Source organism: Aythya marila, assembly GCF_965140915.1.
Source record: "Aythya marila genome assembly, chromosome: 12".
NCBI lineage: Eukaryota > Metazoa > Chordata > Aves > Anseriformes > Anatidae > Aythya > Aythya marila.
The window spans coordinates 8073630-8289476 of record NC_139053.1 but is presented as its reverse complement, the minus strand read 5'-3'; the positions used below and the strand labels follow the sequence as shown (position 1 = coordinate 8289476).

At 45.3% G+C, this 215847-nt stretch overlaps 10 protein-coding genes and 1 long non-coding RNA gene across 17 annotated transcripts; 5 read left to right on the top strand and 6 right to left on the bottom strand.

The window, feature by feature from the left end:
- Window positions 1-3981: 3981 nt before the first annotated feature.
- On the bottom strand, window positions 3982-14750 carry B3GNT9 (UDP-GlcNAc:betaGal beta-1,3-N-acetylglucosaminyltransferase 9). The gene is made up of 3 exons (XM_082769828.1): window positions 14501-14750; window positions 8224-8266; window positions 3982-7453 (listed from the first exon to the last, which is right to left on the bottom strand). The coding sequence occupies exon 3, from the start codon at window positions 7387-7389 to the stop codon at window positions 6142-6144; it is 1248 nt and encodes a 415-aa protein (XP_082625954.1). The 5' UTR covers window positions 7390-7453; window positions 8224-8266; window positions 14501-14750; the 3' UTR covers window positions 3982-6141.
- Window positions 14751-16760: 2010 nt separating this feature from the next.
- TRADD (TNFRSF1A associated via death domain) lies at window positions 16761-32215 on the bottom strand. Its single transcript, XM_082770063.1, has 5 exons — window positions 32135-32215; window positions 29659-29810; window positions 25723-26000; window positions 23846-24032; window positions 16761-22524 (listed from the first exon to the last, which is right to left on the bottom strand). The coding sequence occupies exons 2-5, from the start codon at window positions 29798-29800 to the stop codon at window positions 22220-22222; spliced, it is 912 nt and encodes a 303-aa protein (XP_082626189.1). The 5' UTR covers window positions 29801-29810; window positions 32135-32215; the 3' UTR covers window positions 16761-22219.
- A 22-nt stretch (window positions 32216-32237) lies between these two features.
- FBXL8 (F-box and leucine rich repeat protein 8) lies at window positions 32238-38729 on the top strand. 4 transcript variants are annotated; one of them, XM_082770060.1, is made up of 4 exons: window positions 32238-32514; window positions 33148-33283; window positions 36053-36288; window positions 36711-38729. In XM_082770060.1, the coding sequence occupies exons 3-4, from the start codon at window positions 36125-36127 to the stop codon at window positions 37684-37686; spliced, it is 1140 nt and encodes a 379-aa protein (XP_082626186.1). In that variant the 5' UTR covers window positions 32238-32514; window positions 33148-33283; window positions 36053-36124; the 3' UTR covers window positions 37687-38729. The 4 variants fall into 4 exon arrangements, with proteins under 4 accessions (XP_082626186.1, XP_082626185.1, XP_082626188.1 ...); XM_082770059.1 differs by having other exon boundaries at window positions 32238-32539; XM_082770062.1 differs by lacking the exons at window positions 32238-32514; window positions 33148-33283 and adding an exon at window positions 34237-34253.
- A 541-nt stretch (window positions 38730-39270) lies between these two features.
- On the top strand, window positions 39271-60536 carry HSF4 (heat shock transcription factor 4; the record flags this gene model as incomplete). The annotated part of the gene is made up of 13 exons (XM_082770321.1): window positions 39271-39515; window positions 42329-42437; window positions 43221-43348; window positions 44895-45019; window positions 47683-47758; window positions 49089-49153; window positions 51471-51570; window positions 52328-52452; window positions 54702-54920; window positions 56793-56898; window positions 57908-57973; window positions 59121-59208; window positions 60340-60536. Exons 1-13 carry the CDS (start codon window positions 39393-39395, stop codon window positions 60534-60536), a joined length of 1527 nt encoding a protein of 508 aa, XP_082626447.1. The 5' UTR covers window positions 39271-39392.
- A 4149-nt stretch (window positions 60537-64685) lies between these two features.
- On the bottom strand, window positions 64686-78247 carry DNAAF1 (dynein axonemal assembly factor 1; the record flags this gene model as incomplete). The annotated part of the gene is made up of 13 exons (XM_082770194.1): window positions 64686-65269; window positions 65564-65933; window positions 67660-67728; window positions 70425-70534; window positions 71148-71408; window positions 72343-72557; window positions 73140-73261; window positions 73530-73696; window positions 74434-74655; window positions 75568-75659; window positions 77145-77280; window positions 77781-77912; window positions 78112-78247. The coding sequence occupies 13 exons, from the start codon at window positions 78245-78247 to the stop codon at window positions 65172-65174; spliced, it is 2130 nt and encodes a 709-aa protein (XP_082626320.1). The 3' UTR covers window positions 64686-65171.
- Window positions 78248-78888: 641 nt separating this feature from the next.
- On the top strand, window positions 78889-84947 carry HSDL1 (hydroxysteroid dehydrogenase like 1). Of its 3 annotated transcripts, none has more exons than XM_082769811.1 (5): window positions 78889-78952; window positions 79696-79928; window positions 80591-81036; window positions 83069-83296; window positions 84002-84947. In XM_082769811.1, the coding sequence occupies exons 2-5, from the start codon at window positions 79709-79711 to the stop codon at window positions 84101-84103; spliced, it is 996 nt and encodes a 331-aa protein (XP_082625937.1). In that variant the 5' UTR covers window positions 78889-78952; window positions 79696-79708; the 3' UTR covers window positions 84104-84947. The 3 variants fall into 3 exon arrangements, with proteins under 3 accessions (XP_082625937.1, XP_082625936.1, XP_082625938.1); XM_082769810.1 differs by having other exon boundaries at window positions 78946-78982; XM_082769812.1 differs by lacking the exon at window positions 78889-78952 and adding an exon at window positions 79237-79364.
- A 1205-nt stretch (window positions 84948-86152) lies between these two features.
- MBTPS1 (membrane bound transcription factor peptidase, site 1) lies at window positions 86153-112383 on the top strand. 2 transcript variants are annotated; one of them, XM_082770057.1, is made up of 23 exons: window positions 86153-86230; window positions 87953-88441; window positions 89968-90225; window positions 90609-90812; window positions 91173-91283; window positions 92517-92626; window positions 93006-93122; window positions 93206-93273; window positions 94314-94416; window positions 95210-95361; window positions 96416-96577; window positions 97187-97331; window positions 98414-98602; window positions 99143-99315; window positions 100183-100298; window positions 102806-102962; window positions 103860-103984; window positions 104992-105069; window positions 107460-107600; window positions 109223-109354; window positions 109624-109750; window positions 110416-110546; window positions 111579-112383. In XM_082770057.1, the coding sequence occupies exons 2-23, from the start codon at window positions 88255-88257 to the stop codon at window positions 111773-111775; spliced, it is 3183 nt and encodes a 1060-aa protein (XP_082626183.1). In that variant the 5' UTR covers window positions 86153-86230; window positions 87953-88254; the 3' UTR covers window positions 111776-112383. The 2 variants fall into 2 exon arrangements, with proteins under 2 accessions (XP_082626183.1, XP_082626184.1); XM_082770058.1 differs by having other exon boundaries at window positions 86198-86330.
- Window positions 112384-113517: 1134 nt separating this feature from the next.
- SLC38A8 (solute carrier family 38 member 8) lies at window positions 113518-116175 on the top strand (the record flags this gene model as incomplete). Its single annotated transcript, XM_082770193.1, has 8 exons — window positions 113518-113694; window positions 114204-114402; window positions 114549-114693; window positions 114840-114944; window positions 115149-115206; window positions 115333-115447; window positions 115567-115714; window positions 115800-116175. 8 exons carry the CDS (start codon window positions 113518-113520, stop codon window positions 116173-116175), a joined length of 1323 nt encoding a protein of 440 aa, XP_082626319.1.
- Window positions 116176-117725: 1550 nt separating this feature from the next.
- NECAB2 (N-terminal EF-hand calcium binding protein 2) lies at window positions 117726-176439 on the bottom strand (the record flags this gene model as incomplete). Its single annotated transcript, XM_082769716.1, has 13 exons — window positions 117726-117881; window positions 117986-118077; window positions 118217-118294; window positions 118478-118590; window positions 118702-118758; window positions 119218-119297; window positions 119419-119537; window positions 120547-120683; window positions 130672-130769; window positions 132546-132571; window positions 143955-144063; window positions 168886-168910; window positions 176245-176439. 13 exons carry the CDS (start codon window positions 176437-176439, stop codon window positions 117853-117855), a joined length of 1158 nt encoding a protein of 385 aa, XP_082625842.1. The 3' UTR covers window positions 117726-117852.
- Window positions 176440-178321: 1882 nt separating this feature from the next.
- On the bottom strand, window positions 178322-188678 carry LOC309882530. Its single transcript, XR_014318310.1, has 4 exons — window positions 188604-188678; window positions 185575-185728; window positions 185023-185197; window positions 178322-180846 (listed from the first exon to the last, which is right to left on the bottom strand). It is a non-coding gene; the product is annotated as an uncharacterized lncRNA (long non-coding RNA).
- A 3390-nt stretch (window positions 188679-192068) lies between these two features.
- On the bottom strand, window positions 192069-202766 carry OSGIN1 (oxidative stress induced growth inhibitor 1). Its single transcript, XM_082770141.1, has 6 exons — window positions 202632-202766; window positions 198367-198470; window positions 196064-196200; window positions 195520-195711; window positions 195114-195205; window positions 192069-194428 (listed from the first exon to the last, which is right to left on the bottom strand). Exons 2-6 carry the CDS (start codon window positions 198449-198451, stop codon window positions 193438-193440), a joined length of 1497 nt encoding a protein of 498 aa, XP_082626267.1. The 5' UTR covers window positions 198452-198470; window positions 202632-202766; the 3' UTR covers window positions 192069-193437.
- Window positions 202767-215847: the final 13081 nt, after the last annotated feature.

Genomic DNA, 215847 nt, shown 5'->3' with positions numbered 1-215847 from the left:
CCAGTCCCTTTGTGATGTGTGCCTTCTTGCTTCGTACAGTAATGAGAATGTGTGCGTGCTTGCCTGCTTAGCTTTGAATATCACAATGTTGTCCACAGTATTTCATTTACCTATGGGTAATAAAACAGAGCTCTGAGCCCTTCCCCTAGAGGTGAAGCTGACTTTCTTCCTGCACTCACAGGCCTGCACGCAGTCCCTGGGCTCCCACGAGTGCTACAAGCAGTGCTGTATCGATCAGTGCTGCTGGGTAACACTAGAAGCTTCTGTTCCCAAAAATGCAGTTCCTGTCAAGAAAAAACAATTTTCTGTTGCCAGGAACTCTTACACTTCTCATTCTAAACAGATATTTTTGCTGAAATAGCTAGCAGGTGGTGGGTGAGGTCTGATTCATGTGCTTATGATGGTTCATGATCCAGACTTTCCATCAAAACCATAAAACAAAGTCTATCCCAGGGCTCAGCATCACAGCAAGGTGGGGATTCAGCCTTAACAGGGGCAGGCTGGATGCTCCAGCTGGCTTTTCCTAAGGGAAACCAGGGGTGCTAGTGCCTGGTTCACACTGACTTAAAGGTTGTTAGAAGCTAAAGCTTGGTGTTGTGAAGCAAAAAGTGCTCTGAGCTAGCTCAGATACAGTTGTTTCATGTCATCTCTTGTCCCATAGACACCTTCGTTACTATTTAACCCCTATATCACAACTGCACCAACACAAAGGCACTCTCTTCTACAACTTGTCTGGTCAGCCAGCTTGCTACAGCACGTGTAGCCGAACAAATACATTGCTGTGTGGTTGAGGAGTTGGTAAAATGCCACTCAGCTTTGGCTGGGTTTCCTCATGGAAGTTATGGCCCAGGATGCTTCAGAGGTAAGGTAAGGCTGAAGGAAAACATGGGGAAATGAAAAATGATGCACAAGAGTTACATCTTCAGTAAGCATTAAAACAGGATCTGGAGTTAATGAAGTGGGGTTGAACTTAAATACCATATTCTTTAGCTGTAGTTAATGAAACTACTAAAAATGTTTATCTGATAAACTTTATGTCAAAGCATTTGGGTTGGTTTGTGGGGATGTTTCTTTTTCCAGCAGGCAGAATCGCTCCTCTTCATGATCTGGAAAGGCTTTCTGCTTGACCTAGTGGGAAAAGTGAGCTGGAGTCTGCAGATGAGGTTGTGCACTGTGCTATAAGGTAGTGTTATGACAACTTTAATTCTGGATCAGCCTTTTATGCTTTAATATAACCTTTTCTCTTGCATGCCCTATCTTATTCCCCTTTAAATGCTATTAGTTTGGTCATTTTAAAGTATTCATATTGCGATTTTGGAAGCTGGTTTTAAATGTCTTAATGTTTCAAACCTACATCACAGATTCGCGGTAGTGCTTAACTTCTGTTCCATTATTAGTATCTTTCAGAGAGGTGTTTATTTTAAATACTAGTCTTTCTCACTCTGCATGATTATGAACATGCAGTCCAATCAAGAAAGTAATCAAAACAACCTGAATCATCGCTACTGTGCCTTTGCACCTCAGTTGGTCTCTCTTGGAAACCTGAACCCCTGAAATACCACGGCTTTCTTCCCATCAAGCTCTGTTGGCCCCCAGAGGACAAGGCAGTCACTGAGGACCTGTGTAGTTGTGTGTTTTTCCCAGGATTTGTCAAATTGTCAAAGGACGGAAAGTGAAGGGAGAGGGGTGAGTTGCAGGGAGAACTGGCCAGGGCTGGTGGGGGGGCTGTTTGCTGCTCTTGGAAGGACTCAAATGCACTCATACTTCGGGTTTTAGTTTCCCCTCTCACTTCTCAGTCTGGTTTCCATACTGACTGTAAGCCTGGAAAAATCATGGCAAGCTGAATTTTAAAGCATTACTGCTTCTGACAAACCTCAGTGAAGATAGCAGCATCGTTAGGGAAATGTGTCGGGCTGATTTTCAGGGCTGCTGAGACCTCCAGCTCTATCGGGAGCTCAACAATTCTTCAAACCAGGCCAGGCCTGGGCTCAGACTCTCCTCTCTGGGTCTGCTGGGGTCTCAGCACTCTGGGGAATGTTCTTGGCTCTCATATTAGCAAGGGTTCTCCGAGGCGTTCGATTACTTTGTGCTGTTTGATTTCTGCAGTTGGGGCTTGCTTCCGAGAACCCACTGCAAAAGATGAATAATTAAACTGCAGACAGGAAGCACAGTATTTTAACACTCCATTACTTCAGAGCCGTCTTGGCTTTCTTTTTTATGGTGTCTAAGTCAGCGGTGGCCTGACCTAATGAGAGATCTTGGCATTCACTAGCGGTTTATAAGTTCGGAGATGCATTCAGAGGTGCTGAATGTGAGGTTCAGGCCAGCTCAGCTCGTTAGAATGACCAAATCTGGCTACTTACATACAGTAGGGAACAAATTGCCTGTGTGTGGATCCTTGGGATTCAAGAAAACCTACTATGCTCTATTAGCTTTGGATATTTATGTCTGTCTTGAGGGCGTCTGCTTGCAACTGGTGGTACCCACACAGGACGTTTTTGTTTTTTCTCATCATGGTTTATAGTAACTAACATGTAAAAAATACAGTAATAAACAAAATTACCAAGCAAAGCTTTGTAGCAAAGCCCCACTAGACAGTTAATAAAAGCTGCCCAGAATTTCCTTCTGTAATGGATGATTTGAGTGTTCTGGGAGGCATCGTGAGGCCTTACAAAATCTGAGTAGATTATGTTTAATCTGTGAATTTTGTTGTGCTTACAGAGGTAAAGTGGAGTGGTTGGTATCTGCTTTTCACATGCTTAATGCATAAGTTAATGTGCTTCTGTGCTCTCTTCCTTGCAGGGAAAACAAATTTATATGGGAAGTAAGGCCCTCCATAGGAAATGCATAGTTGGTTCCATTGGCACTCCTGAAATTAGGTACTGAAGTCCACGTCTAAGCATCTGAAGCAAACAGCTTCATTTCAGAGTGGCGTTTCAAGTGTTTCAGTGTTCTCTCAGTAGTCTCTGTTGCCGAAAATGGAGCCAAATGTAAGCTTTTAAATACAAGTTTGCCTGTTAGCCTATTATGTATATTTTTAGCATTATGCTTTCTCTAGGTATGTCAGTTTTCCCTTTCCTACTTGATGTGTAAGCTGGGCAGCAATGCTCTTTTTACACATCCTGCAATCTGTGTAATCATTACCATAACTGATCTATCTCTATAAAATAAGTTGCATGCTTTTTATTTCCGTAACAAGCTGTACCAGAGCGTTCAGAGCTGAGTTGGATGCACCTCTAGCAGTTTGCTTCAAAAGGAGGTCAGTAGAGGGTTTTTTCTACTCATTCTAATAAGCACCTCAGATTTTTTAGGGGGAAAAGCAACACATTTTTTAGGAAATAATCTTCAGTCGAAGACTTTTTGCCTGCTGTAGCAGTAAGAGATTAATAAACTGCAGTGGGTACAGCTGTGCCCTCCAGTGTTTTCACAGCACGTTATGCTGTCATTTGGGGTCTGCAAACTTCCACTTCAACTGCAGAAGCAATGGAAACTTTTAAAACCAGATGAAACGGGCCGCACAGCAAAGACTGACAAATAAAAGCAGATGTATCTTTCATTAAAAGATGTTAGATTCATATTAATTGGACAGAGAAATGAGCTATTCCACAGACTCAGGCAAAGAAGTGAGCAGTTTGCCCTAGTTCTGTTTCTGCCAGCCACCAGGATGTGTGCTGGCACAGGAGGATGTTGAACTGCTACTTTAATCTGGGATAAACGTACTCATTAATGCTGTGTTGTGGGTAGATTGCAGATCTGAAGATGTTATAGAGGGAGGAGCCAAACCTTAATGCATCTCCGAACGTAAAAGGAAGATCTTAATAAAGACTGCTGAACCTGACCGGCTGCTTTGTAAGAAATCGTTAGGTAAGCTGTGTTTGTTTTTCTATTGTTACCATTAAATTAAGTCCAGCATAAGGAAAGACTTACCAAGTTATCCAAAACAATGAATAATGCATTTTCAAGTTGCTGTCTTCATGAAAAATACATGTGGTGTTAGTCTTGTGTGTATGCAGATGCATTCGACAGACTCACCCTGACAACTGGAGGCATGCCTGCATGCTATCTTTTAATTATGGTATAAATAACTTCCCAAACTGTAAACTAATCTCAGGTAATACGTTTCTGTACAGACTCATAAATACATAACATATCACACACTTGAGCAGATGGGCACAGCTTTCTCCCACCACTGAGGCTTATTCCTACACTTTACAGAGTTCCTTGTGAAGCTTGCATGAGAATTTTGGATTTCAGGCTCTTGCCCTGAAAATATCCAAAATCGGATTTTGGTTCTTTGATTTCTACACGGCCAGCCTTTCCATGGAAATACGTTAGGGCTTAAACTCTGAAGATTATGATAACATCTAAGGCTCTTTTCAATAGTCTGTTGATAGATACTACCAGCATATTTTCCTTCACGTTCTGTGCATAGTTAATTCAAGAGCAAAGTCCAGCCTGCAGCTGGATGGGAGGAAGGCTACACCCAGGTCTGAAGTGCAGCTGTGCTGCAGGCTCTGTTTAAGGGAAAGCAGCTTCCTGGAGGTTCATGACACTGCGATTGCCTTTGAAGCTGTGTGGATGTGTCCTCCTGAAGGGGGATGGCATCTGGGATACTCTGATGAATAGATGTTTTGTTGAGGGGGGGGGGAAATTGCAAAAGGATTAGCAAATCCAGTATCAAAAGCGAATCCAGGCTCTTTGCCTCAAGTATACCATTGCTTTTTAACCCAGATTTGGAGGGATTTGCTTCCTCTTTGATATCCAAGAAAACGATGTTCTGGTATGGTAATCTGCTGCTGGAAAAACAAAGTGCTCTGAAGTATTGACAGTTCTTTGAAAAACGAAGCAGTCCAGTGTTCTTGTCGGATGTTTAAAATATTTATGAAGTTACAGACTAACTGAAACACGGAAAGTCATCTACCAACAGAAAAATTGCTCTGCTGCTGCTTTTTTTTGCAATAAGTTTAGAAAGGCTTTTATTCTGAAGCCCTTCTGTCTGAAGACTGCTTTCTTCCTTCCCATGACACCCACAGCAATGTTGAAAGTCTTGGCTGCTCTTTGCAGCTGACTGTGTGCCAGGAAGAGCACCGAGGTCTGGAGGAACCAGCCCAGTCCATTGACAAGTTTTCCTGTGGTCTGAAGGAGCTCTCAAAAGTGATGCAAGCAGCAGCTCTGTGATTTCACTCTCACAAGCAAAAGGCCAAAAGGATCTCTCCAGATAGCTTTTGGAAGAGCTGGATTACGTGGTAAGAGAGGTTGGATGCTGTTGGACAGCTCTGAGTCTTCACTGAGCACCAGTCAGCATAATGTAGAGTCTGAGCTCGCTAAAGTGCCATAAACTGCTCCCTGAGTCCTGACAGCGTGTCAGTGGAGCATGTCTTTGAACTCGTGTGTTGCTACAATTAATGAAAAATCAAGACATGAAGAGGGATCAACTGAAAGTTCTTTTCCTTTTTTAAATGCCCTTCAATGTTCTTACCCCTTCCCAGTTACCTACTCATATGGCTTCTGCTCAGCCAGCTGTGTCAGCCCTAGCTCCCACGCTTGTTTTCTTGTAGTTCTGCAACATATATGGGACTCCAATTCAAAGCTGTTGTTTTCTTCTCCTCTGAGGCTCACAGAAAGCCAACCAGGCAGTGGTGATTTCATTTGAGCACCCACTGAGGACACCTGATTTCCTTTGCTCTAGTTAACTGTGTAGTTTGCTTGTTTCTCATTGAGTCTGAGTAATTCCAGTCCTAATCAAAGGAACAAGTTGACAGCAATCCCTGTGCTTCTTGGCCTTGTCTCTTCGTTCTCCTTCCGTTTTGCATGTCTAACAATGCTGAAACATCTCTCCAGACTGCATTTTGCAATGTGTCTGTACACATTGGCCTGCTAAGCACTAGTGTTACTCTAATAAATAATAATAAATTAAAGATACTGTTAGGATTATTTGGGCACATTACTGGAGAAGGACCTACGTGGTATGTGTGTGCAAATGGGGAATTTTGGCACATTTCTGCAATAGTTTTTGTCGTCTGCTCGTAAATAGGCTGTGCTAAAGCCCTCTTCTTCTAAAGTCTGTTCATTTGGTTGCAAAAATTTGACGTTCCCTTTCTCAGCTGTTTTTCCTTGTGCTTTTGTTGCAGTCTGCCTGCATTATCTGAGGGGCGATGCCTGTGTTGCTGTTTGAGCTTTCCTCTTCCATTGGAAAGGCTTCTTCACCTGCTTCTTTTGAGTACAGGAAAGCCTCGGGCTGTGCAGCAGGTTCCACATCAGCCAGATCTCAGCAACTTTCAGGCTGTGAACTACCATGAGATCTTTGTAAAAACAGGGCTCAAACGTCTGTAGGTGCGGGGCAGCAGAAGGCCTGACGATCCCAAAGGTCTTGAAACCTTCATGCAGAATGGGTTTGAGGTTGATTCTCTGTAAGCACATGCCCAAGAAGACATCGTCGATGGGGAAGAGTTCCACCTCTCTGCAAGCCCTGGAGAGTTTCCTCATGGTGCAGCTGGAGAGCAGAAAACCTCCTCCTCCTGCGTAGGCAGGGTAGATGCTGAGCCCGTACATGGTCTCTGGGATATAATATTTACTCTTCCGAGCACGGATGGGACGGGCGTTGTAGATGATGTCCCCAACAAAGAGGTCCTCAGCGGGGTTGTGTCTCTCGAGGAAGTCAACGATGTTCTCGATGTTAACAAAAACGTCAGCATCGCCTTTAAAAATAAACTTCACGTTGTGGCAGAATTCAGCAGCCCAGTTCAGGAAGTGGATCTCCTTCAGGGTCAGGTTGAAGAAAGTGTCCATGAAGTCCCAAAGTAAAATGTCGCGGTACGTCTGACTCTCCTGGTGCATCAGGGTCTCCCATGTGGCCAGCGCTGTCCTATTCCTTGGTGTTCCCAGCAGGAACACTCGCTGAATCTGCTCGCCGTTCACCAAACCCTCCCTGCCCCAAGTTTTCCGGACGATCTCTCGTCTGTCGAAGTCTTCAACTACCGATTTGATAGCGATGAGCAGAAAGGGACCTCCGGGTGTTCTCTTGCATTTCTTGGGCTGGTTGATGAGGAGGTTGAAGTTCCTGTTGTCCTTGTTGAGGAGATAGCGCTTGAAGTTGAAGGCAGAATCGGCCGCTGGGGCTGGGGTTATAGTTTGGACCCTGGTGTTAGCTGCTTCTGCTCGTCTAACAGTGGGAATTAACTGGGGTCTGGGTGCTGTTGCCTCTGCTGGTGTGGGTCTCCCAGGTGCTCTGGGATCAGAGAGTATTCGCTGCGTTACTGAGGGCTGCTTCTGCGTCTGCTCCTTGTGCCCTTTTGGGGCAAAATGCTCCAGCTGGGTGTAGAGTAAAGAGCAAAGTGCGACCACCAGGAGAAGGGTACAGATCGCGTCCCCTTTGAGACGAACTCTCATTGTCCCCGCGGTCTTCCTGGGACTGCTAAAAGCTGTGTCTGAGCTGCCTGGCACCAATGCCCATCTGTAAATAAATGTGCAGCATGTCACCAAGCAGGATTTAGAAAACAAGCCAGCAAATACATTTTACTCATGGAAACACCAAGACATGGTAAGGAACTCGCTAAGAGATGCAGAGGTCCCAAACCTAACGCAGATCCCAGTGATCTGGCTCTGTGACTTGCTTAGGTGGTGTAAGTCACCAAGAAGTCATTCAACGTCCTGAAAACCAATCCCAAAATACACCCACTCCCAAAATACACCACTAATCCGTCCTTCCTCCCATGTCCCTCCCTCCGGAATGCATTTTGCCATTTCAGAGGCTTTTTGACCTTGCTCTTCCCAAAGCAGGGACCAATGGACAGTGCCGTACTTCCATAAATCGTTGGGTTTTAATTCCTTCTGAGTTGGTAACTGGCTGCTGACAAGCAGGTTTTCAGTAGCTGGACAATCACTGGAGTTTTCCCTGAATGCAAAGTGAACTCTCAAACCAACTGTGATTTATGCCTTCAAAATGAATACATTAGGCACGATCTTGAATGCACATAGGGCCCTTTTGCTGCCAGTAATCTTTATAAAATATTAAATTGTAATAAATTACTTCTCTTCCATTAATAAGGTTAGAAGGGGTACAGGCACGTTGCCTCTGCCAACCTGCTCCTAACCACTAAGCAAGAGATGCACAAATAAATCCCAAAACACAGAAGCAAGGCAGAGACTAGCATTAGGAGTGTTTTATTCACATATGAGAGGTGAAGCTGCCTTTTGAAATACAAGATATGATTCTCCACTTACACTTTTCCCAGAGATGATCTGTCTCATTCCATCAGTTCTTCAGCTGCAAAAAAAAAAAAGGAGAGTTACAAGAAGGCAGAAAGCAGGACATAAATCTAGTTCAGGGAGGGAGCTGGCTGTAGCCACACCAGCAATCTTTTACACTCCTATGTGATTTACAAATCTGTCTTGCCTGTTCTGTATTAGTAGAAGATATGTCTGAAGGTATTACAGTTTGCTGTCGTTGTCTTTGAACAAGAAGAACTGGGAAGATGTTATCGAAAAATTTCTCAAGCCAAAGCTGTCTGCTTGCACCGCAGTCTGTCTTCGCTTAAGGGACTGAAGCACTGAGGCAGGACAGAAGAGGGTGGAGGAGCCAGGACTTGTGGTTTTCTACACAATTTTTCCTGTACTTAACTGTTTTCAGCATTGTTAAACTCGAGAGCACGCGGGTGGATTCTCAGCCTCCAATCAAGCCCCGTTGCCATCAGGCTGACTCATGGCTCCCGGGCAGCTACGGACTTGTCAGAATCGTGTATTCCGACCTAAACCAGGACCCTCCTTAGCTCAGTGGCACCCTTTTCCAGCAAATCTTTCTTCAATGTCACAGGTTGTGTCCCCTGCTAATTGTTTATTAACCACGATTTCTGTATCAGGCATAAGATAAGCTTTTTGTAGCTCAAAATGAGATTGACAAGCCTGGAATGCCGAAGCATTAAAGTGTGGCATAGCCTTACCCCCAGGGATGGATGCAGCATTTCAAGATTTATGAAAAATTAAAGCTATTAAAGCAGTTGATTTCTTGGCCAGCACGTTTAAAATTGTTAGATGCACATTTCTTGGATCTCTGTATTTGAAAATATTTTGGTTTTTCCACTGCTATTTAACCCCCCTCTCCAAATTGCTGTTGAAATGCGGAGCAGCGTGCTACCACATGGTACCAGCTCTCTCTTTTCCAAGCATAACTTTGCTGTACCTTCTGCTTCCCTTCTAGGCCAGGCAGATGTTTTAACCAGTCCAGCTTTCAAATTATCATTATCTTCAGCCTGGTGAAAGAGTCCCTTCGAATGCCTACAAGCTGTTTGCATTTTACATCCATTACCCTTGGTGAGTCCTGACTGTGGTCTGTGCAGCAGCCTGCTGTGCGTCTCGTGTGCTAAATCGTCCTTTATCTGTCACCACACTGTTCCCAGCAGGCTTTTTTTCAAATTACCTTCAATAATTTTCCAGAAGCTGCAGGAAATGAAAGGCAGGTCTCACTACACCCAGGGCATGCCACTGAATTGGACCTGCTAAGGAGACAGAAAGCCGTGCCCTCCCTCTTATGTGGGCACACATCAGAAGCAACAAGTTTTGCTGGGTGATATTCAGCCACCTGAAAGAGGGAGCTTTTCTCAAAAAGACTCCTGGAAGCTAAAATTGAGGATTTTTTCCTACTTCTGCTATAATGGGATAGGCAACCACGGCACTCTGTAGCGAGCGGGAGATGCGCAGCCCCTGGCAGGATGGATCCTGGCAGTGCTGGGATGTCTGGGTGTCTCTGCTCAAGCTCTTTGTAAAATCTCCTCTCTTTCCCCTTTTTAATCACAATTTTTCTTCCCTTTTCTGTACAAAAGTTTGATCTTATTTCAGCTGCCAGGCTCCAGATGGTAATTAAGGAGCTGGATAAAAGTCCTGGCTCTTTCCCGTGTTTAATTTTATCAGCTAGGGTTTGGAATAAAACGTGTGTGTCATGAAACTCATGATTTCCATGACTTACAGATTTATCCTGCCAGCATCTCAGGATCTGGCAATAAGGGCCCTCAAAAAAGCCAAGAAAAGCCCTAAATTGTTACACGCCTGGGCTGATAGCCCAGATTTTCTTCTGTGTTTTCATTTATTGAAAGAAAAGAATCTGAAATAGCAATTTTCATGCTGAAATGAAGCAGTTCAGCGCTGAATATAGACATCGAATTTTCAAAAGGAGTTGCCAGCCTTTGATGTGAATCCTTGATGGAATTATATGGGTTTTCCCGTCAAGGTTATGTATTTCCTTCTTCTGGAGGAAATGTCCTCAATTCTAACACAGGTGTCGGCTCTACCCATGGACGTCAGTGTGGGAAAAGCTGTCCTGTCCCTCGCTCGAGAGCGATTGTTGACTCTGGCATGTCCTTGAGCCAAAAATATTATTCATCCTCCTTGACACTGGGGAGAAAAAAAGACAAATTTATGGGGCTTTCGGCAAATATTTGATGCCAGAGAAAAGAGCACAGCAGAGCATTTCTCAGCACAGCATCTTGCCACCCGTCTACGTCCAGCGTGGGTGCCCCTGTGCAGGGATGTTCTGGGGGTCTCTGTCCAGCTTGTGAAGCATCGCTGAGGTTATGAAGCTGCTGCATCAAACGGTGCCTTGGGGGAGGCTGGTGTGATGGTGGGAAGAGGTGGAGGAGCCCTAGGTGACCCAGAGCACTTTGTTCCACAGGTAGTACAAAGCAGAGGTGAGCAGCCTCGAGTCCAAAGCCATCCCTCCTTGTCTGGTCCAGCCAGCCTCCTGGCTTTCATTTATTTAAGAGAAGGATTCTGAACGACGGTCAAGAGGTGCTGCTATAAAAGCAGTTAAATGATGATTTAAAAAAAAAAAAAAGAATAAAAACCTGCTAATCCTTCATTCTCAGTTGAATGACAGGAAGCTTTGGGCTCATCCTGGAAATTTCCTTCTCTTGCAGCAGCTGTCATGTCTCCGTTACTTGGCGTTCCTGCTCACACGTGGGGAAAAGCCTCTGGATCCCGTTCCTGGATTTCGGTCAAGACGCCTTGGTGATTCTGGCACGTTGCTTTGTGCCTGGGAGCGTGGTGACTCAACCTGCTCAGCCTCGGGAAAAGCAGCTGTGGTATCAAAGCAAACTGCAAACGTCAAGGAAGAGGGTCCAAAACAGCAAAGCGAGGCTGTGTTTGGCCCCAGAGCAGCTTGCTGCCCTGCCAAGTGTTCCCACCCAGGTCCTCTTCTCCTTCCTGAAGCTGGAGCGGCTGCTGGTAGGTTTGGGTTGTGCACCAAAGGGGCTGCGGTTGCTGACGGAGGTGTTTTACCCGTTTCTCTGTACGATGAGCTAAAGAAAGTGTTGGGGATCCACCACCACTGGCTTCTATGAGTTTCTGCAGTCCTCAGGGGAACCTGGAAAACTGGGGGTGTCGGGGGTGCTTTGAGACAGCACTTCAGGTTTTGGCTACTTCTGCTTTGCGTTTGTTGAACCTCTTTCATGCGAACAAGGCTCAAAACCCAATGCTGGGGCCCTGTAGGTGGCAGGAGGGCTGTGTGCATGTCCCAATCCCAGCTTGTTTCCAGCGGTTTTTCCATCCTGGCTGTGCCTGCTAGCTGCCAGCAGAAGCTAGATTGGGCCTCCAGCAGAAGAGGAGAGTTGTAAAACTCTCTCTGCATCCCTGTTCCGTCTCCTCCATCAGCTCTGCTCTCAGCAGAAGCGGAATTGTTTCTGTGCAGCATCTTCCCCATGTTAAATCCACGTGCTGCTGCTCACCTCCCTGCACAAAGTGTTACTGCTTCGCTCAGCCCTGCTGCTCCCATCCTGCTGTGAGCTCCTAGGGCAGGTCCTGGAGGACCTCACAGCAAAACTGGTGGCAAGAGGCTGTGCTCGGCTGTTTTGCAACCCTGCCTTCCCTGCCAAAGTGACACTGACTGGCTCTTGTGCTGGGAAACCACGTGTCCTCGTGACCACGTCACCAACTGCCCTGTGCATCAGGTCCTGCGGGCACTGGGGACCTCCTGGTCCCCCAGAAGAAATCTGCTCCTTGCTGCAAAGAGGTTTCTGCAATTTCCAGGCTGTCTGACAGCTACTGGGGCTTCAGCAGCAGGTTATTAGATTTTCTTTCTTCTTTAAGCCTCGCTCTCTGTGCTGTCCCTCCCCGTGGCGCAGCTGCTGCCCAGCTCTGGGACCAGGCTCCCCCTCTGCAGCCTCCGTGCTGGGCAGAGAAACAGAGCTGCCATTCACCAGCGCTGCTCCCAGGTGATGCTGGGTTTCCTCCAGACCTTCCCCTCCTGCTGGCAACCACTCTGGCCTCCAACAGCCCCTCAGGGTGCCAGGAGCATCCCAGGCTCCTTCAGCCTCCTGCTGCTCCAGCTTATGCTCCTATTAGAAATCCACAGCACCGGATTAAATTAAATACATTGCTGAACAGGCAAATGCAACGAGCGTGTGTTTTTGCACGACAGTTAGTTGTTTGTTCCCTTTGAGCTGTGCCAGGCTGCCGTCCTCCTCTTGTAAAGAAATCAGAAGTGAAGTGTTAATGCAAAGGTTTCAAAATCTCAGCTGAGTTGTCTCGGTGCAGGGCTTGCCTGCATTTTTCATCCCATGGGTGCCTGGGCTTTTTAGGGTGCCTGCAGGGAAATGTCAGCATCCAGTGCATCAAAACACGCATGAAACAACTTGGGTTTAACAGTTTGAGCTGGTTTTGTAGCCTTTAATGTGAAAAAAAAATACGGTTCTGTGTTAGCTTGCAGTCTACAGTTCAGTTTCTGCGTCTGTGTGTCACGTAACCAGCTTTTGTCTTGCATGGCTTCTTCTTTGTTCTTGTTTGTTTTCCACAGGCAAAAGAAACAACAAAACCCTCAACGTTGATGCTTTATGTGGGTTTGGTGCTGGACACGTCCCTTGCCTCACAGGAGGGATGCTGAATGATTCGGTTGTGCCTAGAAGACAGGGCGGGCTGGAAGGGAAGAGCTGCCCCTTGGCGTGTGGGTTAGTGCAAAGCCCCAGAAAAATGAAGTAAGAAAAACAAACGCTAAGCTGCCTAACCAGAAAAAAGAGCCTGTCTCGTTCAATTTTAAAGGCTATAAACAAACCAAAACCAGGCTGGAGGATTTAATTAGCTGAATGTCTTAGCAGAGCTTTCCCAGGGCTCAGGAGCAAGAGCCAGAGCCGGGCGAAGGCAGCACAAGGCCGCCCATCGCTCTGCAGCCCCTGGAGCCTGGTGCTGGGTCTCTGGGTGTCCGTCCACATGCTGGAGCTGCTCAGAGGTTTTTGGCCAGTGCCACGGCTGCTCCTGCCCCGTGCAGCGTCACTGCTGCCATCGCAGCACCTGGAGGCAAAAGCTCTGCTGGTGGCAGAGGCACGGGTCTCACTGCAAAGGCCTCTTGCAGCTTTCCTGGCAGAGCTGCAAATGAGCAGATGGGCTCCCTGCTGTTGCAAGACAGGAGCCCTTATTTATCTCCCTGCTTTGCCCCAGTCCTGAAACATGTGGTTTCAGCAGCCTCCCAGCTGGCCGGCCCCGTGTTATCGCAGCCTCTCCTCACCTTGCGACACCCGTCACGCGTTGGCCTTGCAGACAGCTGCTGGGTTCCCTCCTCTTAGCTTCTACCTGCCTGGGGGAAGCTTTTTGTCAGGTATTAAAACCGAAACAGTGGAGAAACGTTGGAGCTCCTGCTCGGTGCTTGAAGGCTGGCACTGGAAGCTGAGGGTTCCCAGCGAGGGACCTGCAGCATCCCCGTGGGGAACGGTGCAGTCCCACAGCCTTAAATCACTCAGGTCCACGTGGCGTGGTTTGGGAAGGGCACCTCTGCTCGTTTAAGCGGTGCAGAAGGAGAATAACGCCTTGCAGGCTCACAGTGGGGTAAGGAAGAGCCACATCAAAGCAACCACCCTCCTCTCCCCGCCCTTTGCCTCTGACAGATCCTTCCCCTGATGTGGCACCACCAACCAGCGATGCCAGCGCCTTAGCGTGGCCCCACTGTTACACCTGGGCACAGCTGCCAGAGGGACTTCATGCTGACCTTCTCCACAAATTTAAAGCTGATTCCCAGGGCGTGAGCTTATCACAATCAGCCAAAAGCTGCTCCAAGTCCTGCTCAGTGATTTCCTGCCTCGCTGCAACTGAACTTTGTTTTTCTGTCCCTTTTTACTGCAACATTCCCATGTTTCACTCTGAGCACACGACTGTAACCCCAGGGAAGGCTTCGTGTCCCCTTGCTGGAGGGAGATGATTTGCAGACATAACGTGCTGCTCGGGGCTGGGAGACAGCCATTCTCTAAAAAAACCCCAAACTTTCTCCTGTAAAAGCAACTGAAAACACGCACAGAAAGTTCTTAAAGCAAAGCTCAACCCGTGCAGCCTGGGGGAGGGCATGTTCGGGGCTGCAGCAGCTCTGCTGCATGTTAGCGATTTTAATGGGGGCTTCTGCACTTAAAAACATCTCCAGACCCGCGACGTGAAAGGAAAAGCTGGAGGCAGAGGGCAGCGTGGCAAGGAGGAGGTGGGAGAATCCCCCCGCTCGCAGCCCAGCTCCCCGCAGCCCCTAGCAGATACTTACATCCCCCACGATCGCGCCGATCCCGCGTCCCCCCGGTTGTGTCCCGGCAGCGGGCTGCCAAGCAGGCACATCTGGATGCCGTTAGCGGGAGACATTCCTCAGCCTTCAAGCAAAACCGAGGAAATCCTCGCCGAGCAGAGCGGGGCTGGGGCTCCCGTTTTCACCCCAAAAGCCCCGACGACTCCCCACGCCTGTGTGGGGCCGGCGGGGGCTCAGCCCACGGGGCTCCCTCCCCACGGGCACCGGCCGAGCGTCGCGGGGCGATGGAGCGAGAGCGCTGGGGAAGGAGCTGGGGCTGGTTCCAGCACCGACACGTGACGTGGCCTGGGGAGCGTGGATGTCCTCCAGCCCCGCGGCACGGACGGAGAGGGATCGGACGTGGTGCCGGGCTGGGGGCTCCCTGTAATTCCTCTCCTTTGCTCCTTAAAACAGCCCGAGGAACGGGTAGGGTTTTTTATTCTAATAATAGTTTTGTTGTCACTATTTTTTCCTTTAGCAATGTGGCGTTCGTTAATTGTTAATCCCGTTGTGATTATTTACCTTGTAAAGGCTCAGAATTAGAAACTGAGGTTTGGTTCAGGTCGGAAGGAAAATCCACCTCGGGGTTGTTTCTTCCTTCTAGTAGGAAAGCAACAGGAGGTGCGGAGGCTGAAGAGAGATTTGAGGGTTCTTCCCAAAAGACTGAACCAAAAACCCCACTTCCTTTATTTTTTTTTTCAATTAATTTGAATTGCTACAATAAAAAACTTTATTTGGAGCCAAATGTAGCTGTCACTACCAACCTGACTGCATTTGCACCATTCCCTATCTCTTGGTTTCTCTGCAATGGAAGCACCAGCCCTTCTTCCCCTTCTAGATAGCGGCCCCTTTAGTATGCAGATTTTTTCATTTACACCAAACTTGTCATAAAAACAGGTTTTGATCTACTTGCTTGTTTTCACAGTTACCTGACGGTTTTTCAAACTCAATGTAATAATGCTTTTTAATAAGTGTCTGTATTTTTTTTTTTAATTCCAGCTCACATGTTTTGCTTTATTGAACACGATGTCACTGGGAAAAGCCACGATGTGAACAAGTTTCCGGAGAGCAACCCTCAGCCCCTGCGTGTGGGTGCTCCAGGCTGGGAAAGCTATTTCCTCCCGATCTGCAGCTGTCTGACACGTAGCTGCTCCTTGCTGAGTAGTGCAGCTGATGAGAAACCTCGGCCATAAACGTTACACACGTTTGCACTTTCCCTGTGCCAGCTCAAGGTACATTTCTCAGTCTCCTCTGTAGCAGGCTATTTTCCATCCCTCCCCTGTGTGACAGTCACGGAGGTAAGGGCTGTCCTCCTCTACTCAGAGCTGTGGAGCCAGGGGAACTGTTCCCTCAAACCATCGGGCTCTCACAGCCCCTGTTTCCACCCCATTCCCCCATGCAGGTTTTGGGACTTCCTGCCCTTTCCACATGGTGTTGTGCTCTTTAAGTGCACCACGCACCAGATGTCTTCCCACCCACTGTATCATCGTATTCCTGGAGGTGCCAAGCCATGCAGTTGGGGCACAGCTTTGTAGTTAAAGAAGGGCTGATCTCATGATTAAAGTACTGCCTGAGACTTAAGTGTTTTAGGGTGAATTAGTGCTCTGCTAGAGTTTGTAGCAGAAGGAATTTCCCTGAGTTCAGCCATCGGGTCAGCCAGCAGCTTCCTATACAAACCCACTGGAGAACACATGAAGTCCAAGTTCATTACCTCCCCACCCACAGGGCTGGCAACTTGTGAGAAAGCTCACTAAGAGCGAGGATTACAGTGGGATTACAGTGGGATTACAGTGGGATTACAGTGATGGTGTGGGCCTGGAGGAGCCCCAGGGACATCACGGCACTGAAAGAAACACAGGGACTTCTGCCACACATCAGGTTTGGGACAGAGCTCCCCTCCTGGCTGTATTTGCTGAAAAGCTTCATCTAAGCAGTAGCTGGAAACTGAAAAAACAAGGTGGATTAGCTTGGTTTTGACTTGAAATTGGAGCCGTGAATTTGTAGGGGGGCCACCAGCCTTGGGGTGTCCCTAGAAACATGCGACTTTGGGCAGGACCCTATTGTGCTCTCAGCAGCTTCAGCTGGATGCTCCTCACACAGCTGATGATACCCAACGTGGTCAGAACTTTAGCGAGCCCCCTTCTTCTTATGACTCCATTAAGTGTTAGAAAAGAAAGTTTCCAAGGCTCTTTTCATCAAAACTATATGTTTATTTATAAAAGAGAATGGAAAAAAAATAGACCAAAGTGCTTTCTTCTATAAAAGACAATATCGTGGAGGTCGAATGCCTTAGACCTGAGTATCCATGGCATCGCAGCCCAGAGCTGGATGTGGCTGATCCAGATCTGGTGCTGAATATCATGGAAATTTGGAATTAGAAAGGTCAGCAAAGGATTTTTCCACTGATGACTAAAGGACTTAACCACACATCTCCTACTGATTTCAATTAGAGATGTATGGCCAAATCCCTTCACTGGCTTTCAAAGTTCAAGCCCAGTTAAATCCAGAGAAGAAAAATATATAATTTTTTGACTCCAGGCCTTAAATTGCCTCACCAATTGGGCCCATCTCTATGCAAAAGACAAACGGCCAGATCCTCAGCCAGCAGAAAGCAGCATGCCTCACCAGTTCCATTTATCCACTCCAGTGTGGGTCAGACTGAAGAAATCCATTCTATAATTCCCTCAGTTTTGGCTGTACAATAGCAGAAGTTCACAGCTATACCAAAATTTTGAGATAAGTAATTGAATCTGGAGCTCCATGATGCTGCAGGAGCTACTTTAGGTTCTGAGTCAGTGGGGAGCTGCTGTGGTGCGATGCAGGGGTGGCATTAAGATCCCTTTGGAAATGGCAGAGGTGAGACAACACGGTCACCCAGGCAGCGGGATGTCTTCTCAGTGCTGAAGATTTCGAAGCGAATGGCAAAATTAACAGCTTAGGAAAAAAAGCACAATTTCCTCACCCTGGGAAAAAAAATCTTTGCCTGGAGCATCTTCAACACCAAGCACCAATGACTTCTCTGAACAAGTATTTTCCCTCAGCCTACGCACTCTTTGGCCTTAATGTTTTTTATATCTTGACAGCGGTGTAAAGTTTTCTGCCTCAGTTTCCCCCAAATCTTGAAACAGAGACAGTTCTGAGACTTCCTAGCTGTGAAACTGCAGCAAACTCTGTTTTACTTGGAGGCTCACATTTTTTCATAAAGCTCGGTAACCTGCAGTGCTCTGACATCAGCATCCCATTCTGCATTAAAAATAATCCGTGTATCTCTCTTCGACTGTAGGGCTGAAACTGAAAACAGAAACCTGGAAAGCATTGCCGCAAGCTGTCACTTGACGTTCGTTCTTAATTTGACTTGCTACGAAAATCTGGAAGTAAATTTTATGATTTCTTTAAGTTCTGGCTCATGATTTTTAAGTGCTTCCGATCAATAATGCTGAAACCCTTTCCTTGTTTTCGAGTCAACTCATCCACTCCAAGCAGTTGTTGCTTATGAGAACTGAAGCTGCTGGGAGCGAGCACCTTCTCCACCCCTCTTGATTAATCTGCTGTGATTGTGCATCGCCATCTGCAGCAGGTAAACGAAAATCCATGGTGTAGTTTTAACAGGCATCAAAGAGGGATGATGTTTTACTGACTCTGCCCTCCAGGGCGCTCTGATCTTTTTTTGTGACAATTTTGGATCAAGGTGTTCTCTGAGTTTTCTTTATCAGAAACCTCCTATCAAAGTCTGTGCAGTGAGCACTTTGACTTTCACTCTCCTTTCTGTCCAGCTGAAGGCTAGCTCAGCTATGCCAAAGCAAGTCATTCAAATTCTCCTTTGGATGCATCTTTTATTCCTTCTGGCAGACTGAAAGGAGCCTCCTTCAAATGTGAAACACTGCTAAAGCTACAAAAACAATCTCTACCACAAAAAAGCCCTCTTGGATCCCTTCCTGTGAGCGTGTTTTGGCCTGGTTTCTGCTGTTTGTTTTATGTTTTGTCTATTTCATTTTTTTACATAGAACCTATTAGTATCTTTACTTGCTTTTAATGTTGTGTGCTGGTTTGATGCATGTTCGATTCTGCTTCCTCCCCAGCCTCCCCACTACCTAATATTTTTTTCAGGCACATCTCAATACATAGAGAAGAGCTGTTATGGGATGAGGCCAAATTCAGCTGCAGCACTGCTTATAGCTTATCTCACACACTGGACAAGAAGGAAGATAATCGAGATGGGAAATGTAGTCTGCACAAGTGTGCTCTTCTTTCAACAGCCTGGCAGCCAGGTAGCCACCTGGGATGCTTATTAGAGCCCTTGGGTCCATCATTAAGCGCTGAGTTTCCTGATGCAGTAGCCAGTAATCCTCAGCATTCAACTCTCTCCAGTTCTGCATATCGCTTTACTATCAGAGGTAAAGAAGACGTGCTTCTAATTTCTTCAACAAATCTCTGCTAATCTTTTTTTGTTTGTGAGTGCTTCTTCCTGTCCTGCGTGGTGTAAGATCAGGTGCAGGCACGGTGGTGTAAAGCAGTCCATCTTCTGGATTAAACAGGCATAAGCTCAGGAGTCAAGCCATAACCAACTGTCAAATCAATGCAAACAACACTAGGTATTTGCGATCCAATTTATCTATTTCATCTGAAGGCACTTGTGAAAATTGTCTTTATCTATGCTTGTGCTGAATAATACTTAATAAAAAAATATCTCTTTTAGCAGGAAGGACTCTGCCGGAGACCAGAATCGAGTTTACGTAGCATCTAACATATGGCTGCTGCTGATGATGGCTGATCACTGAAAAGAAGGTATAAAACGGCCCCTGCTAACGATCCTAAACCGTGCCACGTGCTCAGCACGATTCCACTATGGAATATCACTGGAAAACCCTTTTCCTTTGCATCTCTGCAATGAAGGTACCTGTGAATGCTGTTAGAGATGATGATATTCCAGAAAGGTTGCCAGGAGCTCCAGCACTTAATGGCACTTTTGAGAGGGAATCTGTGAGTAAGAGGAAACACATATGCCAAGTGCTTGCAGGGTAATAAAATGCACAAGGTTTGCATTAAGAAAAAAAGAGCATTCATGCTTAGTCCTCTGTAATACAGCAATAGCAGCAAAGAAAGTTTTTGGACTTGAAATAGATGCTGAAGAATAACTCTCATTTTGAGCATTAACAGATGATATAAAAGCCAGCAGCTCACACCAGTGGGTCGCTGCCTTATAACCATATATAAATGTGCACATGAATAGCTGTAGACTGCAAGCTTAGAAGGAGTTGTTACAAATGAGACAGCAGGCTGTGCATATGATCTTGTTTTCTAAAAATATTTTTTGCAAAATCAAGAGCAAACCCTCTTGCCCTTTAAAGTATTTTTCAAGTTTCTGATGTGTCTTTGTGTTAAAGTTGTTGCTTTTGTTGTTGTTTGGCTTGGTTTGGTTTTGAGGGGAGGAGTTCTTTTTTTGTTCATACCATTGGCTGGCTGGGTTGCTGCCAAGCAGAGTTTCCCAGCCAGGGTAAGCTACATGCTTTGAGGTAGGGTCCACTAGCAGCCTAAATTAATGAAGGTTCAGCATCGCTGTGCTGGTCCCTAACGAAACCTGGCAGAGGCACTTGCTTCCTTTTGGGGGGAGCACTGGTACTGCTGGAAGAGAGAGGACAGGACACAGCGGGAATGGGGAAGATGAGGCTGCAGCAGCACTAACTTAGAATGACTTAATAAAATGCCACGGGGCTACAGTCTTTGTAGAAATGCATGAAGTCCTGCTTTCTTTGCAGCAAAGGACAAGATGGAGACAGTTTGACACCTGGAAAACATTCTCCCCTTCTCTGACCCCTTCCATTTCCTTTCTACACAGTGTCTGTAACCTTGGGGATCCAAAACCTGCAGACAAATGCCAGGTTCCTCAGGTTATGCTCAGGTTGTTTGAAGCGTGCAGACCCAGACTAGATAGAAATTGGTCATCTAAATCCTGCTGATGTGAGTCTTCAGGGAGCTGATGCTCTCAGCATGCCTTTAGGAGAGGGTAAGGGAGCAACACCAGCCCCACGAGCTCAGATTTAAGCCCACACCTGAATCCAAGTTTGCTTTTCTCTTTACCAAGTCACAGCTATGACTCCAGCAAAGGATTAAGAGGTGAGTTGTGGTTTGTAAGGCCATCGGGGCTTGTCTGTCTGAAAGCTGGTGCTGTCTTGACCGCCAGTGGCCTGATACTTGTGTGTATGCACAGGCTTTGCATGTGCTACAGAGCCACTTTCTACACCTGGCATAACTTCCACTGGTTGTTCCCATGGCTGGGAAGGTCAAAGAGGGAGAGAATTAACAGAAATGTATGTAAAAAAAAAAAAAACAACAAAACAACAGGAAAGCATAAGGAATTTGTCAAAGGTAGTCAGTCTGTTTGCTGTGCTTCATGGGATCCATGTCGCACTAGAAACTTTTTGCTCTGTGCTTTCTTATAGGCAAAGGTAAAACTCTGCTCTGTTGCAGTCTGCATCAACACACCAGGAGACAGCAGGCTTATCCCACTGGAACTGAACGCACGAGTCAGCCCTGGGTTTTGGGTGCCTTCTCTGGCAAGCAATATTTTCCCCTCAAAAGCAGGGCAGGTAAAAACAGGCCTGGGAGCTGATGCCCAATTGTCACACAGTGACAACGCAGCAGGGAAGGCTCGGTGCAAATCCTGACCCTTGGGACACACAAGGAGTGAGCAATCCCCTCTGGTGAACTCAACAGGCCGAGGGCAGGTTTTTAAAAAGGGAGCAAAGGCACTGGCAGCCAGCTGCTCAGAGGGGCTGGCTCAGCTCTGTGGGCTGGGCTCAGGGTGGTATTTGATGCTGCAACACGCATAGAAGAGCAGTTCCAATCTGCAGCCCGTAGGGAATTTGCTGACTGTGTATTTTTTCTTCCAACTCTGTGTTTTCCTTTTCACAGATGCAGGCTTCTTCAGATTGGTGGGAAGAGCTGAATGTGATCTAGTCAATATATTATTGTTCACCATGGTCCAGAAGGAGCTGGGAATGGTTCTCTGAATTTAAGCTTATCCATATTGCTTGCTCAGTGCTGGAAATGTGTTCTACAGCAGTGATGTTGTGCCCTGTGGAAGATTACAACTGTCCCAGGTAAAGAGGAATCTTCTGGTGGCAAGATGTGGGAAGGAGCTGTGCTGGGGTAGGGCAGCACAGATGCACGTGCCACAGATGTTCCTTGTTTGAAGAGCAAAGAAGGAAAATGATTTAAAAAAAATTACTTTTCCTTTGTCTTTGCTCAGTGTCATGCCTGAGGGCATATATGTCTTCAGTATAAAAATATACCTATATATTGCAGCTTTCTGGGTGATGGCCCTGGGCCACATCTGACAAACACCGGTGGTGTCTGCTTCCCATAGGAATTCTCTGAGATGCCTTCCTTGCTTTTCTCCTTTCCCTCCCCTCGGGCCCTTTAACTTGTCTGGCTGCTTCACTGTGAAGGAAGGAAGTCAGGCTGAAAGCCTCTCTCGCCAGTTCATAGGAAGGGAAAGCTGACTTCTGGAAACAGAGTGAAATAAGGAACGTCAGAGCCTTGTGCTGGCCTCTGTGAGCACAGAACTTCTCCTCCACGGCACTGCCACCGACACAGAAACCTGTGGTGATTTTCAGGGCTTTACATTCCCAGACACTGGCAGCAGTCTCAGACACTAGCTAAAGCAAGGAAGCCCTCAACAATGCCACTGCCCTTTCGGCTCTAGGAGTCCTCATGGGAATGGAGGCCCAAGAGCTCCTCGGCCAAGCTGGTGAGACCATTTTCTTCCAGGGCTGCGATCAGTCGCGCTATTGTGGCCTTCTTCCCCTCCGACTGGATAAATCTGAGCAGCAGCTGATAGGCTTGTTCGTAAAGTCCCTCTCGGTCGTACTCGAGGGCCAGGTTGTCGATGACAGGATCTCGCAGGGCCCGGCAGTTCCTCTGCAAAGAGCGACCCACTTGCTTCCATTTCTTGGACACAAGCTTGGCAAATTTCTGGTGGTCGTCTGGGGTGAGTGTTCTGTTGGCTGAAAGGAACAGAAGGCAGATAAAATACAAGGTTTCGTGGCTGGTGTGATGTAGCCAGGGCCTGGCCAAAGTTTACTCAGTTTTTGGTGGAGCAGGGAGTGTGTTTGGCATGCACAGTGTGTTATTAAACAGCTGTGGAGCTGCTCTGCTTGTCTGCTGGTGTTTTAACACCAGGAGAGCACTGAGTTGGGAGCAGAAGTGAGAGCAGGGAGGCTAAAGGGACCAGCCCACCGTGGGCAGGGGCTTGTGCACTCAGACAGCAATCCTCCTCTGCTGGAAAGGGAGAATAAACCGGAGTCAGTGTCCCCACGTAGTCTCCCTGCTCTGCATGTACGAGCTGGACGTGTCCCCTCAAGGCCCCTGGGGACGCCCTGCAGTACTTGTGCAGGGAGCAGGCGGGAAGCAAGGTGCTGTTCACACCACTCTGTGATCCCCAGGGGCAGTGGTGGTGGCTTGGGTGGCAATTTACCTGCTCCCAGCCACCTGCCCTGGCACCTCTGGGCTCCCTGCCTGGCTCAGGTCATTCTCCTTCTGAAGTCTTTCCATAATATCAGGGCATATGGGCTTGTCCCCACCCCACAAGCTTGTCACTGTCTATTTTCTCGTTTTCTCCCCTGGGATGAAAATGCCTCGTAGTTTGCCAGAGCTTGCTTTTCTCTAACGGGCATCCTCTTTATTTGTTCATCCTCTTTATTTGTTTCAACCTTTCAAAAGCCACTCAGCCAGGCTTTTCTGACCAAGGCCCCCTTCCCTACCTAAGCATCCTTAAAATACTGAAACACAGAGCAGGAGCTCAGCTGTTTAACACTGGAAGCTGCATACACAGTTTAAACACGCTCAAAAAAAAAAAAGGTGATCTCAAGCTAAAATTGCAGTGTGAGACTATCTCAAAGCTGTCTACAGTGGACAGACACCAGAGACAGACAGACAGTTGGTGTGCCTCAGAGAGCCTGGGCTTAAGCAGTCCCAGCTGGAAGTGGGGCTGGTGACTTCCACAGCAGCCTTCCCAGCCTGATCCAACCCTGTGCTGTTGACTCACCTCGACCAAGTGATGTGGAGGGAAAGAAAACTACTCTGTGATTTTTGTTTCAGTATGAAGGAGCTTTAAAATGTGAGGAGGCTGCAAAGGGACACAGACTCTGAAGCATCTGGCTCTGAGTCACCCCAGGAAGAAAAGGGCTGAGGTGTGTGGCAATATCTTATTACTAATCGACCTCCTTCCTTACAGGGTGCTGCAGATCCTTGATTTACCTGAGGCAGACCCCAATATGAACTTTCATCCTCCCCTTTTGCCTTGAGGGCTGCATCCCAGCCACTCACCAAACTGCTGTCCCTGAAAGAGGAAGGTGAGTTGCGGGGAAGGAGAGCTGCCTTGGGACGGTAGAGACGGGGAGTTGAGAGACGCGCAGTCCTTTGCAGGCAGGTTGTTGTTGATGTTCTGGTGAAGGATCAGGCTCTGGAGATACTCCTCGAGCTCGGTGATCTCCTCATCCCGCAGGCGGTCAGGCTGTAACACAAACAGCATCAGTGGTTGGGGCTGGGATCGCTGCCGTGCAAAGCCCTTGGGGTTTAGCTGGAAGGCACCTTGTCAGTGCAGCTTATGGTGATGGTGTTCAGAGAGAAGCAGTGAGGTGGCTGCAGCTTGGGTTGTAAATCGGGAATCGAGTGAGATAATCTAAAGGAGTTCTGGCCATAAATGTGTGAATTTGAATCTGTAATGGGATATGAAATAGGCAGTCTCCCCTGGGTTTCTCACTGCTCACAGGTTGCACTGAACTGCTCCTAGCCTGGGTTTATTTTCAGCAGCTGTCTGCAAGAAACAGGGTGCACCACAGGTGGTGGGGTTCTCTGATTTACTCCACATGAGGGTCAGACCCACAGAATAGGGTGGTCTGATCAAACAGCTCATGGCCACCAAAGCAGGCAGCTCCTGCTACTCCCTTTCTCTCTGTCTGCCCCTCCATTGCATAAGTTTTGTTCCTAGCACTTTCTACATCCTCTGCAAGCCAATTTTTCTTGCTAACCAAGACCTCCAAAATAATCTGACCTCCAAAGAGGTCAAGACAGGAGAAAGGGGATAAAGAAATAAGTCAAAGCACATGGGAAGAGTCAAAGTGGGTGAGTGCTGTGACTCGGTTCAGTGTTTAGCTCACGTACAAGAGGTTGGTTCCCAGCTCTGCCCCCAGCCAGTGACTGATCCTTCTCACTGCCCTGCTGTTGGGCAGCGGGCAGACTGAGTCAGTTGTGGGGAACAAAATAAGCCCATCTCTTTGTCCAGTCAGCTAATTCAGCAGAGGAAGGGAGCAGCAAGTAGAACTTGATAGGGTTTGTGATACGTGTTTGGTCCTGGGCTGAATGGTTTGCATTTCATCTCCGTGCTTGCAGAAGAGCACCCTGCCCAAACACCCTCTTGTGCCTAATCGTCCCAAGGAGTCGGTGACCACCTATTTCTGGGGATCATTGAGAGGGAACCAGAACTGTCAGGTATTGCTAGTTCCAGGTGGTAAATAAAAAAGGAGACAAGAAAGGCAAGGAGTTTAATCACATCAAGTGCCTTGGTTTTGTGCTGAAATGACAAGATCCCACTGTTCTTGCTAGCAGGATTAGCGTGCCAGTGCCAAAGCATGAGATGAGCAAGATGTTAGACATCGTCCCTGAGAGAGAGCCGTCGCCCTCAGAACGGCAGCCTTCCTGCTGGCAGCAGATGCTGCCTGTCCCCGCTCTGTCACAAGCCCTTGGTGCAATGTGCAGTGTGTGTCGTGCTCGTTTCTAGGAGCAGGTGCCACTGCTGCTCAGAGGAGGAGGTGTGCGAGGCGGGGAAGGAAGGTGCTGGGCAGCGATTGCTCCACACGGGACTGCTCTCCTCCCTGCCAGCCTCACGGGTGTGTCGAGACACGTTGTGCCTTCCGCAATTCCTCATCTGAGTGGTGATAACAGCCACAGTAACTGAGCCACACAGAGACTGCAGTGGTTTCACAGAATCACTGTTGGCCAATTTAGGTAATGCTGTGGCCCTTCCAGGTAAGTGCACAGATCATTTCTGGGGAAGGGCAGAGCTGTTTCTCCATAGTACAGCTGAGAGCTGAAGGATGGAGAATTCAACAGCCCAGCATGCTGCAGCAGAGCAGGATTTGCAACCCCCTTCTTGCCTCCTGTGCTCCTCATTGCTGCCTTGCTTCCCTCCCTCTCCCATTCACCTTTTCTCTGTAGATGCACTCCAGGCAGCGATCCTCATCCTTCAGCATGTTGTCGAGGTGCTCGTTGCCAGCCTTCAGCTCCATCTCTAGAGGCACCGTGGTCATGGCCAGGGCGAGCTGGAGGTGGTTCTGCAGGGACTCCTGGAGCACCCCTTCCCGGTAGCTCTGCAGGAAGCGGCGGCAGTTCTCCTGCTTGCAGAACTTGAGCTGCACGATCAGGTGCGGGTGGCTGCAGTGCACTTTGAGCATGTCCACACCATTCACGCTGCCGGTGGAGTCTGGCAGGGAGAAGCGAGCAGAGTCACTATCCAGGCATGAGACAGACAACCCAGACCCACTCCCATCCACCACCAAGCCTGCAAGGGAGTAGCTTTTGAATTGTCTTCTCTCTGTGATAAAGTCCTCGGGGATGGAAAACCTGTATGCAAAACCAAGAGGAAAGGATTAAGTTTTTGCTGCCCTGCTACCACAAATCCCCTGAAGCACAGTGTCCAGGTGGTACTACAGCCCAGGTAATTATCCCAAAACAGTTTATTGGGAGAGCTTTTGAGTTCAAGTTTCCATTTCTAGGACAGAAATGGCTACACTAAGCAGGTAGCACAACAGAGGCGTGCATCTTATAGATGAAAATGCACAGTTCAGCTCAGTGCTGAGCCAGGTTCCAGTCCCTGTGACTGGAGTTGTGTGCAGTGATAGAAGTTCTGGAAAGAGACGTAGTGTTTCTTCCCCACCCCGTAACACAAGGTAGCTTCTGGCTGGCTTGGAGCCTTCGATGCATCTCAGAAATGGCAAACAACAGACCCAGCTACACATGACAGACCCAGCCACAAGAATTTTGGTTGCTTGAGAGTGGACCTTGACTAGTTTAGCTTCTTTGCACAGGGAATTAATTCATGGTAAAATCTCAGCAAGGACAAGGCAGGGTTGCACCCTCTAACATTAGTGCAGGGGGAGCATGAGAGACATGGATGAGAGAGAGAGGTCAGGGCTTTGTCCTCCCTTCTCCCAGCAAAGTTTAATTTGGATTAGCCATGTACCCTGACCTTGTCTCCCCAGGGATTTTATATGCTGATGATGAAAGTTTAAAGTATGTGTTTTTCTCTTTTTTTTTTTTTTTTTTTTTTTTTTTTAGCAGAGTCCTGTGGGAGGCTGGCTGTGGCTGTACCACTTCCAGACCCAAATTAACCTCCCGGCCTGTCATTGCACAGGGCGGTTCGGCTGTATCAGCGCAGACTGGCAATATATCAGGTATTTCTAAACCACATATTAAGGCATTATTTAGATGTGCCCAGGGGAGACTTAAGGCAAAGCAGACCTGTGTGCTCTGCGTTGGCTGGGACAAGTGACCTGGCGTTTAAAAGTCTGTGCTAATGGTGGCTTTACGGGGTTTACACAGGGCTGGTTGCATCAGTTTTAGTTTGGACTAGATGTGTGACTGGGACTCTGCACCTAGGAGAGAGATTTTAATTCCGATTGTAATTGCTGATCAGAAATGTCCTTTTGTTTTTATTGGTTCCTTCATGTTTTTTTGTTGTTGTTTTGTTTTGTTTTTGTAAGTGTTGAGCAAACAAATGCTTATGCAACAGGGCAAGAGCTGTACATAAAAAAAGCTGTAAAAAAAAAAAGCTGTACAGACATGGAAACCTTTATGAATGGTGTACAAGACAGCTATTTCAAAAGAGAGAGGATTTTGCACTCATTTCTTCATGAAGCTTCTGACAGCTTCAGACTTCATGTCCTTTTTAGGTCTGAATGGCATGGTAGCATTTAACATTTCTGTGGGCTTTCCTTTAAATGTGTGAGCAGACTCACATTCCAGCGAAACGAAGCAAGCATAAATCGAGCCTAACTGGACAACTGTGTCGAGCTTCCTGCTGTTTCAAATCTTGGGATCAAGCTGCAAGACGAGCTGGGCTGTACTGGATAAACTAGCCAACTTTGCTAGACTGATGACTGCCAGAAGAAATTACAGGATAGCTGCACAAACCCAACTAATCAATATAGGCTCTACTGTATGACAGGTAAAGAGCACTGTGAGAGCTGTTCTAGGTAAATATGATAAACTCTTCAAATTAGTCTGCAGTCAAATTGGTGCAAGGGTAGATACAGAAATATATTTCCATCGCCATCTGCGTCTCAAGGCTTTTTTTGATGTAAATACTGTTAAGTGCAGTTGAAGTTAATGTAATTGTGGTTGCTTATATCAGAAAAGAGCTTCTACTGGCTATCACTCATTTAAAAAGTAGGCTTCTGAAGGAAGAAATCATGTTTCTCTAGCAGAAATTAAAGATTTTTTCATACTAGTTGCTATCTTCTCCCCTCCCACATAAATGTGTTTAAACAAACTTTCACAAAGCAGGATAATTCACAGGACAGTTCAAGTTGGAAGGAAGCCCAGCAAGTCTCTGGCCCAACCTCCTTTGCGAAGCAGGATCAGCCCTGAGGTCAGACCAAGCTGCTCAGGGCTTTATCCATTCCGGTTTTGAAACCCCCCAAGGATGGAGAATGCACGGTTGTTCGGGGGAACTTCTTGACTGTCCTTGAGGGGAAAATGTTTGTCCGTATATTCAGGGTCTGCCTTCCTTCTTGCAGTTTATGCCTGTTGTCTCTCATCTCCCATGCACCACCACAGAGAGTGTGGCACTCCCCCCCTCTAGGTATGGGAAGGCTGGTGCTAGGTCCCCCTGAATCCTTCTCTTCTCCAGGCTGAACAAGTCCAGCTCCCTCAGCATCTCCTCACCTGGCAAACAACTGCAGTCACCAAGCATCTTGGTGGCCTTCTGGGGAACTTGCTCCACTTTCCCAATGTCCTTCTTGTACTGCAGGGCCCAAAACTGGGTGCAGTGTTCTAGATGTGGTCTAACAAGTGCTAAGTAGGGGAGATAATCACTTCCCTTGTTACTGTTGGCCTTCTTTGTTGGCCAGGTTCATGTTCAGCTTTCTATCTACAGAGACCTCCAGGCCCTTTTCAGCAGAGCTGCTCTCCAGCCAGTCCATCCCCAGCCTGTTCTGCTGCTGGGGTTCTTCCTTATCAGGGACCAGATTCCTTCTCAGGACCAGGGTCCTTATGAATTTCATGAGGTCCCTGGTGCCCCATTCCCCCGGCCTGTCCAGGTCTCCCTGAATTGCAGCCATGTCCTTGAGCACATCATCTCGTGCCCCCAATTTTGGGGTCACCTGCAAACCCGAGTCCTGCTGTGAAGGGAGATGGCAGCTCCTCCACGTAACTGGGCTTTCCTTCTGACTTGGCTGCCCCTGCAGGTGGCGTGGGCACCTGAGCACAGCACTGGCAGGTGTTTCTGAGCATCAGGATAGATGCTAAGCCCCGCAGTGCTGCTGATAATGAATCTCTTTCTTTTTTTTGTCAGTTCATCTCCTGCTCTCTCCCTGGCTCACCAACAAACAGGCTGTGTGAGACTGCTCTGGATGGAAGCAGAAATCTCTGAAACATAAACGGGCTGTAAATCCTTGGAGAGGCTCCTCTGTAGCCCCCTAAGGAATAAACAAGCACAGTCCAAGGCTGACACAGAATCCTGAGGTAAACTGAGGTGAGACCTGCAGAATTAGACAGTAGCCAAAAGAAGAAACCTTCTCCTGACTACAGCCCATCTAGACAGATTAATAACTCCAGGAAATGGGCACACAGCTGAACACACCCGAGTGCTACAGCAGCAATGGGTTCACCAGCTGGAGGGCAATAGGTGGCCGTGCTGGTAGCCCATCTCATTTGCAAGGAAGATATGTTAGCAAGAATGACAGCAAAGGTTTTACATCCTGTTGTGTGTCCAAACTCAAATCCCAGCCCAAACCTCGGTGCTCCCCTCAATCTGGCACCAGATTTCCTTACCCCTATGTGTGACATTAAAGAAAGGCATGGCATTGCTATGTGAAGAGATGAGACGGTCAGTTTGCCAAGGTATCAGAGAGGACGGGTACCTGCTAATGCCAACTTCAGTGCCTTGAACACGCTGGGTTTCTTCTGGGAGCTTTCGTAGAGAGATGGCAGAGCGATAGTCTTGCACGTTGACTGCAGGAAGAGGTAAGCGCTGCCGATCCAGGGAGCCGAGCTGCCTGCCATCTTCAGCACCCTACAGGATCACACAGCTGGGCTGAGAGACTACAGAGACAATGGCCTGATACCAGGTGAGTACAGCAAGCAGTAAGCACAAGCATGAAGGGATTACAGGGATCCACCCTGACTTCTAGAGGAGGTAGCGATGTTGTCAAAACAAGTGTAACCTTTAAGGAGTTCATTGCTGTTCTGTAAAGCACAGCACAGTGTGACGTGGTGTCATTAAGACTTGGCAGCTCACAAAGCTCTGAGTTTATTTTCCACTGGATCCCATTCATTTCTAGCCCAAAGAGACTCCAAAGCAAAGAGTTTCAGTCCTCAGCTAAGGCAGATGGTTGGGGTGCTCCAGGGGCACCCAGCAGTCCTGGTTCTGGCACGTTCACCATCACCTGAATCCCTGCTGCACTCAGAGGTTCTGGTCCCCTGGCTGTCCTCGCTGAGGGATACATTACAGTGCCCACAGCTCCCTTGCTGCCACATGCTTGTGGCCCCTCAGGAGGGAAAACTGCGTACCTGAGGGATCAGTGCACAGCCTTATTTCTCCCCAGCACAGAGCCAGGTTACAACCAAGCTGTACTCTGGGACCAAAGGCTGCAGAAGGCAAACTGCAAGTTGATTTCCCTGAGAATTTAGATCAAAAAGGTGTCTCAGATCTCTTTGCACTAGTGAGCTTTGACTCGTGGACACTCAGCCATATCCTTTCATTTTACATCCTAGCTCATTTATGATTCTTCTCCCATTATTTGCCTCTTGCAGCAACACTCCTGGACAGCAGCGCATCCAGCCCTCCATCTTCATCGCGCCTGCCCCTTGCTGGCCAGCTAACACAACACTGCATCTGCTGCAGCTGCACCCAGCTCTGCTTCCCAAGGCAAAGATAAACCAAAACACCTCCCAAACTCCAGCTGCTGAGCGATGCTGACACTGGGCAGTGCCAGATCGAGGCTGTGGCTGCCAGAGAGCATGCAGGGGATGGCCACAGCACCGCAGGAGATGGGCACAGCACCACTCCTTCCAGGTGCATCCACGCTGCCTGAGCACGTCCACGAGCTGGTTGCTGCAAGCCCCCAGGAGCTGCTCCCACACAGCCAGCCCTTCCCGCACGTCACAGTGACGAGTAATTTGGGGACTTCTGGCTCAGCCCTGTTCCCAAGTCCTGCCCACTCTTTCTGACTACTTGCTTACACCTCTGTCACACCATCAGCTGCTTCCCCATGGGCATCCCTTCCCTCCTACCTCCTGCCTTCATCCCTTCCTGCCTTCTGCTGTGTTGTGGTGACCTGGCAGTGTCCCCCTCACCTGATGTCCTTCAGATTATGGGTGTGAAGGTGGCCCCATCTTTGGTCACTGGGACTGACCACCAGAGTGGCTTGTGACCCATTGCCATCCCTTGCAGCATGACAAGTGCACCAGGATGTAAATGGGGACCCACCCCGTTTCCTTACTATAACTTGAACTGAGCCCAGCATGGAGCCTTTTACTGGTTCAGAAACTCCAGGAAATAACCAGTGAATCATGAAGTTCATACTGAAACTCCAGGAGTTCAAGAAATGCCTGTGGGATGGGGAGCGAGTGTTTCTGGGTCATAGTCTCCCAGGACACACAGCCCTTGTAGAAAAGCGTCTCACAGAGGTGAGATGGTGTGGTCTGAACCTCCAAACAGAGGGAAGTGTGGGACTGGGGCTCCCATCTCCTTCCATCTCACAGAAAGAAGGTAACAGAAAGCTCAGCAGCTCCTTAGAAAACAGCAGATGGGGGATATTTAAACAATTTAACCCCTTAATTCATCATCTCTTCCAGTGCAGCCACCCGGCTGCCCCCTACCCACCCTGAGGGGCACACGAATACAAGACCCGGCTTGGTCCTGCTCCCACCACTGCAGCACGGACCCCATTTCCCTGCCCAGGGCAGGCTCTCACCCCTCTGCAACCACCCGGGCAGTGCCAGGAGGCCTGCAAATTACCCCCAGCATCGGGAAGGGGCCCCTGGCTCTGTCATGCCCAACGCCTCAGGGGGCCAGCGGGTGGCTTGCCAAGCGCTCACCCCATAGCAGGATGCTTTGCCAAGCCCAGCCCGAAGCCCCAAGCACCACGCCTGCCCATCCCTAGCTCCCTTTTTGCCCGCTTCTGGCGCACGGCCGGCTACTCAACGGCGAGCTGCGAGGGGGCCGCCTTCGTGTCAAGGCAAAAAAACACCGCCGCGATTTCCCCCGCTGCCCAGGCATTTCTCAGGAGCTGGGACACAGGGGTCCCTGCCATGCTCGGCCCCAACCCTAGCCCCCTCTGCGTGCCTGCAGGGCATTCCCCCGGCCCCTCCAGCAGCTCCGGGCGGCTTCTTTACCTCCTGCAGCCACTGCCGCCCGGCCTCGGCGCCGCTGCTTCCGCCTCTGCGCTCCTGCAGGGCCACGGCACCGCCCGCTGCTGCAGCGCTGCCGGGATGGCGGGCGGGGGCCTGGGGCTAAGCCCTGAGGGCAGCCAGAGCCCTTGGGCTAAGCCCTGAGGGCAGCCGAGGTTCCCCCAGCACTTTCCCCTTTCCTCCGGCCCCTCCGCGGCCCAAGCGAGCGTTGGTGCCGCGCCAAGGCCGGCAGCAGCCGAAGGGGAAGAAGAGAGGCTCTGGGCCTCCCTCGCCTTCACGCCGCTGGGCTGGGTGCTGCAGGGCGGCCAGGGGCTCCGGTGGCAGGAGGGTGCCCACCCTGCGGCCGCTCGCGTGCGTGAGGACGTGTAAGGCACAAACGGCTCCCTTCAGGTAGCTTGGGAAGCTGCCCGTGTCCGGGACTGGGGTCCTGGTCCCGTAGGCGGTGACAGCGGTCACTCGAGCCCCCAGTGTGGCTTGAGGCTGGCGGGTCCCGGCTGGCACTCGTCAGCTTTGCCCCCTGATGCTTCTGAGGAGAGCGAGTGGTAAACGGGAAAAGGAAGATTGTCTGGGTCAGTAATTAGCGAAGTTCAGCTCTCACCCCCTCCCTTCCCTACAGCTCATTTTAATGAGGTGTCCTGGGATCGTTTCGCTGGGAAAGCAGCAACCCCGCAGCCTGGTACAGCCGCCCTAAGGAGTGCTGTTTGCTCAGGGTTAACTGTGAGGGGTTTCCGCTGCAGGCAGATCCAGCGGGCTCCGTGGGTCCCAGCATGGTGGGAGAAGGAGGAGAGCTGCCAAAAGAAATGAGCAGGAGCCCAGCGCTGTTTGTGAGAGGAGACCTTCGGGACCCCACTTAGTAGGGGCAGAGCAGTGTGGTGCTGAGCTTGGTGAGGGTGCAGGGACATCAGCCTGGTCCCCGCGTCTCCTGCGGGATGAGTCGGGCAGCAGGGTCCATAGAGGCGCTGAATTCAGATGACGCTCTGGTTTGCTCCTTCCCACAGGGATCTGTGATAGATTGCCCGTCTCTGAGCCAGGCAAAGCTGTGGTAACTCCGCCAAGAGCAAAGCAGCTTTTGTGCAAATCCCCTGGTTCTGTGGCACGCAAAGCAAGGAGCTGGATTTGGATCCTCAGCCTCAGGTAAGAGCATCCTGCCCAGGTCTGGTTCCTCCTCTGAGCGAGGGGGAAGCGTTATCACGTATAAAATGTGTATACACGTATAAAATACATACCTATTTCATGCCATTTTACAACAACATTTCCATGCCAGGAGCTCATTTCTTAGCTAAAGGAAAAATCTGCATGAAATAAATCCTAGAAGGGGTTAATGCAGGCGGGCTCTCCTGGATGCTCAGGTCCCCAGGCGCAGGCAGCACCCAGGGCCCTCAGCCAGGTGCTTTCCTGCTGCCAGCTTGAGACAGTGGTGAGTCCATGTACCCAAGGGTTTGTGGGGTTAAATGGCAGCAGGGGCTGATCCCAAGCTTCCCCTATAAAAGACCAGGAGTTGCCTGCCAGGGCCAGGTGGGGACAACCAGGTGGTTTGCAGTGGGGGGCTGTCACCTGTTTCTGTCCCCTAAACACCTTCCCTTTGAAGTTAACCTCTGTGCAGCGTGCCAAGGGAGTGAAAGAGGAAAAGGTCGCTGATAGCAAGTTTCTCTTCCGCCAGCCCTTGCCGAGCGGTGCTGAGTGAGCATCCCGTGTGGTGAAATCAAAGTGCTCGATAAGCACTCTGAGTCCTACCCCACGGTTCCCTGTCTGGGGAGTGAAGCTGTCGCTGAGGGGAGAGGCAGAGACTTGGCCAGCACAAGATTTTGGGGTCTGGATTTGGTGGGGAAGGCCGGGCTGGGGGAGGATGGGGGCTCCCACCGAGCCTGGCAGCTCCAGCGTTGTGTATTAAACCCTGGGAGGAGGGCTGGTGCTGAAGTAGGAGCCAGGCAGGCCTTTTAATGCGTGCATTCCCATAAAGCATGTCGCAGCATCCCAGCTCCCACCCCGTGGGCAGGGAAGCCGCCTCTTGGCTGTTATTTTTGGCATCTCCTCCTCCGCTCCTCCCTCTGGGGCGCAGGCTGGGGAGCTGCAGAGCATGGAGGAGGCCGGGCTCTGCTCAGAGGTAACGCTGCTTCCCGCTCGGGCCGAGGAGGCTGCCGGGGGCTTCCCCATGCTCTCCTGCTCCTGCTGGGGCCAGGGCTGCCTTGGCTGAGCCCTGCCCGCTGAGGGCTGACGAAACTCGACGCAACAGTGGGCAGAGCCTCTCCTTCATGCGGTCAACACCTCTGATACCTTGGTGGCTCATGTGAGCCGGCCCAGACCCCGCTGTCCTCACCAGGTGGACCCGGGCCAACCCACCGTATCCGCAGGCCATGAGCCACGCTGAAAGCCACGCAATTGCTTAAGCTAACGCTAATTATTTTTTGCTCCCTGTCTGCCTTCCTGCTCTCTCAAGCCGTGTTTTGAAGCTTTTCCAAAGGATTGCCATGACTAGAAATGTTTTTCTACTTTCTCAGAGGTTCGCAGTCTTTTCACATGACTCCAAGGGCTTAGGCTTTAGGTAAAAATACATCATGAAAATAAAAGGAGCTGCACATGTGAGATTTTAGGAGTGGTTCAGCATTCTGGCAAATGTCTATTGGAGGGATTAAATGCAGCTAAAAGCTGGGTCCAAGCTGTCAGGCGACTGTCAGAGAAAATGACAGAAGATAGCAAGTTCCCAGGAAGGAAGCAGGACTGTATTATTTGGCCGCTGTAGCTCTCAGTGGTGGGTGGAAAGGGGGTTGTCGCTGATACGATGGTAGATAAGATAAAATAGCTGCTATGCTGCTGCTGTCACACAAAATAATGAGTCACACTTCAAAGCAGTGAATTCTAGAAAAATATTTAGTTCTTTTTCTCTCTGCATTGTTTTTTGCATCGCTGCCCTGTGCTTGCTTCATGTTTTTCAACTCGTTCCCTACCTAAAGTACCTCTACAAGTGTAGGCTTTCAGTTCAATGAAAAGTGTGGTGCTGAGATAACGCTGTGACTCCTGGACCTGGGCCTTCAAAAGCAAGAGGGCATGCCCAAAATTCATAGTGAGGTCGTGAGACCTTGCCCAGTCTTCAGTGCTAGCCCAGGAAGGGGAATGTTTGCAGGCTGTAAAGTTCTGTCATTTAAAAATCCCTTGCTTCCTTATGAGAGGAATGAAAAACTCTCATATTGGTGGTTTTATTTGAGCAGAAATGTAGAAGACGGATGAAAGAATTCTGTACGATGCCGTCAACCTCAGCCTTTGTCCCAGGTGTTTATTCTTTTGCCTTGTAGCTCACGTGAAGGGTTAATCAAAATGTGCTCTTGCATTTCTAAGTCAGACTTGTGTAAATGCAATTTTTAAGAAGTGGATTAATAGTAATAAAATATTTCTGTCAAACTGCCATGTCTTATTTCCGGCAAGGGTCACTGTAATTAAGCTACCGGGTTCTGCTATAAGCCTTTTGTTTTGCAATCAGTAAAAAATGGATGTGTAGGGCTGTTTTCTGCGCAGAGCTTCTGCTTGCAAAGAGTTTTTTGTTTTTTGTTTTTTTCCCCCTACAGTTTGAGAATCTGTCTCAGCTTTTTGAATACCAGGGCAACAGTGCTAGAAAATTCCCTTGCATTTTTATTACTTAGAGTAGCAAAACCTTGCTGCAGGAAAAATAAACTTTTTTTTTTTTTTTTTTTTCCAAAGGTTTGATCTTACATCTTTAATTCTTGAAAGGTATCACGAGCTTCCTAGGCTTGGTTGAAAAAAATGTGTAAAACAATTGGCCAGTGAATTTTCCCTGTTTTTATGTTGAATTTCAAAATTTGATGAAGTTTCAAGTTTGAAAAAGTATTGACCTTCTCTGCGATCTAGTCATATTGGTTTGATAAATCCTAACGTGTCTTTCTTTTTTAGAACAGGGAGCTTTGAAAATTAATTGCCATTTTGGAAGTTTCTCCAATTTTTAAACTTGACTGACTCAGCAAAATGCTTGCTCCAGTCCCAGAACTGTGGAACTACATCCCAGAGGAAATCCTCATCCAAATTTTCTATTACCTTTCCCTTCAAGACAGATACACAGTCTTCCAGGTGTGCAAACAGTGGGCTAGAGCTGTTTCTTCTAGCTCTGTTTGGCATTTCACAGAGATCAGGTAAGAGGAGCGGTTTTCTGAAGTCTGAGCATCTGCAGGAATAACAAGCTCATTACTTATCAGTGCACATTGAATATCTACACCCCATATACTATAACATCCACCCCTAGACTGTGACATTATTGACATTATTTTTGACTTGTGTGTGATAGTACAGTTCATAACTAGCATGTCTTCTTATAATAGAGGAAATTGTGTTATGCTGTTGTGTTATTTTGTTTGCTTTTTTTAAATGCTGCTGATGGTTTAGGTATTGGGGGAAGTATTACATTCTCAGGTAAGTTCCTTTAAGTTGCTGTTTAAAAATGGCAAGAAACAAAGTTATTGAATAATCATCCTCATCAGGACACCTACTTCTCTGATGGGTCTTTTTGGAGACTGGCTCCTCTCGCCTCCTCTAACAGTTTGTTTTACCTTTTCAGATGTGATTCAGAGGATGAGGAAAGCATGCTGCAGAGCCTGGTCCAGTTCCTCAGCCAAATCAAACACCTGAAGATTGTGTTTGACCAGTCCAAAGAGGTCAACCGGCAGAATGTGAGGCGCATCTTAGATCTGTTGGCAAAACAGAGTCACAAACTGCAGCAGCTGTGCATCGTGTGCCATGGGGAAAACCCCTATTTCTACTCTGGCCAGGACATCCTACAGAGCATACGGAATATATGTGATGCTAGAAACCAGATAGATCTGCAGCATATTGATTTCCGAAAAATGCCCTTTACCCTTGATGACGAGCTTGTTGAACTCATAGCTACCACCAACCCAAACTTGCACAGTTTGTTCATCAACAACCGCACCCTGGTATGCAACGTGGCGCCGGACACCATTAGGAAAGTTCTCAGAGCGTGTCCCAAACTCTCAGCCTTGGGGGTTTACTACGCCAGTTTGTCTGATGATGTATTTCTGGAACTGCTCAAGCCAGAAAGAGCAGCTTTCACGCATTTAGACATTTTCTGTGAGCGCCTGGACAAATATATACCTGTCATCTCAGAAGAGCTCTGGGCCGCTGTAAGTCAAAAGCATCCTCAGCTCTGTGTAGACCTGGAATTTGATCATACAGTCCCTGCCTGCAAAATACCACGGATCCTAAAGCTGAACATACCTGTGAGCACGCTGCAACTGAACACCTTTAATTACATGGTAAATCAGATTAGGTTTGTCACCCAGAGCTACAGCAGTACTTTAAAGAAGCTGACACTACAGACCACGTCCTCAGAGGAGTTAAATTCCTCGCTAATAGATCTGGCTAGGCACTGCCAGAAGCTGCTGGAGATCCACTGCTACTGTGTGGTGAGCCAGGAGGTGGTGGAAGCGTTCCTCACACACTGCCCCAGCCTGAAACAATACACTCTCAAGATCACCAAGGAGCGGCACCCATGGAAACCAGTGACAGTTCAGTGACCTCCTGCCTTCCTGGGAAAATTGTGGGGAGCTGCAGGAGTACAGTGAGAGAAGCTTTAGGGCTATGAGGAAAATGCTGTAAAATGCCCTCTGAGCTTGCTGAGACCATGCTATTTCACTATCACTGACTGTTCAATATGATGCACGCCCATTCAGCAGACTGAACATTTGTACTCAAAAGTGATAGATAAAGGGTTATACAGAGAAATAGAGTTGCCTATTTTAATTTTTTTTTTTTTTTAATTGGAATATGGAGGACAAGTCTATTTTCCTCTCTGCTTCTTTATTTAGCAATAGAAGGAAAGCCAAACATCCGTCATGGAGTTTTACAGAGGACCCCAGTGAAATTTAGTTTTGATTTTAAGTTTTAAGAGAACCTCAGGCAAATATGTTATGTCAGGTGTCCAGCAACTACTTAGATGGACAGTTAAAAAAGTAACAGCTTCAGTGCAGCCATTTTGTGTTCCCTGGGGTACTTAGCCACGTGGATTCTGTGGGCAATAGCAACAAACTGTGGTCATCTGATGGAAAATCCACCCTAAATTTGATAATTCCTCTTGTGGCATTTTTGTGATTGTGAGCTCACCCAGTATCCAGATGTCAGGTAACTCCAGTTTGGAAGGATCTAAATAGGTTGTGAATTATGTTAGAAGATGCAAGCAGGAAAAAAAGCACTTAAGGAAAAACACTGGCAAGGTAGTAATAAAAGGCAAGTAGTAGTCTGCAAATATCCTTTTCCATCCTTTCTTTCTGATTCTCAGGAACACAGATTTCCAGGTTATAATTTGAATGCCTTTTGCAAAGACTTTTGCTTTCATTAAATTGTTAATGTGTCTTAGGAGAAGCAAGAGCATTTACGGATTTTTGTACCACCTTGCACTCATCAACTAATGGCAAAAGTACCTTGAACCTGAATTCGGATGTGTGTGTGTTTGCCTGTTGTGCCAAAGATTTTGGTGAATTGTTATTTGAAGAGCAGTTTCTCTATGGAAATAATCCTGGCATAAAGCTACATTGCAAGCACCTATTTAGACCTAGCTTTAAAAAATATTAATAATAATAATAATAACAACAACAACAATAATAATAAAGTATGTTGCCTTGTAGATTGTATGTGTAGCTGTTTTCATCAGCCTCTCATCTCACTGAAGAGCCAGATCGTTTCTCCTGGCAAATAACATGAGATCTGTAGCCAAGCCAACTTACGGTTTTGACTTTTCAAAACCTTGCCAACAATGTGCAGCCCTGAGGTCTGGCCAGGCCTTGTTCATCTGTGCTGGCCGGCTTTTGGGGCAAGAATATTCCAAAATAACACGTCAAGTGCTATGACAAATCCGACGCTGCTGTGCTGGGCATCCCACAGGCTCTCAGCAGGTGGATTCACTCCGGTGACTTGCAAACCTCCCAGCGCAAGGTGTGCGGCACGTGTTCCCTCTGCATGACGCTGCGTATTTATTCACAGCTCTGTGAGATCGGCTGCAGTGCATTTTCATTCTGTGTATTGTTCTCTGGGGCTGGTGATGCCATCGCATTGTGCTGAGTTTTTAAGAGTGCGAGCAGCACTGCTGATGTGACTCCCTGGGAGCCTACTTTCCACTAGCCCGGGATAAAATTCAGTGGTTCATTCTCTGTCGGACGTACACGCGTGCAGGGAGACAGGCACGCTGACAGCGATGGGGTTAGTATAGCTGGGACACTGCGGAGCTATGCAGGATTCACCCAGCTCTCTGGTGATGGATGGGTACTCCAGCAATGTGCCAGCCTTCCTCACCAAGCTCTGGACGCTGGTGGAAGACCCCGAAACGAACCACCTCATCTGCTGGAGTACGGTAAGTGCAGCGAGTGCCAGTTGCCACTTGAAGTGCCTTAAAAGGTGTCTAGAACCAAACCCTATAAAAATCCAGGCTCTTTAAGAGTGAAAAGTTTTCCACCTTGCTTCAGTCTGTGGTCCCCAAAGTTTTCTAGAAAAGATGCGGAGCCCTTAAAGGATTTAGCTGATGTTTGTGTTACTTCACCAGGGTTTCTTAGCAGCCTCTCACAAGTGCCTTGGAAGTAGGCAGCAAATTGCCACAGCCAGCCTTCAGACCGCAGTCTGAAGCCTATGGCTTAACCAGATCTCAGGTTTGCCCCTTAAATTATTTAGCATTTTGCAAGGGCTTTACTCAACTTTTCATCTAGGCTGTGTGATGGCTGTGGTTTGTTTTGTCTGTATAGCTCCATAGTGATGGATTGCTTTGTTTTGGCTTCTTATTTGTCACAGGGGTTTTAATATACTGAGTGAAATCAGAGAATAAAAATGATTTATCTGTCCCCTTGGTACAGCATTTTGAAACCACATTGTATTTTTGACCTGAGTAAGACTTGCTGCAAATAATGTCATGATTTGTCTTCAGCAGGGACTTAGAGAAAATAAGTGTGCATAAACTTGTTCTCCAAAAATAAGAATCTATAACAAGAGGAGATTTAAAGGGAGAAAAAAAAAGTCTAAAGCAGTCTTTTTGCCATGTGTTTTTGTCAAATATGTTTTTCAAATAAAACTTGGGGTGGAATTTAAGCTACATTTTCATCCAAGGGAATGTCTGCTTTCCAAAGCTGGTATTGCATGTCCATGCCTCCCAGAACCCCTAAGTTTTTGTACTGTGTGTTTAGAACAAGGACTTTCAAACTAGCAAAGATTACCTAACATGTATAAATAGCCCCTTCTCTGTTACACGCACATTATTCCACATGTTGGTGTTAGGTTGAGAGTTATTTCTCACCTCCCACACTATGCTCTGCTTTCCTGTAGCCTTACACAGGCTTATAGCTACCTGCTTGGGTGAAGCTTTTAGATCTAAGGCTCCCACATTGCAGCCTCCTCTTTGACCCATCAGTGGTGTTGGAGCTGAGGAGTTGTGTGTGTCTGAGATTTCTGGATGTAATCAGAGCTCTTGGTAAATAGGATGTGTAAAGAGCAACTGAGTAAACTGTGGGTCTTACAGCCTGAAGGAGCAGAGATGGAGGGAAAACATGGTAATGCTTTATATGTACAGTAAAGGCTGGTTTAAGGTTAAAAAAAAAAAAAGTCTGCCTTCCTTGTCCGTGGCAGATGGGACAAGAAGTAATGACATTAATTTTTGAAGTGGCAGATTCAGTTAGGAAAAACTCCTAGGAAATTCCCAGAGTAGTTTGCCTGGGCAGGGCAGAGGGTCTATGGCCCATGGATCTGCCAAAACCAGGTAAGACAAGCATCTGCCAAGGCTGACAGGCTGTAGAGACAGTTTTGTCTTGGGCAGAGAAGACTGTTGAAGTATCTCCCAGCTTGTGCTCTTACGATGTAAGACCACCAGGGCACAGCTGCCGTACGGGAACATGCTGGCATGTGCGCAGTGTGTCAGTGAACATGCAGCATCTCCAAAGTCTCTTTGCCTGTAGGGCCTTTCAACTCTCCTCCTCTATCAAAAACCAGCCTGATGTGAAACAACCCCAAGCTGATACATCACTTGGCTGCAGGTAATGACACCGGACACAGCAGGAGCTCTTGCTCTCTACACAATCAAAGCCAATGTAAGCCCCTAGAAGATACGTTTCTCTGCAAGTTTACAAAATGTTATGTGCACCCCAAACTCAATGTTTGATATCATAGTTCCTCCAAACTCCCCTGGTTGCCCCCATCCATCCAGAGCAGAGATGGGATTTAAGGAAGTCCCCCTGTCCCCATATCCTGGAGACATTGATGCTGTTAAGGTCAGGGATTCAGAAAAGGCTGTTTCTAAGTGTCAATTGCAGATGAAAATTAATTGCCAATTCTTCTGTCCCTTGAAAAGGCCATGTGGATTTTTGTTTGCAAAACGTTTTGGGACAGTTTCAGTGCACTGTGTCTCACAGGCCAGCAAGGAAAGCACATGGACTGCAGCGTGCCTGCCCCTGTCAGTGATCCCAGTCTGCTTTGTGTTGTTTTGCAATCACAACTCCTGGTGATGCAACCTAAAAAGGGATCTTTTATCCAGTTAAAACGCATGTTGCTAGCTTGAGCTGTAAAGCATGACTGTTATAACTTGTATGCTATGCTCAGGCAAATTTGGGGTTGCACTTGTGGCTGTATGTTTCAAAAATAACCAGGAGATGGTCTGTAGAGCTTCTGCATGAGTGCAGTATGTCCAGGGATGATTTGCTTTCTTGCCTTGCTGTGTTTCTTGTGCCATGTCTCAGGGCAGTGCTCCCTCGAGGACTGCTGTGCTCTGAAGCAGATGGGTCAGACCTGTGTGAGCAGATTGAGGGATTGTGATGGTAATTACTGCTTTCCATGACTTTATTCGGACACCAGTCTTTCTATGAGGCCCGCACAAGAAGGGGCATCAATCATGAGCTACGAGCATTTTGGATGTAAATGTCTGTAGTTTCTTTCTCTCATCCACGGCCCTGAACCAAGCAGTGGCAAAGCTCATTCAAAAAGGATCAGAAATGTGGTCATAGAGGACTGGCTGTACAAGGACTGAAAGGAGCACATCATTCACTACAAGTTGTTGTCAGTCTTCTCACCTTCAAGGTGACAACTCAGAGCATGATTAGTCCTGCTGTAGACCTCAAGGGAATCACCTCCTCCTGGTCTCCCCTTGTGGTCAAGGTGTTCTGACTTCCCCTATCCTTCTCGCCTTTGCAGAATGGCACCAGCTTCCATGTGTTCGACCAGGGACGGTTTGCCAAAGAGGTGCTGCCCAAGTATTTCAAACACAACAACATGGCCAGTTTCGTCCGGCAGCTGAACATGTGTAAGTTCAAACCACACTTCCTAGGCCACGCGGGTCCCACAAGACACAGGGAGAGTGATAGAAAGCTGGGGTAGTGCAGGAAGCATGGAAGAGAATTGTAGATAGAAATGCTGAGAGTTCACATATACACGTATATGTTATAGATTTTGCCAAAGGGGACCTTTCACTTAGATCCAAGGAGAGCACTGTCCTTCTGTATGAAATTTCTGTTAGATTCCATCATAAATTGTGGCTAAGAAATTTCAGCTACTGGGTTTTCTGCTTCCCTTCAATCAATTTGATCACACATTATTATTTCTTTACCATTTCATGCTTTATGGGACTTCATCTAGCAGCCTGATATTGTGAAACCTCCTTCAGAAACTGCTTTTCTTGAGTGTAGCATGCCCAGAGCTTATCTGTTCTCCTGGCCCTGTGGCTGAACTAAGACCAGGCAGTACTTCTCCCTGCAAACCTCGCTAATGAGGCATTTTCATCCTTAACGGAGGTTTAGGTGTAGCTGTCAGCCACATCTAGATGATACTTGTATTAAACCTGGTTCTTTTCTGATAGTTTTCAGAAGTACAGTTTTCTATTGATACTAATTCACTAAGTTCCTTGGTAAAGTTTTCTCTTTGCTATTTAAGCACACAATAGCAGTGTTGTAAATATGAAGCCGGTTCTAAGGCAGTTTAGTGGTGTAGAAAACCTCTTAGGACTTCAGAGAAGTATCCAAAGTAGATTTCCATCGTCCTTGACGGGGCAGGAGGCAGGGAGGCATTCACCCACATGCTCTCTATGCAGATGGCTTCAGGAAGGTGGTGAACATCGAGCAAGGGGGACTCGTCAAGCCCGAGCGGGACGACACCGAGTTCCAGCACCTCTGTTTCCTGCAGGGCCACGAGCACCTCCTGGAGCACATCAAGAGGAAGGTGAGGGGATGCCGGGTGGAGGGACACGCAGGGTGGGACCCCCTGAGAGCCCTTCAAATGGTGCCTTAGGGGCTGAGGCAGGAAGGCTCAAGGCGGGAAAGCTGAGGCAGCAGCAGCGACCCCACCCTTTCAGAAGGTTCCAGAAAGGCTGTGCGGTGTTTTTTGAAACACCCCATCATTTGGGACATCAAAACATCCAGTGAGCCCCTCAAATGGTGCTTTAAAGGCTGAGGTGGGAAGGCTGAGGCAGCAGCAGTGCCCCCCCACACCCCTTCCAGAAGGTTCCAGAAGAGCAATGTGGTGGTTTTTGAAACACCCAAACATTTGGGATGTCAAAACATCTCCTAACAGTATGCCCCAAAACTTAATTAATGCTCTGTGTGGAGATGTAACTCCCTTGGTTCATTTTTAAACCTGCTGTCTCTCCTAATTTGGTTTCCCCTCGGCTTTCTGCTAGGAGAGAAGTAGCGAATACTTGTGTCCTGTTCCCTAGATGTCTCGAGCAGAAAATGCCATGCTTCTTCCCAAGCAAGAGCCTTTTTGTGCCTGTCACTGTGGCTCTCCACCCTGCACCTAACCCTCCTACATCTGTTTTTTTGGGGGAGATTGACCAGAACAGCACCCTATAATTAAGACATGGTCATTACATGGATTTCTGTCACCACAACTGCTTTGCTCTCTTGATGATACCTAAAATACTTGTTTGCTTTTGGACCACGGGCTGGCATGCTGTAGACTGCTCAGCATAACTGCAAGATCACCTTGTGATCTGATTTCTAACCTGGGCTTGATTTTCATCAGTTTTTCTTTTGGTGGGTTGGTTTTGGTTTTGGTTTGTTTGTTGGATTTTTCTCTGCGTTGCTTAGTGTCACGAGATCTTTGTGTAGTGCTCCACAGACAGGCTTGCTTTGCACCACTCTCTGGATTTGAATCATTATCCTCTTTTCTAGATAAGTACAACATATCTCCTGGGTCTCCCAACACTCATCTCTTGTTGTTTTAGAAGCAGTAACCTACTTCTGCCATCTGCTTGCTGCCTTTTAACAGGTTATTAACCCTCCACTAAGGAACTGTTCTCTTACTGAATTAGCACATTGTCTTCAGAAGGGAACTTCAGAAAAAGCATTCTGGTAATCCAAGCATAATATACCAGTTTGAAACAGTTTCTCAGGTTTATTCCTATAAAGCACAAGACTGAATTCAGGATCTCTATAGATTAAAAGGAAATAATTAATCAAATGACCTAGTTCAATTTTTCCCTGTTCCTCATAATGCCATTTTTTCCAAGTTGACTTGAAATACATCCCTAGTGGAGAATTGCTTCCAACTCTCCGTATGAAAGCATTTTTCCTGCTCTTTTCTGTGTTTTATTCCATTGGCCCGTGCAGTAATACCCAGACACTTGTGAATGTATTGCTTGTCCCAGTGTTTCAGCACATCAGAGCCTGGCTGGTAGAAGTCCTGCACTCAAGCCACAGCAATGACTGTGTCTGTCCACAGCCCTTCCCGTGTTGGTAAAATTCACTTTGGACTTTTTCTTCCTCAGGTGTCAGTAGTGAAAAGTGAGGAGACCAAGATGCGCCAGGAGGACCTCAGCAGGTTGCTATATGAGGTACAGATACTGAGAAGTCAGCAGGAGAACATGGAGTGTCAAGTGCAGGACATGAAGCAGTGAGTTGAATCCTACTCAGGCTGCTTCTTTTCGGGCATTTGCTTCTCAAGAGATGTTGGTCTTGGGGAATGCTTGAAAGGAGGAGCCTTACACACCTCCCTCCCAGGGAGCATATACTGAGTCAGAGCAATCTTTGACTAAGAATCTCCTCTTTGCTTAAATATCTTTGTCCTAACTTTGAAAACATGAGTTTTTGTTATTTATGTATCCTCTTAGCAGTAAGCATGAACAGAGCAAATGCTGACGCAGGCATATATCTTAAGACTGTTGTGCCAGCGCCTGATGTATCTAAACAGCTGACCTTCGTTTTAGTCATAGGGACTAGATCTGTTGACACGACAACATGTAGGATTTCTGTGCAGAGTTCCCAACGAGGTACAAAATGCAAATTCATCCTCAGCCTCTCTGTCTTCTGTGGAAGGTAGACATCCATATTTTCCCTTTATAGATGAGGTGAGCACAGAGAAGGCCATACAGGAAGTATATGCATATTCTGGGGACTTAGATAACTGTGTTTCCTCCAGATAGAAATGATGGTAAAAAGAGATACGTAACTCTTTCTCACCCCTAGGAGAGAGAGCAGTGGCAGATTTGCAGTGGTGCTCTATTCAACTGTTTAAAAGTCAGAAATCTATCTGTCATCCTCAACATCCAAAATATAGGCCTGACCTAAAGAATATAAGAATACTAGAGTGGTTGTAGTTTAGATCACTGGACCCCTCTCTCTCTGAAGACTGCATCTTCTGACAAGGCCAAAATTGTTGTGTAAGAGCAAGACCAGGCATATGCAGTACTTCTAGCATGCAGTCACCTGACCCTCCAGCTGTCTGAGGCTGGGATTTTCTGAGTCAGACACGGTCACTAGGAATTTATGAAATGGATAGCGATTTATAAATCATACATCTGGAGAGGTTTTTGTCTGCATCCAGAATTTTAATTCTTATAAAACACTTAGATTTTTTTTTAAATAAATTAAACAACAAGACTCAGAAGTGTTTTTTTATAATGAAAGCTGAGATTTGTGTGTTGTTAGATGAACCCAACATCCCAGACCTTGAGAGAATATCAGACACTGCAAAACTTCATTGCAGTCCAGCACCTTAAGTGCAATAGCTAAATATTTTAATCCTTCCTCAGTTTTTAATGCTGTTGTGGTTTAACCCGGCTGGCAGCTAAGCACCACACAGCCGTTCGCTCACCCTCCCCTCTTCCTCTTTGGGATGGGGGATTGAAATGGGAAAGTGAAGCCTCTGGGTTGAGATAAAGACAGTTTATTAAGATGGGAAAATAATAATGATAATAATAATAATATTGATAATAGTACTGCTACTAATAATGTGTATGAAACAAGTGATGCACAATGCAGTTGCTCACCACCCACTGACCGATGCCCAGCCTATCCCCGAGCAGCTGGCCCCCCCATCCCAGCCAGACACCCCTATATACTGTTCAGCATGACCCCAGATGGTATGGAATACCTTTTTGGCCAGTTTGGGTCAGCTGTGCTGGGCCTGTCCCCACCCAGCTCCTGCTGCACCCCCAGCCTGTCCTCCATTTAGTGTAAGCACTGCTCTGCAACAATTAAAATATCAGCTTGTTATCAACACTCTTCTCATTCTAAGCCAAAACATAGCACCCTACCAGCTACTAGGAGGAAAATTAAGTATCCTACCTGAAACCAGGACAAATGCATTCCACGCTTAGCATATGTGTGAAATCACATTGTGAAATCCAGGTACAGCGGCAATAAAAAGAAAGAGTATTACCGCCTAACGGATATGTAGCAAAAGGCTTTATAAATTGCACGTATATGGGAGGTTTTGCTGACCTGTCAGTACATCCATACACTCTTGAGATAAATTCACTGGCAAAACCTTTTGCAGCACAGACTTGGCTGGAATCCAGGTTTAGAGGCAGCACAGCAAATAAATGCTGCATCTCCCTCATCCCACCTCCTGGGACTAAATGTTCAAGGCAGCCCATAACTCCCCTGGGTGCTGCATTTGCAGACAGAAACCTGGGCCTGTATATGCTCTGTGCAATTGCAGACTGGACGTAAAATGTGCTGGAGGAAATTGGTGACTCCCATTGATAAAGTCACTACATGCGTCCTAGTTCAAGGCTCTAGGATGTGGAAGCATCCCTTTAGCTACTCTGGTGACTCCCAGACATGCCTTCGTACCTCCACATGCATGAGGTCCGAGCAGGCAGAATACACAAAATACACACTCTCTATATGTAGGATCTCTTGGTCTTTGGGAACAATAGCAGAGAGGCTGGGCTTTCTTTGCCCCAGTAGGAAGAACAGTCGTGATGATCCAAATCATCCAAAATCACAAATTTGACCCTGTTGAAATTCTGAATTTCGCCTAAACGTTCCACCCAACATGTGTCCTCCCATTACCCTCCCCTATTATGCTGACTTCTCTTTATTCGTTTCTCCTCCAAGCTTTGCTCTATAGTTCTGAAATGGAGGAAGAACAAGGAAAGCAATCCTGTGACCCTGGGTGGGATATCTGGAAAGTGCCAAGTGCTGCAATGGTCCCAAAGTGAGACCAACTTGAGACCAGCTTTGCCGAGTTGGGCCTACCGTGTATCATGGCAGCACCATGGGTTGTTGGGCTGTTTCTGTGCTCAAAGAAAGTTTCTGTTTCCCTTTCAGGCAAAATGAAGTTCTTTGGCGAGAAGTTGTTTCTCTCCGGCAGAACCACTCACAGCAGCAGAAGGTGATCAACAAGGTAGTGGTTGTATAAATTCAAAACTCACTTGTACTGCACAATGTATGTCCTCCTCTGATTTGTCTTGTCCTGTAGTCTTCTCCATGCTCTGATACTGCAGTATATGTGTTTTCCCTTTTTCTAATTGCATGATGCTCCTGCTTGTTCCATGGGTCACAAAGCATAAATTACACCCTAGAGCAAAAGATTTTAATTTCCCTGTCAGTCCATGCTGTGATGTTAGTAATCACTTTTCTGTCCAAGCCCTGAGAAAGAGAGCACAGCTCTCACTGTTTACCGTATATGAGACCACCCTTGTTCTGGTGGTACCAATGCCTTTGGGCTTCCCTAACCTTTCCTTTTCTTTTGTACAACAAAGGAGCCTCCCTGTGCTGCCAGCACTGAGGCTGCAGGCTGCAGAACTGGCTAGCCATTTCCCCAGGGGGAACCTCCAGCAACTGTGGCATTTTAAGGGAGCCATCTCCCTTGATCTCTAGCGTGACCTGTACAGAAGAGGCCTCTCCAGTGATTCCCAGATGGTGCTGATGTGACTGAGCACGTCACATTTCCCAGTCCCTCTGAGAGCCATGTCCTGACCTTCACGTGGCATCACAGTCATAGGACTGGATAGAAATGCATGAGGCTATCAAAGCTTCCTCCAGCTCTGAGGCTGGACCAGCCACACCACTCATTGCAGAGGCATTTATGCAACTCTACTTTGTTACATTTAGCAGTGAGTAAGAGGCAGCTGTGGTATATTATATTAATGCTCTCTTTGTTAGGAGGTCAAAGCAGAGTTCAAGCTGACCCAGGAATATGTTGCTAAGTGATTCCTCTCCAAAGCCATCCTGCATCATGTTTGTTGTCTGGTTTTATCAGCACTGACCTTCACAGAGCTGAAAAACTCAAGCAAAAGAGCTGAGACCCCCATCCAGGGTCTCCCCTAGAAGTTTCTGTTTTAACTTGCAAAGTCTTTATTACATTTTCTAAAGCCTCTTATAAAGGGCTCTGAAAACTTTTACGAAGGCCAAGTCTGAATCCAGGCCTAGGAATGTTTGGTTGGGTACTTCACAGACATGTTCCCAGGTTGGATAGGGCTCGTTGGTGTTCTGCACGCACAAGAGTGGAGAGGGCAAGCGTTGATCATGTGCTTCTAGCCGCCTTCACACAAGGGACTGTGCTCATTCGAGAGTCCTGTTTCAGGCTCCGGTACCTCCTGCAGTTTGGCTCCCATATTTTGTGGCTGCTCCCAGCTTTGGGGTGGTGTCAGGAGGGAGGAATGCGTGAGATGAGAGCGAGGAGTGCTGAATCACTCTGCTGATTAACACCGGACTGTGATCTCTCCTGACAGCTGATTCAGTTTCTGTTTGGCCAGCTCCAATCAAACCCTAGCGGCGCTGGGATAAAGAGGAAGCTGTAAGTACCCTTGCGTGGTGCGCACACGCTCACGGGTGCATAATGCTGCCCCCTCGCTAAAAGCACAAGCTCAGCTCGGCCAGGCAGGCGGTCACCGGACCAGGGCACCATGGTAATGGGGAATGAATGGGCTGAACTGCCGAGTCAGACCTGCTGACATGCCCCATTCAGTGGTCTTTAGAGAAGCACCGTGTCAGCTCGTGACCTTTCTTTGGGGAATACAGTGCGGGATGGGAGATGGGAACACTCATTAGTGGGAGAAGAAAGGGCAGGACCCCAGTGCTGGTCCCACAGGCACCAGTTTTGCCACTTGTCATCAGCAGGAGCAGGGCTGGGCCCAGCCAGACCACAGGCACCTTTAGTTTGACCCACAGTCACTGAACGAGGTATGTATCTGACACAGGCTTGGTGACCTTCAGGAACCTGCCTCCAGTTCCACCTTTATTACTTTGTGGCCTTAGGCAAGTGAGAAACTTCTCCGTGCCTCAAAGGAGACATCCCAAGAATTGCTGCTCTAGGGGGTTGATTTTCTTTAATCAGTGTCCTCATTCTTTGCTGAAACTTCATGTCAGAAATGTAAAGGAAACAAAGGATTTGATGAAGGAGCCTGTAGTCTGTCTGTACAAGTAAGCTGGATACACTCACCTCTGCCTGTGCCCTCTACCAAGCCTTCTGGAAGGAATATACACTGCTCAGAGAATGGTAGCAAAGAAGGAGGTTCAAGGGGAGAACATCAACTGCTCTGGCTCGCTGAGGTGCATGAGTGAAGAGATTTTCTTCCTGTAGAATGGGGACAGCAGAGAAATGAGATGCTAGATCTGATCTCTGATTTCCATGTCAGTGCCATGTAAGAGCTTTGCAGCCCAAGAAACATCATAGACCACTGCTGTGAGGAAAAAAAGTAAATCATTAGTGAGAGACTGGACTGAAAGGAGCAGAAGAGCACAGAACTACTTGCACAGCAAATACATTGGCCTCCTTATAAAGAGGGATCCTGCTGATACAACCCCGCTGCAATTTGCACAGTGTTGTGCCTGTTAATTGAGTTTCTGCTTCCTTGGAAGCGTGAACGGCTGTCCTCAAGGCACCTTAGTTCTTATGTCTATATCTGCACCTTTAGTGCTTTATCTTTCACAGTCTTGCTTTCCTGCTTCTCTTTTAAATGCCACCAGAAAGCTGTATCATGCAGCCCAGAGCAGCTGGGCACAGACCAGAGGAGTGCCAGCTGGTAGCTTTGGACAGGATGGCTTGGTCAGTGGGTCCTGCAGGCACGCCTGACCTGGGAGGCTGTTAGCCGGGTTAGGCACCAAAGTATTTTGGTAACAAATGTTGGACAGGGAGGTTCATTTGCTGCACATGGAGCAGAGAGCTGGGCACTTGCAAAGTAATAGTCACAGGGCTGGCTATGATACCTTGGTTTGTGCAGAAGAGTAGCTTATGCCATAACAAGGTCAGTGTCAGGATGATTCAAATATTCTTTCTCATTCTTTATCTCTGGTTAATGTCATGGGATAGAAGAAGGCTGTTAATCAGCACGGAGTCCTGCTGTATAATGTATAATCCCTTTGCTGTGGGATCTAATTGCAGTCTGAGCAAACCCATAATTTCTCCCAACGTACCTAGTTCCGGTGTCTGTAGGATGAAGGAAGCTAGGATGTTTTTCCATCACACCCGTTAGATGTGACTATAGAAAAAACCTGCTGACTTTCCCTGATGCCCTCAGCCAAAGTGCTGTTTTCTAAATGTGCACTGAGGATGCTTTTCCTGACTGTGGGTCAGTGGGAGGAGAAGAGGGATGTGCTAGGCCGCTTTATAGGATCAGCACAGCAGTTACAACAGTGGGTGTGAAGCAAAATTCACCACTTCCCAGTTTCTCTGGGACCATCTTGCAGTGCTGGTAACATCTCCATCACAATAACAAGTATGAGGAAGGGCGGTGCCGTTTGGAGGCTTCTCCTGGTTTCAGATTTTTACTAAATTTTTTTTTTTTGATTGTGGGTCCAGGTATTGCCACCTTATCTGGGAAACAAGTAGTGCTCAATGTATGGTATTGGACTTGCCTCTTTCAAGTAAGGTCTAGAAAACCCAGATCTTCTCTGTATGGCTTAAAAAGACCCATTTTAATGGTGACCTCCTCCAAGACTGCTGCTTCCCTTCCTTCTCTATAACATTGAACAAGAGCATACCTTACACCTAAGGAAAAACACAGTACCCAGGGGGAAACAACCCTAGTCTGAAAGATGTTTCTTGTCTGAGCAGTCATTGACCAGTCAGTCAGTACATGCTGGGAAAACAAACCTCTTGTTTCTCTTTGCAGGCCTCTGATGCTCGACAATGGGTTGGCAGCTCCACAAGTGTCCAAGTTCAGCCGACATTTGCCTACGGACCCCCTCCACGACCCCTATTTCATACAGTCGGTAGGTTTACTCCAGCCTCCAGGCTTCAGGGAATTTCTTTGGCCAAGGATGGGAAAATGTATGAGGCAGTAATAAAGACTTCAGAGTAAAGAGTTTGCAAGAGTCTGGCAGTGAAGAAGAAGAGAGAAGAGGTCTGCAAGGCGGAGTGACATTTATTTTTCCTTTAGCTCCTTATTTCCAGGGAGAGAAGGGTGCTTGCACATGCTCATGCTGCCATATTCTGTGGCTGGCATAGTATGAGAGCGGAGCAGTCTAGGCAAAATGTCAGGCATGGCAGAACCTCTCAGTAGCTGACACTTCAGTCACAGTGCTTGTTTTACCCCTGCACCTCTGTGTAGTTGGAGGAGAGACCAGAGGAACTTATAAGGTTGTACAGTGGGTAAGAGCTTTCTGCGTTCCTCTACAGGGAGGACTCAAAAGCAAAGGGGTGAACTCTCCCTGAGATGGGGCCCTGTACTTTGCCTGTTGCCACAGAAATCAGTGATAACTTGGGCTGCTTTTTTTTCCAGTGAGCTGCGGCCCTGTAGCAAGCAAGGGAATGGCACTACTTTCAGACAGGGTTCCAGGACAGAGTGCATACTACCATCCAGAGCTCTTGGGCAAGACTTTTGGAGGACGGGGCTGGGTGAAAAGTTTTCTCTTACAAATCAGTAAGCTGCCTCTCTTCCTTCTTGGACAAGCGGAGAACCAGCTGACTTATTAGTGCTCTCTACCACCACAGAAGGATAAGTCTGTATTATTTTTGCTTTCCTCTTAGCCATCGACAGAACCTGCCTCTTGCTTAAACAGCCCTGCAGTCGTTGGAGGACCCATCATATCTGATGTTACGGAAACATCACCATCCAACATCATAAATATGCAGTCCCCTTCTGATAACGATAGGTAAACATCTTTGGGTTTGAAAACGGGCAGAATTGGGTGTGGACAAGAGTAACTTCAGAAGAGTGTTTCCTGGCTCTAATTCTACAAGCTTGTGTCTAAGGTGTAAAATTCTATGGATGTGATGGAATGGAATACTTTAAACAGAATCACAGGATCATCTAGGTTGGAAGAGACCTCCAAGATCACCTAGTCCAACCTTTGACCTAACATTAACAAGTCCTCTACTAAACCACATCACTAAGCTCTACATCTAAATGTCTTTTAATGACCTCCAGTTCGGAATGTGAATCAGATTTTCAGAACTAGGTAGGCTTAATAACAGCATGACGTTTAAAACAAAGTCATGGGTTTCATGCTGATGGGTTTCATGCTGAGAACTTCCACTCCCTTCCTTGGGAAGTATTCCATGTTTCTTTATATTTTTGTTCTCAAGACAGTGACTGTCTGGACTTTCTCAAAGAATGAGATACCAAATTTGTTGGGTTTGTTGAGAGAGAGAGGGAGGAAGTTTTCTCTTTTCTTTGACAAAGAAGAAACAGAATCAAACTGTACATCTTTCTGCTAATGAGAACAGAAAGGTTGCATCACAACTTCCGATGTTTGACAACTTTTCTGTGAAAAGGTCCCAGTAACTTAAGAATTGAATGCAGAGGTATTTTAGTGCTTATCTCTTCCTGCCACGCACATTCAGTGTACTTAGGGCTAGTAGCAGAATAGCTACAACTATGTCAGTGGAAAGTAAGTAGACAGATGAATCATGGAAACAGTTTCTCAGGCGTAGAGGCAAGGCAGCTATACCGTAGAAATTGTCTGTAAATCTACCTAATAATTGAAACCACAGTCATAAAATTAGCTTGAAGCATATAAGAAGCTCCAGTTAAAAAGAAAAAAAAAAAAAAAAAGCATGCCGAAAGCCATTTCTAAAGCAGAATTTTTTAAAATATAATCTTCAATTTGCTTATTTCAGCTAATTACTGAGTGCCACCTGGTGGCCTCTGATCTGTGCTGTCTGCATGGCTCGTGAAGAGAATCTGAGCCATAATGAGTTCAGGAGTGTGGTACTTGCTAAATCAACACGAGCTTCTGGTAGGAGTTTAGGATTCATAAGATGAAAAGATGATCTAAAAAAAATTCCCAGGAGGGCTTTGTAGTGTCACATACCTCCCACATGTGGGACGTGTCCACATGTTGTCTTACGGCAAAGCTAGTCCATAAGTGCTGTAAAATATTTTCTCAACGTGGCTTCCTGTGCACAGCGCCTCTTTATCTGCATGCCATTGTCATTTTGGCTCCAGTTGTGCAGCTTCACAGGGAGCTGTAAAGTATTCTGCAGGTGGCACAGGGTAGATTTTTACACACAAAATTGGAATGTTCAAACCTTTGATATAACATGTCCTTCTAGGAATAACATAGAGTGCTTCTCCCACTGAAAAAAGGCAAACCTCTGCTTCCAAACAAGTAAATGATCTGGCTGGGACTGTCAGATCTTGATAGCCTCTGTCCCAAATGCTTCCAGGCCACAAGATCCTCTCCTGTGTCACTAGGATCTTTAGGGAGCTTTCTGGTCCAGTACCAACCCCAGCATGTGGAGGTCTTTCTGATCCCATTCCTGTCTTTAGGGTGGAGGCTTCTGCTTTTCTTGTGTCACTCTGTAGCCCAGTGACCATTTACCTGTATCAAGTCTAACACTTACCTGAGGAATGATGAACACATGAAAGTGTATTTTCCATATTTTCAAGACAGTCTAATTGAGTAAATTGATTATAACCATGACGGATGAAGTGAGTGAAAGTATTCCAGCTGAGCATCTTTCTGATATGCCTCTTTACAGCTCTGCTGTAAAACAGAACCCAGGATGGGCCCCTTCTAGCACTTCTGTGGGTGGATGCCCAGCCTTGATCTGGTAGTTTTAGTCTTCCAAGCTTGTGTTTGTCTACTGCTTCTGGCTGTAACCCAAAAACCTGTTTCACTCCAACAGAGCCCTGTGCGTGCACATGCTGGAACCTTGATAAAATATAGCTGCTGATCCCTTGCTCCTTGGAGATTTTCCACCAACACTGACCTGCCTTGGAGATTGCAAAAGGGAAAACAGGGTTGCTGGGAGAGTTTATTTGTCTGTCTGAGGAATGGAAAGACTTCACGTGGCAGTTTGAGAAGGGGAGACAAGCCCTTGTGCTGTTGCCCTTCCCAGTAGAGCGAGGCCTTTGTGGAGCAGACGTGTGCGGTGCTAAGTCTTGTCTCTGATGCAGGGAGAAGTGCCTCATGCTGATCAAGGAAGAGCCAGTGAGCCCTGGAGTGAAAGCCAGCACCGAGCCTGACGTGCCAGGCTGCAGGGCCTGCCCCGAGCCCCCTGTGCTCCCAGTCGCCATGGTTCAGTCTGTGCTGGAAGGCAAAGGCAGCTGTGGGGCAGTGCCCCCAGGGACCTCGCAGCCACCAGAAAGAAGAGGCAGAAGAGCACTGCTGGACAGGTGAGGGGAGCGAGGGAGAGCTGTGGCTCTGGGTGTTTCGTGGCCCCCTCTTCCCATTACCAGGGAGTTGGGTAAATCAACAAAATTCTAAGGAGGTTGATTTTGTCACCTCGTGCAACCTTGTGAGCTCCTTCCTGGCCCCATGGCACCTGCTTAGGGGGCTCTTGAAGCCCAGGGGACAGTTCACAGGGATAGGGGGCCTGTGGATGGATTGCTTGAAGGCCCCAGTAGAGTGAGAGCCGTCAGAGCATGCACATCAGCCACGGGAACAGGAAGAGGCTTTCTGCAGTGAGGGGCATTTGCCCCAGGTCTGTGTGAAAACTGGAGCCCAGACCAGCATCCATGTCTGCTGACTTGCAGGCCACTGGGCCCCATGACATCCCCAACAGCTCACGATGCCTCTCTTTTGCCTTGCTGAGTCTTCAGTTATGGAAACTCTCACAGAAATATTTGTGTCTGGCATACCGATACACAGACAGCGATGTTAGAGGACAGTTCACCATCACCTATACATATCATAGGGCGTATAGGCGATAAGGCAGCAAAGAATTTGCCCCAGATGTGGGCTTAAGAAGGAAATCCTTTGCTCCCTTGCTCCCTTTCTTTTCCTATTCTATGCTGGGCAACCAGATAGGGGCTCTTCTTTTTAGTCTGCTCTCCCTTTGCATCTCCTGTCACCTTTCCAAGGTGCCTTTCCTTAGTCAGTGCTAGATCTGCCTTCAGGGGGCAGCCAGTCCCTTTGGCACCATCCCATGGGCCGTGTGGTTCTGGGGAGGTACTGGGAGGCTGACACTGTGAGAAACTGCAGCCTCCCCATCTCTGACTGAGAGTAAAAACCCGTGAAACTTAGCTGGGTTTGCTGGGCTTGTGTCCTTGAAGTGGAGAGGCTCAGTAAAGTGCTAGGCATTCCAAGGCATGCCTTTATGCAGGAAAAAAAAAAAAAATCATAAAAATAATAAAATCAGGAAATAGCAACTGAGGTCACAGACAGGGATGGAGAGCTGGGAGCTTGTGTTCACTGAGTGCAGAAGTCTGTTACAAAGGGACAGAAGTTTTGTGGTTTTGAAGCCAGGGCATGTACGTATCTTGCATATGAAGAGCAGAGAGAATGATGCTCTCTTGCAAGGGGGATTAGCACCGTGGTGGATTAAATTAGTTAACTACAGAATATGTTCCTGATAGCATCTGCATATGGTGTAAGGAGGATTGGGAGGAAAAAAACAAAACAAAACAAAACAAAACTTATCAGAAAGGTGTCTGGTTTCCTTTGGGACCTACAGAGAACCAAATTCCTCTTTCTGAACCCCATTGGCTGCTTAAAAACATTTTATTAGAAGAAAAATCACTTCTTTTTTATTTTAAAGAGTCTGGATTTGAAGAGAAATGTTTATAGCGGGGTCTCACTGATGCTTCTTTAGCTGAATGTCTCAGGTACATGCCTGCTGGTAGAAGTCACTCCCTTAGAAGCCATTAGTTAACAGTAATTTAGCCATCTTGGACCCAGGATGATGGGCATGTAGCTGGTGCTGGATCTCAACCACCTCTCTAGAAGGATTTCCTCTAAGAAAAGCTTTAGTTTTCCTAATCTTAGGGAGATTTGTGCAGACTGCCCGTCCCCAAACCACATACGTCACCCAGGACAGGAGTAGTCTCACTCATTGACCATCAGCCCAGTCTCCTGCATGCTCTTTTGGGTTATATTTCTGAGATTAAACCAAGTGAAATGGCATAAACCCAGGCTGACAGTGGGCTCTTGTTTTTCTGACTGTGGTTTAAACATAAACCTCACGTAGGAAGGCTTCTCGGTCCTGCTTTCTCTATGGATCTATGCAAGACTCATGCATGGCAATGTTTTCCCTTGTCTTTTCTCAGAACAGATATTTCAGACCCCTTGGAGGGCACCGACTGGAGTTTGGAAGGGGTGCAGCTGCTGCTGCGGAGCCAGCAGTATGGCCTGGAGCCTGCCAGCCTCCTGGACGTGAGTGCCAGCCCCTCTGCCTGGGCAGCAACGAGAAGAGTTGGGAGGGAGCCAGCGGTACCTTCAGGCTATAAAACAGGTGGACCGTGAGGCTTAGTCTTGTGCAGCCTTGGGTGGCACTCTAACTGTCCCAGGCTGCCAAAGAAACAGAGCTCTTCTTTGAGCTGTTCATAGGAAATGGCAGGATTTCAGGCTTTAAATGATACTTTGGAAATTTCTTGTGGAAATGCATATATTTGAACTTTTATGAGCATGAAATGGTGCATTTGGTAAAGGTAACATCATGAGACCCACATCCAATCCAATTGGTAATTGCTTTGGCTGGGTTAGTTTATTTTTTACATATTCTACATCTTAGATACTTCTAGATCGTGCTCATCTTTACTGCCTTCCCCTTTTCCTCACATTCTGGGAAACGCAGCCAGTGTCAAATTCTCTCTGCTAAGATCTTCTTCTGTCTGCAGTTCTCAGGTCAATTTTGTCTAGAAATGTATGGTGACTTTTTTTCTGAAGTGTGTATGCAGATACGTAAAGATTTAATTCTCTTTTACTCTCTCTCTTGTACATACATTTAGCATATGAAAGGTTTTTGCCAGTAATCAAATAACTCTGTATGTAGTGAAAGAATCTATCCATTGAGAAGACGCTTCAGATGCAGGCACATGGCAAACTTGCATGGATAAACAGGGATGAAAAATCCTAAAAAAAATCAATCTAACTTGCTTAAAGCCAGTTCTAAAGCACCTGTGATTGATTTTGAGCTTACAGAAAGCTTTTCTAATGGCCTGCTCTGTCACTGGCTCTGCTGCTTTCTGTTTCTTATTTCTTATTAGGAGGTGTTTTCCTGTCACTGACACACTTTTCTCTCTCTGTGCAACTGAACGCCACAAGAGCGAGAATGAATCATAAAACTGTACCCCAGCTCAAGAGCTGTTTTTCTCGGATTGCTCAGGCTTCTCACAAAATTGGTGCGCCTTTCAGTGCCCTAATTGTATTTTTCTCCCAACAGGTCTTTAATCCCAATTTATCTATGAGTGAGTGGAATTTGGCTGAAATGGAAGCCAGTCTGTCCCCGGTAAGAGACACGTATTTCTGAGATAATAGTTATGTAAATCTGAAGCAGCGTTTCCTGTAGGCAGAGCTTGAACTTAACTGAAGAAAGCTCATTTCTTTATAGCCAGAGGGCAGAGTGTGGTAAAGCAGTGTGAGTAAAGCATCCCCATGGGTTAGGCTGAGGGTGCTGCCTTGTACTTCTCACCTGTCTTTCCCACTCAGCCAGAGATCTGGTTTAAGAGACGTGTGTTCTGGAGTCCTTGATTGAAGCTGGCTGCTCCAGGCCCTCTCAGTCTGGATGTTACTTCCTAATAATATCACAGATTCATAAAGTGCCTTTTGCTGAAGTCTTTTACAGACTGTGCCTTTACAAAGCAAAGCCATCCCTGTACGTTTCAGGAGCAGCAAAACCACACATCATTAGAACAGAAGCTCCTACACACCTACACAGAAGAAACTAGGAGGAATTCAGTTTGATGGGTTTTGTTTGGAATTGACATTGAAATAGGCACTTCTAAGGAGCATATAATGATTAGATAAAAAAGGATTATTTTTTTTTTTTCCTGGCTTGACTGGGGGTGATTTTTCAAAGCCCTCACTGCTAACTGTGTGAGATAAAGACTTGGATGTTTCTGCCACTTTTACAGAAGTGCAAGCCAAGTGCACTCTATTCTAATGAAGTGCCAAATTTCTATGAACATTCCTCACGATAACACTATCCTTTTTAGGTTTTGATTTAATAATTTTGAATTTAATAGGCTGTTGCATTTCCTGAGGGTTAGGAAGGAGATTCTCTAAAGGGTCAGATAATATTTGCAAGTCTTGGAAGCATGGATAGGTCTCTTTTAAAATGAAAACAAAAAAAGGCTGAGAGGCTGCTGCAGCATTGAATAGTTCAATCTCTGAGTCCACTGAATTTCACAGCACGTGGTGCTGTCTGCCCCTAGGATTACATCTCCGTTAGCTCTCTCCCTGTCAGATGTATCTGCCCTTGAGCACATGCTGCTGACTGTTTTTACAACGTGCAGATGAGTTTGGGAGGACAGCTGGCATTGCTGGTGGATGTAATGCAGCATTGATGAAGTGCTGATTTTCAGCAGTGGCCTAGTTCTAACAAGCTCCCCTGTCTTTGTATAATTGTACATTGTAGTTTATATTTTTGCATCAAGATGCAGCGACTCACGGTGGATCTGGAGAAGAATGCAACTGAGCTGTCATCAAAAGTGTTCAACCCATCCTTCAACAACACCTGCACAGGTAGGAGCACTGGCAGCTCTTGCAGAGGCGGGAATAGGGATGTAATTAGGGTGTTAAACATGCCGGTAGCTGTACGGGTCCTGTATTTCACAGAATCACAGAATCACAGAATTTTCTAGGTTGGAAGAGACCTCAAGGTCATCGAGTCCAACCTCCAACCTAACGCTAACAGCCCTCCACTAAACCATATCCCTAAGCTCTACATCTAAACGTCTTTTGAAGACTTCCAAGGATGGTGACTCCACCACTTCCCTGGGCAGCCTGTTCCAATGCCTCACAAAATTTCCTCTGGCTTCTGATGCGGAGGTGATCTCAGAGCTGCCAGCAGCCAGAGGAATGCTTATTTCTCAGTTTCACCAGACCTGAAGGGAAATGTTCAGCTGATCTTTTTCCCCCTTAGTGACTGATGAAGTGTGTCAGTGACCTTAAGTATGAACCTAGAAGTGTTTGTCTGGTCTTGGAATAGTGATATATTATTATTTTCACATGTATTAATCTGGACTAGACCTGGAAGAGAAGCTTTTGAGAGCCTTATTCTTGTGCATAGCCACCTGATCCCACCCCAGAGTTTTAAAGTATAGTTCAGGAACTTCCAGTCTCCGCCTTAAGCTCAGCATCTTGCATGAGCAACAAAGGCTTTAAAGACCAGCAATACTGGAGGGAATTATTCAGCAGGTTGGGGCTGAAACGCACAAGGGTTGCATCCCCTCTTTGCAAAGCCTTTCTTTTCCATGCAGTGGTACGGTGCTGGAATAATGGAGCAATCAGCAGGTGTCTCCTTCTGCAAAGGTGAGGAAAACCAGACAGTTCTCGAATGAAGGCGAAGAGAAGCTGCTCTTGGCCACTTCTCCATGCCTCCAGCTATTTGGTCACACCTCTTTCACCTCTTGTAAGGCACCTCACTATTCAGGCAGAACCCAGCTAGGTGACCCACAGGGACTCCCACTGATTTTCATGGGCTTCAGAGTGAGTCTGTCTTTGACTCAAATGTTTCCAAGCACTTTTTGCCTTGAATGAGGTCCCTCACCTCCTCTTGCAGCTGTGGTTTGCCACTTTTCAGTTCTCCTTCCATAAGAGCTGGTAGTATGCCTTCCAGAAACTGAGCTTTTTGTTATCTGTTTGCATTCCTAGGGAAAGATGTCGTTCTGGAAAGTGCCCAGCAGTTTCTCACTGATCGTCAGTCCGTCTTTGGAAGTGACATCATCAGTTTGCCTGAAAATTCATCCCTTTATGTTCCACCTGAAAATATGGCTTCCTACCTGTCTTCTGTGGGTGTCCAAGGGGATATCCCCTTAAACCTGAGCTCTTCCACTGACAACAACCAGTGATGTAGCTTCCAAGACATCATCTCCCTCCCACCCATCCAAGCACCCACAGGTTTGAATGTAAAGAAACAAAAGTGACTCAGAAGACTCAGAAACCCACAAGAGAGTTATTGTGACCTTTCTTTTTGAGTAGATGGAAATGGTCAGTAGTTGTTGCATTACCTGCTCTGCCCCTGGACTTCAGTGTTTGTCCAGGATAATGATTTTAAAACAAAATGCTGCTCCTGGTGCTTGCTCCTATTTGGGGCGAGAACTCGGTAGGAGCTGTTTTTCTTGAAAATGCTTTTACAAATTTCAAACCTTCTACGAAAATTTGGTTGACAAGTAGCTTGAAAGTCCATCGAGGACATCCTAAAATAAAGTAATCCCTATTAGTGTCTGCAATGGCAAACTGTTGGATTTTACTGGGGCAGCACAGATCAGGTAAGAGATGCATGACCCTTCTGAATGCGTTTTTTTATAAGTAGGAAATTAATTCTATGTGCCAGACCAATGCTCTGAAATTATTCTCTTACTATCTGTTCTCAGTTTTTGATGGGATGTGCTTGTGCCTCTCCCTTATCTTCGTGGGATGAGCTAGGAAAATGAAGATCCCTCAGGGTGTGCAGAAGATAGTTTTGTGAGTGACCTCTCCAAGAATGTGTCTCTGGCCCTAGGGGAGCTACAGACCATTGCAGACCCCACAAACATCCCATCCTGAGTTGAGAGGGTTGTTTTTTCCCCCAGTTTATTTTCTCTAACATAATGGCAGGGCACTCCATTCTTTAGAACAAAATAAGGGATAGACTCTTCTGTACACGCAGTTTTCCATTTTCAAACAGGACTGAGAGGGCGCAGTCCTGGTTTTAATGCTGGCTGAGTATTTCATGTCCAGTCTGATGACATTTTTCCTTGGCCTTGACCTGTTCTATTTCCCCTGAAGATGTGCCTGTTGGTTTATTAACGTTTGAAATCTGATGAAGCAGTTTAATTGATTGGAGCCCCTTTTTAGGAGGACTCTCAGCTGCAGGTACCTGCTCAGTGTAGGACAGAGGCAGAAGGGTTAGTCCACCACGTCCCACTACCTTTTCTTCTGGCCTTTGTGCATTTGAGACCAGCCTCCAAAGGTTGAATGAATCTTCCTCTTCCATGTGGTTTCTGACGACTGAGTTTCTCAACAAAGCAGAGCTTTGTTTTTTTATGCTGTAGTTCTAATGAGAACATATTATTTATCTCAGTATCCTCTAATTGAGTTGCTTTTCCTTAAGAAAGCCACCCAAATGCAGTTAGACCAGGAAATTCACCTAACTCAGGCCTTCTAAGGGCTTGGACAGGGAAGTATAAACCATGCCAATGTCATTTGAAGAAATGTTCTGCTAACTTCCATCGCCATGGTGATTCTTGGTACTAAATTGTATTTCTGAGCATCTAGAATGGTCAAGCAGCATCCACACAAAAATGTAGGATGAATGCAAGCTCAAATTCTCCTTAATAAGAGATGCATGTTTAAAATGGACTTCCCTGTCACAGCCCATTTCTCCATCCATTTCTCAGTGTGTGAAAAGTTCAGAAACACTCACTTCTGAGCCCGTTTCTTCCCAGCTAGCTATTGCGTGGTGGGAGCTCTGTCACCACTGTAGTGGGACAGACTTTGCAGAAGTGATGTTGTGAGAGCTTCTGAATTAATTCCATCCACTGTTTTTGTGTTCAGGACTAAGGGAAAATTCTGGCAGCCCCATTGGCCTAGTATTTAGATGATGTTCTTGAGTGTAGCATGGACAAGGTTTCCTTTTTGACAGATTTTGCTTAGGAAGCTCATCTAGATCAGCCCATTTGCCACTGTATTTTGTCATTTCCAGCAATGGAAACGTGTTGAGTTGCAGTCCGTTTGCTTCTTTTCTCAAAGGAAATTGAAAACTCTCTGGTGTCTCTTATCACCTGATGGAGTATGTTATCCCTGTTCAGGTTTTACATCCTTCTTTGAACCTTCAGACACTAGATTGCCTTAATGTTAACGCTGAATGTATTGATTCAATAAGGTATTTTGAGCAGATGTATAACTTCAAGCTTTTGAGCAGTTTTCCTCATTTTTATCAAGTCTGTCATATGCCTGAAGTTGGACATGTGCTTGGGTGTCTTACTGGATTGTCTAGTTGTGGGTGAAAAATGAACCATTTAGGAGAGCTACTTGTGAGTAGACAAAGGTAAAGCTCAGTCAACGAGGGGACCTGGCACCATCTTAGACTGCAGCATTTTTATAGGGGTAAGTGGCAGGCTGTACTCGCTGTGAGCAGCCACTCCTGGATGGTTCCTGGGTTTTTCTTTAAGTTTTTTGCTCTGCTATAAACATGAGATCAGAGATTGATGGAGTGAGGGTAACCTCCAAGAGCAGCATTCAAGAACCACTCCTGTGACGAAGCAGGCTTGTGTTCCTTGGCTTTTTACATTGTTAATTTTACTTGAAGGTGATGTGCTGAGACTGTGTTTTTGCACTATGCTGTACATTTGTAAAGTTTTACAGAAAACACTAATTAAATATGTTTCCTTTTTCTCATTTAGTGCTGTTCTGGCATTTCTCTCACTACTTTCTCCCTACCCCTTACTCCTCTCCTCCTTCCCAAGTCCTCACTGCTAAGTGATAATAACTTCCAGAAACTGAAGAGATTCATTTGTGAGATAAAGTAGGGCCCACTGATGGACTGAGATCGTCTATGTTAAAAAACAGGAGCTGGAGAGACCTAGCATGTCAAATGAGCAAGCAGATGAAGTTTTTAGTCAAAAACGCTGGTCAATGTGGGTATATTTGACATAAGGTCAGGCTCAGAGTAAAGAAATCTGTAGTTCCTGAAATCTGACCATCAATTTTGAATATTTTTTTCTTGATTTCAGTGATAGTAAAAGCTCAGACTTCACTCTTGGTATTACTTTTGGTAAATCTTTTGTTTATAAATGGTTTATCTTTTTTGTTCATTTGTTTGTTTCAGTGTGTTTTGACAATAGGCTCCTTCCTGCTTATTTCATCTTAGTAAAGCAGGGAATGTCAAGACAGGCAGTAAAAGACACAAACTTGATGTGGCAGCTCAACAAGAAGATGGGTTTCCTCATCGCACTGTGAGTCCGCAGTTCACTGCTCTGCTCTCTTGGGCTCAGCAATGTGGCGCTGTTGGAGCAGTATCTGAAAATGGGTCATCGTGCTCTTCTCCCATCCTGACCTGGTGATGAGGCTGGCTGCGACAGGTCCCCTGTGTGATGCTCAGCACGATTTCAGCCTGTGCTGACAGAGGTGTCAAAGGCACGAGCCCTGGAGCTGAGGCCCCGTGTTTGAGGGGGCTCAGCACCAGCACAGGCATTCAGGAGCCCCCCCCAGGCTACTGCACGTGCAGGCAATGCAGAAGGTGATCATGCTTAGTGCAATTGCATCCTGCACATGCTGACATTGCTGTTCATGCTGTGATGTGAAATCCTCTGTGCATGCACAATGTACAAATACATTTTGAAAGCACTGTAGAAACAGCACAAAAATACACAAGGCAATAGCCTCAAAGAAGAGTTTATCCATCCTTCTGTCAGAGAAGGGAAGCAGAAATTTTTGAGGACTGAGATCACAAATTTTGTTGGAATAATTTACAGCTTTATAAAGAGAAGATTTTTATGAAGACATTTTAAGACAAACCTGTTCTCTACTTCAGAAGGGGCAGAAGGAAAGAAAAAAAAGGTGGGGGAGCAAGGAGAAGGAAGCCAGTTCAGGAGTCACTGCTGTCATCTTCCATTTCACTTTGGCACAAAACTGCCATAAAAGAGAAGCTAATGAAAGAGTATTTCTTTGGTCTGCTTATTAATAGCAAAACTGTCTATTACTGACTGGCTGGCTATTTTTATATTTGAAATCCAGATCCTGAGACATGTATCACACAGAAAAATAAGGAAAATGCCAGACATAAGTAGATGCTTCACCACAGATTGCCCTAAAAGGTAAAAACATTTTCCATTCATGGATGCAATTTACACATCTATTTTTGCATAAGCCATTACGTCTATGAATATCAGATTCTTAAAATGTCATTAGAAGCAATCGTGATCTGTCACTGAGGTCTATGTGGTATGACAAATATTTGTGAGCTGATAAAAGTTAAAAATATATCGGGTTACAAGTAGAATCTTTATTTAGTTAAAGTGACAGAAACGTATTACATTATGAATTGAAACTATGTAGGTAATGAAACCATAAGATACAAACATTTCTAGAAAGAGGCAAGGAAAAAGAAAGGATGTGGGAGAGGGGAATTTAACCTTAAAACACTAGTGCCCTCATTTTTTGTGGTAGTAAACGCTCCCAGCTGCCCTGAAGAAATGAGGGATTTCCAGCACTTCTGTCAGTGGGAACACAAGGCACTTGCTACCTGCAGGTTACAGAGGGTTATGTGCTGCTTTCATGTTGGCATCACCATATGTTCTGCCCGGAAGGTCGTACATTGGAGGCTGCATTGCCTCTGACTGAAACACTGAAGTCCTCATGGTGAAGGCAATGATTTTTTATACCACAAAGTGTTACGTCAGTTTCAACTGATGGTCCCACTGCTGAACTTTCCATTTGGAGAACAACTCTAAGCAGTCAGGCAGGCACAATGTTCCAGGTTTGGTTTGTTTTATTCAAAGTGATTAATCTAATCCCCTCTTACTGTTCTTGTCATCTTGTGGTTCACGAGGACACTCTTTGCCTTCAGCCAGGGTCTGTACTTCTCCATCACTGCCATTCCCTGTTAAAAAGCAAGTGAAAGGCAAGTGAAACTCACTGATAGTCTTTAATACTGGAAAAAGAAATGTAGAGCCCAATTTAAGTGATACAAAACAAGGAATTCTGTGTAAAAAAGAGAGAAGCATTTTAATTCTTAATTTATTAGGCTTCCCACATAAATAAAAGGAAGAGGTGGTTGTTAACTAACACAGTGGATTTTAAAGCTTTTTGACAAGATCTCAACAAATCCTTAATGTTAGTGTATGTAAGCCACCCGCCTTTTACTCTGTGATTAAATGTATTGCTGTAATCTTACCAGGGCAAGCAACTGTAATCTTGCTGTCCCCTTCCCACAGGCTTGGGTCATCTGGTTGATTGCAGGCTGATGACAAGAGTAGCTTATCGGTAGGTTCAGATATAACCTCTTGTATCAAGGCTTTCTGGGGGTTAGCTTGTTTGTCTTTGGTCTCCAAGTATCTTTCTGAATTAGAGGGCTCCATAAAGAAACCTTCAACAAAGGGTCTTAGGCGCTCATTTTCTTGTGCTCTATGTGTCTTAGACACATTTGAAAAAATTGTTGTTGGAACTTCTACTGAATGCTCAAATGTGGTTTTAGTGTTTTCCTCTAAGGCAGAATCGCTGTCGTTTGTCATTTCAGAAATTATTTCAATATTTGGGTGATATTGCTGTAAAGGCAGAAAATGTAATTGAAAATATATCCTTCTAGATATAACAAATGAAAGATAGGTAACTATCTCCTAAATCTGTACAATTGTCATCCTGGATGTGCTTTTCTCCCCAAATGTATGGAAGATCTGCTTCACACCCACAGCTCTTCTCCTTTGCAGATTGATCTTAGGTTAACTGCATGGCAGACATAAACCATGAGCTGACCATGAACTACTAACAGTTCAAAAAAGAAAAAAAGGGAATATTTCAGCAATTCAGCAATGTGTAGCCTCTAATACTTTTTTTTTTTTTTGATCATTTTATCAAAATGAGTACAAACACATTTAAAAAAATGACAGCCATTATAATTGTGTAGACTAGATCAGAGTAGTCTGGCTCTTTGATTTACAACTTACTGGTTAGTTTCGATCCAACCTGAAAACAAATTTATTTTTATATCAGACAAAATAAAAACAAAGCCCCAGTTTCCTGAAACCTCATGCCTCAAGAGCAAGCCACTGACAAGGGCAAGAGGATTCATGGGCTCAGATGTATTATTTTACCTTTGTCACAGCAGGAATTTAACCTCGACTCTTCCACTGCTCAAGAAATGTCCTTAACTAGGAGGCTACAGGAATTCAAGGCTGCATTTCTGCTAAAGAACCAATGGTATTTCATATAAAGTGGAAGGTTTGGGCAGTGATGCAACACGATCAAGACCGAGAGGTTGACATTTCACCACTGTGACTGACACGTTCTCATCTTCCAGGATCTCTCACAATGTACTGAGTCTTACTAGTGCTGTTTTTAAAATATTACTTAACAGACTCTACCCAGTGTCTAATCTAACATCTAACCTGACTTCATTTAAGAACCGAACACCCTTAGGAGCGTGAGAGTTGCTAACACACGTTCCTTTATTAATCCTCTTTGTTATATTTGTTCTATTCCTTCTCTTATCTTCTAAGTGGAGGATTTGTTGGCCGACATTTTGCAACATTTTTGTGATGATGTGACAAGATGAGCAAATAAAACCCATGCCTTACACAAATGGACTGTAGGAAAACTTTACAAGTTCCTCCAAGCTGTTGCAAAAATGTGTACTGTATCAGCCTGTCTCCAGCAGGGCAAGAATGAGCAATCAGCAACACTAGAATCAAAGCTGTCCTTTTAATCTCTCTCTCTTTTTTTTTCTTCTTTTTCTTTTTCCTCTTTTGTTTCTGTTTATAGTCTTGTCTAGCAGCTTAGTCTGAGCATAGCACGATGCTGTTGGGAGCACGAACCAGTGGGGCTGGAATGCGTTGTATATCAGTAGTATTAAGTGAAGCAGAGGAGTTTTGGTCTCTGTATTTTCAGTTGAAAAGTCTGATTTTATTCAGTAGTAGGCTATTGTGCTATCTACTCAGTCCTTTGCAGCATATTAGTACTAGTAAAGTATATGTTATCAGTAATCTTCATTGAAAAGCTGTATACCACTAAGAAGTTAATTTTATTTAACTGTTGCATTATTTGACCTTAGTTTTTCGTTTTCCTATTTTTACAATGCAAAAATATATATAAAAAAAATCAAATTGAAAGAAGATTTACAAGTGGATATACAAGATCTGATGAAACATCCATTTTAGTTTATAAGTGCAGAACTGATTGTATCTTCCAAGACAGCATTTCACAACTCAGGTTGTCCTTATTTCGCAAAACATTCATAAGGGAAGCTTCGTCACTGGAATTAATTAAGAATCTTACCTTTTGAACAAAGATTTCCTCTTCTGGGGGAAATTCATTTCCATCTATATCTTCTAAATCAGGCAGTTCCTGAAGAGAGTCATAAAACCAGTGGAAAAGTTAGCTCTAATCAATAAAATATGTCATCCCTATCTCATTGGGAATCAACACGATGCTTTTCCAGATAAGAGGCAACAACTAGAAATACTGGGCTGTCATCTTCTCCAGGATGACATCTTTCTCTGTTAAGCATATGTGGGAAAAGTATAATTCATCTGTCTCCAGAAATACATATAGCAGATGGGAAGGCAATAACCTTAATGTCATTGGAATGGTCTTTTCTACTCTGCTGTGTGACTAGGAGGTTAAAAACAAAAACAAGAACAAAAACAAAAAGGAAGGAAGGAAAATGGGTAAACAAAATGACACTACAAAGATTTTTAAAGGAGATGTGGTTTATGTCTCTTAGCTGTTTCTTACTCATTCAGTATACTTAATCTCAACTGTAATCCATCTTTATGGGTAACAGCCAAAATAAAATCTGCCGTCTATTTGAAACCATTTATCAGTAAATTCTGATAATCTAAACACAACTAATAAAATAGTGTTTTACTGTGGAAGCCTTGTAATCAAGGAAGTGGAATGGTAAACTTGCAGAGAATTATTTTTCCTCAGACAAGCCCAATAATTTCATGTTTATATTAAAAAAATATTATCTAAGACAAATGTAAGTTACTGACATGAAAGCAAAAATGGGGGGTGGAAATACAAAATTACAAGTAGAATGTAATACCTCTTCACCAAATTTTTAATGCAGGCTAATACTGGTAAAAGCATCTCCTTTAGGAAGGTGTTTTCAGAGCTCACTGGTTTTGTGTAGCAAGTTGCTTGGCATAGCAGCATCGGGAACATCTAATCTGTACGTTTGGTGTGTGAAGACTATTACAGAATTAAAATCAACAAATAAAATGTGTTTCCTGATGTGGCTGTGGCTAGTGCAGCATGTCCTGAATTCAAATAGTTTTAGAAGAATGTGATGAAAAGTGTACAAATTAAGATTTGCACACCAAGATTAATGAGCAGAATTTGATGTAAATAGGGACATGAAATAGCTGTTAATTTCATCGGTGAAAGTTATCCTGGTTTAGGTACATGGTATGTAGCTCAACCACTGCCAAGGATTATGCACAAAGACCAGTTCTTGCACGTTTGGCTTGTTTCTGCTTGACAGAGGGATGTCATAACCACTGCATTACAAATCCTCCTCCACTCTTCTCCCTTATATTACTACTGAGACCATCTACAGGCGCGAGGATACGAACACTGTGTACAGTGCTGCTTCCAAGCTTCTCACTCACAGCATCTTCTCAGCCATTCCCCACCATGTCAATGCTAGCTGTCTCTGGAAAATCTGCAGTAGCGTAAGTATTGGAGGCTGTTGCCAGCAGCTCTTGCCATTACTAAACATCAGTTGGAGAACAGAGTAGCACAGAACACTGAAATGTGTATTAGTATGCAATTTGTTTAATTTTATCCTTAATTTTATCCTTAGAATATTCGCAGGTCTTAAGTGTTGAAAGAAATCCCATGTACATACATGTATGGTGAAGAGTTCTTTTTATACCATGTTACACAGTGGTGCCATACAGCATGAAGAAGAAAAGTTCCACTGAATCTCTGAGATCTTCACCTCATGGGGACCTACAGTATTGCTATGTATTTAAAGCTTTTGTTTCAGCCCTGCAAGATCTTTGAAAAATAATACTGTATGTACTTAGAGTTGCTGCCAATTCTCCCCACTGTCCTCGTTAAACTGATTATTAAAAGTAGCTGAACAGGAAGATGCAGCAATGCAATAAGCCCTCTACTAAAGCACTGAGTTGGTCCTTCAGTAATAGGATGGATTTTTTTTTTTCCTGGGAAATTAAGGGCATAGATATAACTGACCTTTCTAAAACATTCCAGAAAGAATTTAGTTAACTGTCTCTGTATAAGGGATTAAACAGTATATTAAATGCTCTGGAAAATCATAAGCTCAAAAGTTTGCTGTTGCTAGTTGTGTCATAATCTGACCCTGTTTGTTTAGCAGTAGGGTTGCAATTAGAACATATCAAATAGTATTCCTTTGCACTCATATTGTATTTTTCAGTGGTATTACGCATGCCCTCATGGTTAAATGTTTAAATCATCAGATAGAAATCTCAGAAAATAGATGAATATATTAAAAATGTTAATCACTTAATATATATGTGGAAAATGAAAATTCAGCATTTCTTGAAAATATGCCTGAAAGTTTTATCTTGAGAACTAATTATATTATCTAATATTGCTAGGGAGCATTTACAATAAGTGGCTGGCTATTTCTTCCTTATGCTTTTTCCACAATCATTTACCTTTTCCAATGAATATTTCACTTGAGTTTTACCTAAAGGGACACATTTATTCACTGGTTTCTTTTTATTGTGATTTCTATTTTTCAAATAAAAGCCCCCATTAACTCTCTCCACAGAGAAATCACAGAGCTAAAAGGTCAGCTTCAGGTGATCTATGGCCAAAGGACAAACCAGAATTTGGTAGCAGTGGTAAATCCTTTCCACATGCTGGAAAGAATTAATACCCTATAACTTTATTGTTATTTTTCCTTTGTTTCCTTCTACTTTTCCTAATCATGGACCTTTATTATAAGTCTAGCCGTATGCTTTATTCAGCCAGGATGTTACAGGAATTAATTTGGGAGTAGACAATACCCAAATCTTAGTTTTTCAAAATCTGAATCTAATACATACATCAAGACGAAGTTTTTCTGGTGTCTCTGGCTTGATCTGTTTGATTTCAGCATATTCATCCAGTTCAGGAAACACAGCCCTTTCAGCAACTGTATTCTCTCTTGGTAAATCTGAAGAATAAAAAAATAGCTAGTTGCAGAAAACTAACTGCATAAAAGGCTTTGTATGTTGCAACACTGTAGAACCAGATTGCTAGGGATCTGACTACTGTTGCAGAATTCACTGCTGAATCCAGTGCTTTATCTATCCGTCATAACCTTTGTCTCCCTTAAAATTTATAAATTAATATTTGCACTTTTTAATACTATATTCCATACATCTACAAAAGAAAAACATTCTTCCATGTGTGAAGGCACAGAACTGCTTCTTGTGTTACATCCAGCTTTTGCTGCCAGACAGAACACACAGTTTGTGGGAGCACGGGAAGCCTGTAAGCTATACTGTGCTGTCACTAAACCTAGCATGTTTGAGAAGTGGAATTCCACCTTTACATGTCAGAAGCTGCAAGCTGGACACTCAGATTTGTTTTTTGTTCTTGTATTAAAAGAATATTTTATCCAGAATTACTTGCTTTTCAACTCACTGCTATGGAAATTTAACGGGACATTTTCAGCTATGAATTAGCAGTTTTGAATCACAGCAGAGGGGAGCTACACTGAGACAGAGTCTGGCGTATCGTCTGTACTTCCACACTTTGGTTTCATTCTTTGCTGGGTACGTTACCAGCTAGCTCCTTGTTGAAGTTTAAGTGTTTGTAAGAACTTGTCTTGCATGAATCCTCTTGAATTCTTGCAGGAATACTTTCAGGTGGGAAGTCTGTGTTATCTCCCCTGTCTGGTATAAGTGTTATCACTTCATCATGAGCATCAAAACTTTCCTTTCTAAATTTCTCAGTCTTCTCTTGAGTTTCTTGCTCTTCTGATAGATCTGATATCTCTGATGTATTATAATTTCCATCGTTGTTATCTGAATTTGCAGATCCTCCTACAGAAGAAATTAATTCATTTAACCTACTGAGTTAACCTGCCATCACTTATTCTAGATATCCAAACTGTACAAAGCCTTAGTAGCTTATCCCAAAATATGCATCAAAAGCTCCTACTTCGTTTAAGCAGCTATTCAGGATTTGTCAGTCCTCCTAGCAGTGCAGCAATGTTTTCCCATCTCAACTCCCCAGCATCTATAGTTCCCCAGCAAAATCTCATCTAGAGAACACACTGTAGTAAATAATTGTTTGGTATCTATAGTTAACCTTTAGGGGACTCACAAGTGACTACATTTAAATAGATGCTTGAGTATTTTGACGGATCAATTGCCAAAGTTATCCTCTACTTTATGCAATCTACTGCGTTGCTGGAAAAGTTTTACTTGCTAGTCAACTGTTTGACTTCAGAGCCTGTGAAAAGCCAAAACACACCACACAAAGACTCTTCTGCACTGTAGCACTTCTTTGTTATTGGCTTCAGTCTTGTTTATCCTAAAACATGCATACTGTTCTAGAAAAGGCTAGGCTGGGGATTACTATTGCTCAGGACTTTACGACATCTTGAATACTGTGACAGAAGAATTTCTGGCATAAAAAAGAGCAGTAAGTCAGGGCGTAAATACGTGCTGGAACCACTACTGCCCTGATTAGCACCTGGTTGTTCTGGTGTAGAGCACAACAGCTTGAAAAGCTGAGACAGAACGTGGTTTGCTATTGTTTTGTTTATTTTATCAGCAGTTAGAAAGGTGATGATTGCTTAAAAGCTTGCTGGTTAATCTAAAATGCAGTAAAATAAATAAAGTAGTTAGTATGGGAAAAGAAAATTTGTAAGTACATTTCAAAAATTGTTTCTGAATGCTTGGGAACTATTAATGTATTGTAAACATTCAAATCAAAGCAGACACAAACTTTTCCAAAATATTAACCACAAACCTTCTAGGGTGGCTGTTGTGTCTTCGTTTTCACATTTTGCACCTGTGTCTCTTTCTTCCATATTCTTCTGTCTTTTCTTTTCCTCTGCTTTTTGTCTGATTGCTGCTAAAGCATCAATGCTATCTTGGATTTTTTTTCTCTCTCTGGTTTCCCATTTTTCCCTTTCTGCTTTCTCAGCTTCAAGCCCTCCAACAGCCCAGGCTTCTGCACAGGCTCTAATGAAAACAAAAGAGCTCACTGCAATATAGTCATAAATGTTATTTCTCTAACAAAAGAGAAGTTTGAAATAATTCACGGCAGCATAAAGTATCGTCAACAGAAACAAACAAACAAAAAAACACAACAAACCATCAGATAGCAATACCAATCCCTTATGCAACAGAGCTGCACATCTATCTTATCTTGCATGTGGAACTGCAACAAAAGAAACAAAGATATCCAAATGCCAGTGATTACAACACCAAAGATCCATCAGGACTGCTGATCGTGGCTCTGCTTTCCCTGACACCTGTTCAGTTTCTGTTGAAATCAAGATTTGCTTCTGTGGCCTACGGACTTTGCATAAAACAATTCTGGTCAATAATTAATTATCTTGTGGGAAAAAAAAAAAAAAGGCTTAGGTTCTTTTAAGTATGTAGACCTCTGTAGTGTAATTCTATTGTAATGAAAGTTACCCACCCTCAATAAATTTTCCCAGTCAATCTTCCTTTCCTTGCATGACAGTATTGCTAAAAACTGGATGTAAGATCATTAGTATTTGAGGCTTGCTGCTGTGTAAAGATGTCTCTGTTTCTTACCTATCCTTTGGGAAAACTGGTCTGTCATCCAGATATGTTAGCTGTTTCAGTCGAACAGTAAGCGTTTTTCTATAATTGGTGATTTTCTTGATCACTTGGTTTCCCATTAAATTCAGCACATGCTAGAGAAACAAGGGAAACAAATTCCAAAGTTCAGTTTTAAAAAAATAACAAAAATACACACAACAACTTGGATATGCAGTTTCCCTATCATTTCAAAAATCAGTGGTAAATAAAACATCCTGGTTGTTACAGGCAATCTACTAAAAAATTAATCACGTTTAATAACATTTTACACCAGCAGCCATTATGCACTGGACTACCTGACAAAGCTTTTTAATAGTATTCACCCATACACATGATACAAACCCTCAGCTGTATTCAGCTTACCAAATTAGGCATTGCCTCCAGAACAGTTATAATATTTGGATCACTTAAGTTGTTGTGGGAAAGGTCGAGAACAGAAATACTTGGGCATTCTTGCAAGTGCTGTATGTCTTCCACTGTTTCTAACTTGTTGTGAGCAATCTGCAGAGTGTTCAGGACTTTCAGACAAGCTGTCAGACAAGAACAATGCAATGAAAGGAAAGGTAAGAGTCACTGCTTCACGGTGATTTTCTGGAGCAAGTAGAATACTGCACTTTCAACATTATTGTTTATATTGAATTCTGTATTTGTTGTTCTGCTTATATGTGCTTTTTGGCTATGCCTCCACAGATCCTTTCTTCACCTCAAGAAATAATTGTTTGTTTTAAGGATGGTTGGTTGTTTTCAATTCACCTTTTGAACTAGTCAGTTACACAAAAGCAAGAGCTTCTGTTTCAAATTACCCTTAATGTACACAAATGATAATATAGAGGATTTTTTTCTTTAATTTTCTGCTGAAGATGGAATAAATCCTTTCAACAGACATAAAAGATTTGGTAATCATGTCTGCAACTGCCAGCACATCCTAACTGTAAAGTAAATAGTGAAAACTGGATCGTCAGCCTCTCTGCAAAACAGCTCAGTACTGAGATGGTATTATGAAGTGAGGAAATACTATATTGTTCTGGGTATCTGCATTTAAGTAGTTATTATATGTCTTCTCATCTATTTAAACCGCATAACACATAGGTTTGACTTCAATGGAAACCTTGTGGACTTTGGTATTGGATAGTGTGCAACATTTTAACACGATTTAAAAAAAAATCTTAAATCTACTGCCGCTAATAGTAACTGTCAAAGCTTAGCTGCTTATAATTTAAATATTAGCTCCTTATAAGTTAAAATATCTTGCACCAACAGTTCTTACAGAGATTCTCAATGGTCTTGACATAGTTGTTACTGATGTTGAGGGAATCCAGCTTTTCTAAGGATTCGAGATTTTCAATTCTGTTAATTAAATTGAGTTGCAAATAGAGGCAGCGCAACTCTGTCAGAGTCTCCAAATTCTCTATTTTTCTTAAGCCATTGCATTCCAGCCATAAACACCTCAATCCAGTATACTCTTCAAGGTTCTCCAGTCGGTCAAATCCTGCAGAGAAAGATATTTCAAAATGAAATTGTATTGGCTAAAACTAAGTCTTTGGAAAAAATACATTCATTTAATATATTTAAACCAGAGCTGCTGAAACAGTCTCTGAGCTGTTATATTCAAATTGATGGCAATATATCTGCTGATTCAATTGGTCCATAAAGGAAGAAAATGTACCTACAAGGTACCTATTTTGGTCTGTACCTTGCGCAACCCTCTAGATTCTCAATAAATAATGAGAAAATAGTAAACACAAGGCCAAATGTAGAAGGTAGGTCTAGCATGCTGTATTTATTTAAAACATTCTTTATGCTATCATGAATAATCAGGATTTGGACTCGATGATCCTTATGGGTTCCTTCCAACTCGGAATATTCTATGATCTAGCCGTATAAAGCAAAAAATCTGCTCAAAGATCAGAACTGGATGATCCATGTTCATTCTAGCAACTGCTCTTTCTTTCAGTAGTATTTGAGAACACGCAGTTTGTTTACTGTTTGTTTTCTTCCTGACCATTTTTATGTCTCAAAAGCTAATTAAAAACTTCTTTATGCAAGCATATTTAAAAAGAAAAAATGCATATATTTTCTTCTGAATGCAACCTAGACCAGCACGTTAATATATAATTTTTTCAGAGGCTTCTGTTTTGAAAAAATAGTCTTTCTTGACTCCTATTGATCCTTTGAATGAGTTCCCAAAATGAATTAAGTCTACATGTGTAATCAGTTCACTTATCCACCTTCATATTGAATTATTTTGTTTCTAAATTACATTGTTTTATCAAATTAAATTATGTTTGTAATTTAAAAGAATGTTTTATACCTTACCTCAGTTAGCCATAAACTAGATATTAGAATATGCTAGAAAACTATTTAAGAATGATAAATCTATACACTCTTGTCCACACCTTACCTTTATAATGCAAGTAAAGTATATCATTTAAGGATGGGGTCAAGTACAATTTCTGCTGCTTACAAATGTCTCGCAGAATCTTTTTTGTCATTCTAAAATAAAAATAGGAAGCAGAAATGAACAAAATGTATTTCAGTGCACATTCTGAAATCTCTGTTTTTTAAACACATTCTAATGCAACATAGCTAATGGCTCTTTTATGCAAGAATAATAGCTACAGCTTTCAGGACTATACTCAGAGCAAAAAAGCTGTTGATTTTTTTTAGTGTCTTTCCATTTCTGCCTGTCAGAAGTATGTTACCAGGTTCTTTCTATTTCTACTATAAAAAAAGAAAGTAGATAGGGCATCTTCCTGAAAAAAAAAGTATGATTTTTGTTAGATTCTGGTTCCTTCCTCTCCTATTTTCTTTTCTCCACTCTTTGCTGTTATATGACCCCAGATTATTTTCCATTTCTCAATCTCATATTAATGAAATGAACTTTGCATTTGTGGCCATAAATATTTATCGGACTAAGTCCGTAAGATTTTCTTGGCAAGAAAATATTTTCAAAATGGACAATAAAAAAAAAAAAAAGAATAAAAGCAGTGAAGGTGTACCTTTTTTTTTTTTTTAAATTTAATTTATTTTCTTTTAAATATTGTTGCTTATCACACTGAAATTCTTGATACTGCTGAGGAACCAAAACTCTAATACAGTCATCTAACTAGTCAATTGAGTTATTGGGGCAATATAAAATATGATTGTCAGCCAGTTACTGCTCCATAAATCTTGGAGTTTATAAACTTTAAACCAAACCTCTAAATATGTACCATTTTCTTGCATTGTGAGCCCAGGAACATTATTGAATGCTATGTAGTTGCAATGTATTACACTGACTTTCATTGTGCTATTTACAGTAGCACTTAATCAAATGATCAGCATTCTCAGGCAATTATAGGATCATAAAATGTATTCCATAAGAACACTAATTATCTTATGTGCAATTGTTGCTCTCTGACATCATTCTTCATAAAAATTTAATTTTGAAGCATGGTAACCTGATTAGCCAGTGATGATGAAGTTTTCTATGTCTGCACAGTCTGATCTACTTCCTGATAATTCAGAGAGAGTCTTTCCCTTGGCTTTAAAGGGCTGTAACTGTCTCCTATAGAACAAGCATGTTAAACAGAACAGGCATGTTCAGGTATCTGAATTCCCTCTGCTAAAAATTATCTTGACAACTATAATATTTACATTGAGATGAATTAATACAATGCACTGTCTGAATTCATATTGAGAAGTGGTCAAATCTGACAAAAGACCCCCAGAAGAGTTGGCACAATTTTTTTCGGATCCATTAAATAGATTACATCATGTATTTAAAAGGCAGTTTGCTACTGCAGCCATAAAAAAAAAAAGCAGTACAGATACTAGCAATACCAACAATTCCTGATTTATCAATTAGTCTCAAGTTCATCTTCAAAGAAATCATTCTCCTGAGGTAAGATTAATATGTAAAATAGTGAAACTCTATTGCCTTCAATGATGCCATGATTTAAAATTAAAAAAAAAATAAATCACTAACCAATATATTACCTTACACAGCCCCCCTTTTCTTCTGTCCTTTGACTGAATGAACTGGTTACTGACTTGTGATCACCATCTGATTTTTGTTCATTCTGTTGATCTGCTCTGGACATACAGTTGAAGGCTTTCTCTTGAGTTTTAACATCTTTATTGTAAGTAAAAAAAAATAATAATAATAAAAAAAAAAAATTGAAGTTCAAGAATATAAGTTGGGGAAAAAGTGTCATGTTTCCAATTACTTCAGAGAAATACCAAAGAACACTTGAATGTGAATTTCAAGAAAAGATGTTTTCTAACCACAACATTTGATGACCTTTTTGATGGAGGGAGGCTTAATTTTCTATAGAACAAAAGTAGTAAAACAACTAGTAGCAAAATAAACTGTTAAAGTATTGTACTTGTTTAAATCTGGAAGTGAGGTAGTACCCACTATTCTTAAGAAGGATTATCGCAATGTACAATGATAATAAACTACTGGCACCAGTGCTCTTATGGTCTTAGACATCTACAGAATATTACATTTAATTTACAATAATTTGAGTTTAAGATGACTGCTGAATTTGCATATAAAGAGACCATGATAGTGGGCTTATCTGAGTCATGGCAAACACTGTTTTTTTTTTTATCTAGCTCCCACAAAGTTACCTTTTTGTACTCTTTCGAGGGTGTCTCCAGTGCTATACTCATTCAAATTGTCTTTAGACTGTGTTTGAGTAATTGCATTTCCAATAGTTTTTTCAGATTCTTGCTCTTCACCATCTAGTTGTGCTCGTAGTCCTGACAGTGAAAGAGACAGTGCAAACAAAATGATTGTACCAGATCATTTACATATGGCTTTAATTAAAACTTCTAGAGGTCAAGCTAGATGTATGACTCCAATACAAAAGGTATACCTCCAGAAAAAGAAAATTAAAGAAACTGGAAAAAAAAAAAAAATCCCTAAATTTACCCTAGCAACCCAAGTGGAAGAGCTGACCTGTGCTGACAGCATTTCCTTCATGTTCTGTGTGGGTCAAGTCGTGCCCCGTGCTGTTCGGGGGCTCTCCCACCACGCCTTGGGCAATGACCTCCCCTCCGAGGCCTGCGTCCAAGTCTCCATTTTGTGCTTGCATTTTATGAGATGTGATTTAGACAAAATCAACTCAAGTCGGTGTTTGACTTAAAATCCAACTGCCAGACAAGCTAATGGCTTTAGCAGGAGAACCTGTTGCAGAAAAAAGACAGGACAAGTTTATCCAGCCTGCCCTGTGGCAACCTCTCACTGTGGAGACCCTGAAAGGTGTGTGTGGGGGAACACGCAACACATCCTGCCCATTGCAGATCTCCCTCAGAGCAGTGAAGAACACAGTGAAGACCCCAAAAGTGGAGCAAGTCGCTTTTTTCCTCTCAGGGCTGGCAGCGCAAGGGGGCAGGGATGCTGCTCCTCCACCACACTGTATTCCGCTGCCTGCCAGCGAGCTGTCACCTGGCGAGGACTGCGGGTGCTGTTACACTTCACCCCCAATGTCCCTGAGGTCAGAGAAGACCCCAAATTACCCCCCCGCTTCCCTTTACCTGACCCCAAAGCCCGGCTTGGGGTTCCGGGCCGGGGATTCGAACCGGCGATCCTTGGGGTCCGCTGAGGAACAGGCGGCCGCGCGCTCCCCGCCCCAACCGCCGCTGTCGCCATGGCGACGCCGCGCAGGCCCACACGGCCCCGCGGCCTGAGCCCGGTAATGGCGGCGGGGGCGCCTGAGGGAGAGGCCGGGCGAGAGGCGGCCCCTGAGGGAGGCGGCTCCTAAGGGAGGCGGCCCCGGCGAGCAGGCCGCGGTCTGGGGGTTGGTTTCCCTCCGATGCAGCCCGTTAGGGTCGGGAGGGGAGCGTGGGGGTCCGGGGTGCTGCGGGGGGGAGCGCGGTGCGTGTGGGGGTACGGCGGTGGCAGGCTGCGGGTGCGTGTTTTAAAGTGTGTTTAAGTGCTAAAATCGCCGTGAGGTGCGTGAAAGGCCACGAAAGGCTCCTGAGGCGTTTGGGAGGCTGGAGGAGGAGGGAAGGGCCCTCAGCCTGGCTGGCTGTGCTGGAGGGAGCTTGTTGCCGTGTGCTGAGCCCTCCCCTGCTGCTTATCCCCACTTTCATAGGTGATTTTAGGCGTCCAAAGGCAGTTTTTGCACGTTGAGCTTCCCTTTTCTGCTTGGGCTTGGATTGTGTTGTTCACAGGATTGTAGACCCATGTCTTTACAGCCCAACGGATGAGTAAGTAAGCCCTTGAGCATAGGCTAAACAGCTGCTGTTGATGTCCTCCATGGAAACTTTGTTATATTCTCATACCTACACGATTTGGTGTTATTTTAATTACCAAAATTTTTGTTTGCTTTTCTGGAACGTACCGCAGATAGATTCCTAAAGATGCACTGCTTCTATTGTTTCTAGCGTTGCATCACTTTTAGTGGGAATATGTTGAAAGACATTTTCTAGTTGCCACTCCCTGATGTAGCACGTAACTGAAGCTGCCAAATCTCAAAGGTTTGAACAGTTTATGTGGCTGAAGCGATTATAATTGCCTGCTTTTTCTTGTTTTCCTTAGGCTTTTGATCACCATGGCTGCAGTGGATTGTTTCTATCTCCTGTACAGAGAGATCAGTCGTTCTTGCAGCTCTTATGTAGAGGCCCTGGCTTTAATTGGAGCTTGGTACACAGTCAGGAAGTGCATGACTCTTGCTTTCAACACCTACAGCATCCTCAGGCTTCATGTTGTTCCAAAGCTGGTTGGTGAGATTGATCTTGTCAAGCGGTATGGAAGATGGGCAGTGGTCACTGGTAAGAGACTGAAGCAGCGTATTTGCTTGTGCTTGTATAATGTGTTGTATCAGTCCTGTAAAAACTTGCTGGTGTACATCACTGGGTGAGCCTTGTGGCACAAGCTGGGGCCTGTATTGACTGGGGTTGGTGAATACAAGTTAATTTGCTTGAGCAGTGATACTGTAGTCAGTCACGGACAGCAATACTTGTATGGTGTCTTAGTAAATTCAGGTCCTCAGTGTGTTGACTGACTGCTGAAAAATAATCCCAGAACAACTTTTCCCAGAAATTTTAAGCTCTACCCCAGGCCTGTGTAAGGGGGCATGAGACTCCATAAGCAACCTTAGAGAGAGGTGCAGCCGATGTATTATTTTTGCTATGGGATTTTCACATGTGCTCAAGTTCTTCAGTAAGGTTTAAGTCATGCACCTCAGACATCCTCTCATAAAGGTTCTACTCCAAGCTCTCTGCTGTTATCACAGAAATAAGAAACTTGTGTGAGGTGCCATTGCAGAAGGTTGCTACTGACTATCTTTAGTGTTACGGTTTTGAGATCAGCATATTCAGTGCCACGTCATGTTCAGAGAAGGGAATAAAGCTGCAATTAAAACAACTGTCGAAATAGAAGACTGCACCTGTTCTGATTTTCACACTGCTGTTCTATTTTCTATTAATAACAGGTAGCACCGATGGTATCGGGAAGGCGTATGCTGAAGAACTGGCGAAACGTGGTGTCAACATCATCTTAATCAGCCGAAGCAAGGAGAAGCTGCAGGCTGTATCTCGAAGCATATCTGAAACATACAAAGTGGAAACAGATTTCATAGTAGCTGACTTCAGTAAGGGGCGTGAGGCTTACCAAGCCATTAAGGAGGGCCTGAAAGACAGAGAAATTGGGATCTTGGTGAATAATGTAGGACTGTTTTACACCTACCCAGACTATTTCACTAACCTGTCTGAGGATATGCTGTGGGACATGATCAACATAAATATTGCTTCTGCTAACATGATGGTGCACATTGTGCTGCCAGGCATGGTAGAGAAGAAAAGAGGTGCAATTGTGAATGTCTCGTCTGCATCCTGCTGTCAGCCCACACCAATGTTAACAATCTATGGAGCCTCTAAAGTAAGTTAGGTTGTGGTATTTGATGGTATGCACTGAAAAGTAAAAGCATTATAGGTGTTTTTTTTTAACACGTTCAGCAAAGAAACACTTCAAAAAAAAAGTTCAAAACACTTGAAAGTTTTCTAGGGATTTGTTCATGTTTCACGTATTATGCTGCACTTTTTTTCCTCCCCATTAATGGGCTTTGAGACAAGGTCTGCTACGTGGATTATGTGTGAACTGCAGCATAAGGGTACTTCTAGGAGAAGTTTCATCTTCCTCAGAGGAATGATGTTCAAACCAATAGTGACAATTCTATGACCCATTGAAAGGCTGAGGAATTTTTTCTCTCTTCTGTAGCTGAAAAGTGTGCAGGGGTATCTCAAGGTACCTGCAGGCTGGTTATTTGGTAGCAAGAGGTATTACAGTTGTGCACAAGCTGTCACTGCAACAAGAGCTGTGGCAAAAACAAAACAAACAAACATAAAAACCAACAACACTGCTTCAGCAAACACCAAGGAGCTAGGTGGAACAGAAAGCTTCTTACACCTCTGTCTTGTACCATACTTAGAAGCAAAAAGAATTTCCCCATAATTTTTCTTCCTCGGGAGATCCTGACATTGCTGAATAGGATGGGATAACTAGATGATGCTGAAGTTACCTCTGAAGCGTGCAGGGCTACAGACTTGTGCTGGATAATTTGCTGCTTAATCCCAATGAAAAGCAACCGAGAAAGTAGAAAGATCTCTTCCAGACCCAGTTGTCTAAACCCAAAGTGTTGATTGCTTCTGGCTGTTGGTTGCTGCCCTCTGCTGGAGCCTAACCTCCACACAGCCTTCTTCCAGGATAGCTCTTGCAAGTCATTCCTTCTGCCTGGAGCAAAACCAACTATATTACCCCAAAGTATAACTCCTTGTAGGTTGTCTTCAATGTGGAAACTGGTTCAAGATTCCTGTTGCAGAGCATCTGTCTCTTGGTTATGCTAAGTGTATGTAGAACTGCACTCTGAGCTGTATCAGTGAAACGGCCTGAATGAAAAAGAACAGAATGAAACCAAAGGTCTACTAAAACTTCTTGCTTTAACCAACGTAATTAATCCAGATCCTAGATGAGCAATCCAGTTTAAAGCGTGGTCTCTGGTTTGGCACGAAAGTGGGAACAAGGTGTTCTGGCATCTTAAGCTTCCTTGTGCACTAACAGCATGGAGTGTTAGAGTAGTTGGTTTGCTTGGGTTTGGCTTTGTTTGTTTTCCTAAAGCAGGTGTAAGAGCATCAGTAGAAGATGCTCTTCCAACAGTTGGTTGGGAACCATGCTTTTGGAAGGTCATTGAGAATTAAAAAAAAATAAATAAATCACTCACAAGCAGAGTCTAAAATGTTCTCTCAGATTTAACTGGCCAGGCAGCACAGCTGCAGCTTCAGCATGGCATCAGGCATTCTCCCGTGATAAGACTAAGTCATGCTCATTTTTCATTCTGATTCCTGTAACTTTGGTTTTCAGGCTTGTGCTTTCTCCTGCGATTTGGTAAAAGTATAATAAGCTAAAGGAGATGATGCAGATGCATATGAACAAATGCATGCTTAATTTTGCACAAGGGAGTCCCAGCAAGTAATTAACTTGTGGTAGATCGATTGAGTGTGTTGTTCACCTGTAAATGTTTTGAAGAATAGGACTTTTTTTTGTCCTTTTGACAGTAGTTAGCTTAGGAGTGTCTTCTTCAGTGCCCTCAGACTGAACAATATAAAAGTTACATAAAACTTCTGTACTTTCTGTATTGGTTTTAGGCAGAAATTCATGGATTGCTAAATTCACATCAGAAAGCTAAGCTGTCACTTTCTTCTGCAAGGTACTGTACTGTTTTAGGTCCCAGCAAACAAAGAGCAGCAAATAGAAATGTTGGTCAAGCTTTAGAAATGTATATTTTATGGTCTCATCTTTTAAAGTTAATGTTCCAAGTATGCTACAACTTTTCTATGGTTTTACTAAAACTTTGCAGTGAAACTTGATTGTAAAAACAAACAACATTGAATGTCTTCTGCTTTTGTCTTCCTAGACCTACTTGGACTATTTCAGTAGAGCGCTATATTACGAATATGCCTCAAAAGGAATTTTTGTTCAGAGCTTAACCCCGTTTGTCATCGCTACAAAAATGGTATCGTGCAGTAGTGTTACATCAAAGAGATCTTTCTTTTTTCCTTCTGCTGAAGAATATGCAAGTCAAGCTATTTCTACCCTTGGGTTATCCAAAAGGACTCCTGGTTACTGGAAGCATTCAATAAAGGTAAGAAAATTCATCCAACTATTTAGTGCTTGTCAATAGAAAAAAAACAAGCTGTTTACTTCCTCAAGAGTCCAAACAAAAAACATGGCAGTATTCTGAAAGAGTACAGCATATACCATAAAATTTAAAGGCATTGTGCCATCTTATCTCACTAATTCTGCTTTAAAAAAAAAATGCTCAGCCATGCTTGTTTGTAGAATGAGACAGTGAATCCAATTCCTAGTTGAAATATGCAACAGAAATGGGAAAGAGACAACATTTTATTCAAAAGCAGGCCACCTTATTGTACTTGCTGCTTGCATGTCATGTGTCAAAACTATTTGCTCTATAGCATCAAGTAGAGAAGAAGGAGCTGAAGAAATGTGGATTACTCCAAAACAAAGACCAGAAAGGGGAGGGATTCTGGCGAGATGTGGAAATGAAAGGAAGTAGACAGCATTGCTATTGAACAAACCAACCGCTTCGATATTTATTTGAAGAACTTAACTATTGTGCTGTATTCACTCCTTCCAAAAGGGCTGAATAAACTTTGGCGAGGGAGGGGAGCGTGGGGTGGAATTTAAGATTTAGTTGCTAGTGTTTGAACAGGTACTGTTGTGCTTCGAGAAATACATCATTAAGAATTTGAGAAAATGTTTAATAGAATTTATCTTAACCAGCTCCTTCCTCTTTTTTTTCTTCTTGTCTCCCTGTTTCTCTTCACAGTTCGCAGTGGGTGAGCGTATACCAGAATGGATCTGGGCGTGGTTTGCACAGTACTTCTTAAGAATAATACGCAAGGAAGCTTTAACGTGCAAACTGAAATAGGAATATCTAGATGTCCAGCATAGATGAGTACTATATTCTGATCAGAGTGCTGCAAAAATCTTACTTGAACCATGTATTTACTGTAATATATCAATACCTTGTTAAACAAGTAGTGTGTAACCTAGACATCAGAAGTCTGGATCCTCCCTGCACCTTGGTGTTAAATAGCTCCTCCTCTGCATTCCTCCAGGACAAAGGGCTGGTCTTGTGGTGGTTAAGCTCAGATCACTTTGTCTTTAAGGTAATTGTATAGGAGTGGGTATAACTGTCATTCTGACAGTAAATCACTGCCTTTTGCATAGTGCTACATAACATCAACTGGTAATGGTGACAGAATTTGAGAATTCTCCAGCTGTGGCAGAAATGGACCCAAAACAAATGATGCTGTCTAAAAAGATGATCCCAGTCAACTGAATTAAGTCTCATTAATACACAGTTTTGTGGGACTTTTTTGTTTTTTTTTTTAATTGGCAGATATGTGTGTTTTAAGTGCAAATGTTGTTGGTTTTGAATGATGTTTTTTGAGGTACTTCTCAAAATTGAAATGTATGGAAAGGTCATAGTGAGTTGTTTATATGACTAAGAAGGTCATACAGAGCTGTAAATGAATTGGAAAATAAGCTTGGTTTTCTTTCTTATTTTAAGCGTGAATGATCTGGGTCATGCATCAAGTGTTCCTTCAGCAAGATGAAGTGTGGCTGGAGAATAAAGAATGTAAAACCATATTAGCTAAAGAAAAATAATGAGGAAATAAATGCTTTGATTTAAAAACAGTGGTTGGTTTCCTATGATAATAAAAAACACTTGTTTTGATGCTGTATGACTTCTTATTTATATATTAAAAAAAAGTGTGTGTATATATATATTTGTTACAAGTTATTTGGTATTACACTGCTTGTATTTCTTGCAGACTCTAAATCTGAGAGTTGTCCTATCTAAAAGAAGGGTGTGATTTAATACAGAATAATCTAATACTTTTTCCTATCCAGTGAGATATTCTCAGCTGAGGTGACTCAGTTTCTAAATAACTAATTTGAAGTTGTGCCATATGAAAGACTTGACTAAAACTCCTAAAAATCTTAATTCTTAATACAGTGAAACCAGCCCCCCCCCCTTTCATGACGGTGAAAATGCCTAGTATAGCTGCTGGGTTGCAAAGGAAGAAAAATGATAGTTGGTTTACTGTACAACTGCAATTTTTTTGTGTCAAGGGGAGCTCTCTCCCTTGACATTTGTTCCTGTTGTGCTCCTGCAACCCAGAGTACTCCTTTCTGGGGGGAAGGAGGGAGAGGAGCAGGCAAGGAGGGCAGGAACTCATTAGTGCGTTTGGTCTGTGTGATCTCTGGTTAGCAGACCACACTCAGCTGGCCCTGACAGCTGTTTGTTTCAAAGTTATGCATTAGGTGTGCGTAAGAATGACTTACATGCGTTCAGAAAGGGGATTTAAAAGAGGCTGGGTGAAAAATGCATTTATTTTTAGCAAAGGCTTAAATACTGCTATGAAACTGGGTAGCACTTCTATTGCTGTACTTTGTGTTTGGCTTTGTCACTCCCTATTAACAGTATTGTTTCTTCACATTTCCTTAAAGGAGTTAAAGTCCATTAAGTTATATCTGAATAATCTGCTTTTCAAAGAACTGTTCTCCAGAGTAATGCAGAGCAGCAACTCCTTTCATTTTTGAATATGCAGGAGAACACAGCCTGTGTATTTAGAATTGCTCTTCCCAAAAGCAATCATGTTATACAGCTAAGAGCAGTTAGTCAGCTACAGGGGTATTAAATGCGCGCACTGTTAAATAATCGCCCAGCAGCTATTTGTAATTTAACCATCTGAAGCTCTGACCCACTGAAAAACGGGGCAGAAGAACAAAAAATTCTTCAGCTAGTCAAACACATTTCCCTCTTAAACTGTGCTCTTGGTATTCCAGGAGCAGGCGGGCGGTGGGACCCTTCTTTCCCCTTCGGCGATTTTTAACCAAAACCGACCGAAATCACTCCAGCCCTGAGGGCGGAGCGGGATCGCCTCAGCGGCCCCGCGCCGCGCATGCGCCGGGCTCTCGCGAGAGCTGGGGGGTAAACAGGGCACAAAATGGCGGCGGCGGGGCCCGGGGCGGCGGCGGAGGCACGGTGAGGGCGGCGGGCGGGCGGCGGCCGCGCCCTGAGGGGCTACTGCATCCTCTGCGCCCCCTCCGTGCTTGTGGGGAGCGCCGCGCCCTCAGAGCGAGCGGTAAACGGGCCGGGGGTAGCTGCTGCTTGCGCTCCCGGTGTCTGCACCCCTCGGTGTTTGCAGCCCCGCTTCGCTGCGGAGCCCGCAGCCGCGCTCCGGGGGCTGCTGCCCGGGGCTCTCCCGGGGTCTTCCGCACCTCAGGCCGGCCGCTGCCCCACAGCAGGGGCCGGGGGCTCCCTGCGAGGCCTCGGGCAGGCGGTAACGGGCGGTGAATAGCGGAGAGAACCGCGGGCAGAGCGCCCCCGGGCCCGGCCGGCACCTCCGGGCTCCGCTGGGGGTCCCAAAATTTTTGGGGGGAGGGCGGCTCCGGGGGCTGCTTTTGCGGGCACGGACATGTCCCCATCTCCCTGTGTGTTATGAGGGAGTCACACGCTCCGCGTTGTCAGCACGCTGCTCCTTCGCTCGGCTTTCCCTCAGATGCCATAGTTGTGTTTATTTTATTTTATTCACCTGCGCGGTTAGTTTTTGTTTTTATTGCCGCCTGGGTTGTTAGGCCGTGAGGCGATAAGGTGTGCAGAGATCAGCTGGTAGAGTCCCATGACTGCCTTCAGCTTCGGGATGAAGAGAAAAGTTTGTAAGCGCAGCTTGGTGTTATCCCTCAGGTGGAAAGAGAGGGAAATGCTGCTGCTGTGACAAAGAAACACTTCAGGGTTTTAAGAAAGAGGGAAGTGGCAGCTGTCACACGAAGACTTGATGCATTTTGTGCAAGGATTTGCTCTGGGATTGGTCCCACATTCTCCTGAACGAATTGAGGTCCTTAGGTCCTTAATAAGGCTCCTGCTTTTCAGTCCCGGTCGCTGTGGGGCTGTGTTGTTCTCTGTGGCTTTTCCATGTGGTCTGGCAGACCAGACAAAAATGTTTCTCTTCTTTCATATTTTAATGGCTTTTTAATTATCATTTGGTGGTTAAACATTAGGATTTTTTTTTTCTTTTTCTTGATTATTTATTCTGCTTTGGAGTGCAAAGGAAGGAAGCTTCCCTTCCATGTGGGAAACACTTTAAATGTTTAACTTCACATTACTGCGTTTCTAAGCTCTGCCCTGATGTTCTCAGGTTGTGGTAATGCACCTCAAGAAAACTTGAAAGGCTTCTTTCATGCTGGTAATCTCTTTTCAAGTATAGGGACTGCAGATTTGCTTCCTATAACAATATTTCTTGTCCTCACCAGCTCCTGAAATAGTATTTAAACCTGATTCTCCTTGTGTCAAATTATGTACCGTAGCAGTACTTCCATCAACAACGTTCCTGATGCAAAGGCAAAAAAAAGCCACGCTTTTTTTGAGTGTCTATGGATGCTTTTTATCATGCTAGTACTTTATATTGCTTTTTATTTTTTTCGTTTTAATAAGCCTTACGTGTCATTTCGTTCTTCTTATTCCACCTACGCAAAGGGTGGTAGAGTTTGGTTGTCACTGCTGTCTGTTCTGTTGCCAGGTGAATACCTGTGTATTTCACAGATGCTCTGGTGTGAGCCAGGAAGAGACTCGAGCATTCTTGAAAAATTGCTAACTGAAACACACGCGCAACTTTTTCCTTGCTATTTCTAATGCTAGCTGACAAATGATCTTCTGTGATTTCCATGCTATAACTTGAAGCTAACTATTTTCTATCTTGCCTTGCAGGTTGGCTTGTAAACAACTTTGCCAGTTCTTCTAGGGAGTTAACTTTGCCATCAGCAATGGAGTACAGGACTCAGCTACCATATCCCGAGTGACCACATCTTTCAGGACAAAATGGAGAAGAAGCGTAGAAAGAAATGAGCCTGTTTATTAGGCTTTACCTCAAAAGACCATGAAATCGATACTTTGGACACAGCTTTAAGAATATCCAGTTGAGCAGCACAGTGAAAGCAGTGTTTACTGAAACAAAAATGAACTAGTTTATAAAGAAGCAAAGTGTGATTTGATTATATGGAATTCTTGGAATGAGACCATTTTCTTCTATGACCATGAAGTTTGCAAACATCTGGTTTGTTCTGGTTGTTATTTTACTCTGTGGCAAACAACACTTCAGTACCAGGCTAGGGAATTCCTCCCATGAGGCTCACATATGTCCTGGATGTTCTCGCCTTACTCTAAAAGTGGAATTCACTTCAACAGTCGTGGAACATGGTAATAGAGCTAAGCATTAAAAAAAAAAAATCTGTGTGAAATTCAAGGGCATGTTACTGGACTGTGGTGTTTGTGCAGTTGTAATATTCAGAGACTATATGAGTAGATCTGCTAACTTATCTGCATTTAAATTGAGAATTTTTTTTCAAAGGTTCTTGGTTTAACCTGGCACAAAATTTGAACATGAAGAGGAAGAGGGGGGAAGTAAAGAGTAGGTTAAAAGTGAAAACAGAGTGTGAAGGTTCTGATGGGCAGGTCTGGTCTAGTCACTTTGGTGTGCTTAGTAGTTGTTCACTGACCTGCTTGGTGGTATGGTTAAGGCTCTCATGTTCGTAAGAGGGCCACAAAGGAATGAGAAAGACGAGAAATGTGTGGGTTTGTCAAAAAAAAGTTTGAAAGTAATAGTATGTTTGTGAAGAAATAAAGATAAGTGCAGAGGGAGCTGATGAAAGGCAAACTAAGGCTGATACTGCTCCTGAAATGGCAAAGGGGAGCAGCAGAGCAAAGGTGGGTGCTGAATTGGGGAAGGTCTGTGAGGCTGGACAAAGAAAGCCAGTGAAGAGGCAGGGAGAACAAACAGTAACAGGATGTAGAATGCAGTCTGTTGGCATGGGCAGCTCTGTGCCTGCAGAACTGCAGGATGAATTTAATGAATGTGTGGTCTATGAATGGCAACAGGTTGTGGAGGAAGGATGAGCAATAAGCTCATATCGTTTGCAGTGCTTGCAGGGTGCACAGCTGCCATTTAGGACAACATCTCTGCTGTATCTGAAACTGTGGGGTCACGTAATGTGCTGACTCACCTGATTCAGTATCAGAAGTCAGTAGCTGAGTTGTCCTTAATTCATCCCTCGACCCTGTGTCTGGTTATTCCCTTGGGTGCCCATAATGTGCCCCCAGTGAAGCTATGTACCTACACATGCACAAGAGACCAGCAATGACATCTTGTGCATTCGTTAGCCAGAGGCTAACTGAGGTAAATGTGGCTGTGTATGCTGGGGCTGCAGTGCACCCACGAGTCCCTAATCCAGGTCAAGGACTGGGCTCTTGGGGACAGCTTTGTTTTTTGTGTGTCATAGGTGGTGCCAGTAATTTCCTCTAAAACTCAATACTGTGTGGAGGCTGGATGATTTTAATTCATGCATGTGAAGAAGCATATTGAATTGGCATATCAAACTGACATATATATGAGTAGATATGCCGATATAAACGTCATCTTGTACTGCTGGATGTGACAGTAAACTTGTTCCTTCTCCCTACTCACCTCACTTGTTTCACCTTTCCATGCTATTTACAATTCTGCCTTCCTTTCAAAGGTCTTTATAATATTTTACAGATCTCATCGTGCAAAAATTTTACGTAGTACACAAATAAATTGCAGACCTGTAAAAGCAAAAAAAAAAAAAAAAAGTGCCTCAAGTTGTGATTATTAATTCTGCATAAAGAAATGTTGAGATCTTTACGAAGTGCATGCATAAGTAAGCTACTTTAAACATCAGTTCTAATGATCTGTGTTCTTGTTCCAGAGTATATTGTGGCTTTTAATGGATACTTCACAGCTAAAGCTAGAAGTAAGTTTATTTCAAGTGCACTAAAAAGCAGTGATATCGAGAACTGGAGGATTGTACCCCGCAACAACCCAGCCAGTGACTATCCCAGTGATTTTGAAGTGATCCAGATCAACGAGAAACAGAAGGATGGAGTACTGACACTAGAAGATCATCCAAACATCAAGCGAGTAACACCTCAGCGGAAGGTCTTCCGATCACTCAAATATTCAGACTGTAAGTAATGCTATGTGTGGTTGCATGAGATCTGCTTTGGAAAAATTTAGGACTGTTGCATAAATGAGAAGTGTCTTACAGTTTTTCTTTAACTTAGAGCAATCTGTTTGTTTGCCTACGAATTACTGGGGTCTTGCCATAACTTTCCTAAAGCACGGCAGTGAATCCATCTCCAACGTAGAAAAGTTTCTTTTGCAGCAGTCAGTTAATAGACATTATGGATCAGTATATCCCTAGTGGATAAAGTGGAAGCTTTCACTTTGACACCATTAACGTATCTAGACAAAAATAAATCTGTAACAATGTGATGTGGATATTTGCATAAACAGCAAATCTTTTGTTTTTCCTCATACTTCTTTTTTTCTTGTCTGAATCCTACATAGCTGATCCTATGTTGCACTGCAATGAAACCAGATGGACTCAAAAATGGCAGTCATCTCGTCCCTTGAGAAGAGCAAGTCTTTCTTTAGGTTCTGGCTTCTGGCATGCCACAGGTCGCCATTCGAGCAGGCGTTTGTTGAGAGCTATCCCACGCCAAGTTGCTCAGACTCTGCAGGCGGATGTCCTCTGGCAAATGGGTTACACGGGTATGCCGTTGTTTGTTGATTTAGAATAACTTCCTTTGAGAAGCAAGTGAAGCGCAAGGAAATGTCAATTGGCTGATAAGCATTAATCTCGTTGGATGCCAGTTCCGGAAAGGTTGAGCAATGCTTTGTCTTGAGGTGCCCTGTATGCTTACAGAGCGCTCGTGTGTGTGTGTGTGTACTGTTCTTATGAGGAAGTAGTCGTGGTTTCTGATCTGTGGCTCAATTTCTGCAATGGAGTAAGAGTTTTGTTTTAAATCCACAACTTAGTGAACGTGCAGATTAAACATGGAAGTATTCATTCACTTGGCAGAACACATTTGTTATGAAGCTGAATGAAAAACAATCCTTTTCTTTTATTAGGTGCTGGCGTAAGAGTAGCTGTATTTGACACTGGGCTGAGTGAGAAACATCCCCATTTCAAAAATGTAAAGGAGAGAACAAACTGGACAAATGAGAGAACCTTGGATGACGGTGAGTTACTGTGCATAGCTGGAAGACCCTTCCTGAAGGTGATGAGTGCTATTTCGTGTTGCAGAGCTGCTCTTGCTGCTGTGGTGGCAACACATCTGTTAACATCTGTTGAAACTATATGTCTTGAGATTTTATGCTTAATTTTTCAGTATCCTGAGTGCTTTGTACTCTTGCCAAATTCAACAAATAGCATTAAGATTCCAAGAGGGTGTTGCGTGTGCCTCCTTTAATCATATGTGGTGTTTCATCATAGCTTTTGGAAAATGTCAGGGGAAGAAAACATTGTGTTCTGCTGTTTCACAGTGCATATGTATTTCCGTACTTAGGAGGGGGAGTATGTTCCTTCTTTACTGTGCAGTCTGAAACTAATTCAAGATTCGCAAGCTTTCTGTATTTTTTTTCTAGTCTATATAGTTTTCATAGCATTTGTCAATGCTGGCTCATAGCCGTTGACATTCCAAAGAACATTTTATTTTCTGCAGTGTATTTGTGTTCCTTTTTCATGTGTTGGCCCTAACTTGCTCTGACCGTGTGCTTTCACAGTTACTCATTTCATACGGTCTGGGTCAGTGAGTCAGCTGGCAATTTAATGCAATCAGAATTCAATGCGTATATGTATCTTGCTCAGTGTTCTGTGCACCTCCATGGTTTTATTAAGCACAGTATTTCTTTGCATTGTGGCACCTGCTTTTGGTCACACTTCCTCTTAGTGCTATGGCCAGATGGTTGCTGCACAGGCAGATTTTGAGTGTGTAAATATAGAGCAGGCAGTCCCCTAAAGAAAAAACACATTATTTTGTGAGGAGAGGAAAAAAATGTTTTCTTGTCATATTTTTCACCCTTAACCGAAATATAATTATTGCAGAGGCAGAATAAACCTCTTTTTAGAAGTTTACATATGCATATGCTAGCCTGGTGACTTGCATTTCCCAAAATAATTTGTTGTGATTCCCTTGTGTGGCTCTTGGTGTCGTTGATGGCAATTAGGTCTAGGAACAGACTGTGGAGTGTGCATTGCTCCAGGTTTCATCAGCTGGAAATTCTGGCCCCTCTGAATTCGATAGCAAAATGCAATTTAAGAAGATGAGAATTGAACCCAGTGTTAGCAGTTTGTTGTGAAGTGTGTTGGATCAATGTGATTTATAGTATAGGTGTTGTTTAACAATGAAAATCCTTAACAATGAAATGTTTTGTCTTCTAACATCTTATTTTGTTCACTTCTGTCTGTGATAGGTTTAGGCCATGGGACTTTTGTAGCAGGTGTGATAGCCAGCATGAGAGAATGCCAGGGATTTGCTCCAAATGCAGAACTGCACATCTTCAGAGTGTTCACCAATAACCAGGTAGCAACTTTACAGGTGTTTTAATTTCTGCCTTTTAAGATGAATGCTGTTTTAATCCTTTTCTTTGAGAATACTGCAAGTACTTGAAAATGTTGATATATTGTCTTTAAGTGAGAAGGATACATCTTTCTAGTTAAAAGAAGCTTACTACAAGATGTCTTAATTTCCAAATCTGGTATATTTTTCAGAAATAACGTGTTAAAGTTTTTTATAATGTTGAAAATAAAAACATATATTGAGCACTAGAAATACTAGGAAACTGCCGTTAGTTTCATGCTTTCTATTTGTGTTGTTTCACATCATCTTTCTGAAGTCTGTGTTGTCATGGAATCACTAGATTTTTCCATTGATAGCTTTTGTTTTCTTCTGTCTTACACAGGTCTCATATACATCTTGGTTTCTGGATGCCTTTAATTATGCAATTTTAAAGAAGATAGATGTACTGAATCTAAGTATTGGTGGACCAGACTTCATGGATCATCCATTTGTTGACAAGGTTAGTATGAGGAAATAGTCTTCTTGTTTGTTCAAAATGGATTTTGGTGGCAGAGCCTTGTTGTAAATGCTGTTTGTGTGTAGGTATGGGAGCTGACTGCCAACAACGTGATCATGGTCTCTGCAATTGGCAATGACGGCCCTCTGTATGGGTAAGTTTTGGTGATCTCTTGGGTTCTGATGGACGAGGATTTGTTAGAGCTGGTCCAGAGGAGGGCAATGAAAATGATCAGAGGGCTGGAGCACCCGTGCTGTGAAGAAAGGCTGTGAGAGATGAGGTTGTTTCTCTTGGAGAAGAGGAGGCTCTGGAGAGACCTCACTGCAGCCTTTCAGTACTTCAAGGAGGCTTACAGAAAAGATGGAGAACAACTTTTTACGTGGGCAGGTGGTGGTAGGACAAGGGGGAATGGCTTTAAACTAAAAGAGGGGAGAGAAATTAGATGTTAGGAGGAAAAAGAGAGTGGTGAGGCACTGCAACAGGCTGCCCAGAAGGGTTGTGGATGCCCCATCCCTGGAGATGTTCAAAGCCAGGTTGGACTAGACTCTTGGCAACTTGAGTTAGTGGGTGACAGCCCTGCCCATGGCAAAAGGAAAAAAAGGCATATAAGTTCTTACATGGTTTTGGAAGTAGTTGTACTTGTACTGGAGGGTTTTCTCTCCTCCTTTTTGCTGTAATCTGTTTATAGAAAGTGACCAAAGTTAGACTCCCATTTCTCTCTCTATCATTTGCCTTAGTAATACATTTGAGAATTACTTAGGTGAATATTTTTCATTCAGACAGTGAAAAGTTAGTAAAAGAACAGCAGGGCTTCCAACTGATACTGCCGCAGTAGTAGAAGCAGACATCTTTGAGAACAGATCTCAGACTTGAAGAACGCAGAAGGATCAAGCAAGAATTATTTGCAGTGTATTTGTAAAATAGATGCCTAAGAACAGATTTATTTTTTTGTCTTGAAGATACATGGTTTGGTGTAAGTTACATGTGAATTACTAAGTGCTTGCGAAGTTGCTTTTAGTGATAGAGCATAACTGTCTTAGGCAGGACCAAAGCTTGTTTCTGTGCAGTTTAGATAGAAAGAAGGCCTGACAAAAATCTGATGGCAACGTGCCCTCTATCTGTATAAAATTATGGCTATGGTAATGTGTTTTTTTTTTTCTTTTTATTGTCTTGCTAACTCCCATCTTGTTCTAGGACTCTGAACAACCCGGCTGACCAGATGGATGTGATTGGAGTAGGCGGCATTGACTTTGAAGACAATATAGCTCGCTTTTCATCTCGGGGAATGACCACTTGGGTAAGATACTTTAATTGTGGCCAGCCACATGTGCAACCAAAATAAGTGCTTTCAAAAGGGAGCCTTTTTTAGAGGGGTAATCTCATGCAGCTGGTGTGTGTGGAGTGAACAGTGATAGAAGATTTCATGGAAGCTAGGACTTGTAAGAGAATGATGTAAGACCTGAAGCAAGAAGCTTAATACTCTGTCTGGGAGTACTCATCATTAATGTTGGCCCCTCTTGACATTTCTGATGTATTTCTAAAATGCCCAGTGCCTTCTGAATCATAGTTTGGAGTTTCTTGTGAGGACAAATCACTGCAGAAATGAAGCCAGCTCTTTTCCTTAAATCCTAGGCTTCCCTGGTGCTACGTGTAACATTGTGCTTACTTCATATCCTTTCCATTTGCTGTTGACCGTTGAACTGGGGTGACTGGTACCACACACATGATTTCAGATGAGGTTGCTTTGTGATCTTGATTAAGGACACTATTATGTACTAGTTTCTGTTTATACTGCTTCTCATTAGCCAGGTAGCAACGTGGTTATTGTTTAGTTGGTAGTTTCATGCTCAGCTCAGATACTGGAGGATCTGGCAGTAATGTTGATGTCCCTTTCCTGGGTTGAGGATTTGCCGTACACAGTTTAAGCTCTTCTTTAAGTGTTAGATGACATTCCCTTATGTGGAACTGTAGCTGATTTACTAAATTATTTTACTGCTGAATTACCTGTATTAGTCATTTTAAATGCCCAAATGAAGCAAGCAGTGTTTCTAATGTATTAGGGCACCAATCCATCTGTTCTCTTTTCACAGGAGCTGCCTGGAGGTTATGGTAGAGTGAAGCCTGATATTGTTACCTACGGCTCTGGTGTGAGAGGTTCTGGTATGAAAGGTGGATGCCGCTCTCTCTCTGGGACAAGCGTAGCGTCTCCTGTCGTAGCAGGAGCTGTGACCTTGTTAGTAAGGTAAGGCTTAAATAAGAGTCCCTTACAAGATTCCAATACAGGAGGGTCATTTAAAAAACAAACAAACAAACCAAAACAAAAAACCACCAAACAAACAAAAACAAACCACAAACAACCTTGAAGGAACCCTCCAAATGAAACTAAATGGTGTTTACATTTACAAAAACAATCTCAAAGCACAGAGTTGGTTTTCTCCTACCTGAGGCATTACTTTGTCTGATTGCTGATTGGCTCTAACCTTTCTGGGACTGTTTTGAATAACTATGTATTTGAAAATATAGTTAGGGACAGCAGTTTTACAGAGTGAATTCATTAAGTGTTTGATCATTTTGAATTGCTTTTGTTGCTTGTGTAGAAGAACAGCTACTCAGAAGAGGCACCTACAGCAGGTAGCTATCTAAATACTCGTAAATTTTATTGTGTGGGCTTTTATGATTATTATCCGGTTGCGTAAGTTATCTGTTGCACGTGGAAGAATTTAAGAGGAAGATAGGAGTTGCAAGTCTCTACTTTGTACTTGTCACTGTGACTACCTAAAGATAAGAGAAGAGTTTTTCAAATACAGAACTCTTATGTCCAAAATTTGAAGTAATCGTTGTATTTCCTCTGTAAAATGATGCATTTTTCTTTGGATAACAAAGCTATTTCTGCCCACCTCCCACCCCTGAAAGAGATACGCAGAGGAACATCCCAGCAAGTTGCCAGTTACAGAGGGTTGGATTTTCAGAATATTCTATTTAGCATGTAAAAATACTACCCTGGTTATAATGACAGCTGGTTATAGAGCACATTGTCAGGATGTAATTGATGTAATAATACTGGTTTTCAAGAGAAATTTGTCAGAAAATTGTCACTTCTATTTTCATCTTCAGCAATGCCAGTGAGAAATCAATTAATAATGGACAAGTTGGAACTGTAGCTATTCACAACAACCTAATTTTTGTTTGCATTTGCTTTAAATGAAATGACAACTTCAGGCGGAACAGTAGGCAAGACAAGCAAGAAATTAGAATAATAAAGGCCACCTAATGTGATCTATTGTTTCCTATTTCAGCACAGTTCAGAAGCGTGAAATGGTGAATCCAGCAAGTATGAAGCAGGCACTTATTGCATCGGCACGGAGACTTCCCGGAGTCAACATGTTTGAACAAGGACATGGCAAGTTGGATCTCCTGAGAGCTTATCAGATCCTCAACAGCTATAAACCACAGGCCAGGTTAATTTTAATCCTCAATTAATCAACAATGTACTATAATCTGCTATATTTCTGTTAAGAGAGCAGGTGATATGCCAGAAATTCAGTTAAGCAACCCATGCTTATGCAACAAAGAACTTGCATAGATCTTACGTAATCCTGAAGCATGGATTTTGACAGGAGAGGGGATAAAAAGTCATTGTATTCTACTCAGGTTAGAGCAGTGTAGGGGCTTGTAGTGTCTTTGAAAGATGAATTTACTTTCTCTTCTAGGCTCAATTTAAGTTCTCAGATGTTATGAATAATGCCACCTAGAACAAAATGGGACAGTAGTCCAATTTTAGTTTTCCAGAATGAGAACGTTCTCACTGTGCTGAAAAGTTTCTTTTGCTTTGTGGAGAAAAAAACACCATGAAACTTTAAAATAAATAAATAAATAATAGAGGGGAAAGGAAGATTTGGACATATTTGGGAAGTAAGATGAGTGCTTGAAACAGTAACTATGACTGGCATGTTTTAGCTATAATTTTTTCATACATCAGTTTTGTATAGCAGCCTGTACCCCTACTGTTGTTTGTTTGTTTGTTTGTTTGTTTGTTTTAATTTTGCCTCTTGTCTCTTTGCTTTTAGTTTGAGTCCAAGCTATATTGACTTGACAGAATGTCCCTACATGTGGCCCTATTGTTCTCAGCCCATATATTACGGAGGGATGCCAACCATTGTTAATGTTACTATCCTTAATGGCATGGGAGTCACTGGGAGAATTGTGGACAAGGTAAGAGTCAGCGTTGTTCCAAGTCCTGACTATTAACATTACTACAAGTTTCCCAGAAAGGATTATTTTACCTATACATTTCATAGAACAAATAAACTTTGTTACTGATGAGAGCAAGAGATACAGAGTGTTTGGTTTTAAAGGACGCACCCAGATTAGTAAGACTTGTCACCATGAACTATCTGCAGATTTTCCAACAGTGTGCTGGTTTCAGGGGCGTGTAGTACTTTGTCTTCGTAAAACCAGTTTGGATTGATTCCACTTAGAGATCTCTTTGTGTTCTGATAGCATTTAAGATCTTCTGGGTATTCTTTCCTCATCTCTTTGGTCTGGAGCATAAGAAATCTCAGTAAAGGATCCTGATGTTATTAATTGTGCCTCTGATGTGGTCAAAACAACCTGAATGTGTTGGGTTATCGAGGCCTGTTGCAAGATCTGTTATTTTATACCAGTAATGCTGAACATCTTTGTTGAAAAGAGAGGATTAAACTTTTTTTTTTTTTTTGATTAAACTTTAAGTAAGGTTAAATATAGAACAGATAGGTAACTTGTCCCAAGTTACATAAGGCCTGTATCTCAAAAATTTAGCCAATATAAATGAACTTAATTTCAACATGGTAGTGTGAATCCCAAAGCCTGTTTTGTATTCGAGCTTTACACTAAAGGGTATAGAAGCTCTTATCCAATATTGTTAGCTAATTATAATGTTCAGACACACCTAGTGTGATCTGCTTGAATCTCTTAGAGCCATAACCTGTTTTGTTACAGAAAGGAAAGTTCATGTCTTTGCCAATACATTTTCACATAGGACCCCAAAACATTAAATTGGGTGCGCTTAGCATGCTGTCCATAGAGCTGCTTAGAGTCCTGCCTCTGAAAGGTGTACGCTTTGGATCATTAAGGCTGTCATGGTTACGTTAATTTGTTGGCACAACATGTATCTTTTTGGACTTTTTGTAATTTGGCATTATCTTCAGAAAAGCTAAGATGGGTTATTCCTGTGGGCAGAGGAGGGGGGCTGTGTGCACAAAAATTAGTAACTTCAAGTACTGCCTTACCAATGTCCTGTCTTCGTTTCACAGCCAGACTGGCAGCCCTACCTCCCACAAAATGGGGATAATATTGAAGTGGCTTTCTCCTATTCCCCTGTGTTGTGGCCTTGGTCTGGATACTTAGCAATTTCTATCTCGGTAGCGAAGAAAGCAGCATCTTGGGAAGGCATCGCTCAAGGTCACGTTATGATCACAGTATCATCTCCTGCAGAAAATAAAGTGAGTTCTGTGTTTTGTTTGTGTGTGTGTGAAGTGGTGGTAATTATTAAAACTGCTTCACAGTATACAGATAACTTATTTTTATGGGATTAGTCTGGTCCTGTAATTTGATGCATAAGTTAAATTGGGGTCAAGGAATTTAGGAGTACAAATAATGATCTTCTTAATGTCATTTTTTTTTTATTATGAATTCTAAGTAACATGTTTTGAAAAAGAGACAACTGAAGTGTCTTTCTCACAGAACCATCCTTAAGTTCCTGAGAACTTTCCGAGAAAATTTTAAGGTTTTGAATGTTTAAATCAAATGACAGTAGTGAGGTATTTCAAGTACTTTACATTCTGAGCAGAAATATAAGCTGTTGAGTGCAGAAAACACAATGGTGATACAAGACAAATGTCAGCTCTTGGTTTCCAAAGCTGGTACTGGTTACTAAAAATAGACTTGATACTTCTGTTTTTCAGTCTTTTACACTCCACAGTTAACTGGTGAATGTTTAAGTGGGGGAAATGAATTTCACTGTGGTTTGTTCTGTCCTTCAGTCTAAGAACGGTGCAGAGCAGACGTCAACGGTGAAGCTTCCAATAAAAGTGAAGATTATTCCTACTCCGCCTCGTAGCAAGCGAGTCCTTTGGGATCAATATCATAATCTCCGTTATCCACCAGGATACTTCCCCAGGGATAATTTGAGGATGAAGAATGATCCATTGGATTGGTATTTATCTCAGTTTCTGTTAAATCAGTATTTCTTGATTGTGTATTAATGATAGAGAATAACTTCACTGAATGCCAGAGGCCCCTGGCCTTTTTCAGTGTGCCATGGAAATCTCTTAGGTTCTGCATGCTTTTTTCTGCAGGTTTTTGTTGTTGTTCTCTCTGGTTTTTGTTTCATATGAAATGGAAACCTTTTTAAATACCCATTTAAGACACTCTTTGTTTGTTGTTTTTTTCCCCTGTGTTTTTTTTTTTTTTTTGGTTTGTTTTCAAGGCATAGTTCCTTTCTGCCCTGAATCTATGATGATTCTGAGATTTCTCCCATGGAACTGAGGGAGACACTTTATTAGCTGCTTTTTTTTTCCCACTTATTTAAAATAAAAAAAAAAAAAAAAGAGAGAGAAATTGGAAAGATTGAAGCAAGGAATGGCTGACCAATTGTCTAGGAACTTCTCTGCTGATGTTCAGCAATTATTTACAGGTTGTCCTGTGCACTTCTTCTAGTTAGTGGTTAAAACTGCTCTTACTGGTTCTTCATTGAGGAGGAAGTCCTGTGAAGAGGATCTGGTTTTAATGCAGCAGTGCTTCTCTGTGACGTGCTGTAAATATACAGAACTGTGCTTTGTAAGGGATGTTCTCAGTCTCTGGCTTTGATTGTATTACCCAGCTTCGTAGCACTCAGAACCAGTCTCGTTTGTGGAAAAAGTTTGCAAAGAAGGGATGGTAGTTGGAAAACCACTGGTTATCATTTGAAACAAATGGACCATTCAGAAGCTAAACTAGGAACTAATCTGTAATTACAGGATGTAAATCCAATTCCTCTATGCCAAATTAAAATGTTTTCAACAATCTTTTTTCTTGTCCTAAGGAATGGAGACCACATCCACACAAACTTCAGGGACATGTACCAGCACCTAAGAAGCATGGGTTACTTTGTTGAAGTTCTTGGTTCCCCGTTTACATGTTTTGATGCAAGTCAGTATGGTAAGCACGTGCTAATTGCCTTGTTCTCAGCACTGTTAATTTCTTCCTAAAATGGCCTGTGTTTTAGAAGACCGAAAATGTTGTGGGGAACTGAGATAGAATGCTAGATAGAAAAATATTACAGCAGTGGATGTATCTGTTATTTATATGCTAATACTAAATTGTGCAGTCTAGTAGAATTAGTGCAGTTCTGTATCCTTATCTTGAAAAAACAAGAAGGAAAACACACCTCTGAGTAGGTTAAAAGCCCCTCTGCATTCAGTCCCACAGAGGTAGAACTGAATTTGCTGGGTTTTTGCACAGTCAGAATGAAGCACAGGTGAACTGCAGACTGGAATTGAAAGTGTCCATTCTGTTTTCTCAGCAGTGGTGTTTTTGAAACTTTGGTCTTTGTGGATAGATAAAACAGGGCAAAGTATCCTCTACAGCCCTGCATGCTCTCAGACCAGTGTAGTTCGTTTCTTCTGTGTTGGATTTAGAGGTTTGATAGATTTGCTAGTCAGGAGGCAAACTGAGCTGTCCATGGTCTTTTCTGCTTCAGTATGCCCTTCTAGTTAACCCTGACAGGCTCCAACAAGGTCCTCTTCTTCTTTGGTCTGGGGTGTTTCTCCAGTAGATTGTAAAGAGAAGAGAGTGTGTTTTCCTGACAGTTCTGTAGTTCTGGAAATGTGGTCTGTAGTGATCTTCTGTTTTTCTTGATTCTTCAGTAAATATCGCACTGTTGTTTTTGAGCTCAGCAGATATGCAACTGGAGACAGAAGTGGTAGCCCTTAAAAGCATAATAAAATAGTTTGCTCTGAGACCTCTAGATTTATTACAAGGGCAGGTCTGCTCTGCGTGCACAGATTTGACAGCTACAGCTCATGTTTCTCCTTAGGAAGATGGTAAAGCTAAGAGACTGGCTTTTAGATTGCCAAAATAGACTAAGGTGGGAGATGAGTGCTTTCTGTGCCTGAAAAATGCAGGTAGGTAGAGGTGAAGGAGAAAGCACTTAACGAGGGCATGGAACAGAAATATGCAAGTGGAATAAATTTGGTACATGAAATGAGGAAATGGCTGAAATAGTCTTCTAATAACTCTGGTGAAGCTCTGCAGTAGAAGCAGTGGGGGGCAAATAATGTGGCTCAGAAAGTCTAAATCTGTTTATAAATAGCTACGTGACAGGTGTGCTTGCAGGGGAGTAGACTTGAAGCAGAGACACCTCTTCCAATCTTGCAACCCACGTTGAATGAAGTTGCCTTGGAATTGGAATAGGTAGCAGGACTTCATGTGATCCTGGCATTTGCTGGCACCTCTGAACATGGATGTGTTGTTGGTAGCGCGCAGTGGCAGGATGGCTGAGGTTGCAAGGGTTCAGTAGAGATACCTAGTCCCATCTCTTACTCAAAGCAGGTTTCTGAGGACGGTGCCCAGCCAGGTTTCGAGCATCTCCAAGGATGGAGACCTCATGACTTCTTTGGGCAACCCATTCCAGTTTTGTCTTACTTCTAAATGGGGTTTCCTGTATTTTAGTTTGCACCCATTGCCACTTGCCTTTCACTGGCCACCACTGAGAATAGCCTGGCTTTATCGTCTCTGCTCCCTCCCATCATTTATTTATACGCGTCAGTAAGATTCTCCAGGAGCCTTCTCTTCTCAAGCCTAAACAATCCCAGCTCTGTCTTCCTCCACATGTCCACGGTTGTTGTACTGGAAGCAGCACCCCAGAACTGTCTGACCACTGCTGGGCAGAGGGAAGAACCTCCCTCATCCTGCTGGTGGTGTTCTTCCTAATTCAGCTTACGATGCTGTTGGCCTTTGCCACAAAGGTGCATGAGTGGCACACGCTCCCATTTGTTACCCAGCAGGTCTCCCAGGTCCTTCTCTGCACAGCAGCATCCCAGAGGGTCAGCCCATACAGGTACCGGTGTATGGACTTCCCTGGTGCAGGACTTTGCATTTCCCTACATTGAGTTGTGCAGGGTTCCTGCCATCCCATTTCTCCAGCCTGTCAAGGTCCCTCCGTGGAGCAGCTTAACACTGTGGCCCATCTATCACTTCTCTTTAATTTATATTGTGCGCAAACTTGCTGAGGATGCACGCTGTCCTGTCATCCAGATCCTTAACCTGGTTTCTGCAGGACCTTTATCAGAAGGCTTTCTAAACTTTCTGAACACTGACTGTTACAGAATTGGCTGGGTTGCAAGGATCACAGGACTTAATCAGATTGCTCAGGGTATCATCCTTGTGAGGTTTGTGTCGTCTCTGAGGATGGAGATTCCACCACCCCACCGAGCAATCAGAAAGTGAAGAAGCAAGATGAGTTAATATTTAGGAGTAATCTAAAAGCACAACCATATTTTTAGGGAATAAAGTATTTCTTTTCCTGTTCATGCTTTTCAGTCATGAGTCATACAGAGACAGTTGTGCAAAATATCCACTTGTGTTAATTTTTGCATGGGTTGTGTTAATACTGATAACATGACAACAAACAGGCTGGTGAACTCTGGTTTTGCTTTTACATGCAGGGACTTTACTGATGGTGGACAGCGAGGAAGAGTATTTTCCGGAGGAGATCACCAAGCTGAGGAGGGATGTTGATAACGGCCTGTCGCTTATAGTGTTCAGTGACTGGTACAACACATCTGTGATGAGAAAGGTCAAGTTTTATGATGAAAACACAAGGTAGCTATTTCTTTAGTTTCTGTAGGAAATACAATGTCATAGAACTGGTGTTTTATGGGCATAACTGTCCTAAAAACCCCAAAGGGGATACAGTGTGCCTTAGTACCTGCGGCACCTCTTGAGCTGCCTCTAAGAAGGAAGTACCTCAAGAGCAAAACTGACCTTAAGCTGCAGAGCTTAAGGAGAATAGCTTCCTATTTTACCGTGATCCTGAAACCACCCTTGGTAATGTAATCTTGTTTTTAAAGCCCAGGAAAACATTTACAATAGAAAGAAGTAAAAAATTGGAGACTGGCAAAGAAAAATTGAGACGTTTTCACTTTGGACAGCAGAATAAAAAAGAATTTTTATTCTTTAGTGATACAATACTTGCAGGCTGTATCACTGGGATGTGCAGCCAATGTTGAAATTATTCCAATATGCTTTATAAAGGGAAAATAAATTAATACCAATAGTAATGGTAAAGACCTTTTTAATTACTGTGGTTTCAGCCTGTTTTATGTTAAGATATAAAGATCTTTCTGCAACTTGGGAGCAAGTAACACTGCTTCATTAGAAAAAGTTAGAAGCAAATGACATGACTGTGACTTTGCCTCATCATAGCCAAACAACAAACCTAAGACTGAATTTCTTTGTAGCAAAACAAAGTTTTCTATGGAATGGAATGTAGTGAGAGCTTTACAACATTAATATTACGTTACTTCTGCTCGGAAGGATAGATGTCAGAGAGACAGCTGCTCACGTGCCCCGGAGTTAAATGAGGCTTTGAGAGTTTTGAGTTCATTATTTTAGTGACTTGAAAAAGTCTGTGTGTGGAGAGAGACCTGATTTTTCATAACACAGACTCTAGGAGTACCTTTTTTATACTAATTAACTGTGTTACGCTTATTTTTATAGACAGTGGTGGATGCCTGATACTGGAGGTGCGAACATACCAGCTCTCAATGACCTGCTGTCTGTCTGGAACATGGCCTTTAGTGACGGGCTCTACGAAGGCGACTTCACCCTGGCAAACCATGAAAGTGAGTACTGGAGTCCCTTGCCTAAAACAGGCTATGAACAGCAGGTTGCTTGTTTGGAAAATAGTTCCTGTGAGGATCAGCTTGAGTGAGAGTCGAGGGAACTGCTCTGAAATTGAGTGAAGAGAGTGATAAGTATGCTTACGTGATTGTTTCCTGCATCCAATAAATTTTCAGACAAGGTAACAAATGTCCTGAGTTTATGGTTGAATTCCAGGTGAAGGATATTCTTGGGGCATCCGTATTTGTCTGTACTATAAAGACTGCTTGCCGAGATGAAGCCTTGGGTTAGTCATAGTTTTAGTTTTGCAGTTAAGTGGAAATCTTAGATTTTGAAGGAAGAAAATCGATTGGGAGTCTTTCCTTGGGATACTCCAATTTAGATGTACATCAAAGCATCCTAAGAAGCTTTGTAAATCCCTGTTCTCGTGATCTTTTGAATCGATTTCCCTGAAATGAGTGTGTTTTACTAGTTTCAAGTTCAGACTTTGTGGTTAGGGCACAGGTCCATGACCTGATTGCTTTCAGACTTTCTAGGTCTAGCCAGTCTTTATTATATTTTTTTCTGACCGAGTCACTTGATGTTTTCATGCTTTGTTTCTAAATCTCTGCCTTCCTACTGGTTCGTTTGGAATGTGTATGTGAAAAGAGAAGGCACAGGGGGCTCTGTACGCTCCCCAGCACTGACTGAAGGAGACAGGTTCTCTGTATAAATAATGACTCTTAGTGCGAGCTACTGCCTTTGATGAAGCTTTTCAGCTTAAAAAAGGCAGTGTTAGTCTCATAAATGGAAAAGCTTGAAAGCAGTACGTAGAGGTGAACCTGGAAAACGTGCACTTAGAAATAAACGCCTTATCTATATGTTTTGGTCAAAATACAGAAATTCGGATAAATGTTAAATGTTCCTGGGAATACTTTCTTCTGTGCTTGTTTTGCCAGCTCACTGAATTAGGTGGGAAGGAGGAAGCGTCACTTTTAGTCTGTAAATACAGTTTTGTGATGTCTTTCAGTGAATTACGCATCAGGATGCAGTATTGCGAAGTTTCCAGAAGATGGCATCGTAATTGCACAGACCTTTAAGGATCAAGGTATGCTTTTTCTTCTTTGCGTTTTAAGTAGAACCTGTTAGTGCAAAGCAGAGTTACAAAGGTGCAAAAACTGGAGTGAAAAATGCATTAAGAGGCTGGGTATTTTTTCATTTTGTGTAAAATGTGCAGTTGGATATCTAGAGGAAGCTGCAGTGTGACTGTATACACAGTTTTTATATAGTACAGCAATATTCAAGTGCATATGTGAAGTCTTTTGTTGTTTGCTGTATGTCAACACATCTGCATGTGTGTGTGGCTTTAGGGGAGGAGATTATGTTCCTTGTCCATGCTTCTCGCACCTTGCAAGTGATACCATAATATATATGTATGCAGAATTACTCTAATCATTGCCAAAATTGGTTTAAGTGTTATGGTAGCTGTGATCTAAGGGTGTAGGTAAAGATTTTGTTAGACAAAGTTTCGCCTACTACCTACTAGATTCTCACAAGGGAAGCATTTTAGGCGCACAGGAAGCCTGAGCTTTCAGACAGGAGTGATCTGTTCCCTGTGCACATCCATTCCCTTAAGTTTTATCGTAATACCTTTGAGTTGATGAGGTACTGATTCAGAGCTGTAAGAACAGCAGGCAACAAAGACCTGTTTTTAAGAGCCTTTAGGAAATGCTGTGTAGAATACTGGTCAGTCCTAGCTGACCAGGACTCTTAATGATATCATGGGTCAGGTTTGTGTCTGTGGATGTAGAGGATTTGAGTGTGGGAGCAGAAGTGTGTGCATAGCTTCTGCTACAAGCCAGAAGCTGTCAGAGGAGATGAGAAAGTGCACTGGAGTTTTGGGTGACTTAGTGTGCAATAGGCACATGTGATTACTTAATAGAGAAATGTTCTGGAGCAGTAAGGAGCTCATCCATGTCAGCCTTTGGGAGACCAGGTAGTACCCCTGAAATGCTCTGTGCTGATGGCTTACGTATTTCTGTGTGAGAGAGGGAGGGAGACAGCATTTGACAAGTAGCCTGCTGCACCTGCTTTCTCTGAATCCTTTTCGTTTCAATTCATGAAACAAAAGAGCTTGATGTTTTGCTTCTGTTCTCTGAAGGCAGCATCTAAAGTAAAGGAGACTAAATACTTGACTCAAATACTTTGAGGTTGGTCATCTTACTTTGTTTTTTGAAATGGGTGTTAGAGGTGGGAAGCTTTTCAACCTAAAAATCAGTTTTCTACAGAATTCATTTTAGTATCTTCATGAATTGGGGTGTTTTCTTTCTTGCTGTTTATGGCAGCCTTCAAGTTTACTGGAGATAAAAGCAATTGGATAGATTTGTCAGATGCAAAGGGCAGATTTACAGCCACGTGTCCACTGGGTTTTGCTGCACATACCCATTCATGCCACGAGACCTTCCTTTGGTTGCTTTTTCCATGTTTTTCATTCACTGATTAAAATTGTAAATATTTTGCAAATGTGTTTGAAGTTGCCAGTTTATTCAGTCATGTGCAGTGCTTTTGGATGCAGGCTTTTAAATGATACTTCCAAATTGCTGTTTGTAATACTGGTGCAAGTGTTTCAGAAAAGGCTTATCTCTGAACTGTGGCAGGGCTGGATGTAACAAAACCTGGCTCTACCTGCCAATTCAAAGAGCAGCTGGGGTGAGGAGGGAGTGCAGTTTGCCAAAGGTTGCTGTAGAGGCAAAGGTGGGAAAATTCATGTTACTTTTTTTTTTTTTTTTTTCCTTTTGGCATATGTATCCTCACTAAACAATACTTCTGTTTGTTCCTAAATTGAAAGCTGAGCAGGTGAAGTACAAGGGAAGTGGGTACTGCAGAGTTGCAGAGAGATGCAAGCCCAGCAGTCTTCAAGATGGGCTTTGACTGATTTAAGTCAAAGTCCTTGTCTTGCAGCTGCTGCTTGCAGAGCGACAGATGCTGTTTCATGGAAATTCCCTATTCTCTTTTTTGTTCCGTAGTAGGCTTTCTTGTAGGAGAAGGTAGGCATGACAGCAGTATGTTGGCAAAGAGCAGTATGCGTTGTGATGGCTGATTTTTAAGTTACCTTGTTCTGTAGACTTCTGCAGGACTAAAACAACATAATGTGATTTTTAAGGTAGATCAGCTTGATTTAAAACTTGGTGCTGAAAATATTAGGATTTTTGATTTTGGAATGTTGAAGTTCATCCAGGATCTGATGCCTTTTATTTGCTTCTGTGCGAAAGAAGGAAAACATTGATGTCAGCAGAAAACTTCACAATCAGGGTCTTGGAGCAGTTTGATTTTTATCTTAACACCATGTCTGTTTGTTTTTTTTAAAAAAAATATTTTGCATATATCTGTGACACAAAGACTGGCATAGCTGCGTTTGTAAGTTTGCAATGTAGACTGTGTTGATCTGTAGAAAACTTGACATTTTGCAGGCTCTGAAATTTTTGTGCTTTCTTTTAGGTCTTGAAGTTTTAAAACAGGAGACTGCTGTAATTGAAAATGTCCCTATTTTGGGACTTTACCAAGTTCCTTCTGAAGGTGGTGGCAGAATTGTTCTGTATGGTGACTCTAATTGCTTGGATGACAGCCATCGACAGAAAGGTGTGTACGTTTGACACGCAGAAAGAATTATTCTCTTAGCAAGTGTCTTGTGGGTTTCTTACAGCTCTCCCTAGAAACAGCTGCTTTCTAGGGAAACTCTAAACATTCCTATGCGAGATTTAGCTTCATTTCCGTGGAACTCTGCTTAAAATGCTGTCAGGTGCAGTTGTAACTAGAGTGTGCCCCATAAATTATATATATATGAGACCTAAGATATTTATTTATTTATTTATTTAGGTCTTTGTCACTGATACTTGAAAATGTTGGGCTTCCATCCCTTGCCTAATTTATTTGAGTTTAAAGAAACTTACTGCCAAAGTGAGCTTTCCATCTTTAGCTCATTTCTGTCTTTTTCAAACATCTTCTTTAAAGTTTTTCTGGTTTCTCCTTGTCTGTCTTTGGATGGGTTCCAGTGACTTGCTGTAACACTAACAGATTGGTGTCTCTTGTGCAGCTTTGAATTAAGTAATAGAATAATGCTCTGTGACCTCCTAATGCTGGTAAATTCAGTGTGACCTATGAAGCAAGGAAAAAGTGGAAGGCTCTAAAAAAATCCTTTAAAGTTAGCTTTTAAGTTGCGAATCAGCAGCTGTGTCTCCCGCAGAGACATCAGTAGCTTTAGCTGAGGTAAATTCCTAGCATTTGTGAATATAAATCCTTAAAATCTGATTGACCTCTTTAACAATCAAAGGTGAAGGTTTAAGGGACACCAGGATTATGAAGATTAATTCCCATTCCCAGCCAACTTTTCCCTGGGTTGAGAAATTCTGAGAAAAGTAGTTTCGCTGTATGGTGGAAATGGCTGGAAAGACACTGTCCCACTCCTGAAAATTGAAATTTCAGGGGACTGTGGAGTTAACCAGGTGGAGTGCATGTGCATTAGAGGTAGCTCCGGCTTAAGGCAGCAGTAATTCAGGAGAGAATCAACACAAGGTTTTGTATGTTGTTGAAGTGCAAAGGAAAACCATGATGAAGTATGTTGTGTGGTCCACAACAGGCTGGGGACCAACAGCTTTTGTTGGTACTGCTTTTCCTTCAGCTGGGGTGTAGCCAGAACCTCTCCCCTTCCTTTTTTTTTTTTTTTTCTTAAGCTTGGGAAAGCAGATGAGTCAGAACTTTCCACTGGGGGGGGGGGGAACTACCTTGTTTTTAATTTTATTTGCAAAGTATTTATTATGTCATCTTAAAAATAAATAAATAAATAGTTGCTTCTCTTTCCCTCATATAAATAATATCAGAAGCCTAGAGCTCCCTGTATTTCCACTGAAAAAAAAATGTTAATTTTTTTGCAGGAGCTTGACTGGCTCTGTCCAGACTGGAATTCCCATATTTAAGACGTGATTTTATGACTTTCTCCCCCAAAAGAGCCTGATTTGGTACACAAGACAAGAAATTTTCAGACTGAACGTATTAATGTTGTGTTTGTGTAGTGTTGGAGGAGGAGGGGTTAAAAGTTGCATCTTTCTAAAATCAGGCTTAGGACTTCAAAAGGAGAATAACAAGAGTGAGAAATTCCTTGTGCTTCTGAATGCCTCCATATCCTGTTTAACAGAAAGATAAGCCATTTGAAGTGTAGCATAATGCCTGTTTTGTGCTGGGGCCTGGGGCTGTGAAATCCACAGATTGCTTCTGGCTCCTGGATTCCCTCCTGCAGTACACCTCCTACGGGGTGACGCCGCCAAGTCTCAGCCATTCCGAAAACCGCCAGCGACCGCCGTCAGGAGTGGGCGCCTCTCTCCCGGAGCGGATGGAAGGTGAGAGCCTCACTTACCGAGCAGAGCCAGCACCCGACGGGCTGTCAGGGTGGAATTTGAGGCAGACCAAGGCAGACCCTTGAATTATGTGCCACTAGGGCCAGCTTGGGGCGAGCTCTGTAATTCTAACTGGGAGAGTTAGCGGTGAGTCAGTATCATAACGAGCTCCTGGTTTTACAGCAGCTCTGGTTAGGCAGAGGGAGATGTTGGGAACTCTCTTATCCTCCCAGTCTCTTGGTAACCCAGTCTGTCTCTGCTGTGAATCGCAGGTAACCATCTGCATCGATACTCAAAGGTGCTCGAGGCTCACTTGGGAGACCCTAAACCCCGTTCCCTTCCTGCTTGTCCTCACCTCTCCTGGGCCAAACCACAGCCTTTGAATGAAACTGCTCCCAGGTTTGTCTCTCATTTCTGTACAGAGTCTTGCTTCTAAGTTCGGCAGAAGAGTCATTTGTTCCGTCTGCTTTTACAATGGACAGCTGGAATTCCTTTCCTAGAGAAACACCAGATTGTAGAGAGGAAATGATGATGAATGCCGCCTCAGTGAGTGATTCTGACTCACCTGATGGTTACACTGTATTGTACGAAACCGACTGATTTTAAAAATAGCTTCACAGGTCAACACACTGTTATGATTGAGTGATCCCAACTTAAAGGGCTTGCGTAAATACATCATCACCACGTGCTTTTGAAATACTTTTCTGAAGCACTTTCTTGGATAGCTAGCCCAACTCTGCCTTGTGGTGTATTTTTTGTCAGTCACTCAAAAGCAAATGCGTCAGCATGCTTGTCTGTTAAGCTCCTAATGGTAGCTTTTGGTAGTCTGCGTGCAAGAAAGAATTGCTGGTAAACAGTTGTTGGTCTAAAAGTGTCCCTGTGACATCTGCAGTGAACTTTGGAGGCCTGCAAGCTGCAAAACATAAAGAATGGACAGGATTGTGGTTTGGGTCTGAATTAGTGAGTAAGGTGCAGGTTTCAGCAAGGTTTCTACGGATGTTTCTACAAAGTTCCTTGTGTTACTGAAGTACGTGGGCAGACGTCTGTCTTTGAATTTCTTCTAGCAACCTTTGGAAACATCAGAAGTTACTATCAATTGACCTTGATAAAGTGGCCCTGCCCAGTTTTCGACAGAACCGACCCCAAGTGAGACCTTTGTCCCCTGGCGAAAGCGGAGCATGGGACATTCCTGGAGGTAAGGGTTGGAAAGCTGGAACGATGTTGTTTTGCTTACTTTTTATACAGGCTTTAAAACAAACAAACACCGAGCAGACCAAGGGAGGACACGTGTTTCCTTTCAGTTGTGAAAATCATGCAAATACGAATAGGGTTGTGTTGTAAGAGACTGATGGGGCCAAAGATAAATATATCTACATATGAATAGTTTAATCAAAAGGAGTCATGGCATACAGGGAATAAAATTTTTGCTGGGTGCTTTTTTGGCCAGTCCAGGCTTATTTTGGCGCTGTTCAGACCTGTGGTAGGCAGCAGCAGCTCTGTCCTTGGGCACTGTGGCCTGGTAATACAAAACCTCCTAATTAAAATTCCTTCTGTGAGTGCACAGATGCAAAAGCAGAGTCCAGAAGGGTTTTTCCTGAACGGTGCTTTGGGGAAGGTGTTAGGCAAACAAATGATGTAGAGCACTTGAAACAGCTTTAGTGTAATGGTGCTCTTCTTGTCAGCTCGGCACCGTGAGCCCAGCTGGAAGCTGTCTAAAAGCCTCACGCATGCTCTTTTCCCAGCCCGAGCTGCGCTACCAAATGGTGCCTTTAAAAAGGAAGGGCTGTGCAGCTCGTCCTTGCTGCGTGCACGTGCAGTCTCTGGAGCAAAACAAAATCCCTTTTCTCATGGCGTGAGGGTTTGATGGCATTTATAGAAAACATTTAGTGGTAAAGTTACGATCAAGTGCTTGCATCTCTTCACTTGTAATGCAGAACAGAAGGTGGCTGTTGCAGGGGAAATCTGGGTTATGCTTTGATGTTCCGAAGTAGGTCAAGGTGGAAATGCTGGTGCTTTTCTGTGAAGTTAGTTAGCATCCTGTCTTATTTTCGCTAATTGGTCTGCAGTTGTTAATCTTCCTGTCTGAAATGTAATCTGATTATGTCTGTTTTGTCTCGGAATAAGAACTGCCATCGGATCACTTTGCTAGATAGCGTTAACGCTGCTAAGAAGTTGCAGCTCCTGTGGTCATTTGTCACTTCCAAACCTCTCTGCTCTGCCTTTCCAGGTATAATGCCCGGACGGTACAACCAGGACGTGGGACAGACCATTCCAGTCTTTGCTTTCCTTGGTGCCATGGTGGTTCTGGCGTTCTTTGTGGTGCAGATCAACAAAGCGAAGAGCAGGCCAAAGAGACGGAAACCGCGAGTGAAGCGACCGCAGCTTATGCAACAGGTTCATCCACCAAAGACGCCTTCTGTGTGAGAGCTCTCGCTTGCCAAAGATGACCTCCTTCTACCAGTTGCTTTCCTGGATGGTCGGTCACTCCCAGTGAAGGAGCAGCGAATGCGGTGATCGTGCTGGCGCTACGCATCTGACATCATCTCATAGTCTTTGGTTTCTGGAGAGAAAATAACAGGACCTCAGTTGATCATCTGTACATAAAACTGCAGCTTTAAGCAGCCGAACCCACCAAAGACTTGAATACTGTTCAGAAGGCTGCTTAGTCACTACATAACCCATGAGGGGGAAAATGGACCTTTTTTTTTTTGTAAGCTGACCAAACTAAAATTTATTTGTTTAGAGGCTATTTTCTATATTTATTGTTGGGGAGGGCGGGGGGAAGAGTCACTTTAAGAACCTCTGCTAAGGGAACGCAAGTGCATTTTTTGGATGGGATGCAATTTTCTAGAATGCTCTAACGCTGAAGAGTGCAACTTACATTGGTAAAGGAGGGAGGGGGCAGGAGGGACTAGTACAAATCGGTGAGACATAGTCCTGCAGTTTATTTTTATAAAGCCAACTACCATGATGTTTTGTAATTTTTGGTCATGATTTCACCATTGTTGGTGAAGCAGATTTTCAATAAATATGTTATCTATATGAAGCTGAGACAACGTGCTACGTGGCTTTTCTTTCTGCTGCCAGTCAGAGGGAACAGGCTGGTGAGTAGAGAAAATTTTCTTGTGTCCACTTCTCCCCCCATATCTTTATCCTTAAAACAAATGTTCACTTACCAGGGAAATGGGGACTTTGACAATCCACAGTAAGGGCTGTCTATTTGTACCTTTGACTGTCTTCAAAGGTAACTGCAGAAAATATATCAACAGCCCTCCTTCTATCAAAAAAGGGGGAGGGGATGAGCTATAGGGCTCAGCAGTGGGTAAAGCAGCCAGCCCACAGGGACTTGCAGCTTGGGGGCTGAACACCCCAGTAAATGGGAGAAAGGCAGAAAAGTGCCAGTGAGGAAGACCCAAAGCCCCCAGGGAAGCACCCTAACAGGGCCTTTGGTTTGTAGCTGTCTTCTTGGAGGGAGCCTAGAAAGCTTTGGTGCCTCTGCTCTGGCCGGTGCTAATGAGGAGTCTCACTCCTCTCGTCACAGCGCTAATGAGAGATTACAGCCCCAGTGCTGCCTTGAAACCAGAGTCAACTTGTATCAAAGCGCCATTCCGAATTAAGAGCCTTTCCCAGTGGCTGGTATTTTACAGCCCAGTGGCCAATTTCTAAATCATAGAGGCCAATTATTCCCGGAGCCTTTGGTGTGCAGCTAATGAAGGCCTGGGAGGGCCCTTTTAAATGGTTATAAGCCCCGCAGGCAGCAGAGATGTAATGGAGGTGGCAGGCACAATTAGCCATCCCTAATTCCTCCGAGCAGCTGATTAAAGTCTCTTTATCCGCCTTACTGAGATCAGAAGGGCACATATTTGGGAAATCAAAAATGCATTAGGGGCTGTCAGCTGGGGCTGGGGGCCCCATGCATTGAGCCCACGGATGCTGACATGCGCCGGTCCCAGGGGATCATTTTTGTGGAGCCTCAGCGTGTTCCCCCCTCCCCATAGGGGATGGGCCCCTCGCCCCCAGGTCCCCAGCTTTGGGGCGATGCCCATTCAGCCCTTGGGTGGGCTCGGGGGGCTCCCACGGTGCCTCCCATGGGGGTGGGGACCACCAGAGGGGGACGTGCTCCCTGACCACAGCCCCAGCCCAGTCTCCTGCCGGGCCACTGGGAGATGGAGGGGGGTGAGGGGCGGCCGCTGCTGGGACCACCGAGCGCGGGCAGTGCTGGGCTCTCCTCCGCCGGTGCTGTCTTCATCATGCTCAAGTCGGCGCTGGGTGCCGGGCTGCTCAGCTTCCCCTGGGCGTTCAGCAAGGCCGGGGGGGCCGTGCCTGCCATCCTGGTAGAGCTGGTAAGGGGGAATGGGGTGCCCAAACGGGCAGGGATGGGGATGGGGAGGTTGAAAAAGTGGCAGAGCCCCCCCCAGAGCCTCCCTTGGCTCTGCTCCAGTATTGGCAGCGGTTTCCCAAAAGGGAGGTGAGACTGTTAGTTGAACTGGGACGGGAGGTGCAGGGGCTTTACCTTTCATGCAGCATTTGGCACTGGGGTTCCAGGACCCTTCCCAATGCAAGACACGCAGAGCCTGTGTCCTGAGCAATGCTAAAACCAGCCAGGACAACGGCTGCAAAAATTGCCTATAACATCCTTTAGACTTTAAGCTTTTAATCTCAACCTAAAGAATAGTTTTGGCTGCTACTCTCCTGCATGCCCCCACAACCCAAATCTAAACCCAAAGGCTCGCGGAGAAGTGTTTCTCCCCCTTCCTTTTCCCTGGGGCCGCCACAAAGAGGACCTGGTGGGCTGAGCCGGTGTCCCCAGCAGAGGGGACAGGGTGCACCTTGCCGGCTTCTGTCCCTGCAGGGCTCGCTGGTGTTCCTGGTGAGTGGGCTGGCGGTGCTGGGCTATGCGGCGGCGCTCAGCGCCCAGCCCACCTACCAGGGGGTCGTGCGGGCGGTGTGTGGGCCGGTGGCGGGGAAGCTCTGCGAGCTCTGCTTCCTCCTCAACCTCTTCATGATCGCCGTGGCCCTCCTCAGGGTGGTGGGCGACCAGCTGGAGAAATGTGAGTGTCCCCAGTGTGGGGGGTGAGGGGATGTGTTCCTGTGTTCCCCCCTCCAGGGACGTGAGGCTCCCGGCCTGGTGGGGTGTTATTTTGTTGTTTTTTTTTTTGGGGGGGGTACCTCTGATTGCCTGCCACCCACCACGCAGTGTGTGACTCCCTGTATCCCGCTGGCACACTGAGCGGGGGCCCCCCCTGGTACGCGGACCAGCGCTTCACCCTCCCAGCTCTCTGCATCCTCGTCATCTTCCCACTCTCCGTCCCCAGGGAGATCGGCTTCCAGAAGTACTCCAGGTACCCCCGTGGTCACCCTGGGTCAGCCCCAAGGTCTCTCTCTGGGGGAACAGGGCTTGTCCCTGCCACCAGTGTCCCCTTGGGGTCTATGAGACCCCCCTGTCCCCTACCCACCCGCTCACGGCCCCCACCCCATGTCCTGGCAGCATCCTGGGCACGCTGGCCGCCTGCTACCTCACCCTGGTCATCGTCCTCAAGTACCACCTGCAGGAAGGGAGCCTCAGCTCGCCCTGGCCTCCCCGGCCCCCCAGGTAAGGCCAGCACCATGTCCCCTGCGGTGGCACAGGGGCGGGTGCAGGGGGTGCGGCGGGGACAGCCCGGGGTGAGGGGTGGCAGCCTCTAGCCCCAAAATCATGTGGTGCGAGGTCCCTGCAGTGGCATCCGTGCTTCACAGGGCCACCGGGGGCCTCATGACCTTTGCTCTTCCTCTCCCCCTTCCCCTTCTAATGTTGCAGGGCCTCCTCCTGGGCCTCCATGTTCAGCGTCATCCCCACCATCTGCTTCGGCTTCCAGGTACGTCCCCAGCGGTCCCGCCTGGAGGCTCTGAGGGGATGGGGCCGGACACGAGGCCCTGGGGCTGTGGTCATGGGCTCTGGGCTGTCGGAGGAGGGCAGGTGGCCAGCGTTGTCCCCCTTGCAGTGCCACGAGGCCTGCGTGGCCATCTACAGCAGCATGCGCAACCAGAGCTTCTCCCACTGGGTCGCCGTCTCCGTGCTGTCCATGCTCATCTGCCTCCTCATCTACTCCCTCACAGGTAATGCCGGAGCCTCCTGTCCCCTCCTTGCCCTGTGGGATTTGGCAGGGGGGCTCTTCCCTGTCCCTATGCCCTGTCCCATCCCTGGGGACAGCCCATTGTCACCTCCCCACTTGCAGGGCTGTACGGTTACCTCACCTTCGGCGATGCCGTGGCGGCCGACGTCCTCATGTCCTACCCGGGGAACGACCCCGTCGTCATCGTCGCCCGCCTGCTCTTCGGCGTCTCCATCGTCACCATCTACCCCATCGTGGTGCTGCTGGGCAGGTGAGGGGGCACCACGGCAGCGTCCTTGTCCTGTCCCCTCCCCAAAATCCCGTGTCCCCAGTCCCTGAGCCGTCCCCGCCAGCAGGTCGGTGGTGCGGGACCTGTGGGCGCACCCCAAGCGCGGGGCGGCCCCACTGGCTGACGGCCCCGAGCGGCGGAGCCGGGTGGCGCTGACCATCTCCTGGATGGCCGCCACGCTCGCCATCGCCTTGTTCGTCCCCGACATCGGCAAGGTCATCGAGCTCATCGGCGGCATCAGCGCCTTCTTCATCTTCATCTTCCCAGGCAGGAGAAGGAGGCGGGGAGGGAGGAAGGGGGTGGGTTGTGGGGTTAATTTTGGACCCGTTCCTGCGGGTTTGGTGCCCGTGGTGGTGCTGAGCATCCGCGCTGGTGGCAGGGTTGTGCCTGGTGTGCATGACGGGGAGCCAAAGCATCGGGCCACGCAAAAAGTGAGTGTGTGAGGGCACCGGGCCCCGAGGGGGTGCGTGGGGAGCCCTGTGAGGTGGGAGGGGGATTTGGGGCATGGTGGGGGCCACAAGGAACAGGATGCTGTGGGATGAGGGGTGGATGTGGATGGGGGAGTGAGGAGGGATGCAAACAGGTAGCAGGGATGTGCTCAGGTACCATATCCCAGGGATGTGTCCAGGTCCCCTGTCTCAGGGATTTGCCCAGGTCCAATATCCCAGGGATGTGCCCAGGTCCCATATCCCAGGGAAGTGCCCAGGTCCCATGTCCCAGGGTTGTGCCCAGGCTCTGGGGAGGTGCTCGAGTACCAGGACCCTTCCCAGGTGGGGTGGCTGAGAGGGAGGGAAGGAGGGGACCATGGGGCTGTGACCCCAGAGCCTTGGGGTCTGGAGGTGGAGGGACTGGGTTCTGTTGGTTGCTTGGTGTCCATCACTGGGGTGGTGTGTCCCTATTGATTGTTGCGCCTCGCTGGTGTCTGGGACGGTTTGGGGAGGTGCTGGTGACCCCACGATGGAGCAGCGGCGTGGTTTGGGGGTGAGTGCCACATCTGGGGGGCTTGAGGGGACACTAGGGAGGTGAGAATGGGGTGGGGTGATGGGGAATTGGGGACACGGACCCATAGGTAGGAGGGACAGGGGTGGCAGAAGGAGCTGTGGGGCTGTGCCCGAGTGGTGGGGCGGGGGGGATGATGGCAGTAGGGTAGGGGGGACAATGTGCCATGGGGGGGTGGCTGCCAGGCTTTTTACTGGGCACCTTGTGTCATTGCCACAGGGGCTGAAAGGGGTCCCCCAGACCCAGGAGCAGCACGGAGGACCCCACAGAGACCCTCCCATGGAGAGGGCTGTGTCCCACCGGGTCCACCCCAAACTCATGTCCCCGCAGGGCCGCTCTCGTCGCCTGGGGCATCCTCTCGGTGCTGGGGGGCACCTTCGTGTGCGGGCAGAGCGCTGCCCTGGCCGTGATGGGGCTGCTGCACTGAGGGGCCGTCCCCCCACCCCTGTTCTGTCCCCCCCCAAAAAAAAGAACCACTCGGTCCCACCATCCCAACCCTGAACACGGCCACACCACAGCTGTCTCCCATCACGATTTTATTCAGTATCGTGTTCTCCATTGCTCTACTGTTAATAAACACTTGGGTGAGGAAGGGACTTGGTGAGGCCCCCCACACACACACCCCTCTAATCCCCCTCGGGCAGCCCATGGGGTCAGGCAGGGTGTGCACAGACAGACAGACGGACAGGCACGCATGGACGGACAGACCCCAGGGTTGGGGAAGGGGGGGCATGACACAGCCACCCCCCAAGCCTGCGGGGCACCTGCTGCCACCCCGATAGGTGAAGGAAACCCCTGGGGACCCCCGCAACCCGAGATTACCATCCCTGCCACCCCACAGCCCCACTCCCTCTCCTGTAGACCCCATCAGGGCCCTACAGGGATCCCAACACCCATTTTTTGGGCGGTCAGCCCCCCCTCATACCCCATCCTCATCATGCCCCCCCCCCCTTGGAGGAGTGCCCCCAGGGATGGGGTAGCCAGGGGTGGGATGCAGGAGGTTTAGGGGTTTTTTGGGGGGGTCACAGCGGGTTCCTTCAGCGCAGGCAGGTGACACTCACACCTCCCATCCTCCCGGGGCTGTCAGGAGGGAGGGGAACACGGCCAGGCCCTTGGCGCTGTCACTCTCGGCTCAGGGTACACCAGGCGGCTGCAGGGGAATGTCACTTGATGTCACCCCCCCCCGATCAACACCCCAGCATGATGGGTTCTGGCTGTCCCAAGGGGGCACCCTGAGGGGTGTCCGTGTCATACCTGGCACGGCCACGCTGGAGATGGCCTCCGGCTGGCTCAGGGTGTCCACCTTGACGTGCTGGAAGCCCTTGCAGGTGGCACTCTGCAGGTGCCTGTGTCCAGGGGAGGGTGGGGGGTGACAGCCCCAAATCACCCTCCTGACCCCAGCCCCCTCCCTGCCAGCATTCCCACACCCCCTCAGCCAGATTTCCCACCCAACCCTGAAAGCATCACCTCCCCACCCCGTCCTACCTCTTCCAGTCCTCCTCAGTCTCCCAAAACTCGTAGACGATGAAGGTGACCCCATCGGGCAGCTTGACCGCGGTGACACTGGTGGTGGGGGGGGAGAGGGGTGAGCCCCTGGGGGGGGGCTGCACTGGGGGCACCCCATAGAGCACCCCCAGCCCTTGTCCTCTGTGGGGTGGCCCCGGCAGCCCAGCTCCTGGCACCCAAGCCTCCTGGTGACCCCCTTCCCGCAGCCCTGTCCCCAGATATCCCCCACGGGGCACCCACTGGAAGCAGTCCCTCTCCCCGGCCACGCTCTTCAGATACTGCTTCAGGGAGCTGCAGAACTCGCCCAGGTGCTTGTGCGACACCGTCATCTCGTCCCGCACCAGGAGGAGGTACTGGAGAGGGGAGCAGAGGGCATGTGAGACCCAACACACGCGGTGACACCGCTGTCCCCATGCAGGGACACCCCGGGGATGATGGTGAGGCCAGCACAGCCACACGCTCACCGTGCACGCCGTGCTCTCGCTGTCTGACAGCCGCTGGTGCAGGTCGAACCAGAGGGTCTGGAAAAAAAAAAAAGGGAGAAGGGAAAGGGAGGCTGGGGAGCCATGGTCCCCAGAATTTGGAATCAGAAGCTCGGGGCAGCCCCAGCCTGGTGCTGGTGGCATCAGAGACACCAGGAGTGAAAGCCGGCACCCAGGGAGATGCGGCACGATGGAGATCTTGGTGAGGTTTTGGTGCCAGGCTCCATGGTCTTGGTAGCCCCACGTTGGCCCCAAATTGCCCACACCGTGGTTGCTCCCCGGTACCTCACCGCCCCACTCCCCTCCTGCCCTGTGAACACTTGACAAACCATGAGGATTTTGGAAACATCTCCAGCACCTCGATACGTGTCAGTCCCTAGATAGAGTAAGGCTGCCTCTGCAAGAGGCTTCTTTATAGGTTTATTCCTTGCTTAAGTAAGGCTCACAGCATCCCTCACTGCCACCACTGCACTGGGGTAGGTGTGCAGGACCCCTCACCTTGTCCTCCAGCCTGCCGATGAGCGCGGCCAGCCTGCTGATCTGCCCCTCCAGCCCGTCCTCCTTGGGGTCAGAGGGACCTGCGGGGACATCGAAGAAAAAAACACAACAAGGGGCACCTGTGGGAGCCTGGCAGGGAGCTGGGAACGTGCCAGGGTGTCTCCGGGCAGTTGGAGAGGACGGGACAGGTCCCCTGCTTACCGGTCTGGCTGCCCTTCCCGTGGTCCCTGGGCACCATGCGGGCAGGGGGCGCGTAGCTGGGCACGGGGCTGTCGTACCAGGGCTCCACCAGCGCGTGGCCAGCCTGGCCGGGGTAGTGCCTGCAGAGAGCAGAGTGTCTCAGAGCTAAGGGCTGCTTCTCCCAACCCTTTTCTTGCCCTCAGTGGGTGGGAGCCACCCCACATGGTGAAGGTGCTGCAGTGACCCCGGTGGGCAGCGAGCGGCCCCCGTCGGCAGGTGGGAATTGAGGAGGGGCAGGGGGTCGCTGCCTTTTAATCCCAATTTAATAAGGAGTCTTGGGTTCGGATGCTCTGCTCTGATGTTGTTTTACAGCCCTCTATTCTTCTGCTTTTCAGGCCACCTCTTTGTATTAATGCTAATGCAAGAAATCATAGTTTTGTAGGGTTCTTTTTTTTTTTTTTTTCTTGCTATTATCACCATGAGAAAACAGCCACAATATTTTTTCATTATGAGCTGTGCCAACACACCAGCACGTAACAGAGAGGGAAGCCTTTCCTGAGCTCTGCATGAAGCTGGGCTCGTTTCCTCCTTGGCATTCCCGATGAGCTCCTGCTCTCCCCGTTCTCCCCACACACTCGCAGGCTGGTGGGAGCCTTCAAAATTAGGGTGAAGGAGCCAATTATGTGTGTGTGGGGGGGGGCACCCGGTGGGATGTCACCCCAGCACTCAGGGCTTTCTGGTTTTAGATATGGTCAGAGGCAGATTCGCTTTGTGAGCATCTGATAATGTCCCGAAATGGTTTCCGTGGCAACCTGTCCTTGTTCCTGCACGCTGGGGACATGGGTGACACTGTGACACTGCCACGGCTGCGCTGCAGTTTGGGCATTGCTGTGGAGACCCCCAGTGCTGTAGCCCTGGCTGCGCTTCAGAAAATAAAAACCTCAAAGCCATCTATCTCAAAGCCATCTCCTCCACCTTCCAAGGGCTCCCCCCAGTGCTGGGATGCAGGGACGGGGACAGGGACAGGGACAGGGACAGGGATGGGGGCACGACATCCACGTAAGCCACACAACAGCATCCTCCTTCCCCTCCACCCCTCGCAGTGGGGTCAGCCCTGAAGCAGACGGTGAGGAGGAAGGCTCTGAGGACCTGGTGGGGTTGGTCTGCTCATCGATGGCATCCACGGCGCTCTCCACCGAGCTGAGCAGCGACTGGGTCTGGTTGGCCGTCTCCTTCAGCAGGAAGCGGGTGACAAACTGGTCCACGTTGCTGCCGCTCTCATAGACCTGCGGGTGGGGACAGCGTGGTGAGAGACAGTGCCAGGCCCTGGGTCCTGTGGTAATTGCTGATAAATTAACCCAGGTGGGGTAACGAGGCTAGCTTTACTCCACCCCTACTCCAAACGGAGTTTGACCTCACCTTGGGCAGCCTCAAAGTAGTTTTCAAAGAGGTTTGTCCCCTTCGGGTTGAATGAGCGGGTTGTGTTGTTGTTGTATTTTTGTGTAGAAGCTCCTGGGGTAGTGCAAACCTCTCTTGAGAGAGGCGATAATTAAAAATAATGCTTTACCAGCAGAACTGATCTGCTTAATACACCTGGGTTGTCTTTCCCAGGACAGCCTTACTGCTCCCTTGCCCATGGCATGTCCAGCTCCTTCCACCTCCCATGAGTGACCAGCACAACCAGACCAACACTGGCACAACCAGACCCACACCAGTCCAACCAGACCAACACCAGCACAACCAGAGCTACACCAACACAACCAGACTGACACCAGTCCAACCAGAGCAACACCAGTCCAACTCCACCCTAACCAATCCCACACCAGTCCAACTGGGCTTACCCCAGCCCAACTGGTGACACCAGTTCAACACCACCTTGTCCAACACCACCTTGCGCTGGTGTGGGACCAGCAAGGACGTGGTGTGAGCACATTCACTGAGCATTCGGGTGGGGGAAACAGGGCTGCATTCCCAAATATTCCTGAATATCTGGATGATCTCCTGCTGGTTGCACTCTTGATAACGAGTGGGTATTACACAGATAAATCTCCTCGGCAAAGGCGTATAATTGCATTTGGGATCTGAACCCATTTCTTCAGCGCTCCCCCCTTGCTGCTTGCCTCCCCAGGACCCTGTGCACCAGAGCCTGCGCAAAACCGAGGCGTAAATACATTAATCAGGTGCTGGAACAGGCTCGGCTGTAATTACAGACAGGTTTTGATTAAGCCCTGGCTCCCACCCCTGCTCTGATTGCTGGTGCCAGGGCATCAGCGGAGCAGCGATGAGCACCGCTGCAGTGTTATCCAGTGTGTTAGATGAGGCTGGGAGGGAATCGATGAAATAAATGGGGTGACATGCTGTTGTTTGCCCCATTCACTGAGGCTCTCCAGGACTCCATCACCTGCCTCCTACCAAAGTCTGCACACAATTTCTGATCAGCCCAGGCAGATGAGCCTGCCCCTTTCAGAAAATAAAATGTATTTATGAAGAGGCAGGCCACGCATACACTTTTCTTCTCTGCCCTGGGACATCGGGTGAACTTTATTGGTCCAGTGTAGAAGTACGAAAGTATTGCTCCGTTCTTATTGGGACATAAATCGCCTTGCTGCAGTTTTTATAGGTTTTGCTTGTGGCAGTGTTCATCCTGAAAAGACTCTCACTCCTCTCCTACAATTCTGTGAGATGCTGCTGCTCCCCATGACACAGGCACAAGCAAGAAACAAAGGGGCTTTTGTGGGGCTGGCCATGAGAGCTAGCAGGCTCCAGCTCAGGGTCCCAACTTACTTTTATATTATTTTTTATTTTGACCACTTTCAGGCAGCCCATGGATACAGGCAAGCCATCAGGTTAAAACTGAAGAGCTTGAAAAAGGCGATGCTTGATGCTGATGTAAACATCTGATTGCAGAGCTATTAAAAACCCCGTGCACTGAAAGCCACTTCAAGATTACTTTCTCGAACTGTGTTTTTGAAAACCTGATATATAATTATAAAGCTCCAGTTACTGCCTGTAAAAAAGCAGCCTAAATAACTGAACAGCAGCCCTCCTTCAGCTGGTGCAGTATTGCCTACTTCCAGCCAGCCCTGATACAAGGCGTAAAGGGCTCAGAAAGCAGAGCTGGAAGGTCCTGATGAGAGCTCGCACATGGTCATGTGCACAGATCTGCACAAATCCCTTCACCACCATCCTTGTTTCCTCCCCAAAAATCAATCCATCCCCTCCGATAACATCTCAGTGCTCTTCTTTTTTTTTCAAGGTCACCACAAATGCAAGCAGGAGCCTAGGACGGCTTGAGCCCAAGTGCTCTGCAATGAAAATAAATGATTTTTTTTCCTCCCCACTTAACTAAGTGTGGCTGTTTGCCAGCCAGCCCATGACATTTGCACTCGGGAACAGCATCAGAAACGTGTGTGCTCAGATGCTCTTCAGCAATCCCCCAGGCCTTGCTGTAGCAAATGTCTCCTTTGGCGTTGCGAAAACAAGTCATTAAGAGGACCAGCTCCAGAGGAATCCTTCCCATGCTCTTATTAAAACATTTGTCAGCCTGTCCTAGGGAGATTTAATGAGGTTTGGTCTTATTAATTCCACCCCAAAGAGATATTTCCTCCTTGTTGTGCTTGAGAAGTTAAAATATTTATGGGGATAATATAATAATTGCTGCTCATTGAAGTCGCTCTGTGACAGCAGACCTTGGAGGGGTGTATCTCGAAAGGCTTCCCTTTTTCATCCAGCTAGTTCATTAGTTCAACACTAGAAAGACTTTGACACTGCAGCTGCTACCCTGCCACAGAGCATTTCACTAGCAAGCCTGGTTTGATCATGCTAATTAACCAAAAAAAAAAAAATCCGTGTTTGTATTAGAGGAGCGAATTTAAGAGGCAAAAGACTTCCAGGAGCTCTGCTTCGTGTGATGATGGGTGTGCCACAGGTTTCAGTGTCTCCTGAGACTCACCATTAAAGCACATTTCCTCAGGAGCTTGAAATTCAGGTTAAAGAAAACACTTGCCCACGCTTTGCCTGTGGAAACCGAGGCTGTGACTGGTGCCAGCACCTAAAAGTGGGCTCTCATCACTGCGCTCCTGTGAGTACCGAAAGACTGAAAAAGGAGATTTTTTGATGCTGATCAGCATCTCAGAGCTTCTCTGCTGGCATTTTTAAAGGTCACTATTCAGCTCGTTAGGACTACAGGACATGAGATATAAATGAGGACAGGCCCCCCGCAGCCCCGGCAGTGCCCACTTCCACCCCCTCAACACTTTATGGCTCAGGCATGTGCTGCGGTGTTGCCTTGGAGGGGCTGATTCAAATCCCTTGCTCATAATTGCCTGTTTTCTTCCGAGAGATATTTCCTTATAATTAGAATAGCACCCAGACCTTCCCCTTGCTCCTTCCCCGCTCCACGCTCTTAAATCCCTCCAGAAGCGGCGGCCCACAACTGATTGCCTGGCACGCAATCAGCAGCCGAAACCTGAGGAGAACAGACACTTAAATATTTGATAAATGAGAGCATTACCATATGAAAGACCCTCAGCCTTCCTGAAATGTCTTGGAAAAAAAAAAAAAACACAAATGAGGCACCTGTTCGGATAAAAAGAAGAACTACAGCACCACATGGATTTTAAAAATCTTTCATTATACATTCCTCCTCTATAAATCCCATCAAATGTTGCTCGGGACTGCTTTCAAACTGCACAAGTTTCTCTCATCAGCTGCATTTTGGGGCCACCACAGCAGTCCGGGAGGGAAGAGGACTCCCAGATGGAGGCAGGACCCTCATGAAGACAGCTCAGGGTCGGCCCTTTCTGACCCGTTTGCTTTATCTGGTCCCCAAGTCCTCCTGCAGTGCCTTTCCAAGGCAAATTATTGCAGAACTTCCTTCTCCTCATGCTGGAAAATCCTCCTGCATGCAGCATGCCCCCCTCAGTCCATGGGGAATGGAAAACTGGCATTTTTATGCCCTGTCCACTTGGTAGGGAAGGAACAGACTCAGAAAGCAAAATGTGGCCTCCCACTCCTGAACACCCTGACTATAATTAGCTTTTGTCTTCACACAAGTCCCTAATTAGCATTATTTGCTACCCACAAGAAAGTCAATTAATATAGGCTTTATTTATTCATTTATTTATTTCTTTTCCCAAGGAAAGTGGTGCAGCTTCTGTTTTCCAAGCAGGACGTACTCGCACGGCTCTGCAGATGGAGGGATGAGAGGTGGACGCGCTCCAGCTGCTGAAGGCTCAGCCCAGTTGTGCCAACCCATTCCTGCCGACCTGCCTTTCCCTTCCAAGCTGCTCTCAGCGCCACAATCCCTTCCTTTTAATGCCAGGAGCAACAGCCTTGAGCTGGGAGGGGAGGGAAGGAGAAGACCCAACCCCACAGGAGGTCTGCAGGAGCTGGAGAAGGGCACCGCGAGCAGGATCTCTGGGGAAGCTGCTCTTCCCTCTCACAGCAAGGGGGGGGGGGGAACATGAATTTTGCAGCGACAGACTGGCAGAAGAGCAGTGAATAAACATCTCTGTCTAAAAATAAGCTCCAAGAGAGACCTTCTCAGGCTGTGCCTCCCCGCTGTGCTCCTGGCAGCCCGGCTGGATGTCACGCTCAGCCCCGCGGGGCTGGCGACAAAACTTCTTAGGTTATTCCTGAAAAAATAGAGTTGTGTGACTTTTACAGAAATCCACATCGGTTATCGGCCTTGCTATAAAAATTGATATTGAAATCTTTCAGTATTCCTGACTAAAAATGTTTTACATGGACAGATGACTTTGGGCTTTTTTCAGCCCAAACCATTCACCAGATGTCGTTGCCGGGCTGTGTTTTACACAGAACCTAAACCCAGGATTTGGCTAACATACACCAACGGGGAAACCATCCTGTTCACCCCCTGAGAAACCACATAGGATGAAGCCTCTTCAGAAATGAGGGTGGGAGGGAAAGGATTGTTTTAAGGGGTGTCATCACTGAAAAAAGCAGAGCATGTGACAGCCCCACTCGGTGGTGTTACCCAGCAGGCAGCTGCTTGGCTTTTCCACCTCCTTTTCACCCGTTTATCTCATTACCCTCACCTTTACCACCTGCTACAGAAAGCAATAAGGGTGAGCCACCACAGCTGCTGAGCACTGTTTCTTTTCTAGGTATTGAACTCAATTTGCGAGGCAGAAGGAGGCATTAATTGGGGCTATGAGCCTGCTGGCTTTGGAGATGGGTCTTAGTGCAGAAGGTGAGAAAAGCTTCTCTGTCCTAGGTGGAAGGCTGCTGGAGAGCCTCTGTCTGCCAAAAGACTGGTAGAAATCAGGCAAATGCTACTACTTCTTTAAAAAGGAACATGAAGAAAAACGAAGAGTGGAAAGTCTCATTTCTCACAGAATTACAATAAATACCACATCGATCAATTGCAGTAATTGGGGCTGGACAGAGAATGCATTGCATTTGAATAAATTAACATAATTTAATCTAAGTCCTGTTGGCCAGTCTATCAACATTGCAATCTGCTGTTGATGAGTGTTATCTGCTAGATAAAGTGGAGGTGAGGAATTGCTGTGGGAGGGACACCAGGGCAGCAAATACCATGTGGAGGTAGAGAGGAGTGAACCTGGAAGGCATCATTCCTCTGGACCACCTAGGTCAATGAGCACATGTCTTTGAGCACTGCTCCTGAACTTATTGACTGCATCCAACACACAGCATTAAAACCTGTCCAAGGAAAAGCTGCCCAAAAGAAGTGGGGAAACACCACTGTGACCTTCAAAGGTGGAAATATCCAGCAGAAAGGCAGCAGGGTTTGGCACAGGATGGCTGCTGTGCTGACACGTCCTAAGGCAGAGGCAAGAAGGATGAAATAATTTAACTCATAAATAATGTATGGGAACCTCTTCACCCACACATATATATGGACCTGAGGTCCCTATAGCTGCTGGAGCATCATCAGCTGGTACTGCAGCCAGCATGCTCAGAGCAGCTTCAGTTTTCCCTTCGTCATTCACAAATTCTCCCATCTAAATAAGGATTCTTGTGGGAAAAGGTGTTTGCAGTTCTTCTGGGTACAATGCCTGTCCACAAAACATGTGCCACCCTGACAAGAGAGATGTGTGATGTATCAATGCCTGCCCATATTTCCAGCCCCGGTGCATTAAATCACCCCAGCTCCAGTCCCATGTCCCATCCCACACCAAACCGCCTCCTCCCTGGTCACACTGGTTTTCCTATTTACCGACTGAACAATGAAACGTTCACTGGGGGTTATATGAGAACATATCCTACCACTGGCTTTTTTTAGACACAGAAAGTTCATTTCCCTTCTTTCCAATTTAACTGTATTTCGCACAGTCATTGGCAGTCATTTGAAGGCAGCACGGGCAGTGCTGTATTGGAAAATAATTACGATGACAGATTTTGTTTTGCCATACGAGACCTTCCACTACCGAATCTAATTACTGCTGATACTTTATGAGCTCCTCCAGCACAAGATAATTGCTGCTTTTTCTTTTTATGAACAAGAAATAATCAGTTGTCTTTTAAGGTGAGAAATACAAACAGCAATTAAATGCCACGGTTATCCGGCCCCTCCAGAGAGCACAAGGCACCTCTTGTCAGAAAGGCAACACAAAAGGCAGCCAGGTTTCATTTATCATTTGCAAAGTACTTTTTTTTTTTTTTTTTTTTTAAACAGGGAGAGAGAGGGAGGGAATAAGGACCATTCCCAAAAGATCAGTCATTTTCTTCAGCTGAAGAAATGTTTATTTTCATTTGGGAGAGCAGGAGCATGTTGTACCAGCTCCATCCCTCTACAGCACCAACCTGGAGACTGCCTGACAGCACGGTGGGGATTTACAGCTGGAATTTGCTGGTCCTCAGGCTCTAAGTGCTGAGAAACCACGTATCTACAGGAACAAACCTGCATGCTGAGCTGCGTGCAGTCACCACCCACACACAAGCACCTCTTGGGCATGGCTCCAGCAGGCGTCTGCTGCTTGCAGGGTCAGGCTGCATGCTTGTGAAAGAGTTACCCTGAGAAATTTGCAACTAAAGGGCTTTAGAGGGAGGTGGGGGCTGTTAAAAAGTCCCTACAGTCTTGAATGTTTCTATAAGTAGGCCTCCAGAATTAAGGTGATGTATGTAATTAAAGTTGTCAGGATGCACTGATGCTGCCTGGAAGTCTATCCGATCTGAATACTGAAGATGAGTTTCACAACCACCTGAAAGAGTTTATTTTCCTTTTATTTTCCTTTTATTTTTATTTTTCTTCAGTTCTCTCTTCGAACAAAGCACCTGTTTTCTAAATAATTCATTGATAAACTTTGTACCACTTTGTTCACAAAACCACAGCAGGGACTGATCCTTTCAGTGAAATCCTGATTTGCCAGCTCCTTTTTCTGAAGGGTTCTCGCTTCATTTACTTCCTTGCCAGAAGCCTGCTGGGCGGTGAGGAACAGCAGAGCTCATGGCTTGATTAACTAAAGGTGATGACGAGGTGTGGGGGCAGCACTCCTCTCCCCTGGCTTTAGACATTGAGAAGTGAGATGTCTGCATCTGAGAGCAGCATCCTTCAGAGCCACCGGAGGAAAACACCTCCAAGGAGGCTTCACGCCAGCCTCAGAGACCTTCCCATTTCTCTCTCCCAATCTACAAGACCATGATGGGGATGACCAGCTCAGGTTTAGGCAGATAACCTCAAAACATCACAAATTAAGGCAGATGAATCCTGCCACAAGTTACTGAGTCAAGGAGGGAGAAGGATGAATCTTATGAAAGCAGTGGACCGGGATTATGAATAAGGTTCTGCTACAGATCTCTTAAGCAAGTTGATGCACTTATGTTCAGATCCTAATTTATAAAGAGGGGATGAGACATTCTCCTGTTGGAAAAGGCTTGGAAGGATTAGTCATATATATTAAGCTCATTCAAAAGTGATGGTGGAAAGCATCATGAACTACTGAGACTTCTATTAGCATGTTAACATGTATTTAAAATATTGTATCAGATCCGACTGCCAGAAAATTTGCTAATAATGAATATAAATGATGCGTGAGCAGAGTTAGTAACTTAATTAGGAAAAAAAAAAAAGGTAAAGAACTGTTAAAGCTGTACTCTTTCTCTCTCTCTCTCTCTCTCTCTTTTTTTTTTTTTTAATTTTGTCATGATGTCTGATAAAAATTCACAAACATTTTGGACAGATCAGTGCTTGGTCAAAAAATTTTGTCTTCAGGTTATTATAGAAATCACAGAATCACAGAATCACAGAATTTTCTAGGTTGGAAGAGACCTCAAGGTCATCGAGTCCAACCTCCAACCTAACGCTAACAGCCCTCCACTAAACCATATCCCTAAGCTCTACATCTAAACGTCTTTTGAAGACTTCCAGGGATGGTGACTCCACCACTTCCCTGGGCAGCCTGTTCCAGTGCCTCACAACCCTTTCAGTGAAGAAGTTCTTCCTAACATCTAGCCTAAAACTCCCCTGGCTCAACTTAAGCCCATTCCCCCTCGTCCTGTCACCAGGCACGTGGGAGAACAGACCAACCCCCACCTCGCTACAGCCTCCCTTGAGGTACCCATAGAGAGCGATAAGGTCACCCCTGAGCCTCCTCTTCTCCAGGCTGAACAAGCCCAGCTCCCTCAGCCGCTCCTCGTAGGACTTGTTCTCCAGGCCCCTCACCAGCTTCGTCGCCCTTCTCTGCACCCGCTCAAGCACCTCGATGTCCTTCTTGTAGCGAGGGGCCCAAAACTGAACACAGTACTCGAGGTGCGGCCTCACCAGAGCTGAGTCCAGGGGGACGATCACCTCCCTAGCCCTGCTGGTCACACTGTTCCTAATACAAGCCAGGATGCCGTTGGCCTTCTTGGCCACCTGAGCACCCTGCTGGCTCATATTCAGCCGACTATCCACCATCACTCCCAGGTCCTTCTCTGCCTGGCAGCTCTCCAACCACTCATCTCCCAGCCTGTAGCTCTGCTTGGGGTTATTGCGCCCCAGGTGCAGGACCCGGCACTTGGCCTTGTTGAACTTCATGCAGTTGACAAATATATTAACAAATGAAATACGGATCTTCCTTTCCTATTCTGCCCCCCAAATAGATGGATTTCAATAAAGCAAGGAAATCAGATTCTTTACTCCAAATGAGAAACAGCAAATTTCTCTCCCGTCTGGTTATTAACTCCTAAAACTTCTTATCATTACCACATCTTTACAGTGGAGCAATCTGAGTTTTTTCTTGAGCTTCAGAGATAAATGGAAGGGAGATTTCAATCTGGATTGCTTGGAGGAAGCCTGGAATTGAATCTGGAAGCACTGAAAGATGCTTGGAAAAAGCAAATCCTCATCACTTGGCTCAATTCTCAGTGCTCTGAATTACCACTCATCAGTGAAGAGGAAGGCTGCTTGTCTCTGGTGGTGGCACTAATGAATGATGCAAATATGCTTGGGAGTGGAAGGAGAGGAAGAACTAATGATTCGGAGGCAGCAAAATATCACTGATACATCCCAGTTATTTTATTAAATGATAGGGAAAGCACAGGAAAGTTGTTTCAGATGAATGGGGGCTCCATAAATACATTTCTCCTCAGGGTAAGACACCAAATTAATGGTTCACTTCTCAGTGAGGATGTTTATCTGGCACGGCAGCTCAGATAAACAAACTTCAATATGCTTCTCGTTGTGTGCTGTTTTCTAGTAGTCCATTATTTACAGTATCATTAAGGTATATGGTGGCTTTTTTATGGTGATCAGAGTGTACATGTCATATTGTCTCTGGTTTTGTGTTTGCATGTACAAGCAGCCCTTGTTCTTTAACCCCTGCTCTTTCAAACATACAGCCTTCTAGTTTCTAATCTAAGTTATTCATATATGAATATACATGAACATTACTTTCATTTGTATATGAATATCTGAACAACCTTATTTCTGGAACTCAGGATGCCTTCTAACCCAGAAGCTCTACTTAATGGCAGCTTTATAATCCCTGACACAGCCAAGACCATTTTCCAGGCTTAGGAAGGGTGCTGAGACCCTCCAGAGCTCTGCCACAATGCCTCTCTGCCACCATCTGCTGCATGTGCACTTTGCACCTTGCTTTCACAATCTAGCCAAGGCTCTCAAGACTTTTCCCACAGTTAATGCAAAATTTCTACTGTCATCATGTTGCTGCAATGATCTACTTACCATGGAAATGCAATAGCACAGGGAGACTGCTGAACAGGCTGAAGACATCTGGGTTTATTTGCTCTGTTAGTGTAGTATTTGCACTGACTGCTCTGAGCCCATGGGGCAGAGTTAGGACTCACCCTCTTGGTGTAGTCCATCGCCTTCAGGATGGAGAGGTTCAGGGTCTCCAGCGAGGCCAAGACATCTTCGTAGTCTCCCATATGATCAGCAAAATAGTCTGGGGAAACCAAGAGGGACACAATGAGAATAGCTGAGGTAACAACGCTTCAGGGCTGTGTGGCATGGCAGTCCTTATTGGTGGAAGGGGAAATCAAAGACTGATTTCAGCCCTGGCATGGTTTTGTGGGCAAGCTAGGGTGCCAAAACCCAATATTTGTGATGGAAATGGTGAGCAGTGCAGCGAGGTGTGCAGTGAGCTGGCAGCGTGGCTGCCGAGTTAACCACTTTTGGTGTGATTGACACAAATACAGCTAAAAGCTGTTCCTTAGAAGCCACCAGAGCTGCTCCTTGGCACCCAGACTGAAGATTCAGGCTGAGGTAACATCTCTCCTGAAGGCAACAAGAAATAAACTGCAGAAAACAATCCCACTAATTAGGTTCTCTTGGCTTAATTAGCAGTGCCTATAGCTATTTACAGCCCTAGAACATATCCGAGGGGAAGGAGATTTTGGCAGAGACAGGAATGTCACAACTTGACTGACAGCAGCTGTTTGCTGTTTCTCTACAAGCCAAACAGCTCATTCTCACTGCAGTGTGTTTATTTTTGTTGTTCCTCTTATTAGTAGTTTACTTGGAAAAAAAATAGATTTTAGAGGCAGAGGAAAACCCTTTCCAAAAGTCCTGAAATAAAAAGCTGGGCCCATACATTTTGGGAGAAACGAGGTTCTGTGGGCAGATCAGGGCTCTTGAGACCACCACCACTGTGGGAGGAGAAGGGTGTTGACTTTTGCAACCTCCCAATATGCAATTATACAGCTTTAGTTTTATTTATTGGCATGAACGTCTGAGGTCAGCTCTTTCCATCTTCCACCTTGCTGCTCATGGCTCCTACCTATCCATGGGCAGTGAGGGGACCCCAGTTCCTCAGCCCACCTCTCTCCAGCAAAGCCCACCAGTAGCCAAGGTGTTTCTCCCCTTCCCAGAGCCCAGTTCAGGTTGCTGGTCAACTTGTTGCACCCAGTATCAGTGTATTTTATTTAAATCGGAGAGTGTCATGTACAGTTTGGTAACTCCATTTGTGTTTTCTAGGCATGTTCAGTTCTGCAAGCTGCCCTGTGACCAAGGAGCTCTGTTGGGGTAAGGAGTTACACGAGATACACAACTCACAACCAACTCCAAGAGAGAGCCCACAGCTTCCATTGTCGACAAAAAGAGGTTTTATACTTAAAATAATTCTTAGACTAACAGTTAGTGAATCAGAAATGGCAGGCAATGACCCCTGAGCAATCCCTCTGGGAAACGACCCCCTTCCAACGGAGGTGTGGGACAAAATGTTATTACAGGTTTTCTTTTTAGTCGTTAATTTGTGAGCTGTGGGAGGTGCACCAGAGATGCTCGATGCATTTGGCAGCCTGCTGTGAAATGCAGAAGTTTGCCTAAGGATAAACACCTTATTGCTGCTATGAAAGGACACTGGTTTATTGAAATTGGGAGTGGAGCTGGAAGCCGTGACATTGCCAGAAATGAAACCTATCTCGTTATTGAGTTGATCCAGGTGCTGTGCTCAGCTCTGACCCCATTTATGCTGCAAGAAAGCGAAGAGAAGCATTCCCAACTTTCCTGCTGAATAAGGGAGGTGGCAGAGGCTGTGCTGAATCCCAGTTTCTCCATTATTTGGAACTCTCACACAAAAACATAGTTACTTTTTATTTTTTAAACTTGTGGTCCAGCCTAAGAAGCAGTTTATCCCAATGAGACAGGAGTTAATGCTGCTTTTTATGAGTTGTCAAGCATCCTTCCAAAACACTGTGCCCACGTGAAGGGCTGTACTCACCACACAGCTCCTTGGTGTCCACGTTGCTGGAAGAGGGGAGGATGAGGCAGGGGAGGAAGCAGGAAAAAAGAGAGAGAAGAATTTAAGATACAGGACAGACAAGGGATGCACTCGGGATTTCTTTTGGGTTGAGCATAGAAATGGAGCAACGCAGCCTGGCCCCAGTCTGCTAAACTAAAGCCACCGGTAGCAGACTGGTCCCGCAGTCCTATGTGCTTGGAAAGAAAAATTGCCAATTTTACTTTTCTAAATGATCATTTCTCCTGGTCCTGCCACTACAGAGCAGCGGCAGGGCAGTGCCCAGCTCCCATCCAGGGCACAGTTACTTAATATCAGAGCATTTAGCTCACTTAATGACATCTCAACAGACAGCCTCCTTGGGAAATAAAGATTAGCTGCAATCTATTTGCGCCTCCGATTCCCACACAATTATTTATGCCACTCAGGCTGCAGAGGTGCCTGGAACGATCTCATAATAGAATTATATTTTATCAATCCATTTACATCCTGGGAAGCTAGCTCTAACTCATCCCTGCTCTGACCTGTCAACATAAGTGGATTATGGAAAGAGATGCTCTAAATCCTGCTCTCGTTAGCCGCAGCCTCCCAAAATCCTCCTGGACTGATGTGTCTGGGCTCTTCCTACCCTCTGTGGGCTCAGGCTCTCCCCCAGCAAACCACATGTCCCAAACTGGAGCACGTTACTGTGAAAAAAAATATCTATTATTCCATCCCCCACTGTTTCGCATTGCAATAATTATCTCCTGCTTCCAAAAATGGCCTTTTACTTCCTTGCCTCCTGCCATCATATTATTTAACTTAATTGTGCTTGAATGTTAAGTCGGCCAAGATGGTGCTTTTAATTTTAAGCAATCTCGTATTAAGAATATGCCTAATTAAAGAAATTACTGCAGACTTTAAAAATATGGTAATGTTTCAATGAAGGAGAAATTAATGGGTGCTTGAGCATGGCCCATGGCATTTCCCAGGGCATTTCCATCCCCCAGCAGCGCACACACCAGGACCATCACAGCCACATCCTGCTTGATGTTTCAGGGATTTATCACCAACATGAGCCCTGCACAGCTCTGCAGATTTACAAGGTGCTCCTGCAGTTTAGTGCTTCAGTATTAAGTCCCCTGGCTATGCCATGAGGATGTTTTAGGATGCAAATACTCAGGATCTGGGTTTGAAGCCTGGTGAAACCCCAATAAGCTAAAAAGATAAAAAACACAACAAGTTGTTCTCATTCTTTACAGAAGAAAAAAATAATAATCTTTCTCAGCTATCAGAACACTTGGCTGGGAATCTGCTTTGAATTTTAAGCCTTCTGACATTAATGGTATGACTAATTAAAGACTTATTGAAGCCATAACCCAACTAAATAAGCCAAATATAATAACGTTCAAGTAGAGCTTCAAATGAAATCATTAAAAACTTCTGTGTCACACAGCTTTTCCCCCACACTGTAGGCCACCTCTATCTGGTTCCTTTCCAAAACAAAAGTCCTCCTTTCTTTGCAACAGAAAAATCAGGAAAACCTAAGTCTGGTTTCAGGCTTTTTCCTTCATTTTCCAACCAGAGAAACTGCAGCCAGGAGCGGAACAGCCTTGCACCCCCAAGTTCAGGGGGATGTCCACCCTTTGAGGTCTCTTTCCGAAACAAAGCTGTACCTGGGAGAAGCTCCGTGTCTGTGGGACCTAATTTCTCCTATGGAAATAGGAAGCAAACCTGAGAGCTCAGATGCCAGCCTTGAGCATCTCCTGAAAAAAATCCAAGCCGTAAACTAATTTGGCCACAAAAGGGAGTGTTTATTGCTCCCCACACGTCTCCACTTAAACATGCTGTGATAATTTGACCAGATGAATGTACTGGCAGTAAGGAGAGAGTTTTCCCTGCTGCTGTTTCAAAGAAAAGGAAAAGTCCCCAAACTGTGATACTCCTCCCTTCCTCACTTTCAGCTCAGCCAGCAGAAAGATGTGCCAGGCTCCCTGAACGGGCAGCACAATCAGAATCAGAATGGGAAATCATAAGTTGCAAATACATCAAAGTCTCATCTTCCCAGTGCATTTCTCATGCAAATAGCCACAGGGATAGGCTGCTCAAGCTCCTCTCAACACCTGAGCATCTTCTGCTGAAGATAAAAACCCTTTTGCTTGGGCAGATGAAAGGGTTGCATCAGCAGCCACATGGCTTAGCTGCTTCACCGGTACTGACAATGGAGATTTGCTGAAATCACAGCCTGCTTTTATTTCCATCTTCAATTCCCAGTTTTGGGTGTGCTGCAAGGCTTCAAACGAGCGTGGAAACAAATTATCCTCTAGTGTTTGCCACCTGCAAATCCGATTCGCTTTTAGGAGAGCCCAAAGAACAACATGTGCAGCAGGAAAGTATTGCTACATCCGATGATACACCTCCTAGTCCCAGCAGCACTGAGTTGTCTCAGCACCTCAGAAGTGGAAAAGGTACATCCAGATGTAAGAGGTCATGGATGGCCACCTTTGGCCATGAGTTTCTGAATGCAAAGAAACATATTTACACAAACCCCAAAGAAATTGAAATTATTCCAGGCAGAGCAACAGAAATACCAAATTCTGGACGCCAGCCAGAAGCTAAATGACTTTAATTCCCAGCAACTTTCCAAGCCCATCGTCTGACACTTCTGGAGAACTCTGCTAAATCCTTCCTGAGACCTGTTAAAGCACTCTCTTCACCTGCCCACTCACCTTGAACAACCTAACTCATGCTGAAAACCTCCCCTGCCGAGCAAAGAGGGCTCTCGCTGCTGAAATCCATCTAAAAGCATTGCACGTACCCTGTTTCAGCACCAACAAAGACGCTCCTGGAGGGGACCTTCTGGCACAATGAGGAAGATCAGCCCACCAGCACTTCTCCTCCTCCTGCCCATGGGTGTTGCTTATGGGGACAGGCACAAAGCAAAGTGTCACCTGTCTTAGGACCACTGGGCAGTCCAGGGGGGAGGTTGGACAAGCAGAACTGCTCACCAGCATCCATAAGTTGGTGAGATGTGTTTGGGGCAGTGTTAATGCCTCAGACCATTAAAATTTGTGTTATGAAGGCTATTTCAACTTTGACGGGAAAGAAGAGAGAGGGAAAAAAAGAGGGGGAAAAATAGGGGAATGGTTAGTGTTGATTACAAACCAGTAATGGATTCTTGGTGATGCTGAATCCACAGTTAGGCAGCACTCTTTGGAGAGCAACAGGTCCAAAAAGCCTGGACCTGGCCCAGAAAGCCTCTAGAGTGATGTGCAGGTGTCCCACCTCGCAGCACAGCACCCGGAGGCAGTTGCCATAGCACTTGCCACCAGCAGTAATTGCGGATGTGATGGGAAGATATCTCCTGCAGACAACGACCCGCCGTGCAATTACATTTTGCTTGTAGCAGTAATAAACCTCATAAAAATGAAGTGACGAGGCTATTAAACTTGTTAAAGAGGCTCTCCGAAGTTCAAAACCATCACGGTTGGGTGTGGTGTGGGTTTTCCTGGGTCTGGAAAGGGAAAAGTCTTGAATGAGGATTGCTGATGCCTTCCTGGGGTCCATGCAGACCACAGACCCTGTTCCCTGTCCATGGCCACGTCATTTTTAAGGACTCCTACCTGCTGGTGCATTTCCAGGCTGGTTCAGCTGCGAATTATGTGACAGAACAAAACACACAGCTCCAGTCATCAAGGGCACCGAGAAAAGAGACCGAAGCACAGATGCAAATGAAACAAATGTTCTGGATGCTGTCGGAAAGCACGCCTTTGAGTTCTCTTTGGTTGAAAGAGAAATAAATGTCACTTTTGCAAAAAGGCAGGGGCAACAAGCTGGCACCTGCGGAGCAGCAGACATTTGTTTGTTCATTCATCAGCAAGTGCAATATGGCACGTCAGGCTGCCAGCCGTGCTCGGATGCACAGCTCCAGAGACAGGGGCTGGGTGCTGCAGGGCTGTAAGGATCCGCTCTTCCCTCCCTGTTGCTTCTATAAATGAACATCAAGAACTCACCCAAGAGGTGGGATGTTCTGGAAAGTGTCAATCATGAATCTGACCCCCCCCCCCCAAAGTTTGTGAAGCCCAAGCAGAGACCATCCTGTACGGAACCACAGTGTGCTGCTCATCTCGGGGCTTTAGTAGTTCCTTCACGAGGTATTTTCATGGTCTCTTAAAAATAACCAACAGCTTCTGTCTCCGCTTTGCCACAGGTGGCCAGAACCTCTAACCACCCACTTGCAAAAGAAAATCTCTCAAAGAGCTCATAAAAACTCTGCGCAAGAGGAAGGCAACACAATAAAACGCCTGCTTACCGTGCAATTGATAGCATAAAAAAAACAGATCAATACCGCACGCTGATTTACTGAGCCTGATCCAACAGTTGGTTCCTGAGCACAGTCATCACCTTAAATAAAACAGACATTTAGTACAGTACTAAACCTTTCCAAGTCTCGCTGTGTGCCAAATCCCTAATAAATTGCATCTAAACCCTCAACTTTTTTTTTTTTTTTTTTACTTTTATTTTCTTTTTGGGTGGATGACTTGATCTTGCAAATATCACTCTGCCCACCAGTAGATCAAAGCTAAGAGGAGGCAGGTTTAATCACAGCCTTCAAGTACCTTCTAGGAGGGGTGGCACTTCCAAATTGATTAAGTCATTGATTAGTCTCCAATTTTTTTGGCAGAGCATTGGGCACCGGAGCCTGGCCAGGGCAGACATGAAGCAGGGACCCGTGTGCTCGCCGGGTATTCCCTCCAGCTCTGCTTCTGGATCACAACATGAATTTTGTGACAGTTCCCAAATGTCACACTGAGACATTGAATTCCTTCATTTTGGCACCCCAGTGCCACAGAGAGCTTCAGTCTGTGTCCTACATTTCAGCCTGCTTGTAAACCAAGCCCTTCACCTCCCAAAAAGCATCAGGAAGGAAAGGGAAGGTCTCACCATCCCCATCACTGCCCCACCACACACTGCTTCAGGGAACCCGAGGGCACCCACAAAGCCAGTGCTGCCCTTCAGCTGCCCATGACAGCAGGTTACTTATTTATGTTTTTATCTTCTCGTTATTTCTTTTAGCTCAGTTTTCTAACCAAGCCATTAAAAGGAAAGCAATAAAATACTTTTCCCTTTTTGGAGAAAGAGAGTCTCTCTCTTTCTTTCTTTTTTTTTTTTTTTTTCTTTTTATTTTCTTTTTTTTTTAATCATTCAGAAACAGCTTTTTTGGATGAAGGAACATACAACACTTTGCCTGTGTCTGATTGATATGTAAGCCTGGGCTCACCTGATTTGTTTTGTTTGGGTGAGTAAAATATAAGTCTCGTCAAGTAACTAACTCAGTGCCAGCCACCCGAGCAATCCATCACCAACACCCTACCTTCTCCTCGGCTGGGCTGCCTCCAGCCTTGTGCTCATAATAAAACACAACTGTCCTGAATCTTTCAGCTCTTTCTCTCTCGCACCCAGCTCACTGCCCACGCTGGAGGAAGGTTCTGCTTTACAGCAGCTTGGAATGGATTTGGCTGCTCTGTAATCCTGGCCTGCACCAGAGACCAGAAAAACTAATTGCTGTGAGCAAAGCCGAGTGATGTGCTAATCGCCAGAAGTAAATGCTAAGGAACTGAGAGCGTGAGGTAAAATGAAATCAGCTCCCCTCTCCTGGTAGGCTTCGTGCACGTCTTGGTCCCCACCAAAAAGGAGGGGAAGGACTCAAAGCTTCAGGGTGCAGGGTTGGTGCTGGTGGGGAGATAACAGAGGAAAAAGCAAAAATCAGAGCAAAGCAAAAAAACCGAGCAAAGCAAAAATCCCTCCTCTCTGCTGCTTGCTTTATACCCATACCTTTATTTCTCATGTGTTCTCCTGCTGCTTATCAGTGATATGAAACCCCTCTCCCCTAATTCAGCCTCAGGACAGAAAGCTTGTGCTGCCCACCCAGCAGCAGCTGGCACCTTCACTGCTTGATTGCAGTGCCCTGGGCACATTTACTCATTCAGAAAAAGCACATGGATACGTTTGTGAGGCTGAAGCTTACAACAAAAAGCTACAATCTCTTTGAATGCCTCCGTGACTCAGACAGAAGCAGCTGGTTGGAATTAGGTATCTCCGTCACTTGTGTTTTTAATGCAAGATCCTGGTGGTGTTCTGTTCCCTGGGAAAGAAAAAGTCTGATGCAAAGCAACCCTGCACAATATAAGAAATAAGAAGCCAAGACCCAGCTCCAGCTGGGAACCCCTGGGCTGTGACAATCCTCATGGTGCTGGCTCAGAAAAACCTTCCCCAGCCCTTACCCTTTGCAGCCACATCACTCCTGCTGCGCCCAGCTCCCCCCTGCCTCGGGGATCCCGCACAAAGGCTGGCAGGGAAGCACCAGGGGACAGCATCTGGGAACACCTCCTCAGATGTTTGCTTACATGAGCTTCTGTGCATTTTTTCCAGCTTTTCCCTTCCTCCTGATGACCTTCCCAGTGAGATTTTTTTTTCCTAAGAACACTTTTTCTTTGCTGGAGCTTGGATCTGATCTGAGACGTGTGCTCGTGGAGCAATAAATGAAAAGATAACACCAGAGAGCCACGGCGACAGACCGAGATGCTTTGTAGCTCCACCAGCACAGCTGCTGAGCACCAGCTTTGGCACCAAGTGTTTATTTGCTTCAAGGAAAAGTGCAGCATCATGTAGCCTAAGCAAGATGTAGACACAGAGAAGAACGACCTGGGGCTCAGAAAACTTTTTCCACAACCCTCTCTAAGTGTCCATGCTCCTGAGAGCCAGAAATTAGAGCCAGACATATAATTTTCATGCAATCATTCCATCCCTTTCAGAAGGGACTAGAACTGTCTCTTGAATAGGTTAATCAAAATCTCAGCTGATTACATGATCCGTAGTTTGTTTCCCAGAGAGCTAATTGAGAACATTCAAAATTCAGAAATTACATTGCTTCCAATGGGCACATCCATCTCCGTAATGTGGGCTACGGCTCCCAGATGAAGCCGCCACCACACTGAATCAGGTTTGCAATGCAAACATCCAAGATTAGGGAGGGAAGAAGGAAAAAAAAAAAAAACAACAAAAAAACAGGAAAAAACACTCAATCATAATCATCATTGTTCCTTGCCCAAGAAGTACTTTCTGTTCAGATTTGAGAGGACTGGAGAAAACCAGCACCAGCAGAGCACTGCTGCTAACCCCTCCCTGCCCACAATGGACTCTATTGAGTGGACACCAGACCTAATGTAGGATTTGGGAAGGCAAAGCATCTCAGGGAGCATGGGAGGGCACTGTGGCATCCAGACGTGGGTAACAAAGTGGTGACAACAGACCCTTTCTGCCAGAGGAAAATAATTCCTGGAGCAGAAGCAATGTAGGCTGCAGGATTATCAACGGTACTGGGGTTGTCCAGGTCTGGGCCAGGGTTGTCCGCTGGAAGGATATGTCCGGAACTTCATGTTCACATGAGGATTGCCCCTGTGGTGATGCCAAGCTCCGTTTCTGCCCTGGTTGTCCATCAGCTGAAGCACAAGCACAGCTTTACCTTGTGCACACCAAACTCCCTTGCAAGGTGTTCCGTGCTTAACACTCAGGAACACGTTTTTGTCTCCTTTGCCTTTGTCTCTGTCCCCACCAGACACCATATTTCTCATATGCATCCCAAAACTAGGAGTTTTCAGAGCTCAGGGAGCTGCCCAGCCAGCATCTGGCACCCCTGCTCCTCTGTGTCTTGCAGAACACAGCTGTGGTGACCTGCTGCATGCACACAGCTGTAACCAGAAAGTCACAGGTGCATGAGGCAGCCAGCTCCTGCTCATTAGCACTAACACAATGTTATCAGCTCCTGCACAATTACCCATGAGTGAGATACAGGCTTGTCCCTCCTCATTTGCTTTGCTTCACTCAGCCTGAAATGAGTTGTGGGTCAGCTGGGGCTGACCATATCTCAGGTGGCTTCAGCTCTCCAGGTTCCATCTGGTACCCTATGGTGGGTTTTGTGGAGGTCCTGCAGGTGTGGGGTCAGTTTATGGGGCAGAGGGGGCTGCAGGAGGAAGGTGTCTTCCCATTCCCCCAAATCTTGCTGCTCTCTGTGCAATTGCATTTTCCCATCTGTTCCACACCTGGAATTTGGTACATGCTGGAAAATTCAACCGGTTTGGGTTCTGCATCTGTCCCAACCCTCCAGGAAAAGTGACAGTCTGGGGAAGCTGCTAAGGGCTTGTGAGAAGAGACAGCGCTTCTGTTAATTACACTGCATGCACGCTCCCATCTTCTCTAGTGCCTGCCACTGGAGAGAAGAGCTCATTTGGGGGAAGTGGGGAATATAGCAATTAAAAGAATAGCTATAAGCCTAGCGAGGAGATAATAAATGACAGTGCAGCAGAATGCTAATGCCATGTTCTGGCTCCTTGTGAATGGACGTGTACAGCTCATCAGAGACGTCCTGCTCCAGTGAGCAGATCTCTCCCCAAAGGATTGCCCTCTGCAGCGATGAAAAATATATGAGATACAAAAGGAATTTTTAAAATCCCCTGCCAGGACGACTAAATGAGTTTGGTCAACAGCCATGTCTGAGCTCCCCCTCCTTCCGCAAGGGCTGGCGGACAGCTCCGAGGGGATGCTGAGGGCATCTTGCTCAGAGCCAGGTCAATGAGAGGCGTGCAATGCAGCATGGACACACTGTTGTCCTGGAGGCTTGGCCCTACAACCACCCTGCAGCTCAGGGAGCACCAAAAGGCCTAAATAACTGCAAATCTAACAGGGTTTCCCAGGTGAGAACTAATGCAATGTTTTCTAAAGCCCTATTTTGCCACGAAATCATATATATATACACCCCATGTATATATATTTAAATATGTGTGCACAAGTTTACATATTATACACATAATTTGTGCAATTCAGGTAGCATTGATATCAGCGGTACCGTGTCATTACAGCCCCATTAATCTTCAGGCAGCTCCCTGTAAAGCACTGCTGAATCCTGGAACAGCAGCCAACACCAGCGATGGAAAAGCACCAAGCAGCATCTTGCTTTTGTTAGCCACGGAGAGGAAAATGTCACTTGATCACCACTTCTCAGCAGCAGCAGGTTTTTGAATGTAATGTTGCCAAAAGCAATTGAAATACGCGACATATTTTGCTGCCAGCTGAAATAACCAGCAAGGATGGGGACAGCAGGAGAGGACGAGCATCCACCAGCTCCCGCGCACAGAAAGGGGACGTCCTGGCTTTGGGGCAGGTGTGGGACTTTTCACCCTCTGCAAACACTGAGCACCAAGAGTGCAATAGCAATCTAGGTAGTCAAGAAGAAAGAAACCTCAATAAAGCCCCTCCACCCCCTTTTTTTTTTTTTGTGTGTGTTTCCCATCCCAGTTCAGACTTCTCCTAACCACACCTTGCTGCCAACCATGCCTTTGCCAGGGGGCTGTGGTTCCCCAAACAGGAGCCCACACTCCTTCACCCCGTGGCACGAAGCCACCAGCTCCTCACAGCAGAATGGGTGCTCCAGCATCATCGACCAACCTCATCCCTCCACCCAGCCGCCCAACTTCTCTCCTTTCCACTACCTTCCCAGCTAAAGCAAGTCAAGAGACCAATACAGACATTAATTTTGTCTATGCATATGTGAGGCGGTTCCCCTGCTCCTAAAAATACTCCGGAAAATCGAATCAACATTTTGCAATTTAGCCGGTAACAGCAATTACTAATAATCAGCAGGAACATAACTTTCTTCATTTTCTACTCTAGCTGTAATGTAATTTCAATAGCAAACTTTGCTTTGCACGCTAAGCAAATTCGATGGGCAATACAAGATAAACACGGATAAAATGGAAAATTAAAAAAACCAGCTTTAAAAATAAATTACATTGTCCTGTCAAATAGCTAATAATTTTAATTTAAATTGCCTTTGGGAAAGATAAATTTCATATTGTCCCTACATTTCAGTGCAAAATGGAAAAATATTAAAGAAAACCCATCTGGTATTTCAGGACAATGCTCTGAAGTATTTCAGAAGAGGGGCAGGTGAGCTCCTGGCTCCCAGGGTCCACGGAGAGCTCATCCATACCCCACCTGCAGCTCGATAAATATCCCCACAAAGCACAAGGCAGCATATCCCATCTGCCTTTCAGCAATTCCCTTTCCATTCCCACAACTCTCCTGTTATTTTTTTATTTTTGATTTTAACCCCAAGGCACCCGGCCCCTCTCATAGCAGCTTCCCACTGAAGGGGAAGCGTGGGAAGGGATGGAGCGTTCCCAGCAGATCTTGGTAACGAAGCCACTTCAGATCCTTTGATTAATTATTGGATGAATAGTAGGTACCAAGCTGGTATCTGACATTTCTGATCTCAGAATAAATGGTGGCCACTCCACATATTGGAAAGGTGGGATTTTGCGACTCCGAAGGCTTTATAATTAACCAGACTAATATTATTTTTTTAAGCATTTGCTGCTCAGCTCCTCATTTTAAATTGGATTCTCTTTTCATCTGCTTTTTTGGCTGGATTTTTTTCTCTCTGGAGGAACAGGAGTCACACTGAAATATGACTCAATGCTGCCTTTCATTTCGATTTCCAACAGCCTCAACCAGGCAGGCTTTTGAAAACTCTTTCCCCTTGGAAGGGGAAAAAAACCCGGTGGGGTGCATCCTCTGTGCCCCGGTGAGAGCATTCAGGTGCCACATTTAGCTTCACCTTTGTTACACCAGGAAACTGAAGTGTGCCTTGATGCCTCCTCTCCCATCGTTTTCCCCTGCTGCTGTTCCAGCAGGATGCAGATGTTACGGTGCTGCTTCTGGCTCTGGCCCCTTGCTATTGCTGCCTTGCCTGGGCTTTTTACAGACAGAAGTACAGCCACATCGGTCTGCTGGGGACAGAGCAGAGGCAAAGCACCCACAGCAAGGGCTTCAGGGCTTAGACTTGCCTCCAGCAGCCGCATTTCCCCTTGGAGAGAAGGGGGCTCCTTTCTAGCAAGCTCTGGAGCAATGAGTGCTTGCCAGGGGACGTTTGGGGAGGGAGGCAAAGCAAGCATCACGAAGCACAAATCCTCCCCAGGTTGCTGTCTGTGAAATAGCTGGATAGGACAACGTTCACAGATTCACAGTTACCATTTATAGCACAGCGAAGCTTTTAGGTAGAGTGGAAAAGCTAAAGAGCTATTTAACTGCCCTCACGGGTAAAACTAAGCATCGCTTCAGACATCGTAAAGATCAGGTTGCACGAAAGAAAACAGCAGGAATAAAAAACAGAGAGAGAAAAAGACTCACAGCAGCCACTGCAACAAGACGTAAACCCAAAACAGGTGGATTGTTTTTTTTTTGCAAAGTTTGGCAAAAGGAGCTGCACGGCCATGTCCTAGGGGTCTCAGCTCCCCAAGCAGTGCTGCACCTCAGCACCACAGCTCCTGGCTCTGCCAAATGGGAGGAACTTACTTGGTGTTGTCCGAGTCAATGGTGTGGAAGAGCTTCTCAAGTTCTTCCTCGTTGAGTGTCCCATCCGAAAAAAAGGCCTGGAACTCCTCCAGGGACAGCTTCCCGTCATCTGCAAAGAGCAACACGGCTGGTGTTAGGGCAAAGCGGGGGCAGAGCAACCAGAAAACTAGGAGTTGGGTTCCCAAGGTTTGGACCAAAACCCCAAGTGCTGCTGCAGGACCAGCCCTGCAAGTGATGCGGGCTACACCAGTGGGATCTGGTGGCTTGCCAGGCCAAGCAGCATTGCTCCTGGGTGCAGACACACTGGCCATTAACAACTAATTGGGTTAATTAAACCAAAGCAAGCCTGAAGCCTGAAGAGGAAAAGCCTGCAAGCTTCATCATAAAAACTAATTACTTTGAAGAAATTAAGGAGCATTTTGTCTACCGTATGCTCAAGTGATGCAGGATGCTCATTAAGGGACGTTGAACACACACAAAATGTCTCAGGGCTGGAGCTAACAACAGACCCCGCAGTGCCTTTTGCCATCTCCATCTTCCCCACCACCATGCGTCTCCCAGTGCTGGACAGAAATGTAAGGAAGCAGACACGAGGCAACAAGAGACACATTTTGCTTCAGCTGCCAAGCGTTTAAATGCACAAGGAGTGTGTCACCTCAATGTTGTGCCTCTGCTTCGAAAGGGACATGAGGAGGCACAGAGCACATCTGCCCGGCCATACGGGACACAGCTTGCCGGGTGCCTCTTGGCAAGTCTAGCAGCACATGGAGGGATCAGAAGGCAGAGGTTTAACCACGTTCTCCTTGGCACAAAGAGACGAGCTCACAGCAATTCCACACAAAACTAATTCCATTTAATTGTTGACTTGGGAGCCTCTGATTGTGTGCTGTGGACAAGCACATAAAGGCTTCAAAGCCACAGCTGGAGGAAGCTCTTACAAAGAATTTCAGCCATAAAGCAACAGGCAAGAGGCAAAAGAAACTTGAAAGAAATTGTAATTTACCTGAAGTTTCTTGTTCAAGGCACTGCCATTGTGCTGTGGTGGATGGCAGTGCCTTGGGTGGAAATATCTGCCTCAGCCCATTGCTGCTGAGAGTCTTGCCATCCACAACCACACAAGAGAAGTTTGCAGACTGGAAATGCTGCCAACTTTGCAGCAGGAGAACGTATTATTTATTATTTAATCAAATCAATTATAAACCCTGGTTGCTTCTCTTTCAGGAAATGATGCTAGAGGACAAAATTAGCCAACGTACCACATGAACATCAATATTTCTTCCTTGAACTAAATCAGTCTGCTGTTCCTAAAACATATCTGCATTGCCAAATGCTAACCCAGTTTCCCCTGCCTGACAGAGATGAAGTTAGAGCAGTGATGAATGGAGTCTCAGATATCTATTTAATTGGCAATTACAAAAGGAACACAGCAGGAGAACAAAATCGCAGACAACAATGGGTGAAAAGGGTATAATTTTCAGAGCAGCACAGTGGCTATAGAGAGAGCCCAGCTGTCCGTATTGTTTTCCTGTGTTACTTCCCCAGAACAGGAGCCCTTCTCTGCTGAAAGGTTGTGGAATAACAAAGCACCGTCCCCTAACACATCCCACAGGATCAGGGCTCACGACTGCAACCAAGTCGTGCCCCACAGCACTGGGTGATCAGCTTCATTCCAACCCTGGGATGCTCATCGTCAAGAAAAGACTCAAAATTGTGAGTGCCAAGAGAAAAATACTTTGTTTAATGATAGCATTTCTGTCGCACTAGGTCTGAACACTCCTGTATCTCTGATGCGCTTTTTCTGCAAACCTGAAGTCACTGCTTGCTCACCGCAAGATTGTCCTTCCACATGGAGGAATTAATTTCCTAGGGAAGTCAGTTAAATCAACTTACTTGGAAAGAGAAACTAGAAAAACAAGTGAATATTTCCAGTAAAGTACTTTAAGTTGGGTTTCCAGTTCGCTCTCCTCTGAAAGAAACTGCAAAAGGTGTTTAGAGGATAAAGGAAAAAGGCATTTTCCTTTACTTCGCTTGCACCTTATAGCTTGCCTCTGTCACTTTACTCTTGCTTAACTTCTTTACTTATTCTGTTATTCTGTGATTCTGTCCTTCGTCTGGTTGCAAAAACAGATCTATGAGGAGGAAACACAGAACAGCACAGACCTCCACTAGTACCAAACGGCAACATTCTGGTGACACCTTATAAGAAACTTGGCACAAATTCATGTGCAGAAGGCTTGCAGGTGCACCTGGTGTAGGAATAGTCCTGTAGCATTTAAGAGCACGGAGTAATAAAGGATGAGTGAAGGATCTAGCTGAAGCAGGAGATGACAATTAATTTTATTTATTTGAGACTTCACAGAACTGGTTTGTTCCTGGCTGCAGTTTGAATAGCGAGAGGTGCAATTTTTACTGGCAAACAGTCCTCAGGACTTTCGTTCCCCACTAGATAACACCATAAAGCAGCAGTCAGCTTAAAGCTGATCGCTATTTAATACCAGCCTGACTACTTGCCTGCAAACACACAAAGTAAAAGCATGGCAGAGTAACGAGATAATCCTGGGGCTTCGTATCTATAATTGTACAACAGCCTGAAAGCGGCACGCTGCTGGAGCCCTGCAGGCAGGGCAGGCTTCAGGGAACTCGAACGATAAGAGGAAGCAGACCAGGCTGGGATGTGGAAGTTAAAATTAAAATGATAGAAAAATCTTGGGTGGTGAAGAGGAGAGGATTGTCCACAGCATTACAGACACACGAGTTCTGCGGCCCATGTGCGTCCTGATAAGAGCAGATGGAGATGCTGCGCTCCAGGAACAGCCTTATCAGTAAAGTCACAGAAAAGCAAGATTTTCCTGAAGTGCCCACACCCATCAAGGGAGGGATAAGACTTCCAGAAACCTACTTTTTGCTGACAGCTGCTGGGTGGGAGAGATATAAACTTTCCCAATGAAGTGCCACACACCTTATCAAGGGGCATTGTCGATCCCAGCTCAGCCTCACCCACAGCCCACGCACCCTCCAAGGAGCTCCCTTGGAGACATTTCAGTCTTGTGTCCCTGCTCCTGCTTTGGATAAGAAGGATAATAGGAAAAAAACCTGAGATTCTGTACCAAATCTCATTAAATAAAGCTTCCAGCTGTTTTAAGATATTAGAGAAGCCACCGAAACTTTTTCTTCTGGAGCAGTATGTTAAAGGCAGGCAACTTATGCTTGCCTACTCACCACCCCTTTAAACTCGATGGCTTCAAAGGGTTAAACCCAGTACTTTAAGTGAACACCTAAGCTGGCAGCCAAGACAAATGTCACCAAGTGCAACTGCCTGCACAGTCGCCGATGGGCTGAAAAAAGAGATAATCAGGCTGCTGCTATCCCGCAATCATTCCTTCCTGAGAGCATCATCTTCATCTCAGTCCAGCTTTTCAAAATAATTCAATCACAGGCAAAAACCAAAGAGAATTTCCTGCCAAACAGAGCTGTCAACGTTAAAGCGAACCAAGGAGGGGAGGATGTGATGGAGAACATCGGTCAGCCTCAACTGGGATTTTATTATCGTTCCATTTGCCACCGTAACAATCCGATGAGTCTGGAGGAGGCTTTGATGCCTCCTAACTCCTGCAATCAGGCTCTTCCCACCTGCTAATGCAAGAGGGAACATCAAGACAGGGCCCTAAATCACCCAAAGTATAGGAAATCTGATAAATCTGAAGGCTGAGTATTTGGAAATTTACTCTGAGATACAAACAGCTTAAAGCATCTACAAAATAAAGTCATTGTCCTGAGTCTGTTTGCTAAGCCCATTTTGAATTACCTCGGGTTGGGGCTGCTCATATATTACCTGGGTACATTAGGGGTATATTTTGTTACTTACTGTCATTACTGTCTGAGCTCTGAAATACTTCTAGCCCTGCCTAGTGTCCAAGCACCGACAGAGCTATGGGTAAGCAAATCGGATTATTGTGGCCAGTGAATAAAAATAACAACTGGATTTTTATTTGTCTCTGAGGTGTGTTCAGATACAGGGGCCAGGGAGAACATGGTCTGGCTTCAGTTGCAGACCCTTGGTCTGTGTGAGGTCAGCAGGAACGGCTTTACTCATGTAGATGAAGCTGAGTACGGACCTGAGCTTACAGACTGGGCTGTTATGAAAAACGACCTCCAGATCTGTGAAAGACGTAGATAGGACACTAAATGTGGGACCCCAAATGATGTCTTTCCACAGAGTTTTTGCACTGGGAAACCTGCCTCGAGAGCCAGACGTCCTCCAAGTTCAGGCAGTTGGTCCTGATTTGAGCTGTCCCCAGTGGGGACATCCCAGCAAGCCCACAGGCCACATCCCCAGCATCACCCAACTGCACTGAATGACTCCAAAATCACCTTTTTTTCATGAAAGTTAAGTAACACCCAGCCCAGATGTCTTAGCAAGGGTTGGTGTAGTGCCAAGCGATCCACCCCGATGACCTGCAGATAAACAGCATTTCCATCATGGCCGAGTCTGTCTGAAGCACTCATTGCATTCCCTAACACCAGGTGTGGCTGCTGATGGACCAACAGGTTAATACCATACAAAATCCCTCAAAATTGGGATTTTTATCTTCCTACATCGCTTCTTCCCATCCCACACTCACACCAGGCCATACAGAGATGTAAGCTGCACATAGCAGGTGAAAGGACAACCCCTAAATAGTCAGCCCATACCCTCCCAGGTCATTTATCCCAACAGCAAAGATCAGCTCTTCTTCAGTAATTCAAGGTATTTCTCTCTGTATCAAAACAGAGTTCATACAAAAAAAAATAAAAAATCAAAACCCACATTCAAATATATATATATTTGCCAGCCGATGATGCAGGTTTGTGCTGAGACTGGAAGAGGTGCATATACAAATTTTGTGCAAGGCTTAACCCTTTCATTTTCCATTAAAAATGGAGAAAAGTGACCGCCACTTCAAAACGATTGCAGCAATCAGCAGAAAAGATTGAGCCACAACTTAAAGCCCAATTCTTATTCAGGATGACAAGTAATGCTGCACACACCCCACAGCCCATGTCTGGCCATCGTCCCTTTGGGACTTGGCTTGGGGAAAAACGAGGATTGCTGCTGTAGTCAGAAACCTGGACCTTGTCCTCGCTAGAAATAGCCTGGCATCCAGCAATGTCCATTAGCATGCCAGAATTGTCACTAAGCTGCTCAGCTTTTGTCTTCAAATCAAGTCTTTTGTCATCCTAGAATTAGAAGTAATTCTGAAATTATTTTAGCAGCTATACATAGATATCAAATGTAGGCTGGTAGGCAGGGAGACTTTCAGGAGGGATTCAGCACATTTTCTCCCACTGCCTTTTCTGAAGGTTTTCCTTCTTTCAGTTTTTCCAGATAATCTTTGTCCTGCTGTAACGAGCTCATTTAAATGTGTGTTTTTGTGTTTTGTTTTGTTTTTTTTTTCTCTTTTTTTCTTTTTTTTTTTTTTTTTCTGCTCTCCCCCAGTACATTGGCTTTGGGTCTCACATCAAGGCTATTTCTGAAGGTCTTCCCCAGAAATTCCCATTCTTTCATAAACTCAGTGCTGGGATCAGACTTTGCCAGGGTACAAATAGCCTGGCCAGGCTTGACGCAATTGCTGCTTACCTGAGCCCATGACAAATGCTACCCAAGCATTTAGAAGAGGATGCAAAGATGCCAGTAGTCTACAAAGCTGCCTTACTCTACCATTTTCCTATAGAGAAACAAAAGGTAGCCTATTTCAGTTTCCTCCTAAGTTATATGAATGTTGTTCTTTCAATTAAAAAATAAATAAATTAATTAATGTCAACATTTGCCCCACACATTGGGTGGCATGAGAAAAAAGATGGAGCTAGCCCCTCCATGTGCTGCTGCTCTGTAATAACTTAGGAAAACCGCGGGTGAGCTGGCCCCCAGGACAGCTGCTGCAGATACAGCTTAGCTCCAGACACACCACTGCCTCTTTCTCCGAGTTATTTTTCATCTGATTTGTCCTCAGCCTGTCTCCTTTATATTGGGTGCTATTAAAAGGCTGAGTGACTTTGGACAAGCACAACTTTTCATCACCTCTGATTTTATTAGTTGTCTGTTCAAGCTGTTTCCCCCGTGAGATACACAAGCACGAGCCACCGTGGCAAAGCAGCAGGTTTCTGTGCAGGGCTTTCAACATCCCATCCCTCTCCCAAAGGCTTGGATTCTCCACATATTCCAACATCTGCCTCATTTTCTCCACCCCTACCTGGCCCCAAATTTCTGTTGCCCCACACTCTGCTGCCCCTGCCGCACCTGAAAAAAGTGCTCTGCAAACCATGCAAAATATACTAAAAATAAACAGTGGGAGAACAACTAATATTTGGATACGTGTATTAAAATGTTAAGTAACTAGTTTTTTTTTACCTATTCAACTAATGGTTCATTTTTATGCCTTAGCAAACCTGGGTGTTGTAAGGAATTCTCTGTGAGGCTAAGTATTGCTTTATATTTGTGAAGGAGGTGGTCTGGGAATCACAAGGACACAGTTAAAACTGGTCCTGAGCTCAAGGCAGAGGATTGGGTTTATCTGGGGGGCTTTTTGGCCATTCCCCCCCATACATATCAAAACCTGCAAGTGCTTTCAGGCTGTTGCAGGGCCCTGGTGTAGGATGGCCAGAGGAAGGTACCCGCGATGGTGCCAGAGACCTCCAGCAGACGTGGTGTGCTACCAACTTATCTCTGCTCAGGTCCTCAAAAACCTCTCTGCCTTCACCACATGGGCACATGTTGGACGTGATGGTTTGGGGAACAGAGAAGGATGAGGAGCCCTCCAGCTCTACACGTGGAGTCCAGCTGAACATCTATCTGCTCCTTGCTCTCCTGAAAGAGCAGCACAACAGGCTGGAGAGGGACCACAGGGCACCACATTCACCATTTGCCAACACCATTTCCCTGCAGTTTGCTCAGATGCACAAGGAACAAGACCCAGCCCAGACCTGTGGCATCCCCAGATGTGTCACCCAGCCTGAAGAAGAGGCCAACACCTCCGATCCCAGCACCCCTATATCGTTTTAAATCCAGATTTCTCCGAAAGCTAAGCATGGACACCACATGGGCCCCCAGTGCCTCACCCTGCTCCTCATTAACTGGCTGCCCTCACGTGTTTTGTCTTCTCGAATGTGCAGATGAAATGCTGGAGCTGTTGGCTGTTGACAAATTAACAGCAAATTACTGAGGATTAGAGAGCTACAAACTCATCACTTCCCATGGCCCCATGAAACAATATCCAGATTGCATTGGCAGCATCTCCAGTTTTCTACCCAGCTAACAAGCGGTGCAGAGATGAAGACAGTGAATTAAACTAAGCCAAAAAGCAGATATCTCATTTGCATTCTCAGAAGGCAGAAGCTACCCTCCTGCGTTACAGTTTGCAGCAGATAGGACATCCAGCTCCTTGTGCCAGTGCTGGCAAGAAGGAATTGCTCGAATAGCAAATTGCAACTTGCATAATTAATAACTTGCTTCCACCTCTTAACCCCTCAAGCATGAAGTCCAGCTGCAAGCCTCCAACAGGAACACTTCATCTCTTGAAAGTCAATGGTCCCAAAATTCCCATTAAAATTGTTCCAGACTCTAACCCAAACTACTGCTCCTGTTCGATGGTCCCTCTCCCAGAAACTCCTGTTTCAATGGTTGGATCTTCTCCAGAAGCATCTTTGGGGGAGTTTTCTTTGCTCTAGGACTCAGCAGAGCTCCCTCCCATGGTCCCATGGGTTTCCAGGGAAATCGCTCATAATTTTATGCTCCTGCTTAATAAAGCTTCCACCCCTCCTGTTTATTTTCACAGGAAAATGTCAGCCCTATGCTCAGCGTCTCCTGCGATTCGTCCAGGGCAGGGTGGGTGTCTCAGCCCTGCCAGAGGTATTTAATGTCTCTGAACCAAGCAGTGCAGATCTTTGCCATGCTCTTTCATCTGTTTGCTTTGCAAAACAGCTGAGCACCACAGAAGTAGAGCATCCCTGCAGGGAAGGCGCATCTGCTCTGGAAAGATTGCAAAGAAAAAAAAAATGGAAAGAAAACAAATATGTATTTCTGCTCCAGCAAATTAGACAAGCACATCTTTAATCACACACTTTTGTAACAAGTTTTTAACAAAACTGCAGCATTTGTATCTTTTCCCTTTATTTTTCTAGCTGTCCATTTCAAAGTAGGTAAAGGTAAAAACAGGACTACTGTCAGGCTTTTCAGTTTTAAGGACATGGAAAGATGTTTTGGTGTGTTTTCCACAATTACACATAAAATGGCATGCCACACCAATGAGCAAGAGTCAGCACAGCATCAAACTGTGCTAGAAAACCCCAAACCACCCCAAACTGGTGCTGGGGTAACAAATAGGTCATGGTGCAGGTCTGCCAACGTGATCTACACTTAGGTTTAAATGCAAAAGCAACCGAAAGCCCTCAGTGCCAGCACAAAAGGCACAGGGGAGTAGCAGACCAGCTCACTGCTCTTGGTTTGAAACACCCCCAGCACATGCCAGCTCACCTCCTGAGTCCCCAGCATCCAGCTCTTTAATTTGGGTAAATCTAAAATGAGAGGGAAAAAAGCATACGAAGGACCAAGCCATTGGAAAAGTGCCCACGAGCTTTCCTTCCAGCAGCAAACAGGGTCACCTTGCTGCCTCCCTTAATTAAACAAGGCTTTGGAAAGGAATCTCTGAAAATTGCAAGCCCAAAGCATTTCAGTTTTGCTCCATTTTAATCCTATCATATTCCCCTGAAGACTCACAACAGCCTCTCCACTTTTATTTTTTTTTCCCACAGCAAACCCCAATAAATTTCCTGCCAGCTCCAAAGAAAACGCAAAAAGAACAAAGAAATGTGCTTTTTTTTCCCAAAAACCTCCAGCACAACTCCTGCACTAGCACAGGTCCCTCCCCACCCTGCTTTTTGAGCACTCGGTTATCTGTTGCTGCTCGTTAAAATGCTTCTCCTGGAGAACGAGTTTCAGCGAAGCCTTTGTGAATTTTTAATGCCCTGTGCTACTTCGCTTTTGCTGAATCCACATTTCCTCCGTGCCATCTCCTCAGAACCGGCAGTGTCTCCACCGTCCCCTGCGGCCACACACCCCGCAGCCTGTTCTGGTGTGACCGGTCACCCAAGGCCAGCAGGTCCCACAGGAGCACACCCAGGCAGGGAAGGAGATGTACTCTATTGCACTGAATTAGGAGAAAAGGGGGAGCGTGGAACATGAAAGTCAAGGCTGGTGGCTTATTTGATAGAAGGCTGAAGCATGAACCACCTCTGCTTTCAGCAGAACTGAATTATCACAGGAGCGTGGTGGCACTGAGGGCCTCCAGCACTGTGATGCTGGGGAGTTTACAAGATAAAAACACTTGTTTGAGCTTTCTTCTCTTTCTTCCAGCTCTGCTAAGAAAATCATTAGGCTCTTTGTAGTTAAACAAAAGCAAACAAACAGCAAAGAATAAGCCAGCAGCAACTCACAAAAACGTGATCCCAGGGGTTTTCAGCAGAGACCAGGAATGGCTCCACCTAAAAGCAAATAATAGTGAAGACAGGGGCTTTGATTGCTTGTGTGGGTGTCTTATTCACATAAAAAATACGGACAGTAGAATAATCTAGGCTAGAGCAAACAGAACGCTGCTTTCTCAAAAACATTGCCATTGTGGAGGGTCACGGTGCTGCACAGATCTGCTGCAAAACTCACTCACGGGCTTCACAACATCAGGACACACAGATCTTTGGTGATCCATGCCCTGGAGCACCACGGCTGGACCAGCTGAGCTGCTGTTCAGCTGGCAGTGTTATACAGGTTACCCAAGTTTCTGGGAATGCTGTATTTCTTCGAAATACTCAACGCTACTAGCTTTAGCTAATGAAATAGAAAAGCTAGGTTCAGCCCTGATGACATCTCCTGTGATGTTAGATCAAACACTCCTCCTGTGGAGGAGGTGATTTATTAACAGAGATCGGACCTGCTTGAAGAAATCAGCTCCTTGGTGCAGGAGAAGGCTCAGCTACGCTTCATCAAAGGAGCAATTTGCATGGATGTTTTCTGTCCCGGGTAAAGCAGCACTAACAGCTCACATGTCGCCACCAAATCCATCATGGGAAAGCTTTTCAAAAGCAAGACAGACCTCATCACAGCCTCCAAGGAGCACAGCTCTCGCCTCTGCCTGCAGAAAACCCTTTAAACCTAGACGTATTTCCAAACTGTTAGCAAAGATTGCATTTCTAGATTGGTTCAATGCGTGGAGCTATGGGTGATGTTAGCAGGATTTGGGAGCCAGCCCCTCTCCCTCCACTGACCTCAGTGACCGAGTTGCACATACCTGAGCTTGAAATATTTGTGTCTTATTTATGTATGAAGAAAAGAACATAAGAATAAGCTAGGGTATAGCAAACACAACAATCTTTACAAAAATGTTGGTGTTATAGAGAGCCATGGTGCTGTACAGACCCATGGCAAGATCTCAAGCACTGGCCAAGTAGACCACTGATGTTCCACTGCCTGCTTTGTCTCAGCAAGCCCCCACCAAGCACTTTTGAGGATGCTTTTCGGTGCTTTTGGGATCTTTTCCATTTTAGGGAAACCTCAGCAAACCTCCCAGGGAAGACATGAGGTGAGCTGAGGTCTGGTGACTGCAGGGTTTGGTACCACTCCTCAACAAAAAACCTCTGATGGGGGGCTCAGATGACATTCTACCACAGGTCATAACATATTTCCACCCTAATTAAAGAGATGCTGATTCCAAAATTCATCTGCCTCTCTCACAGAGCACACTGGCATTTTTCTGCAGAAAGGCACTTGCAGATGCTCAGCCCACTGGTTTTCTACCTGTGGCCATCCCATGGACTGCTTGTGCCACAGAACAGCCCCGCTCCCATGCCAGGTCAGCCTGCACAAACCTGAGCTGAGAAGAGCTGCGAGCAGCACTTAATCCCCATTCTTGTATAAAAGGATCAAAATGCTCAGCAGGTTGGTAATTCAAAGGTTTAGCCTCCAACCTCCACATATCAGAGCAAAAAATAAAATAAAATACACGCTGAGGGCTTAAACTTGAATATTAAAATTGTAGAAGGCAGGAGGTAAAAAAAAAAAAATGCTCATACTGTTCTACAAGGGGCCAGTCTTTCTCTGTAGTGATTTACGGTATAAGAAAGCTGCTTGCTTTTATGTTGCCTTGGTTATCCAGTCACTCGCTGTATGAATAAATTTGCTTGTCTCAGTGCAAGGCTCTCAGAGAAAGCACATGGAAAGGAAGACACCGGCTCCAGCTACCCATAATTTATGGCTTGGTGTCTTTAAACAAAGGTAAATCTCTTTGCTCAGCTAATTTTTGTAGTCAGCCCCTAGCTGAAGATCCCCAGCCTCCAGCCAAGAGAGGACACAGCTGCAGAGGACTGGGACAGGACAGGGACATGTGGGGAAGCCACCATGGGAGACACCACTGTCAGCAAGGCAGGGTCAGGCCCCCAGTGCTACTGGTTGCACCCTTTTTATCTACCCAAACCTGTACTCCAGCATCCATGGGGTCTCTCTTTGCCCACTTCCCCCTTACCAGTTCATTAAGAGGGAGAAGAAAAGGGAAAATGTCAGGTATCCAAATTCAATGTATTGCAAATCTATCCTTTTAGGAAAAAAAATACATGCAGAAATGGTCTTCCCAAGCTGATTAGGCAGCAAGGTGCCCTGGCATGAAGGATGCTCCAGCCTGGTCAGCACAGCCTCTGAAGGTATTTGTTTCACAGGGGCAACCTTCTCCCTGGCTGCTGACCTGCAAAATGTCAGGCTCATCATTTAGGAAGTAACAACTGGTTCTCAAGAGCTTCAAGTGTCCGGGTCTTGCCTGAGTTATATTTGCAGGTGGTATATTGCATGAACATCTCCCCTGCTCAGTTTTCCTTTCCCCTCTTTTCCCCAGGAGTCTCAGAATTTATCATCTGGTCACGGTCCTCATTATACACAATTTTAATATTCCCTGCTATGTACAGCCCTTTTATAACTTCTTTCTCTTAACTATTCTTCCAGTTAAATGCTACAAAAACATTTCCCCCTCTGGTTTCCAACTTGGAAATTCCTCCTGCAAGATCTGCATGCTGCAGTTCTCCGACAACTAAATGAGAGGATGCAGGGGAGAGAAAACAAGTCTGGCTCCTTTCTCTGAAAATCATAAATATTTCAGCTTGTTTTTACTGTCTTGTGCAAGTACTTCCAATTATAGTACACACTCCCGCCCCTGTTTAACACGTACCAAGCATATCAATTAATATCACTATCACTCTGGCTACAAAAGCACTAAAAAGACCCACCGGGCATGTGGCTGAGCTTGCACGGAGCCAGGAGCTGGGTTCCACAATGCCCAGGCACAAGGACCTGACTCCTGGTCTCTGTTAAGAACAACAAACCACAGCAAACAGGTGTTTGTTCCTAATATAAAAAGCAAAATATGTATTATATTAAGGAGCTTGTTGGGGTAACTACACTGATTTTGGTTAATTTAGGACTGTTTGCTCTTATAAATTCAGCCTAAAAAGGTAAGGAAGGAAAATCAGCTTTGTTTAATGGAGGGTAGCATGTTTGAAAGCCAGCAAAGCAGTCAGCTGGAAAAGTAACATCTCCATGATGAACAGAAAGCCCTCTGGAAAGGAAAACAAGTCTCAGCATACGTCTGTTAGCAGGCTAGGTGCAAAGCTGCGTCTGTGTGCTGAGACAACGGAGCATCACTTAAATGAGCAACCACGTGCCGAAACAACATGCAGGCGCTGTGGCCTTCTGCAGCCAATTATTTTGGCTCAAGGAAAAGAAATCCCATGTTTACAGGCCCGGCACCAGAAGTGCCCAAAAGCCACCCACTCAAATCATTACAGAGAGCAGCGCCCTAAAATCTGGCTCCTTTCACAGATGGAGGCGATGAATAACAGCAGGGCTGAAAGCATCTGTGTCTGCACTGTATCAGGCTGGGTGTCTGTGTATCAGCATCTAATTAAGGCAAAATCTTGGCAGCAGGAACCGAGCTCGGGTCCAACCCCAGAGCGCAGCCTGCACCAGCCCTCCTGTGCAGCTGGGCTGCAGCCAGAGCATCTTCCCTCGCCTCTGAGCTCAAGCCCGCACACAAAAATACTTCCTGAGGCTGCAGCAGGGTCACGGAAGAGAAATTTCCACTCTAAAACAAATGCCCACCTGTGAAAGTCCCTGAAAGCACTGAAGGTTTTCTCCAGAGTGAAATGCTACCATGCAAATGCAGGCACCAAGCACAAAGCCAGAGGCACTTGGGCTCCTGCATTTCCACAAAAATCACTTTTCACTCTTTGCTATCACAGCTTTCCAGGGAGAAATCCAGCAATTCCTGATCCCCAGGTCTCCCTGGCTGGAAATTACAGATCTACACATATCATTGTTTTATCTTCAGAGATTTCTCTCTCCACTGCAAGCAGTGAGGTAGTTATTCCCCTCTCTCTGATCTTTATTATCTAGTAACCCTAGTAATCTTAAAAGAGTCAGAAAGATAATAGGAAAAAACAGATCCCCATGATTTATAGTTGTTCCTGGCCAATTGCCTGAATGTAGGCTGCCAGAACATGTTTTCTCACAATTGTCTGGCAAAATTTGCTTGGGAATTATAAGGATTATTTGCAGCAGTGTATTTGTTCTGGATTCCGTTTTTGCCTTATTTAATTCTAACAGCTATGATCGACACCTTCGATAAACATGGTGGATCTGCAACAGAAACTAATGAAAAGAGAAGGCAGAGCCCCCCAAGCTGGGATGAAACTGGGAGGCAAGTGGAGGAAAGCCCAGCTACCAAGAGAAAGAAGAAGAGTTGGAAGCTGTAAGTAGGATTTGGGTGGAATGGCAAGAGGAACAACACAGGCTGGGGGACAACAAGGTGCCTATTGAGGTGGTGAAGGCATTTTAAGGGGTTCCTATGTGCCAGTCACCTCTACTGGGGTGCATCTTGCCATTGCCACCCCAAAGCCTGTCACTTGCTCGTAATACACCAAGAGCACTCACAAACCACATTGCTGAGCCTGTTAAAGGCATGCTTCCAAAGTGATTTGGAAGCACCAGAAGACAGAAAGCTCTTTGGTTCACCTGCATGATGGATAAACACACTGTTTGGCAAAGAAGACATAAGCTACATGGCAGCCAGAGCCCCCCGCTTTGCAGGGTTTGACTCCAGACATTAAAAATGAGAACACTCATCCTGGGAGCTTGTTCCTGCACCCAGGCCAGCCCCACTCCGGCACCTGGGCAGTACCTGCTGGGACAGACGTGTCTCAGGGCCACGCACCAGCCAGGTCCCCAAAGCCTGCACCACCCACTTCATCTGCCAGACCACTATCAGCCATCCAAGCAGAAAAAGTCCTTTCTAGGCATTTTAAAATTTCATTACTGCCGAAAAGTAATAATTAAAAAAAATCACCACAACATTAAAATTTTAGCAGTAGGAATATTGATTTGCTGGATCTACCCTGAAAAGCTTCCTGGATACAGCAACATGAGATATTAATGAGACAGATCAAAAAGTGCCTGAGGTGCTAAGCTACTGATGTCCATCAATGCCCCCACTTTCTGCTGTAGCTGGAGCCTTTGCCCTACCTCGTGCTGCTATTTCTAAGCCAAAAAGACCTTTGTATAAATACCCTCCCTCCTGGAGCAGGTCTAGGACTTGTGTCATAAACTCTGTGAGGGGAGATGTCAGGGCAGTTTTGCACAAAGACTGACCCATCTGAACACAGGAATATTGTTTCAGCTGAAATGGCCAGTAAGATAGCTACAGCATCCAGGGATGCCCACACTCTGCAAAATTCAGCACAAAATCCACCACTTTTAAGACACTGACAGTATAACTTGTGGGTTTTAGCTAGAGAGATGGCAAGGAGGTAATAGCTCTGTAAATGTTTCATAGTGCCCTTTGCTGGCTGTCATCAGGCCATGTAGCTATATTTGCTATGCAGTGCCCAATTAAATTTCTCAACTTTGGCTCCAGAAAAAAAAATATATATATTCTTTTAAAAGTCCTCCTGACTAATTGAGCAGCTTTTCAAAGCCTGCTTCAGAAACCACAATCTCTTATTCCCACCTTTCACAACCTGTAACAAGGCCATTAAATCTGTCACCATAATGTATCCCATTCACTTCTTTTCAGCCTGAAGTCTCTAATGAGGGTTACAGAAGAAAACCTACAACTCCCAGCCCATGGAGAGAAGAGGAAAATAAAGCCTGTCTTCTCTGGGTTGCACGGTGTGTCAGACCGTAATTGGTGTGCTTCAAAGCAGGCCGGGAGTGTTGGAAAACACTGGCCTCCACATGTAATATTCTGCCCCAAAATGGTAGGCTGAAACAGTAACCCCTGCTTGACGTCTTCTGTCTGCATCTGTCATGGACACCCAAATGCTGGTGTTTGTATATTAAAGGAATTGAAACACCAACCAGAGCAGCAGAGACTGAAACTCAGCAACATTCAAGGCTCCTTGCCTCTCTCTGCAAGATCTTTCATACTTAGTTCCTGTTCAACCCCCAAAGACCAAAGAAATACCAGCAGGAGCCAGGAAAGGACAAAGAGGAGCCAATCAAGAGATATGGTACCACATAAAAAGTACATCGTGCACAGAAACACATCACACACACACACAAAGACCTTACAGGCTGAATACAGCTGCCTTGCCCCGCTCCCCTAAGCAATATGATTGCACAAACTGGTTGGAGCCCAAGCACAGATGCTTCACAGCATGGGGAGCAACTGGGCAGGGAGGTTTTAGACCACCCTGAACCTCTACCAGCGATAAATACCAGCAGCAAGAAGGCTGGATCAATGGGGCAGGACAAAAACCTGGGTACCGTGCAGATTAGAGAGAGGTTTCCAAGGCAGAAGCTTTTCTCCAGCCTGCTCCCCCATGCCTGGTCTGTCAGGGGTGGCTCAGCGAGGAGCAGAGAGCAGCGATGGCCCAAGGGCTGGTGCTTCTGCCCAGACAGCACTCGCAGGAAGATGGCTTTTGGGGTCAGCATCACCACCTGAGCCTTCAGTGGACAGAGACTTAGCCTAGTAAGAAAGCGTGAGGCCATGAGGTGAGATATCTGACTGTCTCTGAGGTTCTAACCCATTTGCTGTCAATATAGAAATGTCAGGAAGCCTTGAAGGTTACAACCATTACTGATTTTACCATAGGTTTTGCAAAACAGATGGATTTTAGAGAGGGTGGAGAAGAATGTTTGGAAGTCATGAGGAAGGAAGGTGCTTGGGTGGCCAGCACGGAGGGACATGGACATGGCTTTCAGGCCACAGGGCAGCCTGTACTGAGGGCTGGCAGGCCTCACACAACGGCTGAGCATGGCAGGGACTTCTGGAGATCACCTCATCCAACCTCCCCCACCTGAGCAGGTCCACCCAGAGCATCAGGGGATGATGATTTTTTTCTTTGCATCTGGTTTGATGTTCTAGCTGCAGGCTTTACAGCAAAAGGATGATGACACAGGTGATTGCTACCAACCCTGCTACAATGCCAAAATTCTCTGCCCCCTTGTTTCATGGATGTGCAGGGCAGTGGGCACCAGAAAGACACTGACTCATTTCTGTGGCTCATTCATTAAAAAAAAAAAAACAAAACTCCACCTGGCAATTAACAGAAAACATCTGAAAACATCCTCTCAGCTGATTTGTACCTTGAGTAATGAGAAAGGGCGCTCTGCATGACACCAATTAGGCACCTGAGCTGTCAGATATTAACTGGAGTGCCAGCAAGCCAGTTGCCTGGAAGGCCAAGTGCTCTTTCTAAATAGAGCAGCTTTTGCTTCACAGGCTTTCATGGTATCTTCCATTTTGGTAGCCTGCCTCTCTCAGCAGGGAGCAGCTTTAGGAACAGGACAGGAGGAAGAATTTAAGAGAGTGATGGACTGTAAAATTTTGCTGTACAGAAATAGGCAGGATAGAAATGTGTCTGTTGCAGAAATTAAATTTCTTGTGCTGGCCACTCCGTTGGCTTCAGTTCTTGGGGGAGTTTCTGGGCTGGATCCAAGCCTTGTCCAGCACAAACCTCTCACTAGATAAACCACACATGGGCCCAGGTTAAAGCTGGACTGCTACATAATTGGCAGCTAATACCATAGGAGGATATAGCAGTTAATGTTCTAATCCTGTGCACCCAATTCAAGGCCTGTTTTGCAAAATGAAGGTGGTCCAGCTAAAAAAGTATTAAAAACAAACAAACAAACAAACAAAAACCAACATGATTCTAACATGCATTTGCTAAGCAGAGGTGATGAGAGAAGAGAAACAAGCCCCACAGATACCTACACCAGCCTATTCAATAACAAAAGTCAAACCTTGATTCAGTACACTAATTTCAAGGGTATAAAGGGTGGACAGAAGAGCTAGACACATCTAATGACAGCTTGTAGGGAAGGACAGCAACCATCTTTCACAATTTCTGCATCATCTCAAAATTCATCTGTTGATAGGTTTGTTTATTATTTTGGGAACAGCATGTTCCAATTTAAACAGATGTCATCTCTTCAAAGCCTTGTGCTGTGAACTCAGCAAGGACTTGGAAGGATAACTGAGCATACAAGAGAGAGAACAAGGAAAAATTTATAATATACAGGAATCTGAATAACTGAAAACAGATCCAAACTTTCCTCTTGGAAATAAAGGCCATCACACAGTTTTACAAGGTGCTTTTTGACTGTCACATGAAATCTAGACCATCTAAATGCAAAGTGTTTCTTTATTTTAAAGAAGATAAATAAATTTAGGCTGTTTGCTTGGTCATGGAAGAACCTAACAGATTTATCCATACTTTTAAAACCTGATTCATCATTGCATTTTTCCACTTAGATGTGGGTGGCTGCTAACACTGTTTTTGTTATGCAAGAATTATAAATATTCTCACTTCAAACTAATGAATTACTTTGGACGCACCAGAGAGATATGAATAGCTCAAGGTTTTCCCTGTGTGTGAGGAGCAGTAGCCAAGCAGAAGGTAATTACCCTGGTCTGGAAGATAAGTGGCTTTTGATGAGTAACTCATTAGGAACACGGACCACGAGGCTCCTGGGAGCTCACAGTAAGAGCAAATTTCAAAAATAGGCACACAGTTATGGCTGTGGAAGGAAGAGCTGGGTGTGCAACAGGAGGCTTATTAGGTAGGTGCTGCTGGTTATTTGTTCTGATACGTAACATGGAGGTATTGCAACCCTAGCTTGGCATCTTTTTAAGATCTGACAAAAGCAACCAAAGCCACGATGTCTTCATTTTCCTTCCTCGATGTCTCAGGTGCCATGCTACTGAAGTTCCAGCTGCTTACCACCATTCAAGCCCTGTGCAAATGCATTTTCCAAAAGAGCCTGAAGCTGATGGGGAAGGGTGGAGAGAGAAGCATTCCAAGTCCTGTAACAACTTTGTGGATGATTACCATGCTAAATTCCCATTGAGTAATTTTCTAAAAGCGTTTCAATAAATTAACAAGGTAATAAGTAATAGATGTATGCTATTTTTAAACTCAGAACAGTGCCAGAAGGAAATGTTATCTAACTGCCCAGCAGTTAGATGCCATAAAAAGGGGTGGGTCCAGGCAGGGCAAGCAAGCTGAAAGGTGACAGTTCCTTGGATTTCTGAAATAAAGAAAGGACTAAGGTACAACCACCACAGCAGGCAGGACATAAAGCTAGCAATACAGGACATTTGGCACATGTCAGGGAAAGTGCAGTGTTGTGCTGGGACCTCCATCCCATTTTCCTGACCAAGAAATCCCTTCTCTAACCTGACATTTATGATATGCCTCAGTTCTTTAATATATCAAACTGGGGCTGAGAGATGAAGTTGATGCTTTTCTTTTACCTGCTTGTCTTTCTCTGCCTTTTTCCAGCCTTTAAAGCTTGGTATCTCCATAGACCAAGGGGACAGCGGTGACAAGGGGCATTACTGGCACCATCACAAAGCCATCAGGCAGAGCAATGCTGCTGCTCTGCAGGTGAGAAGAGGAGCTCACTGTATCCACAAGGGCACGATCCTGCTGCCAGATAACTGGGCTCCTCAGTCAGTCTGATGTCCAAAGCAATTTACATTCCCTGCTGTATACAGCTGTATACATGCCACCATCATTTAAAGTGCAAATTTGTAACACTGGGATATTCTTTGTAAGCAAAGGTCTGTCCAACAGCATAAATCAGCTTTTATGAGCTCCTAAGTGACTCTAACAGATATCTGTGCGCAACTGTTTAAAGGATGAGCCCTCCTGGGACAGGAATGGGCACAACTCCATTGCCCTCAGTGGCTCTTAACCAAGAAGCCCTTTCCAGCCACCACTCCTGGTGCAATCATGCTTCTGCTCTTCTTTTATTAGTTTGCTACGTCCCCTTGAGGCCCCGAGCTGATCATCCAGATCAGCTCAACTCTGAACCCTTCCCCCAGCACTTGAACGCCAGATGTCTGTGTTCAACTGATAAATGAAATTATTTTAATTCACATTCAGACTTTTTTTTTTTTTTGGTATTTAATTACCAACAGGAGCAGAAGCTATCCAAGAGAGCACACATTGAATGGTTTCGTTCCTATACACACCTTCAAACACACAACTGAGCACACTCCAGCTTCACATCATTCCTTGCTGGCCTTATCCTATTTACAGCCAAGAGCAGCTGGGTGGAGGCAGCAATCTTACCTGTCATTACAAAGAATTACCTGTCATTACAAGGAATTAATGGAGTGTTGTGGCTGTGTCCCTAGAATGACAACATCTTGAGCCACACTGTAGTGCCATGTCCCTTATCAGGGTCAATATCTGAGCCACTTTCCAAGAGCGTGGTTACAGATAATTACACTGACAACGCATCCAATACAGGTAACAATGCCCTTTGGAAAATGGCTTGATGATTCACAACCGTAGCTTTGCCAAATTACACGCTGAATATGCTGTGAACATAACAGATTGCACGTTCTGAGGAAAAGGTTCTTTCCAGTAGAGCTACTGGGGACAGGATTTATTTGCTAAGGGTGACATAGCCTTGGCCTTATTTGCAGCAAAACGTCCAGTCCGCTCATTGATCAGCAGTTCTGATTACCATGGCTAATGGCAGCTTCTCGCCCTCTCAACATCTCAGCTGGCTGCTACATAGCCAGCATTTAAAACCTTGTATGGGATGCACGTCACGTTTAGTTACCCCGGCCACGGGAGCTGGGTAGCTGCAGGGACTGGAGATTTCCAGATAACAAAACTGTTTCCGTGGAGGAACATTTTTATAACTGATCGTTAGCAATTAGGCTGGTCTGTCAAAATAAAACCATCTTAATCTTTCAAAGTGAGTGCTGGGCTATTTAACTTATAATTGATTAACAGCTTTCGGAAGAGAGGATTGAAGTACACAGTAGATACCTCAGATGATGGACAGCTCAGCTTTACGAGCCTAAAACAAGTTGCCTCCTTTTTCCCACCACATGCCAATTAAATGATTAAGTATTGTTTACTGGGACTAGAAGGATTACAAGACAGTAGGTGGATTTATTAGCAGGGAAAGGAAAAACACTCCTACATGGAAGAAAAAGGATTATTTCAAGTGACTGACAGCCATGCCCCTGCAAAGCACGACTGGAGATGGCTAAATTATTCAGTCAGAAGGTTACGTCCCAGCCCTTCTCCCTTTTGTCAGGCCATTCGCCAGTTTATCCGGACATCTCCAATGTGTTCATTGTTTCAAGGTGTGCTACCCAGACTGTTTGCTCAGTTTATCACATAGATAAGCTGCAAATTCAGTTGCTTGGTATTGTTAATGGGGAAAAGGTCGGGGACAACTCGTATTCATCACAGTCTCAGTCCTCCTCTGGGGCAGGAGACCAAGATGTCCTTCAGTGAGCAAGAGCTGCTTACTTAGAGGTCTCCCAGTACATGTAGGCACTGGGTGAAATCACCTTTGTACAAGTACCTAAACATGGCAGGAACAATAATATATTTTAGCATCTTGCACCAAGAACATCCTATTTCACACAAATTAATAATTTATGCCGAGGAGCTTTGGAAGGAAGAAGAAGGAGGAGAAGCTCTGGGTTCACATGGCCAGGCTCCATAATTACCATGCCTGAACTAGCCACGTTGCATTAACACCACACACACACCACTTTTACCAGGCTGAAAAGTGTCAAGACACCGAAAAGACTTCCAAATGCAAGACCTCCTGACTGTCAGAGGCTGCACATAAAATAAAACAACTCCTTAAGCCTATAACACAAAGGAGTAGCATGGGAACTTCTATATTGCAATTTCAACTGGAGAGGCAGTTATGGAGCAAATCTTTTACGTTCTGCAGATGGGAACAAACTCAGCAGCATAGCTGAGCACCCAAAACTCATCTCACACTGCTGTCAGGACCAGCAGGCATGCACCAGCAGGGCCATAGCTCTGCAAAGACCCTCACCTGAGGACACCACAACAACTTTGAAATTGAGCCAACCCTTTATGCACCTAATCTCTGGATGGAAAGAGTTAAATGAGTTGCTGCAGTTAAAGCAGAAGGCAAAAGTTGAGCTCTTCCCTTCTATTTCTATAGGTCTCATCTCCAAGAGTAGCTTTAGCACAACTGAGGAAAGCAAAAGCTGCTGCTTTAGGATGGAGCTGCCAGCACTGCCTACCCTGGGAGTTCCATCCCTGGGGTGCTGCTGTCACATGGTGCTTGCTAATGATTTGTCACAGATGGTTAATTAAAGGGAGCAAAGTCCTTGCTAGACAAGAGCCTCCGCAGGTGTGGAGGCAGCCAAAGCCTGGTAACAGGGTATGATATTTCGAGAACCTGGGAGCTTTTGTTTTTTGCAGCCTGTCTAGAGCTCAGGACCCCTTCCTGGGATTCAGAGAAAAACCTAAAATGCAAGACTTTCATTTTTTCAGCAGAAGTCTGTGTATGTCACATGGGCAGCCCTTGGTGGGACATGAAAGCAGTCAGCTGATGCTCCCATTGATCATCGGAGCTGTAATGGTAAAGCAATGAAGAGGCTGAGTTTCAACAAATCAATAAATTAAAGGCCAGGATGTCAGAGGAAGTCATGAAAAGGCTATCCCTAGGGATACAAAACACAGAGATATTACAGCTGCCTCTGGAAACCTCTGAGCCAGGGTTTGCAGGGAAGGCACAGGGAGAGAAATATCCCTGCACGCCTCCTGCAGCAGCTGCTGTGAGCCATGGGGTGCTGGAGGGGAGTCTGCAGGGAGCCGTGACCCCCGAAGGCTGCAGAGGAACGTGCTGGGCTAATTACAGAGTGAAGCAAGCCCCATTGCCAAGAGGTAGGCAAATATGAATAGCTGCCAAAGCAGGGCACCAGGAGTGGCAGGTGCTGGCCCCTCACCTCGAGGAGCCTGCAGAGGGATAGGGCTGCCAGCTGAATTGAGACTACATGGTGACAGCACGTCATGCAAAAGAAAAGGTACATCCCGTTGGCCTCTCTCCACGGGGAGAACCACGCTCTGTTGGCCAGCAGTGAAGCTGGAGGCTGACTGCACCAAAAGGAATGGGAATAGAAGCCAATATACAGAAAACTCCTTCCTCAGAAGTCTCCTGGCTTTGTGAACAGCACAGGAATGTATCACGTTTAGCATCTCTCTCCTTGAAGCACCCTTGTAAGGTGGGGACATGTCACACACTAATATTACACGTTTAAATTATTCATTTTAACACCAGTTTCTTCTTTCCTACTAGCTGTTTGCATGTTTTTGTCTTCTATACACTGACTCTGCATCCAGCTGTGATGCTGGAGCTGATGAAGCACGAGGTGGGCTCCCCAGAGCCTGAGCTACCTCCCCAGACCATATTGCAATGCCTAATGCACCTCTGAACTCAATGTTTTTTTAAAATATACTAAGGTGGGAGATGCCTCTGACATCAGCCAGCCCCAGGGAGGCTTACAATGGCAGCAAGAGAAGGCTGCAGACCTCAGCAAAGCGACTGGGTGCTGGGACATCATCCCACCCCCATTACACTCACAGCACTAACAGTGACCAGGTGGCAGATACGTCACTGGAGACCCGCATTTGTTGTAATATTCTGTGGTCTAGACAAGAAATGCTCCATTTCTGAGCCATGCAAGCATCCCTGTCTGATGCTCAGGCAAACAGCACCCAGGGGAGCACCCATGTTGGGGTGAACAGATGCTTGGATGCTCAGCATCCCCAAAACTGCATCTCCCTGCTGAGCCAGAAGTTCTTCTCCACTACACGGTGTGCCCCATATTTCTGCAGCAGATGTTGCAGATGGCAAGCAATAAGCTGGAAATCAAGGGAAGTATTAACAGTTGTTTTTTTTCCTCCTGTTGTGTGAAACGCTTATTACCAAAGCTGTCTCGCCACGTATGCAGGCTCCCTCACTCCACACATGGGTTTACATGGGGAAAACCTGCTGAAAAGCGGCATTGGGTACATCTGCTGGGCAGGGCAGCCCATGCAAGTCACCATGGAGGGGCATTTCAGAGCTGAGGGTAGCTGATGGACTCCCCAGGGTCAGCTCTGGGGTGCTAATCTCTGCCTCTTTGCCCAAACCCAAACTCCCTCCGGTCGGATGAGCAGGACAAGAAAATGCTTTTAAGCACTAGGCTGCATCTGAGCAGCTCACTGTCTGCCTTCCCCACACAGCCCAAGCAATCCCACCTGTTATCTGTGGTTCACTTGCTCGAACCTTACAAAGGGAGAAGCATCCGGGTACCTCGTCCTTCTTTGCCTTGGTAAAAGAGCCAAGACAAAACATTGCACTCTGAGTTCTGGTTCTCCAGTCCTATCACAGCTGTTATAAATTGAACTGTGTCTAAAATAAAAGCACAGCATCGTTTGGCTGAGTTTGAAAAGCAGCCACTGGAAATAACTGCATCAAGACCGGTATGTTAAGATGCATCCTTTTGAGCTGTGTTCAGCAGAGTAACATTTTTATTATTTTTTATTCCAGTAATAAATCACTGCAACAGTTAAGTGCTCAGGAGGCCGTGAAGTATGGCAGCGTGGGTGGCAAGAGCAGAAGTTCATTTTTCCCTGCAAGCATCACTTAGGGTGCTCCCCCCATGTCAGCCCCCTCAGCATCTCCTTGTACTGTGTTATTGCTCAGCTTAGTCGAGTAATACATTTCAGGATCTTATTGTGGTGTCAGGGCATTGACTGCTTACAGGCCAGTGGCAGCGATAGTCCTTACCAGCTCTTTCTGAAATCGAGTGTCTCCTGTTTAAATCTGGTAGGGGAAAAACCCTGCTCCCCTCCGTGCTCCTTGCACAGCCTCCCACACATCCCTCTGCAAACACACACGGTCTCAATGTATATTTGATTTTCTCATTGTGCAAAAGGGAAAGAATAGAGACAGGCCCTCGGGATTTAGCTAGGAGCAGGGCTGAATGGAACCCCACTGCCTGTTTTTCCTGTAGCCATGTTATCTCACAGCAAACCCACTCTTTCCTTTCTCGATGCCAAACCATTTAATGGAGACATCTCTGTGCTATTCCCCATCCTAGGGCAAGACCAGGCTTCAGCTAAGTTGTTCAGGTTTCAACAGGCATAAACCAAAAATAAACATAAATGCATACTGCCCCTTGATGTGTGTGCCCAGTCCAACAGGAACCAAACTACAAATTTTCACAGGTTAGGCCCATTTTACAAAGCTACTCCAAGATTACAAAGAGAAGGATCCTCGTTTATCACTTAGCTGTGATTTAGTTTTTTAGATGTTCTTTTCAGGCTTGTAAAGCTGCCCCAAATTTGGCAGATATCGCCATGCAGACTTGCACACTAGTATCACGTCTGCTCTAAGAATACCTCAGCCAAAGAAATGACAAAATCTCTTCCAAAGCTTAAACGGCATCAGTGTCAGACCCAGGAAACCAAACGGCATTTAAACAGTTGGATGTTACCATCTGGGGAAAAAAATAATAATGACAGAAGTTAAATGGAAAAAAAAAAAAAAAAGCAAAATGTGAATGTTCAGACTTACCATTTTTGTCAGCTCTTCTGAAAATCTAGAATTGAAAGAGAAAGAGAGGAGTGTTTACTATGTGGGTCAGCTGGAAGGGTTTGTGGTTGCAGTTAAGCCCCCTCCTCCCCCCAAGCCATCTCAAATGCTTTGTGGAGCCCACCCCTTTCAAGACCCAGCCCCTGGCCCCATAAAATGGTCAACCACCACCTAGGGACAGTATCGGCACGGTCAGCTTTGGAAATAATCAGTGGGTGCTCCAGCAGTTCATTCATTTCCCATCCCCTTTGCAGAAGAAAGCCAAAAGCGTAGGTCCAACACACACACAGTGACACCAGCAGCACAGCCAATTTCTCTAGCATCAATAATATCTCTTAAACCAAGTGTCAGAGTTCTGCACTTCTCAAATTATTTACCTGGCTTTTATTTATTTTATTTTTTTAAGCAAGTTTCCTGCATGAGAAGGAGATTATACTTTGGCTTAAAACTACTGTGTGGAGGAACAGCCCAGAGAGAAGAACCAGATAGACTTTTCAGAAGGAAAAACTGCAAGAAGGTGTAGTACAGTGGAATTTGCCAGGGAAGAAGGCAGCAAAAACAACTGCTGCATTTCTTACTAGTCTAATCTTAGGACGAGTCCCCTGACACAACACGATTAACAGCAAAAGCCTTGTGCAAGGGCTGAGATCTTACAGGCTGCTGCTAAAAATGGCTGCTAGTGCAAGCTTGGCCGTAAATTACCGAAAAATTAAGATGCTCATAAATTGGACAGAAAAGGAAAAACTTTATTATCATCTCTTCAGACCTGACCCTATTAATTTGAGCCAGAGCAGAGATTTTTGGCTGCACAAAGAAAATTCCCTGCAGAGGGAATAAAAGCACCAGCAGGACAGATCAGAGGCAGCCGTAAAATGCAATCTCTTCTTTTCTGGGTCATAGAATCACTCCAAAAAAAAAAAAAAAAAAAAAAAAAAAAAGCCAGAGAAGAAACTGCTGTGCACAAGAAACCCAAGAGACAAATTGCATTGCAGAATGTGCTAGTTAAACGAGTATGGTTTAATTAAGCAACATTAATCATTCTTTTGCCAGAAGCCCTAGGCTGGACAGGGCAAGGCCGAAGCTGTACTTTCTGGCACACTTGGGCAGGAGCAGATGCCCTCTGCTTGAGGCATGTGGTGGAAGCAGCTGGGTGCCAGCCTTCAGGAGAGCCCTAAGAGCCCTACAAGGGTTAGGGCTTGTCACCACAGCTCTTGGGCTGCCCATTTCCGAGAACAGCTAGAAGTCCAGGGGGAAAATCCTACCTGTCCCCACGCTTATGGACCTCATTGAGATTAGAAAGACCAGTCATGGCTTGTCTATGGGATGGAAGAATAAAGAATCCTTCTTTAGGGCTGGGCAAGCAGGACCTCAGGCATTCCCAGGGTTTTGGCACACATCACTCGGCCATGAGCACTATGCCCTGCCTGGACTGTGAAACATTCCTCTTTTCCAGGCTTGGACACCCCATTTCCTCACTCCCAGTGAACACCTCCAGACAAGGCACTTTGCTTTCTGGATGCTGATTATTTCAGGGTTTTCTATTTCATCGCCACATCCTTTTGTTACTGCTCCCACTGCTCGGAGACAAAGGCATTACATAAATTCTAACACAGAAGCAGCAACGTCTATTTTAAGGTGCTGTGGGAGATCACCACCCCGCTAAGCACAACAGTCAGAGGGAGAAAAGGAAAGCAAGAACAAAAGTAAAACATGGCTTAAAGTGGGAGAACAGCTCAACCCATGGTGCTGTGTCCTGTGGAGCCACCAACCTCGCAATGAACTCTTGGAGAAAGAGGGGAAAAAAAAAATAATATATATAAAGTTGTCTACTAATAGGGAATCAGCCTGGCTGTAAGTTGATGTGCTAAACTACATCTAAGGCAAAAGCACCAAGATTTCATGGCCAAACCTGTTAAGGGAGGACCACATCAGCTACCAAGCTTTATCTACAGGACCAAACTGTTCAGCTTTTACTGTAAATGAACAAGATTTATTCTTCCAGCTTAATTGGACTACAAAAATTTTACACGCACAAAAATTAAAATAGGACACGAGGAGAGAAAGCAATTTAAGACAAAGCCATCTGTCAACACAGGCAGGCAGCATCAAGGTATGAATGAACATCGGGAGGCTGATAAAGATATAACACGCTCTGTGATAGCTTGCTGGTGCTGCCAAAAATGCTGCTTCTGTGAAGACGCCATATTTACACTAAAGGGCAAAACTAAAACAAGCAGCAGCACCCAGTGACCCCATTGGTGCAGTTTTTTGCCCAGCAATTAAGTTGCTCAGACTCAGTGGAGCAGCAGCAGCACCACCGAGCCTGGCCCAGATTGCTCTTTCTGCTCCATCGCCCCCACTTCTCCCATCGCTGGGGTAATGCACTGCTTGCAGGTGGTCAACAAGAAATGATCCAGTCCCAAATCTACTACACCAGGCATCCCCCCATCAGCCGTGCTTTAGATCTATTAAGCAAGGCTTCTGTAGCACAAGCTACATTGCATGGTGAGGAATCCCGTAACATGGGCCAGATTAGCCCATGTTATAGGATTTACTCCTGCAATGCACGCAGAGCTCTGTCTGCAGCATGCTTCATCCATTTCCGAGCTGTTTAGATGGATAAAAGCCCTACAAGATTTTGAGGCAGCAGCATCTTTCAGGAGTTCCTATGGCTGTCTTTATTTCTGCTCTGCTCTCAACTGGCTACTGCAGATATCTGGCAGAAGTAAGCAATTCAAGCTGCTGGTGGTAATAATAAACTTGAAGTAAAATTGATGGTTTCAGATTTAAACATTCAGCTCTGCCTTCTCTGAGCTCTTGGATTAGAAAAAGCTACACTGGAGGCTACTTGAGGGAGGTTTTCTTGGCAATTTTATTAAATTCACACACAGGCACTCCCCTAACAAGCCCAGGAATTATTACAGGGTTTGTAGAGTTTATTATTCCTTCAGCAGGTTAATATGCTGTTGATTTAAAATAAAGAGTGCAGCTGAGCTAGAATTCTGTTTTCCCTGATAATCTCAGTGCAGAATCGAGCACGAACAGGATCCAAGCCTCCTTGGAGAGGTAAACCTACGGATGAGAGAGCATCCAGACACCCAGAGAGATGTAAAAGCCTGATTAATTTTTTCACCATGCTCCCACACCCCTGTTCTTCCTTTCTGTTCCCTTCCCTACAGGTCTTGACGCTTTTACATCCTCATGGAAGGAAATTCCTCTCCAACAGCCTCTGTGTTGCTCACAGGCTTTTTTACGTCCACAAGAAGAGCAGCTAACACCATTTTCACTTCTCCCTCTTACCTCCTCCTTTCTGTTTACCACCTAGCTTCATAAATCAAGGTTACAAAAGAGGGGCAGGAGCTGCTGCTGATGTTATCAGATATCCAGCACTGGATGCTACTTCTGCACTAGGGCTGCACTAGAAATGGCACCGTTGACAAAACAGTCAGAAAACGATGCCAATTTGGGAGTCTACATCTGGAAACACACACCTGGCACAAGCCTGGTATGTATTATCTTGGTATGTACTATCCAAACACCTTGAATGGGGCCAAAGTGTAAATCAGCTCTGGCTACGTAAGTGAGGGCGGAAGAGGAGAGCTGGGTTTGAAGCAGTCTTTATGACCTTGCTGGAGAAAGAAGGGGACAGATGAGGGTCAGAATTAGTTCTCAGTGAACCTCTCCAAGAAATAGCTTCACCTGACCTGAAAGCAATGGCGTTGCTTTCCTCAGGGGCTTTTAAATTAAAACCTAAAAGTGCTGGCCACAAGACATTCAGTCACCGCTGGTGAAGCCAGGGGGGACACGAGCTCTTTCCAGCAGATATCAGAAGGGGCAGCTCAGTGATGCTGCCCAGCCCTGACACCCGCTGTGGGTCACACTGTTACCAGTGCTGGTTTCCACTGGAAAGGCAGGAAGAGATGAGTAAGAGCAGTCTGTAAATAAGAACCGAAGTACTCCCAGGCAGAGCAATACCTGTCTAGATGTTTCCCACGCCTTGGGAGCCAAAAACCTCAGCTCTATTGTATGTACGTGTATACTTATTCACACTCAGCAAATAAGATCTGATATAGGTTTTTCCAACCTCCAACCCATGTTTTCCATTTTATCAGTCTTAGGATATTTGCGGATTTGTTCTGGACTAGAAAAACCCGTGTGTGGTTACGGTGGCACGAGTAGCACCGTGGCAATGTCAGCTTCCTCTCAAAAGGGGTTTTGTCCTCGTGAAGCAGGACAGAAGCTCCGAGTCCATGGAGAACATCTTCAAGCAGCCCAGAAAGCTGGTGCAGACCACAGCATCACTGTGGTCTTGTCTCAGAAGCTGGGGACAGACCCCAGCAATCCATAGCAAACCGCACGCTGCAAATCCAGAGCATTTGGTTCTTGTGGATGGGGCAGCCACGTGTGATCCCGATGTGGGATGCAAACACCCAGGGACAATCACCCGTGAGTGAGATTGGGATGGGGACGGACCCAGGGACACTATATGAGCTCCCCACTAAACACAACCTCAGCTTTATCCACCACCACCCTTGAAGAGCATTTGCCACTCCTGGTTTAGGAAGTGCTGAGGACTTATATTATCTTCTCCATTAGTTTGTTACTAGGCTTTTGTTAATCTGCAGTTTTATCTATTTTTGCACTTGGAAATCTATGACTTCAAGCTGAACTATTAAACCTTTTTTATTTTTATTTTTTAAACATTCACCTGAAAGGACACAAGCAAAAGAAAAATGCTGAAGTAGCCCTAAGCTAGGATTCATCCTCCAAGCTGACAGCAGAAGACATCAGACCCTCTCTTTCTATCTCCTTCTTCCTCAGCCCTTCCTTTCACCCCACAACATCCCAGTTCTGTTTCTTTGGTGCAAAGGGAGAAGGAAACTTCCACTGAGCATCAGTCTTCCCCATGGTCCAGAGGAATCAGAACAAATTCTTTGGGGTTGCTCAAGTCAGAAGAAAGCCGGAACAGATGAGGAAGAAGTGACAAAGGTACCACTAGTACCAGCTCCATCTTACCCACTTCATAACCAAAACCAAGCTTAATCCACCTTCCCCAGCCCTGATGAACCACCTGCAGAGCACCCCCAGCTGATGTGGATGCTGATTAAGCCACAAAATCTCCCAGGTCTTTACTCCAGCCCTCGAGGAGTGACACAGCCCTGGAGCAGGGACCTGCTGCCTCCCGAGCACATCCACATAGCACAGGAGCAGGAATGGGTTAATTGGAAAAATCTGCTCTCATCCCTGATGGTTCAAGCATGATCTTTGTTACTTTCCTGCTAATGTGTGAAAATTAACCTAAATGCACATTCCCCAGGTTGTTCACTCTATGTATTAAAGCAGGCTCTCACGGTGTGTTTGAAGAGCCTGTTACAATAAAGCCACTGCTTAAATTGCAGTTTCTATTGTAACAGAAGAAAAGGGAGAAACGGGATCTGAGGGAGGAGAAGGAAAAAGAAAGAAACCTCAAACCTAACACTCTCAGCAGCCATTTCTACTTTCAGCAGGTGTAAAGGGGCTCTGAGTCCCACTGTGAACAGGAAAAAGGCTCAGGAGCTTATTGAACTAATATTGCCAATGGTTCATGGCTCATTTTCCCAGCTCAAACCTCAAAGTGTAAAGCAAGCAAAACAAACAAACAAAAAAATCTATTTAAAGAAAGTAAAGTTGAACAGCTAAAGTACCATTTTGCTGGAAATACCGTTCTAACTCGGGAGTCTCTAGGTATAAAGCTAACGTTGCTTCCCCATTGCATTCATGCTCTGAAGCCCAGAGTGGTGTAAGATTTCAGCAATCTCAGGACAGGAGGGGAAAAAAAGCTCCCATAGAAGACCCAAGGATATTAGTTACATATCTCCTTTCAGCTTCTCCTTGCAGCAGCATTTCCCTGCAGCCACCCAGCCCCGCTTCACCAGCACGGCCATCCATCAGGCTCTGCTCTCCGAGCTGCTTTTGGCAGTTCAAGAAACACTCAAATTGGTTCATTCAGGGATCTGAAACGCCTGTCACATGTGTAACGAGGTTCAGCCTCGCTAGCCCATGCTGGGGACGCAGAAAAGAACTCAGTGAATTGCTGAGAAAGCGCCAAGGGTTCACCTGGCAGAGCTACACCTGCCTAAGAGGGGCTGGGGGAGAGCACAAGCTGTCCTTTACTACAGCCCATGCCTCGGTGGCTTATTTTTGCATTCACTACATTTTATTTTTAAAGCTAGGCGACAGCAAAGCTGAGGGTGCCTGTGTTTAATTACTAGATGCTGCATTCGGAAAGGCTGTGTAATTACTCCATTGCACTCCGGCTGATTCCCCCCCCCCAGTCTCCTAATTCATTTGTGTGCAAATAGCCTCATTAGCCCCCAAATCAGAAAGTCCATAAATATCACAGCAGAGGCACCAGCCACCCCCCTGTGTACCCCCCAGACCTGGGAAAAGGAGCCCCGGGTCCAAGTCCCTTGCAGGCAGCCGGGACCATGCTGCAGCCCTGCTAGGCATTAGGGTGCAGGATCTGAGGTGCACCCCATGCCCAGGGAGCCTGGGGGATCCCTGCTGCAAGGCTGGGGGCATTTGTAGGATCTGAGTCCTGCATCCCCATCATGCTGAGCTGACACCAGGATTAAGGACCCAGGGTGCATCCCCAGGTGGCCCAGGGGCTGTAGGACTGAGGATGCAAGGCATGGGGTGCACCCCCATGCTCAGAGAAAAGGGAGGGTGCAGGACCCAGCTTGCACCCCCAGACCCCGTTAATGTGAGGGATGCACAGCAAGGGGTTACAGGATTCGAGCTTCACCCCCATCCTCAGCCAGCCCACGGGGTGCAGAACCCGGGGAACAATCCTGATCCCCAATCCCAAACTGTTCACAGAGTGCAGGATCCAAGGAAATGGATGCAGGACCCCAAGCCCAGCCAGATTGGGGGTGCAGGTCCCAGGTAATGAGATGCAGGACCCGGGAGGTGGGGTGCAGGACCCCTTGCCCAGCTGGTCCAGGAAATGCAGGACCGAGGCTCTCCCTACCCCTAATCATCCCGAGGTGTACAGGGCAAGGGGATGCGGGATGTACCCCAAATCTCCAACCAACTGGGGACGTGGGACCCAGGGAAAAACCTTGGTGCCAAACCGGTCTTTGGGGTGCAGGATCCGGTCGGGGAGGATGTGGGGGGATGCAGGAGGATGTGCACTCCCATGCCCAAACCGAGCTTGGGGTTGCAGGACCCATGCAAAGGGGACTCCGGAGCCGGGGAGGGATGCAGCGGGACTTGGGGTAAGGGACAGCGGCGGCGATGTGGGATGCGGGTGGCTGGGCAAATACCCCCTCCCCCGAGCCGAGGGGCTGCAGGAGCACTCACATCGAGGATGACGGAGGTGCCCTTCCTCTGCGAAGAGGCTCCGGGGGTGAGCAGCTCCCTGTCGGCGACGCCCTTGTCGCTCATCCTGGCCACCACCCAGCGCAGGAGCCCGTCCAGCCCGCGCAGCGCCGGCGGAGGTTTGCGCAGCAGCCTGTGCACGCCGGCCCGGCACGACCGCGCTGCCTGCTCGCACATCGCTCAGCCCGGCCTCATGCCGGAGCTGGGACTCCCTCCTCCTCCTCCTCCTCCTCTTCCTCCTCCTCCGCACCGCGGGCGGGGGCGGGCTCCCCGCTCCTTTCCCTGCCCTGCCCGAAGAGGGGGGGAATTTGGGGGTGGGGGAGGTCACCCCATCCCCCTACAGCCCTCACCCCTTCCCCAACGCAAAGCATCCTTTCAGTTTTTATTATTATTAATAATAATAATATTATTATTAGGCTAAAAGGAGTGTTCTTACAGCATGGCTGTAGCCCGCCTAAATTTTAGCAGCTCTTTGTAAGGACAGCAGACCTGAGAAGTCTTGCTGGTAAATAAAATGTGGCCCCAACCCCATACCCCCAAAAGCCCCTATAGGATGAATCAGCTTGGCTACTGCAGCATTTATGGCTACAGAGCTACCCACGGCACTCAGCTGGACAAAGATGCCAACCCCACAACTCCATGCTGGGAGGATATTCACTGTGATAGCAATATGCGTGTGTTCACCTGCACAGGTCAAGATCCCTTCTTTCAGCCAAGAAACCACCTTGCCCAAATGCCACTCGATCACTTCATCTCCCCCTCCACGCCCAAGTTCCCCCCAGTTTGAGCTGGGACCCGGCAGCAGACTGCTCTTTGCCATGAAGATTCATAACTCAGCTTGGAAGTCCGGGGCTGTTTCTCTCCTTTCACCCAAATCATTTCTCATTAACGTCAAACCCAGCTCTACCTCATTTAAATTCTCATTTTTCTTCTTAAGTGGATCTAGACAGGAGACTTTTCAGACACTCAGAGCAGGGGGAAGTCAGCCCCAAGCCCGGGCACTCAAGGACTGGAGGAGCTGGCAGGGGGCAGAGGAACAGGTGGAGAGAAGTGAGGGCAGAAAGCACCAATAAATCCTGGCAGCGGGTGCTGGCAAAGCTCCAGACTAGAGGCCACCTGGCACATGCAGGGACTCCTCTAAAAGAAGGTCCAAGGCAGAGCAGAGGCTGTGCCAGACCCCTGTGCGTGGGCAGCTTTCATCCCCAGTTTGGATTCTGCCTTTCCCCCTGCCCCTCTCTGCACCACCGGGAGTTTCAGTTAATTAAAACCTTCCAGCAGGCAGGTCTCACGGCTTCACTCAGTGCAAAATGTCCTAATGACTGCTGGAGTGGGCTTGATCTGGCTGCTCAATGGAGGGAGGGGGAAGGAGTGACCCTGCTGCTTGGGGGCAGCGGGGGGAGCTCAGCAGAGCAGCACTGCCCACCCTGCAAAGGTCCAGGCATGAAGCTGGAGCCCGAGGTGCTCCTTTAGCCCCTGAACTGATTTATGGTGAGTGCGGAGTATCGATAAGACTACAGTGCAATGGAAAGGTGAACATTTATGACACGGTTATGCTCATGACCAAAGAAACCAAACAACCCAATAAACTCTTCCAAAGCACTGTTCTCACTCAGATATCACCTCCTGCAACAGGACCAGTGCAGCAGCTGAGATGGGAAGCAGCTGGATTTATCCCAAGATGTGGGATAAGTCCAAAGAAGTTTTTTTTGAGAATTTGCTCAGCCCACCCAAGGCACCAGGTTGCTGCAGGTGGAGCCCAAACACAGTGCAGGAGCTCAGGTTGTGCTGGTGTTATTCCTAAAGGCAACCCACAGACCTCTTTGAAGCTTCTTAAATCATATAAAATACATAGATTAGCTGGACTAACCTAATGACTGAACAAAATTCCTGCAGCACCAGGAGATCCTACTTCTCATATCCCAGACTCCCTCAGAGCTCTGGGGTGTTTCTCCAGAGCAGTACAAATAATTACCATCATAAGAAAAATTTTTATTTTTTTTTTAAAGTAAAAATTCATTTAAATTTTAAATATATTTGTACGTTATATTTTGAAATAAGTTGCTTTTTTGTTTTATTTTGTTTTGTTATTTCAAGGTGAAGGGATGGAAGCAAACAAAGAGGATTTCTAGCAGGAAGGCAAAAAGCCTGCAGCTGAGCAGTAGGGAAATTTCTCCTACTGGGGGCTGTGAAATAAATTAGTCTTTTTTTTCCACACTGCTTTGAGTATTAAGGGAGCATTACACAGCTTTGTTACTCTGGTAATTGAGAAAATTAGCATTTAACAGCAAAACTAATTGCCCTTGCTTAAAGTTGCAGGCCACTGACTTGCTAGAGCTTGTAATTGTTTCGTTGTAGGCAATAAATATTTCAGCATTATTCCTGCAAGTTTATTACTTATGATAACATTCACATAAAGCAGAGCAAAATATTTTCCCATCAACATGTAATTTATGCCAGAACTATCAAAAACCCTTGGAAAAAATGAATCCATTCTTGATGATCTTTCAGTTACCCCCTGCTTCTCATGCCTGTTACACCTGATATGGGATCATATATAACAGTAGAAAAAGCAAAGAAAGAAGGATTGTGGACTTTAAAATTGATAGCTTTACATAAGCCTGTGTGTGGTCACGAACACCAATTAAAAAACCCATTGGAGTTATTACATCCAAATAAATTACTACCTTTTTATAACTGACCTCATGTGTTTTCTAGCCTGTCCCTAGTGCAACATAAACCCGTTAATTTACACCATTTTAATATAATCCCTGTAATTTAATGTGTTTCACCACAAGACATCAACAGGCCTGTGTGGCAGCTATGGCTTTCCCACCCCAAAGGGCAGCTCTGGATATTTTTAGCAGTGTCTCCACTAAGTGACCCTCAATCCATCGATAAGGATCCCCTCTGTCACATCCTTGCATGGCACCGCAAGGACATCTAGTGCTGAGCGCTGATGCTGCACAGACAGACTAGGTTGGGGTGAGGAACCTTTTCTTGGATTTTTATGTCCATGCAGCAACACAAAGTCTCCATGGGGGCAGTTTTAGGATCTTTCCCCAGCCTAAATCGCACATGGGGTGATGCAGTGGGGCTGATGGCAATGGGAGATCCATGTCCTCACCTGCTTGCAGTGCCCACCTTCCTCTTTCTGGAGGTGTTTTGGGATCATCCCAAAGCCCAGGACAAATCCAGCAGCAGCTGAAAGTGACTTCTGAGGTTGGAGGTGGCTGCAGAGCAGAAGAAACTCATCTAATTGTGCTTCCATACAACCTGTCTGTACCCAAACTCACATATTAAAGCTGCTTGGGCAATGCAAGTGGGGCTATTCCTGAGAAATAAGGTATTTCTGAGGTGAATCTGAGACACCCGCAGCTGGGGCAGGTGGACAATGAAGATTTCAAAACCATCTTGCAGCAATATAAAGTCAGAGTCTTGCTGGCTGACACACAGGTGTATCAGTCAACCCCACTCAGATTTAGTATAATATTCATCGCAGTGCTGATGTGCTCTGCAGTCATGAGAGGGAGCTGTGCTCCTGCAGAGGCTGTGTGTCCATCCCTGCGGTGCTGGGCTGCTCAGGACGGACACATGGATGGGAACCCACCAAGCTGGGCAGCAGTGAAACTCTGCTCTGCGGCTCCCGGTGCTTCAGGAGCCCGCTTGGGCTGCGTGGGATTTGGGCAAAGAGCCCAGTTTTTGGTTTGAGGGGGGCAAGGAGGGCAGAAATCAGCAACAACAACAACAAAATATGGCCGGGCTTAAAACCAAGATAAAAACGTGTATAGGTGCGGGTTGGGGTGACCCAGTCCTTCCAGTTCTTCTGGGCTGGCCCCAGGCACTTTGTGCAACCCACAGCCAAACGCTTCACTTCTCTTTGCAGACTGCTTATGCTTCTAGTACTCCTTTTGCTTCTGTTTGAGGGCAGGTCCGACTTGTCAAAAGGAAAAGTCAAAATACTTAAAAAAAAAAAAAAAGAAAAAACAAGGAAAAGTATGTTTATGTTTCAAAAAACAAACATTGATTTAAGGAGTTTTTAGTTAAACAAAACAGTATTTTTAAAGTTGTTTTTCCTTCTCTTTTTGGAAACTTATTAAAAACATAGGTATTGACAAAGTTGTTACAAGTTTCTAAATAACTCCAGGAGAATTTTATGCTGTTACCTGCCCCTGCTCCCATCCCACTGCTGTCCCCCTCTGTTGGCCAAAACACAGGATCCCAACTCTAACCTCACTGCCAGCTCCACCCCATCTCATGCACACAGGTTTTTATGCTTTTAATTAGGGTTTGAGTCACACCTTCAGAAGCCCCAAACTATTTCCTGGCAAAAACCTGCCCTGACAGCGTTCCCACCCCGTGCAAGTCTAGATTGGTGCTTTGGTTTTTGCAAGACATCTGGTAATCTCCTTGAAGACGTGTCTGCACAGCCTGTGCCCAGGTAATTACATAACATGATGCCCAAAAACCCTGGCAGTGAACATCTCCACATCACCTCACTGCAAACACTGGGTGCATCTTGGCAAAGCCCCACAGGCTGTTCCTGCTGCTGGGTCACTGTGTGCAGCCATCAGATCTGCAAAGCTTCTGGAAGATTATGGAAAAACAAAACAAACCATAAAAATAAATAAATAAATATTTTTATAACTCCAAATGGATAAAGGGATTCCCTTCATCTCTGGGGAATTTCAGAGGGAATTCCCCAGTGCACAGAAGATGTAATATTTCACCTTTGTCCCTAGGTTTATAGCAAGCGACTCCACAAGCTCATCATAACCTTAAAACCCATTTGACTTCCAGCACACAGATTCTTGGTGCAACACTCCCCATCTCACCGCGTGTCCTTCATGCCTGTGAAGCATTTCTAGCTATTTGTCTCAAACTTGTAAAAACAAAATGGGACAGACTTGATGCTTTCAAGGGAGGTGGCTGCCTTTTGTACCGGAAAGTTGGTCATTTCTTTTGAGCCTTTTTTTTTCTTTTTTTTTGGGGGGGGGGGATAGCCATAGGGGTAGTGCTGTCCTACTAAACCATTCCCTTATTCCCTTTTCCAGCCCTTGTTTATGGCTCTTATTCATATTCTTTGGTGCTGGCAACCTCCAGGTGCTGGCAATCACAACAACCTTGATAGCAAAACTGTCTCCTACAACCCCTGCTGGAGACACCAGTGCTCTAGCAGGCTGCAGAAAGTACTGAATTGTCCATTTTTAAAACAAAATACAAAAACCTTAGCTGACAGAATAGCCTGGTGCTTTTCTAGGGCCACATGCCAAGAAGAGGTTCTCTGGATGACTTCTGGGGTTATGACAGCATAAAGTCATCATATGTCCACCCTCCTTCTGAAAGAATGGCTACGTGTGCTCAGTCTGTCGTGGAGGCTCACACAGCAATGTCCTGAACCCAGCTCCCCATACAACACGTTTCAGTCAGAGTCTGGCCCAGGACCAGCAGCAACCTTTCTAGAAGCATGGGCAGTGCCCTCCGCCACTGACAGGCAGATTAGATACAGTGGCCAGGACGCTGTGATTGGGTCTGTTCCTTCAATAAATAAACCAAGTTTTCTTTTAATCTTTGCTGAAATAAAAGTATGAGCTCACTTCAGGAAGTTTTTCAGTTTCCAGCTGTGCCACTGAGGTAAGCTGGCAGGCCTGGGGTGCACGGTCCCAGCCTGTGTAAATAGGCAGCAATAGAAACACAGAATTACGGCATCAGAGAGGTTGCAAAAGACCTTCTAGATCATCGGGCCAACCTGGCCTACCAAGACCCAGCACTAAACCACGTCCGTCAGTGCCACATCCACACGTCTCTTAAATACGTCCAGGGATGGGGACTCCTACACTGCCCTGGGCAAGGGATCAATAAACACCCTGCCTGAATTAGCTCAAGGCTTTTCACCTATGCCCCGTGCTGAATAACCATTATGGAAGTTGTAGTGGGTTTACATGGCAAGGTTTTGGTAGCAGGGGGCTATACAGGTGGCTTCTGTGAGAAGAATCTAGAAGCTGCCCCGTGTTATGTAAGGACCAGAGCCAAGCCAATAAGTGATGTTGTTTGCACCTCTGTGAGAACAGAGTTAAGGAAGGGAAAAAAAAAAAAAAAAAAAAAAAAAAAAAAAAAAAAAAAAAAAAAAAAAAACACAGCTACACAGCAGCTGGGAGAGTGAGAGGAGTGAGAAACAGCTCTGCAGGTGCCAAGGTCAGTGAAGAAGGAGGAGGAGAGGTGCTCCAGACCTCAGAGCAGAAGTCCCCTGTGGCCTGTGGTGAGGACCATGTGAAGCAGGCTGTCCCCCTGCAGCCCATGGAGTACCACGGTGGAGCATGGTTCCACACTGCAGCCCGTGGAGAAGACCATGGTGGAGCAGGTGGCCCTGCACCGACGGAGGCTGCCGCCTGTGGAGGGCCCCTGCCGGAGCAGGCCCCAGGCCGGAGCTGCAGCCCATGAGGAGCCCATGCAGGAGCAGGGGGTTTTAGGGGGAGCTGCTGCCTGAGGGGGACGCAGGCTGGAGCAGTTTGCTCCTGGGGGACGGACCCTGTGGTACGGAGCCGTGTGGGAGCAGTTCTTGAAGAGCTGCTGCCTGTGGGCAGCCCACGCAGATCAGTTCAGCAAGGACGGCATCCTGTGGGAGGGACCCCACGGCACAGGGGATGAGAGTGACCGAGAAGGAGCAGTGGAGATGAAGGACTATAGACTGACCATAACCCCCATTCCCCCGCGCCGCTCGGGGGGGTGAGGTGGAAAAGGGTGGATGAGGGGAAGGAATTTCTTTCCTTTGTTTCTCACTTCTCTAGGTTGTTAGTAATAGGCAATAAATCTTTCTATCTCCCTACTCCGAGTCTGTTTTGCCTGTCACAATAATTGTTGAGCTATCTCCCCATCCTCATCTCAACCCTTGAGCCTTTTGCATCGTATTTTTCTCCCCCTTTCCCTTTGAGGAGGGGGAGTGAGAGAGCAGCTGAGGTGGAGCTTGGCTGCCCACCTGAGTAAAAGCACCACAGAAGTAAAGTTCACAGTAAGGGAAATGGAGAGAATAGCTGGAAAGAAAAAAGGTGTGTGAAAAAAGGCTAAAAATTCAGCAGGGACCAGCCCGAGCTCTTCCCCTGGGGCTGGAGAGGAGAGGTTGGGCAGCAGTAGGAAAATGCATTTTTAACAAAAAGCGAGGTCTTTTCCCAGCTCAATGTAATAATCTCACTCATGAATGTGCTGAACACCCTATATAAAGGAGAACAAGACCTGTAGAATGGAAACAGCCTTCAGAGTGTGTTCAGCTGCTGCAGGACAACGTGGGACACACCAGCACCCCTAAAATCCCCCAGCCCACCTATGATGAACCCCCGAGGACATTTGCTCAAACAGCTCATTTGATCCAGGCTCATCCTCTTTTGGCCTTTTACACTTTTGAAGGCTTTCCTTCATCTCCCCACTCTGAGCCTCCTGTTTGCTGAGCTGCTCTACAATACGTCAGAGCCTTCTTATCAGGCAGGGTGGCTGCTACCTGCTGCCTCTGTAAGGATTTCAAAGCCAAACTTGTCCGGCAGTCAGATTTCCTAGGGTGGACTGTTGATTGAAAATGTAATTCCCATTTATTATTTTAAGAGCAATCAGAAAAGAAACAAAAATAAATAAACCATGTTCAGATAGTGGTTTCGGGGCGTGATCAAATGCCTCAGGAGAAAGATATTTGGGGACGGCAAGGGGAATGACTTGATACAGATTCAAAGTTGTTGCAAACCACAGTTGAAGACAAGAGCCCTGTGAGAGCTAGGGAGGAACAAGAAGATCTGAGCTGAGAAATGGCATTGAGAAAGTGAGCCTGTTGAGTCTCCACCATTATGTGTTCAGTCAGCCTGGTTTGACTTTATTAAATTAAAGGCTGTCAGCATGAGGTAACCATCACCGGCAAACCACGTCTCCGTGCATGAATAGCTATGCTCTGACCTCAAACCTGAGTGATGCTGAATTTCCATCAGCAAGAACCTGCTGTTACCCATTATGAAATGAAAGAACCTAGTCGTATGATTTGCAGGATCCATCCCATAATAGAATCACAGAATGGTTTGGGTTGGAAGGGACCTTAAGGATCATCTAATTCCAACTCCCTGCCATGGGCAGGGACACCTCCTGCCACACCAGGCTGCCCACAGCCCCATCCCGCCTGGTCCTGAACGTCTCCAGGGATGGGGCATCCACAGCTTCTCTGGGCAACCTGTGCCAGTGCCTCACCACCCTCAGAGTAAAGAATTTCTTCCTTATATCTAATCTAAATCTACCCTCTTTTAGTTTAAAGCCAGTACTCCTTGTCCTATCACTTTTATCCCTGATAAAATGTCCCCATCATCTGCTGCCTTAGACCAGCCCTGGTTTATGGGGACCAAGACAACCTTAAAAAAATAAATATCCCATCTCAGCAGTGACATTCCCATTCACCTCTTCCATGTGTTTTCTTGAACTCACATCTCTAGCCACCACCATTCTTGCTGGGCTTTTTCCATCTAACATAATCCTCAAAGTAAACGATTTATGAAATATTATCCCAATAAATCTGAGTGTTAGGGGATCAAAGGAAAATGGAAATTACATTTCTGTATGGAAAGTGCTTAACATTAGGTCCTTCAGCAGGCAGGAGCCATTGGTCCTTCCTGGCCCTGGGAAGAGGGAGGGTCTGGGGCTCAAACACTCAGCTCCTAGGAGAATGAGCACTTTTTTTCCTGTGCTTTTCCATTTCCTTTATCAGTGCACTATCCGAGGACCATTGGGACTACTCACATGATTTCAGGGGGAAAGACAGTTCATCCGTGATGACATTCGACCGGAGCAGCAACGTGTTGTTCCAGCTGGGGGGTTGCTTTCAAAGCCCAATCATTTTCTCGCGCACGCTCGGCTTGAAGGCAGGAATCTGCTCCAGCAGAGCCGCGGCGCTTCCTCTCCAGTGAGCCATTTCCTGAAATTCGGATGGAGGGGAATCCATTATATTGTTTAAAGGCAAGGGAAGAAAGAAAGAAAAAAAAGGTTTTGTTGGAAATGGATGTAACAGTGAGCAAGGAAGGTCACAAGGGCCAGGCAGCCTGGGAACGAGCTGGTTCCAAGCCCTTGGATTTGCTCGCCTTTGTTTCGAGGTGAGAACATTTCTTTTTGCCAGGTCTCGTCCAGCTCTCCAGTGACGTCATATCCAGATTATTCAGTAGATGAGACCTTTGGAGTACTACAGCAGGCAGTGTTTGTTTATATAGCTTTATCTTTTTCTCAGACACCTGCTTCTGCATCTTCCTGAAAACAGTTTATTTATGTGTATTTATATTTTCAGGAACAGGAACTTACTTATGTTAGCCTCCAGATGACAGCCACACGACGTACATAATGGCATGTCCATCCGTCCAGAGCTCCTCAGAGTGGCCTTGGGCTGCCTTTTGCCAAGCCAAGAGGATCACGCATGGGGAGTGCTGGAGACCCACATCGCTCTCAGTGCTCCTTTCTTTAAAAGAATAAGGGTTTGTGTTAAAAGGATAGAAACCAAGGGGTGAGGAAAGGGCTGGCTCATAGCAGCTCACCCCTGGTGCACCTAAAACCCACCACCTCTATGCAGTGCCCTGGGAAATCAGGAGCAGAAGTCAGCCACCTGCTTCACAGCATCCATTTGAAGCATTATAAATTTGGGATTTCCGTTTTCCCTTGGGGGGCAATGCCAGCCAAATTTGGGGAAGTTTGCTGAAAATTTTATTGAAAAAGGGGAAATGCTTTCTCAAATTCGCTCACCAGGTCTGTTGTTGGAGAGAGGCAGAAGATCAGATGGAGGCTTTGCCATTCCTGTGGGGCCGCCTGCTGCCCGGCGTGCCCCTGGGGAACCACGGCCATGAGTGGACTCAGCACCACTCACTGGGGACTTTCTTTGCTTCTTAAAAACACGGTTTCATCAAAACCAGGATTATGCAGGCAAGAAACCAGATTTAGCAGAACACAAATCTGGAAGGGGAAACATTAGCCAAAAAAAGGGAACCAAAAGTCTGCTCCAAAATCCCAGAGGTCACAGCATTTCCCACGGTGTCAGAACACTGAGACTGAGACTCTGGCATAAATCCCAGATCAAACACTGGTTTTCTATTTTTATTGGAAATTTCCTCCATATCTACTGGAAAGTTTCTGAAATTTCTTACTTCCATCTCTGTGTATGACAGAGGGAGTACTTTAAAGCTGTATTTTCCAGGTGGGAAAGCACTGAGCTGTATACTTCTTACTATAATGCATTTGATCATGTCACTGTATTGCCTGGTGCCTGGTTTAACATGTTGCCTTAATTCAGCTTCCTAAGCCAGCTCAGTTGTATTCCAGCCAGCAAATCTGCTGCCAAGTTGTTCACACTCGTGAGAAATTTCCCTTTGCTCAAACTTTGCAAAAGTGCGGTATGGGGGATGCGGCATTTTTGCAGTCAGGTCACTTGGGATGGCGTGAATCACGTGTAATCCATTCATACCAAACAATTCCCTCTCCCAGCTCCTGTGCCTCGTTGCTCATTAGTCACCTTAATTCCCTGGGCAGCTGCCAGAGATGCTGTGATGAGGGCAGCCTTTACAGGAAAGCTGATAGAGCAGCCCCTGAGAAGAGGAGTTTGGCAAACAGGTGCTGGAAAGGGCTCAAGGAAAACTTTGATTGCAACATTTGGGCTTACAATCAGGGGAAGCTTGTGGACATGAGCTATTTTTAAGCGACTTCTGGCTAGAGGCTGTACAGAAATGGCACATTCCATGGTGGCTGTGCAAGGTTCAGCCCCAAAGGGGAGATCAGGCACAGAGGAGCACACGAGCGGTGCCCGGGGCGTGCATCGCCCTGCCAAGCTGTGCAGAAAGCACAAAATCCCCTTAGCCTCGAGCTACAGCACATCAGCATCTGCTGCAGCCAGCTTGTTTCCCAGGCTGTGGTTTGATAGAGCAGCAAATCCAGCCCTGGCATCCCAATGAGCAGATTAAAATAAATAATTACCAAAAAGAAAATAAAACGCAGCTGCACAGCACAAGGGATTCACATGGTATAAACTTGCCACCAGTTCATATTTGCTTAGAAACAACACTGATAAGTTACCTTTGTGCAGCTTGGCTCGCTGTCCCTTCTTTTTGCAGCCCTGTGAGGGCGGCAGCATCCCACGTGCAGCCCTGAGCACCTTGCACTGGGGGCAATGCCCCTGCCTGGTGGAGCGAGGCAAAACCTCTCTTGCTGCCTTTGAGATGCAACATCAGGATTTTTTCAGCCCAAAGGAGCATGAAAGACGTTCTGCACCTGCAAGGCCAAAAGGCAAATCCTCCCCCTGCATGCCACCAGTCCCGAGGCAGGAGGGCAGCTGCCGCCTTTTGCTTTTTGCCTCTATTTCCAAAGACCTCCAGCTGCCAGGCAGTGTGAGTGGAGCGTTACTGCCTGGCCCAGCCAAATTTCAGAGCAAATGGGAAGAGAAACCTCTCCCCCCACCTCCTCTACCCCTCTCTGGCCTGTCACGATGCCCCTCATGCACCTTTTCTTGCCATTTTCTCCTTGCTGGATGAGGGAGCATAGCCCCTGTGTTGTCTTTGGTCCCCAGACAGGATGTTCCTGCAAGGGATGGGCTGAATTTGGTGTTTTTCAGGGGTAATAAATGGTAATAAATGTTTCAATTTAAACATTAGGATCTAATAAAAGCAAGGGGATGCTGAAGGTGGATGCCCCAGAGGCTGCAAGGGACGGGCTGAGTCTGGTACTCCCAGCACGTTTAAACTGTAAAGTCCATTTATTACCCCAGAAGAACAGCCAGGATTTTTTTATTATTTTTTTTTTCCCTGACTTACAAGTTCCTGGCTTTTTCAGTTGAAAGATATATGGGTCAGTTCACGAGCCTTGAAAGCTATCCGTCCCTCTGAGACCTCTGCTGACTTCGAGTTACGGTAACACTGGATACTGGGGTATTAATGCCAAGTTGCAAATGAGGTTTGCTCTGCTGGGCCAGCTCTCCAGAAGAAATGTGTGTTTTAGGCCTGAAACTGTGCCTGTGGTCTCATAAAAAAGCGCGGCTCTCCTGGTTCACCAGTTTTCTATTTCGTTGCCATTAAAGGAGTGATTTCGTCCTGCCCTTTGCTCGTCCTCTGCTCTGTGTTTGCCTCCCTGGCAAAGCGCTCAGTGGGCTATAAAAGTGCAGCTCCAGCTTGGAGCCTTACCCAATATTAATACCCCAAAATCCACAGCTTGCCGCCAGCAGTAACTTTACACCCTCGCAACCCCTTTCCAGACCTATTGCAGCACCTCGCCACCCCCAGCTCGCCTTTAACCAATATTTCACCCCGCAAATCCCCCTGACCTGGCCCTGCTCTGACACCGCAGCCTGTATTTACCTGCCGCAGGTCGCTGGGCTGCAACCAAGCGGCCTGGATGCGTCCCACTTCCCAAAAGTGGCTCCTGCAGTTATTTCGCCAGCCCCTTTCCAGCGAGCCTGAGATGTGGAAATTCACCTGCAGGGGAAATATCTTAAATAAACAGTGCTTTCACCTCGCAGGCAGGGTTCCCCGGCTGGCGGTGGTGCTGGTTACTGAGCAGGGTCACACTCCCCGTGCGTGCTGCCTGACTCAGGATTTCCCCCCCTTTCCCTCTGCTCCAGCGTGGCCGTAAAATCAGACAGAGCCGACAGCAGCGCTTCCAAGTTGTGACTGCAAAAATTGGGCTGGAAAACGAAATCCATGCTGCTTCTTTTGCAGAAAGGCAGGGACGCTGTCTGTGCAGCCCCTCTCCTCTATGCTAGTGGGGCTTTGGGCAAGGTGCTGGATGGGTGTCTGTATGGAGCAGGAGGGCATGTTCATGTGGCAAAATGCCCTGAGGCGTTTTGCTTCTCACTTGGAGGAGAATTTCTCTGCCTCTGAACTCTGCAAGGACCCAGGTTTGGTCCTCAGGGCTTGTTCCCAGAGCAAAGTGACCCTTCATGCACAGCAGATCTGTGCAGATTTCATGGCTCTGGCAGGAGGCAGGACTTGCTCAACAATAGCAAAGTAATAATAACAAAATTTGCTTTCCCTTCCCTTATTCCTCACTTGGCCACTCTCTAGCCAGGAGCTTGCTTTTACCCTCATGGCTTGCTTCAGAGCCCTGCAAGGCAGAGGCAGGCTTGGCTCCAGCTTGAAACCCCTCGTGCTAGCATAGCCCCCCATGCTCTGTCCCCATGTCCCCCCCATGGCACGCAGCTTAGCACAACCCCAGCAGCTGTCAGCTGAGCTGCAGTGATCAGCAGTGCTCTGGCTGGTGGCCTGCCCAGCTGGGAAATAACGCAGCTCCTTCCAAGCCACCACGATCTGCAATAGTCCAACAGCTCCCTAAGGCTCTCGGTAAGTCTGAGATTTACGCAGTCGTCGGGCTTGCCATCTGTCCTAATGCTCTAAAGACCTTTTAAACAGAGTGGTCTGGCCAGGACGTGGCTGGATTTAGTCCTGTACTCAACGAAAGACAGAAATGTGGCCAAAAAGTGAAGGCTGAACAACCAATTTTTTCCCTAAGACTATTCCACTGAAATAATTTCAATCCATGTACATATAAGGTGGCTCTTTTTAAAGAACTGGGCTCTTCTAAAAAGCAAAAGCTCACAATGAACATGCTCCAACATCTCCTAAGTCCTCCACCAAAGCAAGAAGTCAACGCAGTAAGTTTGTTAGTACAAAGCAAATTGCACAATGAGGTACCTGGGTTCAGACTTGTACAGTCATTTCTGCCACACCCGCAAGTGTGTTTGTTTAAAACACACCAGCCTTGACTACAAGGGCTCACCAGCATAATTTTTAAAAAACAAAACAAACAAACAAAGAATAAACAAAAACCCCACAGTTCTCTTTTTTATCTTGTTGATAAAGTCTTCAAATCCTTGTTTCTGTTCTGGCAACAGAAGTTTCCATTGTTCCAGTAGGTCTCCAGAGCTTGCTCTGCAAGGACAAAAGCTGGGGATGGAGTAGGTTTGTGGAGGGCACTAAAGGAGGCTGAGCAGCCCCAAAGGACAGAAAACGTGTGCCTGACATTGAGGGCTTTCTGATGCCCTGGGTTTTCTTGAGATCCCCTCTTGGTGGCAACCAGAGGTGTGAATAAAGCCCCAGAAACCTGCTCTGTCTGAGCTGAGCGAGGGAGCTACTTGAGGCTTCCCAGCCTGACCGGCTCCAGCCACTGCAGCTGCAGAAGGCTTCTGCTGGGCAGCACAGAGAGGACGCTGAAGGACAAGCAGAGCAGTCTCCAACTTCAGACAACTCACCGAGGTAACCTCCAGGCTAGGCTGTGCATGCAGCAATGAAACAGCACTGAAAGCATTTAGCACCTCGCAAAGCTGTGCCACTGCTGCAGGAGGAGCGCGATGTGCGGGAGGCCCAGGAAGACACTTTTATTTTTCTGGTCCTGTCACATGCTGCAGGTCAAGGTTATAACGCACGGAAGAAGGCCACACATAACAAAGCAGCTATCTATTGACTCTCACAGCCGGTGTTTTGGAACAATAATTCGTATTTGTCTCCCTGGCTACAGGGAGCTGAATGGCAGCCTGGATTAGCACTGTGCACTCCTGCCCTGACAACTTTTTATGGCTGATGAGTGAACCACTACTTCATTCCCGAGTTCTGCTGCTCTGACAGCCCTCCAGGGCAGAACATAGGATATTTTCTAAGCACCAGTTATGAAAAACCACTTCCCTTTCCAGTCCTACACAGGGCAAGAGAGCCAGCTATTTAAGACACGGTAACCCAAGCCCCCTGACGTAGGCACTGGCTGCTGCCCTAGATAGGAGTTCCCCTGTGCGGGCAAATTAGATCACAGTAACACGATGCTGGGTACAGGAACGATCAGCATGAGCACTGACTTTGACTCCAGTGAAGGGAAGGCAGCAACTCACTCAAAACCAGCCTTAACTCCCTTATTCCCAGTGTGCTCTGATGCCCCTTGACGTTTTTAAGCTGCCCTTTGGCTTCTGTTCTCTGGTTCGTTCACTTCTGATGCAGGAATTTGAGGCCTGACCCCAAATGTTATTTTTAGAAAGGTGAACATTGATTGTTTATTGATTTTTTTTTTTCCTAGCAAAGGTCAGCTGCTGGGAAGGAATAGCACAATCCTGGAAGCTCAGTGCCCTAGCATCATGAAGGATGAGTTACAAGGTGAGGAAGATGGGCAGCTTTCCACATGGCTCAGGAGGACCGTGAGGGCACCTCTCCTTTAACCGCAGTAGGATGAGGCAATTAGATTAGCACCATTAAAATAAATGGTGCTAACATATTTAAATAAATAAAAAAATCTCAAAAAAAAAAGTAGCCAGATATTGAATGGGGGACCCAAAGAGATGGAGTCTCCATCCTGGGAGACATGGAAAGCTTTCCTCGATGAGGCACTGAGCAAATGCGTCTAACTCCAAACCTTAGCCTGTGTTAGTAGGGTTGGAAGTGAGCCCTTTAAATGTCCCTTCCAACCTAAACAATCATAACTTACTTGACTAGGCCATGATTTGGGATCTCTCCCAAGAGAAGATACTAGGTAACAGGAAAGATCTGAAATCTCCTTGGCAAGAACAAATTGCTTGGCAAATAGCTTGCTTTTGTTGCATTGTTTAGACTCACAAAGAGGGAGAGGATGCTTTAGGGTAGTGTCTACAAAGGTACTCCAACCTGTTGGGCAAAGATACACAGAAAACAAATCCCATGTTGAGCTCTGAGGGAGGGGAATGAGGCAAGGTTCAACAGGCACAAACCACATTCTGGTGTCTGCCAGGAAGCTGATGAAGAATAGTTCATTAGATTTTGTCTTGGTCGGAGTTTTAAAGTCAGAGTTAAAAACAAACAAGCTTTAATAAGTCTGAAATCACTTTATTGAGAAACATTTCATACAAGTCCGTGGCAACAACATTCAGGTGCAATACAGCAACACTACAGACAAGCTCCTTGCACATCTCCCTGCACAATTTGAAGAGGATTCTTTTAAGAACAGCCACATACAAAGCTCTCCAGAGGTATGTGCAGCATCCTGTCACATCAGCAAGTTTCAGTACAACACAAGGAGCAGAGTGTCTTTACATTGAATAAGATTAGCTGTAACTCCTAGGAGAGGTACACAAGGCTTTGTAGGTCTGTTGAGAATGCTGCTGGCAACATAAGGCATCATTTCCACCCATCCCTGCTCATTCAAAACACTGACTGAAAGCCTGTAGCAAGATGCTTTGCTAGAAAAATCTATTAGAAAATCAGTATAAAAATCATACTATTTACCATAAACCATCAAAAAGTGACTGTGCCATTTCCCCTTAATACACAACATTATTAGAAGATGACATTACGTTAGAAATTCACATTACAGTACACAACTTATTGCTTCTCTCTGAAATCCTCTGTGCAGCAGAAGCCCCACACAGGTACCTCAGCAGAGCAGTAGCTCTCCTTCAGTCCTGCTGTCCGTACAGCAGCTGCCAGGAATTTGGCCATCGCATTTTAGGAGTTAGTAAAAAGCTGCAAGATGGCAAACTGGATTTTTGTAATTCAGTACCATCACTTCGCTGAAGGAAAAAACAAAACAAAACAAAACAAAAACATCACAGGAATCTTTTAAATAAAAAGATACTAGATATTACATTTTGCTGGTGTTGTCAGTGAGATAATACAGTTTTGACTGTGTTTCTGTGCCAGTTTATTTGAAGAACACCACTTCTTTCAGTGAATTCTGGTCTAATAAGAACATACAGCTGAGCCACAGGAGCAACCAGAACCACATTGGCTTGTTTTGTTTCATCACAAACACAGCAAGACTGACAGACTCAGGGCTGCCAGCAGGCTGGCTGGAAATAATTGACTTTGATTGTTTTCCAATTCAATTTTCAGCTACCTGGAAGGTGTCGACATAGAAGAGCAATCACTAGCTTGCCCCCTGCTTCTCCAGGCACAAGATTCAATGCCCCTGCTGCCTCCCTGCACAGCTGTGCAGGAAAGGAGCTGAATCCCCACAGACTGAAGGTACTGCCACAAAACCCACTCCATTTGGGGACTTAACCTTCCCAAATCCATTTGGTGACTTAAGCTTCCCAAATAACTCAGCAAGAACTTAGTAACTCTCCACAGGACCTTGGAGAATACCAGGAGCGGGCTTCACATTTGAGGATGTACATATCAGATTCTCTACGAAAACAGCAGTAACCCATTCAGACACTGTTATCACAGGGGAGCTTTTTTGTTAGGGGGGATTTTTGTTTGCTTTCTTTAAGAGAGAGCTGGCAGCAGCCAGAGCCCCTCCCTGCACAAAGCGTACAAAATTATCTCCAGCTAGAGGTCCTAGGGCATAAAGCCCTTTCTCCTGAGTGCATTCATAGGTGAATGGGTCAACATCTATGGGATTCCTCTTGGGATTGACTGGTTGGTCGCTGTCCATTGCCAAATCAATGCCATTATTTGGCAGAAATGAGAGGTTGGGGTTTGAACCAGTTAGAACAAGAGCCATGGAAACTTTATAAGCTTTCTGGTAGCCATTCTTGTCTTGAAAGATGCATTTCTTGTCCTTGCCAAAAGACAGTACATGATGTTCAGGTAGGCTAACGTAACACTCATATGGCCCAGCATATGCAGCTGACTGTTCTTTCATCATCTGATGGACTTTGTGGTATTCAGGATACATCATTTTGGGTAGCTGGTTAAAAATAAGACCTGGATCACTGACTCGCCTCCGGAAAACATGAATTACTGGAATATTGCAGTGGTGAGCAAAGAGAATCGCATCAGCAGCTGTCAAACCAGCACCTACAATCAAGACTGGGTCTGACGTGATACCAATACTGTTGTTCTTCACTGCTTCCTCTAGGGCAGAGAGCTGGTGATGGACATAGGAAAGGTTCTCTCCCTTGACCCCCAGCCAAGTGGGGCTATCATATGTTCCAGTAGCCAAGACTACATTTTCCGCATAGATAGAGAAGGGCTCCTTATCACCTTGGACAGTTTTGACAAATCCATCCACCTGAAAGACCTCCATACCCTCCTCAGTGAAGTTCCAGAGGGAGTCGCTCTTCTGCAGATCTTCCTGCACGTGGTTGGAGATGCTCTCTGCACTCACTTTCCTCACAGAGGTTACAACAGTCCCACTTCTAAAGTTCTTCTGCAGCCCTTTCTTCATCACATAATGTTGGTAGTATTGAGCAATGTCTTCTGCTGTGGCTCTGTTGTTTCTGAGGCCTCTGTAATATATTGCAAGCAAAGGTCAAGCAGCAGTTAACTAAGAGCCTGGAATTTCTCCCCTCTTCCACTGAATGTATCCTAGAGCCATCTATCCTGGCAGTATCGGAGGAGACTTATCTAGTTTCCCTGACTTCAGCAAAGTTTTTTCTGGTACATGGAGCTAGCAGTCAAATCTGCAAGCTGTTGGATAGAGGCAAATTACTAACATGAATCCCATTCCAAAAAGTCCCCATCCCTAAAAGCACAGTCACTCATTTGTGTCTTCCTCTCACGTGTTTCACTTTTATTCCATTTTCAACTCCTTTAAGGTTTCAACTGTTACTTATCAAGAGCAGAAGCACCTGAGAGACTGTGAAGCAGCTCAGATGATTATGCTTGTCATTAGGGACAGAAGTAGTAGTCACAGAAGTCAGAGAACCATGCCTTTTGCAAATGTTTTCAGATGACCTCATGGTCACACTGTGATCATCATGCCAGTGTGTGTTGAGAACACATGGCAACCAGCACTCCAACTTTATCTGGAGGCACTTAATGCAGAATGGACTTTTGATGGGGAGAGTGACCTTTCTGTCAGGAGAATCACCCATGACAGATGGGCAGTTGCATTCAAGGAGTCCACTCCAGGTTCCCAAATAACCTCTGGATGTTTGAGGGGGAAAAATAATCAGGCCATAGATATCTCACCTTTTCTTTTGCCTCAACCAGTCTTTGAACTGGAGATCTGGGAGTCCCATCCATTCCCCTCTGCTCAGGGTAACCATAGAGCCCTCGATAGACTGGAACAAGAGAGTTTAAACAGCTTTCAGTTATTTAATGTACAAAGTGAAATGTAACTCAAGTTTCAATAATGTCTCAGAACATGAGAAGCCAGTGATTTCATCTGATCCACTAGCATGGATGAAGCCATCCATGTTCTCCAAAGAGAAAAAACTCTTGTTCCCTCTTACACCCCTTTTAAACTCGCTTCTTCATACACATAAAAATCAAACGTGGGTGACCAGCACATTGGAGCACCTTTTGACTCCCCAGTCAACACCTCTGGCTATCCTACAGCATGCAGACCTAAGCAGTTAGGCTTTGATTCACTTACATGCCAGGCACCTCCAGGAGGGTTTCTGCCAAGCACCAGGTGGGGAATGGCTCTGTCGGTCTCGTGCCACCAAGTGAGGACAGATTCTGCTGTTCCACCAAAGTCTGTGTCTGGACGCAGAAGAGTATCAAACAGAAGAGACACAGGGCTGTGGGATCGTCCCTCCAGACCTTCAGACAGATACTCCAAATCCTGAAGAGAGACAAATCACACGCTCAAAACATGTGTCCTGGCAGGCAGCAGACTGCCTGTAACTACAGCACTTCCAGTTAGTGCTTTTGGTGTTCTGTGAAGTTCGTTTACTTGCGTGCAGCCCATTACTGCCTGAGGGCTACCTCGAGGATCTTAGCAATCCAGGCACTCCATACAAGGGAGATTTGGATAAATAGAAGTACTTTGCTTAAGGCTTATTCTGTCTGCATACTTTGAAATTTCTGCCTTCGAAAACTCAAATGAGTTCATCACTTGTAATTTACCCCTAGGGTGCTTCACTATAATGATACACTGAAAGCTTCTGCTAAAAAAGTATTTTCTTTACACAAACCTGGTCCAAAATGGAGACATGTGGAGCCTCTTCTAGTTTCTTCTGAAGAATAGGATGAGGATGAAGAGACTCTCTTTTGAAGTAAGGGGTGTAGCCTGACAGCAAATATGAGAGACAGATTCCTGAAGGTCCATTCCCTAAAAAGACAAAATAGAGGAGATTTTTTAGTCCTGCAGACAGAGCAGCCCTTTAAAAAGTGTTTCTAATATCCAGATCAAATCAAAGTCACTGCTATGTATACAGGATATTTTCTATTGTCAGAATATCAGTGACTGACCTATTGGATGCAGCTGGGAAAATCATTTTACCCTCGTGTCCCCTTTTACTCCTTAATTACATACATTTGCATTGCAAGGTTATGAATTTGCTTACACAAGCCACAGGCTAACCTCACCTGAAGGCTGAGGTCTGTGTCCTGCTGACAAATTGAGTTACTGCTCATCGATTTCTTTAAGGGTCTGCAAACTGGTCACATACTGACTGGGGGCCTCAGCTGTCCTGGATATACATTTCCCATCTGTGTAGAGTGGTTCACTGTGCACAGGATATACAGGATGTCCAGAAAACAGTGACCAAAACAGCTCTGCTCTGCACAGTGTGAAAAGCCGTGTAATAAGGGATAGCTGGCAATAGTGGTTTGACTGACAGATCTTGAGGACACTTGCAGATTGGAACCAGTTCTACTGTGGTATTGCAGGCAGCGTGTTAAGGAAGAAAAGTCTCTCTGCCATGCCAAGACAGCCCCTCAGAATACAGCACTTTGAACAGATTGCTGGAGAGCTGAACTCCTCTTGCCAGCCACCCGACAGACAGTGGAAAGACTTGATCTGTGCGACTCCAAAGCCCAGCAAGAGTAGCCTGTGGAAAGATTTCACATGGCCGTTCTCCAGTATGTTTAATAGTTTACAGTGTCTGCATAACTAGCCGTCAGCCTCTCTGGCTCAGCTCTGCTGCTCGCTATGTGACTAACCACCATTACATAATGCAGTGACGATGTCGGGGAGGAGAGCTGAAGTGACAGAGCAGCCTGCAGCAGGTTGTGTTGACACAGTGCCCGTGCTGCGTGCATGAATCACTGGAGCAAAGGCCACTTGGGACATTTTAGATAGAAGGAGGCTCGTGCTGGAAAGCTAACAACAAGCTGAGCTATGTGAAGGGCAGCATGTGCCACAGCTGGGGACAAAGTCCCCAGTGCCGGTCCTCACCCAGTACTGAGTGAGGACCGGCAGCTGTGGGTCAGCATTCGGAATATTCCACTCACAGGAAAATTTTCCAAAACCCACAGAAATTAAACAAAAACTAAGCTGCAGCTGCGGTAGAACATGACACTTTTGAACTTACTCCTTTGCTTTGGAATGTACGAGGAGGTTCCTGAACCAAGCTTAAGCACCCAAGTGCACAACACTGAGCAATCGATGCAGAGAATTTATTTTCTGAACCACAGTTAAGTTTGACATGGATGGTCACAAGCAGAGCTGCTATTCCAGAAAGCAACTGCTTTTGTGAGCCTGCCAGTGCAGCAGCAGGAGCCTATGGGCTTCCCAGAGAGGGCTCTGAGGAAGCAGCTGGAACCTGTATGCAATGTCCAGCTGCAGTGAAATAGCTGTGCTGCTTCAGTCCGACAGCCTCCCCGTCCTGCACATCTTCACACCAATTCTTCAGAGGCTTTAGGGACATCTCCACACTGGGTCCCTGTTTAGCCACACTAGGTATCTCCCCTCTCACAAAGGACATAGTAAAGTTACTACATAACCTGCTTTCTAAACTGGTGAAAAGACACCATTCTATTCAATTCTGCATAAAGTCGATGTACCTGACTTATACATGCCAAGAGATTTCTCATGCATTTAAAAAAAATCTAAAAAAAGGTTTACAGAAACATTAACAGCATCTGGAGCACTTCCTAAGTAAATTAGGCACAAGAAGAAAGATCACACTCATCCTGCAAATCAAGCACTACAGAACATTAATCAACTTTCTGTGAAATGATTACCTCAGCAGAATGGTTGCTAACCCCTCTAAACACCCAACAGAAAAACCAGAGCCACTGAACTCATGTCCAAAAGGCTACCTTTTCCTTTTATTTTTTTAAAAAAAGGGTGTGTTTCAGGTTATTGAATAGTTGGTTCCCTACTTCCTACCATTCATTTTTGGTACTACAGAAAGTTTGACTGTCAGGCAAGGGAGGCAGAAATATTAGCCAGGGATTTCTGGTTTGAGCATCCAACACACGGAACAAAAGCTGAAGACAGCAAGTCCAAAGTAACAACAGCATCAGAGAACGTAGACAGGAGAAAACTTACCTATGATCACCACAGGAAGCGGCTTGAACCCAGTCTTTTTCTGATGCCTGTTCAATATTGAATACATCTTCCTGTTTGAAAGCATTTAGGCCCAGGAATCAAACCTGTTAAAACAGAGAAGTTCTGAAACATTTGCTTGACAAAATTACATTACTGTCTATAGCCCATAGAAGAGGGCTGATACAAATTATTTCCTTGCACTGTACACCGTCACATTATACTTCTACCCTCAGGACAGGCCTACTCTTCTTTTCACCCTTTTCCCTCCCTAGAAGCTGAAGGATGATTCCCTGATTATATCACAGGAAAAGGAAAGGGCCCTTATCTTTCCCTACCACACACGAGTTTCGGTCCCTTCAGAACAGCTGGCAACATCAGTAACCCTCTGACTACAGTAACTGACATGTTGCAGCTTGCCAAAAAAAATATCGTAAACCCATTTGTGAGTGCTTTTTATTTTTTAAAGTAGCTTGTGCATTTATTATGAGGGTAAGCAAATCTCACTCGAGACTTCTGCCCAAAGGCTGGAAATCTCTTGGCTGCGTTTTCAAACACGTGCTGCTCAATGGCTAGAGGGCTTTTGGAGAAGTGCTAATACAGTTCCTGAACCTGAGGATGCCCTCTTTATTCGTCTTCCAGAACACAGAGTTCTAAGTTTGAATAAGTAAATAGCAACAATTCTTTAAACAAAACATGTAACATTATCTTAGAGGCTAGGTTGTCATTAGAGAACCTACAAAACACCTGATTTTGTCATGCAAATATTCAATGAGTAGTGAATCAAAGGTTTGTTGTGGTTTTGTTCTTGATGGTTTTCTTTTTTGTTGTCGTTTTTGCCACTCCTGCAGGGATCCCACCATGTTAAATAACTACCTCAGTTTTCCAAGGAATTAAACTACACTGTCACCAGTCCATGGCAGTCAAAAGTTACTTCTACCACAGTAAAATGGAGATTTTCAAAATCCACCAGAAGCTTTTATGTTATTCTACTGAGAATACAGCCTTTAGAAATATTATTCTCAGCTGGGAAAGTTAAGTCAGAATCCACTGAATGGTACGACTTTGCTCAGCAGGGCATGCTCTCCACACCCTTCCCAAGCACAGCAAAATATTTGGCAAATGCACCGCACACTCCCATAAGGTCTGGCACATCACCGCCTCTGACACAAGCAGATGCCATCCTACGAGCGCAATGCTCCCCTTTAAGCCTGACATTTATATCCCCAGCAGCTACGTTAATGCCGTAAGACCCCGGTGATTGAATGAGCAGGCAGGACCACAGTTAAATTTAGGATTTGAAGAATCCCAGGCTCCAGGAGGAGACTTGTGAGTGCATTCGCCTGCAAGGATGTGACACCTTCTTTGTGCACCAAGACAAAGGGGCACTGGGCTAGACTGAGAACTACTTCAAATTGGGTTCATTTAAGTAGAGAGGCACATAATAAGGCCTACATGTGGGATTTAAAACTAGCAGTTTTGTCCAAAGTGTGTATCACAGTTTAATAACATCTACTAGTTGCCTTCTACCACTTCACTAAGTCTTTCTCATGTGTTTTGCGTGAACCACATAAAAGACATAATAGCCATGTCTTTAATTCAAGTCATTTTGGGCATCTAGCTTTAAACAGAGTTGAAAACTTCATTTCCCAGCTTAGCTGTAACCCAAAGGCAGATGCACATACCCAGAAGACGAACTCTTCCACATGTTGCATCCATGTGGAGGCAGGCATCCACCCCTTAAGGCATACTTACCCCAACCCCAGTAGCAGCAGGAGCCCAGCCTAACTGGCCAAGTATTTCCCCAGCCTTTTGGGTTAAGTTCTGCCATGTGAGCCAAACCCTGCACTACCATCAGCAGATTGCGGTGTAAATCTGCCTGCAAATAGTTCCCCACCACAAAGCTCCAGAATTCAGCACTAGCACCCATGATGTCCTGCGACATCAAAGGTACAGATCACTTACCAGTGTGACCAGTAAGGTACCCACTCAAACCAGCATAAATCACAGTACTTATCTTACCTTTCCATGGTAAGAAATAATTCCCTCTCCACAGCTGCACTACATAAGACAAGTTTTTATTAATTTTTCCCAACATCTTTTATCTCTGTGAAACTACTGGGGACCTGAAAGCGAGAAGGAAGATCTTTGGAAGGGCTCTTCCATGTCTCTGCTCCGTAGCAGGCTGCAGCAGCATGCACAGAAAGTTTACATGCACGCTGCAGGCAGTGGTAACCCAGCAACATCCGTGGGACTTTTGCTGGAAGCAAGGGCTGCGGAGCCAACCCAATCCTGCACAAGGCAACAGGTCCAGGAGAGCAAAGCCAATACGAGAGAGAATGAGCCCGTGAGCCTCTTCGTAAAACCTGGGCACAAGGTCATGCTGTTGCATGCCAGTGCTTTCCTGGGGGATCCCAAAGGGGACAAAAAAGGCACAAGGCGGTAGAAGTCAGTCTGGCAGCCTTGTTTGCAGTGCAGGAAGGTTGCCTTGGCTCCCGGCCACTGCTCCATGCCACCCTGCCCCACCCTGATAGAGTACAAAGCCAGCAGCCTCAGGCTGAGCGATAACTCCCACCCTCCTCCTCCTTCTGTACCTTTTGATGCATGAAAAGGGAGCATTTGCTGCAATTAAACCAAACAGTAATGGCTAGAGGAGCACAATTGTTACTCTGAGAAAATTCTTAGTTCTGTGCACATACATGACACTTTTTAGCCATGGTTTTACTCAAGATCTGGGTTCACAAAACCCCATTGTGACCATTTCAATGCTACATGCTTTGTTTCCCCAAGTTTTGACACCAGACAATTCTATCAACACAAGATTAACTGTCAGATGCTTCTGTTTATCCTAGCATGTCTCTATAAATGAAAAGCCCCATCCACATCCCAAAGCTGGCATTTCTATAATTTGTAATTAATTAATCTACTGCTTAGGAGAAAATGAACCAGATGCTGAACCTGTTATAGCTGTTCCCATCCTGTAGACTAGCTGTTTGACTTCAGGGGGCAAAACTGTGCTCAGTGTCACAGGCCAAGTGTTCGCTTTCCCTGCCATTATAAGTAAAAGCAGATTATTTTTTCAGTTGCAGAATAAAGAGATTACATACACCTGAATCACCACACAGTTAATTCAGTGCAGCATATGACAGCCTGCTCTTGCAGAGACTACTGGAAAGTGTACAGAAGGCTGAAGTTCATTTCACATTCAGAGAGAGGTGGTTAACTAAATGCAACAAGAGAAAGCCTAGGATGGAACCCAAGACTCATCTCCTCATGCTTCTTTCATGTACGGTAGGCTGCTGGGCACTCACGTTTAGTCAGTTTAGTGACATTGGTCACTGCTTTGGCTCCTGCTTTAGGTTTCCTACTTTAAATGGCTGAATCTTTCCTCCTCTTCATTTGAGAGCATGCTGCAAGCTCCACAATTCCTCTCCTCACTGCTTCCAAAGCATTTCAGCAATGATGTGATGTTACATAATCATTCTGGCTTGGAAAAGCACCCAGCTCATCCTGGACCAGACTCCGCATACCTTCCTGACACAGCCTTAAGCCTGGAGGGACTATAACTCACAAAGCCGGTCAGTATGGCCCCTACTGGCTCCAGGCTGCACAATTGAAACAGGTTTTAAGCAAGCAGAAAAAAAGCAAAGATGAATTAACAAGGCAATGAAACTAAATCATCTTTAGTAGAAGTAAAAGGCCAAGTTACATCAGTCATTTGCAAGCAGCTCTCCCTAGAACATCAGTGGGACTTTTGCTCAAGTAAGGACCACTAAGCAGGGCCTCTATAGTACATGGGGAGAGTTCAAAAGAGCAGTGCAGTCAGCACATAAATAATGGAAGAGACTGGAAGTGCTACTGTGACACTTGGGTTTAAACAAGAACAATGCTAATGTAGAAATGCAACAGTTTCCTTCAGCTTGTTTTCTTCATCAACTCATCCACTTCATCAGCAACTATTTAAATTTAATTCATTAGTGCTTTTAAGAAACAGAAATCCTAATAGTTTTTGAAGTTTACACTTTCCCAATAGCTTTTAAGTTGTTCACTTTCCCACAAGTTTCAGGAGCTTTTTTCCCACCACTTGTGCTATCGCTCTCATATGCAAAGCCAGAGTACCCCAAAAAAGCAATGTCTGTGGAAAAATTCAACTTTATGGTACATAAAAATTGTACCTCTTTCTACAAACACCCCTGTGATATTCTGAAAGCAATGTTACAATATGCAGGACAAACAGAACTCTCTGTATTCACTTATAGCCTTCTTACCTTTAGCAGCAGGTCTGATGAGAAGTGAGATCTTTGTGAAAATGCCTGTACAGCCAGGAAAGCCAACCAGACTCCAAGCCTTGAATACTGCCTCTGCTCTAAGACAGCTGCTTAAATATAGTAGGCTACCAGTACTAAATGAGAGGTGGAGCTGAAATGAATGGAGGCGGAGCAAGGAAAATACTTATAAGCATGAGTCAGCAGGAATAGTTCCCTTCCCGGCTTGTGAATGAATGATGCAGAGTAACTTTCCTTAGTGATGCTCAGCTGATTCCATGACCACAGGAAACGCAGGTTTATAGGAGCCATGTATGGTGGAAGCACTACAATGAACAAATGCACTCATTTTTAATCCTCAGGGCAAATTAAAACCTGACATTTCATAAAATGCGATACTTCCTAAGGCAGAACTGGGTTTTTCCTTTATAGCAAAAAAGAAAGCTGCTACAGTGGTAGCTCATGGAGGGAACAGGAGCGATAGGATACCACTGAGTACTTGCTTTAGAACTGGAAATAAATTGAAAGAACTTCTGTGATTACTTTCTACCCACTTCGGACAGTGTTTGGGGTTTTAGTTTCACCTTATCAACACAAAACAGTTAACACACCCGGGGACATGTATGAGACCCCTGAGAGCACTGGCAGAGCAGGGTGTCTCTGTAGAGGTCCTGTCACCTGGATGGCTGTGCTCAGCAGTGTTAAGTCACCCAGAGCCACCAGGCACTGCTGTATTCAGTCACACCAACCAAAATCAAGGAGATTAAATGGCACAGTAAATTTCTTATTCAATTCCTTCTACTTTTCCCATTTTTCTCTAGTATTTAATGTCGCAATGCATTTCCTATATCAGACAGTTTCTAAATAGCAGTTATCCTCCCTCCAAGGTTTTTAGTGGAAATAAAATTACAACCAAGGTAACTTCATCACCATCTCTGGGGAACCTGATCCTACATACTGCCAATCATCAACTTCCCACAGGGTTGTTCATCTTTTTTTTTTTTTTTTTTTTTTTTTCTGTGCTAACTTCCATGGGAAGAAAAAAAGGCAGCTGCTGACAGGACCAGGACAAGAAGAACTTGAACTGGACACACAAGAGGCCTTGCTGTAAATTGTGATCTGGTAAAAATCCAGCTGCAAATTACCATCTTGAAAGCAAAATAGAATTGCTTAAGTTCTTCTAGTTCAAAGAAAACAAGTTTAGAGACTAGATCTTATTCTAAGGATTCCTATCCATCAGCGGCTCTTAAAATCAGGAGTCACTGCTTAGCTCTACACAGTATTAAAACTGTATCACCTTATAGAATTCAAAATTAATTTCACACTCAACACATATTGAGCTTAAGTATAAAGTGCTAAATAAGGACAGACACGCAAGAGTTGTTTATTCAACAGAAGAATATCTCCTGTTCTTTAACTTTTATTTTTCATGTAAACATGGGAATTAAATTGCCTTACTCCTAAGAAGTTTCTCCTATACCTTGTAGATATATTGGGCCTGAAAATATAGAGCTCAGGTGTGTGTGTATTTTTTCCTCAGTGAGATATTCTTATAAGCCTGCAGTTTATAATAGTTATAATAGCAGTAAAATGACTAAGAGCCTCCTGAGCCTACAGCAAAGGCTACAAAACCACAACATACTAGGATTTTCATCTGAGGCATCTTAGTCAATTCAGTGGAATAATCAAGCTCACTAAATTTGAAGTACAAATTAAACAAGTTTGTACTGAAGTAGGTAGCTCACTTCAAGTAGTAAGTACTGTGTATCTTTATCTCTGAGACCATCTATTTTGAAGCTATGATCTCCAGGGAGCCAGGAGGACTGCTGGTACTCAGTTAAGAGGTACTTTCAACAATATGATACAAAAGAAGAAAACAGCTCTTGAGAAAATTCTACACTCTCAAGACCCACATCAAAGTAGGATAGAGTGCAATCTATTTTAATTACACCAGAATCACATTTTTAATAAAACTATTGTTTCATTTAAATTTTAACCAAATGATCCCTCTAGAAATCCAAATCACTAAATCCATGTCAAAATGAAGGGGGTTTTTATTTGTTTTTAAGGTTTCTTTCAAGTTGTCTGGGCCTTTATCCAAGGTAATATTTTCACAGTGCACTTATGTAACTCATACTAATTTTTTGACATGAGCAAAGGCTTTCAGATGTATTACCTACATATATGTTCGTTGGCTGGTAACAAACGTGATCAGTATCAGTCAAGAAAAATTAAACTTCCAGAGAAATTAAGACATTTGCTTGGTTAGGTGACTTAAAACTGTCCTGTTAGTAGGTTTTTCAAAAGCTATCTTTAATATAATGCAATATTGCATGTCAAACATTTTAGAAGATGTTCTAGTCAACACTTCCTTATGGCATAGACACAATAGGAAACCATATGATGGCTTAGCAGGCTTTATCAACAGGAAAAACAGTGTACACATCTGCAGAAATAAAAATTGACCTCTGTGTACAAGATGAGGTCCTCTCCTAATTTCCCACTAGGTTTAGGAAAATTAGAAACTCCTTAATATTACCACTGTGCAAGAAAGGCCAGGATGTCTTTCCAAAGCCACCAGTTCTACCTCATTGTTGCACACAGTAGAGTTCTTCACAGGAATGTGTTCAAATATGACATTTCACCGTCCTTTCTTTGCTTGCACAATAGGACCATTAAATCTAGCAAGTTGGAGACTATCTTTTATAACTATCCTAACAAACACTACATAGCCTATGTATCAGTGTTTCTGTTTCTCCTTGTGTACTTTGTTCGGAAACAAATAATTCAGCCTAATGCACTGTCTGCTCAAACTTTCCAGAAGAGGAAGTAATTGTGTAATCTGTACTTCACCTGGCAGCCAGCCTCTGACTGGCAAAGGTACGTGATTCAGTTGTCTTTTCTTCTTGATTCACTGCAAGCAGTTTCATCCAGATTAATAAGTGCCCAAGATTTAAGTTTACATATGGGTCTCCAGCATGGCTTTGCATTATCTCTATACATAAGCTGTCTATGAGTATGTACTCACCAGTGGTACTAACTCCTTTGCACAACCTGACAAACATTTGGTGCACAGACTTAGAGGTCTTTAGAGGGCTTCCAGGGAAAAAACTCTTCCTAGCTGCTAGTCTGTAGGCTCTTTCACTGAGGTGCATTGCACTCTAGGCAGCTGAGATATGAGGATTTCATATCTCTGTATCACAAGGTACATGTAGATTTATCAGAAAAGTAGAAAATCAAAGCTTATTTTGCATGGACTTCTCTTCTTCCCTTTCAAAAAATAAAATAGTAAAGCTTAGCTTCTAGCAAACAATCCAGGAAACATACTAATCCATATTAAAACGTGAAGTGATCTGGCAAGACCAATATAATGCTTATGCTACACTTTGTGAAAATCTTCTTAAAGTCACTTTTTGGGAAAGAGAACTCATGACATTACAAATTGCCTTCAGATAATGTAAAGGATCAATTCCACCTTCCCTTGTACTGGCAGAAACACAGGACACAGCAGTAGAGGGCTACATTTGCTTTCATATCAACAAGCCTTGCACACACTATAACAGCAGCAAGGCAAACCATTCCCTATTGATGTGCAGAGGGGAATTCAAAACACACCACCTCATGTATCAATCCCAACTGGAGAAGGTTTGGGGCTGCAGAAAAGTGGGACAGACTTCACTGGTAGCCACTCACTTCACCTTCAAGTCATACCCTATAGTTCACGGTATTGGCAATCCTGGGTGCATTTGTTGCCAAGGTCTATTTGTTTTCCTTTTGGTCAGCCATGATACAGTTCCCAGAAATTAAACAAGTCAATATCGTGTTTTACCAAGGTAAAATCTGAAGAATATGCCAAAAAGCATGGACAGACTGTAGCACTGTTCAGAATGAACATTTTGCACCTGAACTATTCCCCATTGCAAGAAATTTCCTTCTGTCAAATGACTCAACACTTCATGTCACTGAGAAGCTATACCCACCCATATCCTACCTGTGAAACCTGTCAGATAGCCCTGTTTCTGCTGTCTTCTCATCCAGGGGGAGCCTAAAGAACAATGCCTCCCCTGTGTCAGAATTCATTGCTCTTACCTGTGATTCTGACAGCTCACTTGTGACACTTGTCTCAGTTGCTCTCACACCCATCCTCTCCACTAGCCAGATGTTAAGGTACACCATCACGCCATGCCAGTTTATCACAGCACACTGCATTGTTTCAGACATTAAAACTTCATGTTCTGCTGGGTATTAATAATCAGAGGAACACTCCCAGTATGATCTTGTGGGCCACATTAGTGCTTTGACACTTAGTTATTTCTTTCAATTACAACAAAAATAAATAAATTCTGCATGTTTTCCATCTAGGGGAACTTTCTAAGTGCTTCAGTAACTCCCACTAGTTCCTCTAGTGCAGATCATTTAATCTAAGGCGAAGTCTCAAATAAACATTAAAACATTTGACCATCTATCTATGTTACGTCTGTTCAGAATCTGAAATCCAGCTTTGCTGCTGCCAAAATGATATCCACCTTTTTACACAGGCAAGTTTCCACTTACATAACCGTATGTTAACTTACCCACCAAAATTAGAACCTATATATTTAATGAAAATAAATGGTTCAAAATCAACACTGAAATATTTTACTTGCCATTTTTTTTAAGCTCCAATCAAACAAAACCCACATTTGGCACCAACACCACAACACAGACCCCAGTTTGGAACTTAAAAAAATCATGTCAGCAAGACGTTCCCTGAAGATGTTGTGGCACTCTCCAAATCAGAAGGGGCAGGCTGTGGCCACACCACTTCTGACAGCAACTGGATCCCTCAAGTACACTGCTTTGCTAAATGACTAGAGTAAGGACGCCTTGAGGAAGCCAAAGGATTGCTTGGCTTGACAAAAAAAAAAAAAAAAAAAGCAGCTTAGGAAACTTTGCAAGTGGGAGACCAAGTTCTGCTCATGACTTCCTACATGTGTTTGTGCATTCACATGGCTTCCTCTAAAGAAAAATTTGGCCCAGAGCTTGTGTCCTACTTCCCTGTGTCCCTGCCAAGGCCACATGTGTCCCGTGTTCATACTTTTTTTTCAGCATTAGGCAGCTGCATCCAAGAGGAGAGAAGTAAAGGTTCACCCAATTCACTTGTTATTCAAAAGGACATTGACCTCCCAGTCTGATAAATGATTGAAATGTGTTTTTTTTAGTGCCCTTGAATATTGTTTGAGGAAAATAGAGAACAAAACCTTATATTTTGCTGGAACTATTATAAAAAAAATAATGACTTTTGTTTTCTCCCACCCTTAGCCCATTACCTTGAAGTCATTCTCTCCCTGTCTGTTCTCAGGGGGTGGTCTTCCTAAAACCATGAGGTCAAAGCAAAGATTTTCACCAATTTTTACTGACCAGAGGCATTCGCCACTTCCACCAATGCCTCTTAAAAACATCTGTTAAGAAATAAACTTGGGGAAGTGAGAACCAATCATACCACCCAGGAGGACTATGGAGCTCCACTGCATTCACACAGCTGTATCTTCAGCTAATCTGCAGTAAAACCTTGTATGGGCACTCCAGTGCTGACTGAGAATGCCTTATTGGGACATCTTGTACATCTTCTCTCTCCAAGCTAATTAAGGGAGCAATAATGGAGAGTGTTAGCAGAGATCTAGCTAGTCCATATAAACTCCCTGAAAATACATTCCCATTACATACAAAGTAGCCTACTATACTGTGAAATAGCAGCGGGTATCTCACAAAAATACAGGTACTGAGTTCACATACAAAGTGTCCATGCAGAGAAGGAGATGGCTGCACATGCATTTTTCCTGGGCACCTTGTGAAAGGGGCCAGGATCCCCTCCTCAGATCAGTGTATGGGGATGATAGCCAAATCCAGTGCATTTTGTACTTGCCAGCACATAAGCTTCCTTTCAAAAACTAGTATGATGCAAAGAGGTGCAATCCTTTGGCCTTTGGCTCAAGGGGCTATGGCCATGCATGTTTCCCAGGACCAGGCCTTTGTGTGTTCCTTGTCCTCCAGGTACAAGATGCAGAGGAAACCTCAGCACACATTCACTGCCCTCGCGCCTCCATGATGATCTCAACATTGATGTGGTTTTGGGGAAAAAGTAAAGTTGTGCACTTTCACTTCTAACAAACAGCAGCTATGACCTAGTCAAAGATTAAACTGCTAAAGAACTTGGTAGGGAATTTTCCTCTTCTTATCTTAATGTCAATATAATCATAAATATTTACAAGAATTCAGGATAAGAGAATGATCGGAAGACATAGCCTCTAATTTCTACAGTCCTATAGTCAGTATTCAGCTATGCTTTTTCTATCTATACTGGCACTTGGCAACTAATAGCTTAATAAAATAACTGTTGCATTATATTATGATGTGCCAGACTGAGCAACTTGGAAAGCAAATGCCCCAAAGCACAAAACATCCCACAGAAGCTAACATTCATGATTTCCTTACTGGAATAACCAACACAGAAGAACCCTCAAAGTACAGGGGACACAGATGCAGCCTGTGAGTACTGGACATCTTTGCTGTACATTTTCTCTTAAGGCAAAAACAATGATTATCAAATACAAGTGGGCAATTCAGAACTGGAAAAGGGGTGTGTATTAAAATGCATTTAACTCCATTACACAGTTCATAAACAGGGCTGCAGAAAGCCTTCAAAGATTCTTGGATTTGTTTCTTTGCCACAGCTTAAGCCATTCTGTAGTTCTTTAGCCTGACTTAATAAAATTCTTAACAACATCAAGATTCTTTATCAACATCAAGAATTACTTAATCAAGACAAAGAATTTAGTAGCTTTCCTGAAGGGCTTAGAAATGTGCATGGCTAAGGTTATCCAGAGCTAATATAGCCAACATCATAGGTTTCCATAAATTAAAATAAGCATTTCTGCAGCAGAACACACCAGTCTTTAGCTGGGGGGACGGGGGGTGGCGAGGATTAGAAAAGGACTGTGTTAGAGTGATCCCACAACTAGCCTCAGGGTTTATTTTCCTCATCCTCTAAAGCAGCTGATACTGGCTCATAGGTTGAAGCTAGTCAGATCCAGTTCACTAATTCTGATGTTCTTGACTTGCAGCATTTTCCTTCCCCTGTAACTTTTTAAAAGTCTGAGGGAAATTCAAAGAGCTTTTAGCATGCAAGCCCCTTCCTTTAAACATGGCTCTGAGGCAAACTGAAAGATCAGCTGAAGTGATACACTCAAATTAAGTTTTAGACCCCAATTTCCCTCTCTTACAATAGCACCGCTTACTACAACACTGACTGCCAGGAGTGAAATTTAAAGTCCATTGGAACTGCTCTGCATAAAACTGGGTGAACCAGTATCTTTTCCAAAGAGAATCTTATCACTTAGTCACAGTATAACAGTAATGCATTAAAGTGTAACAAAAATATTTCATAGGTCAAGGCTTCTCACTGTAATTGACAGCTCTGTCTCTAGACTAGTTTAAGGAAGCTGGAACGTGAAAGGAGCTGCCATTTCCTGTAAAATAGCATGTGCTGTTTTGAAATACCTGCATGTATTCTGGAGTCATTTCTGTGCTTTAGAAACATGAAATATCCACTATGAACTCTGAAAAGATTTGGCACAGTGAATTTGCAGGAAAAAGGCAGGATTACTGCACAAGAATAAAGCTATTCAGTAACTAATTCTCCAGTGCATGTGTTAGAAATACTTAATGATCTGTGTAATTCCACATTTATCTGATAGCCATCCATTTCCACATATGTCAAAGCTCAACGATGAGTATAAGTCAATGAAAAAAAAAAACAACAACAAGCTCCTGTAGCAAGAATTATCTATGTACGTATCCAGCCCTTAGCACAATATGAACCACAATCCCCTAAAAAATCTCATTGAAGTTGTTTTCCTACGAGATCTCAATAAAGGTATTCTTGTTTCTCCTCCAAAGCTATTTTACTTTTCTTTTTTTACTTTTCCTTACTAGAGATGAGACGCTCTAGATTAGTCCTACACCCTTGTCAACAATGATCCTATAGAGAAAATAACTTATTTATGATCCACTCATGTTTTTGTCAGCTGCCTGACTGGCTGCAGCATGCCCAATTTTTCTGCTTGTCTACAGAGAAATTGCCCCAAGCAGGCATGAAATGGAGGTATTTCTGATTCCCCAGTCAATATTTATCTTGATTGTGAAAATACTAAGTTTGAATCATTGAGTAAAACCTCTACCAAAAAAACTGAACCCTGTAATTAGGTGACCCCTTACCTCAAGGCTGAAGCCACGCAGCATTGAAGCACCTGACTTGCACAGTTCAACAATGCAGACTGATAACATGCTCAGTAGGGCAGAGGGATGTGGCATGAGAGCAGAATGGCATGGCACCAAGATGACCAGTAGCATAGGCTATCAGTTTGATATCAGTTCCCTGGGAGCACTGACCAGTGTTTTATCTAAAGCTTTCTTTTGCACTCCTGACACCCTGAAGGTTAACCTTCAAGGCTATCAGCAGTAACCACAGATCAAGTAACAGGCAGCTTATGTCCTATTACTGCCATCTTAGCTAGCTGTGCCTGTATACACATGTGAGTTGTCAACTGGTAACCAGGCCAGACATATGTGAGAGCCCAACCAGCCTAGCATCCCATCCTCAGCATCAGGCATTATCTGACACCTACTGAAGATAAAGAATGAGACAAGCATGTGATGCTTGTCTTTTATCTTCCCTTGCCTTCAACTATTTGCAGCTGGACAACCAGCTGAAACCTGATGAGCTTTGTTCACTTGCTAGCCCCTTTCTTCAGGTTATTTTCATCTGGCTCCTAGTAATTTCAAATGGCCTATACTCCTTGTATCAGAAGGGAGATTACACAACTGATCCCTTTCTATGCCACTCAGCTCTATAGACTTTATTATATTGCTCTCAATTTTCTGACTTATTCCCAACACAGAAACTGTTCTATACCTTATATCAACCTGGTTTGCTTCCTAGATCCTTTTCCAGATCTATCATATCCTGACACGAGAGAAAGAGCACATCATACTGTGGTACTCCAGGCATAGATGAGCCCTAGGGTTATGCAGCAGCCTTCTGGTTTGGCCTCCATCCTTTCCTAGCACTTGATTTGCTTTGCTACCTGCAAGCACTGAGCTGATGTTTCCATAGGACTATCTACCATGACCTCAGATTCAAGTTCAAGATAGCTCTGACTGAGCTTACTTACCTGGATTTGTGCCATAGTGTGAGACATCACATAGGAATTGTGCAAAAGTATGAAGTAATATGATAATATAAAAGAAGCATACAGCTTGTTCTTCAAACCAATGCATGCACCCATATGCCTGATAAAAAGCACAGTGGAAAGCCTTGGAGACTTTCTGGATCCTTCTTGTTCACAAAGAAACCTCAACAAAATTGAAGGGCTAGTGTGTGGGAGGAAGCATGTTCTCACCTTAAACCTCAAGAGGGAGGTGGCCTTAGGTAAACACAGCAGAAAAGCCCAGAGAGCTAATACTGCACTCCATCCCCTGGTCTGATCTTGATCTGCTCTCATTCTCTCACCTGGAATAAAGCAGACAGTAAGAAGAGCTTATGCAAGGTCGCTCCTAGGTTTGCATCAGTGGCTGTTTTTTATGCACATTTGAAAGAGATGAAACACACACACATCCAGTGAATGTACTGAACCCTGAGCTTATCCAGAATAGACACAATAGATACTAAGCAGCACCAAGGTAACACACAGGACCTCTGAAATACTCCCTACCCTTACTGCAGCTGGCAAAATGCAGCCAAAGCTGTTGAGCCTGAGTGCCAAATCTTCCACATCTGCTGCCCACACAGCAGCTGACATGCTGCAGTTCATGTTAAATGTTAACCCCATTTTGTATGCAGGCTCCCTAGAAAAGTAGTATTTTCTAATGACTTTCGAGTTTTGCTTCTCCATTTCAAGCCAACAATGACAACATATGGCTAAGTCACTGGGGTTCTGCATCAGTCTCCACCTATTGCCTTTTATCACGTCTTCCATTATGTTTTCCTTCTGCTCTCCTTACAGTATTACCCTACCTTCTTCTCACCTCCATAAAGCCCACTGAGCTACATTAAAGGCTTTTCTGCTTGTGACCATGGAAAAGGGGCCAGCCAGACACATATATAAATGTCTCAGCAGCAAAAATAAGCCCTGTGGCAGTTGTCAGCTTGTTCGTGTTTGATACCCCTGATAAGGAACACTATAATAGAAGCCTTAACTCCTAGATTTTTGGTGCCCAGCATAAAATTGCATTACAAAGTCAGTGCCTGTGAAAATCAAGTTGCACACCCATGCAATCAGCATGTCCTGTGGTGGTTAGGAGTTCAGCTTCTGGCCCAGAATCGCTCCAGAGCGCTGACTGGCTCTGCAAAAATGCATCTCTAAACAACAGTTGAGACTTAAAGTTTCACCAGAGGCTTTTTATTTGTAGTAGAAAAGGATTAAGATTTCAGAGTTGAGAAATTAAATTCTTGGCAAGTGTTTCCTACTGAAAATACCATTGAGAGAATTTATAAATTCAGTGGAAAATATGCAACAATTTCAGATACATCCAAATATTATGATATTTTAACACTAAAATAACTTTTTTTTTTTTTTACTTCTAAGTGATTTTAACAAAAAATGCTAAGCATTTAAACTTACAATTAAAAAGCAAAGAAATATGCTTTGTTTCTAAAATGAAATTTCATTTTCTCAGATCCTGTAACAAAACCACTACCATTAGTGTACATAAATATATCTGACACTTTATATTTTTTATATTTAACTGTTCAAACCAGCCTGTGAATATAAATATCAACTATGAGCACAGCTACAGAAAATACAAAAGTGCACTTCGCAGAAGCTTTGCAAAGTAACAAGAACTACCACTATCAATCTTGAAAAGTTATCTTGAATTACATTCCTTTTCTGCTTTAAGGACTTTAATTTTAATTCAAGTGTACATGTGATTACAAAAGAACTCATGTTTAAGGGTAAGCATGTGATCAAGTACTTCTGCTGAGGAAAAGATTTGTTACAATGCTTAGTATTGAGAATTTCCTCAAGTTCATTGCTGAATCAAAGCTTTATACTTTAGGTCAAACGTTAGAGTACTCTGTGACCTTAAAATATAGTGAGACAACAGTAGCTTTAGCAAAATGTTTTGACTTACATGCAACTACAGAATCATGCAAGCTTGCCGAATTCCCTGCTACTATATGAGGTTTTCCACCTGTATTATTAATGAAAGTCATTATAATGAAACAATTTCAGAAAATCATGTTTTTCTCGCCACAAAACTTTGCTACAGGATTCTGAGTACCACTCAGCCTTGGAATGCTTTCATACCTTGAAAGTAAAACGCATCCGGTATAAGGTCTTGATCTTTCTCTCCATTTTCTGTCATTTGACAAAAGGTAGCAAACTTGTTCTGCTGTCACAGTACTGCTGTTAGCCTTGAAACATCTTTAAAATAAATGTCATTATTAAGCCTTGTCCTGAGAGAGCACTCAAAGATTGTACAGTTCATCACAAATACATAAATATGTAGCAGAAAAGAAAAAAAGTCCCATCAAATAAACAAGTGGCAACCAAATGAATGAATAATAGCAGAAATCTTCTTACAAGACAATAGGAGAATTTCACATATAAGGAAAAATTCTAATCTTAAGATGGTGCCAAGTCTGTCGTAAGTATCACGTGTGCGACTACATATGAAATTAATGCTTTTAATCATTTAAGAACCCAAAAAGTTCTTAAAGAGAAGTTATTAAAGTTCTTAAAAGCTCTTAAACAGAGACAAGGAGTGAACCTGGATGTCCTGGCTTGTGCTTCAGCTACTGGGTCACCAGCACAAAAATTATTCAGAACTGGTGCTCTGCTAGGATACGAGAACAACTTGTGTCATGCCTTTCTGTGCCTGATCATAAATACTGAGCAGCTTATTAAGTGTAAAAGCTTTCTAATACAGCAGGTTAATTGATTTCATATTTATTTGAAATCCCAGCTTATTTTTAGCTATAGAACATTACCCCCCAGGAATAAATTCACATTTGTACACTGAGTGGTGTTTTTCTGTTTGGTTGGTTTTGTTTTTGTTTGTTTGTTTGCTTTTGGTTTGGTTTTGACCCAAGATGCCTCCTCAGCCATGCAGCATCCTGCAATATACCAAAGCACTGCTGGGGCATGTTCTGTTGTAAACAGGCATCTCTTCTACTACAGCTGCTAAACCCTTCAGGATCACCAGGATAGAGTACATCTCGTATCAGTCATTCTTGCTAAAAAAATAAAAATAAAAATCAACAAAAACAAACAAACAAAAAGAAAAACTTTACTGCTATGTAATAGGACAATATGGGAACAACCTATCACCTGGGTATTCCTGCACCTGTAGAGATACCTTACTTTTCAGTTTCACACCTCTTCTGAATGTTGCAATTCTCTTCAGCAGTTTCACCAGAAACTCTGCATATTTTTCCAATATACAAGTATTTATTTCCCAGTATGTATGTGGATAACTAAAACAAGCAGTCTATCAAAGCAAGTTGGTTGAACTTTGTGTTAAAACTATTTGTATGCTGCATTTATTCCGGAGGCATGTTTGTCCCACTGGTTCTGATCTTATCTTTAGCCTGTACTGAGAAATGACTTCCATGAACTTTAGAAGGTCATCTTGTTAAACATCTATCCACTCTCCCCCACTCCTCCTAATCATCTAGAAATAATAATTAACTGAATTTGCTGGGAAGGGGATGGTGACTTTACTATCCAATTCACGTTATATATTTCAGATGACTCATACGCTGCTACTATGCTGTCTCCAAGGGCTTTTCCCCCTACAAAAATCCTTACTCAAATTTACTAACTTATTTCTTCAGCAAAGGAGCAATATACATTTCTAAAACTTGCAAAAGCAGGCTTTGTGCTCTTGTGCAGGTATGAGCCCGTCAAAAGCAACATGCCACAAAGCAGAGAGCTTACATTTAGGACTCCATTGGGAAAGAGAACAACTGAGTCAGGCAGAACTCCATGCCAAACCTCTTTGGCTTAATATCGACTCCAATCCTTTAAAGATTCTGCCAAAGTCTTTGGAAATCAATTGCCTAATACCACACTTTGGGAATAATACCAGTATATTCATTGGAGCAGAGTAGATACTTCAAGAAGCCTGCAGCTGAGTGTTTGGTGCATTGTAAGAACGTGCCTAGCACAGGAAGGCA

Bases quoted from the DNA above. Each gene is read 5' to 3' on its own strand.
- B3GNT9 (XM_082769828.1), bottom strand. From the start codon at position 7,389: ATGAGAGTTCGTCTCAAAGGGGACGCGATCTGTACCCTTCTCCTGGTG.
- MBTPS1 (XM_082770057.1), top strand. From the start codon at position 88,255: ATGAGACCATTTTCTTCTATGACCATGAAGTTTGCAAACATCTGGTTT. The intron at 91,284-92,516 runs GTGAGTTACTGT...TGTCTGTGATAG, and splicing joins TGAGAGAACCTTGGATGACG to GTTTAGGCCATGGGACTTTT. The intron at 109,355-109,623 runs GTGAGAGCCTCA...TGTGAATCGCAG, and splicing joins TCTCCCGGAGCGGATGGAAG to GTAACCATCTGCATCGATAC.
- TRADD (XM_082770063.1), bottom strand. From the start codon at position 29,800: ATGGCAGGCAGCTCGGCTCCCTGGATCGGCAGCGCTTACCTCTTCCTG. The intron at 26,001-29,658 runs GTACCCGTCCTC...TCTCCCTGCCAG, and splicing joins ACTGAAGTTGGCATTAGCAG to ACTCCACCGGCAGCGTGAAT. The intron at 22,525-23,845 runs GTGAGTGGCTGG...TGTTCCTTTCAG, and splicing joins CTTTCAGGGACAGCAGTTTG to CCAACAGAACACTCACCCCA.
- OSGIN1 (XM_082770141.1), bottom strand. From the start codon at position 198,451: ATGCTTTCAAACAGGAAGATGTATTCAATATTGAACAGGCATCAGAAA. The intron at 196,201-198,366 runs GTAAGTTTTCTC...TTGTCTTTTTAG, and splicing joins GCTTCCTGTGGTGATCATAG to GGAATGGACCTTCAGGAATC. The intron at 194,429-195,113 runs GTGAGATATCTA...AATATATTACAG, and splicing joins TGGTTGAGGCAAAAGAAAAG to AGGCCTCAGAAACAACAGAG.
- FBXL8 (XM_082770060.1), top strand. From the start codon at position 36,125: ATGCTTGCTCCAGTCCCAGAACTGTGGAACTACATCCCAGAGGAAATC. The intron at 36,289-36,710 runs GTAAGAGGAGCG...TTACCTTTTCAG, and splicing joins TGGCATTTCACAGAGATCAG to ATGTGATTCAGAGGATGAGG.
- HSDL1 (XM_082769811.1), top strand. From the start codon at position 79,709: ATGGCTGCAGTGGATTGTTTCTATCTCCTGTACAGAGAGATCAGTCGT. The intron at 79,929-80,590 runs GTAAGAGACTGA...TATTAATAACAG, and splicing joins AAGATGGGCAGTGGTCACTG to GTAGCACCGATGGTATCGGG. The intron at 83,297-84,001 runs GTAAGAAAATTC...TTCTCTTCACAG, and splicing joins ACTGGAAGCATTCAATAAAG to TTCGCAGTGGGTGAGCGTAT.